Source organism: Leptidea sinapis, chromosome 3 (genome assembly GCF_905404315.1).
Source record: "Leptidea sinapis chromosome 3, ilLepSina1.1, whole genome shotgun sequence".
In the NCBI taxonomy this organism is placed as follows: Eukaryota; Metazoa; Arthropoda; class Insecta; order Lepidoptera; family Pieridae; genus Leptidea; species Leptidea sinapis.
Window position 1 is genome coordinate 9,950,340 of NC_066267.1, and position 219,048 is coordinate 10,169,387.

A 219,048-nucleotide genomic window follows, 5' to 3' on the forward strand; every position below is an offset into this window, starting at 1 on the left:
AGCACTTTGACAGCCGCCAGTCCAGAGGTATATAGTAGAGGTCAGTGGATAGAAAGCAATCTTTACTTTTGCATTGGCCTATCTTAGCTTAAGCTCACCATAAATTCAGCTGTAAAAGGACTATAAAAATGAAATCACGTGAGTAAAGTCTGAGCAAAGTCTAATAGTACACTCTTTAAGGCTTTGAGTCTTGGAGAACCGTAAATGTATATTTTATTACACTAGAAATAAGGGATTGCTTGTAACCTATCCTAGTTGGCTTCATAAGGGTCATTGCTTATATGCTTATATATTTAAGGGTAAATGTATACACTTTTATAATAAAGTCCCAGCCACTGTTCAGGCATTATCTATAAATAAATCTAAATATTTTATTAAAAATGACTCTGTCGTAAATCCTACTACTCCACAGCTGAATATCTAAGTGATCGGACAGCCTGGGACTAGATTATGATTATTTTATAGCGATAGCAATGACAGTACAATATTGTATATTTTTATTAGAAAGAGCGCAACAAAATAATGTTGGGAGAGTTTCTTGCGCCGCTTCTTCTCTCTCAGAGCGCCATTTGTTTCCCAAGCGGTAGTAGTGTCTATTATTTTAGAAATGACATCAAAAATAATTCTAAAGGGATCAATTTTGAGAAAATAATTGCCTTTTTTATGCCTTTTTTTAAGTTAAGCTCCGTACTTGAAAGTAATGTTTGAATTATATGTAATAGGTTATACTTAAGAAGATTGAAGAAATTAATTACTAGCGTTAGGAAAGATTGTATTAAAATAATATACACATAAAAAACAACAGTACACAGTCGGCCATATCGATAAGGATAAAAGTATGTATAAAACACAAATTACTTTCGGGAATCACCTTAAATAAAACACGTTTTCCTTCTATAATAATTTATGCAACTTGTGAAGAGAAGTGGATAATGCTAGAGGTCAAATTCGAGGTGAATTTGCGAAAACGAGTTTCGTATCCCCAATATTTCTTTCTCATGCATCAAGCAATTACGTGATTCTTAATCAGAGAACAAGTTATTGAGATTTATGTTTTAAAATGTTTGTAGACGATACTTTGTATTTATACCATAACAGCGCCTATTTCTGCCGTGAAGCTTTAATGTGTATCGTTCTGAAGGGCGTCGTAGCTAGTGAAATTACTGGGCAAATAAGACTTAACATCTTGTCTCTAGGTGACGAGCTCAGTTGTAGTGGTGCTTAGAATTGTTGAGTTTTTCAATAATCCTGAGCGACTGCATTGAGAAGGGCGTATCAAGTACCAACAGCTAAACGTCCTGCTCGTCTCGTTCCCTTATTTTTACAAAAAAATACTTTCAAAATATATTGCATACTTTAAAGTTAATTTTTAAGAGCAACCTTTCCTAAAACATTAAATTTATCAAAAACCAATGCTTCATGAGTATGAAAATTTCATCATTATTGATCCAGCCGTTATCTTATAAGGAACATACAATTTTACTGATCAGATTTTGTATATTTATAGACTTATTTTACAATACTTACAAAAATATCAAAGTCATTTGGAAAATAACAGATTTTAAGATAAAGTGATACTTTTAGAAAAAAAAGTAACTATAATGTTACATAACACGATAAAAAATTTAATTAAGAAACATCTATTCTATAACATTATTAAGAATTGTAAACATTGTTTATATAAGACTTTGAAACAAATAAAAATATATTTAAAAAATAGAAACGTTTTTAAAATTAAGTTAAATAAGTAACATAGACAAAAAATAATGAAATAATTATATTATTTATAGAATATAAATTATTAAATCGTGCACTTCAAATTTTTAAATTAAAATAAAATTAAAAAGAAAGATAAAGTAATATTGTCGCTTTCAAACGAATATAATATATATATATATATATATATATATATATATATTTGTAATAAGAATAAAGATATATTATTCTGAGTAAACCAACAAAAAATATAATGTAATATATTAAGAAATATTTTTAATTTTATACCTTATGAGATATATATGGCAAATTACACTCCCATCTAATAAATAATACAAATCAAATCAAATCAAATCAAATCATCCTTATTTGCAAGATAAGGTAATAATATGTTGTTGGCTTATAATTAACAGGTACTCTTATCCTAACCCATAAGGCATGCATCACATAGCCATTTTAGAATATATCTATGTTTATTATTATAATAATTAAAACTTAACACCAGGTGACCCGTACGCTCGTTTGTCCTCCGATTCCATAAAAAAAATAACCCAGATTATTATTATTTTAAGGATTGTGCTAAGCACTATTTTGAGCTTTTCTTTTTTAATTCCACCCATAATATATAGAGTAAAATATAGCGTGAATGGTGTTTAAAAAAAAACGAATCCAAATCAAACTAAAATATTATATTGCAGATTACAAAAGGTACATTAGTTAGATAGACAATATTATGTGACGCCCTGCAAGGGTCAGGAGGATTACATTATATGGACGGAATTGAGAATTTAAACCAATCTCAAATTCACTGGAACACACAATAAAATCATCAAAATCGGTCCAGCCGCTTAGGAGGTAGTTCAATTGTGAATCTAAACCATTCTTCAATCCACCTGAGACACACACCAATCTCAAATTCAATGGAACACACAAAAAATCATCAAAATTGGTCCAGCCGTTTAGGAGGCAGTTCAATTGTGAATCTAAACTATTCTCGAATCCACCTCAAGACACACAGAAAGTTTCATTAAAATCGGTCCAGCCGTGTAGGAGGAGTTAAGTTACAACAGACGCACAAAAGAAATATATATATTAAGATATGGACGGAATTGAGAATCTAAACTAATTTCAAATTCACTGGAACACACAAAAAATCATTAAAATCGGTCCAGCCGCTTAGGAGGCAGTTAGAACAGACGCACAAAAGAAATATATATTAAGATATAGACGGAATTAAAAATCTAAACCAATCTCAAATTCACTGCAACACACAAAAACTCATCAAATTCGGTCCAGCCGTTTAGGAGGTAGTTCAATTGTTGCTAAACCGTTCTCGAATCCACCTGAAGACACACAGAAAGTTTCATTAAAATCGGTCCAGCCGTTTAGGAGGAGTTCAGATAAAACAGACACACAAAAGAAATAAATATTTATTTTGTGTGTAATATTTTTTTTTTCAAAATAATAGAAGCATTTTGTAACTTAAAAAAAATTTAAGGTCGTTTCTCTTATCTCAATATTAACAAAATAGTTAACAATCTATATTCTAGAGTTACCCTCAGAACTAAAACAGATAAAAATTGTCCCGCAGCTCTTTTGTAGACACCGGCAATCAAACCGCACTACTCGGGCGTTGGTTCCAAATAATTATTTAAGCAATGCTCTAGTTTCCAATGAAATTACATAATATTGTAAGAGGGAAGTGCCTTATCATCTTTATCTGTTAACAATTAAAAGTGGAGTGCAATGACAAGGCAGTGTAAAAGGTAGTCATCAAGTGTCAGTTGGTTTAGTTTGTCGCCGCGGCGTACACGAGTGACAATGGTGGCACAAATCGTATTATTACTGCAAATTTTGGCTTTCGTCAATGCAGGTTTGTTTTTTTATAAGTTTGTTATGATAATTATCTGTACAGATTTATTTATGCTTAAACATCATTGAATACTTTTATCATATATTAAATTGTAAATTAATTTCGTTTAAATTTTATTAAAATTCAAGAGTTATATTTCATATTTAAATTAGTAGTCTTAATTAAAGTATTCTTTTAAATATAAAATATGTCGTTAGTTTTTATTGTAGTATATTTCATTTTTAATTTATTGCTATAGAGTTAATAATTGAAACTTGAAAAAAAAAAATCCTTAAATTGCTTCTTAACAAAAAGTTGTAAACAGGAAGGTTACAATACAATTCACTTAAATGTCATTACTTTGTCGTTACTATGTTAAGTCATTACTTATCTACCTACAATGATAACTTGATGAATGTCCACGACGACTAGTGGATCGGGGGTTTGATTCCCACAAACAAACTTAATCCAACAAAAATAATATTATAGAATTTTCAATTATAATTTCACGTCCTATAATCAATTATTTTTCTCCCTCGCTTGATACGTCATATTTTCTTAATCTATACATCTAACTTTTTTTACAGTCTTTGTCTGTCTGTCTGTCTGTTTGTTCCGGCTAATCTCTAAAAGGGCCGGAACGATTTTGATGGGACTTTTATTGGCAGATAATAAGGAAATTAGGCTACGTTTATTTTAGAAAAAATCTTTTATTTTACAAAAATAAATTAAAGTTGCAATGTTTAAGAAACGGTTTAACTCTAAAAATATTTTTTATGGCAAAACAACGTTTGCCCGGATAGCTACTATAATATATAAATCTGATGTTTCTTTCCAGTGAACTCCTAAACTAATGAACGGATTTTAATAGGGATTACTTCATGGAGTGCAGTTTAGTCCAACTTCAGAGATAGGATAGTTTTAATTCGATTTGTGACCCATAATTATTTTAATTTCCAATATTTGTTTTGTATGAACATATTTTCTATGAGAGGATTTATTGACGCATGGTTTACCAGTTCTGCTGTGCAACAATTTCACTATAAAAACAGGCAGCATATTTTACGAAAAATAATATTGACAAATTCATAAGAAACAGTATTTTATTTATTATTTATAGAATAATTTCTGTCGGGTCAACTAGTTATTTTCAATTCGCGTTAGCTATCTTATGGTTGCGTTAAGTTTTGATCCTCTAGGATACAGAAATACAGTACTGTGCTGAGTTTCTATATGATCAAAACTGTATGAAACTTGAGTTAATGTAGTTCGTTAGTTAGACTTCACTTACGTTTATAAAACAGATTGATGTTCAGTGTATATTACGTGCATAATTCAAAAACATTAATAATTTTTAACTTCCAGCTTGGAAATTTTCAAAAATCATTAAGTTATTTATTGGTTTTACTCCGTTTTTCAAAAATGTGTTTAGACATCAGATCTCGAAGAAGTACTTGTCTTTGATTAACTCGAGTGTTCCCACATTTAAAGAAAACACTTTTTAAATGATTAAAACGCGTGTAATTCTAACTGTGTTTTACATTAGATTTCGCGTAAAAGTTACATTTTTGTTTCCAGTTGTCCCCCTGAAAACTAGATCTGGAAAGGTCTTGAAACGTCGGGCTACCTAAATTAAAAATAAAAATGTAACTTTTACGCAAAAACAGTTACAATTACACGCGTTTTAATCCTTTTAAAAGTGTTTTGTTTAAAAGATCTCGACATTTTAAGGAAGCTTCCCTGACTATTCCCTCGATTGCTTGATTTGAAGCGTTTAGGTATAGAATTAGCGGGAAGTTGCATTGGGATGGCCTTTAGGGTCAACCGTATCCCAATATTTTTTTTATAAATCATTTCCAACTTGATAACTTGACAAAAGCGGCATTATATCCTTGTGGCAGTAACAAAAGGATGAGTTGTAAATCAGGCGGCGGAAGGACCCAACCAGATTGCACTAATGACTCTTAATTTAAATCAAATCAAAATCACTCTATTCATTTAGGTCAAGGAATTGACATTTATGAAAGCTTTTTTTCGTCCTTTCGGATAGGGTTGAGCTCTTATGAGAAGAAGTGGCAAGATACTTATTGTTACACTTTTAGATCAACATTTACAGCTCCATCGTTTTACATATTATTTAATTCACAATATAATATGTAAAGTGATGTAATAAAAATAATCAAACGTCAGATACTCAACGCCTTACACGTGCATGTCATAAAAATAAATATAAATTAATAAATAAAATCTCAAGAGTTAATAAGTCAAGTGGACTCATCAATCTACACACACTAGAAATAAATAAAGCTATTATGCGAGAATTTCATTAACGATTATAAAATTATATATCAATAATATATTCAACGCAATTCTGAATATAATTTGCCATTCTCTCATTTATCTTGAACTAAATTTAACTTGATACGATCTAAAGTATTGATATAAAAAATAAGTATACTTAAGGAATAAACAAGCGATAATTAATATTTTTATGCCATTTAAAGAATATACATTTTCATGAACGTGCTAAACATGTTAATTTCAATTATCCAATTAAACTTTAATTTTAAAATGAAATAAATCTATATATATAAAAATGAATTCGAGAACGGCTGGACCGATTTGGCAAATTTAGGTCTTGAATTATTTGTGGAAGTCCAGGGAAGGTTTAAAAGGTGAATAAATAGGAAAATGCTGCTAAATTAAATAAAAACAACAAATTTGTTTTTCCTTTGATGTGTCCATACATAATTTCTATGAGAGAATTTACTGACGCACTGTTTGACAGTTACGCTGTGAAACAATTTCATTACGACAGCAGGGTTCATATTTTACGAAGTAATTTTTGATGTTATGATATACTATTGACAAATTCATATAAAAACATTATTTTATTTATTATATACAGAACAACGTCTGTCGGGTCAGCTAGTAAAAAATAAAAAAATTAATTTCGCATTCGAATGGTGGTAGTTTCATGTCGATACGATCAGTGGTTTAGGCTTGAAAGTGTATGGTATGCTAGGCTAATAACTATCAAACATTTTGACAGTTAAAACAATAGCCAAAACCTACAGTTTAGTATAAATCTAACGGGAGATATACGATTTTTACAAGTTTATTTGACCATCAATTCGTTTTTTAATCAACTCAAATAACAGTTGTTACATAAACAGGTTTAAGTCACTATATTATTTTCCTTGTATTGTAATCTACACACAGTCACTTCAAGTATAAGCAGGCTGGTTGTAAAGTAACTGTTTTGGTTTCGCGAGTTAAGACCACTATCCACACTCCCCCTATATAAGAATAGGGATAATTAAAAAATAAAATTTGAAAAACAAAATTTTATGAACGGTGCGGGACTCGAACCCACGACCTCTGGCGTTCCGTGCCAGTGCTCTAACCAACTGAGCTAATAACTGTTCAACTCTAAACCTAAGGTTTAGGTTTACAAGAGCGACATCTCAAGTAAATTTCCTAATATGCAAATATTGGGGTTGAGCAGGTTATCAACTGTGAGAGTTGAACAAAGCATACAAGATTTTATGATGATACGACACTCGAACGGTAAGCTCAGTTGGTTAGACCACTGGCACGGAACGACAGAGGACGTGGGTTCGAGTCCTGCACCGTTCATAAAATTTTATTTGTGTATTAATCCTAGAAGTGAGGGTTGTCACTTAAAAAAAAACATAACAAATTGTTTAGGGGTAATTAATCGATATTTTTACATATTGTCATTCAGTTCAATTATTTTATAAGCTGAGGTATGTATGTGTGTATTTGTAATACATGTAAGTGGGACAAATGAATACAAGGGATTAAAATATTTTCAGTATTTTCGTATTTGATAGATTATGACAGCTGTGAAAACGTCGAAAAATAAGTATAGACTTTAAAACTTAGCTCTATTTTCAGGCAATTCACGTACACTATCACAGAGTGTCATACAAATCGCGAGTGTAAGACGTAGCTTGTCACGTACACTAAAGTTATATTCCTGGCGAGTTTTTATCGGTTGTCTAAGAGACTCTTTTTTTTATGGAATAGGAGGACAAACGAGCGTACGGGTCACCTGGTGTTAAGTGATCACCGCCGCCCACATTCACTTGCAACACCAGAGCAATCACAAGAGCGTTGCCGGCCTTTAAGGAAGGCGCTTTTTTTGAAGGTACCCATGTATCGTCCCGGAAACACCGCATAAGGAAGCTCATTCCACAGCTTTGTAGTACGTGGAAGAACGCTCCTTGTAAACCGCACTGTACAGGACCGCCACACATCCAGATGGTGGGGATGATATCCTAACTTGTGGCGTGTCGTGCGAAGGTCACTCTATAAATTATCTAAGCTTACGCTCATTAGGTTTTGGAAAACCAACTTGGGTTTATCAAATAAAATTTAATTTAAAACACGTCAAAATGATTGAAGCTCAAAACGTAAACAGTAATCAAATGTATTTTGTCCCTTTTATGCACAGTTATAAAGACTGAACACACTTGATCAAGGGATTCGGTATGAAGGGCTAGCGAGCACTTGTGAATTTAGATTTACAAGAATTCTGATCAGCACTTCATTGTAATGGATAGTACCTACCACTTACCATCAGTGAAGGCTTTGCGTGTCTCGTCACTTTTCACCAATGGGAGTCTCCTTTGCACAAGATTCCGGCTAGATTATGGGTACCACAACGGAGCCTATTTCTGCCGTGAAGCAATAATGTGTAAGCATTATTGTGTTTCGGTCTGAAGGGCGCGCAACTAGTGAAATTACTGGGCAAATGAGACTTAACATCTTATGTCTCAAGGTGACGAGCGCAATTGAGCGACGCAAGACAGCACACGATATCATTATAACGGTCATTTTTTTAAATGAAAATAAAGGACGTGCAGCTGATGGTAATTGATACACCCTGCCCATGCAGTGCCACTCAAGATTCTTGAAAAAACCCAAAAATACTCAGCAGCACTACAATTGCGCTCGTCACCTCGAGACATAAGATGTTAAGACTCATTTGTCCAGTTTTTTCACTAGCTACGGTGTACTTGTGAACTACCTTCGGACCGAACACAATAATGCTTACACATTACTGCTTCATGGCAGAAATAGGCGCCGTTGTGGCACCCATAATCTAGCCGGCATCCTGTGCAAAGGAGCCTCCCACTGGTGTAAAATAACATAGTGTAAGTCTATGTGTATTGCAGTTTTAGAGGTATTTACAAAAATCACTATGATTTTGTATAATTATATATGGCAATAAGGGCCGAGACGAGCAGGACGTTCAGTTGACGAAAATTGGTACCCCCCGCCCATTACAATGCAGTGCCGCTCAGGATTCTTATAAACACAAAAATGCTGAGTGGCTCAAGTCTACTAAATTCAAAACTGCACATTTAGAAGCATACGCACACATAGCACCGCACGATATATATATTATGTGTGATTATTGTAGGCAAAGCTCCTGTGATTCCCATGGGGTTTGCAGCAGAATGTGGATGAGGTGATCATTTAGCATCAGGTGACCGGAAAATTCGTTTGAACTCCCATTTCCATAAAAAAAAACACATTTATTATACTTAATTGTTCTTTCAATCCACAATCTATATATATAAAAATGAATTGCTGTTCGTTAGTCTCGCTAAAACTCGAGAACCGCTGGACCGATTTGGCTAATTTTGGTCTTGAATTATTTGTGGAAGTGCAGGGAAGGTTTAAAAGGTGAATAAATAGGAGAATGATCAGAATTAAATAAAAACAACAATTTGGTTTACCTTTGATGTGTCCCCCCTTGTTCAGAAAGCAAATTGAAAGAATAGTTTAAAATGAACAACTAATAAGAATTATTATATCTTTCTAACTTTCTCAGGTAAAAAATAAACTTAATTTTGGCTAACTACGGTTGGTAGATTAATAACAGTTGTTAACTATCTATCAGATTATTTTTATGTAGACTGATAAGTCCTAAGTTTGAGAGTGACAATGAAGTACATAGGCTTAAATTGCAACGAGTTCGTGCAAATCAAACAGCCATAATATTGTCATTCGAGCTGAAAAAACACCTGCCGGTGAACACACAAGGAGATTTAATTCACCCACCATTGACGAAGTGGCAGTTGTTATTGTGGGAGAAAATTTACAATCTAAAGCAATTATTCTTATTTCGAATATTTGTTTTGTATGGACATATATTCTATTATTGACAAATTCATTAAAAACATTATTCTGTTTATTATAAACAGAACAACGTCTGTCGGGTTAGCTAGTTTTAAGTATATTTTCATAATTTATATTCAATTCAATTTTGCTAAAAGAAATGCATCTGTTTTAATACAATGTTAGGTATGTTGGTATGAGTCACTCCTTTTTTAATTATTCAGCCGCTTATAATCAATTTGGAGTGCTTCTAGAATACATTTTACACTTTTAGATTTACTATACACAAAATGGAAATCGTTGCAAATAAAAAAGTAGTTGTTTTTCGGGATTCCTGTGGTAGGCAATGTATTCGTCAAACCCATACGTGTGTAGATCTATGGATAGGTCTTAAAAAATTATATTGAGGTTTAGAATATCATTTTTTTCTCAACTGAATAGTTTGCGCGAGAGACACTTCCAAAGTGGTAAAATGTGTGTCCTCCTCCTATAACTTCTATAATAAGAGATTGATAAAACTAAAAATTATTTGATGTACATTACCACGCAAACTTCCACAGAAAATTGGTTTGAACGAGATCTAGTATGTAGTTTTTTTTTAAATACACTATTGTTAAAACATCGAATAAAATTACAACGAACTACAAGAACTTTTATATTAAATTACTTGCTGCTACGGAACCCTTCATGGGTGAGTCCGACTCGCACTTGGCCGATTTTTTTATGGAAATCGAGACCATTAGAGCTGATGTTTCGTTATCACGAAAACCCACATGGTGGAACTAAAGAGAGAAAAAAATGGCCATTCATTAAACCCGCGCTCAACGTATTACAGAAATACCCGAATAAATAATTTGTCATTATAACTTCGGATGAGTGAGCAAACACAGGATATATTAAACCTTATCTCCGATGTGCTGATGATCTCTGTAAAATCCCATGAGCTTTTTATGTAATATGCTATTGCTAATCTGCGATTAGAAACGTTAAAAGTGACTTTCATAAATAAAAACAAATTTTGCGTACGTACAAAGTACTCATGTCAGAAATGAAACCTCCATTGCAACCTCAAAATTTCATAGAAAGTCCTGGTACATGTTGCTAGGATCACACATGACTCCAACCGCTATGAAAGACATTTCTATCACCGCTACCACGTACATGTTCTCCTGGTGTAGTGTGAAGAAAATTTAATATGTGTAAATTATCCGTGAAGTGAGAGTTATCACTTAAAAAAAAACAAATTGTTTACGTTTAATTCAAATTCAAAAAATTTTATTCAAAATAGGATGTGACATCACTTATTGAAAGTCAAAAAACTACCACCCATTTCAAAATGCATGCCTCAGGCCTGAGAAGAATGGGCGCAACAAACTCAGCGGGCTTTTTTTTTCATCAAAAATATGTTTTACAATTAAAGTAACATTGTACAATTAAACTTATTATTTAATAGCCTGAACTCCATTCCCAAACTGTGGTATCATTAAGAAAGTCATTTATGTTATAGTAACACTTACCACACTAACGTTTATTAACAATTCTTTTGAATAACGCAATACTTTTGTTTTGAACATTTTCTGGGATCCTGTTGTAAAATCATATACATCGCCCCACAAAAGACTTGCTGACTCGACTTAGTCGAGTAGTAGGCATTATAAGCTTATGTCTGTTTCTGGCAAATTCACTTATGTGCCTATGAATATACGTTACAATATCAAGAAAATATTGAGATGCAACAGTCAAGATGTTAATTTCTTTGAATTTTGCTCTCAATGATTCCTTAGGGCCTAGGTTATAAATAGCGCGAATAGCCCTCTTCGCAACACAAATATTGTATTAATATCGGCAATATACTGTAGGACATAATACTATGGAAATAACCAAACTATACAAGTCGCGCCGTATCTATGTCAGTTAATTGTCAAATCTTTTTAACCGCGTATGCTGCAGAACTAGGTATGTTCGCCAATCCTTCAATATGGGGGCCCCATTGTAATTTGGAATCCAGAGAAATGCCAAGAAATTTAGCAGCAATTTATACATAATAAATATGATATATAGTTATATATAATAACTTTGTATGTCATATTATTAAATTCGCCTTGATGAAGTTTTCATTTCTGTGAAACATATTTAATAACCATAAATATTTATTTTATTATTCCTTAAGCCAAGCGAGTTGAACAAATATAGCAAGATTTATGTACGACGCGTGATTAGCCGGTTAGCTTAGCGATGAGACCTGAACTCTGGAGGCGTACTTTCATAAATTGAATCATCCACGAACTTTGGTGGAAATATGAATTTGAATTACTTATAAAATATTTGAACAATAATATTCCGTGCCTAGTCGCGTCTCAGGTGCCGTGTCTCGGTTTTGGCCGGATAGCATAGATTCTAGTTATACAGTTTCTAGTTACAGACAAATCTGAAAAATATGAAATTATAGCTACAATTAAACATTTTTAATCCTTTTGCTAAATTTATTTACATAATATGTAATTTATTTATACATTTTTGAGACATCTCATACATGCATACATGCTTCTCAATACATTTTTGATAATGTACTGTATGTTCATAAGCACATTGAGGAATTTTCTAGAAACTGTGACATTCATAATGTTAACACGAGGAACAAACATAAACTTGTTATGCCTACTACTCGGTTGGGTCGAGTTAGTAAGTCTTTTGTCTTTACAAAATAAATGTGTTAAGAAATTTAAAAGAATTGTTAAAAAACGTTTGTGTTGGAAAGGTTATTATAGTATAAATGATTTTCTTAATGTCACCACGGACTGGGAATAAAGCGAACACCCTCAGGCTCTTTAATTATAAATGTTTATTGTACGATATCACATTGTAATCCAAATTTTATATTAAAAAAAAAGCCCGCTCCCATTCTTCTCAGGTCTGAGGCAGTCTCTTTTGAATAGGTGGTAGTTTTTGACGTTCAATAAGTGATTTTAAATCCTATTTTGAATAAAAATATTTGAATTTGAATTTGAATATGCAAACCAAAAAGTCTAATAAATATATTTACAATACTATGATTACATAGCATTAAAACTATAATTACGGAGTAGTTTACCAAGAATACTGGCAGCATTTCTACGTTGGATAGCTAGGGTGATACGTTAACCAAAATAGCTGTCAGCGATTGGGTTTTCAGCAGCCTAATCGGGGCCAGTAGATAGTACTTTGTACATTCTCTGCACCTCTGGGCCCCACGAATCAAGTGTCTCTACACCGAACGGCATAAAGATGTAAGACTCACTGAGACCGAAATAATTGCCACGTTTGCTGCCTTCGGCAGTCGAAGCAACAGCCCCAGCACCAAATGACATAACTTGGAGCCAGTATGTCGACACAAGTCTCGTCCCACACCAGCGCCCTTCCCCGTGACCAAGTAAATACTTTAAATTACAATCTTGCGTAAAGTTCGAATCTAAAAATATAACTGTCGAATATTTCCGTTATTAGATTTAGATTTGCTATTATCAATTTCCTTCTACGGAAATTAACTTTCAGCATTTAAAGTATTGTCAAACGACAATGAAGACGACAAAATTATACAACTCTGTTAGTCATATCGGCTTGACGTCGTATGGTAAGAGCAAAGGTTATGAAACTAGGGGTTAAATATATAATAATAAAAATGTAACTTTTACGCAAAAATCTAATGTAAAAATAGAGTAAATGAAAGAAAATAAAACCTCAGACATTTTGTTGTTGAAAAATTTTTGTAGTTGTTAAACGATGTTATTTTTCACTAAAACGATCAGACTATTTCCGTATACAAAAACATGTTTTTCCAGTTCTACAAATTTAAGGTACTCAAAGTTAAGTACAGTTGTACTGTTTTATAACTGTTATAAGTTCGATAAAACTGCCATGCTAAGAATCGAACGCACGAACAGTGCAGTAAAGGACAGTGATTCGATTGATCGTAGGTTCCATAGAAGCCTACATTAACAGATCTATAGTTTTTGTTAAGAGATAATTAATACCCATATCATATCCATGTCTAATGACTACATATTATTATAAAACGAAGTCCTCAGCCGCGTTTATATGTCTGTTCGCGACAAACTCAAAAACTATTGCACCGATTTTCATTCTGTTTCCCCAATGAATAGCGTGATTCTCGAGTAAGGTCTTAGTATACAATTTGTTAAGTTTTTGTTTACATTTTTCTAAACAATAACGATATTAGGTGGAGGTGGTCGAAAAAAATTTGCCGTCTGGAAGCTTTCATTGAAAACGCTGTCTAAGCCCTTTGATTTATAACAAAATAGTGTATGGTGAAATTGTGTATCTTATATAGGTATACAGAAAAGTCAGCGAGGGCATATGTCTATCTCTTAAGCATTACATACTATATCCATTTTAATACTTTAAAAAATAGGCAATTATAAAGCGTAGTGTAAAAGCTGTTTACACGTATACTATATCAATCCTTATCACTTTATTACAACATATTATAAAATCATTAATTTCCGATGGCTTTAGACTACATTCCTGAATACTTAAGTACCTAAATCTTTTTTTTTGTATTGACAGAACAGCTACAGTCTGTCGGTTCAGCTAGTCATTTATATGAAGCACAATATCGGCGTTTGAAAATTTTATTACTCAGCAACCATGATTGGTAGATAACCCCATATAATAGTATAAATCATTGGATAAATTTTTGAGATAAAACTAAAAATTGTTGAGTTCGATTAAAAGCTGTTCAGGTCCAAACATTTTCGAAAAAGTAACATTAAAAATGAGCTTCATTCACTAGAACGAGCCAACAATGGCAGGAGACAATTTCATCAAAGTCAAAAGTATTTTATTGACATAAAATAAACAGATTGCTCGTCAACCAACCAACGTCAAAATATACAATTCAAATACATGATAATTAAACAAAAGCTTAAACATATATATAATAAAAATAATGCAAGCCAGTAAAACAATTCAAGGCTGTTCAACCTTCATAAAATAAAATATTAAAACTAACAACTAAACTAATATTCAATTCCACATTGTAATATCGTTTACGTAATAATCAATAATGTAATATGCCTTAGACATGAGTCTGCGTTTAATAAAAGATTTAAATTTATTTATTGATAATTAATATTAAATTTATTTATTGATAATTGATACACTTTTTGCTAATTTATTGTTAAATTTAATACCATTGCATGCAAAAGAATTGTTTGTTTTATAGAGCCTAGTAGAGTCTCCATCTCCCCGTGTACTTCAAAACTGTGTCTGTAGTGCTAAAAGAATTTTGTTTTATCATTATTGGGACTATTGGGACTTGTTGAAAGTTAGCATCTAGCACTTTCGAATACTTAATCCTCAGACCTGAGAAGAACAGGCCTAAGAAACAATATGTTTATAAGATAAAATTATATTACACACAATATATATTTCTTTACTAAGCCTGTTAGCAAATGCAGCCGGTATTAAGTTGCTTAAACAGCTATTTCTTTCCCGAGTCATGGTTCCTATAACATAAAGCCATTTAGGAACCTTCACCACACCAAGGTTCTTTAACAATTCCTTTGAATTTTGCAACACGTGCTATCCAGTAATTGCATTAGCAACGAAAGACTGATCAACTGGTTGAAGTCGTGCTCTAGTAGACACAATAAGACAATATTTAAACCAACCTGGTTAAGATTCTTTGCAATTAATTATAATTGAAATAATTTTCCCACCAAGAAGGTTTATTGTAAAGTTGATTGGCAATAATCACAAGTTCACAAAACTTAAAGTTTTTAAAGTTAGAGATCTTTAGTAGTGCTTTGATTTCTCTGTAGACACCATATTTATGACCATAAAATATAGCACATAACTCTATCTATTTAATTTGACTTATCTCTACGTTTCTCTACTCCAGCTCTACATTTTAATAAGAAACTATTACTTTATTGATATAAACTCTATATCACTGTATCAACCTAATAGCTGTACGATCAATAAATCATTGTAATTATCCCGAAACTGAAAAAACTATGAGCTTTTTAAACCTATTTGGATTATTACGATACCAGGCTAAAAGTATTGAAAAATACAAACAGGGCTTACAGTTACTTATATTTAGGTATAGTCGTTACTGAAAAAAATGATCTTTTGAAAGTAAAATATTTTAGATTTTTTTAATTTAAAAATATAATTTTACTTCTACTTTGAACCCAGTAGTATATTTATATTAATAAATGTGTTTCATTATTCAAACAAAAAATTTATAAAAATTACATTTAAATTAAAATTCACATTAAACGAGATATTTTAAAATTATTTAGAGAAAAACTACTTTCCACTACTGCTCTGATAACAGTCTTGTAATTAATGTAAAAAAAATAACAAAAAAACAACTTCAATAACATTATTCCAAAACAATAGATGAAATATGCAATAAAAATATAAAAATAATTTTGTAATTTAGTTATTTCATCTTATTCTAGTAACGATTAATCTTATTTTTAAAAGGCATAAAAGGCATTTATTTTCTCAAAATTGATTCCTTTAGAATTCTTTTTGATGTAATTTCTAATATACTAGATACTACTACGGCTTCGGGAAAAAATGGCGCTCTTAGAGAGAGGAAGGGTCGCAAGAAACTCTCCCAGAAGTTTTAATCGGGAGTCGGTTAAAAATATAATGTTGGGATTACATACATCAGTTGTAGCTTAGACCCGTTGGAACCCTTATAGATTATTGACAATATTGAGTCTCAATTGGTAAGCATTTTTTTAATGGAAATAAATAAGGGACGAGTGGAGCAGGACGTTCAGCTGATGGTAATTGATACGCCCTGCCCATTAAAGCCCAATGCAGTGCCGCTCAAGATTATTGAAAAACCCAAAAATTCTTTGCGGCACTACAACTCCGCTCGTCACCTTGAGACATAAGATGTCAAGTCTCATTTGCCCAGTAATTTCACTAGCTACGGCGCCCTTTAGACCGAAACACAGTAATGTTTACAGATCACTGCTTCACGGCAGAAATAGGCGCCGTTGTGGTACCCATAATATAGCCGGCATCTGGTGCAAAGGAGCCTCCCACTCGTAATTGTATTGGGACCGCTTGCTCAGCAACAGTACGCCTTCGCATGTGTCGTTCTGCAAGTTGTCTACCGCATTAAAACAGTAAGGACCTCATGCCTCTTCTAAAGGGGCTGAAACTCCCACCGGCTTTCGATGATGACGAAAAAGAGCCCCTTATGACAGCCTTAAGAGTCGTTGCAGTCAGAAGAGTCCATTCGAAAAAAATATTATTAGTAATCTTTAAGAATTATTTATTGGTTATAATATTCAGTATTAAATATTAATTGTCAATTTTGTCTATGAGGTCATTTGTAATTTCATGCATTGATTTTTGCACTGCTTTCAATAATACACTTCTGCAAAGCTTGCCGCTGTATCTACCTTTCCGATCTAATAGTTTTTCCAAAACATAATTAATATAGGTATTATAATATATTACTAGCTGATGCCTGCGACTGCCTGATGTTCACGTAGATAAAGGGATTGATAAAATAAAAAGCAAGTTTGGAATTAAAGATTATCTCATGTGCTATTCCAGTTCCGGTTCCCGTTTTCGCTCCCGTTCTCAATATATTATATGAATCTTATTTCGAGGAAGATTGATAAATGGCAAACCAAACTTTGTATTGATATAGTTTTAGCTCATCGATATGAATTTCAGTTTCTCACAAATCCCCTGGAAGCTAAGGATTTATTCAGGATAAAATGTAGCCTATGTCCTTTTCCAGGCTCTGGGCTATCGCTGTATCAAATTTCATTAAAATCGGTTCAGTAGCTCCGGCCTAAAAGCATAACAAAGAAACTTACATTCACATTTATAATATTAGTAGGTATAATGTATTTCAAAGGATATAGAGGATACACGGAATAGTAAAAAAAGAAGGACTCCGCGCCGTTATATTAACAAGTGAAGCACCTTAATACATCGCACGAGGGTATTTTTTTAAATATTTTATTGCGACGCAAACTGATCTGTCACAGACGATAGCAATTCTCATAATGGCTGCCGATCGGCTTGTATTAGTGTAAGTGTATGCGTGGGGCTATGTATTTACACGTTTACCGGCTTGTTTTGGTGCTTCACTGTTATGTAAAGTGACACGCAGTCCTTCTTTTTTTACTCATCCGTGGAAGGAAACAAATAAGTTTTTATTTAAATTACGTCAACTCCAACAACTCACCATCCCAGCAAATCAGACGTGACTATACAGCTCATAGTAAAATATATACGTGACTTAGCTGTGAAATATATCGATAAAATGTATTTAATATCTTATTACTTTTGCAATTAACAATGTAATGTAATAAACTTACTTATTGTAGAATGCTTATTTTTTAATTGTTATTGATTTTTACACGATTATTTATCAAAACATTGAAAACATATTTCGTTTATTATATGAACTTATATTATAAAGGGCACTGTGTTTGTGTACAACACAAGGATAGACGTTGTTCTTTACATTTAAAACAAAATACTGCTTTTTTTGTGAATTTGTCGATAATATTTTATAACATCAAGAATTATTTCGTAAAATATGCTCCTTGTTGTTATAGTAAAATTGTTTTACAGCAGAACTCATGCTGTCAAACCGTGCGTCAATAATTTCTCTCAAAAAAAAATGTCAAAACAAATATTGGAAATAAAAATAATTATGGGTCCCAAATTTAAATAAAAACTATCCTATCTCTCAAGTGGGACTTAACTGCACTCCATGAAGTAATCCCCATTAAAATCCGTTCATTAGTTTAGGAGTTCACTAGAAACAAACATCAGGACACTGGATTTATATATATTAAGATTTTGACGATACAAGTAGTATCCAAGTAGACCTTTTCGCAACGTTTTTACTACTAAACAACGCTAAATTTGAGGTTCATATTTTGACTGGTTTACTTAAATGTTTTGTAGCAAACATTAACAAGACAATCACCTATTAAACCATTAGTTATTTCAGAACTGTATACAGTGCTTGCGTTAACTACCGGTTTACGCTTTCGCCCTTTTATTACATACGCGAAGTTGCAACTTTTTCAACTGTCAAAAGTTCAAAGCAAAATTTGACAATGTGTGATTCACCTTTAACATTGCAACGTTAATTTGGGTGTTGTCGGCAACGTGGAGGATTAGATACCGTATTGTTTGGAGAGGTATTTTGATTCTTGGAAATATCCGGTTTTATTTATGTGCGATTTTACATAACAATTTGCATATAGAGTATAAATTCATTAACATTTTTAGTAGATCTTTTCGAAACTTTAACTATATTCTACAAAAGTGTTGAGAATTTCAATACTTTATTTACACTATATAATTTGTGCTTGAATATTCTTCTGGGAATGCTTAAATACGTCTGCATATGCTATGTATTTAGTAAAACGCATAATCTGCGTGAGGCTTGTAATCCTTGGTATAATTATGACTAGTTTTGTCTAGGCCAGACTAGTTTTTAGACATTCGGCCATATTCGACGAATAGAATCATTACAAGATTTAAGAATTCATTATCCACCAAATTAAATATATTTGTTATAACTTAAGTTTTATGTCTGTTGTCATAATAAATTGTTGGTCCTTACCAATTGAAGATTGCTCCGTATCTATTAAGTCAGTATTACTTTCATATTTTTTTTTACTTTATTTCAACCCGGATTATTATCATCATGTTTATTGGATAATTAAACGAGGATTACTTCAAGGAGTGCAGTTCAGTCCAACTTGAAAGATAGGATAGTTTTTATATCAATTTGGGACTCTTATTTTTTTATTTTCAATATTTGTTTTTTATGGGCATGTTTTCTATGAGCGAATTTATTGACGTACGGTTGGACAGTTCTGCTGTGAAGCAATTTCATTATAACAACAGGGTGCCTATTTTACAATAATTCTTGATGAAAGTAGTTTTTCATTTAAATAGAATACATAGGTCACTCTTAGGCCCGGTACCACCCAAGCGGAGAGGAGAGGAGATGTCTGATTTCTTTGTATAACTTGGTGCCGCGTCGGGCGATCAAACGGCGCGGTAGAGCGAACATACGTGTAGGCGATTGGCCGGAATGCGTTATTTGACGTATTCTTTTCGTAGACATCACTTGACTCATGACTGATTTCGAGCTCTCATCGCTCACATCGCCACTATGCACAGCTCACATCTCCTCTCAGCTTTGGTGGAACCAGCCTAAAAATTTCGCAACTGATCTACTCTCGTCTCCTCTCCTCTCCGCTTTGGTGGATATCGAGCCTTACGATATATGCTTACACGTGGAGCGATCTTTACACAAGGATGCAAACTATCCAGTTATACGCAAACATAATGATATCGTCCTTGAAAATTCAATTCAATAACGTTCTATTTTCCTTATTTTACGACCAAGTACACATAAGTCAATGCGCAATTACAATACCTACCACTTTCATAGGTAATTGGTTTCCATTTCAATTTGCATAAATTATGTTTAGTACTCGAAATAATTCAGCGTGTGAAGTTAAATGATGGTAGCTTACAAATTGTCTGAACAATAAATGGTTTTGAACTATGATATTAATTAGCAGTAACAACAGATTATAGGCACATAAGTAGATTTGCTAGAAACTGCCATAACCATAATGTTAACACCAGTTGCTACTACTACTAAAGGTTGATGCATCAAATATACAATAATTTATATTTATACAATAAATTCTTAATTACTTTTAATGAAATATTTTATATTATTTAAACACAGTTCATTTATTAGATGCAGCACCATATTAACAATTTTTTTTTATGTATATTGTAAAATACATTTTTGATTGAGTTTCTTGTATGTTCTTCATACGAGGTCTACTTTTTACGAACATAATATAGTCAATTCAGTAATTTAAAATAATATTTGTATGAGTAGTGCGCTTAGTTAAACTAAGCGCTTTTGAATCGCTAATTGAATAAAGTTAATTTGACTTTGACTTTGAAATGCCTACGACGATGATGTATCTAAGTGTATACTTTTACAACAAGATTCCAGAAAACGTTCAAAACAAAAGTATTACGTTATTCAAAAGAATTATTAAAAAACGTTAGTTTCTTATTGATATCACAGATTGGGAATGGAGCAACAAAAAAGACTGACTTTCTTGTTCCCGATCTTCTCAGGTCTGTGCATACATTCTCGAATGGGTGGTAGTTTTTAACTGTCAGTGATATCATATAAAAATATTTGAATTTGAATTTTGAATTTGAGCAGATCTACTTTTGATAGCACATCAGTTAGTTTTGTTCCATCTCATATTGAACTATTCCACACTATGTCCTATTTCTTAAGACCTATCATGTTCCTTATCATTTCTTTTCACGTTCTTAGACAATATTTTACCTTTTCTCTTTTCTTCTTCTTTATTTTTAAGATCAAAAATCAATTAAGCTACAAATACCTTACAGATATTGGTGAATAGTTATTGATTATTACAAGCCAATACAACAATATTTGACTGTTCTTTGTTATGTTTGTCCTTGCATCATACAAAAACTACTGCATGCAATTGAATGAAGTTTTCAACTATGTATTGCTAGAGCTCGACTTTATTGCATTATCTTATTACCGCATTATTTACATTCATCCCGTATATACTCTCAATTATCTCGTGAATGGGATTAGGAAGGAAAGAGGGAATGTGATGGGATTATTCAAAAATATCAGATCAGCGGACTGTGTTACAAGTATTTTTTAACTACAATGTACATGAATAAACTTTAAACTAACAGTTTCATTTCACACGCTTGTAGTGAGGCGTGCCAAAATGACATAAAAAACAGAACCAGAAAATCAGATATTATAGGAAAACAATAATAAAAATCTTACACGTTGTAAGTAGATAAATAGGTTTTAAAAAGTATTTTATATAAATAATTTAGGTGACCTTGAAATAATTCTAAATTCAAACTTTGTTACAGATGATGTTGTACCCATTCCAAAATCAAAGATCTTAGAAACAGAAATGAATCCATCGTATATTCCTGCTGAAGAGAAACATGCTTCATACTGGCAGAAGAGTGCAGCAAACACAATAAAAGATAAACTTAAACAAACAACCAACACAAATAAAGCTAAAAATGGAATACTGTTTATTGGAGACGGTATGTCTTTGGCAACTGTCATGGCTGCTAGGACCTTCGGAGGACAGTTAGAAAGGGGACTGGGAGAGGAGAATGTTCTTGAGTTTGAAAAGTTTCCAGTAACAGGTCTTGCAAGAGTGAGTACCTATTTAAAATTATCATTTATATTAATAATATTATGAGTGTTTATTATATTTTCTGTTATGGTCAATGCAATTTTTTTTATTTAAATTGTAAAGTTTTCTTTGACTACAATAATGTTTTTCGTAACATAATTATTAGTAGCAAATTTGATTCACTATTAAATATACAAATTAATGCGTGGTAGTAATACAAAAGGGCTACTACAAATCCGAAGATGGTTTTAATGATTGCTAAAGTTATTTGGACAGGCTAATGATGATCTACTCATCTACATTTTATATTTATAATGTTTACTATAAGTATTTTTTTTAAGTATGACGTGCAAAAGAATTTCCTTGAAATCTACTTGCAATAAAGAACAATACTAATAATTTTCTGATCATAGATTCCCTTTTATGGCTGTCATAATTATTTATTTCTACTCAAAATATGGATATAAAATAATTTTTCGTAATGCGCATTAATTTAAAATACTTACATAATTTACCAGTAGGAAGGTTTTCAGCACACGATGCCGTATCGCAGCGACATCTTTTTGACTGTTATACAGTAATAACCTAAACACATGATAGGATTTGGTACGGACAAAACATCGGACGCGGTCTGGTAGATCATATTCGACGGTATGTCGCATTGTTATGGATACTATCTATTTATGTACCCAACACTCTTTTTACAAGGACATCTGAGCTTTGATTCACTTCAGTTACATAGGTACGTAGCTCTTACTAAGTTTGTTCTCAAAATAATTCGGGGCAGAGTGGACTGCATATACTTATTACAACGTTTGTTGCGTTTCTTTGTACCGACCTCGTACGTACGCGCGCGGAGACGCGCACTATTAGCGCAGCCACCTGCACGCACTCAAGCGCATAAGCACACGCCTGTAATACGAGCCATCTGTTTTTTAAACTCTGTACTTGAGGTAGCACCACAGTGTGAACTATTTGCCAGCTCGATGGAATGTTTGGTCAAAGGATGTAAGAAAAGATTTGATAGTATGATGCCTGTAAGCTCTATAAAATAACAAGTTTATAATTTTCATGGTTTGTATTGTTCCTGCATTGATTTGACGTAATCATTATGCACACAAAGATTAAAGAGTGCAGACGTGATATTTTAAAGTTCCGTACGCGGCTGATAGAAGCAGAGCTGTATAAGTGTGACCAAAATCGTTCAGCGAAACGCGAATGGAGCTGAATAAGTGCGCGTAGTCCCTTAGTGGTCTAATTGCTACAAGAAGTGCCTACGACAAATCCTTTGTTGACAGTGAATAGTCAGTAGAGCATAAAATTGCGCAACGCTTATATTAATATCAAGAACCAAGTAAAGATGTATCGAAGATCTATGCCTATATTATTAGTAAAGTACCCTTAAATTTATTTATTACTTTGGTCAACCAAACAATAAATTCACTTGCGCGATGTTACCAGGACGATACCAGTTCAAGTCAAGTTTACAAAAGGGCCTTAAATCTTAAAACATTTTTCTCCCGTGAAGCAGTAATGTATAAGCATTTTTGTGTTTCGGTCTGAAAAGAGCCGTAGCTATTGATCTTATGTCTCAAGGCGACGAGCGCAATTTTTGAATTTTTCAAGAATCCTGAGTGGCACTGCATTGTAATAATCACTTACTAAACGTCAAAATCTAACATCCATTCAATAACAATTAATATTCAATGAGTTAGAATAATCATGCAAGCGCATCTTCATTATTATGAAGATAAATTTTATGTCTATTGATATGATGAAAATATCAAAATCATTGCTCATCTTGGTAAACCAAGAAATCATATCCCAAAAAGTTTAATACAACTCTGTCACGGCGGTGATAAAATAACCGCTTCATTGAACAACGAGTTTTGAGAGTTCACTTTTATTTCCGGAGTTTTTATTAGCCAGATATCTAAGAGCATAGTCATAACTACAGATTATACAATATTGGAGAGAGATTAATGCATTTATAATCTGCATTGGTTTTTGATAAGCAAAGAATCAGGCTAGCGAAACTCTCTAGAAAAAAGCGATTCACTCAATTGTATAAAACGGCTGTCATTGATAGATTGACAGATGACGCCTATAATATTGTAAAAAAAAAATTAACAAAAAAACAACCGACTTCAAAAACACTATTCCAAAACAATAGTTATAATGTGCACTAAAAAGTATAAAAACAATTGTGTTTTTTTTATACAATCTAATTAATTAATCGAATTCTAGTTACGATTATTGTTATTTTTGGAATCGGTGTCCTTCCGCCGCGACCCGCTCTCGCCTCCTCACGACTCTAGTACATCTCACCTATAAACTTATCTTGGCTGACACCATTACAATGGGACCACTCGGGAAGCACCAGTTTTAAATTAAAAAAAGAATTATCAAAATCGGTTTACCCAATCGAAAGTTTTTAGGTAACAAACATAAAAAAGAGAACATACCGATGAATTGAAAAAGTCCTCCTTTTTTAAGTCGGTTAAAAAAAGGTGATTGCCGAAATCTACTACGTTATAAGCACTTGTTCGCTTTCAAACTTAGCTGGATTATATTTTGTGGCCAATCAGGAAACTGTAGTTACTACTATTTCAAACTTATGTCAAATGACTGCACGGTCCTGCCTCTAATAATCCCGTAGTATTAACACCCTCTTTGCAAAGAACACATAATTCTATATAAAAGGGAAAATTAAAACAATCCTGGGTTATTTTATTGCGCAGTTGTATTACTAGATTAACACATAATAATACTAAATAAATTTTACCGCCTCAACGTAAGTATATGAAATGACAGAGGTTTCTAAAACAGCAGCAAACAAAGTGTTTATTCCAGTGAGTAGTCGATACCTAGGATTAGGATAGGACATTTGGAAAATTTTCTTCCAAGCCCAGATTCTTACGGGACAAGAAAACACCTTCCATTTACTAATACTTTTAATGTTACTACACATATCTGCATACGTTTTTGAACGCCATTGTTCGAAGTAAAATAAACTTCATAGTGTGATAGAGAATTAAACATCTAAATTGCGTGTCTTCAATTGAGGAAATCATAGAGAAAATCTCTAAATCAGACTGAAAATCATTTAAAGGATACTCAGAAAATCATTTGAAGGACACTCAGAAAATCATTTGTATGAGACTCAGAAAACAATATGTAGGAGACTCAGAAAATCATTTGTATTATACAATGGCATAATACTTTATGAAAATGCAGTATTTTCTTATCTCAGTGCCACTATGACAATGAGTGGTCATTATTCCAAATCGAATTCAAATCAAACTGCCTTATTAAGCTCAATAGAATCCAACTAAAACGGATAATGGCGGCCCTAACCGGGCACTGTCCCTATAATAAACATATTTTTCATCATCATCAGCCTGCATGGTGGCAGAGGAAACTGCTGCCCATGCACTTCTGCATTGTCTAGGTGAAACAACTTACCGGGCTCAACTTCTTGGTACCCCAAACACACTCCCAGAAGTCTTTTGGAAGGAGAAGAGGTTGCTAAGGTTTCTGGAGGAATTGGGATGGCAGGAATAACAAATATATTCCCATACACGCAAAATAGGCGCACAGTCGTCGAGTTGCGGAAATTGGCTCGATTATACCATACCACGTCATCCATGATCAAATGTATTTTTGTCACTGTGTACATAACTGTGCATAAAGGAGACAGCAATGCACAAACAGGTGCCGAAGTTGAATGTCCTTACGAAAACGTTGAAGTGGAAAGCAACACAACTTTGGGTGAACTAAATGAAACATGATTTTACGTAACAAATATTGTAAAAACACAATTAAAATTTTATTCGTAATTATCATTAAAGAGTACCATAATAACAAGAATACCTACACTTGATTGATAACATAAGTTTTCTGGATTCGGTTCTTGTAATTTAGAAACTGAATATTCTGAAATAATCTGTTAATGTTTCTAGTAACCTTCATTAGATATTATCATAAACAATTGAGGTCGTTGATCTGTTTCCTTAAGTTTCTTTATATTTCCTTGAGAAAAGTATACTACTCTAGAGGAGCAGAACGTTGAAATAGGAAATCTTTTTGCTAGAAATAATTCTTATATACAGTATTATTTAGTTATATAAGTATAGTAACACACCATATGCTTAAATTAAAAAAATATATTTCATTTGAGAATCGGTGTTGGTATTACTAGTAATCAAATTAACCCTACGTTGATCAGCGTTTAAAATGTGGCGATACAGTACATTATTAAAATGTATGATGGTATTCATTTAATTGCAGGGTTGTCACTCTTGCTTAAAGAAAGCGATTATGTGAATTTTAGGATATTTAAAATATTATCTACTTAAATTATTATGTATATTATCTTGTGTAGTATATTGTCTTGGACATCATACTCAAAATCTGGCTGTGTGGCTTGTTCCTCAGTTACAGTGCGGTTTTCAAGGATCGTATATCTATTTTACAACCAAACTACGGTACATGAGCTATTTTGCGAGGGGTATTCAGGACTATACGGCAATGAGTACTTTAAAAAACACCTTCCTAAAAGGCTAGCAACACTCATGCAAATCCGTACGCCGAAGAGGCGGTAAGCTCGCTCGAAGACTGTCATATTCACTCGCGCTAGTGGTCTAGTTTACGATACTTAAATATCTTCATAGATTTTTATCCTAAATACTTAAAAAAAAACAATTTCTTATACATATTCCAAAATTAAAAAAAAAATTAGAGAAAGGTTGACCCTAAAGGCCATCCCTGCAACTTCCCGCTAATCCGAAAATGTATAGTAGGTTGCTGTACTCATGATATGCCCATTTTGTGGTATTTAAGTTGGACTAGAATTAGTTCTGTTGAGGGCTCCGTATGTAGACGACATTAGTTACTTAGTTTAGCTGGGCTGTTTACACACTTAGCCTATTGATTGGGCCATTGTGCGTTTTCATATTATGTCGTCTTACTCCAACCAGCCCATATCATTCCAGAAGTCTAGCAGTCTTTTTAAGTTTCTGTAGGCATCTGGAAGCGATGCTGGTGATAGGAGTATTTGTGCTCGTTGTTCGGCTACACTCCTACCCTCCATAAGCACAAAATGTTCTGCAGTTTCTTCTGCCTCCATGCATCCTCTGCACAAAGGGCTGTCTGTTATACCTTTGATAGACGAATGCTTGTTCATGGGACAGTGACCAGTGACAACACTTACAATTGTACGTATTTTGTCGCTGTGTAGTCTCATTAGGTTGCAGGCGAACTTCTTTGGGGGCATCGGAACCGCATTCTTTGTTTGCCTGCAACCATTACTGTTTTTCCATTCTGTTAGGAGGGATTGTTCCGCTTTTTCTCGCAGCCACCTTTAATTTGGGCCTGAGGTGGCAGTGGCTCCGGTCCATATGCTACAGCTTCGGATCCTCTTTTGGCTAGTTCATCTGCAGCATCATTGCCCAGTTAGTTGCTAAGTTCCTTTGATCCATTGCAGAGTGAGTCAGTTCTAGACGACATATTATTTTATGAACATGATAATTTAGACCGATAAATCTATATCGTTACTCTATCCAAGCATTTATAATATTAATATCTACTTTCTTTTTTATGACATAAAGTGACGAGACGAGCATAACATTCATCGTGATTGACGTGATACGCCCTGCCCAGGACAATGCACTGTCATTCAGAATTATTGGGAAACCTAAAAAAGATACTGCGTGGCTTTGAATTGCGCTCGTCAATGAAACATTAGATTTTAACAATTTGAGAGTCGAACAAACCATACCAAGATTTACGGTCGATGCATCACTCGGACGGTTAGCTCAACTGTTGGTAAGAGCGGGAGAAACGGAACGGCGGGGGTTCAAGTCCCATATCAACCATAAATTTTGAAACGTGTTGTAACGTGTCTTAGATGTTAAGCTTCATTGGTCCGTAAGATTAATAATTAACTATTTTAATATACCTATTTAATTTTCTTAGAGGTGACAGCCCTATTGTTGTGTTACAATGACACGAATCACGTTCAAGGGAACCATACAGTCAGCCCGCGCAAGGTCGCACGAACAGTCTTCCGAGACGAATTTTCTTTACGTGCGTACACAGAAAAACTAAATTATACGAGTTAAGGGCTTTGTTGGTATTGATAATGTTATCAGGACCTTGCTTGGTCAGGTCAGTTTTTTTGAAAGGTGATTTTGAAACTACTACAAAACTAGCCTGAATTAATTATTTCGCTTGTGATCACTTCCGCCAATATGTGCAGTTGAATTTTCGCTTATAAAATTTCATCCGTATAATTTTTTTAAACATTGTCGAACTAAATAGGCCTTGTGTCAGTTATCAAAAACATTTTTGCGTTCATATAGATTACGTGGTTTCTATAAACACCAAAACGGCTGTTTCGATGTTGATGATTTTGCAGCGCTTTTTGTGATCCATAGATTTTTTTTTGGTGTCTGGCAAAGTCACCAGTAAATGAACAACATATTCTACATACCATCCGGGATATATTCAAATACCTGGAATAACAACACATCCACCCAAACGTCAAAAAAGGGTCAAGGTCAAATTTGCATTTCGTTCCCCGTTGCATTATTATAATGTTCACGCTAAGGTCCTAGATTCTTGAAGTCCTATATAATATTTTCCTATTTTAAAAAATACCCATTATTTTATATCAATTTAAAACACACAACTTACTAGAATGAAAACATATTTTTAGATGAGGAAAAATGGATTCATCAATCAAAATTATTACTATCATGATCATTCCATCGTTTTATACGTAAAAGAAAATTTATTCAAAACTGCACTGTAGAAGAACGCGATACATAATATTGAGAATGATATTTAAGCTTGTAGAGTATCGCGGGATGGTGGCATTCTTCAGCAGGAATCAGTTCAACAGCTCTTCTGAGCACTTCCGGCGATAATTGCGGTAGAAGACACCCAAAGAAGCGAAGCAGACACAACCATTCAGTCAATTTAGCTAATAATAGAGTGTGCCAGAATACAGCTTATGACAGAAATACGCCATATGTGGTTGATGTAATTATTGTGAAAATAGAAAACAAAACTTCACCTACCGACGGAGCCGTCAACAACAAGAAATAGAACGAATAATACAAAATCAATTTGCAAATTTGCAAAAATACACACGTCACTCTGTTAACCGATGCTAATGAGGCGCGAGATAAGATGCCATTTTTAATTGCAAGACATGTCATGAGTTTTAAACCATGTCAACTTTAAATTGTGCTGTGCATATAGAGATTTGAACAACGACGACATCTTGACAGATCGTCTCGTTTTGTGGAAAACAAATAAAAATTGTCATGTCATTGTTAAACAAACCTTGGCAATAAAATGTTAGCTTCCTATTCGAGTTTCCTTCCTACCATTGTAAATATAAATGAAAGATATAACTACGAATTTAACAATAAATGTGATAAAACAAGATAATAACATTTTCAGGGTAATAATGATGGACCAAAATTTTAATTAAAATAAAAATAATTCATCAAAATTATTATGAAAACTTCTTAGAACTCGATCGCTTCGCAGCTTACTGAGTCCAATGGTTAATATAACCCTACCGAAAATTACATATTTTACTTGATAAGAGTTATATTCGAATGTAATTCTTGGTAAATTTGAGTTTTAAAATGAACAATTGCTAGAGTTCATACAGACATTCTTACAGAAGAATCGTTGCCGACCTTTTAGGAAGGTGAACAGTCTTAATTTGAAGGTATCATGTCTTATCTTTTATTTTTCTTCCATATATCTCTCATCCATGATCAACATAATATTAAAACAATCGTTTATTTTCCAGACTTACTGCCTAGACGCCCAAGTACCAGACTCAGCCTGTACAGCCACATCGTACCTGACGGGAGTGAAGACGAAATATGGGGTTATTGGCTTGGATGGCAACGTTACGAGGGGTTCCTGCTATTCCCAACTACACAAGGGCAACTGGGTGACGTCGATTGGTCAGTGGGCTATTCAGAATGGATTGGACGTTGGTAAGTCTATTTATTTATACCTCCTATTTATTTATATCTATATGATATTCCAATGGATTGGATAAGAGCAGCGCAGGACCGATCGTCGTGGAAATCTTTGGGGGAGGCCTTTTTCCAACAGTGGACGTCTTCAGGCTGATGATGATGACATGATATTCAAATGGTCTGGTCAATTGACTCGATTGTATATTGATACATAATGCAATGCCAAGCCACGCATCGTATTTATTCGCAAGAGTCTGATGCTCAACACAAATTTCTCCACATGATCTATCTAAGGAATAGACCAGAAATTTAAACGAACGGAATAAATTTTTAAGAACCAGAATAAAATTATTTAGACAGGCGCTACTTTGCGGAAACCCATATTTATTTAAATGTTATGATTTATTTATTTACAAGTTTTAAGCTTTTTGCAAGTTTCAGTGTTATTGAAAAATTTGAGATTTAAATCATGGCTGAGACTTGTTATTCTTCGCTTCTTGTTTAAATCACCTTTTTGCTACACCTTGATTGTATATTAATTGTCCTGATTAAGCGTACAACTTGATGTGACTAAACACAAAACTTGCATTAATAGAATGCAAGTTTTGTGTTTAGTCACTGGGGTGTATTTTTGTTTATTCGGTTCTAGGATGAGATATAATTTATTAGTATTTGAAGATTTTTACGGGAATGTTACTGTCATTCAAGTCTAATAATATGTTATTGGGTTAAATTGTCTATGTACATTATGCTCACTATTTATGGGTTCCGAAATGAGAAGATTCAACTTGTTTTATGAAGATTGATAATCTTCAATTTATCTTCAATTATGAACTCTGGCGACTTGGCCCCAACAAACTCTGTGAAGGTGCAATACGTCTTGAGAAGAAATTTTTCATCATGTTAAAAAAAGTTGAAATCATGGACTACAATTTGTCGGTTGGGGCCAGGTTTCAGAGGCTTTCTAATTGACCTATATTTAGAATCCCTGTAATCAATCATAAATCAATAATAATCATGAATCAATAATGGTGAAGATTGGTTGACAAGTCAGAGTTGACTCACTGCGATTTTCAAATATTATTACAATTATAGATATCTGCTGTTGTTGCTTGACCAATTTATGTAATAGAAGTGTAATGAATCCCACTATAAATGGGTTAGTTTCGCTCTAGAGGGTTTTGGCGGCTTTTGACCTGGAGTCAGCCATTGCAATATTTTTGCAGTCCACTTTTCAGCACCTCTCACAATTCGCCCGAAATACTTTTATATTTTCTGTGCTGATTCAACATAGTTAGGCAAGTTTCAGTACGTTCTACTCTTGGTAGTTGCGCGTGCTTGCGTCTTTCTCTCCTTAATCATAGGACACAAATTTTTCAAGATTTATTATTTTTGATGCAAATGTTTCAATATTGTGGCTATGCTCGAATCAAACGATGACTCTAAATTATTGATAGTTTTATGTGAATCGGCTTCTATCATCGCATTTAATTCATCATTAATCATTAAATTTAGTGGCTGATCTTCTTCGAACGTTATTCTTTAAGTAAAATTTCAATCCTTAACAATTACAGCATTGATATTACGTGCCGTTTCTGCTACGTTAGTTCCAAAAAGGAACCCGTATTTAAAAATATTCTTACTTTCAATGTCTATTCCGCCAAAAGGTATATTTTCAAGCCAAACAAGATAGACCTTCTTAATATAATTGAAATTTAAATGCAACTTTAAAAGAGATAGATAACAGTATCGATGACAAGGTTACGCGCCTTTGTTAAACAGTATGTTGTGATAATACCCAAGGTTAACTTTAGTCAATTGACCTATTCTTCGTTAATATACACCTACATATTATTAGGATTAGTCATTAATACCTACGTCATTTTATATGTGTTGAGGGGGTTGGTAATTTAAATGCACTTAAAATTATGTTCTCACGAACTGAGCGCTCTGGCTTATATAGAGAACGACCGTAACAGTGATTATGCTACCAACTGTTGGCACTACAGTAGTGCCAACTAACTTACACGAATCAAGACAACCAGAGATCAATATGCTATTATAGTTATTTCAATAATTATAGTTCTAATTATATAAAACAGTACTAACAAAGTAAGTCGTAAAATAGGTGTTTAAATGTCAAATAATGTAAAATGTCTTATGACAATTCATGACGTTAGTAGCGCTTGTAAACGCATCAAGCTGACATATGAAACTCCTTTAAGATGGAAAAGAAGTGAAATTTTCCGTATGACAAAATATTTGGGCTTCTAAAATACTATTACTTCCCAGAAGTGATGGTTATCTCTTAAAACTAACAAGCTGTTAATATTTGGGCTTAGGCCTGACACAAATCTTGAGCACCAAATGAATTAGTACACAATAATTGTCAGTATAATCACGTTTATTGCATTGCACACGCAAATAACCCTGATTATATACGCTAGACTCAATTTGAGCATGTTCTGTGGTTCCCGGAGTGCCTGCGAGTGTCAGTTTTTGATTTGTCGCATTTGATTCCACTTGTATATTAACTATATCTTATCGTTCATATCTTTATATATATAATTCTTCTGTACGTCTGTTGACAGTGATCTCCTCCTAAATGGCTGCACCGATTTGAATGAAATATTCTGTGTTTTCAAGTGGTTTCGAGGATCGTTTAGATTCATAATTGAACTAGCTCCTAAGCTAGACCGATTTTGATGATTTTTTTTAGGGTGTTCCAGTGAATTTGAGATTGGATTAAATTCTCAATGCAGTCGACAAATAAGTCCTACTAATGTCTGGACCGATTTTTCAAATTTAAAACGTGTGTACAGCAAAACGTCTGTTGGGTCTCCTAGTTAATTATATATTTTATAGACACTATTTTCGAGTAAAGTTCGATCACTTGGGTCCAAAAAAGAATAATATTTATTTCAGTAACCATATAGTTATCAAAACAGTTTTTAAAAAATATGATAAAGATTATAATTTGCTATTTTTATCTGTGGTCGACTTCGCTCGCGTTACATTAGATTTATTTATTCCTTGAATTACTTTAAGTTTTGAAAATATATTAAAAATATATACCCAGCAAACGTTGTTTTTTGTGGGTCAGCTAGTACAAAAATAAAAAAATAATAAAATAGTATAAATTAAAAAAAATTGTCAATAAAATAAAAAAAACATATATATTTAGGGGCCGATGTTGGCCGAATCTCAGACCTACCCGATTAGCACAAAATATTTCATACAAATTCAAATTCAGCCGTTTCGGTGGAGTTTGGTAACAAACAAGAAAATTTTATATATTAATTATAATTTTACAATTGTTATTGCTTACACGTAGTGCAGTACATTAACTAAGTATCCGTTTTCATGAAACAATAAGAAATAAATACATATAAGGCTGGCTACAAACTCATAAAGATATCCAAATAAAGATCTATGATTATACGCTACGATAAGCTGTACTGTTATTAATTGGAAAGGAAAGTGCACTTTAGTATTAAAAACACATATAATATTTCTTCATGAATATAAAAATGATTTTTATTATAGCATAAACGATTTTCTTAATGACACCACGGACTGGGAATAAAGCGAACACCCTCAGGCTCTTTAATTATAAATGTTTACTGTACGATATCACATTGTAATCTATATTTTATATAAAAAAAAAGCCCGCTGCGTTTCTTGTGCCCATTCTTCTCAGGTCTGAGGCAGTCTCTTTTGAATGGGTGGTAGTTTTTGACGTTCAATAATTGATTTTAAATCCTATTTTGAATAAAAATAAATGAATTTGAATTTGAACTATTATAGCCTTTTATTAATCCATTCCTCAAGGTAGTCATTATTTTCAATCTTTTTCATATCTTGCCTCATACAGCAACTTTGTGGAATCAATTACCGCTTGCTGTTTTTCCGAACCGATACCACTTAGGGACCTTCAAGAAAAGAACATACTACTACCTTAAAGGCAATGTTCATGGGCCAAGTTGCCTCAACACTCCCATTACAAGAGCCGCTTGCCCGTTTGCCCCCTTTTATATATAAAAAAAATCTTCATCTCTTGTCGATCTTGCTTCTTGATGTCAGAATTCTTGAATCCATTTTTTTATGACAATAAGGGACGAGAGGACCAGGACGTTCAGCTGATGATATTTGATACCCACTGCCAAATACAATGCAGTGGCACTCAGTATTCTTGAAAAACCCGAAAATTCTGAGCGGCACTGCAACTGTGCTCGTTACCTTGAGACATATTATGATGTTAAGTCTTATTTTCCCAGTAATTTCACTAGCTACGGCGCCTTTCAGACCGAAACACAGTAATGCTTACAAAACAACGTTTGCCATGTCAGCTAGTAATATATAAAATAAAACTAAATATAACTTAATATAAAAAACATTTACATTATTGCAAATGTTTAGAGATATTTATAATTTTCTAATTAAATAGAATACACCTTCTTACTGATGATGTAGCTGTTTATAGATCAAACAGTTGTTAAAATAGCTTAATTAGTAGTTTTCAATTCCTTCTTCTTCTTTCGATGGAGGAATGACATGAAGGAATATTTATTACCTGATTATAAAAATACGATCAATGATTTCATTCCCAACGGATGTATGAGTTAATACTCACTTCCACGTTTCACTATTTGACGTGCAGGATGGGGTGGTCTCTCACAATTATGGTGCTGTTAATCCTTTGTCTTTGGCACACCAGAAATTTCGCTTCTAGCATCAATATTCAGTCAAGTTATATATTCGTTTGTTTTCTCAAACAATTTATAGATGTCTACAAGGCTAGTAGATAGTTACTAGTAAATAAAGATATTGATAGCTTACAAGTGAATAGAGATTTACTGACTATATCCTCTTCCTTATTTCCGCTTAGTATCGAGCGAAATGGAGGACAAAAGCGCTATCAGTCTCATAAAAAAACATTATTGACAGAGCGGCCGCTATCATTATTGAACAGATAATAAAAAAAAGCAGATAATAATAAACTATGTTAAAGAGGCTCCTAAATCCGCACTCAAACCACTTAGTTGGGTCCATTTTGCAATGTGCAATGTTAGCCAGATACTCCAACCAGCCCAGCTTCTTCTTGAACTTCAAGACATTCCTGGTGTGTTCGTAGACTTCTTAGAGCCAACTCGTATGTACTAAGGTGTTTCCCTGTTTAAATCAAATCAAAAATATTTTATTTCGTAAGTTAATCTAATTACACTTGAAATACTTCATTTTTAACCGACTTAAAAAAGGAGGAAGTTCTCAATGCGATCGGTATTTCTTTTATATATATACACTGATTACTCAACCCCTTAACTTAATAACCCCTTATGCAAACCTGATACCTTTAATAAAAATAAAACACTGCCTTTTGATAGGTTTGAAGTCAGTGTCAATCCAAATATAATTTGAGTGGGATAGCTTCGTCTAGAACAAAACAACCTAAGCGGGCAGGCACCGACTTAAACCCTAGCAATAGGTAGTATTTTATTCGTATTAAAGGTATCAGGTTTGCATAAGGGGTGTATTAAATTAAATCTTTCTTAAGTTATTTTATACTTTTGAGTGTTTGAAGTCGGTTTTTTAAGAGTAGTTTTTTTTGTTTTTCTAAACTACAGCTTATTCGGAAGGCAGATTTTCCCAGAGAAGAACGAGCATGAAACTCTAAGGTTACTCTTTTCAAATAGATTGCTACAATTGTGGGTTAGCCACACATGCACATTCCAGAGTTAAGTGAGTGACCGTTTCGTTCTCAGCCAGACATCCTTTGCACTTAGGGCTGACCACTAAACTAACACAAAACACTAACCACTAGGCTTATATGTCCATCAAAAAAGGCAAAAATGTATAACTTAATGAATAAAATTATCTTTAGGTCTGGTGACAACCACCCGGGTAACCCACGCCTCGCCAGCTGGTATGTACGCCCACACTTCAGAACGAAACTGGGAATCTGATGCTGACATACCCAAGGAGTGTCTGACCTTGGGTTGCAGGGATATCGCCTACCAACTCATCATGAATAATCCTGGACGACAGTTTAAGGTAAGTTTTTTTCAAGTGTTATTAACAGCACTATAACTTTTCGAAGAATCTAGAAGGCAAGAATCTGTGGGTCTGTTACGACTTACAGTTTTATGACAAGACTATATAAAATACCTGATTCTGAAGCTGTATTTAAATCGTGTTTGACCAAATTATTGGTCAGAGTTTTCTTTATAATTACGACGTAAATGTAATATGCTTGTTGACAACTACATGTACTTTCCCAGTTTAAGAGAAATATGATATAGCTAAATCAAATTGTAAGTAATATACTCGGATCAAAAACTTACTAGTCTCGTAAGACCGAATTTAATTCGAAAGCGAGTTGCAATAATGACCGAAGACACTCTGTAAAGGTCCAAATTTTTAGTCATAAAGGCTCGGCACTTCTATTTAAGACTTTAAGTGTTATAGATATCACATTGATTTGAAATTAAGTGGAGGCTTGTTTTAACCACTACTTAAAGCAAGAAATTAAAAACGATACCCTGGGAAACTCTTGCAGAATTTTAATTTAAAATTAATTTGTTCTTGTGCATTAAAAATATATTTATTTCAGGGCCTTTCAAAAAACGAGGTAAAATAATTGTATCAATCTATATATATTTAAGAGATATCCACGTATATAGTCACTCATCACGATATCTCTGGAACCATAAGCCGTAGAGACTTGAAATTTGGTAGGAATATTCCATTCGCCGAGTAGAGGTCAGCTAAGAATGGTTTAGTACCTTTGGAAGTACTGTAGGTTTTAATGGATCGAAATTACCTAGTTGGCTCTAGTTTGCGTATGAAAATATTTGTTTGGTAAATATTTGGAATTTAATAAAATTTAGATTCGTTGAGGTTATTTTTAAAAGATTCTCTTTTAATTATTTTTCCGTTAAAACTTAAAAGATAAAATCTTAGTTAATTAAATGACTATTATATATATACGACTAGGCTTTTTTTAATAACAATATTTGATATAAAATAGGATGAAAAAACACTGAATAAAAACTTGAAAGAATACTAAGACCATGCCACCGAAATGTCCTTTGCAAGGGACTACGAGTATAATTGTTTGCGACTCCTGATTGGAATTCAATCGGAATCGAATAATAATTATGTAGGAGTGTTTATTGATAATAAAAGTTTAATTACCATGCATAATTAAAATGATAAGCCTAAAGATTACTTATATTACACACAAAAAACAGCAACTAATAGTCTTATTGAGAACTGGAAGCCTGTTAAAAACTATTTAGATTTATGCACAAATCGCTATAAACATTTACCCCCTTACTCATAATAGTCTGCTAACTTAAAGCATTGCTAATTCTCACTCTGTCTTCTTCTATTGACCTAAGTCAGAATGAGAAAAAACACTCCTAAGCGGCTGTTTAAAGTTAGCGGACCATTATGAATAAGGGGGTTAAAATTCAATTGTTTTGAAGCCCAAAGTTGTTACTGTAAAACACGAGTCGGATAGAGGATTATTAAGAGTTAAAGAAATAAAAATAATATTATGTATTATTTCTAGTGTCATAATTAAAATAATTATGTGCTTAACTGTTGCTTGTTAAGTTGTTAAAAGAGCGATTTAAAACTATGTAGTTAGTACAAGTATTGTTTGGCTACAATAACTATGTTTAACACCTACCACTTAATGACCACATTCAAATTTATTTATTAAAAACTAGTTGACCCGACAGACGTTGTTCTGTATATAATAAATAAAATAATGTTATTTTATGAATTTGTCAATAATAATATATCATAACATCAAAAATTACTTCGTAAAATATGCACCCTGCTATCGTAATGAAATTGTTTCACAGTAGAACTGTCAAACCGTACGTACAGAAATTATGTATGGACACATCAAAGGAAAAACAAATTTGTTGTTTTTATTTAATTTAGCAGCATTTTCCAATTTATTCACCTTTTAAACCTTCTCTGGACTTCCACAAATAATTCAAGACCTAAATTAGCCAAATCGGTCCAGCTGTTTTCGAGTTTTAGCGAGACTAACGAACATCAATTCATTTTTACATATATACATGTTTCCATCAATATACTAACTCGATGTGAACATACAATAAAGCAACGAAAATAAAAAGTAAATTATAAATTTTCCTTGCAACATTTTAAATTTGGTGCCAAGGTAATTGTAAAATTACGTCATTCTGTACTTATGCTATGTCGATTCGAATTAAATTAGTTTTATGTAGTCATTACTTAGTACCTAGGTACTAATTTAATGAACATCATAGGCATATAACGATAAATTTAATAGAATTAACCTACATATACTTTTATTTATTTTGAATAAGTGTAGTTTATTGACACCTAGTCTGAACTGAGTATGTTTTAACTATCATTGTCACTGTCATGACATCGGCAGTGACATTAACCGTGTGACGTTGAGTGCTTTATAAGGAATGCACAGTACAGCGTAAGGGCAGTTCTAATCGGTTATGTGTGTAGCCACAATACACGAATCAAAGTCATCTCAACCGATGTCAATCGTCGTCTTAAAAAATTACATAATTGTTAAGTTAAATAAAACAATAATGATTCTTTATAATAATAATCCTATTAGTAACAGTGTAGTCAAAGTGTCTCACTGCACCTCAGGCAAACATACAAGCCTTCCTTCCATCCAATCCCAAATTAGTCAAACATATTTCAATACATTGAAACATCCACGATTCTGAAAGAAACATTCTTATTCATCATATAATTAATGTTTGTACCGACCAATATTCTAAGGAGGGATTCTACTATATGTTAATTTATTTACTACTCTTGTTTTAGAGTATTTGAATATTTGAAGTTGGTTTTTTGAGGTGGCAACTTCTTTAGCATCGTTGTGATTTAAAAGTCGATGAAACAAAAAAGCGATACAGTAAAAACAGATACATCAATCCATAAGATTTAACGTGGGAGAAAATGAGAAAGGATACATTATACAGTGCTTTGGTACCAGGCGATCATATTTGAAGATTGTCTTATGTACGACGCGAGTATACCTTAATATTCTGACGTCATGCGCACGACGTATTACTACTTAGACGCCAGGAGAACATAAAGTTGGTAGCGGTGATAGTAATGTCTTTCATAGCGGTTGAAATCATGACGTGCCATACTAGCAAATGTACCAGGACTTCATATGCTGTTTAGAGGTTCATGCACAATATAGGTTGCACTACAGACATGTGTACTTTGTACGCACGTAATTTATTTATATATTTTACACTTTTATGTTGCCTTATACGGAAATTGAGTATGATAGGCTTCAAAAACAAAACAGAGTAAGGAATAGCCAAATTAGAGAAAGAACAATACTATATGATGTGCTGTAAACAATAGATCAGGTTAAGTGGAGATTTGTGATAGAATGGTACCCCGGGGATGGTATAGGTTGTAGAGTTAAGTATATAGGTTCAATGGAAACTTTTAGAGTTGGCCTATACTAAGCGGCACACTGAACTTTGAGATATGGGACAATGCATTAATTACGACACACTTTAACCACCTCACTTCCGCCTCTGCTATGCTCTCACGTCCTGCGGGCCCGCAGACGCCACCTGCTCAGCTGTTTTGGCGCGGCCACTTGAGACGCTTGTGCTTACATTGTCCGAGGTTAAGAGGGGTTAATGTTTAAATATTCATATCAAGATATGGTTCAGAAAACACCAGTATAATCCGCAAATAATTTATTACACGTCGCATTCAGGGATACACTCCTTACGTGGTGCTAATTACTCTTATACTGATCACCACTACCATTACTTGTAGTTGGAGCGCTTGTTAGTGGTGTTACATTGATTTACACATCAGGATTTTTCTCTAATGTTTTCAAATAGTATAGGTACGATCCAGAAAGGACAAACATCTTATTTTGCAAACAACATGTTTACAAAATTCGAGGTTCCTATACGCCGGTAGGTATCTACTGAATTCTATAACTCTCGCAAAAATTTGACTTTCAATATGACCTTCGTAGCAACATTTGTGCAAACTATTGTCTCACAACTTACATGTGTCGTGTAATTGTAATAATATATATACCATGAAGACGCAAATGAGATGTATTGTACCGTGAATATTACTGCGCCATTCTTTCATTTCGTGACCAATCATATTTGACGTGGTGACGGTTTAAATAACATGCGATAAGCGATAATAGAATATTAATGGATTTAATGGCACTAAAATGTATGTTTAATTTTTACATTTTTTTATACATAAAATTGGTACTACTCGACCCAAAGGGACTTCCGAACGCTCTTAGTCAAGACTAAGGCTTCAAAGTAGTTTAATCTATTATCATGGAATATTTACTGTTATAAAATTATATTAGTATAGGTACTAGCTGACCCAACAGACGATGTTCTGTACATAATAAGTGGCCCCGGTTCAATACTTGCCTGCCATCTACCACTGTGTTTTTGGTATTCAAATTCATGTATCACACTCTTGTCATTTTTTTTTATGGAATAGGAGGACAAACGAGCGTACGGGTCACCTGTTGTTAAGTGATCACCGCCGCCCACAATCACTTGCAACACCAGAGGAATCACAGGAGCGTTGCCGTCCTTTAAAGAAGGTGTACGCGCTTTTTTGAAGGTACCCATGTCGTATCGTCCAAGTTCACAGCTTTATAGTACGTGGAAGAAAGCTCCTTGTAGACCGCACTGTGAAGGACCGCCACACATCCAGATGGTGGGGATGATATCCTAACTTGAGGCATGTCGTGCGAATGTGGAATTCGGCGGCAGGAATAAAACAGCTCTTCGGAACACTCCCCGTTCGATTAGTAAAGCAAGAAAGTAAAAGAAAGTTTGATCGGTGTTTTCCCGGGGCTAGAATAGGGATGTCCCAGGCCCAAGGGTTGTAGTAAGAGGCGTCTCAGAGGCATTTACCATCGATACGCTTCTTTGCACAGGATGCCGGCTAGATTATGGGTAGGTACCACAACGGCGTCTTTGCAGCTCGCCGTGAAGCAGTAATGTGTAAGCATTATTGTATTGCGGTTGAAGAGCGTCGTAGCTAGTGAAATTAGCAAATGAGACTTAACATCTTATGTCTCAAGGTGACGAGCGCAATTATTGTAGTGCCACTCAGAATTTTTGGGTTTTTAAGAATATTGAGCGGCACTGCAATATAATGAGCTGGGTGTACTAATTACCATCAGCTGAACGTCCTACTTCCCCTCGTCATAATAGTCATAAAAAAAGTAAAGGCTTAGGTATCTATTGCTCTGTCAAATGACTTGGCAAATCGATGGAAAAATCGTTCTTAACTAGTTTATTCAACGATATCTTTACAATGACAAGCAGCAAAAACTGTAAAATAGTGGTTAAAGGTGGAAAAACCGAAGATAGATAGCTCTTTATCCTTAAAATTTAAACGTTAACCTTATTGATAGGTAATTTTAGATGTGTCAGGAACTGACGTCACTATATCATCATTCAAATAACGGCCTATCCCTATTTCATCGCGTGGCTATATGTGTTGATATTCGAGTATCCATCCGACCCTTACTTTTCTAAACAATGTTTGTAATTTCTTCTCTAAAAGATTTTTTCTGTATGTGGACATAAACACACGCACACACACATAAACATACAGACTTACATACACTTTCAAGTTCAAGTTCAGGTTTTTATTCGTAAATATTATCACACGTCATACATATTTAACTTAATAATAAAATTAACTTATAAATTCAATATATGAGTAGAACGAGCGCTCAATGAGCCACTTTTAAGTTTATATTTAAAAGTGTTAAAATTTGACACGCTTGTGATATCAAATCAAATCAAAATCACTTTATTCATGTAGATCACGGAAATGACACTTATGAATGTAAAAAAAAAAAATCTTATTAAATCTACCGCTACTTCGTAAAGGGTTGAGCTAATGAGAAGAAGTAGCAAGAAAGTTTTTGCCACTCTTTTATATCAATGTTTACATTTTCATCGATTTACAAATCATTTCAATTACAATATAATATGTAAAGTTATACAACAAACGATATAGTCCGGGAGTTTATTATAAACCCGAGGGCTCATAGCGTGTATTGTGCGGGAAGCTTTTTCCAGGCTATGTGGGAGTGCATTTAGGCGATTCGGGTGTTGTAGCTGGTACTGGCTGGTGTCGCCTCTTTTTTTATACCGGTGTATGTGAGCCGGGAGTATAAACCCACCTGTAGTATTAGCAGGCTTGGTATTGGTAATATGTTTAGTGACACGAAGAAAGGTCTTACGCATTGGTCCGACGGTATACCAGCTATTGTGCGAACGTAACAGGTACATAGCGCTTTCTTTGAAAATTTAGAGGATAATCTACTTAAGGCGAAACAGTTACGGGCTAATCTACCAGGTAGATTTTCGATGTGGTGATCCCAAGACTGATCTGAAAGTTTGATCTGATTGAAAACCAAGAAAGGACGCTTCTTTTACCTGTTGTAAACGAACACCATTAATATTTACAACCAGCTGTCGCCGAGTCCTGTCAGAGAGATCGAAACATGGATATTGGATCTTTGTTAGATTTAACACCAGACTATTTCCGCTGAACCATTCAGACAATTGATTTATTACTGAGTTGAGCTTTTGTTCGAGCAAGGGTTATAAGAATACTTATTTTTATAAATATTAAATTTTATAAATATATAGTTTAAGTAGGTGATCAGGGAGCCATTATACATCCACTCCAACTCAACACCCTAGGGAGGAGGGGATGGCTGAAAAACAGCGCTGCATGGAAACATAACTTCATGATTCCATGTCAGGTGAAGCTGAGCCTTTTCCTTTTGCATAAAGTTTCATCGCGTATCCTAATTATTCGTTTTATATTTGTTATGTTTTTTACGGCATAAAATAATTTATTTACTTATATTTATTTTACTGTGATTAAATACATTCGAGGTGAATGATGCTATGCGATATATTCCGCCTATTCTCTCTTGCAAGACCATATCAAATAATTTATTTATTGTAAACAATTTATTTCAGGTAATAATGGGTGGTGGTAGACGCGAAATGCTGCCAAATATAACTTCACCACTCGCCAACTATACTGGAAAACGTAACGATGGCCTCGACCTAACTGACATGTGGCATGTAGACAAACTGGAGAAGAACGCCACTCATCAATACGTCACTGACAGAAATGAGCTGATGAAGGTGAGCTAAGCTATCCAGCTTTACATAGAAACAAAACAGACAATTTTGGAAGTTTTTTGTGATATTCACCAATTTTAGTCTCGCCAATCAGTTCTTGAAGAAAATTTAATAATTAATTAATTTAAATCTAAATTGAAGGCGTAAAAATATAATATGCATTTAGATAAGAATGACATGTATTAATTTCATAATTGGGTAGGTACACATTTTATAGTTTACCTTTATTTACCAGTGGGAGGCTCCTTTGCTCAGGAAGCCCGCCAGATTATCAACAGTGCCATTTTGTGACATTAAACTGCAAGTGCTAATAAAAAATAAAATTTAAAAACAATATTTATGAACGATGCGGGACTCGAACCCGCGACCTCTCGCGTTCCGTACGAGTTCCAACTAAAGCCAAAACCTGAGAGTTGAACAAAGCATACAAAATTAATCAACGATACGTCACTCGAACGGTTGGCTCAGGTGGAAGAGTGTTCGCAATGCGAGAAGTCCCGCATCGTTCATAAATTTTATTTTTAAATTTTATTTGTGTATGGTAAAGAAGAAAGAATACTTTAGATTTAAAATTCAAACTTTTTGTTCAAGGTTTACAACTCTGACGATATTCCTGAGTACCTTCTTGGTCTCTTCAACAATGATCATCTTGAATATCACCTGAAAGCTGACGACCAACCAACTCTTGAAGAAATGGTGGAAGTTGCGATCAAGATGCTGAGTAGAAGTGAAAGAGGCTATTTTCTATTTGTAGAAGGTATAGTAGCTATTTATCAGACTATATTAACTATATTTTAGCAAAACCATGTTAACTTTACAATTGCTATAAATATTGTTCTATTCTCTCGCCTTGATGTCATTCATCCAATCGTTGTGGAGATCTTTGGAGAGTCTTAGTCCAGCAGTAGAAATATTCCGGCTGATATGATGATGCTTTTATTAAAGCTAAAAATGGTAGTATCAGAAGTAAAAAATGTAACGCCTTGGTTTATGGACAGCTGCAAAGTTTTACGAAAAAACATTGGCTATTATTTTTAACGATTTTTGCATTATTACAATTTAAAATTTAATTCTGGTAGTTAAACAATATTTAAATTTGGTAAGAAGTAATTAGTGTCTATTTATTACAAACGCAAATATAGACATAGAAAACTTTCCTCTTTATAATATTAGTGTAGACTTCATTTGCCTACAAATCTGTACATATAATAAAATTGTAAAGAGTTGAAGAAAATGCTTGCTGTGTGTTAACATTCTAATGGTGTGAGTAAGATTAATTTAATTGTATGAAGAAAGCGTGAAAATTTGTACAAGAACTTGATTCAAGAAAATCTAAATAATGACGTATCGAATAACTGTCAAAAGCAATACTTATAAATCTATGTTGCTGTATCAATGAGAATAACTTTAGTAACTGAGCTCTGAAAAGGTTTCAAATATATATTTTTATATATATCATCATATTTGATATATTTAATAAAATTTTGTTTTTCTGATACGGCAGCGTACCATGTGGGTAAGGGAAAAATGGTTGTCTAATCTAAAGGGCAACAGTCCCCCTTACATCAATTAGTGATTCCCATAATCGTTCGTTTATGAGCGATATAAAAATACCAGACTAGGAAAGTATTTACGAGTAATTCAGTCTAGTCGATTAGTCAGATATCTCGAAATCTACTAAAAAAATGGCTGAGTTAAATAGGTCAATAGTTTGGCTAATTAATAATTAGTTTTAATTTGACTTCCAGGTGGCAGAATAGATCACGCTCATCACGATAGTCTAGCTCATCTTGCTCTCGACGAAACTGTAGAATATTCCAAAGCTGTCAAAAAAGCAATGGAAATGACTAAAGAAGAGGACACTCTGTTGGTTGTTAGTTCAGACCACGCGCATACAATGACTGTCGCCGGCTACCCTTCACGTGGTAACGATATCCTTGGTGTGGTGGATACTACGATGGCTCTAGATGGTAAACCTTACACCACCATAAGCTATGCAAATGGTAAAGCCACTTCATTTGATGAAAGAGGGAGAATAGATGTAACTTTACACAGTCAGTTTTCAAATCGTGAGTATTATGATTTTTTTATCGATTACTTAATTGAGTTGTGAAATAAGGGAGAGAGGCCGGCTAAATGTGTCAAAGGAGGTCCTAAATGCTATTTAATGAAGATTAATTTGAAGAAACAAGTGAACACTTGTTAATAAATAAACATCAAAAAGTTAAAGTGGAAATATTCGCGAACTTTAACGGCCGTTCCCAATATTCAGTCTATATCTCCGTGCTCGCTGTCTGTTACTGGGACTAAGTATAGCTTACCAGCGATATAAAGTTTATATAGAAATTGCAATTCACGCGTCCCAATATAAGGCGATATGAATGACTTATCGGGTATATTGGGAAGCTTCAGATTATTCATTAGCTAATTACTGACAGTAGAATGTAGTAATTTGTCTCTATCTGCATATTGGGAATATTGGGTATATTGGGAATGGCCGTTAGTAATTGAAACTATAAAAACAGGAAGTAGTCAAGTGGAAGTATATTTAAATACGATAACAAAATGTGATATTCTTATTAAAAATAGCGAAGCGTTTCTTACTTTGAAATCATTTTGATACAAAGTTATATTTTTGGCATCACTTTCACTGGAATATGTTATTCGATTCGTTAGTCCGATTTGATAAAGAATGTTTGAGTTTTAATGTTTCATAATTTATTTCTCGTATCTTTTTTATTTCTTTGTCATATTTCAGCTTATCGAAATAAAAGACTTCATCTTACTCAAAACCACATTTTGAAATGATGAAAAGCAGTATTGTCACTACTATGTAAGGTTAAAATGTCCTATTTTTTTAGGACAATTAGGTACGATACGAACAGAACGTTCAGCTGATGGTAATTGATACGCCCTGCCCATTACATTGCAATGCCGCTTGCTAGGATTCATGAAAAACCCCAATAAATCTGAGCGGCACTACAACTGCGCTCGTCACCTTGACACATAAGATGTTAAGTCTCATTTGCCCAGTAATTTCACTAGCTACGGCGCCCTTCAGACCCTAACACAGAAATGCTTACACATTACAGCTTCACAGCAGAAGCAGGCGCCGTTGTGGTACCCATAATCTAGTCGGCATCCTATGCAAAGGAGTCTCCCACTGAAATTTAGTTTTAATAAGATTGTTTTAATTAGTAAAACTCACTAAAATTATTTTTCAGGTGATCTTGACTACTCTTACCCCAGTTTAGTACCTTTGGACTCGGAAACTCATGGTGGAGAAGATGTTGCTGTGTTCGCTCGAGGACCTTGGCAGCACCTCTTCACGGCTAGTTACGAGCAGACCCTTGTGCCCCATTTAATGGCATACGCCATGTGCCTGACTGACGACAAACACGCGAACTGCATACAAAAGAAGCAAAGATCATTTTGGACAACAGGCGGTAGCGTAAAAAATAAACCAAATAAGTATTATATTGGAATTTTGATGGCTGTGATTTTTAAGCTTAGATTTTAATGTACTTAATGTTATTTTAGCTTGGAACAAAGTTCTTATTGTAGATGAAAGTAAAATGACCCGAAATACAAATGTAACGAATTTATCGTGATTGAAACTTTTTATGACAGAAATACGGACGAGTAAAAAAAGAAGGACTCCGCGCCGTGATATTAGCAAGTGAAGCACCGTTATGCTAGTGTGTGTGCGGGGAATACTAGTTACACAATTTTTTCTCCCTTAAATAATCATATATGGCCACATATACTTATATAGTACCGTTTTCACACTTTTACACAATGCACGACGGCATTTTTAAAATATTTTATTGAGACGCAAACTGATCTGTCACAGATGATGACAATTCTCATAATGGCCGCCTATCGGCCTGTAGTAGTGTAAGTATGTGCGTGGGGCTACGTATTTACACGTTAATCGGCTTGTTTTGGTGCTACACTGTTACGTAAGGTGACACGGAGTCTTAATTTTTTTACAAGTCCGTGGACAGATATAGTTTTACAATTTACTTTGATGTTATTTGAAACAGGTCAGTCTTGAATAGCCTTTGCTTATCTTTAATTTTTTGCTTGCAGATCTTAATCTTTTTTTTTATATTTAGATAATTCTTTTATTCATTTTTAATTTTGCCCTAACGCAAGAACGGAATAAATCTAAATAAAAAGGTACTAGAAGTATCATGGCCAAAGAAACCATAGGAGACTTATATAAATATATCGAAACGAAATGTGTGTATTTCGTTACATAAGTATCTCCATGCGGAAAATCGGCCTCAACCTGCAATTATACAAAAAAAAACTGGTCCCGCAAGTAATAAGCACTTCTAAAATTATCATCACTTATAACATTTGTATTACCTTATTATTTAGATTTCTCTGAAAAAAATCTAAACCGTTAACAATCAAACAGTTTGATATCAAAAGCGGAGTGTATGTTTTTGATATCAAACTGTTCTTTAAAAGGTACCAATCAACACCGACTTTTTCAGTCTGAAACTTGTTAGTATAAAATCTACTGAAATTTTAACGTAAATATGTTCGAAATCACTTACTTTACCTTTAAAAGTATTATAATTATTAATGTATTAACATAAGATGAATTGTAAAATGCTTCGGTTTTTCATCGTAATTTATTAGCACTTTTGTAAAATATTAGTATACTTAGATAATATTATGTTATTTTTTAAAACGGACTGGCTCTTTTTGTTTTGAACGATTGGTTGGCAGCTAGTGAAACTACTGGGCCGATGAGGCTTAAAATCTTGTCTCAATGTGACTCGTGTCATTGCCATGCCGTTCAGAATTTTGGCTCTAATCGAGAATCCAGCGCGAATTCTTAATGGCCAGGTCGTATCACTCTTGCCTCGTCTACAGACATTTTTCTTTGTTTATATTAAATGAGACATCAAGAATTATTTCGTAAAATATGCTCCCTGTTGTTATTATGTAATTGTTTTACATTAGAACTGATAAAACACGCGTCAATAATTTCTCTCATTGAAAATATGTCCATACAAAACTAATATTAGAAATAAAAATAATCATGGGTCTCAAATCAAAATAAAAACTATTCTATCTCTCATTTTGGACTAAACTGCATTCCATGGAGTAATAATTAAAATCCGTTCATTAGTTTAGGAGTTCACTGGAAACAAACATCAGGACACTGGATTTATTTAAATAAAGAAAATTTGTACGAGGTCAATAAAGCAAATGAAAAGCAAAAAAGAACAAACAATTATTTATAGCGAACAATTAAGAAAAAACTACGAACTAACGATATGCGATATTGAAAATTCAAAAATAGAAAAAAATATTTTTTTGGGGGCTAAGTTTGATGAGCCTGAGAAATGCCAATTTTTTATGTAAGGACCGGTGATTGGGAAGTGAGAATTCCTTTTCCAATAGGTGCTATATATTTTATAAGTTGTTTTAATAAGATTTTATTAATAAATAAATGTTTAGAAATAATACTGTACCGTTCAAGTGCGTTATGGAATATTTTTATGATTTATCATGTTTTATGTAGAGATTTTTTTACTAAATACAAATAAGTTATTAAAAATGATTTGATTATAAATTATTATTTTGTGGAAGATTCGAATATGAAATTTTATTAAATTATAATAGTGAAACACCAGATTGTTTAATTTTGCTTTACTTTATATAATAATAACAGGTGATAAAGCTGCTATCCACCCCAAAACGAGTACGCGTGTTTGAGGAAGGAGTACGCGCGCACAAGGAAGCTCATTCCACAGCTTTGTAGTACGTGGAAGAAAGCTCCTTGAAAACCGTACTGTGGAGGACCGCCACACATCCAGATGGTGAGGATGATATCCTAACTTGTGACGTGTCGTGCGATGGTGGAATTCGGTGGCAGGAATCTGGTTAAACAGCTCTTCGGAACACTCCCTGTGATAAATGCGGTAGAAGACAAACAATGAAGCGACATCTCTACGCAACGCCAAGTGATCCAGCCGTTCACAGAGCACTGGGTCCCCGACAAATCGAGTTGCTCTACGTTGCACGCGGTCAAATGGGTCGAGCTGATACTAGGGTGCGCCAGACCAGAGATAACACCAATACTCCATGTGTGGCCGGACCTGCGCTTTGTAGAGCGCTAGAATGGCTTGAAGTATTGCCATGCTCTATTGCGTGCGAGTGCCCTTCCAACTGAGCTGAGCAGATTGTGGCTTGATGTGGCATACCTGAGAGTTGAACAAAGCATACAAGATTTTATGGCGATACGTCATTGGGACGGCTAGCTCGGTTGTAAGGGCACTCGCACGGAACGCGAGAGGTCGTGGGTTCGAGTCCCGCATCGTTCATAAAATTTTGTTTTCTAATTTTATTTGTGTATTAATCCTAGAATTGAGGGTTATCACTTTAAACAAACATAACAAATTGTTTAGATTTGCAAGAGCGGCTTCTCAAGTCAATTTCCTGATATGCAAATTCTGGGGTTGAGCAGGTTATCAACTGTAAAGTGGATCCTATAGATGAAGCCACAACCTGATAGTTGAACAAAGCATACAAGATTTTATGGCGATACGTCACTGGGAAGGTTAGCTCAGTTGTTAGAGCACTCGTACGGAACGCGTTCGTGTTCCGCATCGTTCATAAAATTTTGTTTTCTAATTTTATTTGAGTATTAATTCTAGATGTGAGGGTTGTCACTAGAATACAAAAACGTAAGAAGTTAATTATAGAACAGTAGCGTAACTCAGCGGTCTTCTTGAATTTTATACGACGTCTAGGTGGAGCGCTAGGGTTGGTGCATAGTCTAGTCATGTGCGCCGATGCCGAAAGCATCGTCGGCGGCGTGGGGGCAAAAATAGCGACCTGAATAGCTAAATATATCAAAGCAATCAAAGCCAAAACATAATTTAGTATGAAATATTGTAGTAGGTGAGGTAGGTAGTTATGTTTTTGAAAGCATAAAGAACTTAGAAGCTCAAATTACTGAAATAATTTTTGGAATGAAGTTCCTTACGGCAGGCTTGGAGGGGATAGGGATTTGGCTGCGCGACCGAACTGAAAAAAATGTGATAGTAAAACCGTAAGAAAAAATCCGTGGAAAAAAGTACGTGGAAAAGTGCGTGGAATAAAACCGTTAAATGAGACGTGCGCAGGCGCGACAGTCGCATACACATGCGAGTAGTGTATAATACCTAATTGAGCACGATTTTTTTTGCAATTTGTGTCGATTCTACATTAGCCGAAGGAACTTCGTTCCTACCTGGTGTCCCACGACACCACATCTTTTTTTTTAATTTTACAAGTACCTTCCGAACTTCATCTCCTTCTTCATTTTTCTTGGCAATTTCTTAACAAACCGTACGAAAAACTTGGACTCACCAATGAGCCAAATTTCTTCCCACAAAAACTACTTTATGACAGTTGTATAAAAAGGGCGTGAACATTCAAAGCAGTGGGAGGCTCCTTTGCACCGGATGCCGGCTAGATTATGGGTACGACAACGGCGCCTATTTCTGTCGTGAAGCAGTAATGTGTAAGAATTATTGTATTTCGGCCTGAAGGGCGCCGTAGCTAGTGAAATTACTGGGCAAATGAGACTTGACAACCTATGTCTCAAGGTAACGAGCACAGTTGTAGTGCCGCTCAGAATTTTTTGGGTTTTTCTATAATCCTGAGTGGCACTGCATTGCAATGGGCAGGACGTATCAATTACCAACAGCTGAACGTCCTGCTCGTCTCGTCCCTTATATTCATAAAAAAGACAAGTCTAATTCACTTACTGAGAGTTACACACTAATGGAGGTAAAAATTGTAAAATCATCAATTGTCAAAAGATTAAAGTTAAGCAAAATTATATAGCAGAGGTTTACTTCCACATTCTCAATATAAAAACTGCGGTACAATACTTTTGCTATTAATATTAATGCAGGCATAGGATTGCGGTTTTCACACCACACAACTCACATAAAATATAACTACAATAATATATTAATTCTTCATTTATTTGTTTGAGATGAGAGAGGGGATGCCGGCTAGATTATATGTACAACAACGGCGCTTTTTTCTGCCGTGAAACAATACTGTATAAATATTATTATGTTTCGGTCTAAAGGGTGCCGTAGCTAGTGAAATTACTGGGCTAATGAGACTTAACATCTTATGTCTTAAGGTGCCGAGCGCAATTGTAGTGCTTAGAATTCTTGAGGTTCTGCATTGTAATGTGCAGGGCTTATCAATTAGCATCAGTTGAACGTCCTTCTGGTCTCGACCCTTATTTTAATAAAAAAAACCTTAGCATTCACCAAATGTCAACGCGATTCTATTTGTGAGGGAAAATTCCTATGTGTTTTATGTGACTGCTTATTATTTAATTAATTAATTAAATCATAAAATAATAAATTTTGATCGAGACAGTCAAGTTTAATTACTTCCAGCTATGAGAAACCGTAGATGTTGCAGTAAGTTATTTTAACTTGACACCTGGAACTAGGAACTCGTCCTGAGAAACAGATGATAAAAGGGACTCTGAGACAAACGGACACGTATCGAAATATATTGATAAATTTATAAGAAGCTCTTACTGACAAACAAGCTGGGCATCATTAATAGAGCACGGCAAAACTTCAAGCCAGCCCACATTCTAGCACAGACAAAGCGCAGGTCCGGCCACCAGTAGCAGCTCGAATTGTCGGGGACCCAGTGCTCTGTGAACGGCTGGATCACTTGGCGTTGCGAGAGATGTCGCTTCATTGTGTGTCTTCTACCGCATTTATCACAGGGAGTGTTCCGAATAGCTGTTTAACCAGATTCCTGCCGCCGAATTCCTCCTTCGCACGACACGCCACAAGTTAGGATATCATCCCCACCATCTGGATGTGTGGCGGTCCTCCACAGTGCGGTTTTCAAGGAGCTTTCTTCCACTTACTATAAAGCTGTGGAATGAGCTTCCTTGTGCGGTGTTTCCGGGACGATACGACATGGGTACCTTCAAAAAAAGCGCGTACTCCTTCCTCAAAGGCCGGCAACGCTCCTGTGATTCCTCTGGTGATGCAAGAGGAGAGAGATAGGAGATCACTTGTTAAGTGATCTCCCCAGGTGACCCGTACGCTCGTTTGTCCACGTATTCCATTAAAAAAAAACATGGAAAAGCTCTAATAGTATGGCAAAATAAAATGGAGAGAACATGAAAAAAAAAATTTATTCTATATAAATGACAGGCGTTGCTAACATTATACTTACTGGAAGGAAACTTAAATAGAAGTGGGAGATTTCACCCAGTGGTAGGTATTCTTGGAACGGAAAAAGGAAAACGAAGAAATTTGTGATATGGCTGTAACAGGTTGGAGAACGCCAGCGAGGATAGCGTAGCTGAGACCTCTTCTAAGGGGCAAACTGTCGTAATATTGGTTGACAGTGGTAAATTAAGCTCTAAAGTTGTAAATTATAATCAATAACTTAGGTTTATTTCGTTTATGGAATATATTGGAAGTGATCGAACAGCCTGGGATTAGATTATGATTATTTTATAGCAATAACGAGCGCAAAAAAAGGAATGCTGGGAGAGTTTCTTGCGCCGTTTCTTTCCTCTCAGAGTGCCATTCGTTACCGAAGCGGTAGTAGTATTAGAAATGACATCAATAATCATTCTAAAGGAATCAATTTTGAGAAACTAAATACCTTTTATGCCTTTATAATTGAGTTTAAGCCAGTAGACTGAATAATAGCAGATGGATGTCTAAACTTTCCAAAACAACTAAGCGAAATTCACATACATACAACTATTTGTAAATCCCTCGTAGAAAACGAATCTGAGGAGCAAATGTCAGCAAGATTTTAGATTTTGGTGAAGAAACATCAATTTAATAGTTTTTATTAATTAAACAAAAAATTTATACATATGAACGTATTTGTAGAAATTGAAATAAAAATAAAATGATTGAAATAATAAACTCAAGCGTAACAAAATAAATTCATCGGCGTAATGATATTTACAGCGCAATTGAAGCGTAACTTTATACGATATGATATTATTTTATTTACATAATTCTTCTTATAGTATATGCAATCAAAATTAAATGTATTTTATACAATTGTAACGTTGAAATTTACTTTACGAATACATTCGTTGTATATATTTATGAACACCGAATAAAAGATTTCCACCTATATATTTACTCATCAAGATTCCTCTAGAACCATAAGTCAATGACTCGGATGTCATAAGTTGTCACGTATGTATTTTTCATGCGGAATCAGGCAGAGAACTGCATACACTCGACCGTAATAAAGGCCCTGGGCCAGATAATATCAGTCCAATATTCCTTAAATACACACACGAGTCTATTTGTGTACCGACAGAGATTATTTTTAACAAGTGCCTGTGAAGAGGCTGTTTCCCCAGACTCTGGAAATCGGCCTACATTACACCCATCTTTAAATCTAGAGCCAGTAGGTACATAGAAAACTATCATCCCATTTCTATCCTCCCTATAATCCCCAAAGTAACTAGAAAGGCTATTGCACCGTTATGTCCTCTCCAGGTTAAAAATATGATTAAAGTTCAACAACACGGTTTTGTTGCCGGCAAATCAACTCTCACAAAACTTCTTGTATTTACCAAGTCTTGTGAAACACAAATAGACACTATATTATATACACAGACTTACAGAAGGTTTTCGACAAGGTTGATCATGTATTACCCTTACAGAAGTTATCTTTGAACATTATTATTTGGCGTTAACGGTAACCTCTTGAGGTGATTTGCACCCTATCTTCGGGACTGCATTCAGTCGATAATTGTTAATGGATATCGTTCCTCTCCAGTTCTCATGAAATCCGGTGTACCACAGGGCTCTTTTCTTGGACCTTTACTATTCACTATTTTTATCAATGACATATCTCAGTGTTTTATACATTGTCATTATTTACTTTACGCCGACGATTTTAATTTGTACAATAAAGTAACTAGTCCATCTGACGCTGTCCTTAGGAGAACTTTAAAAGCCTTGATGCATACTGTACGCGTAATAAGCTATACCTCGCATATAGACAGTGTTAACATAATATAGTGTTCACCAGAAATAAAATATTATCACGACTCACTTTAAGCTCGGCAATCAACAGCTGACCTAAGTTTCTACCATCAAAGATCGGGGTGTTCATTTAGACCGCACTCTAACCTTTGGCCCTTATTTAGATCATATTATATATTACTCTCTTCGCGTGCTATGCTTCATAACACGTGTATCCAAGCAATTTAAGGACAAAAGTACTTCCACATATATATAAGTCCCTCGTGTGGCCCCAACTAGAATACGCTAGCGCAATATGGAATACTTTTTAATCGATCCACGAAAAAAGAGTCGAGACTGTTCAAACAAAAGTTCTTACGCACATTAAATTATCGTGTAAAAGGAAACCGAGCCTAATACAATGATTTGTTGCTCAAATATAACTTTATTCATCTATGTCCTGTGTCCTTAACAGACTGTGTAACTTTAAAGAAGATATTATGTAATCGCGAGCTGACTCCTTCTGAGCTCCTCAGTCTCGTAGGCTTTCACGTCCCAGCCAGGTCTCTCCGCTCATGTATTACTTACAACTACTGAACTATCACCCCCAAGAACATACATTCGGTTTCGCGTGCCATTACACAGGATATGTAAATCTTATTACAATTATTTTCTCGACACCTACATAATATTTTGGTGCTCTTCTGCTGCGTTCAGACACGGCTTATAATTAAAATTTAAATTGTTGCTCCAAGTTTGATTTAATTTAATTTGTTAGATGTTTTTGTATCAATGCGCTTATTCAAATTAGTAATTTCTATGAATGTTTGCGTGTCTGTTACTGTTTTGTGAATTTTTCTTTTTGTTATTATTGTATGTGTGCAACAAAGACGCATCTGTATTTATATTGTATCTCCTATATAGTTCAGTTCTATTTTGCATATTAGGAAATTGACTTGAGATGGCGCTCTTTCAAATCTAAACAATTTGTTATTTTTAAAGCGATTACCCTCAGTTGAACACGACAAATATACAGATTTATGAACGTGATGTCACTCGAACGGTTGGCTCAGTGGATGAGCGCTCGCACGGAACGCGAGAGTTCGCGGGTTCGAGTACCGCATCATTCATAAATTTTGTTTTCAAATTTAATTTGTGTAATTAATCCTAGAAGTGAGGGTTATCAGTTTAAGAAATAACAAAAAGTTTAAAAAAAATTGGATTTTTTTAAACATTAGTAATTGCATCGCTACAATATTATATAATTACAAGCTGCCCCAGCATACGTTGTATTGCCGATATTAAAATCGCGATACAAAAGTAACTGTTGATCGTAGATGGGTGAAAATTTGGAGTTGTATGTATTTTTTAATGTTGACTCATAATCAAACTAATTTTTAAAAAAAAATGTCAAAAAAATTAAAAAAAAAATCGTGTGGACCGGCCTTAACATTTAGGGGGATAAAAAATAAATGTTGTCCAATTCTCAGACCTACCCAATATGCACTCAAAATTTCATGAGAATCAGTCAAGCCGCCGTTTCGAAGGAGTTTAACTACAAACACCGCGACATGAGAATTTTATATATTATGAGATTATATGCTATGTTTAGTTCATTGTAACACCATGTGACCCTCATAATCGTTTTCTATATTCAAACAGAAGTACTCACAACGTATTGTATCGAAAACGAAAACCGAATAATAAAATAGTTCAATGGTCACGTATCTTAATTTAAAAAGTCAATGTCGTCTCCAATCTTTTATTGTTCAACTGAAATGCATTATTAAGTGTCGTGTAAGAATGATCTGGTTAGTATCATGGCAAGTTTACTGCAATTAAGACTTATTTAATAAATCGTAGCAAAATATTTATTATCTTATTCATTCAATGTTACGTGAATAATTAATTTGTGAAGTTACGGACAGTTATTAAAATGAATTCGTTTAGTATGTTTTTTATGTTTGTGGCAATGACTATAGTGTTCGTTTTCGCGAGAAGTGTCAGCAAAAGTAAGTTTGTTATATATATTTCTTAATTGAGATATTTTTGTCAATGTTTAAAACGTCTTTAATGAAATAAACTATCGTCAAGTTTATTAACGCTGCGGTCAGTGATATTTCGATAGCTTGACGTTGACAAGAAGGTTATAGTTTGTCAATACAAATATTGTCAAATCTTAATATATGTCGTGTCACAATGTTTGTCCTCAATGGACTCCTAAACTAATGAACGGATTTTAATGGTGATTACTTCATGGAGTGCAGTTTGGTCCGACTTGAGAGATAGGGTAGTTTTTATTTCGATTTGGGACCCATAAATATTTTTATTTTCAATATTTGTTTTGTATGGACATATTTTCTATGAGAGAATTTAGTGACGCACAGTTTGACAGTTCCGCTGTGAAACAATTTCACTCTAACAACAGGGACAGCATATTTACGAAATAATTTTTGATGTTTTGAAATATAAAACAGTTGTTTTTTTACTATCTACAGAACAACGTCTGTCGGGGCAGCTAGTAATATTATAGTTTTAAAACGATTTACATTGAAGCCTATATACACTAGGTCAACCGGTATTGTACGCTTCCGAATACAGTTTTTATTTATTATTATGATACACTTTTGATTAGCTTAGCACTTAGCATTTATAACTGTTTAGCCGACCGGTATAGCCGAGTGGTTAGCGATCCTACCTAATAAGCTAGAGGTCCCGGGTTCGAATCCCGGTAGGTGCAAGCATTTATATAATGAATATGATTCCGAGTCATGGATGTTTATATGTATTTAGTTTAAGTAAGTATATTGTATTAAATATATCGTTGTATTGCAACCCATAACACAGGCTACAGCACGATATGACATGGGTACCTTCAAGAAAAGCGCGTACACCTTCCTTAAAGGCCGGCAACGGTCTTGTGATTCCTCTGGTGTTGCAGGAGAGTGTGAGCAGCAGTGATCACTTAACACCAGGTGACCCGTACGCTCGTTTGTCCTCCTATTCAATAAAAAAAAAGGCTATATATGACTAATTTGGGGCAAGATAATTTGTGTAAAGATTGTGTCGATATTATTATTATTAATTATATCCTTTATATCCTTTTAACTAATCTGACTAAAATTTGGTCTGAAAGTCTTTAAAAAAAATAATAATAACTATTCAAATTATAAACTATTAAATATTTATAAATAACTAATAATCATTATTCATATAACTATGGTTCGAAGTGTAACATCTATTAAAGTGTATACAGCATTCACAAAACAAAAACAACAACACGTTAGTAAAAACAAAAAATTTTGGAAATTAAATTTAAAAAAAAAACGTTTAGCTAGTTTATGACATTAGTTTTTTTTTTCACTTATAAACTTTGATCCTTTATTATATCAGAAGATATCGATAGTGCTGTTATTAGCTTGCAGTTTGTTATATGATCGTTTCATTCTGTTGAGGGGCAAAAATATAAACCTAGGTTCGTTCTACTGTGTGAGTATTGAGCAAAAATTATAAAACTTGTATTATATGTCAGCTGATGGTAATTGATACGTTCTACCTATTACAATGCAGTGCCGCTCAGGATTCTTGAACCCAAAAATTCTGAGCGACACTAGAATTGCGCTCGTCACCTTGAGACATAAGATGTTAAGTCTCATTTGGCCAGTAATTTCACTAGCTATGGAGCCCGGAAAACAACGGACAGTAGTATCCCAATAATCGCTAAAATAGCACGTAATTGAAACCATTTCTTGACAGCCTTTACAAATCTTTAAATTTTTACAAAAAATAATTGTATGTCTACAGAATATGACAAGAAAATTCATTTTTTCTTTACATTAAAATTGTAGTATGTTTGCAATAAATTCAAAATGCTTCTTATTAAAACAATGGCGCTCTTGAGGTAACCTAGATCCGCTCGATTCCTCAAGGCCGTTTGCTCGATCCCCAGCCTTAATAGTGCCATTAATAAGAGAGCTACTACCAGTGGGAGGCTCCTTTGCACAGGACGCCGGCTGGATTATGGATACCACAACGGCGCCTTTTGCTGCCGTGAAGCAGTAATGTGTAAACATTATTGTGTTTCAAGGTGACGAGCGCAGTTGTAGTACCGCTCAGAATTTTCGGGGTTTTCAAGGAATCCAGCGCAGCAATGCATTGTAATGGTCAGTTGCAATCGTATCAATAAACATCTGGGTCTTGCCCATCTCGTAATAATTCTCATAAAAAATTAGATTTTCATATTGTTACTTTTTATTTTTTTTTAAAGTTTGTTTAATTATATAATAACTAGCGGACCCGACAGACGTTGTTCTGTTATAAAAAAAACTCTTGCGGATGGAATTTCTTTAAATCCGTTCTTAGCTGAACTCTACTCGGCGAAAGGAATATTTCTACCGAATTTCAAGTCTCTACGCCTTATGGTTCAGAGATATCGTGATGAGTGACTATATACGTGGAAATATCTTATACTTATATATATAGATTTACAAAATATGAACAAATAAAATACATTGTAAAAACCACAGAGGTTTGATCTCAATGAATTATCTTAGTCTACGCCTATGTTACAAAATGTACAAAATAAAAATATAAACAACGTTAAATTATATACCTACATACAATTACTACTATCTATAAAAAGTCACAATCGGCTACAAATACATTACTTACATACTAATCTACAAGAAATCCACTACAGATTATAATATGTACCTTACTCATAATAAAAAAAAATCATTTAGTATTATTGTCATCTCATAGTTATTTGGCAAAGTTATGTACACCGTAATTGTTATACATATCAGACACGATACCCTGTAATATATAAGTTTGTAAGGATAATATAATATGTAATGTGGTTGTACTTAAAAAAAATTGTCTCAACAAGGATACCATCCCCGAAGCAACCAAATAACAGATATTTCAAACATTTCCCAGGCCTCCCATGACCATCGATATATTTTATTTACGGAAAACAATTCAGAATTAATGTTTTAAAAAGTCTTGTAACGAAACGCAGGCAAAGACACGTGTCGAGATAGTGGATTGAATTATGCAATAAAATTAATGTTATGAGAACCAAATATAAATATATTTCAAATACAATGCGATATCTTCCCAGAATTTAAGACGATATCATAATTAATGTGAGTGTGAAAATGTTATTGTAACGCATATTGCGAGACTTTAAGACATTGTTTATCAACTATTCTATTGTAGGGAAGTACCTTATTTTACCACGGAGTCCCTGGTTCCATCTTCGCCTGCCACGCACCAATGATTTTTCATTTTTCGAATTCATAGTGACGTACATACGACGCTTTATAAAGTTGGCAACTATATTACTACATTTAACATCTTGTTTCAAATTCTTATATTTTTATTCAAAATGAAAATAGGATATAAAATCTCTTAATGAAAGTCAAAAACTACCACCCATTCCAAAATAATACCGACCTGAGAAGAACGGGCCCAACAAACTCGTCGGGCTTCTTTTACATAAAAATTGTTACATGGTTACAAAGTAATATTGTACAAACAAACTTATTGAATAGCCAGATCGCACCATTCCCAATTTGTGTTATCATTAAGAAATTCATTTATGTTTTAACAACCACACAAACGTTTCTTAACAATTCTTTTGAATATCCTAATACTTTTGTTTTGAACATTCTCTGGGATCTTATTGTAAAAGCATATACATCGCCCAACAAAAGACAAAAGGCAATATAAGTTTATGTCTGTTCCTGGTATTAACATTATGGTTATGACAGTTTCTAGCAAATTCACTTATGTGCCTATGTACATATATTACATTATCAAGAATATATTGAGAAGCTACAGTCAAGATGCTAATTTCTTTAAATTTTGCTTTCAATGATTCTTTAGGACATAGGTCATAAATAGCGCGAATAGCCTTCTTCTGCATCAAAAATATTGTATTAATATTGGAAGCGTTGCCCCATAGCAATATACTATAGGACATAATACTATGGAAATAAACTAACTAAAGAATACTCGTCGCGCCGTATCTATGAAAATATAATTGTCTAATCATTTTAACCGCGTATGCTTCAGAACTAAGTCTGTTTGCCAATCCTTCAGTATGGGGACCCCATTGAAATTTTCCTGGCGCCTAATTGTTCAGCCATGAACGTCCATAAGGAAAATATTATAATTAAATAGAATATGTAATACAAATAACTAGAAAGCGTGCCATAATTATAAGGACAGATAGGGGAGAAACTTAAAATAAAGTATTGTGTGAATTTTTAACTATCTTCATAACCAAAAATTTTAGCAACGGGCAACGCTTCACACTCATAGTTATAAATCATCATGACAAAATCAGATGCTGTTTACCGGCTTACTGAAACACTGAGTTGGGATGGATACTTTCGTATTTAGGTACATCTACCAGACTCTCTTGAAATTCCTCTGGCATGATACCCCTTAGCATGCGTGCATGCATCTTCGTCCTCGAATCGAATATCGATTGTATATCTGAAAGTAACCCTCTATCCTGAAACGCTTGTAGTTTGTGACTTGGACAGTTATAATTATAGACTTAGAAAATACCAGCTTATAAACCATCTGGAAGCCCAATATCTTTCCGAAATCGGCCGTGCTCCAGAGCACAAGATTTTTCAGATACAACAAAACCGATAGTGCCGTACGGCACATTGTTCCCTCACCAAGCTCTGGCCCTTATTTTGTTTATAAGATAGTTTATTTTGCATGGTTTTATAGCTTGTTTCAATATCTTTCAGATACATTCACTCAAATCATCCTATTTATAAGCAATCTATTACTACACGTAAAATAATAAGCATTGACAAAACGCTGCGCGCGCGACAAAATCACGCCGATCGGAGGCGTACCGCGATCAGAGCTGCCCGGAACGGAAAGGATATGGGTGTCCAAGTTTAAATTATCAACGCACATAGAATTATTATTATTATTTCATTTATTATTAATTATAATTACATACATTGGTCTTTATGCCTAATATAAATTTACAGTCTCAGTCTCAAAAACAGAAACAAAGAGACACCTATAATGTATTAAATTCCTCTAGATGGCTCACTAGGAAACCCTGTGCAGAGCCAACCAGTGATTACCGTCTGCTATGTAATTTTATTTAATGTTAATAATTTATGCAATAGAACTAAGACTGACATCTAAACAATATCTGACTTTAAAGCATACCTATCTTATAATAAGAACTTTATAAAATTAAATAGTAATATGTAGATAAAACAAATAGTTATTAATAAATATTCATAATTAAATATATGAAGTTATATTAATTTTGGGCTGATAATTTTCTCGGTTTCGTCATAGCTTAATTGTAAAACTGTATTGTTAATTGTAACTAGCATTAGCTAGTTATTTAATATACTTACAAACAAAATACGATGGAGCCAAACGTGGCTGACTTTACCAATATATTCGCTTTCCTTTTCTATCTTTGCTGCATCTCCGTTTGAGATAGTTATACATTTTATCATACAATGTGATAAACCAAGATTGGGAGGCTCCTTTGCACAGGATGCCGGCTAGATTATGGGTACCACAACGGCGCCTTTTTCTGCCATGAGGCAGTAAGTGTAAGCATTACTGTGTTTCTGTCTAAAGAGAGTCAGCCGTAGCTAGTGAAATTACCGGGCAAACGAGACTTAATATCTTATGTCTCAAGGCGCAATAGTAGTGCCGCTAAGAATTTTTGGGTTTTTTCAACAATCCTGAACGGCACTGCGTTATAATGAACGGGTCATAGTTATTACCATCAGTTGAACGTCCTGCTCGTCTCGTCCCTTATCGTCATAAAAAAGTCATCTCAATTCGATGTGCCGCCGTAAGAATTCATTCCATTATGTGATTGCAGGTTGATGTAATTCTTGGGCATTAACTTTGTATTAAACTCAATTCAAGCTCAATTAGAATATAAAGGTACAGTTTTCCTTCTCATTATGTTTTATTGAATAAAAAGTAATGTCGGAATTCCCCGTATCAAAATCCCGTTAGTATTTCAACCTTCGCCCTATTACGACCGGTTATCTTTACCAAGGAAATACGGTTCAATTATTATTACCTGTAAAAATGGCATGATATGGCAACGCGAATGATTCTCTGGCAAACTTTAAACTATGAATTTTAACGTTTTTGAGTATAATTCCGTATATTAATTCATTATTTAGAAAATGTCTCGCAGAATAGAAATCTTCTAAGATTTGATTGCAATGTGTGCCATTGTTTAGGCAGTTCTCTCAGAGATCTCTTGGTATTTTTTTCCTGTTATGATAAAACACAAAGTTTTTATTAGAATCTGGCCCTAGCTGTTAAGCAATTGTATTTTTACTTAATTTACTAAGTAGGGTAAAAACTAAAAAAGTGTTTTCTTATTTGTGCTTCTTATTTGTGTGTGCGAATTCTTATTTTCTCTTTTAAGGGAGGACACTGTGTTCTTGCGTATTTTACACTTAGTATAAATTACTTTTACTATTCACTACATTATTATTTTTACACTAGCTTTTCACAATACTAACCTTAAGGTTAGGTTCTTTTGAGTGTTTAGGTATTGTTGATTTTTTTAAATAAGAAGTGGGAAGACAGGATGCTAGCTAGATGGGTACAATATTGGCGTCTATTTATGCCCTAAGCAGAATTGTGCAAAGCTTATTTTAAAGATCTGGACTGGATTTTTTTCAAATTCGAGAATATTATAACAGGACAGTAGATCTCATACTTTATTTAGTGTACTAAAAAGTTTTTTTATTGCGCCCAAACAAAGGGAAAGGGCTACCCTCCGGGATAAGGACGGGAGGGAGGTGGTGAATGCTCATGCATACCAACCTAAGTCTGCGTTGGTTATGTGGGACTCACGTAAAACCTAGGTGCCTACCCACTAAATACCACCTGAGGTTGGCTTTGGGCAAGTGCCCTCTAAGCCTTCATCGAAGGCTACCTCTTGGGGAGAGAAACATATAAAAAGATATATGCTGGCTGCACTGATGATTTAGGCACCCTAGGCGCCAAGCTTAGAGTTGATCTGCTCCCTATATACAAGCCGGGAACGCATCTGGACCTGCTACGGAACTTCATGGGCTATTTATTCATGGAACATCATATGGGCCACCAGCTAGTTATATTATGTAAAAATACAGGGATACGAGTAATATGGTTTGATTATTGTCGGAAATTTTATCTACATTTAAAATGTAAAAATGTAATGTGACGACCTGTATAGCCGAGTGGTTAGCGATCCTACCTACAAAGCTAGAGGTCCCGGGTTCGAATCCCGATTGGTGCAAGCATTTATATGATGAATATGGATGTTTGTTTCCGAGTCATGGACGTTTAAATGTATTTATGTATGTTTATATGAATTTATATATGTTTAAGTAAGTATATCGTATTAAATATATCATTGTCTTATCAACCCATAACACAGGCTATATATGCTTAACTTGGGGCAAGATAATTTGTGTAAAAAGTGTGTCAATATTATTATTATTATGTAGTTATAGTGGCATAACTACAGTAGTACGACATATGGTATCGTCGACTTTTTTGTAGATATTGATACGTTCTATAATATTGTACAACATTTTTGTTCTATCATCAGTTGTTACCGCAGCGCACGCGATGACAGATTTTTGATGAACATTTTTCACATCTTGGCTTATAGTATTGGATTTTTATTAGGGTTCCCTATAAAATGTAATATAGCTTATGTTACTCAACGAAGATGCTTTCTAATGGTGAAATAATTTTTGAAATTAGTCCAGTAGTTTTTGTATACTAACCACAACCACAAATGTTCCCTCAAAATTATATTAGTCCTCCGAATATAAGTTTAGATGAATAATGTAATTCACAATACTGTTTTATCGTACTGTCGATTCTTTGAATAAGTCATTGTAACCTGAATCTGTAGTAGTTTTGACAGCTGGAAAACTTTATCAACCGCATCTGATGGTCACGAAATCGGGGGGAGACGAAGAGTTAGCCAACCTTTTTAACCTACTTCAAAAACGAGGAGGTACTGAATTCATATGTATGTACTATGTCTCGATATAGAACAATCCTTCAAAAAAACTTCCTGACGTCTATAAAAGCAGTACTTTTAATAAATTTCAAAGGAGAACTCATGAGTTGCACATAAACAAATGCTATTATAATATTTCAGAATTGTATAATGATAATCTTATCTTAAATTAAGGGCTACCAAATGGTTAAGGATATTTTAAAGTTATTGACAATAATTGGATTTAGACTTTTATTATGTTGATATTTTAATAATAACTTTTATTTTATTTTTATGCCTTGTTTGTATAAATTTTAAGTATAACTTAACTTTTTAATCCTATCTTGTTTCTTTATTTAATTAAGGCGAAGAGTAAGCAGAAAACATGCAAACAAGGTGTTTTAGACAAGTTTTTTGGTGAAAATATAGCATTTCGAGCTATGAACACTACTTAATCCTGTTACACATATACTTAAGTCTTATTTGTAGGTTTCTAATGCTTGATGTTGGTTATAGCTTTCACTCCAGAGCGTTTTTGAACTACCACTTTTCTTGCAGTTAAACAAGTTTTTTGGCATGGCATGACGCATTTTTTTAGTAAAACTATCAGAAAAGCTATTCTTATAGCTTCACTTTTTTGTGTGAATAACAAGGATTTTCAGCATATAAACTGTTTTCCACGCAAGAATTTTGAATATATTGGCTTTGTTACAAAGATGGCGGGCCGGCAGCCGTGAACTCATATCGCTCAAGCTCACTGGCATTTAGTGTCCCCTTAAATTTAATGTAATATTCAAACACCAGTTACACTGGTAAAATGTATAAGACTCATCAGAAATTGTTTTCGATCTATTGTACCTGCTTTTTGTTCATTCATTCATTCAATAAGTTATTAACAAAGTTTGTTATTTTATTCAACCAATCTGAGAGGGTCAGTTCTGCCCATCTTTGGGTATGCTGAAACATGAAAAAAGGTTAACCCAAAACAGAGAGAAAAGGTTAACCGAAAAAGGGAGACACATACACCAACCTTGTAAAAAATCATGTCTCTATATTATTAGAAATACTAAAATATATAGATTAGTTATTAAGTTTTTATAAGCACAAAATTACAATCGTGTATTTATTTCTTAGTAATTTTGAGCATACCTTTTAGTTAATTAAGTAAAAAGTACCTAATTAATGACAAAAATATATATTTAGTTGGTATAAGTACCTAACATACGACGACAGTAAAATCTTATTTTCCCAGAAATATTTTTTTTTAATGAAAATAAGGGACGAGACGAGCCAGACGTTCAGCTGATGGCCCATTACAATGCAGTGCCGCTCAGGATTCTTGAAAGACCCAAAAATTTTGAACGGCACTACAACTGCGCTCGTCACCTTGAGACATAAATTGTTAAGTCTCATTTGCCCAGTAATTTCACTAGCTACGGCGCCCTTCAGACCGAAACACAGTAATGCTTACACATTCCTGCTTCACGGCAGAAATAGGCGCCGTTGTGGTACCCATAATCTAGCCGGCATCCTGTGCAAAGGAGCCTCCCACTGGTAAAATTGGATACTTGATAAGATTGGTTTCGCATCCAATTGCCGTGTATTAAATTTCATTAAAATCGTTTCAGCCTTTGTTCGGTCAATAGAGTTAGGTCAATCTCTGGAAAATGTGTTTCATCAAACTTTCACTTATTCTAAACTATATAATCGCTTTTAAAATGTAAAAAAAAACCTTTATAAAAAAATTATTATCACAAACTTTAGTACACTTTAATTTCAAACTTCGTTCAAATTTTTCGGGGAATATTATTTATTTTTAAACGCATTCTACGCCCTCTTGCAATTAAAGTTAACTATTAAATGAAACGACAGAGAACTGTGTAAAGTTAGAACGAATAGAAAGAAACCGCTCAAAAACCGAAAAATTCGGCATGTCCCAGCCGAAAACAAATTAATTATAACTAGACAAAACAATATTATACTGCCATTTACATTCCATGGCTTCCTACATGAGAAGAATAGATTGAGTTAAAAAATTGATATTTCAGTTACCCCGCTTACCTCCCCATGCAATTTCTATAAATCCGCACCATAAGCCACTCGAACCTTATAAGTAAAAAAAATAAATAAATAATAATTTATTAATATAATTTATAATATTATGCATAATAGCTTTAATTGTAAATGTATACACTTCTATAATAAAGTCCCAGCCACTGTTCAGGCATTATCTATAAATAAATTTATATGTTTTATAAAAAACTGGCTCTGTCGTAAATCCTATTACTCCACAGCTGAATATCTAAATGATCGGACAGCCTGGGACTAGATTGTGATTATTTTATAGCGATAGAAATGACTGTACAATATTGTATATTTTTATTGAAAAGAGCGCAAAAAAAATGAATGCTGGGAGAGTTTCTTGCGCCGCTTCTTCTCTCTCAGAGCGCCATTTGTTTCCGAAGCGGTAGTAGTATCTAGTATATTAGAAATGACATCAAAAAGAATTCTAAAGGAATCAATTTTGAGAAAATAAATGCCTTTTATTTTTCTGACGGATGACTGAAATTTATTACAGAGATAGAAAAGAACTTGGAAAAGGACATAGGCTAACTTTTATTGCAATTAAAAATTGGAGGGTTTGGAATAGGGGGTGCAAGTCTGTATGAAAGTTCGTCATTATCGAAGATAACACCAAGAAACTTATAAATAATTATTGTTCTAGCGTTTTTAAAATTTAGACCTGTACGGAGATAAAAATGGGGGATGAAAGTTCTATAGTTGGTAGCTTATAAATTGTATTAACCACAACAGTTTGTAGTGTATTATTTACAAAAAGAGTACATTACAGGTATTTATGCAACTGTTATGTAATAAGGGGAATTAAAACACGATTGTGGATTTATCTCACGAGGCCAAGCCGAGTGTGATAATGGTATCACATGAGTGTTTTAATACCTAATTAACAACAGTTGCATACAAGACATTATCTACACCCAGAATATGAATCCTCTAAAAGATTCAGAAACAGTTAGCTTACAGCTAACATTAAAACAGCCAGTCCTTGTAGTAACCTAATATCATTCATTACTGATTATATACAAATAAACTAAGTATTAATAAAACAATTATTTATTTTAGTAGTAATTAACATTTTGTATATTGCAATAATTAGAAATACACTCGAATAAAATGTTCTTTTGCGGCGTTTAAAATGAATCGCAAATTTTTTGTACACAAAACAATAAAAATATCGAAGAAAAATGGCGCGTATTCGAATAATAATGAATAACTTTTTTTTATGGCACGCGACGTTCTGGTAGTGTGGAACGCGCGTAAACGAAAATGTTCTTTTTTTGAAATTCATACAGATACCACGCATCGAGCAATAAGAATGTGGCTGTCTGTTAAAACTCTTTGATGCTCAAATGGATTGAAAAAAAATAGGAGTGTTGTTGTGACATTCCGTACAGCATTACAACACTCGTTTGGATGATGTAATGGTTATTACAACATTGGTTGTTTTAATGTTGGCAATAAGCTAACTGTTTCAGAATCTTTAATAGAGGATTTAAAGCATGGGTGTAGATAAAAAAATGCTGTCCAAAGTAACTATTGCAAGCGCACAAAGTCGCGGCTAAAAGCTAGTATGTAATAAAAACTGTTTTAATTTTAATTGTTCTTAACAAAATATTGAAATATGACCATGACGTAATAATTAATGTGATTATTGTTACGAAATGTATTTAGGGCGCACAATATGGAATGTGGAAAGCTACCATGACCTATGCGAGTGTCAATGACAAATGGCGAGAAACGACCGTAAGAAATATAGATTATAACTACCGTTATATTGCACGAATAGAAAATATTTAATTGAGATTCCTGGAGGACAATTTGCATATTTTGCTTAGTATATTCCAGGTGGTACAGCTTATCACTTCTAAAATCATATCTAACGGGGAGGCAACAAATGACACAAATAGAGAGGTTAGTACGGCATGATAAAACAGAAACACCATATATATCGGAGTCAAAAACCGTAACCACTGGAGTACCGCAGGGAAGTATATTAGGTCCATTGTTGTTCATAACATATATAAACGATTTCCCTACGGTAACCAACCATGAGATGATTTTATTTGCTGACGACAGCACAGTGATATTTATAGGTGAAAATTTAAATTCTTTTCAAAGTGACATTAATAATACTATAGACAAGATTATAAACTGGTTGACATGTAACAATTTAGTCATAAATCTTGACAAAACTAGCATAATGACATTTGCAAATAGACGCAATAAGATAGCATTGAACATTAATTATCTAAGTAAAAAAATATCTGAAATAACACAAACAAAATTTTTAGGCCTACATATTGATGATTGCCTAAATTGGAAAACCCATATTGAAAATTTGTGCTTGAAGCTAAATAGATTTTCATTTGCATTGCACATGCTGTCTAAAGTAGTAAACCAGTCCGTAGTGTTAGTAGCTTTTAACGCATATGTCACATCAAATATTCGGTACGGGATCATATTTTGGGGAAATTCCACAAATAAGGATAGAGTCTTTAAATGTCAGAAAAAATGTATAAGATCTATATTTCATTTAAGCCCTACTGATTCCTGTAAACCATATTTTGATAAATTTAAAATACTTACTTTCCAGTGCCTATATATATATGAAGTGCTAGTATTCATTAGAACAAATGATCAACTATTTAGTTACTCTGATAGTAAACGCAGAAAAAATAAAATATGTTTCACGCAGCATACAACGGCACTTTTTGGTAATAGTATATTTAATATAGCTCCTCAGCTATATAATAAACTACCAGCATCATTAGCGGACCAAAACTTAAATATTAACTCTTTTAAAAATAAAATTAAGGAATTTTTAATGACGAAGAAATATTATTCAGTTAAAGAATATTTAACAGACATGAATGTATAGTCATTAGAATAAGTTCATTCAGATATTTCAAATTAACATTTTTACTAAGCAAATTTTTATTTTTCACATTTTTATAATATTATGGTGGATAGACTTTTATGAATAATTTGGTTTTTATGTTGTATGTTTTTCACAGTAAACTTAGAGTAAGAATTGTAAAATATTATTTTTGCATGCCTACCCGGCAGATTGTTAGCACCTATGATTATAATGTAACACCAATGTACCCACTCAATCTATGCAATTAAATGACTTGATTTGATTTGATTTGATTTGGTGTAAATGCCAATAAATAAATTCGAATGTGTTAATTAAGTATTCTAAGTTTAGGGCAGGGAGTTCAGCATCTAGTTAGCTAAAATCATTTTTATATCCTTTAATTCTATACTTAAGTTCTGTCGCACGACTTATCTGTGTAAATTTGCATGTTGTATATAATATAAACTTAGTACCTAAGACTTAAATAATGTAAATTTTTTAATGTGAAACATTTATTACATCGTCACAAACTTTTTCGTCTGTGTGTTGCATGTCGCGTGACGGTCGGGCGGCGCCTATAGTTCGAAGCAGCTGACCGTGTTGTGTATAGACTATTACTCATTCGTGCCAGTGCTCCACGCTATTTTGTTTGTTTTTGTCAGTATTTAACGTAAATGTTGTTGTTTTTTAGTTAAATGTCTAGATTTAGTGTGAAAAAAAGCTTCACTTTTACCGTGGTTTCATAAAACTACACAATCCTTTTTTGTATGTGTTATTCTGTTGGTGGTTCGAATAAAATAAAAAAAAACTAATCAAATTAAAATCACTTCATTCATGTAGGTCACGGTTTATGTTGTAATTATGATATATTCCAAGTGGTGTAAATGTCTGTAAATAACTTCAAACGTATTAATGAAATATTTTAACTTCAAAGCAGCCCGGAGTGTAGCATCTAGTTAGCTCAAATCAAATCAAAATCGCTTCATTCATGTAGGTCACGGAAATGACACTTAAAAATGTCAAAAAAAAATTTTTTTTTCGTTTACCGCCACTCCGTAAAGGGTTGAACTAATGAGAAGAAATAGCAAGAAACTCATTGCCACTCTTTTAAATCCATAACTCTGTTGATGACAGATCCCAAAGGTCGTAAAAAAGACGTCGTCAAATAGCTTTTTCATCAGAAGACAGTCATCAGTCTATCGACTCTGCCAGACTTGGAGCATCCCCCCTTGAACATTCTCATAAGGGGCTACGTAGTAGGTACTTGGGGGAGGGCAAAGTACGGCTTTATACCTATTTTTTTTATTAAAGTGAAACTCTTATTGCATCGCCTTAAATTTTTTCGCTCATCTATCGCATGTCCCATTACAATTGGCCGCGATACTCCGCGGCACCTCCTCCAGAGAAAGATTAGTTTTATTGCATTAAATTTTTATTTTATGAATATGTAAAGCATTATATTATAAAAAGCTGTATTTTTCTATGCTGATATTAATATATTATTTTGTGAAAAAGTCGTTTCACTTGCATTGTGGTTTCATAAAACCATACATTTATTTTTTTTATTAATATTACTATCTATCTTAGAGGCTCCAGTGATTCTTCTGGTACTTTAGAAGGTTATGGGCATCGGTGATCGCTAAAATTCGGGTTATCTGTAGGCTACTTTTTCCCCACTTCCATTAAAAAATAATAATAAGTGTTTTAGCAATTATTATAATTTTTTTGATTACAGACACAAACTTTTGCATTATGTATTAAAAAGACATGTGTGCAATTCACGATAACACATAATTTCAACCGCTATAATAGTTATTTATGCAACTGTTGTGTAATAAGGGGTATTACAACACGAATGTGGATTTATGTGTGTGATAATAGTATCACATGAGTGTTTTAATACCTAATTATCAACAGTTGCATACAAGACTTTATCTACACCCAGAATATGAATCCTCTAAAAGATTCTGAAACATTTAGCTTACTGCTAACACCAAAACACCAGTCCTTGTAGTAACCTAATATCATTCATTAGTGATTATATATAGATATAAGTTTATATCTATATATAATTCACTCGAATATAATGTTCTTTTGCAGCGTTTAAAATGAATCGCTCATTTTTCGTAAATAAAACAATAAAAATATTGAAGAAAAATGGCGGGGATTCGAATAACCTACTTTTTATTTACGGCGTGCGAAGTTCTGGTAGTGTGGAACGCGCGTAAACGAAAAAGTTCTTTTTTTGAAATTCATACAGATACCACGCATCGAGCAATAAGAATGTTGCTGTCTGTTGAAACTCTTTGCGCATGGGATCGACAAAAAAAACATAGGAGTGTTGTTATGAAATTCAGTACAACATTACAACACTCATTTGGATGATGTAATGGTTATTAGAACATTGGGTGTTTTAATGTTGGCAATAAGCTAACTGTTTCAGAATCTTTAATAGAGGATTTAAAGCATAGGTGTAGATAAAAGACGTTACTATCACTGCTACCATAATTATGTGCTCCTGGTGTCTATGTCGTGCGAATGACGTCAGAATATATTAAGGCATACTCGCGTCATACATAACAGAATCTCTTCTTCAACTATGATCGCCTGGTACCAAAACACTGTAAAATGCTTTCTGTCTCATTTTCTCCCATGAAAAACATGATTACGAATATATTCCATTACTAGCTGACCCGAAAGACGTTGTTCTGTATATAATAAATAAAATAATGTTTTTATATGAATTTGTCAATAATATATCATAACATCAAAAATTACTTCGTAAAATATGCACCCTGCTGTCGTAATGAAATTGTTTCACAGCAGAACTGTCAAACCGTGCGTCAATAAATTCTCTCATAGAATTTATGTATGGACACATCAAAGGAAAAACAAATTTGTTGTTTTTATTTATTTTAGCAGCATTTTCCTATTTATTCACCTTTTAAACCTTCTCTGGACTTTCACAAATAATTCAAGACCTAAATTTGCCAAATCGGTCCAGGCGTTCTCGAGTTTTAGCGAGACTAACGAACAGCAATTCATTTTTATATATAAAGACTAGTGGACCCGACAGACGTTGTTCTGTACACACGTCTTAATTTTGAAAAATCGGTCCAGCCGTTAGGAGGAGTTCACTAACATACACATGAGCAGGAGAATTATATAATATGGACGGAATTGAGAATCTAAACCAATCTCAAATTCACTGAAACAAACAAAAAAATCATCAAAATCGGTCCATCCGTTTAAGAGGTAGTGGAATTGTGAATCTAAACCATTTTCGAATCCACCTGAAGACACACAGAAAGTTTCATGAAAATCGGTCCAGCCGTCTAGGAGGAGTTCAGTGACATACACACGCACACAAGAAATATATATATTAAGATTATTGTCCGAGCCTTTCCCTATTTCCGGCCTCAGCTAGTAAGTTCTAGAATAATCCAGAATATCCTAGCTTCAACAGATTTCGCAATATTATTCAAGTATCGTTGATCGAAAAATAAACGCAATCAATACGATAAACAAAACTCATCAAAACATTATGAATTTGTTAACTTGAGAAGTAATTTCCATACTGATATACAAAACCGACCAAGAGCGAGTTGGACTCACGTGCGAAGGGTTCTGTACCATCGTACGAGATACAAACGAGGAACTATAATACTGTTTTGAAGTAGTTGTATAATAGTATATTTCATTCCGAGTGCGGAATGCCTGTCATTGCAAAGAGTTCCAACAAATGTCTACCCGAGCCGAGGCGCAGCCGGAGGTGAGGGTTGACAGTCGGAACAAGTTGCAATGACGGTTCCGCACGTGTACTGAACAACTATTTTAATATAGTAGCGAAAAATGAAGCATTTTAATAGAATAATAAAAACACAATAAACTCAACTAACTCAACTAAAATGGCGCCAACCGTAAAAGAATATAAGCAGAGATTTTTTTGTTTTCTTCCCCACTCTGGGTAGGCAAAGGGAACTATGCCCATACAGCCAAGTCTTCAGTAGATTTGTGATGAAATTTAATGAGATGAAATGAAATGAAACCAAACCTAACTCATTGAATCAAATCATTAAAACTGACATTAATTATATTGTTAAATATAAAACTAAACTTTAAAAATAATCAGGGAAATTCTCTAAGAAAAAAGCGATTCATTCGATTGTATGAAACGTGCTGTCATTGACAGATTGATAGATGACGGCTATATATATTGTAAAAAACGGAGATAGCCGAAATATACTACGTATTATGCAACTGCTCGCTTTCAAACTTAGCCGGATTATACTTCGTGGCCAATCGTGATTGCCACCTCTTATTATGCAGTATTTACATCCTCTTTGAAAGTAATAATCGAGCTCATAAAAGAAAGAGTCTTAAGCGATAGATTAAATTTTTGAATCATAGTTATAGCACATAGTAGGGATAAGTATTAATTTATAGCTTCTGAAAGTACTCCATGTTTCACAACTTTATTTAAAAATAGTATTTCATTACAATATACGATATTACTTTTAAATCTTTTTTTCAGATCCATTACCCGTAGTTGCTTTTGATGAGAAGAATAAGGATCACTGGAGAGCACAAGCACAGTGGACTTTACAGTCTAAGGTATCCGAGAGACATTTACAAATATGTACAATGCACACTTCGCTCCCACGGACTAGTAAAAAAATAAGGACTCCCTGTCACCTTACATAACAGTGTAGCACCAAAACAAGCCGATTAACATGTAAATACGTAGCCCCACACTTACACTACTACAGGCCGATAGGCGGCGATTAAGAGAATTGTCATCGTCTGTGACAGATCAGTTTGCGTCTTAATAAAATATTTTAAAAATGCCGTCGTGCATTGTGAAAAAGTGTAAAAACGATACTATATAAGTATTTGTGACCATATATGATTATTTAAGGGAGAAAAAATTGTGTAACTAGTATCCCCCGCACACACTAGCATAACGGTGATTCACTTGCTAATATCACGGCGCGGAGTCCTTCTTTTTTTACTCGTCCGTGTTCGCTCCAAGAGAACTACTCTTAACTTAGTAACCATTTGGAGAGAGACATTAAGCAATTACATTGAAAGATTTGTATCAAGATGGTAAATCATAAGCTGATAAAACGCGTTTGAAGAAATCATAAATAAGTGTGGAATATCTTCGAAAATGTAGAAGACTCATCTAATTTGAACCTTCTTTCTCTTGCTTTGTATATATTTATATTATTTCAATAATCTTGACCTCTACAGACTTGTATAAGATATAGGTATTATAATATTTTAGTTCTACTGGGCAGATTCTAGAATCACGCAATCTCACTTAGACCAGATTCGATCTAACGAGCTAATATATCTATTAAACCAGTCTGAAGGAATATTTTTAAGATGTATGTATATTTGAAGTAGTACGAATATAGAATTTATAATTTCAAAAGACGGCAACTAGGCAGATTTTAGAATCACGTAATCTCACTTAGATCAGATTCAATCTAACGAGCTAATATATATATTAAACCAGTTTGATGGATATTAGGAATATTAAGATGGGTACGAGTATAGCCTGTATCGATTTATAATCGGCATTACATTGCAATCAATGTGTATGTGTAATAGCGATAACTTACCTCGGAAAATCTTCACACAAACTTCAAGAAGGTGTAGAGGATTTTTCTTAGGGGTCCTTATTGTGTTATGAAGTTGTTTAAGATGTATAGTCACTATTGATCTTACACTGGATATCAAATCACATAAGCCATTATTTGAAACCTTCTTTCTTCGGACTTTCGAGGTAGAAGTTATATATTTTATTAATATACTAGCTGACCGGGCAAACCTTGTTTTTGCCATATAAGTTATTTGTACTCTACAAATTGTACTCTACAAAAGACCGTTTCTTAGACAATGCAACTATACTTTATTTTTCTAAAAATAAATTTAACTATTTTGTTACATCACTTCGTATATTCACTGCATATATCGTAATTGAAATTATTTGCAATAGTAATTTGAAAATAAGAATCCGTAATATCATTCACTTTTGAAGAGCAACCTTAGAGTTTCTTGCTCGTTCTTCTCTAAGAAAATCTGCCTTTCTAACGAGCTATAAGAAAAAAAAGACATATTTCAAGTGTAATGTAAATTACCTATGAAATAAAAATATTTTTGTTTGTTTGTTTACAGATTTTTTCTGAAATAAACGTAGCCTTAGTAACTCCTTATTACATCAGCTACCTGCCAATAAAAGTCGAAATCGGTCCAGCCATTTCAGAGGTTAGCGGGAACAAACAGACAGTCAGACAAAAATTGTAATAATAGTTATTTTGGTGTATATACCGTATATATATTCATATACATGTAGTATAAAACGGTTATTTCAATATTACAAACAGACAATCCAATTTTATTTATAATATATAGATCGAGATGTATTACGATATACTCATTATTGATATAAATTTTCAGCTATCACAGTTGCAAAATAAAAATGTAGCAAAAAATATAATTCTCTTCCTTGGTGACGGAATGAGTATCACAACTCTAGCTGCTACCAGGGTGTACCTTGGACGGCAACATGGAATGACTGGGGAGGAAATAAAACTTAGCTTCGAGTCATTCCCATACACAGGTCTTGCAAAGGTAAATTTAATTTTTTATTGCTTGTTTTATGTTTATGTGATAGTGAAAAGGATATCATATAACACATGTTATTTTGAACTTCATACATCTGATATAACTCGGTTTATTGAATTATTAATATTTTTGAGGAATTGATCTAAAAAAATAATGATATTAGAGGTTGTTTGAGGATTAGTCCCGTTGATTGCATAAATGTTTACACTTTTATAATTCCAGCTTCTAATTTGATGTCATCTAGAAATTTTGTGTTTTTAAGTTTTTATTTAATTTAATATCTCACGATAGGACTGTCAGGACTGTCTAGACAATGATTTATTATAACAATGATATAAGCACAACCCTAATTTAATATTTATATGCAAATGTCAGTGTGTGTGTTTAATTGTTGATTTGCTTACGCATTTACGCCACAACTGGTCAACCAATCATAATAAAAGTTGCACATACGTGGTCAGAGGTACAGAAAGGGATATAATGTACCCTATATTTTATCCCATAATTTTAAGAGCTCCCAGGAAGCGCGATGTGAATCAATGAACTAAATGCCTTACTTAGTACATATAATAGAATATCATATAAAAAGGGAGTACTTCCCATGCCATATTTTATGAGTGCTGCAGTTGAAATAAAATAAATAGGCTAAATGCATCCATTTTATGATGTTAAATGATCATATCTGGTCTTATTATGAGTCCATCTATAGTAAAGATCCGAGGACGTAAAACGAAATGAATATTATCATTTTCAGTTTGGTCATCGTCGTCTTAAAAAGTTTAGCCTAATGAACCCCATACTTTTCGATTTGTTAGGTTAAAAGACAATGCATAATACTATAGTGAGTTTTGAAGAGACAAGTGACATCCCCCGATAAAAACAGACACTGTTTAAATGTTCTCTATAATGTACAAAAGTTAAACATTTAATCGTATACTTAAAAGTTGGCAGTGCATCTTTTAACCTCTGGTACTTCACTGACATCAAGTATCTTGCCAGTTACTCCCCTCTTTTTGTTTTAAAAAAAACAGTATAAAGTGATAATTATATTGTCTAATATGCAAAAACCTCTACTAAATTATGAATCAAAATCTTTTCAGACGTACTGCGTAGACAATAACGTGGCTGACTCTGCATGCAGTGGCACAGCTTATTTGACTGGAGTGAAGGCCAACAGTGGCACAGTGGGAGTGACAGGTGCTGTCAAGCGGGGTGATTGTGAAAGTGCCAGAAATAGTGCCAATACTGTCACAGGACTTGTAGACTGGGCACAGAGAGCTGGGAAGTCTACAGGTATGCATTATGTAATACCAGTAGAGCTTGATTAGGGCAAACAAAAATTTGCATAATTTAACTCAGATATTCATTGTGTTTTGATTAAGTCAGACTGATTGAGAGGAAGAATGATAAGTGGAATAGATTAATTCATAGAATGTAGGTAGTGACAGGATGGCCTAGACGTATGTATACATCGAGGTCAATTTCAATTTATTCTAAGTTGCGGCTTGACAGCATTATAATGACGTTTAATGAAGAGACGAAATTAACCTATTCTCTCTCCCAAAAAGGCTTTTCTCTCTGACATTGTGATTGAGATCTGAGTGAGTGATTTCTGACAGAGTTCCCGTGATTATGAAACGTAATTTACGTGGGCTAAGGCTGCTTTAAAAACTTTTGAAAAACGGTTGACGTTAAAGCCATCCCTTCAACTTCCCCTTAATTCCATACCGAAACGCTTCAAGTTCATTAAGACGATTTTGAGCACAAACACACACACACACACATACACACACACACACACACATACATACATACGGAAAGACGTAAGGACACCATCGCGGGAATAGTCAGGGAAGGTTCCTAGGACCTTAAAACGTCGAGATCTGATGAAAACTCGATTTTCGACAAAAAGGGGTAAAACCAATTTCGAAAATTTTAAATTTTCTTAGCGGGAAGATAAAAAGCAAACATTGCAACGTCAATCTAATTTTCCAACAATAACTATTCTCGCCTTGACATAAAGAAACAATTGGAATTATGTTGGTCAAGAATATAATTGATTACAAGAATTTAATTAGAATCTTAAATTAAACTAGCCCTAAAATATCATTATTGTTATTATTTTTTTACATTTTTTTAAAGTCACGGATAATGATTATGCAAATAAAAACAAAAGGGCCCTCTACTATTTTGGCTAAGTTTGAGATAATACAATTCTATAATATAATAAATAAAATGTAACTAATGCAGCAGTGCTTACTTTTATGAACGAAGATTTTTCTTAATTCGGTCTACTTATTACCAATTGCATGGTTTCCTCTGGGTCTATAAATTTTCACACTAGCGGTAGAAGCTTATGGATTATCTAATGCTTGTTAAAGATCCTCTTCTGAAACGTTAAAGTGTTCACAAGCGTTGCTTCCATTTATAAGGTAGGTCAACATGTCGATAGTAACCATGAGGTTGTAACTATTTTTTTGAAGGTAGATACATATTATATTTACCGGGAAGCACTGCGGAAGTAGGTCAGTTTAAGTTGAAGTGGAAGAAAGAAAATAAAACTGTACTATCAATGAACACCACATAATTATACTAATTTATGACAGTAAGGGACAAGACGAGCAGGACGTTCAGCTGATGAAAATTAATACGCCCTGCCAATTACGATGCAATACCGCAGTATAGTTTTAATAATAGAAAAACTCTAAAATTCTGAGCGGCGCTACAATTGAGCTTGTTACCTAGAGACATAAGATGTTAAATCTCATTTATCTAGTAATTTCACTAGCTATGACGCCATTCAGAATGAAACACAGTAATGCTTACACATTACTACTTCACGGCAGGAATAGACGCCGTTGTGGTAAACATAATCTAGCCGTGATCCTGTGCAAAGGAGCCTCTAACTAGTAAATGAACAACGCATATAAAACTGTACTATAAGTGCCCCGCATATTTGGTGGGTTTGTTGAAAATATGTTGTTATAGGTGTGGTGACCACAACTCGGGTCACTCACGCGTCACCAGCGGCTGCGTACGCACACTCGGCTGATCGCACGTGGGAAGGAGATGCTGATTTGCCAAAACGCGGCCTTCAATGTGAGGACATTGCATCACAACTAGTGCAGGGACACGTGGGGAGCCACATTAATGTAGGTGAAAAGAATGAAACGTTATTATTACACCACCCTTTAAAAGCCAAATTTCTTTCCTCACGTGCTACCAATTGAGTCCACTTCATCTTTGAACACTACAGGAGATTTTCTTCACTTGATTAATTCCTAATGACTTTCACTTGATAATATCTATTCTGAATTCCCCTTGAAATTTTGATTAATATTATAATTATAAACAGGACAGAAATTATCTACAATATATGGAAATTTTCATAATATTTTTAAGTTCTTTGCAACAGAAAAATATAATTGTACAAAAAAGGTAGTAATGTATTTTTGAAATTATGTTGTATGCGGCTTATTGATATTTGATTGGATTGCTTTCTTACTTAATAAAAGATGCATATTTTAAATATCATTTGAACGCGAGATAATTTTGGATAATTCATGTATTATACATCAGATAATTTTCAGGTAATTATGGGAGGTGGCAGAAGAAATTTTCTTCCACGTCATGAAAAGGATATCAGTGGCAAGCATGGAAGTAGAAATGATAATAAGAATTTAATTAGAGAGTGGCTTTTAATAAAGGAGTCCATGGGCGTGAGACCAAAGTACATCAATAGCAGGAGAGAATTCTATGCCAAAGACTATAGTAATTATGATAATATATTAGGATTATTCTCAGCTGATCATTTACCGTACAATCTTGATGCGAGTGAAGATGATCCATCGTTGACTGAGATGACACAAAAGGCTATCGAAGTTCTATCTAAAAACACAAAAGGATACTTTTTATTTGTTGAGGGTGAGACATTTTACTTTATTCCTCAACAAACAATTTCACAGTTCACCTTATTTTAAATTTTAATTCATCCAAATTTTTATACAATATCAAACATAATATTGCAGCCAGTCTTCAAACTTACGCGTAAGGGGGAGAGCGATAGTTGCTTAAGTCAGCGTAAGATAAGGCGTAATTTTTCAAATAAATATGTACAACAAATGTGTACTAGATATACACGAAAACATTAATTTACTTGCCCAGATTGCATACTATATATGCACAGATACAAAAATGAAAACAAAAGTAATTTTTGTTCAGAAGGCTCAATGTTTTTGCTCCTCCGAAATAGGCGCGTAGCATTTTGTGTGACATTTAAGAGAAACAAAAAGACAAATTTGTATTTAATTCTGGGTTTGCGTACGTCTGAGCAGCGTAAATCTGTAGGTGGTTATTATTTTTAATATTATTTGGGGGCTGACTGGAAATATTGCCGAAGGAAGTTCTTTATTTCGTTAAAATTAAATGCAGATAGTACCGAAGAAATAATTACCTTTACTACATCATTCTTACATGCATACTGGATATAATATAGACATTAATTGAAACACTATACAAAATTTTCCCAAGACTTAATTTTAATTCCCTGGACTTATAATTGACTCGAATGACAATGAAAAATCTATTCTATAATTATTATTAAATATGACATAAAAATCTCTTTGGAATTACTTCGAAAGGCCTGTTGCCTTTAGAACCTTATCTGAACATTGTTTTAACTTATTCTTTTTGTGATGCTTAAATAGACTCTGTTACCATGTCAGCGTGTCTTCAGGATCAGATTTCGAAGCCTATCCGACTGCAGTGGGGAGTCGACAAGGCGATGTCATTTCGCCCTAGCTGTGCACCACTGCGTTGGAAACTGCCTCTTTAAGCCTCTTGACTGGAATGGACTGGGCGTCAATATCAACAGCGAATACATTACACAGCTTCGATATCGTAATCATGGCTTGGAGGCCATGGAAGACTTAAGCCATATGCTCAAAGGCCTCAATACTGCTTCCCAAGGAGTAGGTCTCAAAATGAACATGGACAAGACGAAGATCATGTCAAATGTCCATGTCGCCTACCTACTCCGGTAAAAATTGGGAATTGTTCCCACGAAATTCTTGACGAGTACGTCTACCTTTGAATAATCCAGTTAGGCCGGTCCAATCGCGAAAGAATTGAAAGTCACTCATCGAATCCAACTCGGATGGGCACCGTTCGGGCAACTCCGTAAAATATTTTCGTCCCAATTACCACAGTGACTAAAGGCAAAGGTTTCCAACCAGTGTGTGTTGCCAGTGAGGACTAACTGTACGCAGACGTAGTCGCTAACTATGGGCCTGATGGGAAAGCTCATGGTCGCTCAGAGGACAATAGAGAGGGCTATGCTTGGACTTTCCCTGCGATATTGAGTCTGAAATGTGGATATCTGCAGGAGAAAAAAAGTCAACGACTTAGCCCAAATTATTGTGAAACTGAAGTGAAAGTGGGCAGGGCATATAGCTCAATGGAGAGATGGCCAGTAAGGCAGAAAAGGCCTCGAATGGCGACCACATACCGGAAGACGCAGTGTTGGTAGGCCCCCCACAAGATGGACCGACAGTTTGGTCAAGATCGCCGGAATACGTTGAATCAGGGAAGCGCAGGACAGATCATCGTGGAAATCTTTGGTAGATAATTTTAGTAGGTGCGAATTTCCTCCCAAAATTTTTATTCTATTAATAATGTTATATTTATTAGTAGGTATTCTACAAAGATGAATAATTAAATTAAAATATTGTGTATTTTATAATAGGATTATTAGAGTTTTTTTTTTATTATTTCTAGGTGGTAGAATAGATACTGCACATCATGAAACAAAAGCCAGAAAAGCACTCGATGAGACAGCTGAATTCGCAAAGGCAGTAGAAGCTGCCTTACGCCTAGTAAACCTAGACGATACAATGATTGTAGTGACTTCAGACCATAGTCACACTATGACGTACAGCGGGTATAGTTCAAGAGGTTCTGATATACTGGGACTTGTTAATTCAAAGGTAATATATACTGTTAATTATATTTTTATGAGTTTCAGATTAAAACACAGGAAAATAGAACGGCGATGTGTAGTTAAAAACGTTACATTTAAAGAGATGGTAATGTTGTGGTGGTCATGAAGAGTAAAGTATATTGACTGCACAATCACAGAATATAGATAAAAATGGAAATCCGTTACCTCGATTGTTACTAGATAAAAATATCTTTTTTTCTATCAATATCTGTGGTGTTCACGCCTCTGGAGAACGTCTCCAACATTCATGAATGTGTAAGGCCCTTTCATTCTTCCCGGTTGCCGGGTAGCGATCCGATTTTGTATGCGTTCTTACCATCGACGCTAGTACAGTCGCGTAGTGACCATGCATTCATAATATAATTTTCAATGTTCTCTAAAAAGAAAGTCAAGAAATTATCGGGCTTATCTGATTGATATGAAAAGAAAACACTGTGGAGCATTCTACACCTTATTTCCTGATCTACTAAGTGATGAAAACAGGTACTTTAGGATGTCAATATCCTCTTTTTTTAACCGACTTCAAAAAGGAGGAGCTTATCAATTCGATCGGTATTTTTTAAGTATGTACCGATTACTCTGAGATTTATGATCCGATTTAAGTAATTTGCTTATTCCGATGTAGAATAGATACCATTTGGTCCCATAAAAATTTTACATAGTTTTGCGTTTGTTATTAAAACGAATAATGTGACTTAAAACCTATCAATAGATAGCGCATATAAATAATATCATTTTATTAATATTAAAGGTAAAAGTGTATTAAATTAAATTTTTAGTTATTTGATAATGTTCAGTTTTTGAAGTAAATTTTTTTAAACATAGTTTTTTTTATAATCAATTACATCACAGTTTGAAAAACCATTAACAGCGTTTCTACATATGTCTCCATATATCACCATTTGGCAATGTTTGCATAAATTATGACGACACGCGGTTGTGAGACAAAATGACGTGATTGTACCTGGCCGACTGACCAGCGCCGGTGCCTTTGAAAGCTTGGTACATGTTCTATACATCACTGTGGGTCCGGCCGCTGCCTAACCAATATCCGGCCGGCTCATAGTGGAGATCCGGCGAGCACCCGGCGACCGCTTTCCCGGTAATTTATGCCGGTACGTGTGAAAGCTATCGTACTTGGCGCTACACTTCGCCGCCGGATACCCGGCTCCGGCTACCCGGCAAACGGGCCGTGTGAACAGGCACTTAAAGACCTGCGTTAAAATCTGGAAGTTGTGATTTCGAATTGAATTATTTTTATTTATTACTGACACTCCAATAAATAGATAGAATAAAGTTTAGTAGTAGATTTTATAAAATCATATTAAATGATGATGACTTAAGACTATAAAGAAACTGCAAGTTTAACATTAATCTCATATTATCTTTCAGTTTAATGCATCAGATAACCTTCCATACTCAACATTGAGCTACGCGAACGGACCAGGATATAAGCCACACCAGGATTTCCGAAGACATAATCTTATGTTAGACGATATGAGTAAGTCACGAACTTGAAATCACTTACTATTCAATTCATAACAGGAAGTAGTTCTTGTAATATATAATTATGTGCAGTATTGGTTGATTGTGAAAGGCGATTACTTTTTTTTCCTTGGTGATTAGGTTTTCATATTGTCAGTAAAAAATGTAAAATTTAAGTATAAATCTTTGATAAAATATTATAATTTGAAGTGAATGCAATAGATTTAAAAATCCTCACCCGTTATTCCATTTTTTAAATCACAATTAGGGATGAGACGAGTTCAGCTGATGGTAATTGATACGCCCTGCCAATTAAATTGCACTCCTGCTCAGGATTCTTTGAAAACCCACAGTTGCGCTCGTCACCTTGAGACAAGATGTTAAGTCGCATATGCCCAGTAATTTCACTAGCTACCGCCGTAGCCGGTCAGTCTGAAAGGCGCCCTCTTCGAAAAACAATTATGCATTCACGGCAGAAATCGGTGCCGTTGTGGTACCCATAATCTAGCCGACATCCTCTGAAAAGGAGCCTAGTATATTTATTTTCAACATAACAATCCTCATAACTTTGAAATGAGTGAAAGAGAGTATTCGTCATAGTTGTCAGAAGTTTAGCGCCATTTATTGCCTCGGTGGTAGTATTTGCTGTAGACATATGGTTTTTGGCATAATTTACTAACAGTGTCCTATTCTTTTTTGGTATGTGTAGTTGTGGGTCTTAATTTCGAGATTATTGGATCCCAGGTGTTCGATAATTTTAGAACATCTTCTCTATTGAAATTTGGGTGTTTCTTAATTTCAATGGCTTGACGTACCAGTCTTAGGAGAAATCTATTCTCTTTTACCAAAACTTTTCGTTGGTCGAATCGGATGTAGTGTGTTGCCTTTCAAAGTGTTTTATTTAAATAGAATTAATAAGTTTTGCTTCTATGAGATCGTTGGAAATATAAACACGCCGTACTCTAACTCTCTAATGTCTACCTATTTTTACCTGGGTACCTAAATAAAATAAGTTATTATAATCTTATTTTATTATATATTATTTTGTAAATAGACGACTTTTATTTTGAAAATGAAATGTTTTTTGGTCTTTTATACAAATTTTTGTCTGCATATTATTAAAATACAGCCAACTCTAAACAAATGTATCTAAAAACAATCAAATTATTTAAGTTTTCTTTAGTGTTAATTCCGCCAATATTTGTTTTTAAAACAATTCGACACGTGTTTCGCCTCTACACGAGGCATCCTCAAGACGTGTTGTCTCGCCAAAATCTGGCACGATACTGAATCAAATGAGCTGGAAGCCGCTCTTTTATACCCTCGTCCCATGAAATGACGCGCTGTGATTGGTCGGCTGTTGTGACGTATTACCCCCGGAAGAGACACGTAACAAAGGTGATGGGACTAAATTTGTTTGTTCATTCAACTTAAAATTCATTCAATTTGTTTTAAAAACAAATATTGGCGGAATTAACACTAAAGAAAACTTAAATAATTTGTATAATTATGGATTTCCGCAAGGCAACGCCTAATTCAATAAATTTTAATCAAATTATTTATTACAGATGACCCAGACTACACTTACCCGTCTCTGGTGCCGATCCCACGAGAAACCCATGGTGGTGAAGATGTGGCAGTGTTCGCAACTGGCCCATGGGCTCATCTATTCAGTGGAAATTATGAACAGAACTTTATACCGCACGCTATTGCGTATGCGTCTTGCATCGGTACTGGTCTTACCGCTTGCAATTTATGATGAAGAATTTAGTTTCATTTGTAAATATTGTTATAAATATAGGCAATAATTTATTTATTTTTGTAATAATATATTTGTAATGATTATAGGTATGAGGCTATAAACTTGTATTAGACTAAGTGGATTAGATGTATGTTTGTTATGTCTGCGATTTGAGGGGTTACGCAAGGTAATATTTTAGGGCTTAAACTGATCTTAAAGTTTAGTACATACAAAAAGAGCAAGAAAATTTAAAGCCAATTTTTAAACGCTTTATAACCGTTATTTATATTTACAATAATTGAAAAGTTAGTGAATAATATTAAAGTATTTTTTAAATAATTTCATGACATTTTTTTATTTCTAGTTTTGTAATCAATTCCATGTTCTAGTTTCTTCTTTTTTTATGAAAAAGGAGGACAGACGACCATGCAAGTCATCCGAATGTGATCACCGCCGCATATGCTTTCCACAATCAACAAAGGTTCAAATTCAAATATTTTTATTCAAAATAGGATTCCAAAATGAATGCCTCAGGCATGAAAATAATGGGCACAACAAACTCAGCGGGTTTTTTTTTTATCAAAAACAACTTATTATTTAATACCCTGAGGGCGGTTGGTCCATTCGCAATCTGTGGTATAATTAAGTTATTTAAGTTATAGTAACCTTTACCACACAAACGTTTTTTAGCAATTCTTTTGAATAACGCAATACTTTTGTTAAACTCGCGACGTGGTAAAAGTGGCAGATATTCATGCCACTTACACCGTCGGCATTGTTCGAGATATTTAGCGCAGAGCCAATATCGGCACATGTACCTATGTCGACATCGTTTGCCGATTGATAGCACCAGTATGTATGTAAGCTAAAACGCGCTTTTAGTTATTGTTTCCATATGGTTAGGATACTTAATATTTATTTTTGTTAATGCGGCTAGCAGTTAGCAATAAGAATGAGCTAGAAGCTTGAGTAATAACAACAATAATAATAACAACAACAATAATAATAATAATAATAATAATAATAATAATAATAATAATAATAATAATAATAATAATAATAATAATAATAATAATAATAATAATAATAATAATAATAACAATAACAATAACAATAACAATAACAATAACAATAACAATAACAATAACAATAACAATAACAATAACAATAACAATAACAATAACAATAACAATAACAATAACAATAACAATAACAATAACAATAACAATAACAATAACAATAACAATAACAATAACAATAACAATAACAATAACAATAACAATAACAATAACAATAACAATAACAATAACAATAACAATAACAATAACAATAACAATAACAATAACAATAACAATAACAATAACAATAACAATAACAATAACAATAACAATAACAATAACAATAACAATAACAATAACAATAACAATAACAATAACAATAACAATAACAATAACAATAACAATAACAATAACAATAACAATAACAATAACAATAACAATAACAATAACAATAACAATAACAATAACAATAACAATAACAATAACAATAACAATAACAATAACAATAACAATAACAATAACAATAACAATAACAATAACAATAACAATAACAATAACAATAACAATAACAATAACGTAAATAATAATAATAACGACAACAACAACAACAACGACAACAATAACAATAACAACAACAAGAACAACAACAATAACAATAACAATAATAATAATAATAATAATAACGACAACAACAACAACAACGACAACAATAACAATAACAACAACAAGAACAACAACAATAACAATAACAATAATAATAATAATAATGGAGGACGTATAGCTTACCAGCGATATAAAGTTTGTATGGAAATTGCAATTCACGCGTCCCAATATAAGGCGATCAGAATGACTTATCGGGTATATTGGGACAGCTACAAATTATTGACAGCTAATTACTGACAGTAGAAGGTATTAATTTATCTCTATCTGTAGATAGTATGTTGGGAAAGGCCGTAAATTGACGTCACACTGTACAGTGGTCACAGTGCATATCGGAACATACCCATAATATTGTAATTATTAACTACTATTTCAAACTTATGTCAAATCACTGGACGTTTCATACTAAACTAATTTTCAATTTTTACTCTGGAAGCCTCTTACTACGTAGTATTAACATCCTATTCATATTAATCTTAGATATCTTATACGTATAGATAGAGCCTCTTGCTAGACAACCGATGAAAACAAGCCAGGTTTATTACTTTAATGTGCGTGACAAGCTACGTCTTACCATCGCGATTTGTATTTCACTTTGGGTTACTGTGTGTGCATCGTTCTAAATAGAGGTTAACTGTCAAGCTCAATTTTCGTCAAGTTGTCATAGTATATCTAGACGTATAAATAATCTAAAAACTTTAAGTTCATTATTAATATCGGATTATAAACATATTCTAACAATTATCTAGAGGACTTGAAAGGTGACACTTGATCGAGCCGTAACATGCTCTAATGTCAAGGCAATGTACCTTTAGTATGAGTAATTTGATTGATGGTAAAATAACACGAAGATGTCTTAATATTGGGGTGACGTTCACAATGTTTTATTAATTAGATGACGACAGAGCCGTGCAGACGAATAGACGTCATTGGATCGTGTAGAAGGCAAGAAGTAGAATATTATTTGTGCATATTTATAGAAAGTACGTCAGGGTAAGTTCAAATAAAGGGTAAGACCAGATAATTCATTTGTTTTTATATCAAACAACACACAACCGTCGCGTCTAACGATGCATTGCGCTCGACCAGTGCAGTGGGAGGCTCCGTTGCACAGGATGCCGGCTAGATTTAGGGTACCACAACGGCGCCTATTTCTGCCGTGAAGCAGTAATGTGTAAGCATTACTGTGTTTCGGTCTGAAGGGCGCCGTAGCTAGTGAAATTACTGGGCAAATGAGACTTAACATATTATGTCTCAAGGTGACGAGCGCTGTTGTAGTCCCGTTCAGAATTTTTGGGTCTTTCAAGAATCCTGAGCGCCACTGCATCGCAATGGGCAGGGCTTATCAATTACCATCAGCTGAACGTCCGGTTCATCTCGTCCCTTATTTTCATAAAAGAAAAAGATGCGGGAACAAAAAAAGGAGAACAAAAATGAAGGAATATTTTTTGACTCAAATAGATAGGTGAATTTTTTAAATGAAATATTACTTTATTATACATAGTTACACAAATCAAATTTGAAAAACAATTTTACCAACGATGCGGGATTCGAACCCTCGACCTCCGGCGTTCCGTGCCGGTGCTCTAACCAACTGAGCTAACCGTTCGAGTACCGCCTCGTTATAAAATTCTGTTTGCTTTGTTCAACTCTCAGGTTGTGGCTTCATCTACAGGATCTATTTTACAGTTGATAACCTGCTCAACCCTAATATTTGCATATTAAGAAATTTAATTGAGATGTCGCTCTTTTTGTTTTCAAATTTTTATATGTGTATTAATCCTAGAAGTGAGGGTTATCACTTTAAAAAAACATAACACATTGTATAAATTTTATTGGATTCATCTCATGAAGATATAAGGCTACACTTTAAAACACTATTAGGTCTTCTAGAATAGGAATAAGGAATCTGCTAAGGAATTGGACGTAATACCAGAAAAGCATTCCAAACCACAATCATGTCGAAATTAAGTTAAGAACACAAACCTGGTCACATGATTCATATTAACAGACTAAAAAAATGGCAGCCCTCACTCGCTTTTTAACATCATGACTTAGTAGCCCAAACCACATGTATGGAATACACTTATATTTATTAAACTGTAAACACGAATTCCTTAAATGTGATGTTTGATGATGTGATACTTATATATAACTTGTGAAGTGAAAATACAGTAATTATGGCTTATTGTATTAAAAATATACTATAATATTCTTACAACGTTTTGTCTTATTAACTAAATAACGATCAATTCTAATTCAAATATTATAATTCAAAATAGGTTGTGAAATCACTTATTGATAGTCAAAAAACTACCACCCATTCCAAAATAAATGCCCCAGGCCTGAGAAGAATGGGCGCAACAAACTCAGCGGGCTTTCTTTTTCATCAAAAATATGTTTACAATTAAAGTACAATTAAACTTATTATTTAATAGCCTGAGGGCGGTCGCTCCATTCCTAATCAGTGGTATCATTAAGAAAGTCATTTAGGTTATAGTAACCTTTACCACACAAACGTTTTTTAACAATTCTTTTGAATAACGTAATACTTTTGTTAATACTGAATGTTTCAAGGTATTCACATTTCATTAATTTATAACTCGTTAGCTGCTTTAACATATCCTCTATCAATATTGTAAGGGTTAAGTTTACAAAGTTCAAGGTGCTTAAGTAAGCGCGAATATAAAGGTGTGTTCAAACAATTATATTTGTGATATAAACTATCGAATAGGAAATGAAATTCTTTAAAATGAAACCGTATTATGATGAGTTAGGACATCTGGATTCGAACCGGGGTCTTCTGCTTTCCGGATCACCCAATGTCCCATCTGAGCTATAATAGTCTTGTATATAGTGGAGAAATTTACCTTTGTATTCTAATGTTATTGTAGCTGTTTCTCATTCAAACATGGATAAAACCATTTTTTTTAAATTGAAACCTAGCTAGATCGATTTATCACCCCCAAAATCCCCTGCATACTTAATTTTATGAAAATCGTTGGAGCCGTTTCCGAGATTCAGATTATATATATACAAGAATTGCTCGTTTAAAGATATAAGATTATTGAAAAAGCTTCTAATTTTAAAATAACAGTTTTCTATCGAACTTGTGTCAGCGCTCTTAGAAGGTGCAGGTCTGACCAAATATATTTATAACGCTCATCTCTAATCTGGTACACCCAAGTATGAGCTCGGATAATTTGACCGCGTGCAACACATAACTTTTATTTATTGAAAAGGTGGATAAACGTGCGTATGGGTCACCTGGTGTTGAATGATCACCGCCACCCACATTCTCTTGCAACAACAGAGTAATCACAGGAACTCAGTACAAGGAAGCTCATTCCACAGCTTTGTAGTACGTGGAAGAAAGCTCCTTGAAAACCGCACTGTGTAGGGTCGCCATAGATCCAGTTGGTGGGGATGATATCCTAATCTGTCGCGTGTCGTGTGTGGTGGAATGGTGGCAGGAATCAGGTGAAACAGCTCCTGGGAACATTCCCCGTGATAAATTCGATAGAAGACACATAATAAGGCGACGTCTCCAGCCGTTCACAGAGCTGAACTCTTAAAATTATTCGTTAAATTCTATACTCTTCTCGAACATGTGGCATTGCGTCAAGACATAACTTCATTTGGTGGTTTCCTACCGCATTTATTATCGCAAGGGTTCTTTCTTCTTCCTGGCGACCAACATAGAAAATTAACAAACTCAAATATTACATCCTTTCCCTATAGATGGCGTACCTCCAAAGAATGCTTTTTAAGAATTTTTCTGTCACGTACAACCTAACTGTACAAGGAACTTCTTTGAACGGTATTTCCAGGTTAATACTACACAATGATGGTGGAGAAGAATGCTGGGAGTTTTGTGGAATTGTTCTCCAAGTTCTTCAAGAACTTGGCATTTTAGAACAGAGTCGCATGCTTTAGTTCTTCGGACACGTCTGCTGGCGCGAGAGTGAGACCATCAAGCGCCTTGTCGTGCAGGGCAAAAGTGGAGGGCACCAGAGGACGAGGAAGGTCGCCGATGTGATGGACCGACCAAGTTAAGTCTGCTGTGGGTGGTCCATTGAACGAGTGTACCGGGCTGTCAGCCCGCAGGGAAAAGAGTTGAATGCTCGTGAGGCGAATCACATTTGCCTCAAAAGATGTCACTTCGTGATGACCATGACCGCTTGCCAAGAGTGTCACGAAGAAGAAGAACAATACACAATAAACCTTGTACACCTTTGAATACAATTGTGGTTGAGACTATCAGACTGTGGAATTCTCTCTCCTATTTATATAAGAAAAGCTTAGACGCTTAATGCATCTACAAACTTTTACTTAAAACTACTTACTTATCTAGAGACTTTTACTTAAAACAAGTCGTCTAGTAAAAATGTATAGTATAACTATACAAATGAGACTGAAGTCTCATTTGCTCAATAATTTCACGGCAAAAAAGACTCCGTTGTGGTACCCATAATCTAGCCAGCATCCTGTGCAAAGGAGCCTCCCACTGGAAGATAGTAGTATAGAGATGACCTTATCTCTGATTCTGCTACCAAAACTTTTATGTACACATTTGAATTTTTTTTTACTGCAGTAATTGTTTTCATTCATTCATTCATTATAATACCTATTCAAATATAAAGCCGGCAATGCTCCTATGATTCCTCTGCTGCGTGTTCTTCTAATTCCATAAAAAAAGAGTTACGACTCCACTATTTTCTTAAAATATTGTGTAAATCTATACTAATATTATAAAGCTGCAGTGTTTGTTTGTTTGTTTGTTTGTTTGTTTGAACGCGCTAATCTCTGGTACTACTGGTCCGATTTGAATGATTCTTTCAGTGTTGGGTAGTCCATTTATCGAGGAAGGCTATAGGCTATGTTTTTTTTTTTCAAAATTAGGGATCCGTAATAAAATTGCTATTTTGTAACACAAGGTGTAAAATCGAAAACCTATTTTTGCGTGCGCTGCAAAAACTATTGACAATAGAACAAAATGATGTACAGGCTATAATATAGGCAATATTTTATTACTTATAAAACTATCGAGTGAATTATACTTTATATGGCAAAACAACGTTTGCCGGGTCAGCTAGTAAGAAATAAATAAAAGACTAGGATTTAAGTAGGTAAATATAATAATTGAATGTATTATAAATATCATTAAATGCATCTATACCTAATAGATATTGTACATAATTTTTCTTATGAGGCACGGAGAATGTTAAAAATACTATCTTCGCGCCTCTAAAAGGCTACTGGAAACCCAAGCGCTGGCAGCTATCTCGGTCAACGGATCAGCCTAGCTATCCAACACGGAAATGCTGCCAGTATTGTTGGTACGCTTCCACGTAATGATAGTTTTAATTGTATGTAGTCATAGTATTGTAAATATAGTTATAAGATTTGTTTAATTTTTCTTTCTAACACGGATGAATGTATAACATATTTAAATAAAGTTTTTAAATTAGATGATATTAACATAATCTTTTCAAATGTTTGATATAAATTATTAGTAGTATTTATAAGTTACAATTTGGAGTATTTTCATTAGTGTTGCAATCTTATTTTTTCACTTATGTTGTTTTTTAAGTTAATTTATAATATAGTTATTTAGTTTAGCAGATATAAATAGTTACAGTTAAAAAAAATTACAGTTTCCTTGCCAGCAATCAAGGCATCAATTCAGCAAACATTTTGCCTTTTCCAATGTATATAAATCTATTGCCAACCTTTCTAACAGGCGGTTCTGTTTAAATACGAAGCAAGCAATATTAACCATATGAACGCATCCTTAGACGACACAAACCCTAGAAAGCGCCTGCAAACAACTACTACTATAAATCCCCTAGTTAAGTTTAATTTCCTGTTTCAAATGCCAACTCTTTGGTTAGTGGCTAAATTAAACCTTATAATTTTATTATTTGAAAACAAAGTAGTCATTTTTGAAAATATAAGCTATGTAGTTATGGTAATTATTATAATAAATTAATATTCACCATATCTCATCTATTGCAAATATATTAAAAAAAACTGAAATGAAAACAAGCGTTAATTCGCGACTATGACTTTGCAAACGAATTGTTTGTAAAGTACCGGCTACTGATAAATACACAGTATTGCAGAGCCAACTAGAAAATTCTGGTAATAACCAGTTACATTGGTTTTGTTTTAACATATTGTATTTATCCAAAGGCATTCAAACTATTCAACCGTACAACCGTTATATAACATAACCGAGCGTCGTGTTGGAATTACAAATATCGAATACAAATTCAAAATTCGAATCTTATTATAATATTTATTTTGTAAATGCGTTCAATGTTTTGCATTGATGTAATTAAGTTCTTAAAAGTAATTTTCCATGTGAATACAATAGTTTTTTATATATCTTAAACTATTTTAAGTTATCTGTTTAAGTCAGGGTTTAAGTAACATATTCGTCTTGTATCCAATCCAGTAGTTCGCTAGCATCTTTCATCTCCATACGATCCAGAAATTTCTTCATCACAAAGACTTTTGCTTTTCAATGCAAACATCTTGACCTCTTCTTTAATCAGATTGATATTTTAGCTCAGCTTCATACGTGTATTTCTGAAAAGCAAAAAGAAAAAAGCAAATTAATGACTTGTCTTAATAAATAAGATAGGCGATGCAAGAAGAAGGAAGATTTGCCACCGGAACAATAATGTTTTATGCAACCATTTTTGGTGTCAGAAAAATGAGACATTTCCTTCTATTGGCTGAAATTTATAGGTACAAGATACTGACTAAACCGACTGTGAATTTTTAATTTTATAATATCCGGACGACCGAGCCTTGCTCGGATTTTTAAGAATGTACAAAACGTGAACAAAAAATAACTAATAGGAAATCTGGATTCGAACCGGGGTCTTCTGCTTTTCGGATCACCCAATGTCCCATCTAAGCTACTACTACTAGTCTTATATATAGTAATGAAATTTTTATGCAGTTATTCTAATGTTATTGTAGCTATTTCTCATTAAAACACATGTAAAACTAGATTTTTTTAAAATTGAAACCTAGCTAGATCGATTTCTCGCCCCCGAAACTACTTGTAAACTAAATTTCATTAAAAATCGTTGGAGCTGTTCCCGTGATTCAGATTATATATTATACAAGAATTGCTCGTTTAAAGATATAAGAAGAATATTATATACAATTGTACGTATATTGTAGCTTATGAATTAGAAATAGGTAAATAACACTATCTTTATATATATAATTCTTGTGTGCGTGTGTATGTCTCCTCCTAGACGGCTGGACCGATTCTAATGAAACTTACGTATTCAGGTGGATTCGAGAATGGTTTAGATTCACAATTGAACTACCTCCTAAACGGCTGGACCGATTTTGATGATTTTTTTGTGTGTTCCAGTGAATTTGAGATTGGTGTGTGTCTTCAGGTGGATTCGCAAAATGGTTTAGATTCTCAATTGAACTACCTCCTAAACGGCTGGACTGATTTTGATGACTTTTTTGTTTGTTTCATTAAATTTGAGATTGGTTTAGATTCTCAATTCCGCCCATACAATATAATTCTCCTGCTCATGTGTATGTTAGTGAACTCCTCCGAACGGCTGGACCGATTTTTAAAATTTAAACGTGTGTACAGGACAACGTCTGTTGGGTCAACTAGTATAATATATTATCTTAATATATATATTTCTTGTGTGCGTGTGTATGTCACTGAACTCTTCTTAGATGGCTGGACCGATTTTGATAAAACTTTCTGTGTGTCTTCAGGTGGATTCGAGAATGGTTTAGATTCACAATTGAACTACCTCCTAAACGGCTGGACCGATTTTGATGATTTTTTTGTGTGTTCCAGTGAATTTGAGATTGGTGTGTGTATTCAGGTGGATTCGAGAATGGTTTAGATTCACAATTAAACTACCTCCAAAACGACGGGAACGATTTTGATGATTTTTTTGTTTGTTTCAATGAATTTGAGATTGGTTTAGATTCTCAATTGAACTACCTCCTAAACGGCTGGACCGATTTTAATGATTTTTTGTTGTGTATTCCATTCAATTCGAGATTGGGTTAGATTCTCAATTCCGCCCATATAATATAATTCTTCTGCTCATTTGTATGTTAGTGAACTCCTCCAAACCGCTGGACCGATTTTTCAAGTTTAAGACGTGTGTACAGGACGTCTGTCGGGTTCGCTAGTATCTGTGTATAACTTTATGTTTCCGTATCACTTAACGCTTTCATAGACAATACCTATATATTCGCAGTGCAAACAATTTAGTCAAGCAACTGAGGTTAGTGGGTGGACTCATTTGGTATTTGAAAGCTTTGGCCGTACAGTAGGCATCTGAATATGGCATAGATGAAACCACAACCTGAGAGTTGAACAAAGCATACAAGATTTTATCAACGATAAGTTATTCGAACGGTTGGCTCAGTTGGGAGAGCGATAGGACGGAACGCGAGAGGTCGTGGGTTCGAGTCCCGCATCGTTCATAAAATTTTGTTTTCAAATTTTATTTATGGCATAGATTGTTATTTTGAAAATGATATCCCTCACAACTTGGATTAATTTAATTAAATTTGTAACCAAAACCGATCGGACCGGTGAAGTAGGTGACGAACTAAACTCGCTCGTGAGTCCATACTGAATAGCCTCGCTGTAGAGGCCGCCGCGCGTACCTACGATTTCGATACCTACACGGAGAGTTATACAGGCCTGTTAAGGGCACAAAGCCGCCGCTGTGGTCCTCACCTGACATCCTATGCAGTGACACCTCCCTCTAGATAACTACATCGTGATATCACGGACGAGTAAAAAAAGAAGGACTCCACGCCGTGATATTAGCAAGTGAAGCACCGTTATGCTAGTGTGTGTGCGGTTACGGGGGATAATAGTTACACAAATTTTTCTCCCTTAAATAATTTGGTCACAAATACTTATATAGTATCGTTTTAATACTTTTTCATAATGCACGACGACATTTTTAAAAAATTTTATTGAGACGCAAACTCATCTGTCACAGACGATGAAAATTCTCATAATGGCCGCCTCATAGCGTAAGTGTGTGCGTGGGGCTATGTATTTACACGTAAATCGGCTTGTTTTGGTGCTTCACTGTTATGTAACACAGTATATACACTAGCACATGCGTGATATATATGATACATCAATATGTTATATTTACTTAGAAATTTTGCAGCTATCACCAGCATCATCAACTTCCTTATCATTGTAAATAATGATAACAAAATGCAATGCCCAAGTTTATTTAATATTTAAATAATATTAAAAGATTACTTGTTGGATGATTTCCAATGATTTATTATAACAAACTTTCAAAGAAATATATACGGGTGACAGTTGGTTTTAATGTTACAGATTTAAAAAAAGAGTATATTTTAGTTATATTTTTCCTTTAATTAACTAGGCATTCATGAATTTTTCACCTCTGCCAATTGGCTTGAAATCCCGGTTTTCTTATTTTTTCCAAGTTACAAAATCGGATAATTAAATTGATACATGAATCTACTTCTATCATGTGTGAGATAGGTCGTAAGATATTTCACCAGTGGGAGGCTCCTTTGCACAGGAAGCCGCCTAGATTATGGGTACCACGCCTATTTCCGCCGTGAAGCAGTAATGTGTAAACATTACTGTGTTTCGGTTTTAAGGTGACGAGCGCAATTGTAGTGCCGCTCAGAATTTTTGGCTTTTTCAAGAACCCGGAGCGGCACTGCATTGTAATGGCTAGGGCGTATCAATGACCATCTGCTGAACGTCCAGCTCATTTCGTCCCTTATCTTCATAAAAAAAATATGCTTTGCTTTTTAATATTTCTCCATTTTTCTCTTTCCTTTATTAAAAAAAAAGATATTGTCCGGGTAAAAGGCGTCTTGTAATGTGGTAGTGGTTAGTTCGCATTTTGATTTTCTTTTTAACCGGACCATTTGTGATACATTACGACTGAAAACAAATTAAAACTTACGGGCGGACAATATCACTTAGCATTATGTAGACCTCACCTCTAACTCTATAAAAAAATATTTCCACTTTTCTATAACGGGTGGAGAATCCTTACAGATACTCGAAACAAACAAACTTCCAATTCCATCTAAAACGCACCGTAAAATTGCTTTAAAAGTGGATTATATTTTATTTTACTCCCAAATGATATCAAAATATTACCAATTTAAAAATTTAAATATATCGTAAAAAAAAAATAACATCTAAGGCCTATTATAATGTGAAAGATCATTTATTTGACTGAGAAAAATAGATAGGACTTATGTTTCTAACGGCCGTTCTCAATATGATATCTACAGATAGAGATAAATTAGTACCTTACCTTCTGAAAAAAATATTTATTTAATCAAAACAAATCTTATAACTATATTTACAATACTACGACTACATAAAATTAAAACTATCATTACGTGGAAGCGTACCAAGAATACTGGCAGCATTACCGAGTTGGATAGCAAGGCTGATCCGTTGACCGAAATAGCTGCCAACGCTTGGGTTTACAGTAGCCTTATTGAGGCGCGAAAATAGTATTTTGAACATTCTCCGCGCCTCTGGGCCCCACGGGCCAAGTATCTCGACACCAAACGGCACAAAGATGTATGACTCACTGAGACCAACATATTTGCGACGCTTGCTGTCTTCGGCAGTCGAAGCAGCAGCCCCAGCACCAACTGACGTAACTTGGACATGAGAAGGAGCCAGAGTGTCGACGCAAGTAGCGTCCCACACCAGCGCCCTTCCCCGTGCCCAAGCCACCAGCGTCATTCCATCAGGACGCTTGCCATCGCGGCGGGTAATACCATTTGGCTCTAAAACAGCTGGTATATTAAGAGCGGCAAATGCCCTGCGGATGACTTCATTAATGCTGGCGTGACGACTGATACGGCCTGCCGATTTTAGGCAGGATAACCCGTGACGTCCAAGAGCATCTACCTGAACGCCACATCTAGTACATCCAGTACCTTCTACTGTCAGTAATTAGCTGTCAACAATCTGAAGCTGTCCCAATATACCCGATAAGTCATTCTTGTCGCCTTATATTGGGACGCGTGAATTGCAATTTACATACAAACTTCTATCGCTGGTAAGTTATACGTCGTCCCATTGACAGACAGTGTGTACTGATAACCGGGTGAGGTACCGTCGATAAGTTTATTGGGACTGAAAATTCACGATAGTTACGATTTATATCTTAAGTAAGAGATAGACTGAATATTGGGAACGGTCGTAAATATGTCGTTATTGAATGTTATGTTATACTATTTTTTAAGTTACTTTTGTACTTGATTCTGACTTGCACTAAAAAACTTATAAAGGCTTGCAAAGATTTGAAATTTTTATAATAAACTGCGATGCATTTCTGTAATTTTTGCATGAGTAAGACGAAATGCCGTTATTTCAACATTACAAACCGGTCATATAATTAACACCTTCCAAAAAATATAGCGGATATTTAATAGAAATCTCAATTAAGTTAATTCCGTAAGCGAAAGCGTACGATAAAAATTTCGAGGAGTTCGGCGTTTATTAGGGTTCCTTAGCCAAATGTCAAAAAACGGAACCCTTACGGATTCGTCATGTCTGTCTGTCATCCGTCCGTATATCATGGCCATTTTTTTCTGAAACTATAAGAACTATACTGTTAAACTTGGTAAGTAGGTGTATTCTTTAAACCGCATTAAGATTTTAACACAAAAATAGAGAATAATATTCTTAACCCATAAGTTTAAGAGTTGAAAATCAAATTTTATTTCATCAAACCCATACGTGTCTACCTATGGATAGGTCTTTAAAAATGCTATTGAATTTACTAATATCATTTATTTCTAAACTGAATAGTTGGCACGAGAGACACTTCAAAAATAGTACAATGAATCCCCCCCCTCAAACACTTTCACACCACACAAAAAATTCTCATTCACTTTCGAGGAATTATTGTATTATTTCGTTTTTGGTGTTGCAAAATTAAATTTGTTTATGAAATCCCAGAAGTAAGGCAGTTTATTAAAAAAAAAAATATATATATGGTCAAATGGTGCGAAAAATTACTCACTACCTTTACATATCATAATAACCTGTATAGCCGAGTGGTTAGCGATCCTACCTACTAAGCTAGAGTTCCCGGTTTCGAATCCCGTGTAAGAGTTGTTAATTAGAAACAGTGTTATTATTTTAAGGATCTTCAAGATTTTTCCACCAAATAAAAAAACAATAACATTGTTTACTAATCCTTATCCAATATTTTGTTTTCTTTTTCAATTATAAATCATCCGAATCGCTTTCAATCAGTAAATTGAACTGTATATTCAATGCATATGTGTCAAATTTGTGTGAAATAAAATGTAACGTTTAATTTGAGTCTTATTTTTCTAGGTTGAATCTAAACCGGTTTAGCAAAGTGGACTAAACTGGACACTGTCTACTAAAATAAAATGATGTTTGTTGATAGGTTTGTAGTTTGAGCGGTTTATTAATAAGGCAACACATCAAGAAGCGATATAATAAGGGGGATTGCTTGTCACTAATTCTAACAGGCTTCATAAGATACATAAAAGTTTTAAGGGTAAATGTATACCCTTTTATAATAAAGTTCCAGCCACTGTTCGGGCATTATCTATAAATAAATTTAAATGTTTTTTTTTAAAATAGCTCTGTCGTAAATCCTATTACTCCACAGCTGAATATCTAAGAGATCGGACAGCATGGGACTAGATTATGATTATTTTATAGCAATAGTAATGACAATACAATATTTTATATATGATTAAAAAGAGCGCAAACAAAATGCTGGGAGAGTTTCTTTCACCGCTTCTTCTCCCTCAGAGCGCCATTTGTTTCATTGCATGCCATTATCTATCTTTTCTTTTCAGGCATTATCTATAAATAAATTTAAATGTTTTATTAAAAAATGGCTCTGTCGTAAATCCTACTACTCCACAGCTGAATATCTAAGTGATCCGACAGCCTGGGACTATATTATAATTATTTTATAGCAATAGCAATGACAATACAATATCGTATATATGATTAAAAAGAGCGCAAAAGAAATGCTGGGAGAGTTTCTTGCCACTCTTACCACTTCTTCTCCCTCAGAGCGCCATTTGTTTCCGAAGCGGTGGTAGGTCTCTAGTAACGGCCGTTTTCAATAACCTATCTATCCTTAGTTTAACTGACTAGTGACAGACGTATGTATCCTTTCACGCTTACTTACATTTCAATAACCTATCGACAGAAAGCATTGGACTATAACTATATTAGGATATTTTTTTTTAAATGAGGTAGCCATGAGTCTGTTATTCTTATATTGACCAGTAATTAATATAACGAGATCCTGGACACTTTCTTTCTTTCTTTCTAAACATTTTATTTCTATTTCTATCATAGTTCCATTAATAAAGAAATGTTTGTAAATATCTTATAACAGTTGAGAATGAAATAATTGAATACAATAATTGTTATTTAAATATATCAGTTGATAATCACAGCTTACCTCCAGTTAATTATCTTCGATTATAATATATTATATTTCACAGAGGACAAATAGGTTTCTGTTACGACACAAACACACTCATACTCACTGTTTGCACACTCTGCACAAGGTTAGATCTCCAACGAGTTTTTTACAATATCCCGTAGGACATGAGCTGTGTGGAACTGTGAATACACTTCGCTTCGTTCTAATAACGCTGCAATAGCTCGTTGCTAGAAGCATTAATATCAAAAGTATGCTTAGTTTCATGATGGCCACTTAACACCTGCTTGCCGAATGCCGACTAAAGTGATTCAGGTGCGACGAATAGCTTTATATGTGTGCGTGAGTCATCGCTCTCATGTGTATGACATGCTTGTATTCATATTTGATAGTCGCGAAGTATGTATAACTTTACCGATATCAAAGAAGGTTAATCAAGGTGTTTTCTTTTTGAGTTCGTTTCTGAGTTACTCCCATGAAACTCTTTACTGATAAAGAATATGTTTGGTTCTTTAATGAGAGAAATATAAAAAAAACATTCATGGAGATTTAAAATTAATTTAAATAAGTAATTGTATTATATAGCCTATATAGCCTAGTGGTAAGCGACCCTACCTACTAAGCTAGAGGTCCCGGGTTCGAATCCCGGTAGGTGTCAACATTTATATGATGAATATGGATGTTTGTTTCCGAGTCATGGATGTTTATTTGTATTTATGTATGTTTAGGTAAGTATATCGTATTAAATATATCGTTGTCATGTACCTAACCCATAGCACAGGCTATACCTAACCTGGGGCAAGATAATTTGTGTAAAAGTTTGTCAATATTATTATTATTAATATTAATTATGGATTATAGCACTATGGGATATTTATCAACAATAACTATTAGTTATGTGGCTGATATTAATATGTTGTTTGAGCTGTAAAAGACATGTATTCGCGCTATTTTAAAGAAGGTTCTGGAGAATCATTAAGAGAAACATTTAAGAAAATAGCGCATAGACTGTTGCGTTAATATTATATTTACTGAAAATTATTATTGTTATATTTGTAAGGGGAAAAATACATCATATTAACCACTTTGGCTATACCAAATGATTAATGTTTTGTCGCGCGAATTTTTACAACAGGAACGCAGTTGGTCCTTAGAAAACCAGAAAAAATATTTAAATCTAAATAGATTATGATTCCAGAATATCTACGCAATATAAGCCTTTTGGGTGTGCACGCTTTTATTATTAATGGGGGAAAGAAGCACTTAAATTTGTAGATCTATTCAGTTAGTGTAGGACATTCAGCTGATGGTAGTTGATACGCCCTGCCCATTACAAAGAGTAGCGCCGCTTAAGATTATTGAAAAACCCAAAAATTCTGAGCAGCACTACAACTACGCTCGTCACCTTGAGACTTATGATGTTAATTTTCTTTTGCCCAGTAATTTCACTAGCTACGGCACCCTTAAGATCCAAACACAATAGCGCTTACACATTACTGCTTCACGGCAGATAGGCGTCGTTGTGGTACCCATAATCTAGCCGGCATCCGGTGCAAAGGAGCCTCCCACTGGTATTGTGCCCCTACATGTGCCCGGCCGCACGTCCTAGTGATGACTATGCTCTTTGTGAAGAAGGAGTTTATCAAGCGTTTAAATAAATTATTCCTTTGCATATTAACAGTTCTTAATTGTATCTAAATCACAGTCTCCTTTAAGAAGCGCAGTATTCGCAAAGGGCATAAGTGGGGTAGGTCCTCTGCCTGGAGTTTGAGGGCTGTAAAGCATCCTGCTTCACTTTGGCAAGGGTCTCACACTCCAGTAGGATGTATTTAGGGCCTTTTGACAAAATCTACACAGGCTGGATTCACTGAGGCCTATATTTGCCAAATAATCTTTAAGTTTATAGCGTCCAGAGCGGAAACCTGTGAGGGTTTGTAAGCGTCTCCTGGTTGTATTCATTTATACTTATTACTTTTTCGAACTATTCCTGACTACAATAACTTTGAACATGAGTCGTAGTCTACATCTTAATATATCTTAATATATATAAATTACGTGACACGTTATTTGTCCGCGATGGACTCCTAAACTAATGAACGGATTTAAATGGAGATTACTTCATGGAATGCAGTTGGGTCCAACTTGAGAGATTGAATAGTTTTTATTTCGATTTGGGGCACATAAGTATTTTTATATTCAATATTTGTTTTGTATGGACATAATATCTATGGGATAATTTAGTGACGCACGGTTTGACAGTTCCGCTGTGAAACAATTTCATTATAACATCAGGGAGAATTTTTTACGATATAATTCTTGAATTTTTTTAAATATTATTGGCAAATTCCTATAAAACAGTTTTTTTTTTATTATCTACAGAACAACCTCTGTCGGGTCAGCTAGTAAAATTATATACGAGGTATGTTATTAGAGGCTTTTGTTAAACTTTAAAATGTGTTAATTTATTAAACAATAAAAATAAAATGAAAAATATGACATGGAAACTTAAGATTTATTTAGATTCAAAGCATTGTCCGCCTCCAAATCAATACCTAAGAGCAGTTTAGCCTAGCTAAGGGTATTGAATGAGAATAAGCAGTCACGCTTGGCAGTGTAACGCACGTTCGGGCTTACCCGAATCGAGACTAGGCAGTGTGTTCATTCAGCGAAAGATTAACTAAAGTAATTTATATACAACTGTAACTATACGTATATATTGGAAACGTATTTATTTCATGAACATAAAACATTATGTAGTATTAAGTCGACACTTTTTTTTTAGTAAGCTTTGGGTGACCTGATTACGAAAGTTTTCTGACATTATTAAAGGAATTAGAAGAGTTATTCCTCGCCTTCGGTCACAATTTCCAGCCGTTTTTAACCGAATTCAAAAAAGGTGTAGGTTCTCAATTCTTCGGTGTTTTTAAAAGGTTTTATAGAGCATCTGGATTTAAACTATGAAAAAAAAAAGTTCTTAACAACATTTATTAATTTATCTACACCCATGCTATAAATCCTCTATTAAAGATTTTGAAACAGTTAGCTTATTGCCAACATTAAAACACCCAATGTTCTAATAACCATTACATCACCCAAAAGAGTGTTGTAATGTTGTACTGAATTTCATAACAACACTCCAATTTTTTTTTCATTCCCTTCATGCTCAAAGAGTTTTCACAGACAGCCACATTTTTATTGCTCGATGCATGGCATCTGTATGAATTTCAAAAAAAGAACATTTTGGTTTACGCGCTTTCCACACCACCAGAAGGTCACGCGCCGTAAAAAAAAGTATGTTATTCGAATTCCCGCCATTTTTCTTCGATATTTTTATTGTTTTGTTTACAAAAAATGAGCGATTCATTTCCAAAAGAACATAATATTCAAATGAATTTTAATTATTGCACTATACAGTATTACATTTGTAAATTACTACTAAAATAAATTATTCTTTCATTAATACTTAGTTTATTTGTATATAATCAATAATGGATGATATTAGGTTACTACTAGGACTGGCTGTTTTAATGTTAGCAGTAAGCTAACTGTTTCATAATCTTTTAGAGGATTCATATTATGGGTGTAGTTAGTCTTGTATGCAACTATTGATAATTAGGTATTAAAACACTCGTGTGATACTATTATCACACTCGGCTTCGCCTCGTGAGATAAATCCACATTCGTGTTTTAATACCCCTTATTACACAACATTGCATAAATAACTATTAATAAACTCTAATCATAATAACAGTTAACAATTACAACATTTCGTACCCCAATTACTAAAACAGGCTTTGCTCAGTCACAATATGAATTTATTTAAGCATACGCTTATAACTCATTAGTAAATTTAATAAAAAAATAAGTAAAATAAATAAATACTCTTTAACAAAATCTTTAAAATCATGGCTAGTAGTATTATAATACAATTAAGAAAACGTTTCTAAAATTAATTTTGAGCATCAATTACTAACACTTATTTTATCTTGTGCACAGTTTGACATACTGACATAGACTTAATAAAATAAAATAAAAAACACATACACACGCGCGCGCGCGCGCAAACACACACACACACACGCACGTACGCACACACACAAACCTCTTTTTAGTGAGTTTGCTAATTATGTACAATAACCTTTCGGAAGGACCTAGCCTCTATAACTCAGGGTATCCTACACAAAACATTCTGTACCATATATTATTATATTTAAATAAATGATTATTATTATTATTATTCAGATTTTAAAATGAGGGTATCATAAAATAAAAAATTGGATGTCTCTAGACAACACAGCTTACAAAAGGCTCAATCTGTCTTTAACTTTAATATTCAATACGAAAGTCTTGTAATTAAAAAAAATATGTCGCCAGAAGTAATACCGGCCAGATGATTTTAATTAGAAAGTAAGTTAATGGTTTATAACTACTTTTAACATGAGTCATAAGGTTGGTCATTCATACGGCACTCTTCATAAAACGACATGCGTTCAATATGTTATAACTTACTGTACTTATGTAATTAAACAAAACTTTGACTAATAGCAGTAGAATCTTAGGGTAATGATCAAAAGGAGTTATGAAAAAACTACTTTTTCGAACTATTTCATACTACAATCATTGTAAACATGAGTCATAATCTACATCTTATTATATATAAATTATGTGACACGTTGTTTGTCCGCGATGGACTCCTAAACTAATGAACGGATTTTAATGGGGATTACTTCATGGAGTGCAGTTTGGTCCAACTTGAGAGATAGGATAGTTTTAATTTCGATTTGGGACCCACAATTATTTTTTATTTTCAATATTTGTTTTATATGGATATATCTTCGCACGGTTTGACAGTTCCGCTGTGAAACTATTTCATTATAACAACAGGGAAAAATTTTTACGAAATAATTTTTGATTATTTGAAATATTATTGGCAACTTCCTATAAAACAGTATTTTTTTATTATCTACAGAACAAAGTCTGTCGGGTCAGCTAGTAATATATATTTATACGGTGCTTTTGTTAAACTTTAAAATATATTATTAGACAATAAAAATAAATGTTATCACTTATTGGAATTTTAGGGGATTCAAAATGTTATACTTAGAAATGTTTAGAACTGGCCAGTTAGAAACATTGCTAATGAAAACTTTTTTTGAACTTAAATTTAAGAACTCTTTGGTAACCTAATGTAGTATATTGCATTCACTTTTCATTTGTTTTTGTGAATTGGCGGCAAATCTAAAACTCTTGTTACAGGTGAAAACGAACCTAACCCGAGAATATTTTCGGTCAATGATTTATTATGACTTTCGTTGTGTTCTTACTCAACAACAAAGCTTTGATAAGCTGAGATTAGCATGTCTTAATGAAGCCTCATCTCGCGCCACTATTTACAATTAGTTTAACGAGCTTAAGTGTTAACGTAGCAATCTCAATGATGATCCGCGTGAGGGACGTCCTTTAACAGCAACTACTGAAGATAACATCAGTGCTGTGCGACGACGCATGATAGAGGAAGATAACAGAGTGACTTATCAGTAGATTTGGGCAAGCCTGTATGAGTCAAGTTCAAAAAATATTACTTGAACATTTGGGCGTCAGGAAGCTTTGTACCAGATGGATTCCCCATACTTTAATCGACGACCAGAAACACCTTCGCTTGGACTGGTGTCGCCAAATGTTAGATAAGTTCAACGGCGGTGACTCTAATGCTGTATTTGACATCGTCAAGTGATGAAAGCTGGATATATAGCTATAAATCTGAAACCAAAAGACAATCAGCTCAGTGGGTTTTTCGTTTCGAGGATCGGCCAACTAAGGTAAGGAAACGAAGAAGTCAAGTAAAAAAGATGATTGCCTCATTCTTCTTCATTCTAGGTTATTAATATTTCATTTGCTTGTTACGGCTTAACTCAAGGTTTGTCGGAGCTTGTACCGACTACTTTCGGACCATTCGGAGGTCCTTCATCAGGGTGAGTGTAGCAAGTTCGCGGTGATGTCCCGTCTCAAACTAAGTTTTAGACAATTATAGTTTATAATGTCTCAGGAAAGTTTTAATAATTTAATTATTATTGAGTCATTTCTGAGTTAAATATAAATGTTAATAAGTAAAGGCCATTTATGTGCCTCAACAAGTCGAAAATCAACTAAAAACTACAATGCTACATTTACACTTTAAATTTTAGATTAAAATATTTAAGACTTATAAACAAGATTATATACAATACAATCCTATGTAGGATCTAGCCCAATGTTACAATTATTAGTAAAATTCTTTTAGCCGATTGCACGTTAGAGCAGAGTCGGTCAATATTATCCAAGTGTTTTAATTTATATTTGAAAGTGCGGTTGACAGATGCATTAGCTCTGTAGTTGGAACGGCTTCGCGGGACACTGAGAAGGTTTCTTTTTCAAGGCTGCTGGTATGGTACATACGAGTATAAACTAACTTTGGAAAGGAGGTATGGACAATTGATTTTAGATTCAGCTATTATCATCAATAATGAGACAGATCATTAATGAAAGAGATGTAAACGTTTTCATAACATTTTTAAATAAATTTATATTTTTTATTTTATATTTTATATTGGCACCGAGACCATCACCTAAATCTAAAATATATTTTCAGACATAAGAATATGTATAAAAACAACATTTTTCACTACCCGTGATTCGTAAAACTTACCCTCATGATTTTTCAATGTTTAGGAACCAACTATATTAATGCTCTTTTCGAGTATTCATTCATTGGTAGAAATTACTTTTGATTTTATGGTGAGATTGCTTGTAGTAGTTTTATTGCAGGATTCGTGCAGTGGCAGTGCCAACTTACAACTCGAGTCATATTGTCACATTATAGCTAAGGCTAAGCTATATTGCTTGCGCCGGCAGCGGCATCGTGTACTAGGTAGTCTCCTTCCTTCAAATTTGTGCGGTCCATGCGTAAACTCGTAAACGAATGCTGCTTGTGGTATTCAAGCTGATATAATTAATAAATCACTGTATTTGTTTGATTAATAATTATGAAAGCAATAACGATAATAATGTTAACGAAGTATCTTCACACAAACAATGAATTCAAGTTCTAAACATTCAATAAGATAAGATTAATATTTATACAAAAAAATTCATAAGCTATTGTAAAATACTCATTGATTTAAAAGAGTGGCCTTTAAGTTTCCTGTATGTTCTTCTCTTTACTTTTTCCGAACATATGTTATATTGAGTAATTTAAATTAAAAATGATAATTCAAAAGCGCTTACGTAAAGGCTATTTCAATACAGTTTATTTGACTTTAGGACTGCTTAACATAAATCCGATAAAAAATGCTTATTTCAATATCAAAGTTATAGCAGTATCCCGATACTGCTACTCAATATTCTAGATATTTTAAGTGTTGTTACAATAACGCTTGGTAGTAATATTCATATATCTGACATCCTGGTGAAAAGTAGTCCCCAAGTCCTACCGGGTATACATGTCCCCGGCTATCACGGCGTCGTTCATTACTCATCGGCGCCACTTGAAATTAAAGCCACCTTTACAACATACCACAGATTCACCTTTTTGTTTTTATGATACTTCATATGTTGCAGATAAATAAAGAAAATAGACATTTAGTTAAATTTCCTCGGGTTCCAATCTTTTGTATAAATTTATGAGCAACGCAGGATATCAACCTACGATTGTAATCCTGATGTTATGGTTAAGTAGCTGAAAAAAATCACAAATAAGTTTAAATTGTTCACAGTCGCATTATATACCAGATATATATTTGGAGCATGTATAATATAGCGCCGCATTTATAAATGCATCACATTTAGCGCTCCCGTATATCTAAATGCAGATACGAAACACTGAGAGCGCTTCCGCACTACGTCCGATCCACACCCGTGAAAACACGGTCCGAAGTAGTCGTAGAACTATTTCTATGGTAATTTACGCACTAGATCCGGCATTTGTCATCCGATTTCTTTCCGTCAACCGTTAGAAAGAGTTCTATGACCGTATTTTCACGGGTACCGATCGGATTTGGATCGGACGTAGTGCGAAAGCGCTCTGACATACGAATGTAGCAACTCTGGAGTGCCCATAGATACTACACTATTATATAATGGTGTGGACCGACTATACAGGATCACTTGAGCTACAATATTAATTTATAAATATAGAAAAAGATAAGTTTATAGAAGAGGAGAATAATAATATAATATACACAGAGAATTTTGTAGTCCTTAAAACAGCTAAAAGTAGCAGTAGTGAGTATTCTCAAAACAGCAACAAAAGTTCTTATAATTAAAATAATAGTCAATTAATAATAAAAATTGTATTCTTATTTTTTACTATTCCAGTGTTCTCATTAGAAAATAAAAAAAATATATAAAAAGTTATAAGCATCGGTACAATTTGCAAAATAATTTTGTAAGGCACAAGTTAATACCGGAAACAAATTCTTCAGATTAGAGAGAGGTGACTTGATACACATTCCTTGAGGCTTACTAACCCGTTAATCAATTCATATCGATAACAATCTTACGCGATTTTAAAATAAGCATGTTCTATTTGTTGCAGTCATCTGGTAAATTCAGGCAATGGATTGAAAGGCTACCCCATTTATGTCAAAAAAAAAGATATTATTTATATTATGGTTTCATGAATTTGCCAAAGCTAAGCAGTTTGCAGTATAAGGAAAGCTCAAGAAAGATTCCATGATTCTGCTGCAGAAGAGGGCTATTCACGCTATTCAAACCTAGGAATATTTTTATTCCTCAACAATCATTAAGAGACAAATTTAATATAAATAAACATATATATCTTGTTGAAGAGGACAACCAATTAGAAGTTCATCGTTTAATGATTTTCCTTTTTCAGGTGCAGCACTTCCGTCGAAGACTACACGTAGCTTCGTGCTTAGACTCGTCGAACAGCGTGATGTGATCAGCTGTTTAGTATAGGGTGGGACTTGTGGCCCATATATTGCATAACCTCACTTTTACAAAACCTCTTATAACTCTGCTTTAAGATTGCCAAAATTTCACAAATTTTCAGTTATGCTATGTTAATATAATATAAGCTATCAATCGACACTAATTTCATCCTTTTACATCTAGGCCCAATTATGTATGAAACAGTATTCGTCTCCTTTGATATTAATTATTTCGTAAAATTATTATTGATAGTAACTTATTAATAAGCCTGGTCCTCGAAATCTATATAAATCAGTTAATTTCATGTGTTGTACACCACGAAGTATGCAAATGTATATTCACGTTCAAAGGAGATCAAGAAAACCTAATAAATTAATTAAAGACTAGATAGCAAAGTGTAAATCCTGTGGGTGAAATTTACGCAAACGAAAATATATCTACAATTTCTCCCACAGGAACGTTAGGCAATAAGAACAGGCGATAATCCTGGACGACACAAATCTTAATAATCAATCGCACTTTAATGGTTCGGGCCCCCCTGGAGTTCCCATTGACCTAGTTGCAGCTATTGGTATATCTGGAACACAGTCAATATTATAATTATGTGTTTATTTGTTACCCACACTGGACAAATTCAAAGAAAGAAAGAAAAGTAATTTATTCTACAACTTAAACCTAGAATACAAGTAGACTTATTATTAATTTATATTAAATTGCAATAAAAGGGTTGCTATACTAAAATAATATACGCAAATAAAATTTGAAAACAAAATTTTATGAACGATTCGGTGCTCGAACCCACGACGTCTGGCGTTCCGTTGCAGTGCTCTGCCAACGGAGCTATCCGTTCGAGTGACGCATCGTCATAAAATCTTGTATGCTTTGTTCAACTCTCAGCAGTGGCTTCATCTACAGGATCTACTTTACAGTTGATAACCTGCTCAACCCCAATATTTGCATATTAGGAAAATGAGTTGAGATGTCGCTCTTGTAAATGTAAACAAATTGTTATATTTTTAAAGTGATCACTTCTAGGATCAAGGCACAAATAAAATTCGAAATGAAAATTTTATGAACGGTGCGGGTAACGAACCCACGACCTCTCGCGTTCCGTGCGAGCGCTCTCGTTCGAATAACGTATCGCGCATAAAATCTTGTATGCTTTGTTTTTTTTTGCGTATTAATACTAGAAGGTAGAATTAGAAGGGTTATCACTTTGAAAACATAACAAAATTGTTAAGATGTTACAGATTATTAACAGCTAATTACTGACAGTAGAAGGTAGTAATTTATCTCTATCTGTAGATAGTATATTAGGAAATACACTAATATTTATTCAACTTTAAACACGAATTCCTTAAGATGTGATGTTTGTGACTTGGAACATTTTTCAGAAACTCCGTCCAATTGTAGAAAAGAATTTGTAACGTTGCCTTACTAAGTACTTCCGTAATAGTGTTGATTCAACTATTTTTTTGGTATCATCGCTAATATCAGTGGGAGGCTCCTTTGCACATGATGCCGGCTAGATTATAGGTACAACAACGGCGCCCATTTCTGCCGCAAAGCAGTAATGTGTAAACATTATTGTGTTTCAGTCTGACGGACGCCGTAGCTAGTGTAAATTACTGGGCAAATGACTCAAGGTGACAGGCGCAATTGTAGGCAGAATTTTTGGGTTTTTCAAGAATCCTGAGCGGCACTTCATTGTACTGGGCAGGTCATATCAATTACCATCAGCTGAACGTCCTGCTCGTCGGGTCCCTTATTGTCATAAACATGATGTTTTCTATGTTTTAAAATAACTGTAAAATGAGATGTAAGTCCAGGTAACGATGACTCAATGTCACAGAATGAGTCATGAAATATGGCTCGTTGCTTGGAGACTCCCTACACGGTCAAGTATTTTATCAACGTTTGATTGCATAACGGCGGATGTACAATCATTTGGTTATTGATAACTGATTCATAATTGGCGCCCTTCAAAATTATCTGTTAGACTTCATCAAGAATTTGATACTTACGAATTTCAAAGTTATACGCTTTTTATTATTAACCATAAGAAAAGTTGATTTCCAGTGAGAAAACTAGGAAGATGTTTTTAAATTAATATTTCATCTTTTAAATACTTTAAATACAATCAGTTACAAATAAATATTAATGTTTAAAATGAATTATAATATTTTTTACTTTATTTTTAAGAGTATCTAAACGTTCGTGTATTTTTTGCATCACTTCCATTGAATTTAAAATATTTTGGGTTAATAATAGATAATAAAAGGGTTACAATGAGATTGCTTAGATCATTTATACGTCTAGATAGAGTCTCTTGCTGTTAGAAAACCGATGAAAACAGACCAGGAATATTAGTTTAGTGTGCGTGACAAGCTACGTCTTACACTCGCGATTTGTATGACACTTTGTGTACGTGAACTCAAAATAGAGGTTAGTTCTAAAGTCTATTTTTTTCGACATTTTTACAGCTGTCATAGTCTATCTGGACGTATAACGGCGTTCCCAATATTCAGTCTATCTCTTCCTTGAGATAAAAATCGTAACTATCTTATCCGTACACGCTGTCTGTCAATGGGACGACGTATAGCTTACCAGCGATAGAAGTGTGTATGGAAATTTCAATTCACGTGTCCCAATATAAGGCGATAAGAATGATTTATCAGGTATATTTGGACATCTTCAGATTATTGACAGCTATTTACTGACAGTAGAAGGTTGTAATTTATCTCTATCTGTAGACAGTATATTGTGAACGGCCGTTAATGATCTAAGGATTAGTGCTCAACTTTTCCGATGTTAACAGTAAAATGCATGAGTTATATTCATTGTCAAACTTTCACCAGTAGGAGGATTCTTTGCACTAGTAACCGGCTGATTGGTGCCTTTGTTTGTAATAAAAATGAAAATATGACGTAAGAATGAAGACTTATTAGCCCAGATATCTCACTTACTACGGCACCCTTCGTTTAGCTATGTCATATATTAAAGATAGATCAAAATATTGGAGAATAGTATAATAGTTCAGAATTTTAAAATTTTTGGTGTTTATGTAGTTTCATAGCTATTATTACATCTGAAATGAAAATTACAAATACAAAAAAAAAACATTTATTTCACACTTTACATGTAAACAGTAATGTTTTATGCCGAATCCCCCCCCCCCCCCACACACACACACACTAGGCGTTGCCTGTCTCTTGGGGGAAATAGTAGAATTAATAGAAAATAAAAATATACAAATAAATAATTCGGTATCCTATGATAGTTTTATTAATTATTTTAATAGAAGCTTTTTAGCCTTGAAGATAGAGTGTTCTTTAAATTTACATAGCTGGTCCAGTTTATTATAAAACCGTAATTAAATGTAAGTATTTCATTTTAAAAAAGTTGCGAGTTATCGATCTATCTATATAGATTAACGGCCGTTTTAAATAACGAATCTCTAGTTATGGATACATTGCTGTCACCGTTTAATGACAAGATCTTATCTATCCATACTTATGTTGAATATAGTTATAGTCCAATGCTTTATGTCGATAGGTTATTGAAATGTAAGTAAGCATAAAAGAATAGATTTTTCTTACCTCTAGTAAGTAAAACTAAGGATAGATAGGTTATTGAAAACGGCCGTTACACGCATTAATAATTCGATAAGTGTCGCATTTTTAATTTTTGTGGTGTGTTCTTAATTTGTCAGGATAGAGTTTTTTTATGAAAAATTTACGTCAGGAGGTCAAAGTTAACGTCTGTTTTATAGTTGGTATACTTTAATGAGCCAGAACTCAGGTGCGAAAGTACGATCAAAACAACTTTTTAACATCTTATCATTTACTAATATTAGGATGGTTAATGCCTATTTACGAGCCGCAAAGTTCTGGATATCTGATCTGTTCCTCATTCGCCTCGCAAAGTTCCGTCCCACATAAAATAATTTTTTCGACCTAGATTTTATTCCTATTTCATCTCGAAAATAAGAATAATGAATAATATATTAATTTAGTCTTCCTTAGTCACACTTACTGTTCTTTATTCGCCTCGGGTAGTAATTTATGTGTTCTACAACATGTTTTGTATGGATAGCGTACCAGAAATCAATTAATGGCAACAGGAGCCTTTTTTAACTGTTAAATGCATACAATATATAATATAAGGTAAGTTAAAAGTAATACACAATCACACACACACACACACACACACACACACACACGCGCGCGCACGCACTCACTCATACACATATTATAAATCCATTATTAGCAGTAAGTTCTACAAACACACACATACTCACGCCTTGTTCCCGTCGGGGTAGGCAGAGACAATAGAATGCCACTTGCTTTTATCCTTACAAACCTCACGCGCTTCCTCTACATTCATTACTCTTTTCATTTACATGCTCGCCGGTTGCGGGTGTTCTAAGTTATGTTTTTTATGTTCTACAATATTATTATTATAACCTAACTTACGTTCTGTCGATTTTGTGATGTATTAAATAAATAAATAAATAAATATTGTCTTAGATTATGTTTATTTTTTGTGGTATTTAAATTAATAAAACTTTCATGGCATATAATTAACTGTATATATTTAAATCAGCTTAACTCACGATTGATCGGTCAGACTAGTTTCGGACCATTCGTAGATCCTTCATCAGTGAGTGTGGTGAGTTCGCTGTCACGACCCGTCAAAAAATGATATGTCAAATTGACGTTGACATTTAATATTACCTAAAATCATTTATACGCGATAGACTGTGACAGTTATGAAAACGTTGAAAAAAATTTCGGTCTAGAGTTAACCTCTATTTTGAGCAATTCACGCACAATAACACAAAGTGACATACAAATCACGAGTGTAAGACGTAGCTTGTCACGCACACTAAAATAATAAACCTGGCCTGTTATTATCGGTTGTCTAACAGCAAGTCGCTCTATCTATAGTATAATTAATTATCTAAGAATATTACCATGTAAATGTATATTTGTTTTTATTATTAAAAATTTTATCATTGTTAGTGGTAAGGTAAACTTGTCTATAAATACATCATATTATGTTTTTGCTATGGAAGGGCGGGGCCCCAACACTACTACAGGCAAATCATGCTTATAAGGAGACCACAACACTATTGTAGTAAGTTTTGTATTTGGTTGTAATAAAAATTTAATTAATATTTTGTTTTGAAGTTTTTAGTTTATATTTACTAAAGTAGGCGTTACTGTACGGAAATCCATTATTATCCAAATGTTTTGAGTTTTCTTGAGTGTTAATACCGCCAATATTCGTCTTCAATCAATTCGAGACGAGTTTCGCGAGACTAATGTCTCGTGCCAGAGTTTGGTGAGTCAACATCTCCTGAGGATGCCTCGTGTAGAGGCGAAACACCTGTAGAATTGTTTGAAGACGAATATTGGCGGAATTAACACTCACGTAAACTCAAAACATCCGGATAATTATTATATTTTATATTGGTAGGATTTATGTGAAGACGATGACTGATGAACGCTTTAAATATATGTGAAATAAAATTTATATGAATCGAAATAAAACTCAATTTAAATAAATTAACATTTTATACGCATACATTACAAACACGGACGAGTAAAAAAAGAAGGACTCCGCGCCGTGATATTAGCAAGTGAAGCACCGTTATGTTAGTGTGTGTGTGATTACGGGGGATACTAGTTACACAATTTTTTCTCTCTTAAATAATCATATATCGCCACAAATACTTATAAGTAATACGCTGTATCACAACGCACGACGGAATTTTTAAAATATTTTATTGAGACGCCAACTGATCTGTCACAGACGATGACAATTCTCATAATGGCCGCCTATCGGCCTGTAGTAGTGTAAGTGTGTGCGTGGGGCTATGTATTTACACGTTAATCGGTGTGTTTTGGTGCTACACTGTTATGTAAGTGACACAGAGTCCTTATTTTTTACTAGCCCGTCTACAAAGTATCAAACCGAAATGATCATACTAAACGATCGCAATATTGCTTGTCAAATTGTCGTTGACTTTGAATAAGAGATGCCACGCCAAAAGTTTGTAAACAATTTTCAGGGACAGCTTTCATTAGCAAGACTCTACGAACTTTCATTTTAATTGTATTTTATTTATTTATTTATTCAGAAACCCAACAATCACACATTAATAAATAAATTACATACAAGAAATAAAAAATATATATCTAAGTGTACAGAACTTACATTGTTCCACATCATTCACCCGACATTAGAACCACTTTGTACCAAAAAAACTGTCATGCTATGTGTGTAGAAATATTTAATAAATTAACAAAAGAAATAAGAGAGGAGACAGAGTTAAATACATTTAAATAGGTTTATAATATTGTGAACTGAAACCACAGAAATATTTGCATGTCTGTTAAGGCGAAGAGTAAGCAGAAAACACGAAAACATGGTGTTTTAATACAAGTTTTGTGGTGAAAGTATAGCATTTCGAGCTATGAACACTTACTTAATCCTGTTACACATATCCTTAAGTCTTATTTGTAGGTTGCTAATGCTTGCTGTTGGTCATAGTTAATACTGCCAAGCCTTTTTGAACTACCACTTTTCTTTGAAATTAAACAAGTGTTTTGGCATGGCGTGACGCATTTTTTTGGTACTTCTCTCAGAAAAGTTATTCTTATAGCTTGTACTTTTTTGTGTGGGTTCATTTATTCAGATTAGTAGTGAATAACGAGGATTATAAGCATATAAACTGTTTTCCACGCAAGAATTTTAAAAATATTGGCTTTGTTACATCGATGGCGGGCCAGCAGCCGTGAACTCATATCGCTCAAGGTCGCTGGCATTTAGTGTCGCCTTAAGACGAAACTTGTGCCTGCTCTTAAATTTGTAACAACTTTACTTGTGAATGTTTTTGGTAAATAAAAAACTTTGAATTTGCTGTTACCTACCTTACCATATTATATAGATTATAGTAGTTAATAATGTTAGTTAAATTTCTATCAGGAATCCTGAAAGGCGCTTCGTTGTAATCGACACGGCGTGTCTAATCATAAATTTAGTTGCCTTGTCAAAGGATGTGTTGCCGACCTTGAAAAATCTTTTGCGACGGAATCAAATTATGTACTTTTTTGTATATGTTTTTGAAAATTAAAAAGGAAAAATCAACCAATTAGTCTCCTCTATCATTCGTAAATAATTCGTTATTCCCACGGAATTAGTTAAATGAACAATTAAACGTAAAAAAACATGCAGTTATTCCCAGCAGGGATCTAACCCACGACCAATTGCTCGGAAGATTTGTATATCTAGACTACTAGAACTCATCAAAATCCCGATACAATAAGACGCTAATATTTTAAATAATATACTTCACTACATAATATAATAAAACAAAGTCCTCCGTCGCGTCTGTCTGTCTGTTCGCGATAAACTAAAAAACTACTGCACTGAATTTCATATCGTTTTCTTCAATGGTTAGTGTGGTTCTCGTGGAAGATATTACAATATAACTTGTTAAGTTTTTCTAAGCATGTTTGTTTTTGTTTTGTTAGCACGTTAACGTTATTTGTTAGAGGTGTCGGAAAAAATAAACCATCTGGGAGCTTTCAACTAAATCGCTGTCTAAGCCCTTTTAGATATACCCAAATAATGAATGGTGGAATTGAGTATCTTATATAGGGTTAAAGAAACGTCCAGGATATATCTATCTCTTCTCTAACATACTATATCCATTTTTATACGTTAAAATTGGCAATTAAAAGCTGTTTACACACATATGATATTAATCCTTAACATTTTTAACCGACTTCAAAAAGGAGGAGGTTCTCAATTCGTCGGTATGTTCTTTTTTTTTATGTTTGTTACCTCAAAACTTTCGACTGGGTGAACCAATTTTGATAATTCTTTTTTTATTTGAAAGCTGGTCCTTCCCGTGTTGTCCCATTGTATTTTGGTTTGGATCTGACAGTGACATCCATGAGAAAACCATAAAAGTCTTAATTTTGCTATACATACGTAAAGCAAAGTGGATGATAAATTTACGAATAACTCAATATCGCGCCAACCGATTTCGATGATTTTTTTTATTGGAAAGGATATACCTCAAAGATAGTTTGGTGGTTCTGATTACGGAATCCATGACAAAGTAACGGAACTCTTCAATTCTTACGAGAAAATTAACGATATTCGGCCGAATCTTTTTATGCTATCCGGATATTTAAATCATCTACCAACACATATTTATGGTATAGTAATTATCGTAGTCGAATATGATGATCAATGGGACTCCTTAACGACTTACAGTAAGGTTGCGATCTGTGACAGAATTTCTTACTGTCTGTAATCAAATTGTAAAGCACTTACGTTCATTGTTGCATTGAAAAATTTAGTATATCTACACATATTTAGACAAATTGTTAGTTAGTGTACTTCAAATTCACTAAAAAAACTAAATATGCAGTTATTGTATCGAGGGCATGGCTCCTTTCACGACTTTTCTCTAAGTCTCGTAGTTTCCGACTTGGCCATCACCGCCCTTCTCAAAAAAACCATGTTGTATATTAAAAGTATATTATTTAACATATCGTCTCATTTTATGGGGATATGGAACTTTTTGCATTAGAAATATATTAAGCTAGCTGACCCAACAGACGCTGTTCTGTCAATAGAATGATGTAAGAATTCGGGGATAATGTAGTCTAAAGCGATCGGAAATTTGTGATCAATGTTAATAAGTTACGAAACGATACAAAAGCTTATTGTTAAATGATTTTATAATATATTTATATAGTTTCCGACTTGACCACTCTTCTCAATAAACCATCCTGTAGTTCTAACGAAAAAAGGTCAAAATCAATAACAAATCCATCCTTGGCCAGTTTTATCATACAATCGTAATAACTTATAAACCATGGCTTTGTTCTACATTAAGTAGAAATTGTAATTAAACTAAATATAAAAATTCCATACTATGTCCCTCGTGTAAGCATAATAGTACATATATTAAATTTTCTAATTCATTTAGCATCGGTGCAAAACATTAGCTCTGTCGTAGCACCGGCGACAAAGGCATACCCTATTTAGTATCATTTCAACCCCCAAGCAGGGTGGACGTTCGCAACCCTTGGAGAACTTTCGCGGCTAAACTGACTTGTTTGTTCCCCGAAACGTAATGGGTAAGTATTCGGTGATTCAATATTATTTATGTCGCATAACTAACCCTAGAAAAACATTGATATTAAAAAACTTCTTAGATTATTAATATTGCTTTGTGCTGTTTTTATTGTAACAATTTTTTGCAGTTAGCCAAAAAGTTTTGTAAATAGTTAATATTATTATTCTACACACAATTAGAAGGTGTAAGAGGCGGCTCTAATGATGTGAAACAAATTCTTCATTATTAACTATAGAAGAAATTTGAATCTATTTTAATATTATTTTTAGCAAAAAATCAATTTTCCTTCCTGATGATAGATAATAGATAAATAACTTAAAGGTAGGAACTTTCTAGAAACTGTCATAACCATAGTGTTAACACTACGACAAACTTAGCTTATTCGATTTAGTAAGAGTTTTATGTCAGGCTTTTTAAACTATAACTTGGATTGTATTGAAATTTTATTTAAAAAAAAAGAAGAAGCCCCCTGAGTTTCTTGTGCCAGTTCTTCTCAGGTCTGAAACTTTCATTTACGGATGGATAGTAAGTAGTATTTGATTTTCAGTAAGTAGTTTCATATTCTGAATATATGAAAAAGTTTTTTTAACATGGTTCATCCATATTTAAATTGATATGTCACAAGCTCCCAATAGGAGGCTCTTTTGCACAGGATGCCGGCTAGATTATGGGTACCACAACGGCGCCTATTTCTGCCGTGAAGCAGTAATGTATAAGCATTACTGTGTTTCGGTCTGAAGGGCGCCGTAGCTAGTGAAATTACTGGGCAAATGCGACTTAACATCTTACGTCTCAAGGTGACGAGCGCAATTGTAGTGCCGCTCAGAATTATTGGGCTTTTCAAGAATCCTGAGCGGCATTGCATTGTAATGGGCAAATCGTATCAATTACCATCAGCTGAACGTCCTGCTCGTCTCGTCCCTTATTTTCATAAAAAAAACTGACGTCAGTATTAAAATAAGAAACAATTTCTAAATCTGTGAAATCTTTGCGATCTATAATGTCGCATCTCAAGAGATTTACATCCCACGCTGGTTGGAACATAAAGTTTGTTTATTTAGAACTTAGCAAACACTTCTCATTGCGAATCAAGTAAATACAGCATTATATAAAATACTTCAAATTCAATATAATATAACTGAGTTATTTTGGGGAAACTATGTTAATATAATATTGTTGTTGCTCGTAACATTATTCTAATTGCCAAGTGTTTTAGCTTTTTTTTTTTTATGAAAATACGGGACGAGACGAGCTAATTTCACTAGCTACGGCACCCTTCAGACCGAAACACAGTAATGCTTACACATTACTGCTTCACGGCAGAAATAGGCACTGTTGTTGTACCCATAATCTAGCCGACATCCTGTGCAAACGAGCCTCCCACAGTTACTTCGATTAATGTTATTATATTGATGCATATTTGCAGTAATTTCCTATTGAAGTATTGTTTTCGCAAAAATAATTTATATTTGGCATTAAGGATCACTTCGCTAAGGTTTTGAAACTTCCGGTTAACTAAAATAATAATAAAAATGTAGCTTTTACACAAAATCTAACGTAAAGAAAGACAGTAACAATTACACGCGTTTTAATCCTTTTAAAAGTGTTTTATTTAAACGTGTAACACTCGCGTTAGTCATAGAAAAATCTATATGCAACAGTACGGACAAAATAATAGATCATTCAAAAATTTTCCTGTACTGCAAACCAAGGCTCCGCAACTATCAGAATCCACGCGAGGGAAATCGACCCAAGTAATTTATAATTGTCGTATCTTACGATTGAGGGCAGAACAAATATTTATGATAGGTGCGTGTTTTTGAATGAATTTTCGGCATTACATGCTCATGAAGGTTATTGGAAATAAGGTGAAAGGGCTTACGTAAGATGAACACGTTAATACATATCACAGGCCCTTTCTTATGAGGGAATCTTATCATAATAATCTTCCTGATTTTGATAAATACAGTGGGTGTTATTTTATTAAAGACTCTTCATATAGAAATTGTCATAATAAAATGGATTCCTTTTAGGTTTAACCTTGACTTAAAATTTACGTGGATGGCGATTCTGTGATTGGTACTTTAAATCTTAGCATTGAGACTTAGAACGATGGCTGGTGCATGCGTTAACTCGTGCACGGGTGCATGTTGCAGCAGGTCGAACTGTTTGGATGCGATTACTATATATGACAGTAATCACGACCATAATAATAATAATATGGACACACTTTTTACACAAATTATATTGCTCCAAGTTAAGCATATATAAGCCTGTGTTATGGGTTACAAAACAACGATATATTTATTACAATATACTTACTTAAACATACATAAATTCATATAAACATCCATGACTCGGAAACCAACATCCATATTCATCATATAAATGCTTGCACGTACCGGGATTCGAACCCTTACAATAAATTCAAGCTCTAAAGGTTGACGCATTAAATATAGGATAACTTATATTTAAACAATTTGTTCTTTATTACTTTTTATGAAATATTTGATATTTAAAAGTGTTTACTTCTAACACGATTCATATATTGGAGGCAGCACCTTAACAAACTAATTTGTTTGGTATATTACAGCCATTGTAAGATACTCTATAAAAAAGAGTGGCCCACGAGTTTCATGTATGTTCTTCTCATGACCTCTACTTTTTCCGAACACCTGGTAGATTCAGTAATTTAAATGAAATAATTATAGTGAAGATTCAAAAACGCTTAGTTTAGGCCTTATTGAATAAGTTTCTTTGACTTTGACTTGAGCATCAAGGACCAAATAACATCCTTTTATTTTCAGCATCTCCGGTTAGCAATAACGACGGTGATTGTCGAGGTCGCTTTCACCGCTGGTGCCAGGGTCGGCGCTGTCAGCTGTGGAGACTTCTGCTGCTGCCATTCATCCCCATCCTCGCGTTAATCGTACAGACGACCCTATCACTAAAGAACAGTCTCACCAATGGCTTAGAGGTGGCCGATGTTGAAGAACAGGTATGCAAATTCAAATATCTTTGTTTGAAGTAGGATTTTAAAATACTTATTGGAAATCAAAAACTACCACCCACTCGTAAATGAATGCGACAGACCTGAGAGAAAGATAGTTATAGGTGAGATGTGCTTGAGTGGTGAGGAGGCGAGAGCGGGTCGCGGCGGAAGGACACCGACTCCAAAAATAACAATAATCGTAACTAGAATTAGACTAATTAATTAAACTGTATAAAAATACACAAGTATTTTTATACTTTTTAGCGCACATTATATCTATTGTTTTGGGATAGTGTTTTTGAAGTCGGTTGTTTTTTTGTTAATTTTTTTTTCTAATAATGTAATGTTTCAATAAAATTGATAAACTTGTGGTTGATCCATTCCCACGAATCAATTGAATGTGTGTGAAAAAGTCTTTGTTATATATATGTCGCAGTTATATTGTCAAAGCCGTAATATTTAAATTTCACTATTGATATTATAATTACCGGTAGATTGTCAATCTACTTCATTTCTTACAATTTAACGGCCTGTCACGGGTACACTATAGTGATATTGTAATAAGTCTAGGTTTATCATGAATGAAGTTAGCAGTGTGACACGTCGAGTATTCGATTGGTTAATTTTATTTCATACGCAATTTGCAAAACAATTATCTGTCTGAAATTATTGTTGAAATAGTAGAGAACAAGATTCAGTCTCATTAAAACCATGTTAAATTGTCGTTAAATTGTAAGAAATGAAGTCGATTGATTACAATCTACCGTTCAATTGTAATATCACTAGTGAAATTGTAATACCTGCTACATATTATATACCTTTACCACATTAATGTTTTCAATAACTCTATTGAATTTTTAGTATCATGTTGTAAAAGCATATACATCACCCAGAATGTCCTATTTGCTCTGCTGTTAATATTATTGTCTTCTGATATCGAACAGGGATGATCCATATTATATTCAGTGTTACATTTTATTCTATGTCAGATTTATATCACATCACTTCAAGTCACCAATAAATTATTTTTCAACGTTTTTATTCTCCAAACAGAAGGTCAAAATCATCTATACTCCCTAATCGAGTCTCCAGTAGTCAACTCGAGAATACTTAAAGGAACGTGTGTTAAATAACCAAGCGTGACAGCTCAGTCTCATTCATTGTCCACAAATTAAAGTGCTCATTAAATACACTTATATTATTTGACTTTGATTAATAATATATTTTATTGCATATATATATGTTTATACACAGAGAAAAACAATATGTTTTATTGGACCATATGCAAAACATTTAATACAATCTAGATCGTAAAATATACTGTGAATCTCATTAACAGCTCTACCGAATGAAAAAATCACATTTTTAATTAGAAAAGTTAATGAAACCGTCCGAAAGCAAATTGTAATTTTATGTCAACTCTTGTGTTGTGCCAACATATCGTCCGACCCGACGTGCCATAGATTAATATTATTCAGAGCTTCTTCTTTTATAATTCAAATATTCACTTCAATTTTTATTATTGACTTCAAATTTTTTAATAAACGAGTTTGTTAAACCTAAAAAAGCAACCGCTTTATGCTCAAAATTTTGTAGTTTACATTCCTACTATTAAAAGATAGTTTGTTCATATTTTTAGGGTTACTTATTTTTGCACCTTTGCAACTACGTTGTCCGTCTGTCTGTCAGTGAATATAATTTTTTCTCAGGAAAGCCTTACAAAATCAATTCATAAATAAATCAAATACTTGATTAAATCAAAATCTTTGAAAGGCCATACTTTCAACTTTCTTTCTTGAATGAATAAAATTTGTTTGATAGTTGAAGGTAAAAATTATTATCTGTGGTTGTATTAGGTTTGTAGAGTGCGAAACCAATCTCCTAAATATCTAAATAATATTAAAGATAAAGTGTATAATATGCTATTTCATTACATTGCAGCAATTGCGAGTTGTTTCTGTGAACAGGTAGCAAAGAGGTATAATACATCATAGTACAACATGTCTAAGTGGAATACAGGCATTAATTAACGGGATGTGATTTTCCAATACATAAAGCTTGTTTATAAATAAGCTAGTCTTTACTAATAAAACTATTACAGATGATGTTAGTAATTATATTACTGCGAATTCATGAGACTTATAAATGAATTTTAAAGAATTTTCACTTAAATGGAACTTACAGGCTATGTTGTAAAAAGTGGGTTACGAATTTGCATCTTAAAGCGTACAGTAAATACATAGTAATTAAAATAGGTTAAGTAGTTAAGTATATCTTATATATATTTCGAATGTTTTTTTTAATTTTAATATTTTATAAAAATTATAACACTAGTGGGTAGTTATAAAGCACCATCTCATCAAAATCATACCGACGCGGGACGTTCGATGTCAACAGTCGAGGCAAGCCACAGTTGAGTCACTACTTGCTACTCAGTTACTCACAACTCACTATACATTAAGATTACATAGATTCATCGATAACCAGTTCATATTAATATTATACCAATAAATCATACTTATCTGTTGTTGGGTTACTCTGTGTAAGATAAAATCTTATATAACGGGAATGTAAATTAAATGAAAGAGTTATTTAAAAATTCGCTTAAAATATACCATAATAAACATAATACACTACCGTAAATAGGACCACTTATTATGGCTGGATTATTCTGTACCATTGAGGCACAGGACTCATGGACCAGCCATCGCCTCCCTCGATCATATTTTAAGGAAAGGAACAGCCACCACGACGCAACTACTGAACATATTACCAACATCAGTTGTTAAGGAACGGACCTTTTTTAATGCGTAAGCCAAGCGTGTGCAGTAAATTAAAATCTGTACGATAAGTTGGCCAAATTGAACTTCTAGGCATAACATGTAATAAAATTCATTTTCTTGTGACAACTTGTTAAATTTAAAACTGGAATAATATATTTTTAACGATCATGTCGATGCATATATAATACCTTCTATTCGGAAGACAATGTAAAAGTTTTTTTTTATAAAAGAGGGGGCAACCGGGCAAGAGGCTCATGGGATGGGAGTGGTGAAGCAACCGTCCATGGACATCCGCAATAACAGGTGTCAAGAGATGTGTTACCAGACTTGAAGGAAGTCGTGTGTTCTATTCTTAAAGGTCCCTAAACAGCAGCCGGTTATTGATTCCATAAAGTGGCTGTGCGAGGCAAGAAATTTCTTGCAAAACGTGCGGTATTGGAATGCCAGACTTCAACGTGATGCGGGTGGTATTTTAACTTTTTACGTAATGTCCGGTGGTGGAATTCAACCGCTGGAATCAAACAGCTTCTCTGAGCACTCCCCGTGATAAATACGGTAGAAGATGCAGAGAGATCCCACATCTCTACGCAACGCCAAAGATTCAAGCTGATCGGTAATAATAAAAGGTAACAGTTGGGTTCAAGATAGAATAATAAAACAACAGAAAACAATGACGTTTAAAATAAAGGTATCATTAATTAGGTATGTCACCAATTTGAAAATAATGTGTAACTAATTAACTGGTAGATTAACATAGACATAGACACCATAATTATACTAGTATACTACTATATATACTACTATATATACTACTATATATACTACTTTGTAAACTTAGTTATAATCACGGACTAGTAAAACTCGTCCGTGGGTATAATATAATATTTCCGAAACTATATTTGCATTTTATCGTTCAAAGTAATCTGGAATTTAGCAACCATTTTATATTAAATAATATTAATACCATCTTTGTACTTCAGAAGAGGCCGATTTGCGCTATAACCTTCGATATCGAGCTATTTATAACGGTTCAGGAGAAGCTTCTGAAGATCAAGTATATTTTTTTTATGAAAATAAGGGACGAGACGAGCAGGACGTCCACCTGATGGTAATTGATATGCCTTACCCATTACAATGCAGTGCCGCTCAGGATTCTTAAATAACCCAAAAATTCTGAGCGGCTCTACAATTGCGCTCGTCACCTTGAGACATAAGTTGATAAGTCTCATTTGCCCATTAATTTCACTAGCTACGGCGCCCAGACCGACACACAGTAATGTTGGCATAGTATTGTTAATATAGTTAAAAGATTTGTTTCGTTTGAATAAATGCATCTTTATAATATAAATACAAATATAAAGATAAAAAATATTTTTATACTAGGTGAGCAGAGCCACGGAACTCGGCAAGCTGGTAACGCGGCTGCAGCAAGAGAGATCTGAAGTAGCCTTCTTCATTTTCACAAATGGCAGTACGCTCAGGTAAACCATATTTTAATAACACTAAAAGGTGACTATTATATTATATTCATGTCATAATGGGAAAAATTTAGGAGGAAATAAACGCGTACATTAATGTTTCTGTTAAGGATAAAATAGCCTTTTAGGGAGCCCATTATGATTTAGTGATGCACGTATTTTTGACAGTTTCAAATCAAATCAATTTAAATTAAAATTTATCATAGCTTCATTAGTATAATTCAAATTAACTTTAACATAAAAGGCTTAAATTATGCGCTTTTGTATTGTCATTTTAAATATTTAATTTAAATCGCTGAATCTACCATATTTTCGGAAAAAGTAGATCTCACTAGAAGAACATCCAAGAAACTCAACAGCGACTCTTTTAAATCAATGAGTGTTTTACTTAATGGCTACAATATTAGTATATAGCAAATTAGTTTGTAAGGTGTTGCATCCAATATATGAATCATATTCAAATCCAAAATGCGTTTTGAATGTCAAATATTTCGAAAAAGTAGTAAAAAATAAATTATTTAAATATAAATTGTATTGTATCTTCTTCTCCTTCTTTAGCCGTTCTCAACCACTAAGGTGTAGGCCTCCTTCAGCTTATGCCATCTTTTCCGGTCCTAAGCAGTTTCCAACCACTTTGTTTCGCTAGTCTTTTGATATCGTCTTTTCTCACCCCACGGTCTCGATTCTATCAGTGCCTTGCACCACGAGCCATGTTTGCGGGCGACATGGCCAGCCCAGTCCCATTTCAATTTCGCAACACATTTGGTTACATGACTCACTTTGCTCTGCTCTCTGACCCATTCGTTTCTTTTACGGTTTCTCAGTGTAACTCCTACCAGTTTTCTCTCAATTGCCCTTTGAGCCACCTGAAGTTTGTGGAGGATCTCCTTAGTAAAGACCCAAGTCTCAGACATATTTTAAATCAAAATATGGATTCACAACAGTAAATTATTATATATTATAATATATATTGAATGCATCAAACTTAGCTTAAATTCATTGTTTGTATAAGGATGCTTCGTGAACATAATTGTTGTGATCACTGTCATAATTAGTAATTAAACAAATAAATGATTTATTCAGTATAACATGTCGACAAGCATTCGTTTTAAATCAAACATCAATTAGCGTCGCTAGTCAATATTAATGATAATTTATTATGATGCGTGACACGCACTTTTAAAACTGCAACTAATTTATAAAAAGCAAATAACCCATGATATATCTACTATCGCTTTCATAGATGCAGCTTCCAAACAAGTTCCTAATTCAAAATTCAAATAAATTTTTGGTCGATGACATTTTTCTTATTGTTAAGGCGTCTATCCTGTCTCTTACAAAAGTGCATAAAATCGAAGAGAAAACAACACACTTGATTACGGATTACGTATTAACGCCTTCTGGAATAGAGAGCTTAGTTTCTCATACTACCTCGCAATAGCTGAGGATTACTGAGAGCGATACTGACCTTTACGGCCGAGCAATGTGTGAAATTAAACAAACCCAATCGATCTTAGATAAATGCCAACAGAAGAGCGTACCAATGGTTGTTCTTGCTTGAAAGTAAGAAAGTCTTTAAGAATATTTCAAAATAAGTTTCTTCTGAACTTATGCGCTTTCGTCTTAAAGTTCAGAGATACGATCTATTAACCAGTTCAAGAATAGACTGGACAAACATTTGGAAAATTCAAAGTACTTCCACAATTGATATAGACGAATCAAAAAGCTGCTTTGTCTATTATAAATAATACTCATCATTCTGCAAATTCTCCAGGTGCAGGTGTGTGTCCTGTGAAAAATAATGTAATTCTTCAAGAACGCATAATAATTTACATTTCTTATTAAACATTTATAAATACACTCTTATTTTGTATATGCAATTTAACAACCATTTTATGTTTCACAATATTAAAACCATCTTTGAACTTCAGAAGGGGTTGATTTGCGCTATTTATAACCTTCGATATCGAGCTATTTATAACGGTTCAAGAGCAGCTTCTTAAGATCAACTATATAATATATTCTGCTTATGGACAATCTATGAATGCAATAGGAGTATTTTGCGACTTAACAAAGGCATTCAACTCTATCGATCATCCTTTTATTTCAAAACATTATTACTTTATGGTTCATTTACACTTCATAATGGTTTTCAAAATAGAGCTTTGAATCTTGCTGATAATCCATACTTAGAGAATAGAAGAAAATCAGTCGATATTAATGGAGTGATAACTACTGAAGCTGCAATGGGAATGGGTTACCATAGGTTCAATTTATGGGTCCTTTTCTATTCCTCATTTATATAAACAATCTAAGATAATAGTTAGTTAAGTTATAAAACGTGTGTGACATTGTTTTGGTTTGTAAACGAAATTTCATTAACATTTCAGTAGCGAAAAATAATTATTTTGAGCATCATTAAGTTATTGATAATGTCTTACTTTGATTTTTAACAATAATCTTATGCTTAATACAAATAAAACTAAACACGTTAATTTTGCCCTTCCAAATATAATGACAGACATACAGCGTGACTCTTATAGAAGCAATGAAGAAGAGAAGCTAGCAAATAATGTACATCTTTATATATCAAAAAAAGAGAGCAAAACGGGAATACGGGAATTCACAAAAACACCTTAAAATTAACATTTTTACGTTTGAGTCACACTACAAAACTGTTCTATTGTATGCACATTGAAATAAAAATAGTCTTAACAAAGTGTCTGTGACACATAACATAAATAGGAGATGCAAGGATAAATATACGTATAGTGCCATTCTTCCAAAACACATTGCAGACTCATAAACCTACTAAGCTAGAGGTCCCGGGTTCGAATCCCGGTAGGTGCAAGCATTTATATGATAAATATGGATGTTTGTTTCCGAGTCATGGATGTTTAAATGTATTTATGTATGTTTATATGTATTTATGTATGTTTATGTAAGTATATTGTATTAAATACTAGCTGACCCGGCAAACGTTATTTTGCCATATAAAGTATAATTCACGCGATAGTTTTATAAGTAATAAAATATTGCCTATATTATAGCCTGTACATCATTTTGTTCTTTTGTTAATAGTTTTTGCAGCGCACGCAAAAATAGGTTTTCGATTTTACACCTTGTGTTACAAAATAGCAATTTTATTACGGATCCCTTATTTTGAAAAAAAAAAACATAGCCTATAGCCTTCCTCGATAAATGGACTACCCAACACTGAAAGAATCATTCAAATTGGACCAGTAGTACCAGAGATTAGCGCGTTCAAACAAACAAACAAACAAACAAACAAACACTGCAGCTTTATAATATTAGTATAGATATCGTTGTCTTGCAACCCATAACACAGGCTATATATGCTTAATTTGGGGCAAGATAATTTGTGTAAAAAGTGTGTCATTATTATTATTATAAAATAAAAAAACAAAGGTACATAAAAAATGTAAATATATAATAATTTTTAAGTGAAATCTACTCGGAAAATTTTATTTAACAGCCAGATGAGTACATAAGTTGTGGAACTGTTTGGTCAGGCGAGTAATATCACCACTTGTTACTCTTTTCATAATGACGACCCACATAGCTGAATGGTAAGCGACCCTGACTACTAAGCTAGAGGTCCCGGGTTCAAATCCCGGTAGGTGCAATCATTTATATGATGAATATGGATGTTTGTTTCAAAAAAAAAATGTTAAGCTATTGTTATTTAATGCAGTTCAGGACACTCAGGTCCTAATCCCGCATCGTTCATAAATTTTGGCACAAACAAAACTTTGCTTGGAAAATGTTGTCAAAAAGTACAATGTAAACTTTGCCTTTGATATTATTGTAGGCGCTGTAGGTTACCTTCACACTCGAACGAATTTGTAATAACAGTTCACGACTTTTTAATATTTTCCTTCACTTGTGGTTTATATTCATCTTATTTCGTGTATCTAGGCCCTGCTTTTTAAAATATTAAGCCGTACTTATTGATTTGAAGCTTGATATTTTTTCATATTAACTACACCAGAGACGCTAGAATTTCAAATTAATTTATACTATATTGCCTTATATATTTGATGCGTCATTCTTTCTTCACTCATTCGCTCCACGTGTGCAAACCATTTCAGCATTCCTTTTTCAGTCCTTGTCATAACATCCTCTTTCAAACCACAGCGCGCTCGTATTACCGCATTCGGAATTCTATCAGTCAGTCTTACCCCACATACTACGCATTATATAGTTTGAGAGAATGTTCAAAATACTATCTTCGCGCCTCAATAAGGCTACTGGAAACCCAAGCGCTGGCAGCTATTTCGTTCAACGGATCAGCCTTGCTATCCAACGCGGTAATGCTGCCAGTATTCTTGGTACGCTTCCACGTAATGATAGTTTTAATTTTATGTAGTCGTAGTATTGTAAATATAGTTATAAGATTTATACTTGAACCAAACACATAATATATTGAACAAATAGTCTTTATATACGCATAGAGGGACAGATGTATAGATGGAAAACAAAGTGATTTTAAATGAAAGAGAAGGAGAGGATATGTATTCCTTATAGTTGTACATTGATGAATATTAATTAAATTAAATAAAAAATAAACAATAACTTACTGTGTACAGGTCGAATCTTACCCAGCGGTTCTCTAGCACGGACAGCGCTTTGGAGCAGATGGGTGATTTGCCGCTACTGGTCTTTAAGAACAGACAGATGCCTGTGGACGGAGCTGGTTTTCTGGAGGAGTTGTCTGACCTAAGGTAAGCTTTTATAAGAATATCAAATATTCTAGCGTCTATGTAGAAATTATTAAAGCTCTAAAAAGCTCGCTAAGAAAATCTTGCAGTTAGTTACATTTCTATCGAGCAATAGAATTGTTAATTGACATCGTTGGGGCTCCCCCCAAACCCACATTGTTGGCAAAAGAGGGAAATAAGTCATAGGCTCACATACAACAGCAAAAACTCATGTACATCTTGTAATTAGTTATTTATCTATCGAGCAATAGAATCGTTGAATAGACGTCGTTAGGGATACCCCCAAACCCCTTATTGGGCAATGTGGAATATTAGGCATAGGCACTGTCAGGTAACGGTATGATTAAAACATTATTATAATATAAATACTTAAACATATTATTACATATATAGACATTACTCGGAAATAAACTATATAATGTGTAGTATGTGTGGGGTAAGACTGACTGATAGAATTGCGAATGCGGTAATACGAGCGCGCTGTGGTTTGAAAGAGGATGTTATGACAAGGACTGAAAAAGGAATGCTGAAATAGTTTGGTCACGTGGAGCGAATGAGTGAAGAAAGAATGACGCATCAAATATATAAGGCAAGTGTGTGTGGGCAAGTCGGTCGCGGGAGACCTCGTAGAATATTCGTCGACCAAATTGGGGACGTTTTGAGAAAAGGAGTGGTGCGAAGCACCCGCAACCGGCGAGCATGTATGAAAAGAGTAATGAATGTAGAGGAAGCGCGTGACGGTTTGTAAGGATAGAAGCAAATGGCATTCTATTGTCTCTGCCTACCCCGACGGGAACAAGTGTGTGTGTGTGTAAACTATATAAGAACTCGTTTTCATCTAAGTTTCTATATAAAGACATATAATTATAGCGTTGCGATTCAAATTATTTTTACACTCTTATAATCGGATGATAAAGCTTTACGGTGGTCACCTATTGATGCGTCGATTACTCCAAAAAGTTATCCGGTCAGGTGTAAGTCAGACGTCATACACGAAGGTTTACCATCGTAAAGCATAGAATTCCATATAACTCTAAAATTCTTTCGTAAAAAAAAAAACATTTTATTATCTGTTTTATTAAGCGACTTCAAAAGGAGTTCTCCATTCGATCGGTATTTTTTTATGTATGTTCTCCGATTACTCTGAGATTTATAATCTAATATACGTAATTCTGCCAAGCCAAATGTAATAGTAGGTACCTACACTCGCCACGCGTGACAAATAATAGTATTTCATTAATAATAAATGTAAACGTTTGCATAAGCTAGGTGTATTAAATAAATTGTTTAGTTATTTGATACTTTTCAGTTTTGAAAGTCGATTTTATTAAACGTAGCTTTTTATATTATAGTAATTATAGGACGATACGGCATGGGTACCAACAAAAAGAGCGCACAGACCTTTACTAAAGTGATTTTGCTGCGGCCTGCAGTAATCAGTGTACATTCGTTTATCCTCATCTTCAGGCTTATAATAGTTTCATCGATATTTAGTAGCTATTACTAATTGTGACAGTAATCACGATCATCATGTTCACGAAGCATCCTTACACAAGCAATGAGTTTGACACACAAGATTTTTGAGACACAAGCTCTGAAGGTTGATGCATCCTACATACTTTATATTTATACATTTAATTATTTATTACTTTTCATGAAATAATTTATATTATTTAAACAAGACTCATATATTGGATGCAGCAGCTTACAAACCAATTTGTTATGTATATTACAGCCATTGTCAAATACTACTCAATTTGATTGACAACAGTGGCTGTTGAGTTTCTTGTATGTTCTTCTCATGAGCTCAACTTATAACGATGATAATATGGTAAATTCAGTAATTTAATAGAAATATTTGTAGTGACGATTCAAAAGCGCTTAGTTTGAGCCTATTTGAATAAAGTTTATTTGACTTGACTTGACTTGACTTGACTTGACTTGACTTGACTTGACTTGACTTCACTTGACTTGACTTGCCTATATTATATTACTTATGCTGTATAATATAGCAATACACATACTGGCACATAGTTCAACGGACAGATGGCCGTTGGGACAGTAAAGTCCTCGAATGGCGATCGCGTACCGGAAGACGCAGTATTAGTAGGCCCCCACAAGATGACCGACGATCTGGTCAAGATCGTCGGAATACGTTGGATCAGGGTAGCGCAAAACCGATAGTCAAGGAAATCTTTGGGGGAGGCCTTTGTCCAGCAGTGGATGTCTTCCGGCTGGTGATGATGACACACTCTGTCAAAACTCAATTTTCCCAAACAGATACAGCCCGCTGACAGATATATAAATATAGGTTCGATGTTCATCGGTAAAAGATTAAAAACACCTACAGTAGGGAAATAAATTATCTGCTAGGAAAAGTTAGAAGACGTTGTTTACGTAGAGAGAAAATCAATAGTGTTGAAACTAAGCAAGCACTTGCACCAACTGCAACTTCGATCAGCTATAATTACCTCAATACAAACAGAGTCGCCTAGATCAAGTAATTAATCTTACTTTACAGTGAACAGCTTCTTTCAAGACACAGGCATATAAGGTCGCACAGAGCTAGTAGCCATAGAAAATGGCACTCTCATTGGGCAAATATATGCTCAAGAGATTCTCAATGAGTATGCAGGGCCGTATTTATCAAATATGGGTGATGGATCGATGCTGATGCATGATAATTCCCGGCCACACTCGGCTCATATCGTACAAGAGTATATTCTGGAGGTTGGTATCAGCGTGATGGCTTGGCCATCAAGAAGTCCTGATCTCAACCCGACTGAACACGCTTGGGATGAGCTTGGGAGGCTAGTCAGAAATCGCAGACCACCACCTACTACCCTCAGGGCACTAAAGCAGGCCCTGGTAGAAGAATGGGAGAATATTCCCCAGCATCGGCTCCGAAACCTAGTGTTCAGTATGCCGAACCGGCTCGAAGCTGTAATCAGAGCTCGAGGAGGCAATACCAGTTATTAAAAATTAAATAACATGTAATACATTTTAGTTGAATTTTTTTACACTAAACTAAAAGGTCTTTTTTCATTGTTTTATCTTTTTTAAGTTAAAAATGTTACTAATGTATAATTTTAGTTTCTAAGAAATAAAGCCTATAAAATTTGCATCAAAACGTATTTAATCTTAAATCTCTACCTTCTATGGTTAAGAAGAAAAATTAATTTGAAAAGTGTGATACTTACTTTTGCAGGCCAGTGTATATAAGAAATCCTTGTGTGTCCTGATAGAATAGGTTTTATTTCGATTTGTGTTCTATAATTATTTTTATTTCCATTATTTGTGTTGTATGGACATATTTTCTATGAGAGAATTTATTGACGCACGGCTTGGCAGTTCTGCTGTGAAACAATTTCATTATTACAATAGGGATATATGGTATAACCGTTGGAATCTGATATATTTCTTGGCATTACTCATCATTTGCATTTTTTATTTATTCTCGAGAGTCTAGTTTAAATAATTCAACAATATCTAAGTATATTTTTCAATAAACCTTTAAGAAGATTGGATGTTAAGTGTAAAGTAAGATTAATTACTTGATCAAGCTGTCTACGTTTACATTTCAGGCGATTGAAACTTATTGTCCGAAGCGATTGCTTAGTTTGAACACGTATTGTATATCACTGTATACAATCACAATGCTAAGATACTTATTGCCATTGCTTTTGATTGTATTGTAAATCTTTGTAGGAAAGAAAGAGAGAAAAATAATTTATCCATAAAGTGAAAATAACACTTACGAAGTTCAGAAATTTTACCACCACTTCAGAAAAGTGGAACTTCTAATGAGAAGTAGTCAAGAGAAGCCAAGATACTCATTAGCTCTCTTTTTACTGTCTTATTCATAATGACTTAGCGGAGATTTAAAACATCGCTTATATACGCTTGTTAAAAAATGGTATTCATAATCGCATATTAGAGCGAAAACGCTCATTATCTCTTCGATAAAGCTGACGTGACTTATGGTAGCTAGCACCCTTCTATAAACCTATTTTAAGCACTCGAACGCAATAAAACATGGCCGACATCGATCGGCTGTTCGATAAATAATGTGATAAATAGCTTCCCGCTCAAAGATGTTGGATATCCGTCATAAATTGACAACCAACAGACTTCCAAACGTTGATTTTTGAAGTTTGAAATTATTCTGACATCGACTTTTGACAACTGACAAACCATTGACCTTGAAAAGATGTCTGTTTCCATTGACAGTTCCTCATTAAATTAGTTAAAATATTTACTTTTGTACGAAATGGCAACATTGCGTACTTTGGAGACGTATTAGTTATGGGAGATTTATCTAACGAATATGAATAAGGAATTTTATCGAACGTTCGATAGGCCTTAAACACGTTATAACTAATATAGCTTTATACCTTCGAAAAGCGATTTATTATGAATAAGGCAGTTAGTCTGTACTTACAGTTTTATCCCCTTATTCATAATGGTCCGCTAACCTTAAACAGCCGCTTAGGAGTGTTTTTTCTCATTCTGACTTAGGTCAATAGAAGAAGACAGAGTGAGAATAAGCAATGCTTTAAGTTACCAGACAATTATGAATAAGGGGGTTAGGATATTACATTACTTATACTTTATACAACGTATGTAAAGTAACGCATACAAATTATTCAAATGTTTTGACTTACTCATGTAAGATAAAAAGCGGCCAAGTGCGAGTCGAGAACATTGTTTTTATATATAACCTCGTTAATAATATAATGTTTGTTTTTTAACTCACGTTTTACCTTTAGGCGGTTAATGTTTTTGTGACCTTTGACACTATGACCCAAGTTCACGTCACATTATAGGTGCGTCACATACACGTCAGAATCCATTTAAAGAAGTAGAGACATGAATGACTTAACACGTTGTGGCGAGGATAATTCAAATATGTATGCATTGTTATATTTCATTCATAAAATTATTACCTACTAAAAACCACTACAGGGAAATTATGAGTTTATAAATAGCTTTGCTATTACAATAATTTGTTGGTTAAATCCGTTATGTATTTATTTCCTCTGAATGCGTGTAAACTAAAGTTCATTTATAAACACAGTATTGGCTAAAGAGTAAGATTTTTTTTTCGAGTGTATTACTTGAATAAAATACTGCACAATAGTGTATTATACACTATACAACATTTATTTATGTTTGGGTAACCAAAAATTATAATTATTTTTTTCTCTCATAAAAACCACGATATTGGCGCAAATTGCCACCTACCGTCAATAGTCGGCAACAATTGATATTTATGTTTTAGTTTATCATTAAAATGAATATAATTGTTATAGATATATCTGAAATATATTGGATTTAATTACAAATAGCTAATTGTAAACACGAAACCGTTATTTATTAAGGTTTGATAATTAATGACACTGTTTTGAAGATGTTTGATGTTTCATTTATTGTTAGAATTAATATCATTATTCTGTATCAAAATTTATTATTGTTTGCAATAAGTATTAATTGCATTTCGAATCTTGCTTGCAGCGCCATCTTCTTACTGACTAATGTTTATTTAAATTTAATGAACAAACCGTATTATATAAATCATTTAAAGTTCTTTAAATTCACTAAACTTTTATTATAAACATTAAGCTGTATTTAGGAATTATTAAACAGTACCTAAATTTTTTGATTGTTTAAAAGAAATTGTATCTACTTTTATTTATTGTAAGGTAGCTATAAAAGCGGTTGTTTTATGTAAAGACTGTTCAGTTGAAGGTCAGTTCTATACTAGTAATTGTGTGTATAATCTGAGAAATTCTTAGTGTGTTACTTCAACGTGATGGATCCTGATTGAGAAAACCCTGGTGTAACGATGACTTATACCTATCTTATATCTTTAAACGAGCAATTCTTGTATATATATATAAATATAAATATATTATCTGAATCTCGGAAACGGCTCCAACGATTTTCATAAAATTAAGTATGCAGGGGATTTCGGGGGTGATAAATCGATCTAGCTAGGTTTCAATTTAAAAAAAATGGTTTTATCCATGTTTGAATGAGAAACAGCTACAATAACATTAGAATACAAAGGCAAATTTCGCCACTATATACAAGACTATTATAGCTCAGATGGGACATTGGGTGATCCGGAAAGCAGAAGACCCCGGTTCGAATCCAGATGTCCTATTAGTTTTTTTTTGTTCAAGTTTTGTACATTCTTAAAAATCCGAGCAAGGCTCGGTCGTCCGGATATTGTAATGTTTATATGAAGTATCTAAGTCAGTAATTTAAATATATCACCAACTTTTAATATGTTGAAATTTTGAAATGGATATTTTTATTTTACACTTTTAGTTAGTATTAATCAGCAATTTATATGAGGAAAATCAAGTCCATACATTTTTACTACAACATCGGAGTATACTAAACCAGTACATATTCTAGTAATTGTACCCAGGAACCAGTATAATGTAAAGAAAGGACAATCATAATCAGGGGAAAGGGTATTAAAATTCAAAGACTTAATTGCCAGAATAGTTACGTTCTACTAGTTTCTTTCCCTTTGAATTGTTTTCTTGTACTGCCCTTACTGTCGTTCCCTTCCCTAAAATATGGTCGCGGGAGGCGATAGCTGGTCCATGCGTCATGCTCGTGAACGGGTGCTACTCGGGGTGGCTGGATGATCTTGTTACCGGGAGGTCTGCTTGATGTGTTTTTTATTATTATTATTTCCTTTAAAGTTATTATATATTTTATTTTATGAAATGCTCACATAATGCCTCTATTTATTTACGGTATGTGTGGATTGATGCATCTACTATACTCGATAACTCTTGTGTTTATAAGTATTAATTTACTTTTTTTCTTTTTTTGACTTACTCGTGTAAGCCTTTCAGTTTTTGACATTTAAGGTTTTTTTGTTGCGTCACTTTGCATATATTGTAATTGAAACGATTTGTAAAACAATTAAAATGTAAATCTTGATTTAAAAGAGTGGCAATGAGTTTCTTGCTACTTCTTCTCATTAGCTCAACACATTACGAAGTAGCGGTAAATTCAATAAGAAACAATATTTTTATTTATTTTTTTGACATTCATAAGTGTCATTTCCGTGACCTACATGAATAAAGTGTTTTTGAATTTGAATTTGAATCTACTGACTTGTGGTCTTGTGTCTATATGAGGAATTATTACCTTAAGAGTGTTATAATGGTTATTTGTGGACTTTTAGTGTCATTATTCTAAGTTATCAGCAGTTCCACTTCAACAAAGAAGTTTTCTGTATACAAATGCTTGTTTTGTTCAATGAGAATTTAACCACTACGTTTTGTTTTGTTGAAATCGGTATCATCTTGTAAAAAGCAGAGTAGTCGAAATCCACCACATTATAAGCAACTGTTCACTATCAAACTAAACCGATTTTTTTTTATTACAATAAGGGATGAAGCAGAACCTTCAGTTAATAATAATTGATACGCCTTACCCATTACAAATCAGTGCCGCTCAGGATTCTTGAAAAAAAAAACAAAAATTCTGAGCAGCACTACAATTGCGCTCGTCACCTTGAGACATAAGATGTTAAGTCTCATTTGCCCAGTAATTTCACTAGCTACGGCGCCCTTCAGACCGAAAGACAGTTATGTTTACACATTACTTATTCACGGCAGAAATAGGCGCCGTTGAGGTACCCATAATCTAGCCGGCTTCCTGTGCAAAAGACCTCCCACTGGTTATACTTAGTCGCTAATCACCATACTGTAATTAATACTATTTCAAACTTAAGTCCAATTACTGCAAGTTTCATTCTAAACCAAATTTCACACTTTGCCTAAGTGTCTCGCTTCTTATTACGGATTATTTACATCCTCTTTGAGGAGAAGATAGCAGAGAATAAGTGTTGAGAGATTTTGATGAGAGAGGTTTATGAGGCACCGCCATCTGAAGCAGAACAGCGGCAGCCCGGCAAAGTGCAAGTTCGAGGAAGTGAATGCAAATAAAGGCTCTTTCCTTTAAGCTATGTATTACATTCCAATCCCTGACCCACTCTCGATTCATTATAGTGGCTTAAAAGGTTTTAGTATTTACTCATTTACTCATAGATTAGATACTACACTAAATATTATATACTACTTTATAAATAAAGATTGTAGATTAAAGTGAAGAAGTATAAAAAAGTTTAAAGTTTACTACTATACACTATTTTTGTGTTGCTACCAACTACTTTGGATTTATAGGATTATATACATAAGGTCATAGGATTCCACGTTGTTCCACATGTGGTGTCTGATTCATTGGCATTGTATTTGTAATATGTTCCTTATACCCATGAGTGATTCTTTCAATATATTTTTTTTATGGAATAGGAGGACAAACGAGCGTACGGGTCACCTGTTGTTAAGTGATCACCGACGCCCACAATTTCTTGCAACACTAGAGGAATCACAGGAAGTTTACCGGGCTTTAAGGAAGTTGTATACGCTTTTTTTGAAGGTACCCATGTCGTATCGTCCCGGAAACACCGCATAAGGAAGCTCATTCCACAGCTTTGTAGTACGTGGAAGAAAGCTCCTTGAAAACCGCACTGTGGAGGACCGCCAAGTATGTTAAGTTTCAATTAAGTTTGTTTTGTAACTGACTGAAAATAAATAGTCAAAGTGAAATAAACTTAATTCAAATAGGCTAAGCTAAAGCTATAATAATAAACTAAGCGCTTTTGAATAGTCACTACAAATATTTCTTTTAAATAACTCAATTTACCAATATGTTCGTAAAACGTTAAGCTCGTGAGAAGAACATATAAGAAACTCAACGGCCACTCTTTTCAATTAAATGAAGTATTTTACAATGTCTGTTATAAACATAACAAATTAGTTTGTAAGGTGCTGCATCCAATATATGAGTCGTGTTTAAATATTATAAGTTATTTCATAAGAAGTAATAAATAATTAACTGTATAAATATAAATTATCGTATATTGGATGCATCAACCTTTGGAGCTTGAACTCATTGTTTGATTCATCCTAATTATAGATCATAATATTCCGTGAAAGGGAGAATAAGTTCCTTAACACTTTGTTAATAGCCATAATAAGCCTTAATTAGTTAATGTAATACTTCAATAACAACTCACAACTTTCATCCCCAACCAAGACAGATTGTAAATTGCGGGCGCCATAATTGAGTTAAGCTTATTACTTGAGCGAAGTGTGTTTTATATTTCTATAACTTTATTATGAGAAAATAATTATTTATAATTGTTGCAAATTACTTGGTAATCACAGTGATGGCTTTCAACCAATATGTAAATTTATATAACTCGCTAAAAAACTCAGTTAAGGGTTATAAAATAATGATGATATCTTTTTGGGAGAGGCACGGAATTTACTAAGATTTTACATGCTGCAAAATTGTCATAAAACTACGCCAAAGAATGTCTATATCTGATTATAATATTAGAAGAATACCTTAAGGCGCCGACTGACTAGAATTGTAAATGCTACAACCGACGCTAAATTGTTTGTGTTGATCAAAGTTAGCTAAGCTACAAATGGGCATTTATTTTACTGATTTTCTAATTGTTATTCAAAATTTACATATTAAATTGAATAATTGTTCAGTTTAAGTTTTAGAAAAGCAATAATTTTGACTCCAAAGTTTATTTTATATTGCAACTTGCATTTTTTTTTTGGATACTTCAAATTATATGTATATACTAGCTGACCCAGCAAACGTTGTATTGCCGATATTAAAATCGCGATACAAAAGTAACTGTTGATCGTAGATAGATGAAAATTTGAAGTTGTATGTATTTTTTAATGCTGACTTAAATGTCAAATAAAATAAAAAATAAAATTTGGCGTGGACCACCCTTAACATTTAGGGGGATGAAAAATAGATGTTGTCCGATTCTCAGACCTACCCAATATGCACTCAAAAATCATGAGAATCGGTCAAGCCGTTTCGAAGGTGTTTAACTACAAACACCGCGACATGAGAATTTTATATATTAGATTCTATTCAATTCTCTTTAAGTCCTTCTTTGTGCACTGTATTTTTTAGAATATTTTCATTGCGTTATGTTGTAGGTAATCGACTCTCTAAGAAAGCAATTTTTGTGGATATTAAAGAATGACCGCGCCTTAATAGATTTTTTCTTTTCGAGGATAGTAAGTAGGTCATAAGATAATTCTTAAGATATTTGTATTTACTAATTTAATATTCACTTATGAATGAGTCACGTGCTTATCCCTAAATTCCTGTAAATAAATAATGTATGAATGTTTCAACTCTAAGCGTTCTTAAGCCTCCATTATTCTATGATAATATAATAAATCAAATCAAATTTAAAACGGCGCCTATTTCTGCCGTGAAGCAGTAATGTGTAAACATTATTACATTTCTGTCTGAAGGGCGCGGTAGCTAGTGAAATTACTGGGCAAATGAGACTTAACATCTTATGTCTCAAGGTGACGAGCGCAATTGTAGTGCCACTTAGAATTGTTGGGTTTTTCCACAGCTGAGTGGCACTACAGGGCAGGGCGCATCAATTACCATCAACTAAACGTTCTGCTCGTCTCATCCCTTACTGTCATACAAAAATATATTTTTTTCATTAAGGTTATTTTTTTTTTTTTGATGAATTGTAATTAATTGATAATATTGGAAAACATAGGTATATTCAAGGAATAAGCTAATTAAATAACAAATACCTATAATATTCTTGGTTCTTGTAATAACAATTTCTTAAAACATGTAAGTAATGGAATATTTTTATTAACGGTAATTTATTAGTCGGGCGCTCCCACACAAATTGTGTTTGCATACGTCATTATGTGCACACAACATAGCAAACCTTCCATTGTTCCACTTATCAACGCCAGGAATATAAATTTAAATTTTCAACATTTCAGCATTTACATTTTCATTCTACTATACTCCACAGATGAATATCTAGGTGATCGGACAGCCTTGGACTAGATTATGATTATTTTATAACAATGGCAGTACAATATTTTTTTAAAAGGAGCGCAAAAACGAATGCTGAGAGAGATTCGTACGCCGCTTCTTTTCTCTCAGAGCGCCATTTGTATCCGAAGCTGTGGTAGTGTCGTTGTGTGGTTGTGATCGATTTTGACAAAAATAAACGACTTTTATGTCTGCCTTTATGCCAGGAGTCCGGTTTTCAGTCAGTTAGCAGTCATTAGAAATAAAACTTATTAACAGTCAAATTGTCAAAAAAGTTTTGCAACACACGTATTGTACAGGGGCGTGCATATCATATAGGCAATTTGGCAGTACCTACCTTGTTATAAACCTAAATAAATGTAGCGCCAGTGTTAAAGTTAATTTAGCTTCATTTGTTTCCGTTTTTTTATTAAAACAATTCTATTAAACACTCACTTATATAATGTTTCCTTATGCTAGATGCTAAATAAGGTAAGTCTTTGCTCATTCCAAAGCTCAACTACGACTAGTTAGAGTTCTCGTTTAAGACTTACTTAAACGAGATTAAAAAAATTCAAATAACTATTAAAACTAATAATTGGAAGCAAAGAAAAGGAAAAAATATAACAGAAAAAATTATGAAAATATATTTAAAGATTTAAAAATACTGCCAGTAACTAACAAAGTTAACTATTTAATAGCAAAAGAAAATAATTATTCAAATAAATTTAAAAACCCTTTTCAACTGAGGGACAATTTAAGACACAATATTAGGAATAAATATAGAATACCCAATATTTGTAATTATTACGGGGAAAGGTAAGGGAATATGTTGTACCTAAACTTTACAACAGTAACGAATGGTTAAGAGAGGATAAAGAAGACTGTAAAGGTGTACTTAAGAAAAAATTAAAGAGGACTTCCTTACATGTCCACGTAAGCCTTAATATTTAAGTAGAAAGTATTTATATAAGTGGTATAGATTAGTTGTTACTTGTTATATGTATACAGGTAAGATTTTACTATGTTTTTAGGAATATTATGTGTGTATTAGTAATATTGTAGATAACAATAAAAAGCCTTTATTGCTGTACTAATTTTACATACAAGGTACTAAAATAAAGTAAAAAGTGCCTCTAAATAATATCGGCAAACGGTCGTTACTGTGGTACAGCTTGTCTTCCGACACAGGCCTCCTACAAATATTTCCATACTGTCCTATCTTTTGCTGTACGAGTCCATAGTTGCCCCGCTATTTTCTTAATGTCGTCTTCCCATCTCATAGGCTGTCCAACTCTATTTCTTTTGCTGTCTAGTGGTCACCATTCAGTTATTTGTCTTGCCCATTTCTCTGTCTTTTCTCCATATGGCCTGTCAATTCCACTTTAATTGTTTGAATGTTTTGTATGCATTTTTAAGATTTGTCTTATTTTTAATGGCTTTTAATTTCACACGATCCTTTCTTTTAACTCCTATTGTGCTTCTGTCTATTCCATTCTGACAAATTTTAATTTTGTTTGCTAGTTGCTCTGTCAATCTCCATGTCTGACAACCGTATAATAAGCATGATAGTATACACGTATTAAATACTTTCCTTTTGTCTTTCATAGGCATTTCTTTATTCTTCATTACTGCATTAAGTGACCAGGATCGTTTCCACGTATTAGCTATTCTTCTTTCTATTTCTTTTTGCATACATTCTTCATTTGATATTAACTGCCCTAAGTATATATATTCCTGGACGTATTCTATTTGCTCGTTATTAACTGTTATTTACACTGTTTGTGCAGAATTTGTCATTAATTTTGTTATTGTTAAATTCATTGAAAGGCCTGCCTTAATACTCTCATCCTCTAACTCCTGTAACATTCCATTTAAAGTTGCTGGGCTGTCGGAAAATACGATTAAGTCATCAGCAAAGCGTAGATAATTCAGATTCTCGCCATTTATATTTAGTCCTTTCTTGGACCAATTTACATTCCTGAATACCATTTCTAGGACGACGACTTTAAGCTGATTGGTCTATGATTTGATATATCTCTCTTGTCTCCTTTTTTATGTAGTAGTATTATAGTACATTTGGTCCACTCCTCTGGAAGAATTTACGTTCTGAGAATCTCGTTAAATATATCTGTTAGTTTTGGAGCGATCAATGGTAATGTAGTTTTTAGTAGTTCATTTGTAACGAGATCTGGTTCAGGTGCCTTATCAATATTTTGTGTCCTAATAGCTTTTATAGTTTCATGTTTTAATATTTCAGGTATTTGCTCTTCTTCCGTCAGCGCAATGCAATCTTTAGTAGTTTTTACCATTTTTTCACTTTTGTATAAATTTTTCTAATATTCGGTAGCAATTTTTAATATATCGTTATCTTTATTTTTCTTTTGTTGTTAAGGCACCTTCTGTTCTTTTTATTATTTATTACAGATGCACTATATTATAGTATAGTCTAAGACCGTAAACTCGCCAACAAACTGTTGCAACAGTTTGGCGAGATGTAAAATTTAAGTACCAACTGTGCATACTTTTATAATTAAATAAATAAAAAAAAGGTCCTTAACGTAGGCAACGTTGCTAGAAAACGAATGGACGCCCCTGGTATTGACATTTGAATACTTTTCAAATCACTGTTGCAAAAGATGTAGGTATTAAACAGCGTTTTACAACCAATCATTTCAATACTGGTAAAACTGAATGAAATTGATCAAATAGAATTTCTATATTGCGCAGCACTTTTAAATATATGATCGGTTTTATTTCTTCACAGCGAACACAATAATGCTTTATTCATGAAGCTCTTGCAAGCACTGGTTTATAATAATTACGGTGAACAGTAAACAAATAACAATTTTCAACACTTTATCACTTGTATTACTTTGAATATCTTAAAAATAAGATAATTTAGAATCCATTGCGTCATATGTAAGTGAATGCCGGAAACTGCTTTTCATAGTGTCACTCTTAGATTAAGGATTGGTCTCCGCTGCGCTACAGCTAGATACGCCCAATTGGGCGTACTCGAGCCAGTCTCGAACAGTGTGTGATGTTGACGTGCCACATACTTTGTTAATAATTGAAACTAAAATACTGGGTTGCGTAGTAAAACTTTGTAAAATTAATACTACAAAATATAAGAAAGACACTGGTATCACATATCATCAGTAAGTATTAATTGTAGTTTATTCAATGTAAAATATAACGAAGCGTATGTTACAAAATTTGAAAGTTTGCATTGCGTGTCAAGATGCCACACATACAAGCATCTAATAGTTGCCGTAATAAAAAAGCTATTGTTCTTAGGTAGCGCTAATGGTATGTAACTTACAAATAAATAAGAATGACGCTGCACGAACATATACGTAACTTGAAGCGTATGTTACAAAATTTGAAAAATGCCATTGAGTGTCAAGATGCCGCGCACACAAGCATTTAAGGCGACACTAAATGCCAGCGACCTTGAGCGATATTACTTCACAGCTTACGACCCGCCATCTATGTAACAAAGCCAATATTTTCAATATTCTTGCGTGGAAAACAGTTTATATGCTTACAATCCTCGTTATTCATAACTAATCTGAATAAATATACCTACACAAAAAAGTAAAGCTATAAGAATAACTTTTCTGAGAGTTGTACTAAAAAAATGCGTCATGCCATGCCAAAAAACTTGTTTAACTGCAATGAAAAGTGGTAGTTCAAAAAGGCTATGGAGTGAAAACTATAACCAACAGCAAGCATTAGAAACCTACAAAGAAGACTTAAGTATATGTGTAACAGGATTAAGTAGTGTTCATAGCTCGAAATGCTATATTTTCACCAAAAAACTTGTCTAAAAACACCTTATTTGCATGTTTTCTGCTTACTCTTCGCCTTAATAGTTGCCTAAATAAAAAGCTTCTGTTGTCACGTAGTGTTGGTCGGTATCTACTTGTAGCGCACCGGAGACCAATCCTTAACTAATCATTTATATGTCACATTGAATTGTTGCTTTAACTACCTTCACTTGAGCTGTTAACAAATTAGACACACCTATTTAATGAAAGTAGTAGGTAGTACCTTAAGATTTTTTACGATTCAGCCTATAAATCCACAATAAACCGTATAATGAACATTTTATGTGCCGATGCCTCGTGTCCTCGTAAAATACTGTATTTTGTCTCTGTACTTATTAAAAACATAGACTTAAATAGCTCTAGATGGATTAAATCACATTTAGATAGATATTTATATTCACCAGTGGGAAGTGGCTCCTTTGCACAGGATGCCGGCTAGATTATGGGTATCACAATGGCGCCTATTTCTGCCGTGAAGCTATAATGTGTAAACATTACTGTCTTTCTAAAAGTGAGACTAAAAGTAACGTGGTATAAACACAAAATCTTATTAACTTACAATATCCGGACGACCGAGCCTTGCTCGGATTTTTAAGAATGTACAAAACTTGAACAAAAAAAAAATCCCATCTGAGCTATAATAGTTTTGTATATAGTGGCGAAATTTACCTTTGTATTCTAATGTTATTGTAGCTGTTTCTCATTCAAACATGGATAAAACCATTTTTTTTAAATTGAAACCTAGCTAGATCGATTTATCACCCCCGAAATCCCCTGCATACTTAATTTTATGAAAATCGTTGGAGCCATTTCCGAGATTCAGATTATATATATATATATATATATATATATATATATATACAAGAATTGCTCGTTTAAAGATATAAGATAATGTAACCTAATTTAAATTTTATTTCTTTATTGTTTCGATCTGATATAATTAACAAAGGTTAATAAATTAGTTAGAATGTTGTACTTGCATACTCAGTGGCCGCATGTAAATAAATAGGTAATTTCTGTTTTTTGCTTGTTATGTCAACTGTTAATTATAATTTATCCCAAAAAAAATGCAAATGTTTAACAAATAACAATCAATATTAATAGTTCATAAAACTGCTGGCAGCCAAGGATAAATTACTGACAACTGCCTCAATTATATACTTAAAGATGTAATTAAAATTGAGAGTTCATGTTTTGTATTGAAACAAACTTCACCTCACAAAGATAATGGAGAAAACATATTTGCTAAGTGCCTATTCTTGTACATTGTAATAAATAAAATACACACATCAAAAAAGTCAAAGCATGCATGGTGTTACAAATTTAACATTTATATTAATTAATTTCTAAGTCTTTATTTACTCAAAGTGCATAGGTATGTAAGCTTTTTTGGTATTGATGTCATACTGGCTGGTTGTAAAAAAAAATTCGATTATGTTTTGTTTTTTTTTTTTCATAAAATTAAATGAAAGAGAATTTGTTTGAATTTAAGTGCGTTTTTATTGCTACGTTTAGTCTTTGCGACAAAATTGAATTGTTAGATATTCTTTACGTCATGGAGCAACGTCATTTGCCGGCATATGAAATGAAAAGAGCTGTAGGGATGTTGCAAGCGGGAAGTAATCAATAACAGGTATCTCGGCATTTTGGCATTCTTCATCTCTTCATTCTCGGTCTTTTGCAGCGCTACAATAATACAAGGGAACCCGCTGAACAGTATTCAGGCCGTAAAAGGAGTACAAACACTCGACAAGACCTGTAAATACAACTGACTGCAAGACGCTAGCCGATGTTAACCGATCGAGAGATAAGTTTGAGGCTACAAAATTCAAGTGGTGTTGATCTAAGTCTCCAAACTGTGCGAAAACGACTGCATGAGTACGGCCTACGAGCTCGACGCCCAATTAGGTGGTCACGGGCATCGCGCTCGTCGATCTGAATGGTGTAGAGACCGCAGAATATGGACCCAGGAACAATGGCATAAAATTATATTTTCCGACGAGTCGCGATTCGGGTTTAGGCCTGATACAAGATGGGTGCGAGTGTACCGTCGGCCCGGAAATACTGAAAGGCTCAGGTGCATTCAGGAAGTTCATCCATACAGCGGCTCAACAGTTATGGTATGGGCGGGTATTATGAAGAACAGGCGAACTGAGCTCGTTTTTGTAAATGGAAACATCAACGCTAAAAATTACGTTGAGGATATTCTCAGACCTTATGTCCATTAATTTGCACAAACCTTTGGCTCCGATTTTACGTTAATGCATGACAATGCGCGGTCACACACTGCTCGGCGAACCAGTCAATACTTGGCAACGGAGAACGTCCGGGTATGGGCCTTGGCCTACACAATCGCCAGACCTCAACCCCATCGAGCACGCATGGGACATGCTCCAGAGACGTGACAACAACCCAACAGCTGAAGGATTTGCTACAATTCCATTGGGAGCGAATACCGCAACATGACATTACAAGTCTCATTAATTCAATGAATAATCGTTGCCGACAAGTTCTGAATAGCAGAGGAGGCCATACTTTGTATTAAATTATCCTATTCTTTCACAATAAATTCATTTTCTTTAGAAATTTTACTTTGTTAAAAAAATGTTTATTTGCTTATGTACATTAGTTTCTGCAGTATATTCTAATTTTGTTTATTTCTGTTATTAAAAGAACTTATAAAGACAACAGTTGTTATTTTTACATCATAAGACCCTAAAAATATTATTTTAAAAATATACATTTTTTAAACAACAATATTTATGCAACGTTATAATGTGAAAAACCATCCTAAAATTTAAATTAGTACATGTTGCTTAGACTTTTTTGATGTGTATATTATTAAATACTTTTACAAAGTACTGGTGTCATGTCTCAGTGTTTCCTCTTTACAACTTTTATCATTTGGGAACTTCAACATATTACTTATTTTGACGAGTACTAACGATATATATTTTATTAATTTGATGTCGATATTAGATACCAACCACAGGATCGAAATACATAACCCACGGGTGATTTCTGCTGAACGCTAATACATCCCACGGCTTGTTAGAGAAGCTATCGAAATTAAAAAGCATCATAAGAATTTTAATAGGGAGGATGATTTTAGACTAGCAGAAAAAGTCCCGTGGTCTCACTATGCATTTCAAATGCAACAAAGAGACTAGAAATATAGACGTCGTCTGTAGTTTGTGAAGTAATTAGAGAGTCAAAGACCAAAACGAATTAGTTGCCACATGGAAAGATTGATGACTGATTGACTATTAGTGTCAAGAGTCAATGTGTCAAGAGTTTCCCGCCGCCTCCGCAGTTCCGCCACGACAACGATTCATGCAATTGGATCTAAATATCGGCATCAAATTAATAAAATATATCGTGAGAACACCTCATTATAATTCCATTTTTTTAACTAAATATATAATACAACACTTTAGAGAAACTCAAGTAAGTAGTAGAAATATAAAAACTCTAAGCGGCCCTGTCCCTGTTTACCACGCGAACACACACTGCCTTAGATATTAATTCCAAGAACGCGACCTAGTTAGATACTGTACTGTATGATAACATTACCGTAGTATTCCTCTGTTTTGGGTACCTATCTGCTATTTCCGTTACTTATTCTGTTACTAAAAATCAGCCCGCTGGCGTTTTGTGGTTCGACCCTACATCGCACCAGTTAAGCATTGCCTGAAGTGCAAGAGGTATATATGTCGCAGGGATATGATAAAAACATTGATTTGGTCAATTCTCGGAGGATGTTAAAACAACAACACGGTTTTATTATTTCTCGAAACAAATCTAGTGATATGACCAAGTGCCAGAGTTGGTTCCTTAAAATGACCAAAAGGCTTTTCTTTGGTATTTAAAAGGTTTATTTGGTAAGACTTAGACGTAATTTGGTAAGAATTTAGTATCGTGTCGCAGGTGGAGGGGGGTGAGAGGGGAAAGGGGAGGGAGGGAGATGTCCTGTGTCCCCTGGCTCACTCCCCCACTATCATGAAAAGGTAAAGCACCGTTCTCTTGAAAATCAAATTAGTGTAACCTTACCTCAAAACAGATAAAAGTTTCTCTAAAGGCCAAGTAGAAGCTTCGCATCACGGGGCCCATATTATTTAAAAAAAACACGAAGGGGCCACGGGCTATGTCCGCTATCCCCTTCCACCCAAATTGACCGGGTCGGGGTATGACATGTCTAAAGCTCGCTTCACTCGCTTTTACATTCTGAGTTCTTCTAGTCGGGTCGGGTAACCTTGGAATTTGATCAAATCACTAGATTTGTTAAGAGAAATGATAAAATTATGTTGTTCTTTAACCATACTCCATGGTTTGATCCAATCACTATCATTTCCCTGCGATATATTCATATAGCAACGTTCTGTAAGAACTCTGAACGTTTAATAATAATTATTTATTATTATTTGGAGAGGAGATTTGGCTAGTCCTAGTGAGTCCTAGTAACACCGCGTCCAGAATTGATCTATTGTATTCGCCACTCATACTTATAGCTCGTCGTCAAGCCCTGCCGTAGGTATTTACAAACCGCAGTATCTGCTTGACGCGAGTATTGCAAATAGCATTTGGGAGCAAGGTATAGTCGCCATCGATGGTGTTAGATAGTGGGCCGCAATTGCAGAGGAGATGAAATGGCATTTCATCAGCCTCAAGTCAAAATCTGCAAGTTCTTTCGTATTTTATTCCGACCATACTGAGGTGACTGAACTCTGAACGTTACTCCATTTGTGATGAGTCACACAACTTTAAAAATTTCACTACACCTACTGAAGATGCTCTATGCTGCCATTGCAGAGGTAATATAGCCATCTTACCTTTTTACTGGACATTGTCCCAGTTGAAAATGAAAGAAATACTACATCTAAAAAACCGTCTTCAAAAACTCAAAAGTATAAAATAATTTAATAGAGATTTTAGTATATATACCTCTTATGCAAATCTTACACCTTTAATATTAATAAAATACTATTATTTGTTTGTGCTATCTATTGATAGGGTTTAAGTTTGCGCTTGCCCGCTTGGGTTTTTGGTTCTAGACGAAGCTATCCCGCCCAAAGTCACGCGTGGCGAGTGTAGGTATCTGCTATTACATTGGGCTTGGCAAATGAGTTAATAGTAATAATATATAATTAAACTAAATGAAAACTCCTAAAAAATCACTACACAAACTGTAATAACATCATCCACGTTAACAAAAATATTCATATCAGCAAGAATCACGGAAGCCTGATAATAAATCTCAGCGTAATCGGAGTAAATACATAAAAAAAACCAATCACACCAATCGAATTGAGAACCTCCTCCTTTTCGAAGTCGGTTAAAAAATACAACAAACTAGAAAGAAAGATGAGAATAAGTCATTTGCTGGTGTATTTAATTAAGTTTAGTTGATAATTCATTTCCTCCCTTAAGACAAAATCCAACCCATTTATTAGCATCTTTACTCAACTCAGACCTTATTTTTAATACGTTAGTTGAATCAATAGTGAAATAAATTCAAATGAATAAATAAAATGAAATTTCTATTAACTCCCAAAGTATTAGACACTTTCTTTAATATCCGGACGACCGAGCCTTGCTTGGATTTTTAAGAATGTACAAACTTGAAAAAAACTAAATACTAATAGGACATCTGGATTCGAACCGGGGTCTTCTGCTTTACGGATCACCCAATGTCCCATCTGAGCTATAGTCTTGTATATAGTGGCGAAATTCACCTTTGTATTCTTATGGCATTGTAGCTGTTTCTGATGAAAACATGGACAAAACTACATTTTTTTAAATTGAAACCCAGATCTTTTAACCTGATTCCTGCCGCCGAACTCCACCTTCGCACGACATGCCACAAGTTAGGTTATCATCCTCACCATCTGGATGTGTGGCGGTCCTCAACAGTGCGGTATTCAAGGAGCTTTCTTCCACGTACTACAAAGCTGTGGAATGAACTTCCTTGTGCGGTGTTTCCGGGACGATACGACATGGGTACCTTCAAAAATAGCGCGTACACCTTTCTTAAACGCCGGCAACGCTCTATGGATTCCTCTGGTGGTGCAAGAGATTGTGGCCGGCGGTGATCACTTATCAACAGGTGACCCGTACGCTCGTTTGTCCTCCTATCCCATAAAAAATAAATACAAAATTTCATTAAAATCGTTGGAGCCGTTTCCGAGATTCAGATTATATATATACAACAATTGCTCGTTAAAAGATATAATATTTTACTCACAGTACTGTCTATATTATTATAAGTGTACGTATCCTAGAGTCAATTAAAGTTGAAATACTTTGAATGGCATTCAAAGATATGTCTCGTGTACGTTATACTCGACACGAAGGGCGCAAAACATATCATAAAGGTACATTTGCTTGATAAAATGTCATATAATATAAGCACGATATAACTTTTTATTAGAGAACGCTTTCAGCTGAGTGTTTGTATGAACAAACGGTGTAATATATTGGGTATTTATTTATTAAAAGGTATTTATTTTCTCAAAATTGATTACTTTAGAATTCTTTTTGATGTCATTTCTAATATACTAGATACTACGACCACTTCGGAAACAAATGGCGCTCTGAGAGAGAAGTTACGGCGCAAAAAACTCTCCCATCATTATTTTTTTGCGCTCTTTTGAATGAACCATTCTGTACTATCATTGCTATTGCTATAAAATAATCATAATCTAGTCCCAGGCCGTCGGATCACTTAAATATTTAGCTGTGGAGTAGTAGGATTTACGACAAAGACATTTTTTAAAAAACCTTTTAAATTTATTTATAGATAATGAACAGTGGCTGGGACTTTATAATATAAGTGTATACATTTACCCTTAAAGCTACTATGTCCCTAATGAAGCCTACTAGAATTGGTTACAAGCAATCCCATATTTCTAGTGTTGTAATTAGAAAATCACTATTCAGAGCAAAATTGTACCGATTTTGTGAACGTATATTAAATTATTGAGCGGCTATTTCCCGCATTTTCATCTTAACTAAGGGAAACTGTTTACGAGCATGTGGTATTTTTTATGAAGGAAGTGACGAGACAAGTAAATCGTTTGCTTGCCAATAAGTGATATTCTACCCATTACAATGCAGTGTCTCTCAGGATTCTTGACTGAATCCAAAGTCTGAACGTCATCACAATTATTGCACCCGTCAATTTGACATAAATAAATATACATATATAAGATAACTTTAATTTTAACGACATGAAGCAAAATTTCTGATGAGAGGATCATCCAGCCACGCAAGTAGTTTCTTCTCCTCCCTCGACAATACTTTAGGGACGGAAACAACCTGCCCCACGACGCCACCACAAGCTGTGATATTTAAGCAAATGATAGTTAAGGCGCGGTCATTCTTCAATATTCACAAAAATTGGTTTGTTAGAGATTCGATTACAACATAACGCAATACTACGACGCAAAAAATACAGTGCACAAGGAAGGACTTAAAGAAAATTTTGAACCGAATGGAATATTTATATATAATTTGAAATATCCACTAAAATAAATTAGAAGCTGCTTCCCAAAAATATACTTTGGAGTCAAAAATCTCTGTATTTTCAGCGATAAGAACATTATTTATAAAGAATTTAATAGATTTAGTACATTTCTAAAACTTAAACCGAACAATTATTCAACTTAATATGTAAATTTTGAATAAACAAAAGAAAATCACTAAAATAAATGCCCCATATGCAGCTTATTCACTTGATTGACACAAATATTGAAGCGTATACAATTCTAGTCAGTCCGCGCCTTAAGTAAAATTGTATTCTAAAAATATAATTTTACAATATTTATCAATTTGTTATAATAAAAGCACAGAGTAAATCTCAAATTTAAATATTTTTATTCAAAATAGGATTCAAAATCACTTATAGAACGTCAAAAAATCGTGCCATAAAATTAATAATTAAATAGACTGAGGGCGTTTGCTCCATTCTCATTCAGCCTTTGGAATTCTTAAGAAAATAATTTATGTTATAGTAACCTTTACCACACAATCGTATTTTACAATTCTTTACAATTTGGTAATGCATTTGTTTTGTGCATTTTCTGGGATCATGTTGTAAAAGTCTTACACCGCCCAATAAAAGACATACTAACTCGACTTATCCGAATAGTAGGCATAAGAAGATTATATCTTGTAGTAGGGTTAAATACTTATTATTATACACCATCTAGTGAAATTACTCGGCAAATGAGACTTCACATCTTAAGTCTCAAGGTGAAAAGCGCAATTGTAGTGCCGCTCAGAAATTTTGGGGTTTTCATTAATCCTAAGCGGCATTGCATTGTAATGGGCAGGGTGTATCAATTTCCATCAGCTGAAGGTTCTGTTCGTCTCGTCCCTAATTATTATATCATAAAAAACCATTAAATAATATATTTTTAATAGTTTTATCCTACCTTGTTTCAAGTGAAATTATAAACAGTTAAAAGAGTAGTGAATCATGAGTCGCTTTAAAAGCAAACCAAGGTGAGTCATTATGGATTCTTTGACCACTAAGTTAACAGTTTTGTGTATAAATTCTTAAGCAAACATTCATTGTTGCTCTTAACGATTCACATATGATTCGCTACAAACATGAATATATTAAGGCGAAGGGTAAGCAGAAAACACGCTAACAAGGCATTTTTAGACAAGTTTATTAGTGAAATTACACCATTTGGAGCTATGAACACTATTTTATCATATAACACATACCCTTAAGACTTATTTGTAGGTTTCCAATGTTTGCTGTTGGTTATAAGTTAACACTCCAGAGCTATTTTGAACTACCAATTTTCATTGCAGTTAAACAAGTTTTTTCTCGGCATGACGCATTTGTTTAGTACTATTCTCAGAAAAGGTATTTATATAGCTTGTACTTTTTTTGTGTAGGTACATATACTCACATTAGTTATCAATAAGGAGAATTGTAAACATATAAACTGTTTGCACCTGTTAAATATTACGATTTCCACGCAAGAATTTTGAAAATGTTGGTATTGAATTGGGGGTACTGGCACACAGATCTAAAAATTATGTAATAATTAAATAATAGCTAAAGTCAACTATTTAACTAACTTTTAACACAACTATTCTCAATATTATTGTTAGGACAAGGTATTTATGATATATTAAATACTACGGAAATAAATACCAAACATATTTAAACACTAGCTTTTGTCCACGACTTTTTCACTTTCTTCCTGTCGACTTGACGTGCGACCACGTAAGGATGATCAAAATTTTGTTTCCTAAATATATAATTTGTTTGTTTGGATATTTCAAAAGGGAATTGATCAAACATGGTTTCGTTTTTAAGGTTCTGTAGCCAAATGGCAAAAAACAGAACCCTTATAGATTCGTCATGTCTGTCTGTGCGCCCGTATGTCACAGCCACTTTTTTCCGAAACTATAAGAGCTATAATGCTGTTGAAACTTCTTAAGTATGTACTCAACACTACTTAATCCTGTTACACATATCCTTAAGTCTTATTTGTAGGTTACTAATGCTTGCTGTTGGTTATAGTTAACACTCCTTCCTCCGAGCCTTTTTGAACTACCACTTTTCTTTGAAGTTAAACAAGTTTTTTGGCATGGCGTGACACATTTTTTGGTACTTCTCTCAGAAAAGTTATTCTTATAGCTGGTACATTTTTGTGTAGGTTCATTTATTCAGATTATATGTGAATAACGAGGATTGTAAGCATATAAACTGTTTTCCACCCAAGAATTTTGAAAATATTGGCTTTATTAAATAGATGGCGGGCCGGCAGTCGTGAACTCATATCGCTCAAGGTCGCTGGCATTTAGTGTCGCCTTAATTAGATGTAATAAAATTATAATATTATGAACTCTGTGATAAAAACACGATAAACAAAATATATTTATTGGAAATAAGACTCAGTTTGCAATCAGATAATATTTTTTTCAATTTTGCCGAAAATACATAAAACATAACCGAAATTCGTGAACATTTTAAGAATGTCATTCACAAATACGATATAAATTTTTAAATATTTTGAGGATATATTGTTTATATTATGTACCCTCCTAAAGGCATAAAAGGCCTACTAAATAGGCCGAAAGTTCGAAATACTCTAGGTGCAAACATTTTCATGTTGAATATGGATGTTTGTTTCCGAGTCATGGATGGAGTTATGTATCTTTAAGTATTTATATCGTTTTCTTGAACCCACAATACAGGCTCTGCCTAGTTTGGGGCAAGATATTATGTGTAAAAGTGTGTCAATATAAAAAAATACCCATTGTAGCTGGGGCTACAATGGGTATTTTAGGGTGGGCCCTACATTGACTTGAAAACACTGCGTAATGAAAATAACTGAACATTTTAACTGCGTGTTATAAACATGAATAACAATATTTCGTTCATAAACATTTTCACTTCTCATGCTCTGAAATTACTTATTTGTGCACGATATAGGCTGCACATAATCTATTTTTGAGCATAAGTGCATTAACGTATCTATATTAAGGCAAAGAAAATGAGACATACAGCAAAACACAATAAAAAGTTCAGAGATAGAATTTGTGATTTTATAATATTTACTTTTATTTATTTGCCTCATGTGTTTTTAAGACATAAAAGAATATTAAAATTAAAATACGGTAGGTTATTTAATTAGTTAAATAAAATATATATTACAAAATGAATTTATTAGTAGGCTGTATATGTCTGGAGCCCAAGCCTAATATCAATGTCGTAAGATATTAAAGGGGTGAGGGGGGAGGAAACAGGTATTGTTTTTCGTGCGTTTATTAATTTCTTCAAATTTGCTAAAATTTTTAAAAATGTCCATGTTATACTACTGTTTTATTTCCTCGCAATCGAAATGAAAAACAGAGTTTATCCTCGACCGTACTATCAGCCCTCGCCTTCAGCTCGGGCTGCTAAAAGTGCTCGGATAAAATGATTCGTTTTGTGCACTCGTTGTAAAATCTACTATACTATTTCTGACTATTTGATGGCATAATGTGTTTTTCTCTACCAACTAAATTAAAAACAAACTACTTAGAACAGCGCACAAAATGGAGAGGAACATCCGTAAGATAAGAAAGGCCCATAATTTAATAAATGAAAATATATCTACTACAAATCTTAAGCATGCTCTTCAACATGCGCTAGCATTGAAATGGAAATGGGCAGGCCATATTTCACGTTCACGCTATGCAGATAATATGTGGACTATTTGGGCAATAAAGTGGCACGGCCCTGTTGGCAAGCGGTGTCAAAGTAGACCCAAAATCGATGGGAAGATGATATCTTTTTTTTTTATGAAAATAACGGACGAGACGAGCAGGCTGCCAATTACAATGTTGTGCCACTCAGGATACTTGAAGAACCCAAAAATTCTGAGCGGCACAACAATAGCGCTTGTCACCTTGAGACATAAGATGTTAAGTCTCATTTGCCCAGTAATTTCACTAGCTACGGCGCCCTTCAGACCGAAACACAGTAATGTTTACACATTACTGCTTCACGGCAGAAATAGGCGCCGTTGTGGTACCGATAATCTAGCCGGCTTCCTGTGCAAAGGAGCCTCCCACTGGTACAAAGTGGTCCACCCTTTTTTTTATGGACGTAATTTTTTCTTTTTTATATGATACAACATTAAAAAATACATACAACCCTAAATTTTCAACCCTCTACGATCAACCCCTATTTTTGCATCGCGGTTTTTATATTATTCTGTTACATCCACAAATCCGCTATAGGGTTGCAAGATGGCAATGGATCAATACTTACAATAACTGTTGTACGATAAATTTGGTAGGTCTGAGAATCGGTTGCATCTACATTTTACACCCCAATTTTTTTTTTTTACTTTATATGGCAATACAACGTTTGCTGGGTCAGCTAGTAATGTTATAATAATCTTAAAATATGTTAATTAGCATGTTAACTATCATTGTTTTTACTTTTATAGGATCTCTCAACGTGTAAAGGCTTCCTCCAGATTTTTCCAAGTCTTCCTGTCTAGACCTGTTTTCTTCCAATTGATTCCTCCAGTTTATGTTATTAATATATTGTGTTATTTGAAGGGCCAAAATAAATCCGGGTGCACCAATGTCGGAGGTGGTGGAATGGTACACGAATGCCAACGCAGCGTTACTAACTCATCTCACCAAGGAGATCAAGGATACAGATAGCAGCACTATTTGGAGGTAAACAATGTTACAATTTGTAGGTAGTTAAAACTTCTTTATGCACGTTCACGATGTTCGAAACAGACAAAGTCACGTCACCGAAATACAGTATGATTCATTAAATTCATAGTCTTAGATTAAAGATTGGTATCCGCAGGCGTAGTCGCAAAGTGCGTCAAATAATACTACGCCCAACTGGGCGTACTCGAGCAATGGCGTTGACGTGCCAGATGTTCTGTTAAACTTTGCTAATAATTGAAACTAAAACGCCGGGTTGCGTAGTTAAACTTTGTAAAAAGAATACTACAAGAAATAAGAAAGACACTGGGATCACATATCATCAGTAAGTATATTGTATTTTATTAATCTAATATATAAAATTCTCGTGTCATGGTGTTAAACATTGAACTCCTCCGAAACGGCTTGACCGATACTCATGAAATTTTGAGTGCATATTGGGTACGTCTGAGAATCGGACAACATCTATTTTTCATCCCCCTAAATGTTAGGGGTGGTCCACGCCAATTTTTGTTTTTAATTTTTTCGACATATTTTTTTAAATTTGTTTGATTATGAGTCAGAATTAAAAAATACATACAAATTCAAAATTTTCACCCATCTACGATGAACAGTTACTTTTGTATCGCGATTTTAATATCGGCAATACAAAGTTTGCTGAGTCAGCTAGTTTCAATATAAAATAAACCCGATGTGCATTTTACAAAATTTGAAACATGCCATTGAGTGTCAAGATGCCACACGCACACAAGCATCTAATAGTTGCCGTAACAAAAAGCTATTGTTCTTAGGTAGTGCGGTATTTAGTTGGAGCGCAGCGGAGACCAGTCCTTAATCTAAGTTTATAGTATTACGTATGTAAATGATATTTACTTTTCTTCAATAATATAATTAAAATGAAATTCTAAAGAAAATCTTCTCTATCCGAAGCTATAACTTTGTATACTGGCCTTACTTTTAATATATTAAAATAATATTATCAACAAAACCTATCAATTGGTATATACGACAAAGTAATCTAGATTCTATCCCCTAGTTAGTGTACGTTGCGTCACAGATGCCTTAATCAAAGATGCTCCGGTGCCAAAACGAATTAACCTCGATATGAAATGACGTCGACTAGATGTAGACTGGGCGACAATGATTTCTGTTTTATATGCATATTTTAGTTTTGCGTTAATAGCTTGTAGTTATGTTGAAATTATTGTTACCGAAAGACGTCCAGTAATGGACAAAGGCCTCCTCCAAAGTTCTCGTCGGTACACTACGTGTTCCGGTACGTGGTCGTCATTCGAAGATTTTACTGCCCCAACGGCCATCTGTCCGTCGAGCTATGTGTCCTGCCCACAGCCACTTCAGGTTCGCAACAACTAGACTATGTCGATGACTTTGGTTCTCCTACGGATCTCCTCATTTCTAATTCTACGGATCTCGTAGGGAAACTCCGAGCATAGCTGTCTCCATTGCCCTCTGAGCGACCATGAGCTTCCTAATAAGGCCCATAGTTAGCGACCACGTCTGCGTACCGTTATTCATTACTGGCAACACACAATGGGTAATAATCCTCGTCTTCAGATACTGGTATTTTGGACGAGAAGATTTTACCGAGGTATATCGTAATATTAATGCCGCGCGTTCAAATTAATACGAACCGCCATCTTGGTGACGTCACAGTACACGCTTTCGATTCTATATTTTTCGCTTTCTTATTAAAGTAGTGATGGAAGCTTAATTTAATAATTTTCGACGGTGCTTCAAACGAAAACTTCAGCCGTATATTGCAGAATGAATATTATTCATTCGAAAAAAAAACAATGTTTGTAATTTGCATTCTATGTAATTGTTGAATCAAATGTTTTAATACCATGGTCTTCCGTTTATTTAAATTGCTATGTTTTTCAGGAAAAGGTAATATTTTAGATGTCATCATGAATGAATTATTCTCTGTGTGGCATAAAAGGCATTTATTTTCTCAAAATTGATTCATGTAGAATTCTTTTTGATGTCATTTCTAATACCACTACTACTACCGCTTCGGAAACAAATGGCGCTCTGAGAGAGATGAAGCGGCGTAAGAAACTATCCCAGCATTCTTTTTTTGCGTTCTTTTTAATAGAATACACAATATTGTACAACCATTATTATTGCACATTAAAATAATCATAATCTAGTCCAAGGCTGTCCGTTCACTTAGATATTCAGCTGTGGAGTAGTAGGATTTACGACAGAGCCATTTTTTTATGAAATTGTGGTGAGATTCCCCGTAAAGAGTATAAAAAAATGAAATCTTCATTCCTCCTTCAATAATAGATAAGTATTTTTACTTACAGCAAAACATCGCTTTTAAATTTTTCATGTAATTTTTTTTATATGATTATGAATATGCAAATAGCTAAATAAAAAAATTTGTACCAGAAGTGAAACCTACACTGTGCATGAACCCATACACTGCATATGAAGTCCTGGTACATGTTGCTACGATGACACATGATTTCAACCGCAATGAAAGATATTACTATCACCGCTACCATATTTATGTTCTCCTGGTGTCTATGTAGTATTACGTCGTGCGCATGACGTCAGAATATATTAAGGTATACTCGCGTCATCCATAAGACAATCTCGGCTTCAACTATGATCGCCTGGTACCAAAACACTGAATAGTACTTTCTTGTCTCCCATCTTAAAATCTTATGAATTTATTACGTGTCTGTCGCATTTATCTCGCATTTTCGTTTCATAGACTTACAAATCACAATGATGCTAAAGAAGTTTTCACCTCAACAAAAGTTTGACTAGACTGCTAGTCAAACTAATCAACCCGTATTTTAGATTCATAACTCATTCTATGACTCATCGATGGTTTTCGCGAAATGAATAAGAAGTATGACACTATTAAATGTCACACTTAATTGAATATTTTCATGAGTTATTAAAAGAATGAGTTTCATCTGACTAATACGATACGATAAGGAACCTGCTTATATAATTTATACGTCTAGATGGAGCCTCTTGCTAGAAAACCGATGAAAGCAAGCCAGGTTTATTACTCTAGTGCGCGTGACAAGCTACGTCTAACACTCGCGATTTGTATCTCACTTTGTATTAGTATGCGTTTAGGAACGTTTCGTACGAGCGCTCTTCCTCTGAGCAAACCGTTCGAGTGACGTATCGGAAGGCTTCATTGGAAGGCATTTTCTAACTAGAAGAAATCAGACATGGTATATATGCCCATATTGTAGGAGTATTTATAATTATACGTTTTATTTTTGATGTTATAACAACAGTCTTACTGCTTGTCTCGCTATAGCATACCTGCGCAATAGTTTCGGTTACCGCTCAAGAACTTTAACCATGGCCCTTGTATGTCAATCTCCCTTAAAAAATTGATTGTAGTTTAATTTTTTATTCAATTCACTTAAACTTTTGTTTTTGAAATTATATCTTCGCGAACTGTAACAAAGTAATTATTTTGACGGGTTCTCACTTTATATATTTTATTGATTTCATGCCAAAATTTGTAACTTAAACTTATTTAATAGAACATAAATAAATTTGTAGACCACATTTCCAACAGCATATTATATAATATTTAAAGTTACGCAATTTTTTTAAAGAGCGTTCAATTAATTAAGTCATACTCAAATATCATGCATTTCATATGTCATAGAAATGATATTTCTGATTAGCATTTTTTATCACTGTCCATTGTGAGTACATTTATGAAAATGAACGTTCAAAAAAATCGTCACCTTTTTGCTCTTAATAATCATTTTTATTATAATAACACTAGAAATAAGGCATTGCTTGTAACTAATTCTAGTAGGCTTCATAAGATACGTAATAGCTTTAAGGGTAAATATATATCTATATGTATCTATAAATAAATTTAAATGTTTTATTAAGAAAATGGCTCTGTGGTAAATCTTACTACTTCACTTAATATCTTAGTGATCAGACAGCCTGGGACTAGATTACGATTATTTTATAGCAATAACAATGACAGAACAATATTGTATATTAAATTGTAAAGAGCACGAAAAAATTATGCTGGGAGAGTTTCTTGCGCCGCTTCGTCTCTCTTAGAGCGCCATTGGTTTCCGAAGCGGTAGTAGCATAGAAATGACATCAAAAACAATTCTAAAGGTTTTGAGAAAATAAATGCCTTTTATGCCTTTTGTGCATTTAGAAAATGATATTATTTATTGCAGATATTTAGTTGGATTCAAGAATCTACTTCGCAGTATTGAGTGTAAAGGAATCGCTTCAGTGCTTGGTATCAACTACTTTGCAAGAGGATACCTGCTACCACGGGCACATGAGAGGTGAGTAAGCATTTCCTTTTTTTCCTTAAATTATGTATCACCTATATACCTATATAAAAATGAATTGCTGTTCGTTAGTCTCGCTAAAACTCGAGAACGGCCAGACCGCTTTGGCTAATTTTGGTCTTGCATTATTTGTGGAAGTCCAGAGAAGGTTTAAAAGGTGAATAAATATGAAAATGCTCGGAATAAAATAAAAACAACAATTAAGTTTTTCCTTTGATGTGTCCCCCGTCGAAATCAATTAAGAATAGTTTCAAATGAATAACTTATTAGAATTCTTATTTGACTACCAACGGTTTGTAGACTGATAAATCTTAAGTTATTAAATTCATAAAAAACAGTATTTTATTTATAAGGTACGGAAAAAACGTCTGTCGGGTCAGCTAGTTATAAATAAAAAAAAAAATTACTCAATAAAGTTGTACAGTCTCAAGTGTTAGTAGTACCTCAATAAAATTATGTTATGTCAAAGTCATAACCAAATAAACTTTATCTTTCTCGTCGATGCGCACGTTTGTGTTAGTGTGTCATTTTAGTTCCTGAATTTACCATATTATGTTCGAAAAAAGTTGAGCTCGTACGAAGAACATACAAGAAACTCAACGGCCACTCTTTTCAATCAAATAGAGTATTTTACAATGGCTGTAATATACAAAACATTAGTTTGTAAGGTGCTGCATCCAATATATAATTTATGTTTAAATAATATAAATTATTTCTTAAAAAGTAATAAATAATTAACTGTATAAATATAAATTATCGTATATTGGATGGATAAACAATTAGAGCTTGAATTCATTGTTTGTGTAAGGGGATGCTTCGTGAACATGGTGGTCGTGATTACTGTCATAATTAGTAATTGCATCCAACAAATACAATGATTTATTAACTATAACAGGTCTTCCTGGCACCACAAGTTAATTATACCAAAATTTAAAGACAATGCGGGACTCGAACTCGCACCTCTCGGGTCCCGTCCGAGCGCTTTTACCAACTGAGCAAACCATCCGAGTGACGCAATGACCGTAAATATTGATATGTCTTGTTTAATTCTCAGGTTGTGGCTCCATCTACAGGATCTATTTTATAGTAATTGGTAACCTGCTCAACCCCAATAATTGCATTTTAAGAAAGCTGTTTAGATTTGAAAGAGCGACATTTCAAGTCAATGTTTTTCAATTTCCCATAGATATTATGAATTATGGTTCAGCCCATCCCCTATTTTATGGTGTTACAATTATTAACTATTATTACTTATTTATTTTATACTATTACAACTCATTAACTAATGATATTGATGCTAACTCTATCTATATAACACCCAACTCTAGTAAAACTAAGCCCATTTTTTAGATAGTTCGCATAAAAATTAGTAAAAATATTTTTCCCAGTGCTCCAGTAACATCCAATCACCTTTATTTATTAATGACGTGCGTAAATTTATCTATTAATTTCGAAATGATATTTTAAACAAAAATTCGTACAAAATGGCTCATAAATTGAAGCTATTTCATTCAAATTATCCATTTTACCATATATTTAATCACTTTAGCTTGCCACTGCTGTTACCGTCTTTGCGTCGTTAAATTTAATAACAAGTCAAGACATCAAAGCTGTTATAATCATGGAGTAGAAATAGGAGTAAATAGAAATGCCGAAGTGGGTAGAAATACAGTGTTTGGTTACGTACGAACCAAACGTACGACAAATTATTTGAATACTAGCTGATGCCCGCGACTTCGTCCACGTAGTAGTATTTATGGTGTATGTGGATGATGCAGCTACTGTACTCAATCACTTTTGTATCAATTTACATTTACTTTTTTTGCCTAACTCGTGTAAGACATTGACTATTTGACGATTGAGTGTGTTTGTTGCATCATTTTACATTTTACATATTATATTGTAATTGAAATGATTTGTAAATCGATGTGAATGTAAATCTTGATATAAAAGAGTGGCAATGAGTTTCTTGCTACTTCTTCTCATTAGCTCAACCCTTTACGAAATAGCGGTAGATTCAATAAGATTTTTTTTTTGACATTCATAAGTGTCATTTCCGTGACCTGCATGAATAAACTGATTTTGCTTTGATTTGATTTGATTTGATTAGATAAAGGGTTTTTAAAAATAATAAGCAAGTTTGAAATTGATGATTATCTCATGTCTTATTCCAGTTCCGGTTCCCGTTTTCGCTCCCGTTCCCAACATATAATATGAATCTTATTTCAAGCAAGATTGCTATGGCAAACTAATCTTACTGTTGGTATGGTTACAGCTCATCGATGTGAATTTCAGTTATTCACAAAGCCCGCGGGAACCATGGATTTCCGGGATAGTCCTTGGAGACTTTGTCCATTCCCAAGCTTCAGTCGCTGTACAAAATTTCATCAAAATCAGTTCGGTAGAGTAACGTAAGCGTAAAAAACAAACTTACATTCACATTAATAATAATCGCGTCAGCTCAGGACTGTATGGCGGATAACTCATTATCTCGACACCTGCCATAGTCAAATATTCAACAGTCCGTTTTGCGGAGAGCGCTGAAGCATTGTCGTGGTGAAGGAGGGTCCTGCTTCGAGGGCGCTGCTGTCGAATTTTTTCCAACTGTCGCGAAATGACCTTTCCGACTAAAGAATGAGGCAATCATCTTTTTTCCTTGACTTCTTCCTTTGTTTACCTTAGTAGGCCGATCCTCGAAAGGAAACACCCACTGAGCTGATTGTGTTTAGGTTTTGGGTTTGTAGCAATATATCCAGCTTTCATCACCTGTGACGATGTCAAATACAGCATTTAAGTCACCACCGTTGAACGTTTGGCGACACCAGTCCAATGGAAGGTGTTTCTGGTCATCGGTAAAAGTATGGGGAATCCATCTGGTACAAAGCTTCCTGACGCCTAAATGTTCGTGTAATATATTTTGAACTTGACTCATACGAATGCCTGGGCTTGCCGTATCTGCTGATAGGTCACTCTCTTATCTTCTTCTATCATGCGTCGCACAGCACTAATGATTATTAGGCGCGTTATAAAAAAATGATGAGAGTGAAATTTTAAGATGCTCGCGTCACTGTAACACAAAAGTAACAGGTTGAAGTTGGTTTCTCAAATTTTCTGACGTTTGCGTCATTCGTTATTTTGTTTTTTTTTTTTGGTTTCTTCGTCCAATATAAGACAGGCAAAGGGTTCTGCCGTATTCATTATTTAATAATTAATTGTCAAAACTATCTTTGGAAGATTTTAACAACATTGTTTTTTCTAAAAACGTAGAATAGCACGAGGAATTGATTTTTAATGATTTTTGCTTCGTAAGGCCAATGAAGTAGGTATAACTTCTTGCGTGCATACATACAAGTACACACACACATTTTATACATATCATTACCAAATAACGTCATTCATCCATTATTATATAAATGTGAAATGTATATAAATAATATATAAAAATAGAAATTAGTGGCAGGGATGAGGTAAAACACCTCACCGGACCACCGTGATAACGGTGTTAGGTAAAGTTCAAATCAAATCAAATCAAATCAAATCAAAAATATTTTATTTCGTAGGTAAATTACATTACATTTGAAATATATCACTTTTTCTTACAGCTCGTCCGGAAAGCAGATTTCCTTAGAGAAGAACGAGCAAGAAACACTAAGGTTGCTGTTTTCAAAACAGAATTATTTCATATTTTCAATTAAATTTACAAATAATTACAAATATATTATGCAAAGTGATGCAACAAAAATACTCAAAAGTCAATTACTAAATTCCTTACACGAGTAACTCAAAAAAAATGTAAATTAGTAAGTTACAACATTGTTATATTTATTGATATACTACAATACAGTATATGCATTATTCCACACATACCGTAAATAAAATAAAGGCATTATGCGATCATTTTACTACTATATATATATTTATATACTAGCTGACCCGGCAAACGTTGTTTTTCCATATAAAGTATAATTCACGCGATAATTTTAATTTAATAAATTTAATAAGTAATAAAATATTGCCTATATTATAGCCTGTACATCATTTTGTTCTATTGTCAATAGTTTTTGCAGCGCACGCAAAAATAGGTTTTCGATTTTACACCTTGTGTTACAAAATAGCAATTTTATTACGGATCCCTAATTTTGAAAAAGAAACATAGCCTATAGCCTTCCTCGATAAATGGACTACCCAACACTGAAAGAATCATTCAAATCGGACCAGTAGTACCAGAGATTAGCGCGTTCAAACAAACAAACACTGCAGCTTTATAATATTAGTATAGATATACTACCTACCCAGACAGACATTGTTATGTAGATAACAATATATACTGTTAAACTGATAAAAATACTGTTTTATAGGAATTTGCCAATAATATTTCAGAACATCAAGAATTATTTCGTAAATAATGCTCCCTGTTGCTGTAATGAAATTGTTTCACAGCGGAACTGTCAAACCGTGCGTCACTAAATTATCGCATAGATATTATGTCCATACAAAACAAATATTAAAAATAAAAATAATTATGTGTAACAAATCGAAATAAAAACTATCCTATCTCTCAAGTTGGACCAAATTGCACTCCATGAAGTAAGCCCCATTAAAATCTGTTCATTAGTTTAGGAGTCCCTCGAGGACAAACAACTTGTCACGTAATTTATATATATTAAGATATATATTATAACTAAAAATAAAAAAAATATAGATATAAAAAAACACGAAGCAGATTTGTTAATAAATAAAGGAAGAATAACATTTTATCATTTATTTTTTTACTGAGACTGACATTTAAAACCATCTAGTATGTTAGTCTAAGCAATCCCTGATGTTATTTTTTTTTCTCAGGTACATAAGTCATATGGTGTTGGGTCGTGATCTCCTAGACAACACCTTGAACTTGGTTCCATCACTGATCCCACTCCACAAAGACATCAAGGAAGACAGCCCAGAGTACCAGGTTCTAGAGAAAAAGTAAGAAAGTCGTCTTAACTTCGTAAAACAGTTACAATTAATTAGTTGTTTATCAATCGGCTATTTTCAATAACCTATCTATCCTTAGTTTAACTTACTGGAGGTAGACAAATCTATCCTTTAACGCTTACTTACATTTCAATAACCTATTGACATTGGACTTTAACTATATTATGGACGTAACAATGGCTAGATAAGATCTTGTTATTAAACGGTGACAGCAATGTATCCGTAAGTTAAACTAAGGGTAGATAGGTTATTGAAAACGACCGTTAAACTATATTGGACATAACTATGGATAGATAAGATCTTGTCATTAAACGGTGACAGCAATATATCCGAAACTAGAGGTATGTTATTGAAAACGGCCGTTGGTAAATAACGCTAAACAGGAATACCTTTACGGTCATTCCCATTATTCAGTCTTTCTCTTACTAGAGATAAAAATGGTAACTATCGATGACTTCTGTCCCAATAAACTTATCGACGGTAAGTTCTTCTGATGTCCGTCAATGGGACGACGTATAGCTTACTAGCGAAAGAAGTTTGTATGGAAATTTTTATTCACGCGTCCTAATATAAGGCGATAAGAATGACTTATCGGATATATTGGGACAGCTTCTGATTATTGACTGCTAATTACTGACAGTAGAAGGTAGTAAATTATCTCTATCTGTAGATAGTATATTGGGAACGGCCGTAAGTCACATCTAGTTGCTATTTGTTGACATGTTTTACAAACAGTCTTTACGTAATTTTTAAATTATTTTTGTTAGGCTAAGAAGACTATTTGACCCTACAGATAACACGACAGTTTCGTCTGTGTCATTTTTAATCCCCTGCAGGATAAAATGTAGTAGAACTGGGGCTAACTGACGTCAAATCAAAATCCATAATTATACAAATCTATCTCGCCAAAATCTGGTACGAGACTCAAAGTCTCACGCCAGATTTACTAGAACACGTCCTGAGGATGCCTCGTGTAGAGGCGAAACACGTGTCGAATTGTTTAAAGACAAATATTGGCAGATTTAACACTAAAGAAAACTCAAATCATTTGTATCAAAACAAAATGCTAAAATAATTTGCTACCGAGACTAGAATAAACTTTTCAGATTTATTTTGTGACTTTCCTTCGAATTCTTTTCTAACTATCATTCCATTATTTTCTCTCTATTTCTAATTATCAATAAGAGAAAAATTTAAAGAAATAAACATCTTGACTGTTGCCTCGCAATATATTCCTGATAATGTTATATAATTACATAGGCACATAAGTGAATTTGCTAGAAACTGTCAAACCATAATGTTGTTAACATCGTTGACAACATTGACAATAGTGATAATACTGAAGCTTTCCGAATGTCAAGCAGCCTTGCAAAAAAACGCGGGAAATGTCATCCGAATAAACCAATCATAAGCAAAATGCCGATTTGTAAACATTTTGCATATTCTTGGTTTATGCTAAGGTATAACTTTATGCCAATTTTATTTGTAAGGCCGATAATGTCTACTACTCGGCTAAGTCGAGTTAGTAAGTCTATTGTGGGGCGTTGTATATGCTTTTACAACAAGATCCCGGATAATGTTCGAAACAAATGTATAACGAAATTCAAAAGAATTGTTACAAAACTTTTGTGTGGTTAGGTTACTATAACATAAAATACTTTTTTAATGATACCACTGATTGGAAATTGAGAAACCACCCGCAGGCGTTAAATAATAAATTTTATTGAACGATTTGCATTGTAACCATATTTTTATAAAATAAAGTGTGTGTGTGTACTTACGTATGCACTCAAGAAGTAATACTTATTTGGTCAAGGTTCAGGTAAGATTGCTTTGACAATTAATAATTATGAAATAATTAATACGGCTGTATGGGCTTGAACCCTTTACCTGTCCTAATGGACGTAGAAACCAAAACAAATACCGAATGACGCAAACGTCAGAAAATTTTAGGAACCAACTTCAACCTGTTACTTTTGTGTTACAGTGATGCTGGCGCAACTTAAAATTTCACTCTCATCATTTTTTCATAACACGCCTAAACTTCAAAAGAAACCCGCTGAGTTTGCGCCCGTTCTTCTCAGGTGTGAGGCATTCCTTTTGGAGTTGGTGGTAGTTTTTGACTTTCAATGAGTGATTTTATATCCTTTTTTGAATAAAAATATTTATATTTGAATTAATTAGAGATGCTTTTGATGTACTTTTAATAAAGCAAGACTCTTGCTTATCAGCAAACAGCCATTAACACTATTAAAATTTACAAAAAAAAATATAATTATCCTATCTGACAGATGCACACACAAATTCAAGGATCCAATCCTCAAAGATACACGTGTCACTTTAGTGTTTGAGAATTCGAGTTCAATAATTCATATCGAACTTAGAAAACATTACTCCTAGATATTTTCCCTCGGGAAAACTTCTGAAGTTATTATTGATGATTCTGTCATATGATATTTGTTTCTAAACTCTCGGTAAGATATGTTAGACTTTTATTTACCAGAGACAAGTTGACGCGCTTTCACGATATCAACGACAAACATAAGACCATGAATTATACAATTTCTCTCTAGCGATAAAGACAGTGGTGTGACATAAATCTCTTCCATATTTATTAAAGGGATGTAAAAGAGTAAAAAGTTTGGCTACATAATATTTAACAGATTAATAAACCGACGCTGATAAATTAATAATACAGTTATTATGTACTTCCTGCATAAATATCCTGTTAGAGGACGGACAACTATATATCTAATATATTACCTCTGATATGCCAACACGCGCGCCCGCAGAATTCAACTGCTCAGCTGTTTTGGCGCCAAACCCGACGCGGCCACTTGGGCCGCTATAGCCGCTATTGGGTTACTAGATAAACAAGCTTGGTTATTGTAAACAACAACGTGTTTAATGATATATCCGTGCTGTGATATGGCCGCTCTTTCAGAGATGTATGAGAAATTGTGACTATTTTGATATACGCGTCAAAATAAAAGAATTTCAATAGAACTCTTTGGATTATTTTTACTATAGTGGACCACGTTATAATATGATCTTACGATTTCTTTCAAAAAAGATTTTTTTTTTCTAAAAACAATTTCTCAATATAATATTCCCGTTGTATGCTTAACAAAAATGGCCAGCTAAAGCCAAATAAATATTAAAATATTTTGTCTTCAAAAGTGCTACGCTTTGTTTTATGGCTCTTAGAACCAAGACCAATTAATAATAGCAATTAAAATTATAGATATTGGCAGTTTTTTTTTGACGGCTGTCATGTCGTGTCCACGTAGAAACGGTAGCATATAAAGATCCATGGCTCGGATACAAACATTCAAATGTTTGCACCCACGGGGATTTGTCAACAATTCTATTAAAAAAATTATTAATTTAAATTTAGGAAAGTAGGTAGGCAGGTAGTCTACATTATAACAAGAATCTACGAGTATTTGACTGGTCTGTAAATCGTAACTTTACCAGTATTTAAGATATTAGTACTCCCCGTATATCGGTGATTTATTGAATAGTTCGTAGGACTTTGTGTCAAAAATAGTATCTAAAATAGGTAGGTACTTTAAAAATCTCTCTGGACAAAATATATCACGTGCTACTGTTAATTACTAAAGTAAAGGGGGTTTTTATGACTAAGTTTTATTTACGAGTAAACATTGGATGCGTTTTGTATGTAATGGTTTTTCCCAAGGTTTCTTTGTGTCATTCTCAGGTCAGGTCCCGTGGTTATATTTGTCACAGTTACAACGGTTTTCTCGAATGGTTTACCTTTAAGTCAACATTAGAAGTAATCTTTAGAAAATTATATGGAAAATAATTAAAGAAAAAATATCTATTATGCGTAGATCTTTTCTAGAAGATGCTAGAAGAATATAATCTACAAAAAAAAATTATAAATATATTTAACTTATAATTATTAAGATAATATTTTAAATAACCGTTAACAGTGAAATAATCATCGTTAGTAATACAACGTTATAACGCATCGTCTGATAAAAAAATATTTAAAGACAAGATATTATTAAATATATTTAAATTTTTCAAGCCTTGCCATAAGAACAGTACTTCGTTTAGCTCATATTCATCTTTAGTATTTTTTTATTTTCGGTGAAAATTTTTTAATTTCCAAAACTGTTATAGAAGCTTTTTATTAAAATGGTTATTTTTTGTAGTCTTCTCAGTAAAACCTTTCATTTTATACTCATAGTGTTGGGGTCATTACAAAAAAGAGAGGTATATGTGATTCCGGTGTTTTTTGTAAGACTATTTAAGATAAACATTTCGATTAAATACGTGTAACTGATACGTCTTTTGTGGCCCACGCCAGAAGAGCTTACAGGTGGCATGGCCTTTTTTCTTACTTACTTGATACTTATCGTTATATTTTGGATAATTCACACTATATCTTTATCAATATGCGTGTATAATGTGTGCAATATGTGTTATTCTGGTGTGTAAGGTATATTTGTACACATTCAATAAAATCCATTCAGTAGTTTTTGCGTGACAGAGTAACAAACATAAGTCCTTAAATCCAGACATCCATACATTCTTACAAACTTTCGCATTTATAATATTAGTAGGAATAGTAGGATTATGAATATGGTATTTAAAATTTGTTATTACTTTGTCCTCCTAATATATACAGGGTGTCCCAAAGTTATGGGACATGAAGGGAAAGTACCTTAAACGGCGAAGATAGGCTATTTTACTGAAAGAAGACTTTATGTTATTTTTAAAAGTTAGTAATTCTGCATTTAAAGATTTTCTAAAAATTACTTGCCTCGTCTGGGAATCGAACCGACTTAAATGTAAAAAAAAAACACCCCTTTTATGATGCCAATCGAAAGAATGGCCAAATAAATAATTACTAAGGTTATAATAATTACTAGGCCAGTAATAATTTTCCTTAAGTAACATAGTATTTTAAAAGAAAGGAACAACGTAAAATGAATGTTTTCCTACTTGGATTGGTACAAATGGACCGATTAGATGGCCGGCCAGATCCCCGGACCTTACACCATTAGATTTCTTCTTTTGGGGATATGTGAAAGATATGCTATACAAAAAGCGATACGAGAACGAGGGCGAGTTACAAATTGAAGAAAAGAATTGTGCCATATCAATTCGAGTATTCACCATAAAATGATAAGAAAATCAACAGGCAGCGGACTCATTAAAAGATTGGCGATTTGCGTAGGACAAGAGATATCACATTTTGAGCATTTATTTAATTAATTTACAAAAAAATACCCACTTCATTGACTACTTTCTTTTAAAATACTATGTTACTTAAGAAGAGTTATTAGTTTTTGGCCATTCTTTCGATTGGCATCATAAGAGTAGGGGTGTTTTTTTTTACATTTAAGTCGGTTCGATTCCCTGACGAGGCAAGTAATTTTTAGAAAATCTTTGAATGCAGAATTACTTACTTTTAAAAATAACATAAAGTCTTCTTTCAGTAAAATACCCTATCTACGATATTTAAGGTACTTCCCCTTCATGTCCTATAACTTTGGGACACCTGTATATATATCTCATGGTAACATTGTCCTTTCTGACCATATTTGGTAAAATTTCAACTTTAATAGCATTCGTAAGCTATTTATAAACGCCTCTTAAACACGGTTTATATTCAGGTCAACGTTCTATTGAATAACGTACGTTACAACACTGATTGGTAGTGAAGGTTACTGTCGACCGCAATGCTAACAATAGCTTATTACAAGGAAATACTATGTTTCATTCATAAATCTGTGCTATGTATACGTATTGATTTAATCTGTGTATTTTTGAAGTTATACTTCTTTTATAACTTCTATCGCACCGAGTTTAAAAAAATGATGAGAGTGAAATTTTAAGATGCGCGCGCATCACTATAACACAAAAGTAACAGCTTGAAGTTGGTTATTAAAATATGTCTTTTAAACATTTACAGTAATAATAACCAAAATACAATAAAAGAAAATTTAAATAATATCTAAATAGGTTTATAACTGCAAAATTACATTGACATAAAAGCAAAACGTTTGTACCTTTTTGATGTTATTGAAGATAAGATTCTGTGACTATTACGTTGCGGGAGCACAACATGTAAAATTAATAAAAGTTTTCAGAAATATTTCTGATGTTTGCGACATTAATTATTATTTTTTGTTTTCATCGTCCATTAAATCTTAATTTAAAGGATTTGTTTTGTTACGCCAAAGAAGAATTACGTCCTGCGTATATACATAAGTGAATAAGATGAATCTGATGTTATATGATCACCGCCGCCCACGTTCTCCTGTAAAAGAAAAGGAATCACGGTAGTGTTGCCGGGTAAGGTGTATAAACCACACTGTGGAGGAACGCCACATTTCCAGATGTCGGAAATGATATCCTAATTTGTGGTTACCATGCGAATGTGGAATTCGGTGGCAGGAATCAGGTTAAACAGCTCTTCGGAACACTCCCCGTAATAAATGAAGATGATGTGCTAGAAGACACACAACGAAGCTCTACGCAATGCTAAGTGGTCTAGCCGTTCACAGAACACAGGGCTGTTCTGCGTTGTAAGCGGTCAAATGGTTCTATGTTTGTCTAACCAGCATTTTTAAGAGCGCTAGAATGTGGGTCGGTTTAAAGTATTGCCGTGTTCTATTTATGAAGCCCAACTTTTTTAAAGCCACTTTGGTCTTGTCTCCCAGATGACTGCGTAATTGGCAATCACTTGAGATTTAAATATTCCGATACTAGGCGAAGAAAATTCTCACCAAATGCTTTTCTTAAAGTGCTCACCGATGCCCATACATCTTGCAACATCATGTAATCACAGAAGCATTGACTTAAAGATGGATGTGTGCCATTTTTTTAACTTTATCGATCTGGAATCATCCCGTCAGTTAAATCAACAATTCGGTCGTTCACAAAATAAAGTTCCTTGATATCGTTCTGCATAGTAAGGGTCTAGGTATAGGTGGCGTGGAAGATATTGTAGTTTGTAGCGTGCATTGCAATGAACACTCCCGTGTTAAAGATATGTAGATTCGATAGTGAAAATTTCAATGTTTTTTTGCTCAATTATTATCATTAAAAAGCGATATTATGACAACAGGGTAAAGACAAAGGCATGTAAAAGTAATTTTTATTTCAAATGTTACAAATACCGATCGTTAGTTAGTGTTAGTGTAGCAAAGCAAAGTTTCACTAAGTCTCTTCGATACATGTTTCACCTCTACATGAGGCATCTTCTGGAGATGTTGACCCACCAAATACTGGTATGAGAGTCCAGCAGTAAAATAACTATAGATACCTGCCTAGTTCCTACGAAAAATCAGTTAGTTTGCTTTTTCATATATAAGATTGAGTAATATCTAACACCAATGAAAAATGTTATAGCTATTTCATTATATTAGTACAGAAAATAGTGCATTAAAAGTTATCGAAGAAAATAATCAGTATTTTAATACGCCATAAGAAATTTATTTTATGGTTGCTGCCGTTAGGAGGTTCTAGCCGTAAAATTCAATTTCAAATAGCATTTTATAATACAATCTACCGTGTACTATCAGGATATTTATAATCAATGCTTAGATAATTTATACGTAAATAAAATTTGAAAACTAAATTTTATGAACGATGCGGCAACTCGAACCCGTAACCGTTCGAGTGATGTATCGTCATAAAATCTCGTATGCTTTGCAACTCTCAGGTTGTGGCTTCATCTACACGGTTTTTTGTTTATGAAAATAAGGAGAGACACGAGCAGGACGTTCAGCTGATGGTAATTGATACGCCTAACCCATTACAATGCAGTGCCGCTCAGGATTCTTGAAAAACCCAAAACTCTGAGCGGCACTATAATTGCGCTCATCACGTTGAGACATCAGATGCTAAGTCTCATTTGCCCAGTAATTTCACTAGCTTCGGCGCCCTTCAGACCGAAACACAGTAATGTTGACATATTACTGCTTCACGGCAGAAAAAGGCGCCGTTGTGGTACCCATAACCTAGCCGGATTCCTGTGCAAAGGAGCCTCCCACTGGTAAAAAGGATCTACTTATGAAATTAACGTGAGATGTCGCTCTTGTAAATCTAAACAACATGATAAGTTTTTAAAGTGATAACCCTCATTTCTAGAATTAATATACAAATAAAATTTTAAAACAAAACAATTTATACGTCTAAAACCTGGCCTGTTAACATGCATTGCCTAACAGCAACAGGTACTATCTAGAGTTATAAGTTATCTAAGAAACAGAGGACCACTTTAAGATTTTTGTACTGAAATATAATTGAGTAGAACCCAGTTATTACCAAGATTTTGCAGACTGTCAATATTATGCTGTCAAAAAAACAAGATGGTGAATAAACGGAGGTCTATAACGACTAACCTACATAAATATTTTTTTTGCCCATAGACCTAACGAGGGTTTTTCTAGTGATGGAGTATATTGAAAAAATATTGAAATATTTTTCTACCAGTGGGGAGCTCCTTTGCATCGAATGCCGGCTAGATTATGGGTACCACAACGGCGCCTATTTCTGCCGTGAGGGCGCCGTAGTTAGTGAAATTACTGGGCAAATGAAACTTGACAACTTATGTCTCAAGATCACGAGCGCAGTTGTAGTGCCGGTCAGAATTTTTGGGTTTTTCAATAATCCTGAGCGGCACTGCATTGTAGTGGGCAGGGCGTATCAATTACTATCAGCTGAACGTCCTGCTCGTCTCGTCCCTTATTTTCATTTAAAAATATATTCTTCGTTTATTGTATTTTGGTTTGAGCTGATGGTCTTGTTACCAATGCCCCAAATAAAAAAAAAACACAAAAACATATGATGATGAATTCAAAATGGCTGCCTTGTGAATTTAAAATTAAATGTTTAAGTATCATAAAGATCGTTTGTAGAGGTCCCAATGGTTGTTTATTGGCTACTGATGGTTGAAGAATGAAGACTTTCTTCTGTAGTTTTTATTTGGTTAGGGCGATATTTAAGTAATGAGTCTTTATCTATAAAATATTTGTTATTTTCACGGACGAGTAAAAAAAAAAGGACTCCGCGCCGTGATATTAACAAGTGAAGCACCATTAAGTAAAAATATTTTAATGTGACGTAAACCGATCCGTCACAGACGGTGGCAGATGTGATAATGGCGGCCGATCGGCTTATATTAGTGTAAGTGTGTGCGTGGAGCTATGTATTTACACGTTAACTGGCTTGTTTTGATGCTTCACTGTTATGTAGGTGACACGGAGTCCTTATTTTTTTTACTCGTCCGTGGTTATTTTATAAATACAAGTTATTTAATAAATAGTCATTTGATTATAATTTCTTCGAAAATTTAATATATGCGTAAGGTCAGTGCCGTTTTTATGAGATATCAGTCAGTGTCATAGGGCCCGGTAGATACTATGAATTTATTTCATAAATTTATCGAATAGAGCTCACATTAGGGGTGATTCATCTGAACAAAGCAAAATCATCAACATAAGGGTGGTAAGCGTCTGTTATAAAAACCTAGTGAAATTACTGGGAAAATGAGATTTAACATCTTATGTCTCAAGGTGTTGTAGTAAACGGAATTGTAGTGCCGCTCAGAAATTTTCGGTTTTTCAAGAATCCTGAGCGGCACTGTATTGTCACGGTCAGGGCGTATCGCATACCATCAGCTGAACGTCCTGCTTGTCTCGTCCCTTATTACATAAAACAAATGAAATGGGTAGCATGTCGGCCGTAGCGGCGTTTTATTTACAAAATCAAGACGTAATTGATATAGCAAATCATTTGAATTACTTCGAAAAATATTGAGACCTTGGTGTTAGATCTGATGCTGTTCCAGTTACTACATTTTGAATTTATTATACAAAAAAGTCTTATGTAAACTTATTTAAAGTATTTTCTTTTATTAATGCGAGTGTTACACATTTAAATAAAACACCTTTAAAGGATTAAAACGCGTGTAATATTAACTGTTTTTTCATTCATTTAACAATGATTTATTTGATGAGCTCTTTTTCCCTAGGTCGAATTTAATTTATTTCTCACAGTTTTAATTATTTATTCAAAATTTTGAAACATTAATATATTTTAAGCTATTGCATAGCTTCTATCGCGGGCCTTGAGCGTGGATACCGAATCCAGAAGTTCCGTAACGAAAATAACCTAACACTTACTTACTAGATGTATATAGATATTTCGGCACGGTCATTACAATTGCCGTGGAACAGCGGTTATCACGTATGCTTTTTGTGCAGAAGGTCCCAGGTTCGAGCCTGGGGTACATCATGATTTTTTTTTATTTCTCTATTTTTATTTATCACGTTTTTTTAATTTTTATTATTATGACAAGCAATTTTATTTAGTTTCACCTGTCCCGTTGCCAGTCTGTTATCAAATCTTGCAAGTTAAATTTTACTCAACTGTCGTTTGCTTTTTTTAAAATTAATTTTATCAAAAAAAAAAAATACTGCATAAATAAATAATTACAATTGTATAAGTTGATAAAAAATGCTATGCAATAGCTTTACCGCGGAAGTCCCCGAGTGCCACACGTCTTTTCTTTTTTTTTATATTGCTTATTAATTTGCTAAAGTGTAAGTAATGCTTTGTTTGTGATCGTTTGTTAATTGTTCTCGATTTGCACCCATAATTGGGGTGTCACTTAAATAGTTATATCTATGTTAGTAAGAAACTGTATTGGTGTTTACCCTGTTGAAGCAATAAATAAAAAAATAAAGACCCTTCCAGATATCGTTTTCTAAAGCTATTTATTTCAGATGTAATATCCATTTTCTATAAAGACTCCCTCATAAGACTGTATGTAAGGTAAGAACATTAAGAATGGAACATTAAACACGTTCGAATTTATGTGAAGATGCCTAACAATATTTGTATGCATTAGATACAGTCGAATAGCTGACGTGGATTGAATTCGTTTTTCCAAATGAAAACACACGCGGATTTTTAATTAAATCGAAAGTTAAAGCAGGGGTGAGTTTTTGTAAATACAGTTGCTTACTGATTTTTCTACCGTTGTTTTCTATATATTGTTTACATCAATGTTGCGAAATATGTCGTTGTTGAAACATTCATTACCTATCTGTAATTTGAGATATAGGTATAGAATATATATAAATCGTGTCCTAAATATATATTCTATGACATTACATCTATGCAGAAAAGCTTTAAATAATTGGCTAACTTGTCTTGCTTATGATGAAGTGGAAAATCTTCTGATCATACTGATATGATAAACACACGCATTGCATAGATGGACCCAATCAAAGGTCCAATTCAAACCCACATCCACACACTCACTCACTCACACACACACACACATACTCACACACACACACACACATACTCACACACACACACACACACACACACAATTAATTGTAATTTGTAAAATTTGGTTTTTAATCATTTCTGTTTATTTCTATATTGTTTACTAAATAAAAAGTTATCTGCTAAGGAAGTTGCGAGATATTCCCAATACAAGTGTCCTAAGACAACTTACTGGGAAGTCTCAACCACTAAAAAATGTATATGTAATCTTTGAAATAAACGAAATTTAATTTAATTTTAAATATATACTAGTTAACCCGATAGACGTTGTTCTGTGCATAGTAAAAAAATACTGTTTCTTATGAATTTGTCAATAATATTTCTTGGTGTTATCACTCACTTATTAATCATTAAATTCTCTCAAAGAAAATATGTCCATACAAAACAAATATTGGAATTAAAAATAAATATGGGTCTCAAATCGAAATAAAAACTATCCTATCTCTCAAGTTGGACTAAACTGCAATCCATGAAGTAATCCCCATTAAAATCCGTTCATTAGTTTAGGAGTCCATCGCGGACAAACAACGTGTCACGTAATTTATATATGTAAAGATATATATGTTTTGTTTCAGTAACTGAACAACCGTAAAAGAGGTAGTTGTAATTATAAAATAGTCTTTACTTTATTTGCTCATTTCCTATATATAACCTACATCTAAATAAAGGATTAATAAGCTGGGTATGTTACGCTCTAGAGTCTAGACAACAAAATTCTTAAAGATCAATGAGTTGATAGATTGAACTCAGTGAACTGAAATGAAGTTAGTAGACACAACTTTAACTTGTTTATTGTGAAAAAAGCACAAGTTTTGTAATTCCAAGTTACTTTTAGATTTATTGCAAATCAGTCTCTATCGCAATTGCTCGTAACCAATCAACATACGTTGGATGCATATTTGATGATCTAGTTTGTGAAAAAGTGACAAGACTGATGAACTGCTGCTCAGGACTCTTGACTGAACCCAAAATTCTGAGTGGCTTTGCAATTGCTCTCGTCAATATGTGACTAACGCTTGCACGCTACTTGTTCACAGCAAAAAAAGCACTGTTATGATACCTAGTCAGCATCCGTTGCAGACAAGCGTCCCCTAGTTGTACCGTACTAGAGATTTCTTTGCTGATGGATGGCAAACGATTTTAACAGAGTGCTTGCGTTTTTATGAGAGGAATGGATAAATTGTATTTCGATGTTAATTAATTGTTAGTTATTTACAGTAAACTGTATATTTATTAACTACTAGCTGACCCGACAGACGTTGTTCTGTATATAATAAATAAAATAATGTTTTATATGAATTTGTCAATAATATATGATAACATCAAAAATTACTTCGTAAAATATGCACCCTGCTGTCGTAATGATATTGTTTCACAGCAGAACTGTCAAACCGTGCGTCAATAAATTCTCTCATAGAAATTATGCATGGACACATCAAAGGAAAAACAAAATTGTAGTTTTTGTTTAATTTAACAGCATTTTCCTATTTATTCACCTTTTAAACCTTCCCTGGAGTTCCACAAATAATTCAAGACCAAAATTAGCCCAATCGTTCCAGCCGTTCTCAAGTTTTAGCAAGACTAACGAACAGCAATTCATTTTTATATATATAGATTATTTGTGTAATATGTTTAGTTTGTAATTAAATGCTTACTTTAATATTGTAATTGGCTTGCGCCGTTTTATTAAAGTATACATAAATAAATAAATTAATTAATTAATCATTCTGTATATTATCAAACTATATGTGAAGTAAAAATTTGAATTTCATGAGATGTTACTGCGCTTGCCTTCCGATAAACACTTGTACTTTCGTTTGACTTTTTATCACTCTAGAGGATGTTCGAGAACTTTAAGCATTTTGCTCTCCCCACGCACTTTTGACGAACCAAAGTTGAAGAAATAATATTATTAATAATTTTAGTAAATTTGCACTTTTGCTACTTTGCCAGGAATCAGCAGATAGTAGACAATAAGGCACAGGCTGGTAGCGTTGCAGATGCTATTGACTATTTTGATCAAACTGCTACTCTGCTGGGGAGGCTTCGAGCAGTCCAGAAACAACTCCGAGAATATATAAGGTTTGTTTTTACAATTTTTTTAATTGATATTAATTTAAAGTTATCAATGTAATATAACTATTTTCTAACAATATTTATCTGTATAAATTTAATCTCTATTATGTTATTTTATACTTTTGAGTTTTTGAAGTCGGTTTTTTAAAGTAAAACGTAATTTTTTTATTTTTTACCATTAGATTAGATTTGGGTGTTTTTTATTGTCATATATTAAATAGTAATTTTAGTAGCTACGGGTAGGTCGACAAAGGTTCCGCGTGCCTTAAGCAATATAGATCCCCTATTTCACATTCTTGTGAGACACTGAAATATCGACAAGAACGTTTGTTAGCTATGAATGACAGTTAGCCTAAGTCCTACTTAGCGGCAAACGGGTTAATAATCTGAATATATATAAATTACGTGACACGTCGTTTGTCCGTGATGGACTCCTTAACTAATGCACGGATTTAAAAATAGGATACGTTTAATTTCGATTTGGGACCCATACTTATTTTTATTTCCAATATTTGCTTTGTATGGACATATTTTCTGTGAGAGAATTTATTGACGCACGGTTAGACAGTTCTGCTGTGAAACATTTTCATTATAACAACAAGGAGCATACGTTACGAAATAAATGAAATACGTTACAAAAAAATAAATGAAATGTTATGAAAAATTATTGAAAAATAAAGTTCTATTCTCTCATCCATAATGTTAGATTAATGACACACTTATAACTACGTGATGTTTTTCAGACAAAAGCATATTAGAGTTTGAATTTGGCAAGTTTAATTCTTATAAAACGGAAAAATTTTAAAGGGTTGGAATTTAGATTAAGGATCGGTCTCCGCTGCACTCCAACAAGATACCGCACTACCCAAGAACAATAGCTTTTTATTACGGCAATTATTAAATGCTTGTGTGCGTGGCATCTTGACACTCAATGGCATCTTTAAAATTTTGTAACATACGCTTCGTGTTATTTTCCAGTGTTATTCCTCACTGGGCGCAGCAAACAGGTCGTTGTCGACGGTTATTGCTCGAACCGAAGCCCGTGAACGCTGGAGTGCCCCAAGGCTGTGTGCTATCACCCACACTGTTTCTTCTGCATATCAATGATATGTTGGGAACCTCTAATATACATTGCTATGCAGACGACTGCACGGGCGATGCCGTATACACGGGCCATGCAGGTCTCTCTTGGGAAATCGTCGAACAGTGCCGGGAGAAACTTGTGTATTATATCGAGTCTTCTCTTGAGAAGGTCGCGGAATGGGGAAAATTGAACCTTGTCTAATTTAACCCCCAGAAGACTCAAGTTTGCGCGTTTACCACTAAAAAAAACATTTGTCGTATCACTGCTCTTCGACAACACTTCCCTTACAGCCTCGCCTTGTATCGGAATTCTGGGTCTCGATATCTCGAGCGATTGCCAATTCTGTCGTCTGGAGAGCAAAGCCAAATTGGCTTCGAAGAATCTGGGCGTCTTAAAAAGAGCACGTTAATACTTCAAGCCGGCCCACATTCTAGCGCTGTGCAAAGCGCAGGTCCGGCCACATACTACACGTATTGCTGTCATCTCTGGTTTGGCGCACCCCAGTATCAGCTCGATCCATTTGACCGCGTGCAACGTAAAGCAGCTCGAATCGTCGGGGACCTAGTGCTCTGTGAACGGCTGGATCACTTGGCGTTGCGTAGAGACATTGCTTCATTGTGTGTCATCAACATGGGGAGTGTTCCGAAGAGCAATAGCTGAAACATCACCTGATTCCTGCCACCGAATTCCACCTTCGCACGACACGCCACAAGTTAGGATATCATCCCCACCATCTGGATGTGTGACGGTCTTCCACAGTGCTGTTTTCAAGGAGCTTTCTTCCACGTACTACAAAGCTGTGGAATGAACTTCCTTGTGCGGTGTTTCCGGGACGGTACGACATGGGTACCTTCAAAAAAAGTGCGTACACCTCCCAAAGGCTGGCAACGCTCATGTGATTCCTCTGGTATTGCAAGAGAATGTGGGCGGCGGTGATCACTTAACACCAGATGACGTACGCTAGTTTGTCCGTGGAGACCAATCCTTAATCTAAGGGTTTGTAGTTTCTACAAGATATAGATAATAAATGTTTTTACAAATATATTATTATTATCAATATAATTCGCAATGTCGAAGCTTACTTTGTGAAATAAATGCTTCTTTAGCGGGCTTCAGACTTTATTTAATGACACTGAGATAGGTCGACTGGCTATATAACCCTCGTTAGCTTACTAGAGTCGACTTAGGAAGAGCAATCAGTGAGAGTAAAATTACAACTGTAATTAAAATTGTGAACATTATGAATGCCTTTTACTTCGTGATTTTTTTTGGATTTTGGATCTTACAGTCTATGAGCACCTTTTGAATGAATAGTAATTCATTATTCATCAAGTGTATTATTTATTATTATTATTCAGTTGGTGCTGGTGCTGTTGCTTCGACATCCAAAGACAGGAAACGTCGCAAATATGTTGGTCTCAGTGAGTCTTACATCTTTATGCCGTTTGGTGTCGAGACACTTGGCCCGTGGGGCCTATAGGTGTGAAGAATATACAAAGTACTATCTTCTCGTCTCAATAAGGCTATTGGAAACCCAAGCGCTGGCAGCTATTTCGGTCAACGGATCAGCCTTGCTATCCAACGTGGAAATGCTGCCAGTACTCTGTGTACGCTTCCCCGTAATGATAGTGTTAATTAATGTTTTCGTTATGTCTATATATATAAATGAATTGCTGTTCGCTAGTCCCGCTAAAACTCAAGAACGGCTGGACCGATTTAGTTAATTTTGGTCTTGAATTATTTTTGGAAGTCCAGAGAAGGCTTAAAAAGTGAGTGAATACGAAAATGCTCGGAATTAAATAAAAACAACGATTTTGATTTTTCTTGATGTGTGGGGTCGTTCAGAAATCAAATTAAAATAATAGTTCATAATGAATAACTAATTATATCATAACTGAGTGTGTCTGTCAATACCAAATTGAAACCTTAGAAATAGCCAGTATTTCAAAAGAAAAATCGAAAATAATAATATAATTTCATTCATACCGTGTATTTTTTTTATTTGTTTTAATAAGAATAGGATTCCTTTTGTTTGTTTTAAATTTATTTTATACAAAAGTTTAGGTCTTTTATTTATCGATTGAGGCAGTACGAAGTCTGCCGGGTCAGCTAGTTGTAAATATAATTATAAGATTAAGTGTATAATAATGTATGTTATTTTTAGCGTAGAGGAAATCTACGCTAGCTAATAATCTTTTGCTAAAATATTAGCAATACCACCAGGATGCAACGGAAGACCAGCGCTGATCATGTTATAATCTACATCTGCATTATGTTGAGGTGAAACCCAATTTTGAAATTAAATATATAATTACTAGTTGGCCCGTCAGACGTTGTTCTGTATATAATAAATAAAATACTGTTTTTTTATGAATTTGTCGATAATATTTCATAACATCAAGAATTATTTCGTAAAATATGCTCCCTGTTGTTGTAATGAGATTGTTTTACAGCAGAACTGTCAAACCGTGCGTCAATAAATCCTCTCATAGAAAATATGTCTATACAAAACAAATATCGGACGACGGGGGACACATCAAAGGAAAAACAAAATTGTTGGTTTTAATTTAATTCCGAACACTTTCATATCTTCACCTTCATTCACCTTTTAAACCTTCCCTGGACTTCCACAATTAATTTAAGACCAAAGTTAGCCAAATTAGTCCAGCCATTCTCGAGTTTTAGCGAGACTAACGAACAGCAATTCATTTTTATATAACCTTTTTTTATATAACCAATTCATTTTCATATAACCTTAGGAAAAATTTTAGAGTACGTTAAATAGAATATATTTCTTTCTGCAAGATTCTTGAATATTTTTTTTTCAAGTCGCTCTATATTTTTATATACCTATGGTCATTATAAGCGGCCAGCAACACGATGAAAAACCTCACGCCATCTTATTACGAGTTGGTTTTACCTTTATGTTAATTATAAGGTAAAATTTAAATATTGCTGTAACCTCTTTGGATTATAACACTTTGAAGTACCAGCGTTTTTTACAATCATACTTGTATCTGTTGGGTTGGTTCAGGTGAATACTGCCATCATACTTATTTCTAAACAATTTGTAATTTTTTTTGAAAGTGATAGCCCCTTATTTCTGGGATTAATTAGAATTTAAGTTTGTAAACAAAATTTATGAACGATTATGCGGTACACGAACCCGCGACCTCTCGCGTTCCATCCGAGCGCACTTCCACTGAGCTAACCGTTCAAGTGACGCATCGTTCATAAATCTTGTAGTGTCTTGATCTCTTAACACCAAGTAACCCGTACGCTCGCTTGTTTGTCCTCCTTTTCCATAAAAAAATAATATAATAATGTATACCCTAACTGTTTATTAGGAATAATTGATAATTTTAACCTTAAAAGAGTTTAGGTTTTTTATAATGGCGGCTCTCGGGGATTGCGACATTTTATTGGTTATTATTTCTTTCCCTTTTTCATGTTCAACTTAAAGATGATTATTTATTTACTAACAAACAGAATTTGAACCTTTCGTAATATTGTTGTAATTTTTTTCTGGTGTGAAAATATTGACACGAGAATGGATCAGGGATTGGAAATAATACTCCGCTTATAGGAACGAGTCTTTATTTGCGTTAATTTTTTCTGAACTTGCACATCGCCGGTCTGCTGCTGTTCCTCTTGTGGGCGGCGGTACCTTCAACGCGTCACCGTACCGCACCGCACCGAACACTAAGTCTCTTCTATCTTCTGCTTCCTCTTCAACTGGATCACCTTTTCACTTTTGACTACTTCTTCTTCTTCCTTTACACTTTCGAGTCAGAACTAGAACTGCCGTAGGCCACGCTTAGTACGGCTTATATACCCCCGGATCTGTTCTATTTTCAAAATAATTCTCCCATTCCATCTTTAAATTTTAATTGTACTAGAAAATTATTTTAATTATTTTTATCCTGCTTACACATTTTCCACCCCTTTTTTTCTGTTCGATTTGATCCTGAACTTACTAGAAATTTCCATTAACTTTACAAAACCCACAAAATTCCATACACTGGTACGTGTGTCGAACCCGGGTCTAACGCATCTGAAGTAAACACTTCTACGCTAAAGCTACGAATATTGCTGAAGGAGTTGTTGAAATTATCAAAGTTTGACAACTTTCGTCATATACGTCGAAGCATTGCAACGCGAAAATATTTTTTTTTGTTTATTGCGGGCTCTTTACGGGTAAGTGGCCCACCCAGTTGGGTTAATATTCACCACAACTTATCAGTAATACATAATTATTACAAAAAATACTACGTTTAATACACTATAAATTGTAAATTAGATCTAATATATGGTGCCACGATTGAAGAGACTAACGAGAATGTCAAAATTTACAAACGACGCTTAGCTTACAGGTTCTCCCTTGGGACTTGCAAATGAAATTAATATTACTTCAGTTATTTTCACAGCATCATGACGTACGGTATTTAACTATGGGGTCATGCTGCTGACATTGATATAGTGTTTGCTTTGCAAAAGAGAGCTGTTCGTGCTATATATCAGCTTGGTTATAGACAGTCTCTCAAAGAAAAATTTAAATAATAAATATTATGACTGTTCATTCTCAGTACATTTATGAAAATTTAATATACGTTCACAAAATACGTTTTTGCTCTTAATAGTGATTTTCATTATTATAACACTAGAAATAAGGGATTGCTTGTAATTAATTCTAGTAGGCTTCATAAGATACATAATAGCTTTAAGGGTAAATGTATACACTTCTATAATAAAGTCCCAGCCACTGTTCAGGCATTATCTATAAATAAATTTAATTTTTTTATAAAAAAAATGGCTCTGTCGTAAATCCTATTACTCCACTGCTGAATATCTAAATGATCGGACAGCCTGGGACCAGATTGTGATTATTTTATAGCGATAGAAATGACTGTACAATATTGTATATTTTTATTGAAAAGAGCGCAAAAAAAGAATTCTGGGAGAGTTTCTTGCGCCGCTTCTTCTCTCTCAGAGCGCCATTTGTTTCCGAAGCGGTAGTAGTATCTAGTAGTTATTAGAAATGACATGAAAAAGAATTCTAAAGGAATAAATTTTGAGAAAATTAATGCCTTTTATGCCTTTTTATATTTTGTGTGTCATATAGGCTAAACACATGACCGGATTTGGTACTGCCGAATCATTGCACGTGGTCTGGTAGCGGACCATATTCAATAGTATATCGCATCGTCTATCGTGCAAAATTATTATTATTACCGTCTGGACCGTACCGAGTACGACATCGGACCAATTGATGCACAGGACCGTCCGATGGTCCGGCCGTACCAAGTCCGATCCTGGGGGCCTACTCCTAAAATCGATATTCGATAAATCGTGGCATTAGTCGTGTCGAATCCTACTCTTAGTTACATCGAATACAATGTCGAAACGATGATTGAACGAACGAAACATTATTCGATATTATCGCTCCTAAAACTACTCTTAGTTGAAAATGTCAGAGACGAATGTTCGAATTTGACAAATAATCAAACGTCACTTTTACGATAATCTCAAAGACAACATCTAGGCTGTCGTTGCTATAATCGTTTCAAGTTGTATACATATATTTGTATACATATACATACTTAATAAGTATTATTAAAATAATTATATGTGAAATACTATTCAACAGGAATTTTTTTACTACTAAGTCATTTAAGTCATTTTGTTGATCGTTAATCCGTAGAAATAATGCAAATGGCCGCCTGAGAAATAGGAAGTCGACGAGAAGGGTTGAGTTACTTTTTTTTACATTTTATTATCCGCAAGTTTTGTATTATTTATTCAATTATAAATGATCATATTATATTCATTACATATTTTTTTTTAATTTACTTTATGTGTAAATGATACCAAATTGGTGGTGCAGAGTCTGGCATGGTCTAAACTGTTTTGACTTTTGACACTTAACAGCGACATAGCACAGATAATGTTTAGGTTTGAACATATTTCATTGACACTAACATCGTAACAAAATATTAGTCTATGGTAACGATAAACGATAAGGAATTCGAACATTTGTTAGAGATTAGTTTATTTGTTAGTTGCGATATATTCGGAGTATTATGGTATCGTTCCGAATGTATCGTTGTCGATTTTGCGAGTAGACCTCCTGTTGCCAAGCGGCTTGGGCTAATAGATAATCTTAAGTTTAAATTTTACATTCGTTATATTATTATTTTATTTACGTAATTAACTATACATTTCTAATAAGTTGTGGTGAACATAAACCCAGCAGACTGGGCCACGTGCCCGTAAATAACACGAATTAAAATATTTTCACACCAAAAAAACATTACAACAATATTTTGAAAGGTACAAATTTGGCATTCTCCCAAGGTATCTGTTCCCGACTTTCATGAATAAAGGTATAAATTGTAAGAGTTAATATGAAAGTGATATGAAATTCACTTTATTAGTAAATAAATGAGACTTTTAATATGAAAATGTGATATCTATAACATGAAGTAAAATTGTTATAAATACTGTATATTATATTTTTATTTTTAAATATAATATAGGTATTATATCGTAGAACATCTTAAAGTTGAACATGAAAAAAGGAAAAGTAGCCAATAAAATACCGCGATCCCTGAGAGCCCCAATACCGCCATTATAAAAGAATTCTAAACTCTTAAAGTTAAAAAATTATCAATTTCAGAGATGGTGTTAACGAGAGTCTCAGAGAAGCACGTCGGAGTGAGGCTGTGTGTGCAGCTATACTTGTCCTCGTGTGTGTGATATCTCCTATCATCATTGTGTTGGTACGCAACGCTGTCAACACTATACAGGTAAGCTGAAAATGATTTTTTAAAAGAGTAATTGTTAAAAAACGTTTCTGTGGGATAGGTTACTATAACATAAATAATTTTCTTAATGATACCACAGACTGGGAATGAAGCGGACACCCTCAGGCTCTTAAATTTTAAATGTTTATTATACCTACGATGTTACATTGTAATCCATATTTTTTTTTAAAAACTACGATTAAAAAAACCGACTTCAAAAACTGAAATGTAACAAATAACTAAATATTAAATTTAATACACCTGTACCTTATTTTATTTATTAATAAAATACTATTATTTGTATGTGCTACCTATTGATAGGTTTGAAGTCGGTGCCAAGCCCTAAACAAAATAAAACGTAATATTATAAACAGCTTACTTACCGTAATTATTAAGGTTGTCTGGCCACGTGCGTCTGTCCGCTTGGGTTGTTTTGTTCTAGACGAAGTTAACCCGCTCAAAGTCACGCGTGGCGAGTGTAGGTACTTACTATTACATTTGGCTTGACACCGACTTCAAAGCTATTAATATGTAGCACATACAAATAATAGTATTTTATTAATAAATAAAATAAGGTAAAGGTGTATTAAATTTTAATTTTAGTTATTTGTTACTTTTCAGTTTTTGAAGTCGGTTTTCTTAAACGTAGTATTTTTTTATTTTTTACTTTTTAGTGTCATGTAATAATTATATTATATCAACCTGAATGAAAACTCCTAAAAAAGCCGTACACAAAAAACAATTATATTATCGAGGTAAACAAAAATGTTCGTAAAATCTAAACTACTGGGCCGAACTATGTAAATTTTTTATGGGACCAAATGGTATCTATTCTGCATCGAACTTAAGAAATTAACGTAAATCGGATCATCAAAAAAAAATACCGATCGAATTGATTACCTCCTTCTATATGAAGTCGGTTAATAAAAAAAAACCCACTGAGCCCAGATCAGGCAGTCCATTTCGAATGGGTGGTTTTTGACGTTCAATAAGTGATTTTGAATCCTATTTTAAACAAAAATATTTGAATTTGAACTTGAACGGGTCTAGTTTTGTGCCGTTTTCAGGTTTAATCAAATTCTCTAACAGTAAAGAGATAATTAATATATATTTGGAAAAGAAAAAAATCGTATATAGTTCTTTTTCGTATTGTTAATTCGATGTTGGAAATTTGAATAAAATTAACAAGTTTAATACTTCGGAAGGTATACGCACGAAACCTTTCTGAAAAAGCAAGAGAATTGGAGTATGAGAAGGAACTGAGTGACTCCCTTCTGTATCAGATGTTACCAGCCAGCGTAGCGAAGCAGCTAAAACAAACCCAGCAGGTAAACTACTCTAGATATCTCACATCGCGTGCGAAAGAGCCTGTATGGTCACTTACTATTGTAATGATAAAATGTAAACTTAAAATATATCAATAAAACGCGTTTTTCCGTAGCCAAATGGCAAAAAAGGAAACCTTATAGATTCGCCATGTCACTTTTTTCCGAAACTATAATAACTATACTGTTGAAACTTGGTGAGTAGATGTATTCTGTGAACCGCATTAAGATTTTTATACAAAAATCTTTATAAAAATCTTAATGCGGTTCACAGAATACATAAGGCATGTCCCTCATTTCTGCCAATTCCTTTGCGAGACACGAATGATATGTAATCATATTGTATTTGAGCTTTAATGCAATTATTATTACAAACATTTATACAGAAATGGCAATCAAATTAGATTAAATGAAGCACGATAAATAATTCCCTGTACTAAACTTTTAAACCAAGTTCATTGTTATTTATAAGAGTTCCTTAGATACGAAGTTGTTTAACGGCCGTTTCCAATATACTGTCTACAGATAAAGATAATTTACTACCTTCCACTCTCAGTAATTAGCTGACCATAATCTGAAGCTGTCCCAATATACCCGATAAGTCATTATTATCGCCTTATATTGGGTAAGCTATACGTCCTCCCATTGACAGACAGCGTGTACGGATAAGGTGAGTTACCGTAAGTAAGGTAAGTTTATTGGGACAGAAAAGTCAACGATAGTGACGATTCTTATCTCACGTTGGCCACAACCGGAGATAGACTGAATATTGGGAACGGCCGTTAAAGTGAAACCCCAACCGTTGACTTTGTCTTACTTTGACGTTTCCGTGCCTTGTTGAGTGTTTGTTTTAATTATTTTCTTAATGTGTATAATTTTTTTATTGTTATGATAATTTATTAGGTACCGGCGGAGTTTTTTGCTTCAGTAACTGTGTACTTCAGTGATATTGTGGGGTTCACTGCTATCGCCGCTGTATCTACTCCGTATCAGGTATATTGATTGTTATTCCTAATTTATGTTTGTACATACTATTAACAATTGTACCAGATATTATTTCCTCGGACAGCTTACTCAATATATTTTCCAATCATTAGCAACTTGTCTTGTTGATTTGTCTGAACTTTAAGCACGATTAAATTTTTTCCGAAAAAAAAAACACAAAATAAAAGCAAAATGTGCATGACGTAAGCTCATAGCACAACTAATACTGGAGAAAGAGATGGTGATTGATCATCCTCAATTATGCTTCTTTTAACACCAGAGAAATGCAGCTTTGATGATGTATCATTGATCTGGAAACACTGAGAAAAAGTGCATTTCCAATAATGGCGTTTTGGTCTTTAGGTCTTTAGTAAGCAGAGTGTTCATGTAGCAAAGGATTGACCCTGCCGCCGAATTCCACTTTGGCACGACACGCCACAAGTTAGGATATCATCCCCATCATCTGGATGTGTGTCCTCGACAGACCACTGTGCGGTTTTCTAGAAGCTTTCAAAACAAAGCTGTGGAATGAGCTTCCTTATGCGGTGTTTCCGGGACGATATGACAAAGGTATCCTTAAAGGCCGGCAGCACTCCTGTGGGCGGCGGTGATCACTTAACACTAGGTGACCCGTACGCTCGTTTGTCGTCCTTTTCCATAAAAAAGCCGATGTCTCTCATCCACTAGGTCCACTTCAACCACCATCACCTACCAATATATTTTCGAATTCATATGTATGTCTATTCCACTGTCTGACTGTGAAGTAAAACATCAGGAGGAAACCTACACAGCACCTACCTGAGAAACAATTCAGAGGTTGTTTGAAGTTGGGCAACTAAAGCAATTGTTGACTTAAAGACTGCAGGCTCAAAAGCTGTTTTTACGTAAAATAGAGGCATAATAGATATGCCTCTATTTTACGTCGAAATGCAAACAGATAAAGCAACCCGTGAATATACCTTCAATTATTAATTTAATTCAAATCTAATACAATTCATTTTTCTCCAGGGGGATTCAATTGCTCATACAACAATACTTATACTGTAGCCTTTATCAAACACCACTTATGTTATCTAATAACCCTTTTAAAGAACGTTGAAAAAAAATATAAAGGGGTATTTGTATGTTGAAAAACCAACGATTATATCGACGAAAATACATTTTTATTGTTTTTCGTTTATGTGCAATCATTCCTATAACTATAAGGAAATGTGTTAAGGATGTTTGTTAACAGGTCAAGTGTATTCTCCATTGAGAATATCTACTTATTTTATGTTTTATGTTTTTGAATTTCCTGACAGTTTGCAACATCAGAAAGTCTTTTCACTTCAGGCGCTTGTTGTACCTCCTTATTGTTAAGGGAACAGCCAGTTCGTTAGTTGCATGGATATTCCTGAGTCATATTGTGTACTTCCTCGACCACTGTTTTTATATTTAAATGCTAGTGGATTTCTGAATTTGTTATATACCAAGCACATTACAAATAGGAACGTAGTGTCATATTTCGCATTCTTTGAAATGAAGTGATATTGGATTTACTAACACTTCCCCATAATTGTAAGCCATAGAGCCAGACTGGCAGCAGTATGACTCAGCAATTTGTTGTAGCGAAATGAGAGGTTCTTGTAGCGTACGTTTAACACTTCTCCTTGGTTTTGACATGTTTATTCCAGATTAATCTTAATACATTCAAAATAATATTTTTGAAATGAGCTTAAGCCACTCTCCAATATTTAATAATTTGTATATCCAAATTCTCTTTCCAGGTGATAAGTTTCTTAAATTCAGTCTATAAATTGTTCGACGAAAGGATTGAATGTTATGATGTCTATAAGATTGAGACTATCGGAGACTCCTACATGGTCGCGTCGGGGTTACCCGTTAGAAATGGTAAGGATGATGATTATTATATACTAGCTGACCCGACAGGCGTTGTTCTGTCAATAAACGGTTCGAGAGATATGGTAAATGGGTGGGTGAGTGCGTGGGTGGGATCGTGACACGACAAAACATAAGTATTGCGTTATTCAAAAGAATTGTTAAAAAACGTTTGTGTGGTAAAGGCTACTATAACATAAATGACTTTCTTCATGATACCACAGATTGGCAATGGAGCGACCACTCTCAGGCTATTAAATAATTAGTTTAATTGTACAATGTTACTTTGTAAATGTTACTTTGATTGTAAAACATATTTGGTGAAAAAAAAGCCCGCTGTGTTTGTTGCGCCCATTATTCTCAGGCCTGAGACATTCATTTTGGAATGGGTAGTAGTTTTTTGACTTTCAATAAGTGATGTCACATCCTATTTTGAATAAAAATATTTGAATTTTAATTTGATAAACTATATATGTAAACCTTTCTTGAAGTTCAACGAATCTATTACAAAAGATTTCATTGAGATCAGTCGAATAGTTTAGGAGTTATTAGGAAACAAAACTTTTAAAAAAAGTAGTCACTTGTTTATTGATTAGTGTTAATTTAATGCTTACACATTACTGTTTCACTGCAGAAATAGGCGCAGTTGTGGTACCCAAAATCTAGCCGGCATCCGGTGCAAAGGAACCTCCCAGTGTTTGTTATAATGGACTTTAGATTGTGAATCATTGAGTCGAGCTTCCCTTACGCTGTACCTATCGAAAACAATGGGAGACAAGGCTAGGCTGACAAGACTGAGGCTATTATCTTTCGCAGCAAAGTTAACAGAGTTATTATATTTATTTAAGGTAATCGACACGCAACAGAAATAGCGAGCATGGCTCTTGAGCTTCTAGAAGCAACGTCAAAGTGTCGACTGCCTCATAGACCAGACCAGGTAACTTCTATGATTTAGTTATGCTATTAATATCGTTTGATCATATTGTAGAAAAATTTAAGTCTATAACAGCACAAATTTCTACAAATAATAAAGAATCCATAACTTCAATCAAGGCAATTGAGAGGGCTATGCTCGCAGTTTCCCGGCGAGATCGAATCAGAAATGAGGAGATCCGTCGGAGAACCAAAGTTACTGACATAGTCCAAATGATTGCGAAACTGAAGAGGTAGTGGACAAAGCACATAGTTCGACGGACAAAAAATCATCATAAAGTCGAGGACTTTGTCGGACTTGAATGGCAAATCTGGTCAAGATCGCTGGAATACGTTGGACGAGGACCGATCTTTGGGGGAGGCCTTTGTCCAGCAGTGGATGTCTTCCGGCTAAATAAGTCCGAAAATAATACGCATTAACGTAATTTTTGACGCGGCGATCTGAAGCATTCCGCGCGATCATAGTTTCCCGGAACATTATTGCAACTAATTACAATTAACTGATTTACTAATTAAAATTGACAGACACTCTGCATGAGGAGTGGAATTCACATGGGGCCGTGCGTTGCTGGTATAGTTGGGTCCAAGATGCCTCGTTACTGCCTCTTTGGAGACACCATTAACACAGCCAGTAGGATGGAGAGTACCGGAGAACGTGAGTTCTACATTTAAATTATCAACAATAACCTAGCTGTCCAATATTTACGTTGTTGCATACTTCATGATGATAGGGCCACCGAAGTCACTATCGAGTAGAGGTTATTGGCAGTAACTGATACAGCTATAAGGATTTATACAGGTATAATAACTTGTACTGGCTTACTGATTGACTCATGCATCAATGCGTATAGTAAATTGCTGAGGCTTCAAATATGAAGAAACCAAGTGTCAAAATTGGACTTTTGGTATTGAGTCCAATCCAGCACTGAAAGTAAGGTAACCTGACAAAAATCTGGTCAACTTTTTGAGTCAGTGTAGTGAAAAATAAGTGTCCTATCATTGGTCAGTGAATACTGAACTAAAATGTACTAAATGTAAAGAACACAAGAACATAGTGTCTTCACCTTGATAGAGACAATAATATGAATAGTGCTAATGGACACTTTCTTAGTTTTCTCTTCATAGTAAATTATGTTAAAATTAAATTATTGCTTATTAGCCTCGGGCTAGATTGTAATTAAAATTATAAAATTTAGGTTTAAAAAAAATCTAAGTTCTGTAATAGAATTCTACTTGGTATACATAGAACCCAATGAAGCTGATATAAGTAACAAATTTTCAGCTATTATTAAGTCGAATAGACCTCTTCTGCAGCATAATAATTCGTATTCATATCGGCTGCATATAAGAAGACCTGAAAGTAACTAAAGCCTAAGAAAACTGTATTCTCTCTAGTATATCATCCTCGCCATCTGGAGTCTGGTATTACTCTACAGTGCGGTTTTCAAGGAACTTTCTTCCACGAACAACCAGACTATAGTGAGCATTATTGTGCCGCGATTGCAGGACGATACAACATGGGTTCATTCAAAAAAATCGCTTTCACTTTTCTAAAAGTTCCGAACGCTTCGGTGATTCCTCTGGTGTTGTTGTAGAATATAGGCGGTGGTAATCACTTAGAATTAGCTGACTTGTATGCTCGTTTGTCCTTCTCTCACATAAAAAAAACATTACAGTATCGATTGAGTCCTAATAAATTTAAGTTTGAAGGATAGGAAATAAAACATACTAATTCCCTAAGTCCCTTGGAACAGAACAAATGTCCAGTCATAAATATATTTAAATGTTAGAACCGTAATTTTATTAAATTAAATAATGAACAATTGTTCATCCAACAATTTAAAATCGTTCTTGTATGAGTCACACCGGAGTCACCTATCCCGATGACATCACAGGAGCAAACAGTGTACAGTAATCGTTGCCTAGTTTATATGTAAATAATAAATACTACAACGGTCATCGGTTTTGTGATGACTCATCGAAATGAACATATACTTTCTTAACAGATGATAATATTTTAGGACAACCAAATAAGCCTTTAGTAACTGCAAACAATACTGTAACTGAACACAAATAAAATCACCTATACCGATGAAATTTAGACATTGATTCAATCAATCAATGAAGGCTATGTTTCATATAATGATCAACGGCAAAGAAAATTTAACGAACAACATTCAGATACTATTCCGATAACTGTAGTTTAGCTACCGGTTGTGTCAGGAAATTTTTAAGTGGACTGTGTTTAATAAAGGCGTATTCAGAAGAACAAAAAAGGAATAAAGGGGAAAGCCGTTACTGAGCTCTTCTTGAACATGCTGGGTTCTTCTATATTCGTTTGAGTGTGTTGGCAAACCACATTCGCGAGACGATTTCTTACGGCGGCGTTGCAACAGGAATACGAACATTTTGTGGATTTCTTTATTAAAAATTGCTGTGCTCAATCTTCGCGTGCGGTTACTTGACACAATTTTCGGTTACGCTATATGTCCAAAGATGTCGCAGCTTTCGGGATGATGTCTTGTAACAATGATGTTAGGGTTTAGGAAAAAGTTTCAGTCTGACTTTGTAAAACTGGAATTAACAACTAATTTTAGAAATTGTAACTGTAACGGCCTGTCAGTATTTTTGAATTTAAACTTGTTTAGGCGCGTTATGTATAAATGATACTTGTGAAATTTTATTCGCATCACTGTAATACAAAAGTAACAGGTTGAAGTTGGTTCCTAAAATTTTCTGATGTTTGCGTCATTCGTTGTTTTCTTTTGTTTCTTCTTCCATTATTAGGACAGGCAAAGGGTTCAAGCCCATACAGCCGTATTCATTATTTAATAATTAATTGTCAAAGCCATCTTTGCAAGATTTTAAAAAATTGTCCCTTCTAAAACCGTAGAACAGCACGAGGAATATTTTAATTTGCTTCGTTAGGCTAAAGAAGTATAACTTCTGGCATGCATATATAATTACTCACACACTTTTTTTGTATGGTTAACGATTTAGCGAAGCACGATCTATTATCGATTTGTTAGATCTGCTATTGTAACCGTTTATTGCGAGCGAATCTTTCGCCCACGCCACGGGTTTTGGAAAGAATAGGACCACTGCTATGATTTTATATTCTTAGTAATACACCAAGTTTTTCATGTTTCAATTAAAATATTCTTATATTTTCTGTTTCAGCAATGAAGATACAAATATCTGATGACGTGAAGCGGGCATTGGACAGAACTGGTCTTTTCGTTACAAGTCGCAGGGGTTTGATTGACGTGAAGGTGACGTTTTCGATATTTAATATAACCTTTTGTTTTTTTTCTAAGTACTAACGGCAGATTTCTAACAATCTATGGTTTTTATGAGATTACTAATTTATACCATTATCTGCTTCTCGCTTGTAAATAACTGATACATCCTTTGGTGATCTTGTTCTTTTATTTTATTATCTTCTATTCTCTTTTCAATGGTACCTGTTGTTAATAACCACTGTCCGTCCGTCTGTCTATCAATGGGTGGTATCTCATAAGACGCATTAGTTAGAGAGCTTTTGATATTTTGACAGAGTGTGTATTATAACTTTAATTGCCGCTATAACAACAAAGCTTAAAAACTAAAATGGCCGCCGATAACAATAAAAAGAAAATCTGTATTTAAAATTCTTATAAATAAAAAATATGACGCCTAATGCATGAAAAATGTTTTTATTATATTTTTCCATTTATTTATTTAAAAGGTACACACAACAGAATTACAACAAATACATAATTAACAAAAACACTATCAACTAAATACAAGATAGGCTGCAACTCCACGAGGGTGTGTTCACAGCATGTTTAGCAGAAATGAATAACTATTAAAATAATAATAATAATAATAGCGATTTTAAGACTAACTTTTGACTAATGTCTGCAAACCAAATTTTTTTTCCTGTCTACTTTAATGGTAAAACAGTTAGTATAAATTTTAGGGCCTACTCTAGGTTTAATTCTTTACAATTATTTTTAATTGTGAAGTTGATCAACCGATGGAAGGTCGTTCGATGTTCAATACCTCATTTGCTTTACTCACCATCCTTCAATACAGGATTTGCATACCTTAAGAATACATCACCGGACATAAACCTATCTGAACCCAAAGTTACATCGCGGAATAAATTGCAACATGTTTTGCATATAAAGAGACTATTGCAATATGATTCAATGCTCTTACCACTTTCCTCAACCGTCCTACACGCAATGAATCCTTTGGAGTTTCCCTGAATGACGTTAACTGTTGAACGTGGTTTTCCAAACTCTCATTTTTTTTATGGAATAGGAGGACAAGCGAGCGTACGGGTCACCTGCTGCTAAGTGATCACCGCCGCCCACAATCTCTTGCAACACCAGAGGAATCACAGGAGCGTTGCCTGCCTTTAAGGAAGGTGTACGCGCTTTTTTTGAAGATACCCATGTTGTATCGTCCCGGAAACACCGCACAAGGAAGCTCATTCCACAGCTTAGTAGTACGTGGAAGAAAGCTCCTTGCAAACCGCACTGTGGAGGACCGCCACACATCCAGATGGTGAGGATGATATCCTAACGTGGCGTGTCGTGCGAAGGTGTCATAAATGATATAGATAGATAGATAGACACTTAGTTGCATGCCATAAATATAAAAAAATAAAAAAATAGCCATTATTTGTCTACTACAACAATATTTTACATCTTACTCTAGTTTGAATTATATATATATTTTTAATTAATTTAATAGGTTATTATATTAGTTAACTGTAATTTTATTATTATTTAAAAGTAGTAGTCGCTTCTGGAGCGTAGGCCTCTCCTAAATCCTTCCAAACATCTCTTACTCGTGCCGTCCGCATCCAATGGGATCCACATCTGATTTAGAAGGTGTCTCTCCATCTCTTACGTGGTCTCCCTTTTTTCTTTTTTTCTTCTCGTGGTACCCACTCTGTTAAGCGCTTTATCCATTTATTATTTTCCATCCTACAAAGATGTCCTGCCCAGTGCCATTTAAGGAGCCTTATACTCTTCTGTGCATCTAATATTTTTCTTTTTCTTCTTATTGTTTCATTGCATACCATACAGACTTAAAAATAAAAAATTATTCAAAAGATTTTCAGCTTATTACAGTCATAGGTACTCAATGGGCAGTCTTATCGCTTAAAGCGATCTCTTCCAGACAAACCAAAAAGATACAGGATACAGTAAGTTATTGAAACAGGTATCTTGAAAATAACGTATGTAATTTTTTTTACTAAATTTAAGATATATAATAATTACTCTAATGTTACATACATACCTATGTTTAATCTAAAAAAAAAGTAAATTAACATACCTGTACTTTATACAAAAACCATAGAAAAAAAGAAAAAGAAGAAAGGGCGCAACAAACTCAGCGGGCTTTTTTTTCATCGAAAAATATGGTTACAAAGTAATAATGTACAATTAAACTTATTATTTTATTCAGGGCGGTCACTCCATTCCCAATCTTTGGTATCATTAAGAAAGTCATTTATGTTATACTAATTTCAAAGAAATATCTATAGTAACGATTCGAAGGCGCTTAGTTTAAGCCTAATTGATTATAGGTTTCTTAGTAACGCTAAGTTATTTCTGAGTACCACAATTGTTCAAGTAGCTCAGGACAGTATACTGAACTATTTGCTATATTTATCAAGTTATGTCGGTTGAAACTCTCTGTCTTTTTAAAGTGAAGTCTATGAAATCTCTCAATATCATTATATCCTTTCCTTTTTCTTTATTACATTATATAACTGCGTTCTGTTAGACGGAATATTAAAAACGAACTTTTAAAAAAGAAATTTATTTAGAACTAGAAAATATAATTGAAATGTATGAGTGGCTCAGGATTCGGAAGGAGACTGACTGCCTTTATATTTAATTAAGTGACGCCTTGGTCTTAAAGTGCTGACGCTAATGTTATGTCTGCATTAAAGCATACATATGTGCATATATAACAACCCCCCCTTTAAGAGGAAACTTATCGGAAATAATAAAGATAAGTTTTCAGAATATTTTAACCAACTCTAAGTTGCGGTGGAGGTGGTGATGATTGAAACTCAATATCTATTTCTTCAGAATCCTTAGCCTTTACAAAATATTTTGAAAGTAGGATACATAATTTCTTACATATAAAAACTACGATAAAACATACAACTAGAAATAGTGAAATTATACTTATAACAGAATTATTTGAATTATCACTAAAGGTATCAACAGGATTTGCAATATATAGGTCATCACTGATATCTTTTATGTTAAATTTAAGATCTTTTAACTGATGTAGGTTAATATTACTAATTTCAGAAAAGTTAATTTTGGACATATTGAAGCGGTTAAGATTACAACATTTATCAGATATTATATTATAAGTAGGTTTTATGAGTGGAATATTAATTTCTGGATTGGATACCTTATTAAATTTAATATTCTTAAAATAAGCTGTACAATTATATGGAATGGTAAGTTTTCCTGTTCCTGAAATGGTTGTTTCAAATAATACATCCTGATTACATTCTATTGTTATTTTATTTAAATTTGATTATACAAATATCCAATCAGCATTATTGAGTTTATGCCAAATATCTATATCACCATGTATAAATTTAGTTTGGCAGGTATTTGGAATACTGGATACAGCTTTTGTCATAATTTCTATTTCACAAGACGGATTACCAGGAACAGAGAATATGTTAGTTATTTGACATATGTGTACTTTGGGAGAAATAACTTTACACTCATTAAAATCCTTTAAATATGTAAATGTAGACTTATCAGTATTTATTGCCAGATATCGTTCTGTAGGTATAATGCAAACATATGAATAAGATGAATTAACTTCATGCTGAATAGGTAATGGAACAGTATCATAAACATTATAATCTAAGGCATTAACTAATGGAATCTTAACAATAAAAATCAGTTTACCATTATAATAATATGAAATTAAATCTGCTACATTTATCAAAACATGAATATTACTTAAATCTAAATTAATAGGTAAGTCCCTATACTTAGGTATATTTTTTTAGACATTTAATAAATCGTTATATAATTGCTTGGGTGTTAAGACAGATGGATGTAAAGTATTGCTTTTTATGAATAAAATAGAATTCAATAAGTCTTCAATTTTAAACGCAAGAGTAAACAAATGTGATTGAAGACAATTTAAAATGTTTATTAGTTTTAATTTGAAACTATCTATAGTAACTAAATTCGATATATTTCTCACATTTGTAGATAAATTATTAATGGCATCATTGAGTTTAAATTGATTCTCCAATATTTCATTGACAGATTGGTTAATATTAGAAATAGCAGATTTCGAAACTAGAATAGTTTTCTTTATCGAATTCTCTAACCGTTTATCATTATCATACAATGTTTCTATTGCTCTATTGTAATTTATCGCATCGTCTTCATCAAGGGTGCCAAATATATGCTTAAAAACTACACCGACGTCAGAGAACCATGCAGATCTTTTGGGTCTCTCGCTAGAGATGATATGAGATATGGAATTATAGTCACGAAGTATATCATTATAGAGTGAATCCAAGGGTTGCATTATATTTTGACAGACGGAAATACGAGTATCTATCTCTATACTTTCCTGACACTGTAATTTAACAATGTCTAAAACATCCTGGGTGTACTTAATATTTTGATCAAAAGAAGTAACATCTATCGGAATAACTATATGAAGATAATCGTCTATGAGCTTCAGAGTGCCCACTGGGTCGAAGAGCAAGCCAGGACCTTCCTTGATGTATTTAATATACTCATTCTCGCTAGCGGCTATGGCGCAGTATGTATTAACCATTCTGTAATGACAAAACTAAACTAAACTATCATGCTTATGTAAATAAACCTATAACTTTGTATATGATAAAAATATAATATAGTAAAATATAGCTGTATAAAATGAAGTAAGTATTAATAAACTTAACTTAATAATTAATAAAAGAAGAATTAGTTACGTATCCGCGTTGTATGCAGGTTTTACTTCATCATAATGATGTTTTACATATCTTCGGTTTATAAGAAGAGATAAGGTGTTATTGCCATGTATTTTGACGATCTTATATGGACCTTTCCATATAGGAGATAGCGCCTTGCGAAGTCTTACATGATTTTTAATATAGACATATTCACCGACTTTATACTGTACTGGACGAGTATGTTTATCATAATAATGTTTTGACTTTTCTTTTGAAGAGTTAATATTTTGTATGGCCTTTTCTCTAGACAGTTTAAGGCGATGGTGAAGCATCTTAATATATTCTGGGTATGTGACGTCAGATCGTAAATCAAAAACGGAATCGGGAATGTAGGGCTTGTGCCCGAAAATAAGTTCAAAAGGCGTAAATTGGGTAGTTGTATGGACGGTGCTATTATATGTCAGCATGGCAGTAAATACATATTTATGCCAATTAGTTTGGTTTTCGTTAATATAAGATTTTAAATATTCTTTTAAAGTGGAATGACTTCTCTCCAGAGCACCTTGCGTCTGAGGGTGATAGGGAGATGACCAAATCTGCTTGATTTTTAAAAATTCACAAGTTTTCTTAAAAAGTTCGGCTGTAAAGTTTGTTCCTTGATCTGTTAAAATTGACTTAGGTATTCCAAATAAAGATATGAAATGAACGAGACATTCACATGATTCTTCAGCCGTAGCATTAGATATTGGGTAAGCTATAGAAAATTTTGTCAAGTCATCTTGTAAAGTAAGAATATATTTTAATTTATAAATTCCAGCTTCAGGCAAAGGTCCCACGATATCGAGACTTATTCTATCGAAAGGTCTAGAAGATGTTGTTGTGATTTGCATAGGTGATTTATTAATTTTTCTTAAGGCTTTAATGGTTTGGCAAAACTTGCAATTTTTTACATAGTTTTCTATGTCTGATCTCATATTTTTCCAAAAATAACGTTCTTTTACGCGATTAAACATTCTGTTTGACCCTAAATGGCCCGCTATTGGTATATCGTGGTTCTCCTTCAAGATTTTTGTAATTTCTGTAGGCACGGGATATATTATGCTATTGTGATGGATATTGACTGTTATATTTGTACCATCAAAAAGATACATGAGCATACTATATATTTTTACAAATGAATGTTGTTCAAATGAATTCCTAAAGTCGGAAATAGCTATCTCATTGATTGTGCCGGTAAGTAGAATACTGTCTCTAGCAGATTTTAATGCTTTAAATATATCAGGGTAGGTACAAGTATCAAAGAAATAAACTTTAGTAAATAGGAAATAGTAAATTTTACCATTGATTTCAGATATTTTAAACGAATGCAGTTCACGTTCTCCTTCTACAACATTGACATTCTCTGAGGCAGAGATTAAGTCAGAAAGGTAAGGATTCGACTCATCAAAATCTATTGATACTGGAAGAAGAATTACATTTGCAGAACTCTTAAGAAGGCTCTCGTTGTGCTCTTTTATGTATGTATTAAAAATCTTGTTTTTATCTTTAATAGATTTTAAATAATTGAAATAATCTTCACTAATATTTGTTTGATTTTCAGCTATCCGGCTAGTGACGCTAGTTGATGGACTAGCGGATACAGGTAAGTTTTCAGGTAAAGATTGAAGGAGATCGGTGTCATTAGGAATATGTGAAGGTAAGTTTTCAGGATTTTGGTTACTAGTAGAAGGTTGTGGATCAGAATAAGTTTCATGAGGTGAAATGTCTGACGTAAAGAATGGAATCGCAGAGGGCGATAAATTTAAAGGACTCAAATTAGCTGGGTCAAAATCTGTTGATAATAGATCTTCAAGGTTTTGATCTGGCAAACTAGGGATAGATAGATGGGGTGAATTTGGTCTTTGATCTCTGACTTCATCTTCAGTATTATCTGTTGGATCTTTAGAAATTAATGGATTTATTGGGTATCGTGACAATGTATCTGCGTTAGTGTTTATTTTACCCTTTTTATATTCAATCTCGTAGTCAAATTCTTCAAGTTTGAGCCTCCATCTAACGAGCTTGGAGCCCGGGTCTTTGCAATTAAAGAGCCACTTGAGTGGACGGTGATCTGTTATAATTATGAATCGTCTACCATAAAGGTAGGGACGAAAAACTTTAGTACCATAAATGATCGCTAGACATTCTTTTTCAATGACGCTGTAATTGCATTCAGCCTTATTTAATGTTCTTGAAGAAAATGCAATGGGGCGATCTTTGCCAATGGATCCTTGTGAGAGTATAGCAGATATCGCGAAATTTGAAGCGTCACATGTAAGTAAAAAGGGTTTAGTGAAATCAGGATAAGCTAGAGCAGGTGCGGAAATAAGAGAATTTTTTAATTTATTAAAAGATAATTCCTGTTCATTATTCCATAGAAATGGGACGTCCTTTTTAAGGAGATTGGTTAAAGGTTTAGCTAGTTTTGACATATCAGGAATGAACCTGCGATAGTAGGAAACTAATCCAAGGAAGGACTTTATGTCCTTAGGGCACTGGGGTGTAGGAAAGTCTGCAACAGCTTTTATTTTCTCTGGGTTCGGTTTTACCCCGTCATCGGTAATGATATGTCCAAGGTAGGAAACTTCCTTGCGGAGAAATTCGCACTTGTCAGGTTGCAACTTTAACCTGTAGGTGCGGAGCCTGTCAAATACATTAGAGAGGTTGTTTATGTGCTGATCAAGATCGAAGGAGTAGATTACAATGTCATCCAAGTAGACAAAGCATTGTATACCTTGTAACCCAGATAGGGCGGAATTCATAAGTCTTTGAAATGTTGCAGGTGCATTTTTTAGTCCAAAGGGCATTCTAGTGAATTCAAAATGACCTTGTGGAACTGAGAAGGCTGTTTTGGGTGCATCCTGGGGCGACATTTTAATTTGATGGAAGCCCGACGCGAGATCAAGAGTACTGAAATATTTACATTTGCCCAACTGGTCTAATATATCCGATATGTTTGGGATAGGATAAGAATCGCCGATTGTGATATCATTTAGTTTGCGGTAGTCGATTACTACCCGCCACTTCTTTATTCCGGATGCATCCATCTTTTTTGGGACGACCCAGATTGGAGATGACCAAGGGGATGTTGAAGGTTTAATAATTCCTTCTTCTAACATTTTGTTAATTTGTGATTGAACCTCACCTTTGTGAATATCAGGGAATCGATAGGATTTTGTATGTATAGGGATTGAGGAGGACGTTTTAATTTCATGCTGAATACCTTCTGTAAAAGTTAACTTATCACTAGGCAAATGAAATATATCAGAGAATGTGGAACATAAATTAAACAGAGCGTCTCTTTCTTCGCAATTTAAATGGGATACTCTCAAAAGATCTAAAACTTTATCAGTTCTATCTGAAATATTTTGATCATTAATATTCGAATAAAATATAGAGTTATTTTCATTGTACTCCAAAGGATTAATTATTAATTTGAGGTCTGAATTTATCTCTATTTGATTTTCGGATGTATTAACCACGGATATATTAATTCTAGAATTAGGTTTTACTTTAACAATACAGTTAGCGATTAATAGAGAATCCATCATATGTTGATCTAGAATGAGACCTTCTTTGATTTCGGGATTATGTACTGAGCATTCTATTACCGTTTCGGTTCTAGGCGCAATTGTATAAATGGGGTTATTAAATTTTAAATTGAATTTTACGTCATCAATACTAAGTTCCTTCAAAGTATAATCTATTTTACTTTTATGTAAAGAAAGGAAATCATTTCCGATAATACCGTCGTATGGAAAGTCAAAATTAGGTATGAGGTGGAAATCATGTTCTATTGAATTAATTTCGATAGATATACAACCTAACGAATTGATTGGATTGTCGGTATTTCCTAAGCCACTGAATGTTATAATGTTTTTATTCACCTCGGGCATATTTTCTATTATATGTATTTTAATAAGACTGATTGTAGCTCCACTGTCGACCAGGAGTCGAAAGGGTTCTGAGGAGAGAGATGTTTGGATTTCAATATAAGGTAAGTAATTTTTTAATGGATTTGTGTTAACGTTGTAAGATTTTAATACTTTTTCTTCTTTTTTAGGTATTGGATTTAGAGGATTTGACTTCAGGCTTCCGTTTTGGGGCTGGTTACTCTGTCGTATAGCCTTGAGAGTTAGGCTTCCGTTTTGTGCTCTGGTTACCCTGTTGTGTAGCCTTGAGAGTTAGGCTTCCGTTTTGGGGCTGGTTACCCTGTCGTGTAGCCTTGAGCGTTAGGCTTCCGTTTTGGGGCTGGTTACCCTGTCGTGTAGCCTTGAGGGTTAGGCTTCCGTTTTGGGGCTGGTTACCCTGTCGTGTAGCCTTGAGCGTTAGGCTTCCGTTTTGGGGCTGGTTACCCTGTCGTGTAGCCTTGAAAGTGGGAATGGTGTCGACATAATTTTTGGATTTGAGATTTTTATTGCAGGGCTTCGCGTGACACCTTCGCGAGCCCACTACGCGCTTAAATGGGTAAGCTGTTGGTCATTATTATCATTAGAGCATAGTTGTCGTGGCTCTGAGTTATCATTATTTAAGTTTTCATTTATGACAAAATTAACATTATCTGCTCTGGGTCTGGTTGGTTGTAGTCTGTTGTTATTAAATTGTCGTCTAAAACAATTTTCTATTGAATGACCTTGTTTTTTACAATAGCGACAGAATGGGCTTCTGTTCTCAAACTGCCTTGTGGTTTGAAATTTTTGGGTATTATTATGTCTAGGACCCCTAAATGGCTGTTGGGGTTTAGGAATTAATCGGTGCAATGATAATTGCTGAGAACTTCTTTTATGAAATAAATTTAAAATTTTCTCTTCTGAGACTGCTAGGTTAATTGCTTCATTAAGATTTAGTGGATCTTTACAACGAACTAAATTTGAAATTTCGGGTTTAAGACCCAATAAAAAGGTATAGAGAGCTAGGTCTTCCATGGCTGCCATTCGACCGGTTAACTCTGATTTCTTCTTATTCGATATAGTTACTTCTGTTAAAAGTTTTGAAAGACATGTCTCTACGCGTAAAGAAAATTGTGACACTGATTCTGTATTATTTTGTTGACATTCCTGCAATTCAAGTAAAAGGTGTGCATAATGCTTTCTTTCTCCAAATTGTGTTTTGAGAAAATCGCTAAGTTGATCCCAATTGTCGAATTCCTTAATAGAGCAAGCTAATTCCGCTTTGCCCTCAAGTTGAGAAAGTATGAATTTAAATAAAATTGATTTCTGAGAATCCGGTGCTAGTCCAATAGCATTATTGCAATTATTAATAAAAGAATTTAATTTTTCGCGTGTCCCATCAAAAGGACTAATGAATTTGAATAAAGTGCTAATTTGTAACTCATTTTTTTCATGTTTAATTTGAGATTCTTTAACCGACATGTTTAATTAAATAAAATATTCACTTATAAAATTTAAAATGTACTACGGTGTGATAGACGGCCACCCAGATTGTTTATAAATTCGATGCGATAAGCTACTCGACAAAATGTTCTCGGAACCTAAGATGATGTAATTAAATTAGAATGTAGATGACAATAACGCTCTTTAGTATAATATTTATGCAATAACTTTGGATAAAGTATTGTTAGACCTCACACCTTGCACTTTCACTGTAGTTTTAGAAATATGTCTATTTAATATCTCAGTTATTATGGGTTTTGCACTTTCACACTTGAAATATTTAAAATTTGAAGACTTACAGGACCACGGCGATATTCACGGCGAATTCAAATCGAGTCATAATTGGCTCAATTTATGGTAAATTGTTAGGTACCAGAGGACTCGGCGTTGATGAAGAGAAGAAGATTCAGCGATGTTGGAGAGTACCACGTAGATAGTTATTTCTTTCCGGTATAGCAGGTCGAAGCTTGTTAGCAGTTCACAACCATTGGATTCAGGCGGTCACTAAGATTTGTATAGTACTCTGGATTAGTACTATTTTGTTAACCACTTATTAAAACCAACCAACACAGATATTATTTTCACTTTTACACTTTTTGGTATCACTATAACTTTTCACTTGAGGCGTTTACCGCGGATTTATAAAATTTTAAATCCCACCGCTGCCACCATTTGTTAGACGGAATATTAAAAACGAACTTTTAAAAAAGAAATTTATTTAGAACTAGAAAATATAATTGAAATGTATGAGTGGCTCAGGATTCGGAAGGAGACTGACTGCCTTTATGTTTAATTAAGTGACGCCTTGGTCTTAAAGTGCTGACGCTAATGTTATGTCTGCATTAAAGCATACATATGTGCATATATAACAGTTCGAAATTGCAGTTATTTATAATGGGCAAATGAGACATAACATCTTATGTCTCCGGTGACCAGCGCAGTTGTAGTGCCGCTCAGAATTCTTAGGTTCTTCAAGAATACTGAGTGGCAATGCATTGTAATAGGCGGGGCGTATCAATTACCATCAGCTGAACGTCCTACTCGTATCGTCCCTTATTATCATAAAAAAAAACATAAAAAAAATTAAGTATTTTTTCTTGAATGCTTTTCCATTCGCAACGAGTTAACTGTGTATCATGGATCCCAGACCTTCTGATATTTATCATTCTAATTGAAGATGAACGAAAGGGCAATGCAATATTTTGAATGTTTTTAAACTACGAAATTCCGCAGTAATCCCACCGCAGTAAAACCAGAGCCTTGGTTATTTTTAAATGATATTGTTAGTATAAAAGGAACTTAGTATCAAATGCTATACCTAAATCTTTTATCATAACTTTCACTCTAGTTAGAATTGTGTTTTGTAAAGGGTAGCTGCAGTTTTTAATTGTTGTTTTGCTTGTGTGAATGAACATAATATAAAACAAAAAATAACACAACAATTATCCTTTATTGATATATTTCCTATCTACGTGCCTCAATTAAATAGGTCTACTGGAAACTCAAGAGCTAGCAGATATTTCGGTCAACGGATCAGCCATAGCTATCCAAGACCAAAATGCTGCCAATATTGTTGGTACACTTCTCCGTAACGATAGTTTGAATTTAAATTTAATGATTATATTTAATGATTGTATATTAAATGGTAATGAGATTTGTTTTGATTGATTAAAAAGTACAATGAGCAGTAAATGAAATTCAGGTAATTCACAATTGTCCTACATGAAGCATAAAAGAAACAAAATTACATTTCATAACAAACTTTGAATGAGAATCTTTCTGACGTCAGATCTTAGTCATCAAAATTACTTTGTTAAATGTGATGCAAAAAATCGATTCAATAAAGGTTTATAAAGGCTATCCTGTGACAACAAAATATAAACGTATTCGGACACGTTATTTAATTAAAAAAAATATATAAAACGTGCCCAAATATTTAAAAAAAATAAGATATTATGACACCAGTGATATAACAAATGCTTAATCCTATCCAGTTATCTTCGTGAGTCAGTTGTGTCGTTATGATAATATCATTGTGTAACGTTACGTAGTCCAATCGTAAGACGCGTCAGGCATAACAAGATGGCGCTTAAATGGGTGGCGATCCAGCGTGTTATAATATTAGTAATTTTATGTTCATACTTCATAAATTGATTTTAGAGTGATGTAAGAGACATTTTTTGGGAATGAGTGCCGCTGATCATGGCCACATACTCTAGGAAATGCCTATAACGAGTACCACAATGGCGCCTATTTCTGCCGTTAATCAGTAATGTGTAAGCATTAATGTGTTTCGGTCTGAAGGGACACAATCTCACCCAGCAATAGCTAACAATGTCAACCAGCAATAGCAAACAATGTCAACCAGCAATAGCTTACAATCTCAACCAGCAATAGCTTACAATCTCACCCAGCAATAGCTAACAATGTCAACCAGCAATAGCAAACGATGTCAACCAGCAATAGCTTACAATCTCAACCAGCAATAGCTTACAATCTCAACCAGCAATAGCTCGTACTAATGAGCATAGCCTGGGTGTCTCATTGCCTCATTTAATATTAAATTAAATCAAATTCATGAATTTAACACATGCATCGAATGAAAAATTTTAACTTAAAACATAAATAACAATCTAAAATATAAAACATAATATTTGTCTTATTAATCAGACAAAAACAAACTATTGTAGAAGAAATATCACATTTGAGGGTACGCAGATATATAATAAATTGCCTAAAGGTATAAAGAATAGCCGAGTCGTCAAATTGCTAAAACCACTCATAATATTAATATTAAATAATTTTTCGTAAGCGCGAATAACTAATTTGTATAGTTTTACGGCCGTTCCCAATATTCAGTCTATCTCTTGCTTGATATTAAAGTCGTAACTATCGTTGACTTTTCTGTCCCAATAAACTTATCGACGGTAACTCACCTTATCCGTACACGTGTCTGTCAATGGGACGACGTATAGCTTACCAGCGATAGAGTTTGTATAGAAATTGCAATTCACGCGTCCCAATATAAGGCGATAAGAATGACTTATCGGGTATATTGGGACAGCTTCAGATAGGGCTAATTACTGACAGTAGAAGGTAGTAATTTATCTCTATCTGTAGATAGTATATTGGGAAAGGCCGTTAGTAAATAAAAAAACTATAACATTTGGTCCCTTTAAGTAGGTACTTGTAATCACTTTGGCATTTATTTTATGTAGTAGCATATTATGTCATTTTTCTGTTACTTGAAAAATATTTTCTCAGTAAGTGAATTTGTAAAAATGGCCTTAAAATTTATTTTTCCAGTGGTTTCGTATATCGAAAAGAAAAACCGAATATTATAGTTTTAATTTATTGTCTAGAAGCTAGACCCTTTATCTCGAGAACGCGTGCATGTATCGAGATGAAATTAAAACGATACACTCCGGCCTACATATTTTTTCACTCGAGAAAATAATCAAACTTCTAAGTTGACGTAAAAAAATAAACAGCATACTTAAGGGAATTAAAATATAAAGAGTATTTTCCGTTGACCTATAACTATGAAATTTGGCAAGTAATTATGTAAAAAAAATATTGAAGTAGGCGTTACATTGCGTAAATCCATAATTATCCAAATGTTTTATGTTTTCTTTAGTGTTAATTCCGCCAATATTTGTCTTTAAACAATTCGACACGGGTTTTCTCCTCTACACGAGGCATCCTCAGAACATGTTGACTCGCCAAACTCTGGCACGAGACTCAGCCTCGATTACAAAAACTATACATTTATAATTAAATTACAAAACAAAGGAACTAAACTCTTGAGTCGGACTCATACTTGTTGAAGTGAAACTTCTTTAGAATAGTTGTGATTTAAAACTCGATGAAACGAAAAAGTGAGACGATAGAGACACAAACAGGTAATGTTTGGGTTCAGCCGGCAAGAGAATGAGATAGAATACATTATACGTAAATTATTAGTATTAAATAATATTTTTTTAAATATTTTTAACAAATATTTTTTTTAATATTTATACAATGTTTTGGCACCAGGCGATCATAGTTGAAGAAAATATCTTCTTATGTATGACGCGAGTATAGACGTACTAATACACATGTAACATAAATATGGAAGCGATGATAGTAATGTCTTTCGTAGCGGTTGAAATAATGTGTCATTCTAGCAACATATACCAGGACTTCATATGCAGCTTAGAGGTTTAATGTGTCTAAGTTATCATTTCAAATCTTGAAACAAAAAGTTTTCATATTTCTGCACAGGGTAAGGGTGAAATGGTGACTCACTGGCTGGATGGCAGGACTGGTCCTTCTCCAGCTCGTCCCACAACCTCACTCGACTGTACACCAAGCTTCCTGGAACGAATACATTCACAAGGAAGAACATCTCCAAGATATCAGAGTATTAAACGAAATAATTGTTAATTTATTTTTAATATTGTATCAAGCGTTTGTTTTTTTTTATGAAACATTATTGTAGCAGATATTTTATTATTAATTGTGTTTATTTTATCTTATGAGTTCATTCTCAAATAATGGAGGATCATGTTGAAAACTGTAAAATTATAAATGGACGATATTCGACCCTGTTATTATTTTTTTCGAAGTATACTCCGTTCCTTTTATAAGTTTTTTTGATCTTAGTTGTGATGATGATGTCGGATCTGACGATGGTGATCATTGCTTTGGGTATGCCCGGAACACCCGGTCATATGGCACCTAATATAGATTTAAGAGATTGTAAGAGAATTCAAAATAAATTAGTGGTATGAAAGCTGGTCTTGCATCATCGAAAATCTTGATCTTACAAGGGTCTGCTTTTCCCACTTAATATTAGGTTAAATTGTTATTACTGCATGCTATTCAATTTTATTTTAAAACTTAATTGTATAGAAGCTACTGCCCACCAGAACTAGGCTTTCCTCTGAAAAGATGCCTAATTATTGGGGAACCTTTAGAAAACACGTAAGAAAATCTTATTTAAATGAGATTCATAAATTATATAAAAATATTTTACATAAAATAGATTAGGTTCTTATTATGATTAGAAAAATATATTAGGATATACAGTAACCAGCAGCGATTATTTACGATAATTTGTTGTGATTGCCTGACCAATTACTATTGGTCGTGACCTGGCCAATGAGCGTTCAGGACCTCGTGCGTCCGCGCACCTCGGTTGACCGAACTGTTTGCACTTCAAATAAGTATTAGAAGTCTACTAGGGTAGGGTAACAAAAGTAATTGTAGCTATTCAAACGCTAACGATCAGACGGCGCGAGCTAGTATTAGTACTAGTAAACTAAATAGATAACTATTTGTTAAATTTAATCCTGACGTATACGTGTTACGTAGTTATAATTCATTTCTATTTAATATTCGTATTTAGTTACGTATATATTAAGAGCTAAGTGTTTGCCTGCGTATTTTCTGTGCCCGTGTTATGTATTTTCCTTGTAGGTACGTTATTACAATAATGACGTAGGATATGGGTATTAGCTAATCAGGTTTTTGTAACTGTATCACTTTTTATGGCTGGAAGTAATTTGATGAATTATATAAGGTTGTATTGTGCTAAAGATGTTTTTTGAGCTTCAATACATATATTTTATACGGACAGGTATTCAGATCTCAGTCCATTAAATTATTTAACCACTGTCAAACTGAGGCCGAGGCGTACAATCCTTGCTTCAGATATTTCTATTTATGCAAAGCAGTTGGAGTCAGTAGGCCAGTCAGCTATTCGGCATATACTCCCTCCAACTCCATTTATGGAAGGAGTTGGAGGGAGCATTTGCCGTTAATCTTTCGTTTGCAACTTCCACATTACTCCTGCTACTTTGACATGATTCCATCTTGTTAGTGTTTAGAGTTTACCTCATTTTCGTTTACCTTCTCTGGTGTATCGTCTTGTAACATTTTGCTTAATTTGTATTAATTATCCTGTTATCGTGTGCATTTCCCTTTTGCCCTACTTATCGACATTAATTTGCTTATCTGATTTTTGATGTTATATCCAGTATTATAACTTTATTTATATGATATTTATATGGTGTTATAAACAATAATTGTATGTTGTCTTACAAAAAGAGAACAATAGCTATATTTAATCTAATAAAAAACTTCAAAACAAATTCTTGTAATACCACGGCGACTTCTTGTGGAGTATATGATTATTAATTTAATAACAGCATACATAAAAAAATTTAAACTTAAGTGAATATTTTATGAGGGTATAATATATTGCAAACACAGGGACAAAATTCGAAGAATTGGTACTTAAGTTTTTGCCAATTTGATATTAAAATTGGCAAAAAATTAATTATGTGTCCCGTTCGATCCTTTGTCGTACACACGTAATATTTATGTACCTATTAACCCAAAACATATTATAGGTATATCAGATATGAAAACAACTATACCTATGTAAACATTATAAAAATAGGGTATAATATGAATTACAAATTAAACTTAAATAGTTAAATAAAATGATAAATAGATTAATAATGCTGTATAAAAAAATTTGGTGAATGTCATTTGCTAGATATTATTTTGAGGCAAATTTGTACTTTTCACAAAAAAAAACGAATGAAGCATAGTAGAAATATATTCTATTAAAGAATTTTTCTCAAAAACAAATTATTAAAAACAATCATTTGAATTGTCATGTTTGTTTTACTTATTCAAATTACCATATTATATCATACATAAATGTTTAAATTAAATATATTCTAGATAGACATAGGTTAGTTTAGTTATATTTATAATGTTTGTCTAATAATAAATATTGATGTTAAAGTTTGTATTTTTATTGAAGTAAAACTTCTTTAGAATCGTCAGAATATAGTGGAGGACACCACACATCCATCTGGTTGGGATGATATCCAAGTTTGTGGCGAGTCGTGCGAAGGTGAAATTCGCCAGGACTGCTCTTCGGGACAATCCCCTTGATAAATACGGAAGCAATATGTCTACGCAACGCCAAGTTATATAGTCGTTCACAGAACACGGATCCCGTGGCAATTCGATGAGCTCCGCATTGCACGTGGTTATATAGTTCAAGTTGCTGGAGTGCACCAGAGCAGAGATGACAGCAATACTTTAATAGAATGTGGGCCAGCTTGAAGTATTGCCGTGCTCTATTTATGCTCCCTAGTTTTTTCGAAACCAATTTGGGGTTCCAGGTGATCTTAAAATTGACAATCGTTCAAGATTTTGATATGCAGTATTCAAATACTAGTATTTTATAGCATACGTTTTACATCTAGGTGAGGTAAAGGGGAGAAAGTGTTGTCGAACAGTTTTTTTTTTCAATTAATTTATAAAGTACAGGCAACCGAAAAGTAGGTTTGCATTAATAAATCAAATATCGTTGAATTGTACGTTAAAGTTGAGAATAACTCCACTAAAACTGTCCGAGAGGGAATGTTACTAGGATGTTACATTTTTTCTATGTTATATTAATATATAACATAGAAAAAATGTAACATATAATTAATATAGCGATTAATAAATTGATGTAAAAAATAAAAGATAATAAATAGTTCACAAATTCATATTAATTTTAACATTCCTATTAACGGTTCGTTTAAATAACTTATAAAGTACAGCCAATCGAAAAGTCGGTTTGTATCAATATTATGGGTTAAAGTATGAAATTGCCATATTAATATATTTATTTTATTAAAATAATTACAATTATTATCTATACATAGCTGCCGTCTAATAGGAAGGTCATTTATGCCTTTTCGTTAGAACTGTGGTGATCTAGTGTAGAGATTCGACAAACTGTGTGAAAGCATTTTGTACTACCATTAGAAAATTGTCAAAATCACGAAAAAATGGTAGTCCATTAGAGCAAAGTCTGACGAATACGGAAGATGATGAATGGTTTCTAATTGCAGCTCCTGTAAAGTTAAAACGGTTTCTCGTGCTGTATGAGTTCTCGCGTTATCCTGGAGAAATAATGGTGAAGATCGATTCATGAGTCGGGGCTGTTGCACTGCTAGTTTTGTTACCATTAGGAGGCTCCTTTGCACAGGAAGGCGGCTAGATTATGGGTACCACAACGGCGCCTATTTCTGTCGTGAAGCAGTAATGTGTAAACATTACTGTGTTTCGGTCTGAAGGGTGCCGTAACTAGTGAAATTACTGGGCAAATGAGACCTAACATCTTATGTCTCAAGATGACGAGCGCAATTGTAGTGCCGCCCAAAAAAGTGTTGCTATCATTATTCGGAGTTTGGCACAGTAGACATCTGCCGTTTTTGCTTGACCAGATCGAAGAAAGCTATAGTGAATAACACCATGCTGAGACCACCAAACAGTTACCATTATCATTTTAATGGTTTATTTTTTGATTTAACGCAAATGAGTCAATATTGTTGGTAAGGTAACGTTAAACCATGCCGCTAATTCCTGGGTAGTTTAGCTCAGATCGGCTTCCACCATCTCTTTCGATTCTTTGTTATTAACCTGTGTGTTTGCGGTCTTCCACAGTTCGTTCTTCAAATCAAAGTTTCCATCATGAAAGCGTTTAAACCAAATTCGCACGGTGCGTTCATTAGCAGTCCCCTCTCCAAACGCAACATTGATATTGCGAGCTGTTTCTGCCGCGCAAGTTCCGCGTCGCAACTCGTATTCGAAAATTACTCAATTTTTTCGAATTTTTGAAGTATATCCATCTTTCTTTTCTAATCTGAATAAAGAAAACAGCTGAAAGTCGATAGTCTTTAAAAGTCTCTAGTTTTATAAAGAACAACTACATAGGTACCATGTGAAAAAAGTTTCACTCAAAAATCTCAAACCATGAAGGTTCTAGGCCAATTCGAATTACCTATTACAATAAAACGGCAATTTCATTATTTTACCCCTATTAATTAATAGGGGTAAAATAATGAAATTTAATATAGCTTCAACGGAATTAGAATTCTAATACCGTTGAAGCTATATTAAAATGTAGAATGACTCTATGAAAAGTTTCCCAAAGGAAATCTTATAAATGTTACTAAGAATGTGGGCCGTTGGCATTTTTTCTATGTAATACAGTATTAAAATCACTATTAATTTTAATATTAATTTCGAAACATTAAATCTAGTACAATGGACAGTATCAATTTCGTGTGAGGAAGGAAACTCCAAAAAACTTACAACCTACCTACGTACAAGATCTACGGCGCCTGCGTACGTATTCATTCATAAGTTCGTGAGTCATAAGCTAATATATAAACAGTGGCCGAATACGATCATTATTAGTTCATCCGCAGCATCAAACATGAATTGCCTTATACTGTCGCTCATAGTGTGTGTAGGCATCGCTCACGCGATTCCGATCGGCAGACCTCGTTCCACAGGAGAAGTTTTGACAGACGGCCATTTTGTTTTTTCAACACACAGTGACCCTATTGCGCACGTAAGATCAAGACGGGCTATATCGAAGTATTCTAAGTGTCCTGTAGGATACGAGAGGATTCATATCATCTCAGATCAGAAAATATGTTTTGAGTATGTACTATACTATTTTATTTTTACTTAAGTTTAAACTTAGTTATGGAGGTGTTTTCTACTCTATAGTTAGATAAATATTTCTTTATGTTCGTTTTTTATTTTTAGGCTCTATTTTATTTGACATGGTTTAGTTTCATTTCTGTTTTGTCTTAATTTGTTAATAACAATACATCTGACTTTAAAATTAACTTTAAATGTAATGTTTATTATCATATCGATTCAAGACTTAAAAAATAATTTAGTAACTTTAACTTATAAATTAAGTTATTAAATTTGAAAATATCTTTTTTTTTCGGCGTACTGCATATTTTGTAGAGATTTTTTTCGACATGAAACTTATCAAATATCTAGTTTCAATTATTTATTAACTATTAAATGTTGGTTTTAATTCATTTTGATGTGTTTACTGTTAGCTAGGTAAATATAAATAACTGTTTTTCTATTATATTATATTTTAATATATTTTTTAATTGTCTGTCTATATGTTTGTGTGACTTGAACACATCAAGATCCATTTAAGCTCTGTCGCTGGCATTTATAGTCTGCCACTGTCTGATTCTAATAAATGTTTCAAAAATGTAATAAATTCAGTCTGTTTAAAATAAATTATATATACCAATTCTTAACATCTATCTCATGTCATAAACCGCAATAGTTTCATAAATATTAAAATATCAAATTCTAAATTCTATATGGTCGTCATGCAAATAAAAATGTTGTCACATTAACAAAAAATATTTAAAAGGTACACAATCTTAATTAATTATTGATTTATTTTGTTACAGAAAGAAAAAGAATCCTTATGTGCTCCTAGTCATTCCAAGTGTACATATAAAATACCTAATTAAATAAACTAATTAATTAAACTCTACGAAATGTGATGGAGAAGACGAACCAGTATTATTATATCTATACTTCGATAGTAATATTATGAATAACTAAGGAATGAAGATTTCTGGCTAGCTTACTCTTGGGTAACATCATACAAGGAAAACACATCAAATTTGGTTTGAATCTATCATTATTATTTATCGCATCTGAATACTATTAATAAGATTATTAATAACACCACTTATAAGAAGCTAGACGGGGCTCTATGACCGAGTGGGTTGCACAATGCTACTCTTGCCGTGATTTTTAACCAAATGATTTCATGGATATACTCTCTCACCAGCAATCTACATAATACCCGATAGAAAAACGTCATAAGCTGTGGAAAGTTGAAAGAACCGGTTTTGTGCAGTATTGCCGAACCTGATACATCGACTAATCAGCTTAAATAGACATTACAAATGGATGAGCACCGTGGGTCACAAATCACAAGCACCTTGTCACAATCGACATAACGTAGAACGAATCTAAAAGCGAAGTTTGTCTGGTTAAGGATGAAACGGTAACTCACATAATCGAGGATTGTACAGAAATAGCCAACAGGCAAAATCCTAAGTGAATTCTGGGTCGCTCCTGAAGTCTGCGAACATCCGAGTGGAATTCTTCTGGAGACTTTCTTCTACTGGAATGAGCTAAGCTGGAATAACTGGACAACACTGCACATAAAATTGATCCAACTAAGTAGTTGAATTGCGGAAATGGGAGATCACTAAACACTGAACTGTTATAAAAACATTGTTGTAAAACAATTGTTGGCTTCCAAGGTGAATAATATTGTAATGTTATTTATTTACAACTAATTATAGTTGTAAATAGCACTGCGCTAAGAACTAAGTCTTTATCATGAACAATAATTGTAGTATAGTTTCGTTTAGCACGAAACGGGGTGAATTTCACTGAGCTGACCGTAATAGGACAGGCATATAAAGAAGTCGTATATCTCAAAGGCTTAATTATAGCTAGTTGCCTAATCCCCTGATTGAAATAGGAGATTGAATAGTGCATTAGCATCTCAATAGAGGTACTATAAACCGGATAGTGGATATCACTGTTCTTCGCGCCTCTGGGCTTCACGGACCTCAACACGAAAGAAAATAACATTAAGACTGACTTAGACCGACATATTTATCAACCATACAGAATATTATAATGTTGTTAGTTAGGTGTTAAATTTCATAACTCTTTACGTTTGTAGAATTATGTAAGTTATTTAAATATTAGTGAGAATCTATACAGAATGCCAAGCATTCAATTGCCAATCTTTGTTATAATGTTAGTTCATAGAATATGTTAATTTTTTCTGTGATATAATTATAATGTAAGTTACATTTTTAAACAAATTATGATTAGAATATGTATAGGATATATAAAATGGGCAAGAATTATTGTGTTTTGGTCTGAAGGGCGCCGTAGCTAGTGAAATTACTGGGCAAAACAGACTTAACATCTTATGTCTCAAGGTGACGAGCGCAATTGTAGTGCCACTCAGAATTTTTTGGTTTTTCAGGAATCCTGAGCGGCACTGCATTGTAATGGGTAATGGTAAAAGTTAAGTAGTCTAAGTACGCTCTATAGATAAGAGTAACGAGAGAAAATGCGTTCTGAATTTTGGGTAATCCAAGAATCCTGAGCGGCCCAGCATTGCAATGGGCAGGGCGTATCACTTAATAACAATAATAATTTTATTCGTCTCGTCATTTTATCCTAATAAAAAATAACTCAATTTTGAAAAGGCTTAAACTAAACATTTGCCAAATGCAAACGTTAAGTTTAAGGAAGGCATGTATACTTTTTAGGTAAAGCCTGAAATATAATTTTTAGGAGATGTATTTCATAATATTTTAATTAGTAACTAACTGACTTATAAATAAAAAGTCTGATTAGAAGTAAAAGCTTATGAACGCATTATGTTTATTGTTTCTAATTAATTATTGTCGTCTAAGTCTTATTTATTAGGTTAAGCTAATTTATAATAATTAAGAATAACTATTTATTATTATTTTAAGTAAAAATTACTGTTTGTAAGGTACATACAACAATTTGCAGCATGCTTTAATAAATGATTGTTAAATCGATACATATTTTATTTAATAACTCTTTAGAATTAATCAAAAATGGCTGAATTTGCTTTTTTTGGAGAGGGAAATACTTTGAAAAGGTAGGAAGTAGGTAAATAAATTGAAGACCCCACTTCATTGTGTGTCTTCTACCGCATTTATCACGGGGAGTGTTCC

The 219,048-nt window shown here is 33.9% G+C and overlaps 3 protein-coding genes and 1 long non-coding RNA gene across 5 annotated transcripts; 3 read left to right on the top strand and 1 right to left on the bottom strand.

The window, feature by feature from the left end:
• The first annotated feature begins 3,452 nt into the window (after window positions 1-3,452).
• LOC126979622 (membrane-bound alkaline phosphatase-like) lies at window positions 3,453-48,450 on the top strand. The gene is made up of 8 exons (XM_050829054.1): window positions 3,453-3,589; window positions 21,701-21,999; window positions 29,810-30,002; window positions 35,869-36,038; window positions 43,046-43,216; window positions 43,805-43,970; window positions 44,962-45,282; window positions 46,438-48,450. Exons 1-8 carry the CDS (start codon window positions 3,538-3,540, stop codon window positions 46,731-46,733), a joined length of 1,668 nt encoding a protein of 555 aa, XP_050685011.1. The 5' UTR covers window positions 3,453-3,537; the 3' UTR covers window positions 46,734-48,450.
• A 7,470-nt stretch (window positions 48,451-55,920) lies between these two features.
• Window positions 55,921-85,309, top strand: LOC126979627 (membrane-bound alkaline phosphatase-like). Of its 2 annotated transcripts, none has more exons than XM_050829064.1 (9): window positions 55,921-56,033; window positions 73,723-73,802; window positions 75,654-75,827; window positions 76,922-77,114; window positions 78,810-78,973; window positions 79,412-79,745; window positions 81,597-81,805; window positions 83,212-83,320; window positions 84,873-85,309. In XM_050829064.1, exons 3-9 carry the CDS (start codon window positions 75,714-75,716, stop codon window positions 85,061-85,063), a joined length of 1,314 nt encoding a protein of 437 aa, XP_050685021.1. In that variant the 5' UTR covers window positions 55,921-56,033; window positions 73,723-73,802; window positions 75,654-75,713; the 3' UTR covers window positions 85,064-85,309. The 2 variants fall into 2 exon arrangements, with proteins under 2 accessions (XP_050685021.1, XP_050685020.1); XM_050829063.1 differs by lacking the exon at window positions 55,921-56,033 and adding an exon at window positions 56,146-56,234.
• A 7,741-nt stretch (window positions 85,310-93,050) lies between these two features.
• On the bottom strand, window positions 93,051-100,551 carry LOC126979657 (uncharacterized). The gene is made up of 2 exons (XR_007732856.1): window positions 100,278-100,551; window positions 93,051-93,357 (listed from the first exon to the last, which is right to left on the bottom strand). It is a non-coding gene; the product is annotated as an uncharacterized LOC126979657 (long non-coding RNA).
• Window positions 100,552-118,276: 17,725 nt separating this feature from the next.
• Window positions 118,277-211,375, top strand: LOC126979617 (receptor-type guanylate cyclase gcy-1). The gene is made up of 16 exons (XM_050829048.1): window positions 118,277-118,351; window positions 121,158-121,348; window positions 125,509-125,606; window positions 130,214-130,348; window positions 157,177-157,299; window positions 161,511-161,624; window positions 166,473-166,598; window positions 179,901-180,029; window positions 187,784-187,913; window positions 189,116-189,238; window positions 190,139-190,228; window positions 191,986-192,109; window positions 192,946-193,034; window positions 193,556-193,685; window positions 196,211-196,302; window positions 210,680-211,375. Exons 1-16 carry the CDS (start codon window positions 118,348-118,350, stop codon window positions 210,839-210,841), a joined length of 1,860 nt encoding a protein of 619 aa, XP_050685005.1. The 5' UTR covers window positions 118,277-118,347; the 3' UTR covers window positions 210,842-211,375.
• The last annotated feature ends 7,673 nt before the right edge of the window (window positions 211,376-219,048 follow it).

Bases quoted from the DNA above. Each gene is read 5' to 3' on its own strand.
- LOC126979622 (XM_050829054.1), top strand. From the start codon at position 3,538: ATGGTGGCACAAATCGTATTATTACTGCAAATTTTGGCTTTCGTCAAT. The intron at 3,590-21,700 runs GTTTGTTTTTTT...ACTTTGTTACAG, and splicing joins TTTGGCTTTCGTCAATGCAG to ATGATGTTGTACCCATTCCA. The intron at 43,971-44,961 runs GTATAGTAGCTA...TTTGACTTCCAG, and splicing joins CTATTTTCTATTTGTAGAAG to GTGGCAGAATAGATCACGCT.
- LOC126979627 (XM_050829063.1), top strand. From the start codon at position 56,159: ATGAATTCGTTTAGTATGTTTTTTATGTTTGTGGCAATGACTATAGTG. The intron at 77,115-78,809 runs GTATGCATTATG...ATGTTGTTATAG, and splicing joins GAGAGCTGGGAAGTCTACAG to GTGTGGTGACCACAACTCGG. The intron at 83,321-84,872 runs GTAAGTCACGAA...TATTTATTACAG, and splicing joins TCTTATGTTAGACGATATGA to ATGACCCAGACTACACTTAC.
- LOC126979617 (XM_050829048.1), top strand. The intron at 180,030-187,783 runs GTTTGTTTTTAC...TATCAATTTCAG, and splicing joins CAACTCCGAGAATATATAAG to AGATGGTGTTAACGAGAGTC. The intron at 196,303-210,679 runs GTGACGTTTTCG...ATTTCTGCACAG, and splicing joins GGGGTTTGATTGACGTGAAG to GGTAAGGGTGAAATGGTGAC.